General features: G+C 39.6%; 1 protein-coding gene and 1 long non-coding RNA gene across 2 annotated transcripts in view; one reads left to right on the forward strand and one right to left on the reverse strand.

The window, feature by feature from the left end:
* The first annotated feature begins 24,574 nt into the window (after positions 1-24,574).
* On the forward strand, positions 24,575-227,176 carry HIVEP2 (HIVEP zinc finger 2). Its single transcript, XM_027056752.2, has 10 exons — positions 24,575-24,713; positions 136,626-136,738; positions 194,771-194,865; positions 201,874-201,918; positions 202,923-208,474; positions 209,462-209,616; positions 213,421-213,596; positions 217,575-217,676; positions 218,462-219,357; positions 224,689-227,176. The coding sequence occupies exons 5-10, from the start codon at positions 203,306-203,308 to the stop codon at positions 225,511-225,513; spliced, it is 7,323 nt and encodes a 2,440-aa protein (XP_026912553.2). The 5' UTR covers positions 24,575-24,713; positions 136,626-136,738; positions 194,771-194,865; positions 201,874-201,918; positions 202,923-203,305; the 3' UTR covers positions 225,514-227,176.
* A 44,128-nt stretch (positions 227,177-271,304) lies between these two features.
* The window catches only part of LOC113598654 (uncharacterized), a 19,055-nt gene continuing 2,001 nt past the window's right edge, over positions 271,305-288,358 (reverse strand). Inside the window, exons 2-3 of the long non-coding RNA XR_003419307.2 lie at positions 275,266-275,413; positions 271,305-273,555 (exon numbers count right to left, since the gene is read on the reverse strand). This is a non-coding gene — a long non-coding RNA (uncharacterized LOC113598654). The remainder of the gene's footprint in view (positions 273,556-275,265; positions 275,414-288,358) is intronic.

Below are 288,358 nucleotides of genomic sequence, written 5' to 3' on the forward strand. Positions count from 1 at the left end.
GGCTGAAAATAAGAGATACCTAACTCAAAAGAGCAAAAGGAACGAAAAAGAAAGTATTGACTCTTGTATGTAAGAAGTTCAGGAGTAGACCTTGCATCAGTGTCACTGGGTCCTGGTTCAGACAATATTGTTAGGATGTAGTCGCTGCTGTGGACTGAATGTTTGTATTCCCCCAAATTGCAATGTTGAAACCTAATCTCCAATGTGATGGTATTTGGAGGGGGAGGAGCCTTTGTGATTGGGTCATGATGGTAGAAACCTCATAAATGTAATTAGTGCCCTTATGGAAAAGGCCCCAGAGAGCACCCTCATCCCTCTGCCATGGAAGAACACAGAGAGAAAATGGCACCTATGAATTGGGAAATGGGTCCTCACCAGACACCAAATCTGCCAGCACCTTGATCATTTGCCAGTACCTTGATCTTGGACTTTGCAGCTTCCAGAGGTGAGAGAAATCAGTTTCTGTTGTTTACAAGCCACCCAGTTCATGGTATTTTGTTATAGCAGCTTGAATAGACTAAAAAAGTCTGTGCCTCTGCTTTGCTTTCTTCTATTAGACCCAACTCTTAGGCAGGCTATCCTCCTGGGGAAGATGGCCTCCAACAACTCCAGCCTATACCCAGCTAACTTCAAAAAAAGATCTGTTTCTCAACTGTTACAACAGTAGTCCAATCATTGACTGGCAATGACTCCCAATTAGCATGACTTGGATGTTGTGTTTATCTCTGAATCATTCCTTGAAATCAGGCAGTTGTGAAGTTTGATTGGCCTCGTTAGTCCAAATGCCCACCCCATAAATTGAAGATAGAGTTGGCTCCACTCGAATGGTAGGAATTTGAGAGTAGGTGAGCTCCCCATAGAAAATCTGGGTACTGTTATGACAAGTAGAGAGAATATATAGAGTGGTTGTGATAATCAAATAAGGTAGTATGTATACGTAAGATAGTACATAAAACAAAGGATTTCATTATTATGCCCAGTGTTATTTAATTAGAATATCTTAAAAAAATTTTTTTTCATTTGTGAGAGAAACAGAGATAGCACATGTGGGGGAGAGGCAGAGAGGGAGAGAGAGAGAGAGAGAGAGAATCCCAAGCAGGCTCTGCACTGTCAGCACAGAGTCCGACGTGGGGCTTGAACTCATGAAACCATGTGGTCATGACCAGAGCTGAAATGAAGAATTGGATGCTTACCCCACTGAGCCACCCAGGTGCCCCTAATTAAAATATCTTGAAAAAAGACTTTACTTTTTTCAGTAATGACGTTAGAGATTTTGCAACTTGGAGCATCTGTGTTACACATTTTTGGAGGTCTCCATTTTAGTTTATCAAATTCTTCACTGTAGTTATGTTAGCAAATTCCCATAGAACTGATTGCAAGAGAAAAAAAAACATGACCAAGTATTATCTTCAGCATAAGGCTGTGAATTCCTCTAAAAGAATTAAGCGAGAATTAAGCAATTAAACCTTTGACATCCAAATGGAAAATGTGTTATGTGAGTAGAAGAGAATAGTATGATCTTTTTTTGCCATTATAAAACAAATGATAAATTCTTGGAACAGTAAGTTTGGATGGGAACACAATTTTTGACTCTTGGTAATGTATATTTGTTATGTGAATACTTATCTGAAAAATAGTTCTTTGATTTTCAAGTGTTGTAGAGACTGGCTAGATGGCCATCGAACCTAGTTCCTGTTTCTGTGCACATGTGGGGTCTGGATTTGCCAGCTCCTTTACATTGGGTTAAGACCATGTGACTTTGCCTGCTCAATTGAATGTGGGCAGTGATGATATAAACTGCTTCTAGGACTCGCCCTTAAAATATTTTGGGTTATCTTTTAGTCCTATTATCTAATGTGATGCCTTCAGAAATCACATCTTTAAGGATGGGGTTAGGTTAGATAATATTGGATGACATTAATATTAGAAGCTTGAATCCCTGAGCTAGCAGGAAATCTGCAAAGGGGAACCACCAAACCCACGGTGAAATGGTAGAGAAGTGAGTAAACTTTTACTGTAATGAGTCTCTGATTTTGCAATTGTTTATTATGACTTGTCGAATACAATAAACAAGTCTAGAACAAAATAAAATTTCCCTGATAATAGCGTTGCTTCATTTCCAGACAAATCTACACAGAAGTACATGGATTAATGAGAGCAGCAATTGATTCAAGCGTCCCTAGACCTCAGAGGAAGTTCTCCTTATGTTTTTCACCTTCAGGATGAAGATAGTTGAAAAAAGCAATTAGCAAGTTTGGCTCCTTTATTTATTTATTTATTTATTTATTTATTTATTTATTTCTATTTTATTTATATCATGCAAACCTCCACCTTGATTCCCTATGCCACTGAATGACATTGCAATCTACCCAATTGTCCAGGCCAGAAGCTTGAGGAACTGAATTCTTAATTCTTATGTCTCTTCTACTAGGTCCTGTGGACCTTACTGATACATATTTCTCTCCATTCTCATCATCACCGATCTAGTCCAAACCATCTTCATCTTTCACCTAGATTACTGAGATAAGTAATTACCAAAATTACTTGTTCTTATCCCAGTCTGCCCGTTATCCTAAATTTACTTTGCACCTAGATAAATCTTTTTTGAAAAGGCCAGTCTGATTGTGTTAGCCTCCTACTGAAAATCCTTCAGGATCTCTATATGACTAAGATACTCCAAACTCCTTAGTATTGCTTACAATACCCTATGGTCTGGCTTTTGTTTCCCTCTGAGGATTAACTCTTGCCATTTCCCCCAACTCTTATAGTCCAATTAATTATTACTGTGAATAATTCTTAAGTATCTGAACTTCCAAGATGGTATTTTTGTTAAACTGACAGATTCAAGAATATTGAAAGTAAGTTATCTGCGTCTTTGGTCTCTTCATTCTATGTGTCTATCACATTTGTGGGCCCAGAGAAAAAGGCCCATTCGCTATATGTCTCAATATCTAAAAGTTATTAATTGAACTCACAGACTGTTAAATAAAATATATTCTACCCTTCCATCTCACCAAATATATTCACACTAGCTTATATTCAGGTTTTAATTTTGAGCTCTCAGTTTCATCAGCTATATTGGAGCATGACAGTAGTGTGAGGAGAGAAGGCCACAATCAATGGAATAGAACAGAGAGTCCAGAAATAGACTGGCACAAATACAGACAACTGATCTTTGACAAAGGGGCAAATGCATTTTAGTGGAGAAAGAATCATCTTTTTCGTAAATATTGCTGGAACAATTGAACATCCTTATGCCAAAAAAGAAAATGAACTCGGGGCCACATCTTGCTTCTTATTAAAAAATTAACTCAAAATGGATTATAGATCTAAATGTAAAACCTAAAACAGTTACAGTTCTAGAAGAACACATATGCAGAAATCCTTTGTGACTTTAGATTAGGCAAAGATTTGTTAGATATGACACCAGAAGCATTATCCATAAAAGAAAAAAAAATGGATATATTAGATTTCATCTAAAGAAAATGAAAGACAAGCCATAGGCTGGGGGTAAATATTTGCAAATTAGATATCTGATAAAGAACTTCTATCAAGAGTACTTAAAGAACTCTCAAAACTCAATAATATGGAATAAACACCTCAATTTTTGAAAATGGACCAAGGTTTTCAATGAGCAGTTTACCAAAGAAGATATACAGAGCTAATAAGCATGTGAAAAGACGCTCAACATCATGAGTCATTAGAGAAATTTAAGTAAAAACCACAGTCGGATACCACTAACAACTATTACAATGGTTGAAATTTAAGGACTAATGATACCAAGGTTTGGCAAGGATATAGCGGAACAAGAATTCCGTAAACTGCTGGTGTGAGTGTAAAATGTTTGGAAGACATCTTAGCGGTTCCTTAAGAAGTTAAACATATATTGCATGCTGGCAACCCGCCGTTGTTTTACATCTCTACCCAAGAAAATTAAAAGCATATATCCGTTCAGAGACCTGTGCATGAATGTTTATAGAAGTTTTATTTGCGATGGTCAAAAACTGCAAACAACTTAAAATGTCCATCTACAGGTGAATAGATAAAAAATGGAATATAATCAGCAATGACAAATAATGAAAGATTTTATGCACACAACAGCATAAAACAGTTCTTTGTCTCTATGGAAAGTACTTTACAGCTTGCCAATATTCTACATTTCCTATTGTATGGCACCATGAACCAACTGTTTGTGTCCTCCCCAAATTCAAATGTTGAAGCCCTAATTCCCAACGTGATGGTATTAGGAGGTGGGGCCTTAGAGAGGTAATTAGGTTATGAAGGGAGAGCCCTCATGAATGGGATTGGTACTTTTAAAAGCAGAGGCATAAGAGAGATGATCTCTCTCTCTCTCCATCATGTAAGGAGAGGGTAAAAAAGCATCCTTCTGCAAACCAGGAAGAGGATGAGCCAGGAACCAAATCAGGCAGCATGTTTTTCTTGGGCTTCCCAGCCTCCAAAACTGTGAGAATACATTTCTATAGTGTAAGCCACCCCGTCAATGGTATTTTTGTTACAGCAGTCTGAACCGACTAACATATATGGAGAGAGTCATGTCAGAATAAGGTGACTGCCATCTTGTAATGCTTATAGAAGTCTACAGCAACAGTTGGTAAACATTTTATGTAAAGGGTCAGATAGTAAATATTTTAAGCTTAGCAGCCACATGGTCTCTGTCACAAATACTCGATTCTGACCTTGTAGCACAAAAGCAGCCACAAACAATATGGCCATAGACAAAAGCAGCCATAGACAATACACAAAAAAATGGGTGGGACATTGCTCCGACAAAACTCTATTTACAAAAACAGACAGTGGGTGGATTTAGTCCATACGATATAGTTTGCCAAACTCTGGTCTAGACTGTTAGAACTGGTGTCTGCCTTTCAACCTTCCCTCTACTTGCTATATTGGATCTGGGTCCTATTGGCCATTTGCCGAAGCCATTGATTCCTGATCCCAGGGAGGACATCAAGGGATCTCAGCCATCTCTGTGGTGCCAAGAAGCCTGGGTACTTAAAGCTATCTCGGGACTTTTCCAGTGTCAGTAAATAGGTTCTTTTCTCTCACAAGATGCCAAAAGCCTGTAAGAAGTGTGATGGATTAAATATGACTGCAAATTTTTGTCTCACCATGGAGCGATGGAGTTTGTTTTCTTCTCCTTGGATCTGGGCTGGTCTTGTGACTGAGTCAACCAATAGAACTCATGAAAATGATGCTGTGCCAGTTCTACACCTGCACCTTATAAAGGTATTAGAAGCCTCTGATTTTGTACTTTTGGGAACCCTGAACCAGTACATAAGTCATCTGCTTACTCTATGAAGAGACCCTAAAGGGAGATCATGTGGGAAATTTATGTGAAGAGCTAGAGTCCCAGAGAAGTCATGGACAGAGAGAAGTCCAGCAATACCAGCATCCAGAGCTAAGCTCAGCCTTTCAGCCATGGAGGCATCAGAGCGGACCATCCTGAATATTCTGGACAAGTCAAGCTACAGGTAACTGCAGACTCCACTAACATTAGGTGGAATAGAACAACTGCCCAGACGATCCCAGTCAACAAAGATGGTAAAGCTGTTTTAAGCTACTGAGTTTGGATAGCCCAAACGAGGAGATAAGAACATTGAATGAGACCTTTGAATGAAAGAGAGGATTAGAGTTGTGACTCTCAAAGCAGGTTCTGTAAGATGGAGATAGATGTTCATAAAACAAGAGGATCAGGGTTTTCTGTTCAGTCAAGGTTGGAAACCATTTTGTGAACCAAGATTAAATAGATTTATTTACTGAGGAGCTTCTCAGGGGTTTTAACATGTGTATTTTAATAGTAAATATTATGAAACTCTAAGAGGAGGACATAAAATTTGCCTGTGACTTTTTTTTTTTAAGATGTACTTATTCACCTCCCGAGGAAGGATTCCCAGAAGTGATGATGTCTAAGCTGTGTCCTGACCACGAAATAAAGTCTGGGAGATACTGAACAACATGGTCTCTAAGCTTATTTCCAGCTCTAAAATGTCATTATCTAGAATCCATTATGAGATGGTCTCTGTTAGTATTATTAGATCTCCAATACAAGAAGTGGAGCAAGCACATGGAGTCCCTGGTGGATATCCAAGCCTCTCAGACAGCCTTCACTCAGTTCTGCTCATTATGGATAAAGGCTTCTTCTCTGAGCCACCTAAATACTTCTGACTTCCAATCCCAATCAATGCCTTGAAATGAAAATATGGTCATTAAGGGTGGTAAAAAAAAAAATCATGATTTAATGGGGTGAGACCTCAGAAAAAACTGTGTATAAACAAAGACTGTCTCACTTGGCTATCATATTTCAAAATAATATCATCTCTCCAATGACTCTGCTCCCTCACTTTGAGAACAGACTCAGTTAACTTTTTTTTCTTGAATTAATACAAATAAAAGTGAAAATAGTGTAGAGCGCACATGCGAGGGGCGGAGGGGCCAAAGGAGAGGGAGAGAGAGGATCTTAAACAGGTTCCATGCCCAGGGTGGAGTCTCACATGGGGGCTTCATCTCATGACTATGAGATCATGACATGAGGCAATATTAAGAGTCGGACACTTAACTGACTAAACCACCCAAGCGCCCTTAAGATATCATTTTAATTGCCTACTTGACATCAAGGCACCATACTTCTTGAATTAGTTGTCCATACAGTTTGCTTTTCTTCCTTCTCTTCCCACTTATCCCATAATCTACTGCAGTTTGGTTCCCTCCTGTAACTTTTAATTATTTTCTAAGAATGGTAACTTTTCCGAGGTTATTTCATCCAATCTCAAACTTTCAACTCATACCTATATACAGTATGACCAGGAGTAAGGAATGTTCCTCTATCTGTACACCTGCCCATACCATAAGCCCAGTACTCACACTCAAGGCCTATATTCCAACTGCTTATTTCCACTCGAATATCACACAGGTATAAAAAAAACCTCTCCACTCCCAATGGCAACATCAAGCCTATCCAAGTATTTATTCATTTATTCAACTAATATTTGTTGAGCACCTACTTTGGGTCAAGACTTTGGCAAGCCTTAGATTCTAACAGTGATCAGGACTTCACCGTTAGGGAGCTTCTGGTCTTGTGGTGAAGACAGATAAATAACCAAACATTTCTAGGACAAAACATGAGTTTCTATGGAATCACCGAGGAGAGAGCCTTCATTCGGTCTTGATCGCGATGATGAGGGGTTGAAGGAAGTTGTTTTAAAGCCCTCCCAAAATAGAAAAAAAAGTGACTATGTTGAGTCTTAAAGGATAGCGAAGGCAGATAAAGGAAAGTAGAAGAGCAGCCAGTCAGAGGAAGTACTTTGTAGGGAGACTTATAAGGGAAGAGACTAAGTGACATGCTCACGGAACAGCAAGTCATTGTGCATGGCTGGATCAGTGAATGAAGGTGGACAAGAAGCCATAGGTGAACAGTACAGGTGGAGGAAGAGTTGCCTTTACAAAACCCAAATCCATTGGCATTTTAGTGCTGTGCCACAGTTACATGCCTTGTTTTTGTGTTTTCCTTACAGATGGAATATTTTAAATACGTATGCCATGTCTCCCATAAAGTTAAACATGCTTTTACCCTGTGACCCAGCAACCCTATTTTCAGGTATTTACCCAAGAGAAAGGAAAGCATACAATGTCCACACAAAGACTTGTACAAGAATGTTTAAAGCAGCCATGTTCATCATAGCCCCAAACTGGAAAGAACCCAAATTGTCCATCAATGGGAGGATAAACGAACAAATTGTGGTATATTTGTATAATGCAACAGTACTCAGTAACAAAGCAGAACAAACTACGAATGCACACTACCAAGATCAACAACTTGGTTGATCCTCAAAATCATTAGGTTGAGCAAAATAAGACAGACACAGATCACACACTGTATGACCCATTTATAGAATGGGTCCAAGAATAGGCAAAATGCATTACGGTAAAAGAAATCAGAAAACTGTTGCTCTGAGCGTCAGGGTGATGGGAGAAGGGCAGTATAATGACTCTAAAATATGTTTTCAAACATGTGAAAGAGAAACATAAACACAAACAAGATGTGGAAAGTTTATTCAAAAAGATGATAAAGCAAAAATACTTTATTTTAACTGCAATTTGGATAGATGCTTTAGAAATTTTAGATTAAAGAAATCCTGAGAAATCAATAACTTCTGATATGGACATATATAAAGATTACTTCTTTTCACACCTATGAATTAATTTATTAAAGCACTGAGACCAGGGGCGCCTGCATGGCTCAGTTGGTTAAACCTCTGACTTTGGCTCAGGTCACGATCTCACGGTTCATGGGTTCGAGCCTCATGTCAGGCTCTGTGCTGACCGCTCCGAGCCTGGAGCCTGCTTCGGATTCTGTGTCTCCCTCTCTCTCTGCCCCTCCCCCGCTCATGTTCTGTGTCTCTTTCTCTCAAAAATAAGTAGTAAAACATTAAAAAAAAAAAGCATCGAGGCTAAAGACAGATAAAAATGAATGGAATATGAAAGCAAACTGAGTGACAAAATCAATAGAAGTTATTTTAACATCAAGCAGTAAATTGTAATAAAAATAATTTTCAGATAAGACAAAGAACAATAATTCATTAAGAGGAAGAGACAAATTTTGAATAAAAGTACTGAGTACGCTATTTATTCTTTGATAATCTAATTAACAAAGAGTAAATCACAAGAACATATTGGGAAAATATTTAAATTTCTTTCAAATTGAATATATAATACTGACACTGACGAGATGAAAATCATGTTCACAATATACCTTCACAAAGCACACCAGTGACAAACTGATTCATAAGTATCGCTAATTGAAAGACTATTTAAAATTATTCATACACAAGGAAATTTGCAATGCCCTGAAATCTCACAGCTCTTACACTTCACATATGAAAGAACTTTGATTGAGGTTTTTCTGTACTTGACGACAATCCTGAAAATTTGCTTATATAAGTATGAATGAGTTGTGAACCAGAAAGAAAATACATTTTGATCAAGCATACAGAGGAATGACTGAATTATCATTTTATTCTTTCTACAGAGAATGATATAACAAATTCTTGCCAGGGTCACTAATATGCATCAAAAGGTAGGACAGATAAAATTACAGATGTGAACCAGGCACTTAACAAAAAAATAGTTTTCCCCCTAGATTTTACGATGTCCTTGGAATTTGTCAGAATTTTAAAACTTACAATTTGTTGTGATTTCTTTTCTTCCTACAATAAATGTTTACTTCTACTCTTAATTTCATATTCGTAATTCTGTATTCTTTTTCTTACAATGCATCTCCAAAATTACATTATTGTAAAGTCCCCCACACCTGGACCCACCTGCTTGCTTCTTTTTTTAGATTCACATTCTTCAAGGTCAGGGATTGTGACCTTTTCCTCTTTGTATTACTGGCACGGTGCCTGGCAAAAAATAGGAGCTTGACAAATATATGTGCAATTAAATGGAGTGGGAGCAAATAGCTTGATAGCTTAGCATAAAGCAAAATGTCAGTGATAGAGAGAGCAGTGTGGATACACCAAATCAAAGCCTACATTCTCTCCGGAGGATAAATATTCTTTTACTGGGATACTGGTCTGACAGAGCCTAATTTTTAATAAGGTTCATGCAATCCAGCTCTCCTGTAACCTCAATCCCCAGGATACAAGTACTACTCAGTTAAAATTAAGAAGTAGAATTATATACATTGCTTTATCTGTAACTTTCTTATAAGGAAGGACATACACTCAGTACTTTCTGGTTTTATCATATTATATCATATATAGCATATATATATATATATATATATATATATATACACACACACATATATATATGCTATATATGATATAATAGGGGAGCGATTACAAATGGGTAGGTGAGGTTTGAGCCTTTGCTGTAAATTCACCTATATCCTCGGTAACTCAGTCACCTAGCTCTGCATAGCAAAACCCAATGAAAATAGGTTTATAACAAACTGAAAATGATAGGCGTCATCAGTCCCAGTTTGCTAGGTGAACTGAAGTTATCCGTCTCTTTTCACAATCGAAAATAGAAGCGGTAGCATTAGCAGGCTGTAAGCTTGCTCAAGCAGCTGTCTTGTCAGGCAGCGCCACCGTTATCCCATCCCAACAGATGTGATCCTATTTTTAAAGGCTTCTGGGAAAGGGAGATTCCCTCACCTTTCTTAGCAACCCGTTGGGATCCTAACAATTCTGCCAGGGATGCTGGGCCTCTGAGCCTGGCTACAGTACTTCTATATATTTCTGGCCTGGTGTTTTCCCTTGTTCCTGTTTCCTATTTTAACTTTTTAAAAATTATTTCGGAGAGGGAGAGTGCCAGTTAGGGAGAGGGGCAGAGGGAGAGAGAGAACCTTAAGCAGGCTTCACCCTCAGCACGACGCCCGATGAGGGGCTCCGCCTTATAACCATGAGATCATGACTTGAACTGAAATCAGAAGTCAGACGCTCAACTGGCTAAGCCACCCAGGCACCCTTCCTGTTTCCTATTTTAGTATTAATTCTATCCCCTCACCCCTATGCCTCTTTTTCCCCATTAATTTTGCTTGTGGACATCTCATACCTACATGAGGTGGAAAGGAGTTTGAGTTTAAATTTTAAATGAACAGTACAAAGGGATTTGATAATCTGTCCCTATCTGCATCTATTAGACATTTGTGAACTTGGGTGGGTGGAAGACATACATACTTTGATTGAAAAACATATTGTGTTATCTTTAAACATTTGAAAGTACTTATAATTTTGTTTTAATCTTTAGTCTCTTTTGAATGCCCTCTAAATTTCCATATTGTTCCTTAAGTTGAGTTCTGAGTTGGATATGATATTCTAATAGAGATCTAGGGTAGTGTTGAACATCTTGGGCAGAACACATTTTATTTCTGCCTCATTAATTCAATGTTTGCCTGTGAATCCATCGATACACCTATGTAGTTGATCACTAATGCTTCAATACTCAGCGGGCCATGTCTTCTATGAGAGGTGTGATCTGACAGGTGTAAGGAAAATAGTGTTGCTTTGAAATAGTTCTCATTATCAGGTAGCTGACTACTCGAAATTCCGCTCTTGGTGATTCATTTCACTGGACCTGTTTCCTTGTGGGCTCTTTTAAAACAGAAGAACCTCTGACAATTATAAGATGTTAATCAATTTGCTCTAAGAAATAAGCAACCGGCTGGAAGCTGTGAGTATCTGGTAGATGGCTGGGAATGGAGACGTGGAGAGAGAGGGTGACCATACATTCCAGGTGGCTTCTAGATTGTCTTGGTTCCTGCCCGTTGCCCAAGTAGACTTATTTATAGCTTTGCCTTTCACTCTCAAATGTGTGATGACCTTAGTAGAGTCAACCAAAGTGGGAAATGTTTACTAAGTAGAGCTGTGAAGAGTCTCTAGAACCCTCAAGCCTGGACTTGAATCTCTGCTCTACCGCTTCCTGGCTGAGTGATTATAGGTAGATTATTTAAATTCTCTCCCTCTCAGCCTCCCCATAGACAAACGGGGACTTAATATTAAGTATCTTTTGGATAGGTCTTGTCCTGGTGCAGCCATTATTATTGGAAACTCCTGTTTTGCCCAGGTTTGGCATTTCTAAATCATTCAAATCTAGTAGACACAGATATTTTTCTACTCTAAATCACTCTCCCTCTTGCATTTCATTTCTAATTGTTTTCCTAAATTTCACTCTGAAATTTTCTTTTATAGGTACCATGAAAACTGATGGCACCTAAAGTCTGTTCCACTCTGTTTTGGCACTGACTTTCACCTTCATCTTTGGCATTGACTATGGTTTTGTGTGTGTTGATTCCGTCCTTCCTACCTTGCGGTAAGTTTCTTGAAAGCCATAGGACCCACCTTGACTTTCCCCAGAACCTAGAATAATAGTGCTAAACAATTGCCAGATTCATGTGGCTTCACTGAGTTAAAAGTCCAGGCTACATAGCACTCTTGGCTTCATTCTGAAATTATTTTACCTGAAGATTAAAGATAACGTTTTGTAAAGGGGACCAAATGGCTTAAAGGAGGTTCAAACATACGTTCAAAGGGTAGGAACTGCATCCTTCAGGATTCAGATCCAAAATAAAAACAACTTTGGTAGTGACGAGGTCTTTGTAGCACAAACTAAGAAAATGAGTCTGCCTCGAACCAGAGGAAACTTCTACAGAGCTCTCGCTGTATCTCCACGGTTCATTGGGTTCTTAGCCTTCTCTCTGGGCCTGCCAATCAAGATGCTTAGGAGAGTGCTTTTTTGGCAGACAAGCCCTGACTACTTGAAATGAGGCAGACATCACCGGAGCATTTCAGAGGCCAGACACCAGATGGTAATAATACATTTCAACTATTAGAAGTTTGGATCAGAAAGCTAAAGGTGAAGGTCTTATCTCATTTGTCAAATGATGTAATTCATTATTAAATCAGGACAAACCAGTTAACATCTGAAGTATAATTCTGGTGGCTATTTATAACACACTCACCGCTTCATTTGACTCGACTGGCTTATTTAATTCTGTGCAGCATTTTATAAAAACGTAGGAAATGACCTATGCAAATCACAGTTCTGGATAAATCAAAATTTTTCTTCATGTGTCGATTAAATGTTAGCATGTTTGAGTTACTTGATGAAATTATGTCTTATTTAAAATAATTTGAAGCAGAAGACACTCCAGGTAAATTTAATGAGCTTGCCACGTGTGGGATTTGAGTGCTATACTTTTTTAAGAATGAGATCGCTCACCAAAAGTGCTCATATCCAGGCTCTCAAAGAGAGAGGGTCGCCATAAATGAGTCAGTTAATTCTTAAAACATTAATACCAAAAGTGAAAACGAAGATATTTGCACCCTGGGGTATCTATGCTGGGAAGTCTCTATATATTTCTTAGTGAGAAATGAATGTGTTTAGTCTTTTTTTTTTTTTTTTTTTTAAGTAGGCTTCATGCCCACGACCGACCCTGAGATCAAGACCTGAGCTGAAATCAAGAGCCAGGTGCTAAACCAACTGAACCACCCAGGCTCCCCTTGAATGTGTTTAGTCTTGAAGAATGTTTAGAAGATAAAATATTGGTAATTCTGCCACTGCCTGGGAAAGGAGAGATAATATAATCAATGTGATACTGGATGTTTTACATCTACCCACTATTTACCAATGAAGTAATACTCATCATCTTTCTTCAGCTGTAGCATCATGGTGAAGGTGTATTAAGCACTTAGAACAGCACTGTTCTAAGAATTTCTACTGGTCTTAATTCACTTTATCCTCTCAAAAACTTTATGAAGTTAGTGCGATTATGCCCATTATAAAGATGATGAAACTGAGGTCACTCAGTAAGAATCACAGAGTATCCAAGTTTGAGGGAAACGTAGGGCTCACTTTTTTCAACTCTCAGTTTATAAATGAGTTTATAAAAGGCCCAGAGGTTCATGCCTTGCTCAGAATTACATAAAAAGTTAGTAGCTGAGCCACAAATATTTAAACAACTAGCATACATTAAGTGCTTACTCTATGCCAATTAACCCTTACAATAACACTATGAAATAAATACTACTGTCTCAATTTTGCAACAACAACAAGAAACCCCACAAAAATAAAAAACAAACAAACAAACAAACAAAAAACATTGGCACTTGGAGATGTTAAGGTACTTAGGCAAATCACCCTCCGGTAAATGCCGGTGCTGGGATTTGGATCCCGGCCTTCTCCCTAGAGGTCTTAGTAGTATCAATACGCTGCTTCTCCAATAGGACCACCTTTCTCTCCTCTATGCCGGCTTTCATCTGATCCGGTTGGCCTCCTACCTAGGCTATAAACAGCTGCATTTTAATCTCTGGCCTTGGTAGTTCTCACTGGGCAGGAGACAGTTCGTGGAATCTGGAGGGATTAAGAAGTGAGAGAAAATGAATGGCACCTCCTTTGCTAAGTTCTGAAGCATCACAACTAATAGGAGCCTTTAAGTTTGTTCGACATAAAATCAAATGTCAGTGATAATGGAAACCGTAACAATATATCTTTATGCTTTCAGGTCTGATGTTTAAAAATCACACTTTTCTCCATTTTCACTTTCCTTTAGGTTTCTTGGGGGCATTTTGCAAACGTTGTCATTATATTTATATAAATGCAGTAAACCTAGTGATGAAATCTCTTAATGAGACCTTAAACTCAAATGTAATGGTCTTGAGTTTTTCCTTCTTCAAATTTCACAATGATCATGAAATTTAATATTTCCCATCGTGTACATCTTTTTTTTTTTAATTAACATCATAGTTTTATTTAATAAAGAGTTTTACAAAGGGGATAACTGGTGATTTTTTTTAGCATATATTTAAGTTTATATATGTTTGGATCAATAAATATTATTATGAATGGTTTTTCATGAATGCTTTTTAAAATGAGAAATACACACACTTTATTTCCTAATCAGAAGGTATATGTCTATATATCTGAGATTTTACATAACCATTAATTTTTTCTAGTTACATACTCATGAAACTGTGTGTGCTTTAAGCTGCCCAGCCAAATATCACATTTTCTGTATAAAGGGGAAAAGGCTGAAAAATTAGATTTTCAAGAGCCAAGTAAATTTGGGAGTGGCTTCATTCACATGGAGATGTGATTTGAACTTGTTAAGTATTTGCTAATAAGAGAAAGGTACCCTTTGTAGATATTCAGAAGGCTATTATTTTTACTCATCTATTCTGATAATACAATGCGAGTTCTAAGACAGGCTGGGGGTGGTAACTAAGGGCTTCATTTATCTGAAATTAGAAGTGCCCATAATGGGTTGGCAGGGCTGTGGGCCGCATTGTGTGTTTCCCAGTTCTCTCTAATTAGCCATAGAAAAATGTGAAGAACAGCACCCACATTATCCAAATTCTCTTAAGGATTTGCTACCTTAAAAACTATTTTCCTTTTGTTATGTTCAATATGTATAATTATGCTTTCAGAAAGCCCTCTGCTTTGGAATTCTTTTCTTGCTGACCTGCCACCCAGTTGCAAGCCATATCCAGCAGCCACTACTTATTTACTGAAGGTTCTTTTTGGGAAAAGTTTTTAAAATTAATTAAAGGAATATATCATATATATATATATATATATATATATATATATATATATGGCTGTTGCTTTTTTTTTTTTTTTTTAATCTCCCATGTCTATCCCCTTTTTACAAATCACCTACCCCATAAAGAATTTTCCTCTGGCTCCTTGTGTCATCTCTTACATCATCTCTTATGACTTTCTCCCCCACGCCTCACCTCCCCTGTCTAGCCACACTGGCCTTTCACTTCCTTATGGCACGAACTGCTTCTTGTCTTAGGGATTTTACACTTTCAGTTCTCTCTTCCTGGGCCACTCTTTCCCTGCTTTTCCTCAGTCAGCCCAGATGTCAATGCTGCAGGTATCCCCTCAACCAGTATTATTCCACCCTACAGACTTACTCCCAACTGCCTCGTTTTATCTTTAATGTTATTTTTCATGATTTCACCACAAAGTCCAGAGGCCTCATCTGTTTTGTTCACCCCTGTATCTCTAGCGACCAAATGGTGCCCAGAACATAGGCACTTGATACACTATTTTTGGAACAAATAAAGACATAGAACTGATCAGTCAGTCGATCAATAAGTAGATAATAGACGTTTTCACTCAAAAACTAATGTATGGAGATAGAAATTATAATATTGATTACCTCAGGGGTATATTAGCTGGGAAGGGGCACAAGGGAGCATTCTGGAAGGTTAACAATATTTTCCATCTTGGTCAGAATAATGGTTATACAAACACATGCACAAACATATGCAAAAATTAATATAGCTGTACACTTATGACTTAATTTGTATACATAAATTAAAAAAGTATATAAACTGTTGTGTTAATCCATCAGGGACTAGACTATATGCATGATAGTTGGTAAGCTTGGTACCACGGAAGCCTGGGTCGGGTATCTCTAAATGTCTAGCATATCAAATTTAAATAAATGCATCAAAAAAATAAATGTCCAGAGTAAGACCTTTGATTGTTGGAAAATAACTGTTGCCTTAGAGGACAGATCTAAGATCAACAACACAACAGGATGTCTTTCCAAAACCACATGTTCTTTTAATGTGGATCTGTCCTACCTATGTCATTATATAAGCCTTTTTTTAGCTAAGGGTGTCTCATGGCTTTTACACAGGGCCTAGGAAAAGATAAGAAGGCAGGAATAAAATATTAACTTTAGAACTTAGAGTCCTGGTTCACCACAATTTATCGTTGGCCCAGTCCTTGCTAGTTGAGGATTCCACAATCTAGATCAGAAGAAATGATTATAAAACAATGATGGGTACAACTAGAAGATACTCAAGGACATGGAGTTTATCAGTTTGCTAGACAGAAGGTTCTATATGCAAAACCATGCAATATTCTATATACGCAAGGATGTCAATGGGAAGTGGCATACTGAATAAGCGGTTCCTTTATGGAAACTTCTTTTAAAAAGGTATAAGACACATAATTAACTTTCTAATACTGTTACACTCCATGAAAGTCAATGCGAATGGTCTTGTTTATGTACACGGATTGTTCAAGGAATTGAATCTTAACCCTCGTGAGTAAAAAGTATTTTTGAAACGATTTGAATTTTCTATTGTTGAAATCTTTCTCAAGAGTCATGAATTTCTTCCTTCTCACAAAAGGTATTCTTGCGAAACACTCCTCTCTCCGTAGTTTGGGTTCAGCATGCATGTTGATGGTTGCATGGGACTATCTCAGCAGTTAATGTGTTGTTAACCTAGTAGTAACTAGATGAACTTACCCCACTGCTTATCCATGTACTTTCAGTAGCTCTTTCCTTGGAGAGAACATTCTCCACTGGGTCTGAGATAATGTCCTCTAGTAGCATTTAATGTAATGCTTTAATTTTACTACCTTATTTTACGTAAAATTTCTAGGTAAGGGCCTGAATCATTGCACAAGCTTTGTGACGACTATCGGACTTTGTTTTTGTTTGTTTGTTTTTTCTCCTCATAACTCAAGGTTCAAAGCTATATAAAAAAAGGGCCAAATCTACCAGAGGTCTCACCAACAGATAGAATGGGAGTAGATCAAGTCACTATTCTCAGAAATCCTAAAGGTTTAAGGGCTGAGGGACCAATCATAAACTTCAGGGGCACCTAGGTGGCACAGTCAGTTGAGCATCCGACTTCAGCTCAGGTCATGATCTCATGGTTCCTGCATTTGAGCCCCGCATTGGGCTCCGTGCTGACTGATCGGAGCCTGGAGCCTGCTTCAGATTTTGTGTCTGCCTCTCTCTCTCTCTGTCCCTCCCCTGCTTGTGCTCGGTCTCTCTCTCTCTCTCTCTCTCTCTCTCAAAAATAAATAAAACATTAAAAAAATGAAAAAACATCATTGGCTAAATTCAAGAAAAATGCATTTTCCCCCAAAATGTTCTAAAGCTGATAATGAGAAATAACTCTTCTTGTTTCTGAGCATATAGTATATCAAATTTACATACTATACGCCATAAGTTTATATTATATGGCATAAGTTTAAGCCAAAATCTCTATCTCCTCATCCCTACCCATTATTTATCCACTCTCCCATATACATCAATTTCTTTGGAACTGGAAATTGATGTTTTGCCCTAAGAAAACACCATGAGAGCTTGGGAGGAATGTGAAAGTCCTCAATAAGCTCTGTGCCCTATTCTTCCCCTTTCTGCTCTCCTCTCTTCCTCTTCTTCCTTTTTTTTCTCACCCTGAGTTGTCAGCAGTTCCGATTTTAGAATCTGTGACTATAAGGGACACCCCTGGATGAGGAAGCAGAGGCCACTGCTTTGCTCTTGCCTAAGAAGCCTATGTCATCTTGGCACCCTCTCCACAGGTCCTGGGCAGAGCCTTTCTTGGTGGGCACCAAAGACCTAGCTTCCTCTTTGCCTCTCTGTCACTTCATACTCCCACACCCTTTCCCCTTCAGTCCATGTCCTATTCCTAGACCTCTGTTGTTGCCCTACAGCACCCCTGCCCAAACTTCAGGCCTCTCTGTCTCAACCCCAACCCCACCTCCCCATTCTATGCTTTGTCGAGATAAATCAGTTTGAATCCAAAGCTAGCTGTCACTCTGGAAAGGCAATCTAATAAATTAATCTCTCATAAGAAGTTAATGACTTAATAAGAGCTTAGGATATTAAGAGTTTGCTACTTGTATTTGGCTTGTAATGGATGATTTTTATAGATGCAAAGCCTTAAACCCAAGCGGTGACTGTTAGGAGGAAGAATTTCAACTACAGCCCATTTTGGAGTGGGGGAGGGTGATGGAAGACAGTACGATGGGGGAGGGCTAGCGTGATGCTCTTAAATTGCTAATGATGCCCCATAAGCCTACATTCCCCTATATCTAAGCGGGTAGGCACTTCAGGCGTTACTTATCCTGGACCGTCTTATTCTTGCTGGTGACTGTTTACCAATCTTTTTGTTCTCTAGTCTTCTGGTTTTCCATGACAGACCTCAGAACTCATCTTCCTTAGGATAAAGATCTGATGTGGGCAGCCCTTGAGCACTCTCTAGAAGGTAAGAAGCTAGTTTACTGGCTACTTAGCTGAAATGTGCAGAACCCTTCCATAAACTGTGGGCATGGCTGGTCCTAAACTAAACCAGAAAGTCATCAAAGTTTATTTATATTCTGCTCATCCCCACCATCTCACCTCTCTCTCACCCTTCTCTCCTCTGTGCATTCCGAATTCTGTGCCCAATAAACCTTCGCCCTGTCTTCACTCTTCTCATCCCCAGGGCTGGTTCATTCAGTGGGGCCTTTTGGTTCCTAACATATGTTTACACAGATGAAATCTGGTTCAAGTAAGAGCCACAAGAATATCTTTGAAGAATAAAAAGGGTCAGCTTGTCATAAGGGATCACATGAAACTTGAGGAATGTGATAAAGAGGGGAGGAGGAGGTTCTCAGGCAGCCAGCTAGCCCCATTTCAATCTGAGGAGCAAAGCGTAAAACACTTTTGCAAAGTGTAAAGCACTCTAGCTTGAATGAGAATAGGAGTCCCAGGTGGGGAGATGCTCCTTATGTACCATGGAGTTTTCCAGGCCCTGGAGTTTCCCAGAATTGTGAGGATTCTAATTTTACAAATTTAGGGGGCAGCCCAGACTTTTTAAAAAAGCATTTCAAAGAGATGTTTCTTGTGGTCTTTGGAATATACCTAGAGAAACTCTGGAGTATGGGGTGACACATGGTTGGTTGCAAGTCTGTGAGATCTGCCTATCCTATGAGAGGCAGGAGGATGAATGCTTTATCCTTCAATCCTAATAGATGTCTACTTCGGTCTCAGTAAGTATGGCTCCAGCTGATTGGCCCTTAGTTACCATCCCCTCCCTCCAACCCACAAAGGAGGTTATAATGGGATAAAGAGACTGGTCTACTTTAACAATTCAACAAACAGTCAGATTTCTCCCTCAAAATTCTTTTCGTCAACTAATATTTGGAGTCCTAAGTTTTATTCTCACCACAAATCATGCAACTGCTTAATTCTTCTCCATGTACCAAGTAAAACAGGTGACTAGAAAGTAGGGGGACCATCAAAAAGGTAGTTCTAAATCATTGCACTTTACTAAGACCCAAGGCTGTATTCCACTTACTCATCAGAACTCCATAGCAGGTAACCCCTTTCGAGTCTTATTTATAGTACTATAAATTTATCTGAGGGAATGGCATGCTAGTTAATTCATTTTACACAGTTTTATGGAGGGATTTACTACAGTGCCTTTTTCAAATTTACAGCCAGAAGGAATTAGGCACATCATCTTGACCAATTCCCTAACTCTAAAAATAGAGAAACCAAGGTCAGAAACTTAAGGGATATAGTGGACTCTCCCTTCCCACTAGGACCCCTCTTCTTTCTTTTGGGGACTGCTTTTTCCATGAGGACCACCCCCCACTCCAGGTCTAGGTATGAGCAATCAGATCACCCTACCGCCCAAACCCAGTGATTGGTCCAAGGCAAGGACCTGACTAAGGCTGCCTTGAACTGTCTGGGAAGAAGGTCTTTTCCCACTGGGGTTGTAAAATGGGAAAAGGATAATCTGGGACTGCTACCACCATCCTGCAGAATGTTTGTCTGAAGAGCAAAATCAAGCAGAGGTAGGAAGAGCTGAGACAGGGAGAATGGACCAGGGTGAGATCATTTAAGCCCCAGGAGCAGGCTAAGTTGCAATCTGGTTCTTCATTTCTAGTTGTGGGAGTCAATGAAGTCCTTTTCATTCATAAACTAGTGTGAGTTGAGGATTCAAACTTGTAACTGAGTTGTAACATGGACATGCCTGGTTCTGCAGCTTTATGCACAATGTGTCCTGATACTCCCTTCTCCTGCCTGGGTATATCAGTCTGCATGCTCTGTGGCAGGAAGGAAGGGTTGAGTTTTAGAATGCCTAAGCACAAACTGCATTATCTGCTAAAAATGCAGATTCCGAGGACCACAAAAATTCAAGTTTGGTGAGACTGGGTGGCAAAGGCCATAAACCTATCCCTTATCCAGGTTTTTCCTGAGTGGGAAAAGCCCTTAGAGCGACTTAGGAGGCTGTTATGTTCACTGGCTGTCACCTTCTGTTCCAGTCACACTGTTTCCCTTGAGGTCAACAAACATGCCAGACTTGCTCGGCTCGTAGAGCTTTATCTTCACAGTTCCTTCTACCTGAAAAGCTCTTTACTCCAGATACAGCTACGGCAAAACCGTTCCTTTTACTTACTGGCAGAAATGTCACTTTTGAGGAGTGACCCGTCCAATTCTGATCTCCCTATTTAATACGACAATACAACACCCCTCACCCCACCCGTATCCCTTACCCTATTTTATAATTTTCCCCTGTAACTCTTTTTACCTTCCCTAGTTCTGTAGCACTTACTTCTTGTTTATTTTCTATCTCCTTCCCCCTCCATCTCCCTTCCTCCCCACTTCAGGAAAGTGGGCATCTTTCATTTGTTCACTGAGGCATCCAACGTATCTTCGGCACACAGTTGGCAAGCAAATAAATATTTTTTGAGTGAAAGTGCTTTCAGTTCAAGGTGATTTCTGACTCTCAAAAAATGCCATAGTGCCATGTGGACATTAATTATTTTACTTTCTTAATACTTCTTAATCCAGATTGCCAGGATTTCTTTTCCTTTGAAATCGAGAAGCGGTAAGAAAAATAATGAGAAGAAAGTTCCTTCCTCATTGCTGATGCTGCATATGGGTGCCCAGTCTGGGTCACCTATACGCCACAGAGGCTCACTTTCCTTAGAGCTTCGAAGGGCCAAGTACACAGTTGACCATTGCTGATTTAGACTCTGGAGGTCTTCTGGGAAGAGACGCTTTTCTGTTACCACATCACACTTGCTTATAAGCAACTGAACAGACACGTTGCTGCATTAGCAGCTGGACATAGGGATGCATGTACTTACAGACAGTGATTTTTTTTTTTCTTTTACACATATTCACACGTTCTGCTTCCACTCAACTCAGGCTACCTTCTTCAGAGCCTGATGATTTTGGAACAAGGTAACAAGAGCCCACGTTGGACTAAACATTAGCCTTTAGTGGTGGGATCAGGTCATCAAAACTGATGTATATTTGCTTTTTTTAAAAAAATATTTTAACTGCTCAATTAGCTGAGTACCTAATATTCACATTATGCCACTTAATTTAATGTTTTAAAGAGACATTTAAGTTTTCAACTAACATTCATTCTAGTGAAGCAAAATGCTCCCTGCTACTTTCCCTGATCAGTTTCTGGAAGTTTGGGCAGCTGCTGCTGTGTGTGCTGAAGGGAAATTGGATTCTTAAAGAAACTGCTTAATCTTGTCTATTAAGCAATTAAATAAAATGGGCTCTCGGAGTGTGTAGCAGGCGGGTTTGGAAGTGAAAAAACATTTCGAAAATCATGTTTTGCGTTTAAAATGGATGTTTAAAAATGCAACGGCATACATTTAAGAGAAAATGATGATTTGGAGAGTTTTTATTAAGTGCTTCAAGTTAAGTCAAGAAAGTCTGAATATTAAAGAACTTATACAATGACAGGAGAAGCCGCTTTAGTGGAAGTAGGCCCTGAATTTAAATTAGATCAACCTAAAAGGACACAGTGGAATTTATTCCAAATCGTTCAGATGTTTCTCCTTTGAAGAAAATCCCCATCAAAAAGGGTATCGCCACTTTATTCTGCAGAGTTGTCCTTCAAAGCAGTGTCGCCACTGCACGGGGACCTCAGAAATACACTGATTATAGGTCGAAATGAAAAACAAAACAAACCAAAACCGAAACCAGCAGTGCTGTTGTCGAAGTCATTCAAGGGGCTGTCCTCCCTTTTAATGTATTCGTTTTTAATGAAAAGGGAAGGGAGTATTTGATATATCCTGACACTTGGTCCCTTTCCGCGAAATCTGAAACTTGAGACGCAAAACATTCCGCAGTTGTTGGTGAAATACCTGCCTTAAAAGCAGAACCACACTGAATGTCTTTGGCCCGGAATTCCAGAGACTAATTTCCACCCCTCCCACGGAGTCACCTGCTCAGGGGGAACCCCGGCCAGAAATCCGGGTCGCGCCAGGTCAAATCTTGCGCGTCTCTTGTTTACTCCGCCCGGGGCAGGGCGGCGGCGCGGCCGGCGGGGGGTGGGGAGGCCGCTCGGGCCCGCGGTGCCCGGGGCACTAGGCTCCGCTCAGCTCGGCGCGGGTGCTCGGGCGCCCAGGAGGGGCCGCGCGCGGTCCCCGCCGGGCGGGGGACCACCCGGAGGAGGCGCTCCCGGCGCCCGCCCGGCCCTGCCGCCACTCGCCGCGGCCTCCGGGGAACCTCCCCCGAGGGTGCACACGAGTCCACACACGCAGGGTAACGGCTCGAGGGAGCCCCGGAATCCCCCGGGTGTCGCTGGGCAGGGGAGGAAGCCCAGGGTCCCTGTCCCCACTCGCCTGGGATTCCCTCGTCCGTGGGTCCCGGTCCCCCCGCGCGGGCTGCGATTTCACTCGAGTCCCCTCTTGGGCGAGGGAAGCGCGCGGGTGGAGGCAGCGGCTAGCCCCGGGTCCCAGCGCGGCCCACCGGGAAACTGGTAGCAATAACCCGCGCAGCTGCCCATGCGGGCTTGAATACCCCCGAGAGGGCGGGCCGCGTGTCCCAAGCGGGGTGCGCCTAGGGCGCCCCGGTGAGTGACCCCAGGGAAGGCATTTGGGGCATTTCGAACGCGTGAAAAGTTCGTGCTTCTGCAGGGGCACGGAAAGTGCTAGTAAAACGCTTTGCAAAGCTCCAGAATGCAGCCGGGAGCTAGTCTGATTTTTTTTTTTCTTTTTTTTTTGACTGTAACAACCGTGAGGACGGGCGAGGGCGAGGAAGGGGATCAGAGGTACACGGACAAAGTCATAATGACAATACTAATTATTATATAATTTTGTGATCAAGACAGGGAACGATTAAACGAGGAAATGGGGAAGATGGGGGGGGGGGGCTTCCACGTCCCTAAAGGAGATTCTCAGGCTCTTGGAGACGCCCAAGTTTTTTTTTTGCATGACAAGTAGAGACTGGTTCTCGGGGGAGTTCCCCGATCCGAGAGAGCGGGAGCGCGGCCCTGGTCTTCCCGCCCCGAGCGGCCGCAGCGGGGCCAGGCCCTGCCCTCCCGGCCGCCTCCCTCCCCCGCCGCCCCGCCGCCCCGCGCGCCGCACATCCCTCTCCAGCTTGCCGACTCCAGACTGGTTTTTCTGGTTCAGCCTCCCTCCCTGGGACGCGCTGGGGGATCCGATGACGTCGCTGGCTGAGTCTCTCCCTCTTCCTCCCTCCTTCCCTCCGCCTCTCCCCCCGCCCGCCCTCGCCGCGCACTCCTCCTAGTAACTTCTGTTCGGGGAGGCGCTGCCAGGAATAACCCGGTGCGTCCACAGCCCGGGAGGGGAGGCGGCCGCTGCGGCTCCCGCACGCAGACTGCTTGCGGCCCGGGCCTCGCGCTCCCTCGCGAGCCCCGCGGCCCCTGCCCTGGGCCCATCTCCGTATAGTGTCAGAAAAATAAATAAAGGAAAGAGGAGCCTGGGCTGGCGGTCGGGATCTCTTCCCTCCCTCCGCGCCCGCCCTCCCTCTGTCCTTAAGGAAATGCTACCAGACACCCCCCACCAGACACGCTCAGCCTTGGCGAGGAGCGGCCGCCGCGGCAGCGAGAACAAGGGCACCAGGGGGGTTTCCTCCTCCTCCTCCTCCTCCTCTCCCTCCTCTTCCTCCTTCTCTTCTCCGTCCTCCTCCTCCTCCTTCTCAGCGGTGACTTTCCAGGTGAGCGGCCGCCGCTGCTGCGAGGATCCCCCTTGCCCGCTCGGGCTCGGGCCACCGCGTCGCGCCCTCCTCCCGCCCCTGTCACCCGGCGGCGGCCGGGAGCTGACAGCCGCCCGAGGGGCTCGCGGCCCGGAGGCGGGCAGCCGGCGGGAGGCGGGCTGGAGGTGAGAGGGTGGAGAGGAGGCGAGCGGGGCGCCGCCGAGCGCTGTCTCTCCCCGCCGGAGGAGGGTCTCCACAAAAACATCTTCGGGGACTGTGGCACAAGTCTTTGCCAAGTTGAGTCCTGGACCTTGAGGCTCCCCGGAGCCCGGAGCAACTTGGAGGGTCTCCTGGCTCGTTAACGATATTTCTACACGTCTCGACTTTGGGGTGCTGGGTGCAGCCTTGGGGCGCGCGGAGGGCGGACCGACCATTTGGGAGCGCAGAGCGGCGGGAATCTAGGTTCCTCGGCTCGGTAAGTGGCCTAGGCGCCGTGTTTTTCCTGCCTCCTTCAGCATTGGGAGCTTGTTTCACTTTATACTGAAATCGCCTCCGCCGGACTCGGTCGCGTCTCGCGGCGCGCGCCCCCAGCCCCTTCCCGGCGTGGCGAGGGTGAGGGTCGGAGGGGGCGGGGATGGGGGAGACCTCGTCCGGGGGGGGGGTGGTCCGGCGCGTCGGGAAATGCGGGGAATACCCTGGCCGAGGATCTATGCAGATGAGGGGAGGCTGCTTTGCGTAATGTCCTGGGGGGAGGGGGCCGCGCGGGAGCGCTGGAGGCAGGAATGTGCCTGGTTACTAATGAGGGACGTGCACCGGCGCGCACCGCCGGGCCACCGCTGCGGCTGCCGCGGCCGCCGGCCGCCCGTCGTCAGGTAGCGGGGGAGGGGGCCGCGGGCGGGCGGCGGGCGCGCGGCGTGGGCCGGGGGCGGGCGGGCGGGCGGCGCGGGGGCCGGGCCGCCGGCCTGCGGCCGAGCGAGCGCGGCGAAGGCTGCTAGCTGTTGGCATTTCAGTGACTCCTTTCTCCTCCCGAGCGAGGAAGGAAGGAAGGAAGGAAGGAAGGAAGGAGAGAAGGAAGGAAGCGAGGAAGGAGGGGACTGTCTCGATGGAAGGTTCAGGCGGAGGCGCCCTCGCCTTGCGGGTGCACCGGCCGCAGAGCGGCTCCCGGCGCGGCGGGCTGGCCGGGGGCGCGTGGAGACGGGTGGGGGCGGTTTGCATGCGTGTTCGTCTGTGCGTCTGCCCGGGGACCGGGAAGGGACATGTGTGTTTGGGTTCTGCACTGTGGGGAGCTGGGTCTGCGCCTTTATGTCTGTTCCCTGAAGTGGGTGGAACGTTGGCCCGTTCCGGGAATGTTCCATGACGTGGTGCAGCCACAGGAAGGGGGTTAACGAGGGGCTCTCTGCCGCGGCGGCTCTGCCGGCTGCTATCAAAGCAGATGTGCTGCTGCTCCTCCTCTCTCACCTCCCTTCACCCCTCCCCCGCCTTTGCATTCTGTGCGTCTGGTGTTGGTAGGGGCGAGACAGGAAAACACTGCTCAGTGTGGGGGTGTGTGTAGGGGGTGGGGGTGATGTATGTGTGGTGTCTGTCGTATTTGGTGGGGGAGACTCCAGATTAGCTCTGACACCCCAGCTGTTATCGCAGATCGGTGCGCTTTATACGCATGTGCCTCTCGCGTTCTGTCCCTCTTACATAACACATCCAGTGCAGCAGAGGACACGAGAAAATGCGACCCCCAACTCTCCGAGCCCAAATTGGGTGAGGGGGTAGAAGGTCATGAAGTGTCCCTTCGTGTTGTCCTTCAGGGACGTGGCTTCCAGTGGAAAAAGGGAGGAGGGGAAGGAGGGTTTTCTTCAAGTGGCTCCTCTCCTGACTTGAAAGCATCTAACTGAAAAAGGACGGCAGGAACTAGTCCTCTCTAATGGGAAAGCTTTTACAGGCTTCGCCGAGGGAAAGTGGGTACTTTAACCTCGGGAGTGCAGAGAAGACAGAGGGTCCTTAATAGACACTTAGAGGAGCCGAGCAATAATATGTGTGGGGTAGGGGGGCAGTGGGGATGGCTTTGAGGGGACGGGAGCACTAACCTGATAATAGGTTTCGCTGGAGGCCTTAGGACACCTGTAATGGCTTAGAATTCGCACAGGAAGCAGTGTGTGCAACTGACATTGCAAAAGCCTTATTCTCTGCACAGTTTCTTAGGCCTAAAATGAACATAAAAAGGCTTGTTTCCGGTACTTTCATTATAATGGAAAATTTGAACCGATTGTTCTCCTTCCTTTTTTGCCATTTTAAAAATAACTCAGTCTACCTCCAAATAAATATTGGTGCTCTCTCCCACCCCCAAAGGCTAGACCTTGATAATTCACAAGAGAACTGTGTTTTTCTAGCATACTCAGGGCTCTAGTCAAGGGCTATTGATTTTTCTCTTCAGTACAGTTGTTTCTTTTGTAGCGCATAATCAAGCCCAGAAATTACTTGAAATATTAATAAGATCCTTTTTAATTAAATTTGCAATGATCTGTCCTCCTGGAAAAGGCCATTTAACTTTATTAGAAACATTTCCTCCAGTGATAAAGTAATATTTGGTGATATTTGTCCTTGAGCAAACCAAGTTATTTTAAATATTTGCATATGTATGTACAGAGATGTATGTTACACATAGGATATATGTATTTATTACATATATATTAGAATTTGCAGATCTCTTTTTTCTTTTTTTACCCTATAAAAGTGCCCAAACAAGATTTTAACCAAGTAGATTGTGTAATGAGTAGATTGGGTTTGATTTTTAGGATATAGGCCAGATGGTTTATCAAGTCAGAAATACCCTCTACGTGATAGCATTTTCATTAAGATGAAATTCCTGTGGAACACTAGGAAATCATGTTACCAGATGAGAAGTGTGCATTTTTATTTTGAGGCGAAAAGGATTTACCAACATCCACTAAATGATAGTGTGCTTTTCAAGTGTCATAATCCCTTTTGACCACTAGGTTTGAAATATGCAGTATATTTCTTATGTACAGAAAAATGTTACATGACAATGGTGAATCTTTTGAAAATTGTCTGAGTGTCTTGCTTTGAACATGGGTCAGGTATAAAACAAAATTCATTTGCTGGCATCTATATTTCTGTTACAATGATTGTGTTTTATGAGGTTGGCGTTTTTAGAGATTGCTTATATTTATGTAACGGTGTTTATGATTAAATTGATGTGAAATTGATTTGGGGACAATTTGGGGGAGTGGTAGCATATTAATGATGGTACCAATTTAAAATTTAACTGATTTTTAACATGTTAGATCCTTGTGGAGGTGTTTGGAAAAAATTCACTGAAGTAGGTAAGGCATTTCTATGTTTCTATTAAACATGGGATATGAAGGTGAATTTACTCTATGGGTGTTATCACATAATGAAGTCATGTCATTTGACTACATTGAAAGATTAGCCAGTGGAATCTTTTGATTGATCGGGCTCCTTTTACACGAGATGTGTTTTCAAATGTTCTTGTTACTATGAAAACAAAACAGAGAGAACACGAATGCAGGCGTTCCCCGTGAAATAATGGTACGTGTGTCTGCTTGAGCTTTTGACACTTCGTCACTATTCAGAAAAATCAGGTTTTGTTTTTTATGCTGATTCCATTTTAAAATGAGGATTTTTTTTTTTAAAAGAATCTGCCTATTTTGAATTTTAAAGCAGGGTTTGTTTCAACAGTAACAATGATAACATATAGTCTATTTGTGTTGGCTTTAGATTTTTCAGTTATCAGTAATTAGCTGAAGTTAATCTGAAAGCTTCAACATAGAAAAGTAGTTTTAAAGAGCTATAGAAAATGTTATTTGGCATGAGTGAAAAGCGTACTCCTTTAGAGTGTGGAAGAATTTAATTCCTGAGGTAGCGACTATTGTAATAAGGGAAAGGTGGTTAAGATCAATTGGATGGATAGTTTGGGATCAAACAGGTTGCTACTCACCTAAGTCTGTTCAAAATAAACACTGTTTTCAAATTTTGGTTCCTAGTCAGCATCAACAGGACTCTGTACTGGTCTGTGTAACAGTCCTGTAGGTGGAGAAATGGTTCACAATTTAAACCTTCACCTGAAAATTCCAATGCTGTGCTTCTAGTTAATGAATTTATAAACGAATTCACCATGAATCCATATTTTGGCTAAAACAGGGTATGTAAGCATTGCAGCTTTCTAAGTGATATAAAAAGGAACAAAGGAAGTCTGCTATCTCAACTCAATGGACTTCAGGTTTCATAAGGAACTTCACACTATTAGTGTGTGTAGGGTTGCTGTAACCACATAGGCAGAGACTTCATTTATCTTGAGTAAAACCTCAGTGAATATTCCAGTGAGGTTTCTCAATGCTTGAAGCTGTGAATGAGGACTGAGAGAAAATGGGAAAACCTTGTGAAAATAAGATTGTGCTTATTTGAAGGAAATAATATACGTGATACAATTTTCCACTTGTTCCTGATACTTGATCACAACAACAACAACAACGACAACAACAAAAGCACTGCTTTCTATATGCTATTTATGGCATTGCTAACAAAAAGGAAGTTGTCAGTATGTGTAGCTGTGAGATGGCCCTAAGTAATTTGGACAAATATTTCAGCACTTCATCTATCATTGTGACATAACCAGTCTTCACGTATAAGAGGATAACACAGCATACTTGATCTGTACTATCTTTGGCTTCTGTGATGTTGATCCTGGCTACTAGCATTAAGAGAGACATAGGGCTATACTATCTTCAAGACTGAGTTTAATATAGAATCAGAACTGCTTAATAATTTGTGTCATTATTTTTCTGAGCCAAATGTGTGCTAATCTTAACACATACTCATATTATTTGTCATTTGAGGTGTTAATTATGGCATTTGATCTATTCTACAAGTGTCTGTAACTGTAGATTTCCTATCTGCTTAAAATTTGAAGTCTGACTAGGTAGACATATTTGAAGAAAGTGCTTTGGAGAGAAGAGATGAAAATGATGCTTGTGTGCCTGAAGACACGGGGCAGAGAGCATGTGGGGTTTGACCTACTACTTCTGGGTCACATGGTGATTGGATGTAAGGTCAGGAAGTACTCAGGGCTAGGCAACATTTTTGACTTCTCACTCACATATAATCTTAGCTCTTTCTTCAGAGTACTATGACAAGTGACCCAGTCATCATTGATCAATACAACTTATTCATCCGTTTATTCAACAAGTATTTATTATGGATTAGGCTTTTGGTAGACACCAAGGATATAATGATGATCCAGACCAGAAAAGGAGCTTCTAATCTAGTGGGCTTGACAGATATGAGGCATGAGGTGAGCCAATATAAATAAAGCCACATTAGTTACGAGTGCTCTCAAAGAAACAGAAAGGAGCGTATCATAAGTGTATACACCTATTAATAAGTGTATACACCTATTAATGAGTGTATAAAAATAAGCAGTATATCACTCTTGTCTGAAGAGGTAATATTTGAGCTGAGACTGAAGAATAAACTATGGTCAAGTGGAAAGAGGTGGAGAGAAAGAGTGTATTGTACAAAGAGGGAATAATGCAAATATCTTGAGATTGGGGGATGTACAGTGCTTTGAGGAATTGAAAGCAAGCCAGTGGGGCTGAGGGTACATAACTAGAGAAATGAGGCGAGGTGTGGCCAGATTACGTGGTCAGTACCACATGGATGATTATCTAACCTGGCATAAATGGGCATTGTCCTTGGAAAATCAGGACGTATGATATACTATTGGCTATGTCAGAAGTAGATCATTGGAGAAAGAATTTTGGGGGGCAGGGTCTAGAAGTTGGAGGAGCCTTATGTATAACATGTGTCTCTTCACAAGTACTTCAACGTCAGTGGCCCTTGACCCCTGGAGGTTTGTTATGACTCCATGTGCTAACTGCGGTTTGAGGGGTTTAATTGTAGGTTAGCTTATTATTATTTGCAGGTAATTTTTCTAAGAATAAATAATTTAAATTAAAAAATACTTATTTGAGGATCAAGTTAACTGAATTGGTCAACACCGTTGATTCACTTACTTAATGAATAACTACCAGTTCCGAGGTCTTTCAAGGTCATTGTTTGAAGAACCGATTAATCTTTAGAACCCTGCATAAGCTGGATCTATATGTTTCTAAACAGCTAGTGAAACATTCAAGTCCCCAGATAATTTCTCTTCATGACTGCAAATACTGGAACCTTTGGAAAAATTTAGCTCTTTTTTTTTTTTTTTTTTTCTTTTTTACCTTCTGTATGATTAAGGGTCAACGTAATACAAAAGAGTGGAAAAAGAGGTTAGTGAAAATAACATTCCTTTATGTAATCTTGGGCTCCTACTCCATTTTGTCAACTGTTATCACTTAATTAATTTGCTCCCTGTTTTAAAATTCATACTATATAGAAATTTCAATTTAGGTGGCAAAAACAGTCAGTTTATGGAAGTGGAGCTCCAAGCTTAGGCTCTGGAGTCAGACTGGGGGGGCAGAATATGAGTAATTGAGAGATGAGAGGATGATGATCCTTGACTTGAATTTTTACAATCTAGAGAAGACATATGGCTTGTTAAATAAACTTTACTAAAACGTACGAGCGAAACTATAATATAAATGGAAGCATTTTTTTTTTCCATCTGCAAAGATTAGAGGGTCTTTGTGGGAGGAAGTAAATTTTGACCGGGGGGCCTTGAAAGTTGAGTAGAATTTCAGTAAATCTTACTAAGAGGGAAGGGCGGGGCACATTGAATTTGATTTGGAGTGGTGGGACATTGTTGTGCCAAGGGAGAGGAAGAGTTCGGCGAACCTGGAAAGGTCCATTGGTTCCAGACCATGTGGGCCATGAAGCCCTCCTGAGAAAGCTGGATTTCACCTAAGGTTTTTCGGCAGAGGAGTGATGCTATGATGTGTGGGTGTTCAGAAAGATTATAAACGTCTAGGGGATGAATAGCTTGGTGGCAGGGTGGCCATTAAATTGGTATAAGGCCCCAAAAGACGTAATGAAGGTTGACACCACTGCATGACAGTGTGAACTCTTTTGTCTTGTTCATGGACATCTTAATAATAAATAACAAAAGTGATTAAGTATTTTGATAAACATGGTCAAATACGTACAGCAGATCATCAGTCTGAGCTGTGTCTTCAGTATACAGTACTGCATTTTTAGTTTAACCTACTCTACAACTCTTTCCTCGGAACAGTCTTCATAAATAGTAATAGTGAAAGTTGGCCACCAAAGAAACGATAACTTATAAAAATGGCTATACTTAAAATGATAACGCACTTATGTTTTTAGGTGTAAATATTTAAGGAATGGATAGATGATTTGTTTTGTGGCTCATTAGAATACCGGTTTTTAATTGATACCCAGTTGTATCTAAATCATGACAATACTGGACGGATAGTGTAGGGCAGTGTATTTGGAAGGCAGTGTTTTTTGACAAAGATTTATCTGGTGGTTTCATTTTCTCTGAAAAAGAAAGCAGGAGATCAGCAAAGCTCTTGTTATTTGCATTGTGGCAGATTCACTTGATTTCTGAAGGCCAAGAAAAAGGTGGGACTTTTCAAACTAGGTGGTGGGGAAATGTCAGACACACCCTCGTTTGTATTTGCTTAGGGGGCCTTAGGCATGCATATATGTACAGGTATGCATGTGTGCATGCATGCACATGTATACTAATCTTAGAAAATCGTATGTATTTAGTGAGAAAGAAAAATTTGATACTTCAAATACAAGCATGAATTTTCATCCTGATAGTTGCAGAAAGAATTTCTTTTAAAATGGAGATTAGGTCTAATTCCATATAAAGAAGATTATAGCAAAGGTAATTTAAATTGTAAGTAGCTTTGTTCACTAAAATGCTAGATTCATTTGAAACAGTGTTTTATTTCTTTTGGAAGCCAGACAACTAGTTTAATAGTGTACATATGAAACACTAATTTGGCTTGTTAATTGGATGCAATTAAACTGAGGTTATTTTATACTGCTTAATTGTCTGAAAATTACACGTGTTGCCATGCCTGTGTAATGTGAGGCAAAAACTGGGACTATCGTGGAAGTAGAGGTGGAGGGACATAAGGTCTAGAAGTGTCTTTGCAATTAGCTTTCTGTAAAAACTTGGAAACAAGTCCTTTAAACTCTCTGGACTTCATTTGGAAACGAAAGGATTGGAACAGATGGGCTTCTAAAGCCTCTTCCAACTCATCATCTATCAGTTTATAAATTCTACTTTGTAGTTATAGAGAATGCAGTGTCATTATATTCTGTAATTATGGTATTACGAGGATGAACTAAACACTTTTATAAAATCAGCACAGTGCCAATTTAGCAAATCCGTTAGAAGGAAGGGCATTTAGGCTGAAGGAGCGCTTATTCTGTGCCAGGCTGCTCACCAGGCACTCTCCAGTGACAGCCGTGAGAAGATTTGGTATTATTACCTTCATGTTTACACTTAAGGGGATTGAGACTCAGAAAGGTTAAATGGTGTTTGCAGGGACAACTCTGATAGTCAGTAAGGAAGTAGGATTTGAACTCAGGGTGTTAGGCTCCAAACACAATTGGTCTTTTCACCATTTCATGCAGCAGCATAAGCAACGGTTAAACAGCAAAATTTTTGCAAAAATTAAAAAATTAAATTGCCAACCATTTTGATCACTTTGCACGGTGTTTAATCTTAGTAGTTTAGGCATACCCGTCAGTGTGATACACACTGTATGAAGGAGGTAGCCTTGGGGCTAAGAGCTTGGATTTAAAGTCTGACAGAACAGGGTAAATTCCAGCACCACCACCAGCTCTAGGGAATTTCGGAAGGTCAGTTAACCTCCTGCAGGTTACAAAATGAGGATGATAATATCTGCTTAAGGGTCGTTATGAAGTTTTTTAATGAGAATATGTGTACCTGTCTCACTGAGCACATAGTAAAACGTTAAATATCTGGCAGCTATGATTATTATTATGAAGAAATTACACCAAGGGTGCCTGGGTGGCTCAGTCGGTTAAATGCCCGACTTTGGCTCAGGGCATGATATCGTGGTTCGTGAGTTCGAGTCCCACGTCTGGCTGTGTGCTGACAGCTCGGAGCCTGGAGCCTGTTTCATATTCTGTGTCTCCCTCTCTCTTTCCCCCTTTACACTCCTGCTCTGTCTCTCAAAAATAAATAAAAACATTAAAAAAATTTGCAAAAAAATAAAAGAAGAAATTACACCAAAAGAAAAGAAAAACACAGGAGAACCTAATTTTGTTGTGACAGTAAAATGATCACTTTCACATTTTCAAGTGGTCTATTAAACTCTTGATAGCAATGGTTTAAGAAGCGATGTCAAAATGCCCATGTTTCTCAGCAGTTAACAAATGAAAATATCAATTACAGTTTGGGGTATTTTTCATTCAGCTCAGACAGTGCTACACTAGTGAGGTGAACTAAATTCTCTGGTTCTTTGTGGATCATCCTTCTGGAGTTTTGTGGCCTAAAAATAGCCTCTAGGGCCTGAAATTACCCAACTTGAACTTCTACGTAAATCGCAAGAGCTGGAGAACCAGTGTTTACTCATGAGGCCTTGGGCTTGCTTAGGAGACACAACTGGAGTGTTCCCGGGACTGCTGACTTTTAAACAAACATTTATTAATTCAACAAAAATTTATTAAGCGCCTACCTGCTCTGGGAAAGGTGCTCTTCTAGACACTGGGGATTCATCAGTGAATAAAATAGCTAAAAAAAAAAAAAAAAAAAAAAAAATCCCTGTCCTCATGGCGTTTATATTCCAGTGGACTACTTTAGAAACTTTTCATGGCAAATTTAGTCATTGTACTACTTTCCAGTGTTTTTGGAAATCTCTACTTTCATATTGTGTCTCTCAACCCAAATAACAGTTAAAGAAGCATTGCAAGTCTTACTAAATCACTAATGAAAAAATCCCATTTATTATACCCATATCTATATCTATATTTTTCATAGTAAGGTAGTTTTTGAAGATGTACTATTTATTACTATTTTTTGCATAACTAAATATAGCACTAGTTGTTTAAAAAAAACCCCTCTTTATGATTCAGCATTATGGCCTTTCCTAACTTGTAGAATCTAGTTCTGCTTACTTTTTCATAAGGAAGAGAAGAAAATGGTTTTTAAATGACACATTTTATTGTAAACTGCATTTATCAGATTGTTAAGGTGAAGAGATTACCACGGCTTTTATTTGGAATGTATATTTTTATTCTTATTTAAATGAATTTTTCTTTTTTTTTTTTTACCGATTATTTTTATTGTCAAATTTCTAGTGGATTAAGATGGTTTATATTTTCACAAAAACGTGGAAACACAGGGCACGGTGTATAGTAGGCAGGCAGTAGGGATTTGGTGAATGTTGAAAGTTCAAATTCTCAAGAAGCTTGTACTCTAAATGGTGAGAAAAGAGGTAAGATGGCGGTTGGGGGGGTGGTCATCAGAACGAAAGGAGGGGTGATGTCTCCGTTAGTCTTTGCTCTGTAAATTTTTCTTCAGCTCTATAAGAAGTCCCCTGGGAAGCACACCCAGCAATCACACTTCTTGTAGCACAGTCAGGGTCTTCTTGGTCTCTGCACTTCCCGTTTGATTTCACAACAATTGCTCAGATCGAGCCATTTTGAGGCAATTTTTTTCCTACAGTTGGACTGGGAAGTTTATAGTTGACTGGGATTCTTCCCTATAGGACAGTTTTCTTTGGCCATATTTTGCTTACGGTGCTTTGAAAGGGAAGCTATTTGAAGGCAGTTACTGCTTGTGGGTGTGGAGTTTAAGGAAGAGTTGTTTCTTGGTCGGTCTGCTTGGATAAGTTTGGCATAAAGAGAATATATTCCTTTACCCCGTTACAGATCCTTGCCCTTGGAAACAAAGAAAAATGAAGGAGGGAAGGCTGGGGGAGAACCACTTTTCCAGTGATGAAATCTGCCTTTGCAACTCAGCAGGGCCCCGTGGGAGAGTCTTGATGGCTGGCCCCAACACTTTATGGACGAGTCATGGGGAGTTCAGCTTCTAATTATCCATGGAATAATTATCAAGCTTTATTTTTCTTTCTTCTCCTGAAGTTTACATTTTGAATAATCCCTGTTTCTCTAAGCAAGGGAAAAATCCAGGGTTATAAATATTCAATATATTTTCTTGTTACTCAATTTATTTGTCGTATGTCAAAGTTTATGTTCGGGGAAATATGAGCGTTTTTGGTAAAATGAGGATTCTAAGTATCTTTGTGCCCTCGTTGTCAGGATGTGCTCATTAGAGCCTATCCCAGGGCCACAGAGGACACCAGAAAGGCTGATAGTAAACCCTGACCCCACGAGTTTATTGCTTGCCTCATTATTGATTTTCAGAATGATTCAGGCAAAGTGGCTGTACTTCTGTTATATTTCATTGTTTCTTCATCTGTAAAAATGAAGCATTGTTTATAGCACTGCCCTACCTCCTGGGAGCAGAGCAGGGTAACACAAGAGAATTGGAGTGGCTATTTTTAGGATGTGAAGCAATGCTAAGTTTTGAGAATAATTCAATTGTTGAAAAAAATCTGATACGCAGCAATACATTTGTGACAAGGGTTAGTAGAGTGTTCTTGAGATAATTGACTGCTATTGATGCAATTTATTATGGGCATATGTAATTGTTTTCAGAAAGATAATGGTTAGCAGCTCCACAGCTTGTTGTAATGTCCCCTGGAGCCTTTAAATTTTGCATAGGTCACTAATGCATATGTGGAACAAAATTTTGAGATAGTTATACCCACCTTCAAGCAGAAGAAAAGGAATCCAAAGACGTTTGTTTTTGAATTCGCAATCTGTTTACTTGTTCTGATGGCCTTAGTAATATTCGTGCTGAACTTAGTGCCCAGATTTAATCACGTGTAGCTTTATAAATGGGCCAAGTGGCTGAGATATTCAAAATGACCTTTTAAAATAAATCACCTGACAGTATAGGATATAGCAAATAATTGGACGCTAAGTGTGGAGATAGATTTTTTTTTTTTAATGGACAGACTCCAGATTTGTTCAGTCCTTCGTTGATTTTGGTGTGAGAGTTTACTGATGGCAAACCTAATGATGTCTGAAAGGGGTTACAATGGGTATCAATAGCTGATCTGGGATTTATATTGTGAGGAAATCATCCTGACAATTTGTCTTTCTTTTTTTATATTCTTGTGTGTTGTGTAGGACCAGAGCAATGAGAAGCAAACAGAAGACACTTTGAAATTAGTAACAATAGCCTGCTGTGATTATATTAACCCTCCTCATAGCTGGAAAAGCAAACAATGTCTAATGGCATAGCTAACATTTGTGATTTCCTTTACACCAACAGGTTTTGGTTTGAATTTCGTAAGAAACTTTTACAATATACTGCCCAGTTGTGTAAATCAAACTACTGCTTTCGTGTTTCACATGTTAAGTATTTCTAAGAATATGAGGCAGGGCGAAGGAGAGGGATGTAGAAATGGGATTCTGAAGGTCTTTAGAATATGCAAATGGCTAACTTCCTCATTCAGTGTCAGCTTTGCTGGTGCTTTTTTCCAGATGGGTCAGACCTTAATTTTGAGCAGGTTGCACCTTCAGTACCGGTTTAGCATTTAGTGAGAAGTTTTACTTCTTCCTGTCCCTCTGTGGTTCTGCACGTGACACCTTGTTTAGGGCATCTCTTAAAGTGTCTGATTTAAATTATGATGGTTAATTCACACGGGAGTAGGATCTGATGTATTGATTTGTCAAATGATGACAGGACACTTTGCAATGTGAAGTCTTTCGTAGAATTTCAAGATTAGATAAGAGCACTGGCGGCATCATTTAATCCCTAACTGAGCGAGCAGAAATCACTCAGGACAAATCACCAAGGACTGCTTGCATTCAACCTCTACCTAAACACCTTTTCTTTTCTTTTCTTAAGAAGGCAGATTCCTCTCCTGGACGCTTCAGTTTATCAGCAGTTTGGCCCTCTGCACCTATCCAAGTTTCCTCATTGACTTGCAGGACATTCCTACAATTATTTAAAGATAGTGATCATGTTCCCTTTAGTATTCTTTTATCCAGGCTAAATATTCCTAGTTCGTTCACCTAGCCCTCTTATTATGTCGTTTTCATTTCTGTTTTATTAATTTCTTTAGGGATCAGGTCGTTCATGTCTGAAATGTACTCTGTCTAGGCTATTGCTGGTTATAAATCCTCAAAAGCAAATTGCTTATCGCCAGTAGTTCGTCAGAATATAGCCTCTTATTAAGTGGGTAGAAACATTTTATGGGGCTAAACATGCTTGCTGAGACTTTTCCAGCTGAAACAGGGTTGGGATGTGTAATAACGTAATACAAATCTATTTTCAGAAATCTCAATATATTGAGATTCCGGCATGTGTGAAATTCGTGGGAATATAAAATACAATAGAGATAGACATAGAATATAAAATATAAAGAAGAGTTTTACTATCCTCATAGTCAGAACTTTTATAATCTATACTAAGCAAAAGGACTATGCCTGCAAAGGAAACTGTAATTAAAAGAAGCAGGTTAAAGGGCTCAGTCGGTTGAGTGCCCAACTCTTGATTTAGGCTCAGATCGTGATCCCAGGGTTGTGGTATCGAGCCCCAGCTCAGGTCCCTGGCTGAGGAGAGCTGGGAATGTTTTATGGGAGAAGAGGATGCTTTAGATAGGCCTTGATTTAGATAGGCATCAGCGTGGGAAATTGTCAGGAGTATTTTCACAGAAGCGTCTGATTTGAGGGCAACGTAAAATGCATATTAAGTGAATGTTGGTGAAAAAGTTAGAATGCCTGAGGTACATTGTCCAAGGACTTGTGCTTCAGCTTAAAGACTTTGCACCTAGTCACGATAAGTAATGGTGGGCATACGCACACTGCAACACATTGAGAGCTGGGTCACTGATTTTGGCAGTTTCATAACTAAAAACATGATGAAATGAAATGAAGCGTAAACAAATGTGTAAACATTTTTTTTTTTGGCAGAAAAATCTATCTCATGTGCATTTTGAGTGAGATCTATTGGTTTTGTACTAGCATATCATTATTATTTTGTCCAAGAAGCTCAGTAATCTTCAGGGTGATGGCTTTAATTGTAAAGGTAAAGTAAGTTTATTGTTGGGGGACATTTTGTTGTAGTCACACCGGTGCCAGTCATTCGTACCTTTTCTACTTCCTACTCTTTGGCCGGATAAATGACATGCCAAGCCGACAGTAAGTTCAGCTCAAATGGTTGCCATTTTATGATAAAGTAAATTAGTCTTCTCTTCAATTTATATTTTCTATTAATAAAAAACGGAGATATAGAATGTTGGGACGCACTTCTATGCAGGTGTAGGACTTGTAAGACTGTCACCTGTATAGTTCCTGGTAGTAGGCAGTGTTTTGTTGCATCTTAATAACAATTTTGAAAAACTTTTTACTTTAGATCTGGACTGCCTTTAATGTCTATGAGAAAATGCTCTCTTTTTGATTTGCCTACACAGACTGCTTACTAATCTACATAATGAATAGTCAAGAAGGTGATGGATCAGTACATATTTCACGGAACAAGGGGTCCTATACACAGCAGTGTATATTAGATATGAGATATGAGACAATATATTAGATAAGAGTAACATAATTATATGTTACTAAAACAAAAGTTACCGTTTCCTGAGAGGGCACTTTGATTTTGGAACTCTTCTTTTAACCACTGTGGAAAGTAGCTTATTTTAGATTTAGCTCTAGTCCCACTGTTAGTCTCTGGAGAAGTACACAGGACTGTGTGAGGGACTAGGAGAGAACACAAGAATACTGTAGTGAAATACAGTCACTTCTACAGTTCATTAAATTTTAATTACACTTTAATGCATGTGGGAACACTGGTGCTTCAATAACACACTTGATTATAGGCTGTCTGAGCACTTACTACTATTTGGACTTTATTGAGGGCCTATTCTGAAATAGTAAATATAGATGGAGGCTGAAAAAGCGGGTGTGCTCTTAAACACGTAAGGACTATGTAACGCGTTTCTATTCGAAGAACACACTGACTTTTACTTCAAGCCTGAAAAGTATGAGGTGATGATGTCTCATCTGGTTATCGTCTAGAAGAGGAAATGAATAGTTCTTGAACCACCTGTAGTTCCTGGCCTTTTCTCAGGGACAGGTGCTGTGTTTTGTGTAGTTGTCCAGCCTTGAGGGGGTCAAGGCACTGATGATTTGCACTGAGGGTCACATAATAGAAAGAAGGTTGTAATTTTGGGGGTAGTTTGTAGGAAAAATAAAATCATGGGGCTTAGAAAATACTGAAGTTTGAAAAGGTCTTATAGGAACCAAAGACTGTGGAGCATGTAGTTATGTAGCTTTTTCACGAAAGGTTCATTCATTCCTGTGAGTGTGTGTGTGTGTGTGTGTGTGTGTGTGTGTGTGTGTAATGTACTTGTCTCCTCATTCCTGTACCTTCCTGTTCTTTCAGTGAGCTACAATTTTTGTTTCACTCTGCTTCACATATTTAATGTTGGGCTGGGCTTTGATTTGGGACAGTGGCTCTAGAGGAACAATGCAGTCCTACAGTGTATAATGAAAAAAGGATGTGGAGCTGAGAAGAACATCCCAGTGATTTTGTCAGTGCATTTCTTGGGAGCCAGTTTTCTGGAAACACAACAAATGATTGGTGAATGCTCATTTGAGAAGAATAATCCTCAATATTGGGTATTATGAGAGAAGAATAAAAACTTGATATGCCCTGAATATTTTTAGAGGTGCCAGTTGGTGAGACCAGTCAGCTTCTTCCAGTCAAGTGATGTCAAAGACTGTTCGGGGTCTGAGACAATGTGGAGGTTCTTGTGGCAGAGAACTTGAATCTCAGAAACACAGAGACCCAAAGAAGGACTGCAACAATTCACAATTACTCTCAAATTGTAACCACGCATCTAAATGAAAACAATCCTGAATTAAATAATGAGTTTTAAAAGAACGAACGTGGAAAAATGCAAGTGTTAATTCTTTTCATCGAATGAAATGATACTGTATTTTGTGAGGCTGGAATTATGCACTCTGATAGTATATTTTAAAGCACAAAATTGGACCATTTTGTTTCTAAGGAGAAAATATAAAATACGTATCCTCTAAACCTTTGGCCTTACAGTTTTATGAGATAAAACAGATGCATTTGAAAATAGCACCAGGACCTGAAGAATTCACAGTTAATTATTTAGGTTTATACTTTCAATTATGTATTTTTTTCACAAGTTGATTTTTTTAAAGCTATCATACTGGGTTTTTTTATCCTCTGTCTCTACTGAATTTATGGGAATACTGATTTCATTTAGTCTGTAATTAGGACTGTAAAACAGGATAACTTTTAGTCATCTCTCTTTGTTCTTTCCAAGTGCCATCATCAGCAGTTAAGTGTGAATGAGAGAGCATGAACTTCAAATAAAATTTTCGGTGACCTTAAATGGTATTTGGGTTGTCACTTACAGCTTGTGTAGTGTTAATTACATGCTATTGACAGATGATTTGAAGGAATAAGTGAAAGTATGTTCTAATCAAAAACATGAGAATCACTGCAGAGATTTAATGGATAAAAAGGTGATTGATATGAGGGGGGAGAAAAGGCAAGTAAAAATGTTGATGTGAGACCACCCAGGAGACGGACGACCACTGCAGTACGTCCTAGGATCGGACACATTGGAATCACTTTCATGATCAAGAATCTTTTGGTACAGTTTGGGAAGCTCAGGGAAGTCGTTTAAATGTTACTGTATTCAAATTAAGTAGATAATATAAGGTAGAGATGAGGAGATGGTTATTTTGTGGGCTCCCCAGCACTCATGAACTGAGGCATGGGCTACCAAGCTAATCTAGAGCCTCCTATGAAGGACAGAAGGGTGGTCTGAATTTGGAGTTAGGAGTATGGGAATAGGAAGGGTTTGTGATTCCTTTTCAACAAGATTGAAAGGAGCCCATCTAAGTTCCATACACTTATGCCAGTCCTGTGTTCTTTGAGCCTATTTCTTGATAAAATGGGGATAGGAATATATGGAAATAAATGGTAAACTCTAATAAGCGATGAAAGCTTAAAATATTGTGTGTAAAATATTTAACCGTTATTCAAATGTTTGGAAAATAAGACAACATAAGAAGTACTCAGGGGCTTTGGATCACTTGAAGTGGTAGCCAAGCTTACCTGTAATATTGCCCTTAGGTAGTACATGGCAGGGTAGGACAACTAACATTTATTAAAGTGTAGTCTTTTATGCACGTTTAAAATATATTAAAAAGTTAAGTGACGTTTTGAAATTGTAACTTCTTTATCAAGGAAGGGTAGAACTGGATGATGAACTCCATGAAAGCATAAAGATGATCTCTTTGCAATTAAAAAAATTTTTTTTAATGTTTATTTATTTTTGAGAGACAGAGCATGAGCAGGGGAAGGGCAGAAAGAGAGGGAGACACAGAATCTGAAACAGGCTCCAGGCTCTGAGCTGTCAGCACAGACCCTGATGCAGGGCTCAGACCCATGAACCTCAAGATCATGACCTGAGCCTAAGTCAGACGCTTAACCTACTGAGCCACCCAGGTGCCCCTTTTTTTTTGTAATTCTTAAGATTCACTTACTTGTGAATCCATAGGATACAATGCAGTGTGCATTTTAAATATCATGATACTTAGCCTAAATGTAGTTTTTAGAGTTCAGGCGTCTGGGTGACCCAGTTGATTCAGTGTCAACTTTGGCTCAGGTCATGGTCTCCTGGTTTGTGTGTTCGAGCCCGGCAACAGGCTCTGTGCTGACAGCTCGGAGCCTGGAGCCTGCTTCGGGTTCTGTGTCTCCCTCTCTCTCTGTTCCTCCCCTGCTCACACTCTATCTCTCAAAAGTAAATAAAGATTAAAAAAAAAGTAGAGTTCATTTTTGGGAGCAGTTTTCGGTTCACAGCAAAATTGAGCAGAACAATGATTTCCCATATCTTCCTGCATTCTGTACCCCCCCTCATTCACACAGTCTCCCCCCTACTATAAACATATAAAAATCTTGCACCAGAGTGGTACAGCTGATGGATCTAAATCATTATCACCTAAAGCCATAGTTTATACTTGGTGAAGCCCTAAATATTTTAATTCCATGTCCTGACATGAAACATGGCTTACTTCAAATGTTAGAGACGTTGGCACAATAGAACATTTGTAACATTGATTCACCATGAGAAGATGCCTTATAGTCTTCCTTTTAAACTTTATTAACATTGAGCCACTGTTCCTCTGGAATTACACATGTTTATAATCTGGTTTATGTTTTCAAACTAGATGGAAGGCTGGAAATTTAGGATAAAAGAAACTTTAAAAACCATTGTTTTTATTGAGTAATTTCAATTTTAAAACATTCTGGCCCAAAGTTTTGGATGCTATTAAAGTGAAGTACACGATTAAAAGATTTTTAAGAGAGTCTGATTTTTTTTTTGTATTAGGCATTTGAGATATAACAAATTAAGGACCTAATAAATAAAAGGACTTTGTATGTTGTGCAGCGGGTGTGTTAACAATGAAAACACATAGAATATGCTTTTAGACACGTCTAAGCAGTGTCTTCTTGCCTCCTTTGACCTCACTGGAGCTATGCAGTGTAGAAATGTTCTCTTTGCTCTCTTCTGACAGTTATTTAAGGAATCCGCAATTATGAGAGAGAAAAGGAAGAGAAAACATAATCTCAGCAACAACCCTGAAATGATCTTCGCTTTTGATTATTTAAAAATAATCCTAGTGGGGGTGGGGGGGAAGGGTCCCCTTTGGGGAAATTACGTTGAAAAGCTAAGAAACTTGTGCAAGGAAAGGGCGTCCTCTGAGCACCTGGAAACTACGCGTCTTCCCCGGCAGTCTGGGAAACGAACGGGAACCCGGAGGCCAGCCCGCCGTGACCTGCGCGCCGCGCCGGAGCCGCCAGGCTGGAGGCGCTCCGGGAGGAAGAGCGGCTCCCCTCGCTGCGAAGGCGGGCGCTGCTCCCCGAGGCCCCGCCGCGTCCCGGCCCCCTCGCCGGGCAGGGCGGGCGCCGGGGTGCTGGGAGCCCTCCCAGGACCGGGGAGCCCCGGCCGCCTCGCCCTCGTCCACCGCGCCCGGCCCGCCCTGGAAGGGGCTGAACTTTGGCCCCCGGTCGGCTGACACCCGAGGGAGTGTGAATGCAATGACGTCTCCGCTCGGTTCAGCTGCACAACAGGAAATGCTCTCGGCCTCCCCCCCTTCCTGCCCGGAGAAAGTGGGGCTCCTTTTTCCCGGCGGCCGCCGCTGCTCCGGCGGAGACCTACTTTAGGGGCCGGCTGTTCCCGGTCGGGGGGCGGGGGGGGGCGGCGAGGACTGGCGCCGGGGACAGGGACCTCGAGGAGGAGGATGCACTTGCTTTGCAAAGGCTCACTGTACCGTGCTTGCCGGGGGACTCCACTGCAAAGACGGGGAGGTCGGGTGATCGCCGGCCCTGGGAGTCCACATCACGTGTATAGTAGAGGGAACACCCGGTCAGGTGGGCCAAAAGCCTTGGCGGGCTCCCGAAATCGGGACCGAATAGTGCTGAATAATGCAGACCACAGAGGGCCTGAGCCGGCTTCTCATCGCCTTGATAGAATGTGCAATCTTTCTTTTCAAAAAGCCCAGACAGGAAGCCTTCTGTTTAACCTCCTTCTAACTGTCACCTCTTACTTTGTTGTGGCAACAAAGGTATGAATGTTTAGTGTAAAGGACAAACATCGGGCCATTGTATACTTCAGACAGAATCATTATAAGAAAATGATCTCCGTACTCATGATTTTAATCTTTGTTATTTAGGTAGTGAATCTTGTGTAAATACACAGTAATGATTTTGTCAATTTGAGAACGGTACTATGGCCCAGGATTCACTGTCCTCAAGTTACAGATGGATTTTTTCTATTTTCCTACATTTTTGTTTTTATTTTTTGCTACACATACGCTTACAGAATTGAAGCCAAGCAAGTAAATCTAGGTTAAAAGGTGTTTTAATTTGCACTAATGATCTTTCAGTTTAGAAAAGATGTTTAGTAGTAACAATCTGTAATTTAGTAACATAGATCTTGCATGCTTCATATATTTGCCAGCATGCTAGAAAGAGTAGTATCAGCTGGGCGGTCGTCGTTGTGATTACTTCTCCCGTTGACCTCATGAATAGGCTTTGTAATGGTACATTGTTCTTTTGGACACACAGCCCAAATGCCAGAGTTCACGGGGAGGTCTACTAAGGTTTCTTGTATAAAAGACTTGACAGTGAAGAGATTTAAAAGATGAAAATATCACTTAGTAGCTCATGGTAAATCTAGAAAATCATTTTACATTGAAACAGACACTGTTTACATGTTTAAGTTAAACTGAGTCATAGAGCTGATCACTGATTTTAAGCTTTTATAATTGTTGCCTAAATATTTTTCTTAAAAAATAATAAAGTTCCCATGGAATCGTTAGGTGTGCGTATAGTACAATATCATTTCCCTTGGGATGCTTTCAACTGACTTAGGCAATGACGTTAAAGATTAGTTGAGTACATTTGGAGGAAGAGCTATAGATTTAAAAACTGTATCTTAAAAAAAAATTTTTTTAATGTTTATTTATTTTTGACAGAGAGAGAGAGAGAGAGACAGAGCATGAGCGGGGGAGGGGCAGACAGAGAGGGAGACACAGAATCCAAAGCAGGCTCCAGGCTCTGACTGTCAGCACAGAGCCCAACGCGGGACTCAAACTCACGGACTGTGAGATCATGACCTGAGCCGAAGTTGGACGCTCAACCGACTAAGCCACCCAGGTGCCCCTAAAAACTGTATCTTTTTAAAGATAACTTTATCCTTACAGAATTTAACACAAAGATTTTCTTTTTGTTACCCAAGTCTCTCAAGTTGTGATTGTTAGCACTCTTATTTCGTTATGAAATGCACAAAAATATTTATACAGATATTCTCAGTGGCCCATTAAAGCAAATAAAGTTAGAAGTTAAGAACAGACGGGAAGTTGTGGCTCCTTGAGCTATGCCAAGGAGAGCAGAACTCCGTTATAGTACCCTCTCAATGGTTACATGGATTCAAGAGGCAGATGGGGTGGTTTGAGTGGAAAAGTTTCACAAAACTGGAAAGCACCGTGCGAGCGCAAGGTCATTGGTTTTTTTTTTTTTTTTAATTTTTAAAAATTTTGTTTTATGATTCTCTTTTCCCCTTCTCTTTCCCTGTAGTAACAATATACAGAAGGTGTATCTGATGTGACCAGGAAAACTGTTAATGTAGATGTTGGTTTATATCCTTTGTGGCCAGATTATAGTTGGGCCCTCTGCACCATGTTTATTTGCTCTATAATAAGATTTCACAGCTTTTAAACCCAGCTTGTCCATTTATAGTAGTGGTATTATGAAAGTATTTATTTAGCAGTATTAATCTAAGGATCAATTACTCCAACTCTGTATTAACAATAATCCTTAGTTTTTATGCATCGTCTTGTTGGAGGTACTAAGTAGCATCCTTAGGCGTATTAGTTTAAATCTCATAACAACTAGGAGATTAGCAGGCTGTTTTATGAAAGTCACTGTGTGTGGGGATCTTATAAACTGTACATAGAATCTGAATTTCCTTAACATTAACCCAAACCCAATACCTCGTCTGTAATAGTGGTCCAAATATATGCAATTTGATTCACACATGAGTTAGAAATAGATCTGCTTTGGGGATATATTCTATTTTTTATGCTATGGAAGAATTTTGTGCCTTTATAGTGACCAAAACTATGGCTCTGACTACGGGAGGTAAAAGAATATCTTCTACTTCTCAGCTAAGAAGATTGGGTTTCTTGAAGGAAAATCCTAGAATTAATGCAGTCCTCCATTATATCTTGGAATCATACTTTGAAATGTCTTAAAAAGCATTTTTAAAAAATTGGTTGACTACTGTCTGCCTGTCCCGACGAACTACACAAGCCAGAGCAGAGTTTGTCTTGTTCCCACTGAATCCCCGGTGCCTAGAACAGTGCTCCTCCAGGAGCAGATGCCCAGTGGACAGGGGCTAAATGAAGAAATTAAGATATCACTATCTCTCATGTTTCAGAACCTATTTCATATTCCTGGGCCATAATTTCCAGAATCCTCTTTTTGCTAAGTAGTTTAAATTCAGCAATCATGAGACATTATTTGATTTTTCAGTGGAATGTAAGCATATAGAAGGTATACCATACGCATGTCATAAGTTGAAAAATACTGAAAAAAAAAAAAGAATGATATATAGCAATATTGCTGTCCTGGGACTTTCTTTACTATTCTAGTTACTTGCAACCCTCCTTTTTCATATAAGGAGAGACATTTTTGAAAAAGCTTATCGACCTATTGCTTTACAAAAGAAGACATTGCACAAAGCTGAAGAGTAGCTCACTTGAATTTGGGTCATTTTTACTAGCACTTAACTCAAGGGTTTAATAGCAGTTTGAGATCCAAAAAGGCTTTGAGCTCTTAAACATAATTTATATTGGACCATTCGTTACCTAATGGGAGCTTCGATGCTGCATTTGAACCGGTCTATAAATTGGGATTGTGGATTAAAAGGCCATGGCTGTACTTCTCGTGCCTAGAATGGTGCCCCGAATAAAGTCTAGGGACTCTACATGGTCAGCTTCCTGGGTGAGCATGTGACCTGTGTGTCTTGCAAGGCCTGAGTCTGGTTTAATGCTCTATTGCCACTGTCTTGAAATTCTTAATTTTTGAACAAGGGTTCCTGGATTTTGGTTTGCACTGGGATCTGTAAATTAGGTAGCCGATGTTGGTGCTCAGTGAACATTTGTGACAAAATGAGGGACTTGACTATATGATTTAGAGACTTAGATTTTACTCCAGAAAACATTGGTTTGATCATGAGCCTTCGTTTTCCTGTCTCTCTGAGGCATAATAAGATGAAAAACAGACTGTTTGGAGTCTGTCTAATAAAGTATCTCAGCTAGACTATTATTGGAACTGAATGTGAAGGGCCTTAAGAAAAAGGCTTGTGTGAGGTGTTCAGTGTAAACTTTTGGTTGGGTAGGGCTAAGAAAAAATGCTGATAGAATCTCGAAGATTTGAAGCTAACTTAATGGCAAATATAGTGAGTAGCATTAACTCCCTTCTTTATATTCTCAGTTATATTTTGGTTCATATTTATTTAACTATTAACTTTTATGTATTTCACTATTAAATATTTCTCCCTGTTGTCAATGGTATAATTATTCACTACCGATTTATTGCTAATGGTGTGTTAGCTATTTGGTCGGATTTATATTAAAACATATTTGTTTTCTGGAAAATATGAATAAATGTATAAAATAATGGGGGCAAGTATACAGTAGTGACCCCAGGAATTTGCTGGGGTCATCTGGTCTTTCCTTTGCCTCCAGAGGCAAGTCATTCTTTTAAAAATCTTTACTTAAGGCTCTCCAGGGATGTAAATTTCATAACTCTTGCTGAGAGCCAGTTCTGTTGCTTAATCAAACTTATGGCTGGAAAAAAGCCAGTATAGGGCCTGATGAGGAGTGTGGGCTTCAGGGTGGAGCTACCTGGGTTTGAGTGTTGCCTTCACTACTTTCAAGTTGCATGACTTGGGGCAATTTACAACATTCCTCTTAGCCTCAGTTTTCCCCATCTGTACAATAGGGATAATTCCTAAAACAGACCTCAAAGATTGTTGTGAGGATTAAATGGATTAATACCTGTAAAGCACTTGCTCCACAGTAAGCGGTCAATACATGCTAGGTGAGGAGGCAATTTTAAAAAGTCTACTTATTTATTTATGTTACTTATAAATTATCAAATAGTAAGGGAAAGCTTACATTGCTGTTCTCAAAGACATTATGGTGTAATGAGGGAGCTGAATTAAAATCCAAATATTAAGACCTTGTGGGTTAAGTACAAAAGAAGAAAGAAGTAGACGGTGATAAGAAGGCCTATAAGGAGATCTAGGCCATCCGGGAAGAGGCGTGAAATGGAATGTCTCCTCAGCTGCCCTTCCAAAAGTCAATAGGTATCCAGAATAGCTTGGTGAGGGTTTGAGAATGCATGGGGATGTTTGGGGGAATTCTGAATGTTTAGTATGGTTTATGAATAAAGAACAACTGGGAGATCATGACAAGTAGTGTAGAAATATAAGCTGAGGCCAGACAACGAAGATGTAGACCAGAGAGATAGGAGGGCAACCAGGGAAGTAATGTCTTAGAAGCCAAGAGTCAAGCGTTTCTCCAAAGAAAGAATGAGTGCCGCTACCAAGGTCTATGGAGAATTAAAGTAAGATAAGAACTGAAAAATGATTTAAGAATTAGGGGATGGCTGGCATTGATTTTTAATTGTCATTTGCTATTAAGTGTGAAGGTATGACTATTGGCATAAGGAAGACGTTTAAATTGGAAGGTTTTGATTTAAAAGAGGATTAAGTCCTTGAATTACCAAATTACCATTGTTTCCTCTTTATGCTTTCAGATTAGGATAAACCACTGGTTTGAAATTAGTCCATGGCTCTGCTAGATTGTAATCTTTAATAGGGAGAGTGCAATAGAGCCTTACTTATCATTGTAACTTTAGAATCCAGTCAAGTTTTTAGCTCATAGTGGTAGTTAAAAATAATATATATTGAGTGCTAGACACTTTTCTAGGTACTTTACATGTGTCAATTAATTTTATCCATATATCTTACTATCTCACATCTTTAAATCTTTATCTTCTTATGAATTTCCTCATTTTATGGATGAAAAAACTGAAGGACAGAGAAGCCAACTATCTTGTTTAAGGTTACAATGCTAGTGTGTTTTGGATCTTGAGTTTAAAAGGTGGTCTGTGGTGGGGGCGGGGTGCTAGGTGGCTCAGTGAGTTAAGCATCTGACTCTTCATTTTGGCTCAGGTCATGCTCTCCCAGTTCGTGAGATTGAGCCCTGTGTTGGGCTCTGCTCTGACAGCATGGAGCCTGTTTGGGATTCTCTCTCTCTCCCTCTCTCTGCCGCTCCCCTGCTCATGCATGCACTCTCTCCTTCTCTCAAAATAAACAAATAAACTTAAAAAAAAATTAAAAGGCAGTCTATATTCAAACCCCAGACTCCTTTCCATCATGAATACACCACCATCTTCTTTACTGTAGTTCATTATACATCTGTTGGATAACTGGGTGAAGAGATGAATGAACTAGTGAAAAAGGATGGATTAATAATTACTTCATGCAGATGAATAAATCTGATTGAAATTTTTTTCCCTCCCTCTTGGTGGTAGGTTCCTTTCAGTTTTCTAAGAGAAGTTATTCTTCTGTTATTTCCGACAATAATCCAGCTTCTAAATTCTGGGAGTTTATGATGTATTTAGGAATTTGTTTCTTGGTAGTTGGGGAATAGCGAAACGAGCTCTCCTTCTGGCCTGGGTCATGGGAGGTCTTCGTTTATTGGGGGTGATAATCCAAACCCAAATGTGTCATCTGGATGGTGCAAGAGGGAAACACCACTGGTAAAGCTGTGAACTGTTGGACCAAGACCAGCTTGGCGTTCCCTAACCTTTGGAAGCCAGGATTTCGGAGATACCAAGAGAACTAAGTGACAAGTAGCAGAATACGGTAGAAGGGGCATTATTCTTATGTTTGTGACTTTCCTTTTAGCTGAAACTCTGTGACCTTATGTGACAGTTATGCAAAGTGGCACTATAATTCTTAGTGATGAAATGAATGTGAAGGGATACGTTTGCGGGGCTTCCAGAAAGATTGCACTACTGTGTCTTTACAATTAACAGAATAACATTGTATGATGAAACTAACTTCCCTACTATAGAAATACTCCTAAAGCGTTTATTTATAAGATTTTATAAATAAAATATAAGATCAATAAGGAAACATTGGCCTCAAATGACATGTTGTACCAGACGGACTTAACAGATATATACAGAATATTCCATCCAAAAGCAACAGAATATGCCTTCTTCTCACGTGCATATGAAATATTTTCTGAGAGAGATCATATGTCAGGCTGCAAAATAAGACTTAATAAACTTAAGAGCATCTTTTCTGACCACAGTGGCACAAAAATAAAAATTAATTACATAAAGAAAACTGGGGAGTATACAGATATGTGGAGATTAAACAACATACTACCGCACAATTAATGGGTCAAAGAAATATTCAAAAGGGAAATCAAAAAGAAGTACCTTAAGATAAATGGAAATGGAAATGTATCAAAATTTGTTGGTTGCAGCAAAAACAGTTCTAAGCTGGAAGCTCATAGAGATAAATGCCCACAGCGAGAAAAAAGAAAAGTCTCAAGTAACCCAAACTTACACCACCAGGAGCTAGAAGAGAACAAATGAAGGCCAAGTTAGTAGAAGGAAGTAAATAACAAAGATCAGAGCAGAAATAAATGAAATAGAGACTAAAAAGACTAAAAAAGACAGTGGAGAAGATCAAGAGCTGTTTCTTTGAAAAGATAAACAAAATTGGCAAGATTTTAGATAAACTCAACAAATGAAAAAGAGAGAGGACTCAAATGAAATCATAAATGAAAAGAGGAGATGTTACAACTAATACCACATGTCAATGAATTGGACATCCTAGAGGATATGGATAAATTCCTAAAAAACATACAGCCTACCAAGACCTAATCATGATGCAATAGAAAATCTGAACAGACTGATTACTAGTAAGGAGATTGAATGAGCAATTAAAAACCTCCCAACAAGCAAAAGTCCAGGACCAGATAGCCTCCCTGGTGAATTCTACCAAACATTCAGAGAATTAATTTCAATCCTTCTCAAACTCTTCCAAAAATTGAAAGGAAGAAACTCTTCCAGACTCATTTTATGAGGCCAGTATCATTCTGATACCAAAACAAAACAAGGATGGCACAAGAAAATAAAATTACAGTTTAATATCTCTGATGAACATAGGTATACAAATATTCAACAAAATATTAGCAAACTGAATTCAATAACAATCAAAAGGATCATACATCATGATCGAGTGGGATTTATTCCAATGATGCAATGATGGTTCTACATCTGCAAATCAGTCAATGATGCACCACGTTAGCAAGATGAAGGACAAAAATCATATGATCGTCTCTATAGATACAGAATTATCTTTTGACAAAATTCAACATTCATTTATGATAAAGACTTTCAACAAAGTGGGTATAGAGGGAACATATCTCAATATAATAAAGTTCATATATGACAAGCCCACAGCTAATGTCCCACTCAATGGTGAAATGCTGAAAGCCTTTCCTCTAAGATCAGAATAAGACAAATATGCCCACTTTTACCACTTTTATTTAACATAGTATTGAAAGTCCTAACCAGAGCAATTAGGCAAGAAAATACTGAATCTAAATTGGAAAAGTAGGAGTAAAACTGTCACTATTTGCAGATGGCATGATACTATATATAGATAACTCTCAAGACTCCATCACAGAACTGTTAGAACTAATAAAGTTATTCACTAAGGTTGCAGGATATACAAAATCAATACACAAAAATCTTTTGTGTTTCTATAGATTAATAGTGAATTATCAGAAAGAAAAATAAAACAATCTTATTTACAATTGCATCAAAAAGAAGAAAATACCTAGGAATAAATTTAACTAAGTAGATGAAACACTTGTATGTTTAAAACTATAAGACATTAATGAAATTGAAGAAGACACACATAAAAATGGAAAGATGTTCTATGCTCATAGATTGGTAGAATAATTATTGTTAAAATGTCTGTATTGCTCAAAACAATCTACAGATTCAGTGCAGTCCCTATCAAAATTACAATGACACTTTAAAAATTCACAAATAATCCTAAAATTTGTCTGGAACCACAACAAATCTCAAATAGTCAAAGTGATCTTGAGAAAGAAGAATAAAGCTAGAGGCATCCCACTTCCTGATTTCAAACTATATTATGAAGCTATAGTAAATACAATAGTATGGTGTTGGCATAAAAACAGACACATAGATCAATGGAACAGAATAGAAACCCCAGAAATAGACTCATTTGTACATGTTCAATTAGTTTACAATGAGGGAACCAAGAATATACAATGAAGAAAGGAACGTCTCTTCAATAAATGGAGTTAGGAAAACTGTGCAGCCACATGCAAATGAATAAATTCAACCACTACCTTACACTATATACAAAAATAAATTCAAAATGGATTAAAGACTTGACTGAAAGGCCTGAAACCATAAAGTTCCTAGAAGAAAACATAGGTGGTAAGCTCTTTGACGTAGGTCTTGAATCTGACACCAAATTGAAAAGCAACAAAAGCAAATATAATAAGTGAGACTACATCAAACCAAAAAGCTTCTACACAGCAGAAGAAACCATTAAGAAAATGAAAAGGCAACAGAATGAGAGAAAGTATTTGCACATCATATATCTGGCAAGGGGCTAATATCCAGAATATATGAAGAACTCCTACAACTCAGTAGCAAAAAACCCATGAACCAAAAAAGCAAAAAACAACCCCCCCCAAACCCAGTCTGATTTAAAAAATAAACAGAAGATCTGAGTAAGCATTTCTTCAAAAAAGACACACAAATGGCCAACAGGTATGTGAAAAGATGCTCAATATCATTAATCATCAGGGAAACGCAAATCAAATCTACAATGAGATATAACCTCACAAGTGATAGAATGGTGTTATCAAAAAGACACATAAAGACAGATACCGTATGTTTTCACTCTTATGTGGATCCTGAGAAACTTAACAGAAGACCGTGGGGGGGGGGGGCGGAAGGAAAAAAAAGTTAGAGAGGGAGAGAGCCAAACCATAAGAGACTCTTAAAAACTGAGAATAAACTGAGGGTTGATGGGGAGTGGGGTGGGGGGGGGGGTGGGCGATGGGCATTGAGGAGGACACCTATTGGGATGAGCACTGGGTGTCGTATGGAAACCAATTTGACAATAAATTTCATATTAAAAAAAAAAGACACATAAGTGTCGGCAAGGATTTAGAGAAAAGGGACCTCTTGTACACTGTTGATGGAATTGTAAATTGGTGCAGCCACTATGGAAAACAGCATGGAGGTTCCTCGAAAAATTAAAAATAGAACTACCATATCATATAGCAATTCCACTTTTTTGGTATTTATCTAAAGAAAATGAAAACACTAACTCAAAAAGATGTAGGCATCCCCATGTTTATTACAGCATTATTTACAATAGCCAAAATATGGAAACAACCTAAGTATCCATCTATGGATGAACAAAGATGTGTTTTGTATATGTATGGAATATTATTTAGCCATAAAAACAATGAAGTCTTGCCATTTGAGACAACATGGATGGACCTTGCTAAATGAAGTAAGTCAGACAGGCTTACAGGAGTGGGGGTTGGGAAAAAAGGTTTAAGGGGGTCAAAAGATGAAAAGAAAAGAAAAAAAAGAAAAGAAAAGTAGCAGAGTAGAGCAGAGAGTCCTTGTGATTCTATAGTTTCATACTTCTTGGCTGCAGCCCTTAGAGAAGGCCCAGTTGCCTTTAGATTCCTTATGATAACCCAGTATCCATCAGACTAACTCCTTTGTCTGCTCAAGCTGGCTTGAGTTAGTTTCTGTAACTTGCAGTTTGGAGCATTGGCTAATGCTGTGCTTTATTGAAATATGAGGCCATGTTGAGGATCAAAGAAGTTAGTTCATATTTTTCAGTAGGTGAGTTCACCACTGCAAAGGGAACATAGTTCCAGTGTCAATTTCCCACAAGATGTAGGTAACTGGAATTTTGATGACAGGATCCAGGTAGGAAGGAGAGGGAGGATGGCCTCTTGTCCAGATAGTAAGAGGTTGAGATGTCCAGGGCCACACCTGCATGAAAGACCCAAGGAGGACAGGAGGACCACAAGCAAGATCTCCTTTTTTCCTATGAATGAAGTCCAAATACGTTATTTTCTCTGTGTTTGTATTTTTCATTATGTTTAAGGACATGAAAAGCATGCTTAAAAAGGCTCTCTGTGTTTACGCAGAATAAAGATTACATAAAGTGTTTTTTAAGGCCTACGGTTACATCTTGTGAATAAGTAAATTCTTTGAGACACTTTTATTTCTATTGGGGGCCAAGATTCTTTGCCATTTAACACTAGTAACCAATGTGAAGTTGGAATATGTTTGTTTACGATTTATTAATATTATTTGAGGATAGTCATACTAAATGTGAAAGGGAAAGAATGAGAACCGTGTCAAGGTATCTTTTTTTAATAAATATAATTATCAGTATTTAAAAATGTGCTTTATTATTCTTTCATAGATAAAGTACATTTCATTTTATTTCAATAGGTTTGAACATGGAGTTTATTTATAGAAGATAAATAAGAGGATATTTATAAAAGTGGGTCTTTGAGGGGCACCTGGGTGGCTCAGTCGTTTAAGAGTCCGACTTCGGCTCAGATCATGATCTCATGGTCCAGGAGTTCAAACCCAGCATCGGGCTCTCTGCGGAAAGCTCAGAGCCTGGAGCCTGCTTTGGATTCTGTGTCCCTCTCTCTCTCTGACCCTTCCTGTTTGTGCTCTCTCTCTCTCTCTCTCTCTCTTTCTCTCTCTCAAAAATAAATAAACGTTAATTTTTTTTTTTAAGTGGGTCTTTGAATAGAAGAATGATAGACCTATCCATGCTGTGAACTGCATTAGAACATGTGTTTTATGAAGAGCAATGTGTTTCTGGAAAAAAGGCCTGTATGTGAGATTACTGTGGACCTAGATTTACTTAGGAGATATTTATAGGCAGTTGCTGATTTGAGTTGCAGCTGGGAAGGCACATTTTTGACCTCACCAATGAGAACTGAGTAGGATTCACTTTTTAATTTTTAAAGCACAATTATGAATCAAATATTAAAATATAAATCTCTGAAACCGATGAAGAAACCCACTTTCATCAGGAAGAGGGCAGAAAATATTTTATATGTGTCACACAAAGGGCACTTAATAGGACTGTGTTCTAATTTTCCTTTTTTATTTTGTTTTATTTAGATCTTGTCTCATAAAAAAAAAGGGGGAGTTGAGGTGACTTACTTTAAAAGTCCTTATAATTTTTGAGAGTTTTTTTTTTTTTGTGTTTCTAGAAGACTTAAAAACACATTGAAAATACACTGGCATTAAGAGAACCAGTGTGAGTGAATGACAATGCCATTAAACCAGGTAGCATTATGGGTTAGGTGGATGGGTTGGAGTTAACAAGACAGTTAATACAAACCAGAAAAATATGTTTTAAAAATAAAATAATCTAAATTGTATGCTTTAAAAGTGAAATAATATGTAGGGAGTTATATACTATGAAGAAACACATGAAAGTGTTAACTACGGATGTTTACATTAAAAAAGAAAAATCATGGTGAGAAAGATTCAATCTGCAACTTTAGGCTCTCTCAGTTAAATGGCTTTTCTGCCTTCACCACTTTCTGAATTAGTGGAACCTGTACGTGTCAGAGTTTGTTTTTACACTGCTTGGTCATGGGAAAATACATTTATGTAAGTTCAGGCTCTTTCATTCATTCATTTCACCTTGTATTTATGTAATTATATGAAAGTGTCAGTTCTCTAAAATTGAAAGAACAGTATGTTTATTGGTGAATAAGAAGTCGTTATAGGGTGCTCTATTTTTACAGCTGTGCTTCAGTGTATCAGGTTCCAAAGAGGTCAGCTGGGCATGACCTCACGGGCATGGATCTTGGGGAGACAATTCTGGAACAGCCACAGGCCTGCAGAGTTGAAAGCCATTGCGGAATATCCAAATGCTGTAGTTAGGAGGCATCTAGTCTGTTAATGCTTTGATAGATTTTTCTTACTAGCATCCAAATTCAAAACTGAATCCAAAGATAAGAGGACCAGGTTGGGTGTGAGGCCCAGGTAGACATGGCTAGAAGGAAGTAGCTTTTGCACCCATGAAAACTCTCTGTACCTACTTTGCCATTTTAACTCTGCATTTGTTTAGAAGAAAAAATAAATGGGAAAGTAGGTAATGAGAGAGTTGAAGGAAGGAGATACTCAGGGAATAGAGAGGCTATGGTGGTGGTTTCATTTCATTACTAACAACTGCTCTTGTTAAAGTTATGGGAAAGTCTTATGGTTTTGCGAGTGTATTTGAAGACCCTTGAGAAACAATTTGTTTAGCTGATGTACAGATTCGATGATTCTGGGGGTATTGCATAGCACTGTTGTCTACTTTGGACTCCTTTTTAAATCATTTCCAGGGTTGTGACAGCTTTTGTGTGTACATATCATTAGAAGTTGTTTATAAGATTCTTATTTAATAAAATAAGTTCGGAAATACATCTTCCCATCTTTTAGAAAAGATGTTACATTGTCTTTTATCATCACTTTTAATGAGAATAAAATCTATTAATTTGGAGTTCATACACACTCATAGTTGTTGCTATCTGTAATGTGTGCAAGTTTTCATAGAAGTCATACATGTGGCTTCTGCTGTTCCTTTCTTGGCAGAGTACCAACACATGTACTCAGAAAGGTTTGGGGAAAATTTAATAGAGCTGGGGTGAGTGACTCTTTCATTTTGGCGATGTAACATTAGTACTTTATTTTTCTATTATTAGCACATTTTATTTTTCATATCAAGTAGATTGATATGGAGAAGGAAGCATTGGTGATAAAACCAACAGTGGATCACATACAAAACTGTTAACTTTCACTTACTTACCTGTGGACTATTAGAATATGAGTAGGAAAGAAGTTATCATTAATGAGATTTGAAATTTTTAGTGATATAAGTTCATACGTGGTTATGGTGGCCAACTCTTAGCAATACCATATTAGAAGAAATGTATTTAAAGTCAGTTAACCTAAATTAAACTATTGCCTATTCCATTTGCTGTATGTATTGCATTTGTTGTATTGTTGTATGCTGGAGTAGAAGCTTTTGGAGATTTAAAAGTACTGCATATATCTTTCAGAAAAATAATTTGTATTACAGTATGATAGACCAGACATAGTAGCTGCTTTCAACACATATATGATGTTTGTTTACCTTTCATTAAATTATTTAACAAATATTTTTTGAGTATCTTGTTACGTTAGAACAGCCAATGTTGTTAGAATTTTGGTTTTTATTGTAAAATGAATGGATTGGAAAGCCATAGAAGTTGTTTAGGCATGAAGATAAAAGCATCATATTTGCCTTTGAAAGTTACTTGGTCTGCAGTATGGGGAACCAATCGAAGCATGGCAAGAATGGGAGTCCTAGTGACTAGTCCTAGACCTAGTTAGGAGGCTATTGCAGTAATTCAGGGAGTGGTTCACTACACTGGATTAATCCACTCCAGTGGATTAAACTAGAGAAGTGGAGGTGGAGAATGGAGACAAGTGGAAAGATATAAGAAATTCAAGCGATTTCTAGGAGTAGAAACAGATGGGATTCGATCATGGATTGGATATGGAGAGTGAAGTTCAGGAAATAGCCAAGAATGAATCCTGTGTGTGGCCTGTGTATCTGAATGGACAGACTGCCATTCGTTGCGATCAGATTCACTGTAGAAGAGCTCAGTTTAAGGGAGGGGTGACTTTTGTTTTTGGATTTGTTGAGTTTAAAGTGGTTTTGAATGACCCAAGTGGAGATGTCAAGTAGTCAGTTGAACACAGGGATCTAGAGGAGAGGGTGGACTGGAGATAGAAATTTTGGAGTCATCAGCATATAGGTAGGTGGTCATTGAATTGTGGTACATGAGAGGGTGTAAAGAGAATATTTATTGTGAGAAGAGGAGATGACTTGGGCCTGGCCCTGGAGAAACTCCAACTTTGAAAGACCTGAAACAGAGGAATGAGCCCACCGAGAAGATGAAGAAAGTCTGGCTGGAGAAGGGCAACAATAAACAACTGGTCCAGTGTCACAGCATCTAAGTGAGGAGAGATGTTAGTTTCCCAGGGCTCCTATGACAATGTACAACGTACCACAAACTAGGCAGCTGAAAACAGCAGAAATTTGTTTTCTCATAGTTCTGGACGTTTGAAGTCTGAAATCAAAGCATCACTGGGGTCAGTTCCTTCTCAGGGCTTTGAGGAAGAATCTCTCCCAGTATTCTGTCTGTGTCTCTGTGTCTTCTCATGGCTGTCTTTTCATAAGGACCCAAGTCATATTGGATTAGGGTCCTGCCTTACTCCAGTATAACCTCACCTTAACTAATTGTATTTGCAATAACTCTATCGCAAATAAGGTTCCGTTATGAGCTACTAGAGTTAGGACTTCAACATATCTTGGGCGGGGGAGTGGGGGTGGGATACCATTCAATGCATAACAAGAGGATACAAGCAGATTGCCTTTCTGTAAGGTCTTCCAGGGGAGACAGTGACAATGAAGGCACAGTTCCTATTCTTACACTATATTTTAAAACAAGGTAGTATTGTTCTGTCCAATAAGGTCCAAATAAAGTGTATATGGTAGCTGAGATGAATGTGACGGGTGGTAATAGAAAGAGGACCAAATGGAATAAGATGAGATGGGAAACGTTTTCCTGAGAGGAATGGAAATTTGAATTGGGTCTTGACAGGTGTGGTTCAGAATTTAAATTTGTGGAAATTTGAAGTCGAGGGGTTATTATAGGAGGAGAAAAGCTACACAAAGTTTTGATCCCAAACTTTAAAAAGTAGGAATCTGTTAAATGTGATTTAGCACTAAAGACCCATGTACCTACTGGTGTCCCTTTATGTAAAGGGATAGTAGATGTTTTATGTGTTATGGGGAGGCTTTCGACAGGAATAGGTTTGTGTGGTGTATTCAGTTGATTTAGTTAACAATTACTGATTGAGAACTTTCTGTGTGCCAGGAACAGTCCTAAGGGCTGGGGATAAATTGGACTTTGATTAGGCATTTAGCCACCCCTCCACCCCAATACCTCTGTGTTAACTATCATTTTAACACACAGTTCATGGGTAATAGTAGGAGCATTTTTTATGACTCCATCCATTTTCAGAGTTCTAAATTTAATACTAATACTTAACAATAATTGAGCACTTACTCAGGGCCCAGCGATATTCTAAATACTTACAGACTATACTAATGAAATTAATCTTCACCCAAACCCTGTGAGGTAGGTTCTACCATATTTCATAGATGCTAAGGGGCCATCGATTGTAAGATGGCCTTTGATCTTCCTCTAACAAGATCAATAAAACTTCCAATAAATTGAAAGATACCATCAATAGTAAGATAGTTGGATTTCAGAAATATTAAAATATGGAAAAAATGTGTATGTTTTAGAATTGGTGGACAACTTAAATTTGATGGGCAGATGGTTAGAAATGGAGGCACCGAGAAGGTACATAGGCTGCCCAGGGTTGCACACGGATATGCAGTGAAGCCCAGATTCTAATTCAGGGGGCAAGTGCCGGAGCCCAGGCACCAGCTGGCGTTCCCTATGGCCTGTAGCATGACTGCAAAATCTGAGCACATCCTAAGTGCCTTGTTTCACATACTGAGAGCCTGATGATGTTTCAGGGCTCCAGGCTGACTGAGTTTGGGTAACTCGTGGTGGGAGAGGTATGTGTAGAGGTACAACTTGTTGCTGGTGCTTCGACTGACCAAGAATGCTGCAGGGGCGGTTGTTTGGCGGGCTGCTTTTTATCAATCTAAAATTTCACAAGGCAGAAAGGCCATCATGGTGAAAGGGATGGGACTGAAGGTGAAAATGGGGCAAGAGTGGGTGACTTTTCTGGTGGAAAATGATGCATTTCAAGCCCTGTTTTAGGTTTCGCTTCCTCTGAGAGCACCCTCAGCACCCCTCCCTCATTACTGTGAATGTCTCCGACCGTCATCAGCTGTGCTCACTGTTTTGCTTGGTTTCCTTTCCTGTGAAGTTACCTCTCACTGGTCGGAGGTGGCCCCGTAGGTAGTTCTAGCTTCCACGGCTTGTGGGAAAGGGTCCAGATGCTCCGTTAAGTGTGGGAAACTTCATTCAAGTTGTGTTAGGTGGTGAATGTGTTCACTTCTCTCCTCCTTTTGCATTATTTCCATCTTCATAGACACATCCAGTGTGTCCTCATATGTGGGTTTTCCCCCTCAAACAGGTTTTTAAAATAAATCAGATATTGTTTATATTTTGGATATGCTGAAACTATTCAAATGAGAACATGAAGGAAACTTGTGTGTGTTTGTTTGTGTTTTGAGTAGTCCAGAAGTAGTTCTCAGAGTAGAAGTTTCACTTGGACCCCCAAGGCTTGAATTCTTGAGAATGTTGTAATTGCAGAAGGAAGACTTGAACTGATACAAACTTTTTTGGAAAAACTCCTCCTAGGGGTGCCTGGGCGGTGGTTAAGCATCCGACTTTGGCCCAGGTCATGTTCTTGCGGTTCGTGAGTTCGAGTTCCATGTTGGGCTCTGTGCTGACAGCTCAGAGCCTGGAGCCTGCTTCGGATTCTGTGCCTCCCTCTCTCTCTGCCCCTCCCTAGCTCACACTTGCACTCTCTCTCTCTCTCTGTCAAAAATAAATAAACTTAAAAAAAAGAAAAAGAAAGAAAGAAAGAAAGAAAGAAAGAAAGAAAGAAAGACTCCTCCTAAGCTGTGCATTCCAACCCCTGTAGGTCACTATAAGTGCTGGCTTTGTCCTCCTTCACAGTAGTGGGGGCCAAGGGACCAAGCTCTGTGTGCCCGCTGATGACTGTGTCAGAGGGTAGGTGTTAGGTAGCCCAGCACTTACCCTCTTCTGATTTGTCAGCTAACTACATTTTCAGACCCACTGCTAAAACCAATTGGTTTTTCTCCTTCTGAATGTGCAGCACTGCAGTATTTCCAGCTAAGCAGTTGCCTCTTAGGAATGATTATGAAACCGTACCATGCTTTGGACTCTTTTTTATTTCCTCCTCCCCTTTATATGTACATTTTCGTTTTCTAGATGTTTCCAGTAGTAATATAGTCTACCTAGGACTCTTTTAATTAAGAATATACCCTGTGTTTATGGAGCTCTTACTATGTTAGGTTGTGAGAGTGTGCTCCAGTGACCGTGACCCCACTGGTCTTGAGGAGCTAACTGTAGGGCAGATGGATGTACACATAGCTATCCAGCCAGCATGAAAACAACCACGAAAGAGACAAATGGTGAGCACAAAGGATTAAGGAACTTCTGAGGAGGAAGGCTTGAATTTCTGCTCCCAGGACTTGGGAAGGCTTAGTGAAAAGGACAAAAGTTTGAGCTCTGTTCTTAGCCTGTGTTTAGAACTAGATGTAAATGACAATTGTCATATATGTTGGGATCTGTCATTGTATTTTCTTCCTTCCTTCCTCCCTCCCTCCCTCCCTCCCTCCCTCCCTCCCTGTCTTTCTTTCTTTCTTTCTTTCTTTCTTTCTTTCTTTCTTTCTTTCTTTTCTTTTAATGTCATTGTATTTTCAATGAGAGTGACACTCTGGAGCAGTGCTGTCCAACTGAGCTCTATAATGATGGAAATTCCCTGTATCTTTTTTTTTTTTTTTTTAATGTTTATTTATTTTGAGAGAGGGAGAGAGGGAGCACACAAGTGGGGGAGGGGCAGAAAGACTCCCAACTAGGTTCCCCATTGCCAGCGTAGAGCCCAAGCGGGCTGTATCTTGCGAACAGTGAGATCATGATCTGAGCTGAAACCAAGAGTCAGATGCCACCCAGGTGCCCCAGGAAGTGCCCTGTATCTTGTGCTGACCATATGGTAGCTACTAACCGCATGTGATCTGGAGCACTTGAAGTGTGGGTAGTGCACCTGAGGAACTACATTCTTCATTGTATTTAATGCTGATTTCAAATTTAAATGTAAACAGCCACATGTGGTTATCATATCAGATAGTACAGCCAGAGGAAACATGTATCGCTTAACCCAGTATGGTGACTTCAGATGATCATTTAATCACAAATCAAAGAGACTTTGATGTTTACTTTTCAACATAATTTTCCATAAATGTTAGCTCCGGAGCATTCATGAGAATACTAAAATGAGATAACTCATTTATTAAGAAACAATAAGCAATTCGTTAGTCACTGGTACCTCCTTCACACACACTCTGGCTCATACATGTATATTCATGTATGCATGTGTGCGCACACAGTTTTTTCCTGGCTTATTGAAATGGAAAGAGGAAGGAATATGGTGTTTTTGAATGGCTTTCTGTTTTGAAGGACAAGTAGTGAATGAGTGACCCTTCTGGGGGCAGTGTCAGACTGGGCCAAGAACAGTCCCTGAAGGAAAGAAAGGACTAGGTCTGCCTTGCAATAAAAGAACTCTGGAAAAGGGTCTCAGATCATTCTTAGTTTCCTCATCTATAAACTGGGGATAAAATAACCCTGCTGTCTGTCTAGAAAGATAATGTATATTTGGAAAAACTTCTTTCCAGGGAGATTTTTTCCACACCGATATCTCAGCTTTTTTATAATCCTGCACTGGGGGGGCACTTTCTCTCTTTCTCTGTGTTGACTGTGGTACCAAGAGATAGGATTTTACATATTTTCTCCTTGATCTTAAATGCCCTCTGGCAATCTCCGCACCTCTTCAGAGACCCACACTTGAAAAATCTCTCTTTTTAAATTCTGCCCCAAACTCTTTGGAAGCCTTCCTTTATGAATGCCAACGATCTTCTGCTCAGTCTTTGACTCTGCTCCTCTCGTGTTTCTTTGCCTGCTGTACTGTGGGCTCCTGTGCACCCATTCCTCCCCCCTGAATGCTGCATGTATATATTGTAATGACTTTTTCATGTCTTTGTTTTGTCTTCCTGGTTAGAATGGAAGCTCCCTGGGCAGAGGTGGCCATTAAACTTTGTTTTGTTTCATTTTTTAATTTTTTAAACTTAATTTTATCCAGTACTTTGCAGAGAGATGCACTCAAATGTTACAGGTTGGTAGTAAAGTAGAGGGCTTGGCTCTTTAGGGCACAGACTGATATCTTCAATAAGTACTCTTTGATCATTCAGATGAGTGTTTTCCAGCCTTATCATGCTTCACAGGCTCCGAAGTGCTTTAAAAATAATTCAAGTTCTTAGGCTCTATAAACGTGATTCACTAGGCCTGAGGGTGGGGCATAGGAAACTCGAATTTTAAGAAACAAATCTGATAATTCTGCTGCAGGCAAACTGAGGGCCAGTCTTTGAGAAATGCTGGTGTATATATTTCGATACCATCTCTAAGGGCTTTGCTTAAAGAAATCTTTTCTGGCAGCAGGGATATTTAGTTCAAGCAGAAGTGGAGGGTTTTTGTTTGTTTCATAATTTTTAAAATAAAGAAACAGAAGAAGAGGTGGAAAATTGTAATAGAAATAACACATCAGAGAGACCTGGCTAATTCCATCAAGGCACAATGCCATAAAGCACTTATTAAGCCTTCACTCAGAGCCTGTTTGTCCTTATTTTAGGCTCAATTTCTTTTAATGTTTGTTTGTTTGTTTGTTTGTTTGTTTATTTAGAGTGGGGGAGGAGCAGAGAGAAGGAGAGAGAGAGAGAATCCCAAGCAGGCTCCACACTCAGTGAGGAGCCCAATGTGGGCCTTGATCCTATGAACTGTGAAATCATGAGCTGAGCTGAAAACCAAGAGCCAGATGCTTAACTGACTGAGCCACCCAGGTGCCCCTAGGTTCAATTTTAATAGGTTTGGTGATGTGATCTGCTAGATAAGTTTAGGAGCTGTGTACTAGATGGAAGGATAATAGAATCATTGGTGAAGGATGGCACATTAATTGCAAAAGTGATAGCTGACCACCTGAAAGTGAAGAAGGAAATAAGTGAACTATAAACATCATACATAATATCTTAAAAAGGAACAAAGTATAGGGCAATGTGGAATCTGAAGAGTGAAGGGTAAACACCTGCATGTATCTTAGTAGTTTCAGAAGGCATTCCTGAGTGACTCCAGTTTGTAGTGGCTATTTGTTGATCTTTCTTTTTAGAACCTAAGTTCCACAAGGGCTGAGACCATGCCTGTCCCATGTGATACTGTATCTCCAGGGCTAATGTACTGCTTATCTTACAGGAAAAATATTCTGTAAGTATTTTTCTAGTAAATTGCTTGAATAAATAAACAAATATATAAACAAATAGGTTTGCTATGGTAATCTGTGTTCATGATATTGACCTTGAAAATTTTCTGGCCAAGAAGAAAGCCAAGTACATATATATGTGTATATATGTGTATATATATACACACGCACATACATATATATATATAGTTATATATATACAAATAGCTATATATCATATATATATCATTGTCTTTAAGTGGATAGAAATTTTCAGATTATCCATGCCCATACATACAGTTATATACTAATTTTTTTAAGTTTATTTATTTTGAGAGAGAGAGAGAGAGAGGGAGAGAGAGAGAAAGAGAGAGAGAGAGAGAGAGAGAGAGAGAGAGAGAGAGACTGTACATGCACACGCATGCAAGCTGGGTGGGGGAGAGAGAATCCTAAGCAGGCTCTGTGCCCTCAGCATGGAACCCAAAGCAGGCTCGAGCTCATGCACTGTGAGATCATGACCTGAGCCAAAATCAAGAGTCGGATGCTTAACTGAGCCACCCAGGTTCCCCATATACTAAAATATTTTGAATCATCTACAATGTACATTACTGATGTACATATGTACAATGTACATATACTGATGACACATGAACACAGAATATTTTAAAGTCTTCAGAAATAGACAGATTTCTGTATATAGATAGAAATCTGTGTGTATTTCAAGATGACTCTATATAGTTAATGCTGAATCATATTTTATATGGTTAATTATCCTTTAATAGATCATAATGGTTTCCTTGGAGCATGATACATCTGTTAAAATAGATATTTTAGTATGCACACTAATTAAGACAATGAATATTGTATGCTAGGCAGACACATGGGCTCTGTATGGCAAAGAAAATCATATTTAGATACCTTTGAATAGTATACCTGCTCTCCAAGTGTTTCAGATTTGTGTTCTTTAAACTTGCCTCTTAGTAGAGACTTGTTAACTAAGAAAGGAAGATTTTTTTTTGGTGTTACATAAAGCAGGTTAAATTGTGCTTGATTACTTTGTATTTTGTTTCAAACCTGTGTTTTGTTTTAATTTTTTTAACGTTTATTATTGAGAGACAGAGAGAGACAGAGCATGAGCTGGGCAGAGAGAGGAGGAGACACAGAATCCAAAGCAGGCTCCAGGCTCTGAGCTGTCAGCACAGAGCCCGACGCAGGGCTCGAACTCACAAACTGCGAGATCATGACCTGAGCCGAAGTCGGACGCTTAACCGACTGAGCCACCCCAGCGCCCCTGAAACCTGTGTTTTTAATTGGTTGTATAGAATTTGGAGTTCATTTTGTCACAGGCTTGTGTCTTACTGGAGGGAGGAAGAGGTGAAGGGAAAGTCTTCTTTTCCCGTAAGCACAGATTTGGTCTTGGGCCAGCTTTTTTTTTTTTTTTTTCCTCTTTCTTTCTTTCTTTCTTTCTTTCTTTCTTTCTTTCTTTCTTTGGGCTTAAACTCACCATCCTGAGATCAAGAGTCCCGTGCTCTACCACCTGAGCCAGCCAGGCAGATTTGGTCTTAGACAAAATTTTAAAATAAGGAAAAGTGTATCTTTGACAGTAGCATCCTTCCACTTAGCACTCCCTCCAACCCAGTGGGCCTGAAAACACCAAATTATCAAAATTTTATCCTATGTCTCTGATTACTATATTCCATTCCAGTCTAAAGTACTCCCTCAAACTTTTCTAGTGTCTGAGTTATCTCATTTTCTTTTCCAATCAGAAGTCCCATCCTATAGTTAAGTACCTACTCTGGTTTTGGAAATGGTCTTCGAACTGTGTAGAAAGAAAGGGGAGTCCATGGAGTATACATACAATCTGATATTGGAATAAGACACACATAAATAACTCATTATGCTTGAAGACAGAATATGCCGAAAAGAGGCATAAACTAAATAAAACAAAAGTTCAGAGAGAAATATTATTAACAACTGTAGGAACCAGGAAGGGTTTTATGGAAGACATGGGCCTTGAGGAACAGTTAGCATCTTTAAGATCAGAGATGGGGTTGGGGGATGGCGTTGTAGGGGGAGAGAATGTTACGAGCGAAAGTTTGATCACCCCACATGGCTTCTCAGGAATTGACTATTGCTAAACTTTTGACAGCGCTATTCACATAGACTGTTATATAAATGGTGCTCCCTTTAGTTGTGCAGCATGGTAGCCATGAATGAAAGCCAGGAGCCAAGAAATGTACAGGGATGTGATCAGAGAATCATAACTGGTATAGCTTGGACCATATTTTGCTGATCTTGAATATAAGAGTAAAGTTGCTTTATCGCTTTCATTGGATCATTGAACTAAAGTCCTTTAAACTCTTTCAAACTCTGAGACTTCATGATTTCTCTAATTCACTTGGTAGAAAGGAGCTCAGCAAGATTTTTGAGCAATCAAGTGGCTCGAAATTTCAGAAGATGATTATACTTGTAAGGTGAAATGGGTTGAGAAGTCACTAGACTTCATATGTGTGTAAAGTAGTTCTGCTTCTTTAAGTCTATCCAAATGAAGTTGGAGTGATACATCTAACTGATGCCCTGAGGGGTCACAAGATTAGCCCCAAACCAGGCCCAGCCCACTGGCCTGTTGATGCCATCTTTAAAGTAAACTTCTAGATCACCCACAGACTTCATTTCTCTGATCTCTCATTTGGTATCCTTATTAATAAGCTTTGCTACACTTTTAGCACTCACTTTCTTTCACGAGTTAGTTATGTCTTGTTTTGTCTGTCTGTAGATTGTGTACTCTCTGCCAGTACTTTTGGGAATAGATCTTTTAGGGTTGGTCTGGGCTTGGGCTGTGTCCTGTGAACTGCCAAGTGGGAAGCCTGTTGATCACAGCTGTTTCTGGGCTTCGGTTCCCGGCTTTAGCTCCAGCTTCGTGAATCAGGAGCCCAAGAAAGAGGCACGTTATTGGGCTATTGGAATTGGATAAGGGCAGAGTAATCAGACTGGAGTCTGATTCACAGGAATGAAAAGTGGAAATTCGTTCATTCATTCATCAAATGGTTATTGAGTATTATCAAGGGTAAGCACCAGCTTTGGGTGGTTTCCCTAGCTGGTCCTGCTCTCATTGCTTCGACCCTTTCTCCCTTCAGATTCTCTGAAAGATTTTTTTTTTTCACAACAGCTGAGTCTCTCTGGGAGTATCAGTAGGACCTCTGGTAGTGTTAGAAGGCGACAACCCGGGGACTGCGGCAGCTGGTTTTATTTTTGGTTTTCGTCAGTCAGGTGTTTGTAAGTTGAGAACTGCCTGTATTCAAACAACGTGATTCGGTAGTGTCATGAACTCCTGTAGGAATAATGGATGTGGTGCAGTTAAAAGGATAACAATGAAAAATCCCTAATACCACATATTAGATAGTAAACTTTTAAAGGCCTGGGCATGGATTAATGGCTCAGAGGATATGGATGTGCTATGGATGGTTCACAGTCTCATTTCATGTGAAATTTGAGTCTTGCTTTGTGTACAGAGATCCGGCCTTTGGTGGACTTGCCTGTGGAATAGCCATTGTTTCATGGTAGGTACAGACTGATAAATTTGGGAGATTTTATTTTGGAGCCGATTAGAATACTGTAATTGGTTTGTTTGCGTCACGTTTTGAATGTATCCCACAACCAGTATTGTATCACAAAAAAAAAAAAAAAAAAAAAAGAAAGAAAGGACATAACTATCCAATCACCTTTTATGATGTATCAACTTGATTTTTAACTTTTCCTTGTCCACTCTTCTGATCTTTACTCGTAGTCACACATTTGGAGTGGTTATAATCACGATATTGAGATAGCCCTTATTTTCAACGTTACGTTTTCATAAACACTTTCTCTTTTTCTAATTTCTGTATTCTAATTTTAATCGTCATAGTCTTCTGAAAATTCCCATGTGAATATTCAGTTTTTCTCCTGCAGGATTGTTTGTCGAAGTGTACAAATATTTTTATGATACATGGTCCCTATTTTCAGATGACTTTCCATTTTCATCACAGTCGTGCCAAAGAGACAATCTTCACTGCATTGTTGTTTCGGTTTGCATTTCTCTAGTAGTTTCTGAGGTTTCTTTCTTAATTACATTTCTTTTTCTGAATTGGCTTGACATATTTTTTTCTAACTTATTTCTTAGTTATTTTTGCAAACTAAGTTTCTGTGAACGCTTTTTGTATTATAAATACTAATTCTTGTTTTACTTGGTTCTAACATTTCTCAATGTAATTTAATTTTTGTTTTTTTATTTTATAAGTTTAACAATTTTAGCTTAGTCTCACTTGGTTTATCCATTTCTGATTAGTTTTGACGGATGCTTTCAAAGTTATTTAAAAGTTACAGTCATATAGGTCGTGTGGTTCTCTGCCTGTCATTATTCCTGTTGCCTCTTGGTCTACTCTCAAGTGGATTGGATTCTTACACATGTGTATATTCGAGAATCATGGCATAATCAAGCTAAAGGGGAATTATCAGTTTCTGTTAATATTTGGAGGATCTAATAAGTAATATTTATGGATAAATGTAGAATTACAATGGAGAGTTTAAAATGTAGATGAAAACTACACTTGAGGCCTTCTGAATGCAGTGAGTCTGGCTGGTAAATTAAGACTTGTTGAAACTTCAAGTTTTAATAGCAAAAAATAGTTATATCTTATATTTATAGAATACTTTAAAAACATTCTGTATTTGGAAATCAATTTTTCCATGTGTTTTTGGCATCTATGACCAGTGTCTTCATTCAAAAAAATTTTAATGTTTATTTGCTTAGTTATTTATTTTGAGAGAGAGAGAGAGAGAGCATTTGTGGAACGGGGTGGGCAGAGAGAGAGGGAGACAGAGAATCCCAAGCAGACTCCTCACTATCAGTGCAGTGCCTGACGCAGGGCTCAATCTCATAAACCGTGAGATCATGACCTGAGCCAAGATCAAGAGTTGGATGCTCAACTGACTGAGCCATCCAGGTGCCCCTTCATTTTAATATTTAAATATAAGTTCAGAAATACAGCTTCAGATCATCGCTCATTTGCAGAAATAATTTTAGCAGCCTGTTATTGATTATCTAAATTACGCCCTATTACTGATTTTCTTCTTCTGAGGCTCAGATTCTGTTTTGTAACTGGGATATACTTTCAGAATTTATACAGTATTTCAGCATTTCCTTTTTGTTGGTTTAATTGATCTTATAATCCTTTGAAAATAACCTGACTTATCTGAGAAATATTTAGTTTGTTGGTAGATAGTTGAACAGTGTATTTCTCAACTGTGATTCAGAGACAGGAGTTCAATATGTCTTTGGCTGTTTCATGCAGGGAGAAGTTTAAAAGCTCATGGAAGATTGTTTCCTTTAAATAATTTTAGAAGATAGATTGTTTTTCAAAAATATTATAAAATAAATGGACAAAGTCATCAAAACAGTTATTAACACGATATAATTAAGTTGGTTTTCATAAATCATAGAGAAGGAGGGGCCATGCTGGTTGTGTGCTGATAACATATAAGCGTTCTATTACCCCAAATCAGTAGGTATGAAAACCATGGATTGCCAGTGTTTACTTAACTGAGAAATAATGATGTGGATTGTGAAATTGAACTGATACACAATTAGAAAGGCTAAGAATGAAGTTAAGATTGACAGATAGGAACAAATGAATAACAAACTATTCTTATGGAATATTACAGCTTTGGATGTTACATTTAAATATTTTTAGTATTGGGGCACCTCGGTGGCTCAGGTGGTTAAGCGTCCGACTTCAGCTCAGGTCATGATCTCACAGTTTGTGAGTTCAGCCCCTGCGTCGGGATCTGTGCTGACAGCTCAGAGCCTGGAGCCTGTTTCAGGTTCTGTGTCTCCCTCTCTGTCTGCCCCTCCCCTGCTCGCATTCTGTCTCTCTCTCTCTCTCTCAAAAATAAATAAACATTAAAATAATTTTAAAAAATAAATGTTTTTAATATTGGTAAAGATGTTCTTGTACGTGAGACTTTCTTTTTCTTTGGAGAGGTAAGAAACAGCAATTTAGCTCTTCTTTGATCACATGATAAGTTTCACTGAGTTGCCCAATTTTCATTCAGAAAGAGAAAAGAACTAATATCCAGAGTGAGGTTACTATTTAGACCCGAGTCCACTAATAGGAAATTTCTTAGTTCTGATAGTGTTTGGAATGAAATCTCTGGTTCTGCACCAACTGCATTTCCTCACAGGTTTGAGTTCGATGTCCTGTTGTTCATGCTGAACAACAGATTTACAGAAACATATCTAATATTTTATGGAAGGGAAGTAACGGTGATGCTGTGAACTTTACACCCAGCATGGCTTTCAAAATGTTAATTACTGAGTGTTCCAAGAAATGATTTTAAAGAGTGCATAAAAGGGATTTCTAATCATATTTGGGAGTAATTTGCATAACAGACGGAAAACAAAAGCAGAAATGTCTTCAAATTCATCTATATAATTTCCTACTCCTTCATTTGGAGGGAGTTGTCAACTCTACTAATAGAAATTTAGGCAGGGAGAATTAAGCCTGAAAGTCTCAAACTACTAGAAGTTCAAGTTTCATATTGATATAAGCTTTTATATTTATATTTACACTAAAGTGAGCGAGCTTGCTACATCGTGCTCAGTTCTTGCCTTCCTCCCCATTCCCCAACATCACGCGCCATTCATTTCATCTTTAATGTAGCTAAAGGATTGATCAGGGTTACGACACTTGCAGTGGAAGAGATCTTCAGAGGTTTGTTTAGAGTGAGAAATGGTACTGAGATGTGCTTTACTTTTGGCTTTTACTTTGTTTTGGTATAATAATCCACAAGAAGGCGAGGGAGAAGTGACATGGGAGAGAGAGGTATTGTAGATTCTAAGAAAACATTGTTGGTGGTAACACTTTCTTTAGAAACGGATCCTAAAGGAACCTCCATAGTGGTGGTTTCACCTTCTGTTTTGTTCCCTTACTTGATATCAGATATCAGAATCATGATGTGAATAAATGAGAGCCATTGGAGTATTGAGACTGCATAGGAGTCTCTGAGTCTTGATACTGTGTATAAGTCAAGTACTGTGTTTTATTTCACAATTTCTTGAATTTACTCTTGACAAGAAAACTCCTAAGCCTGTAAATTATTATTGCCACTGTTAGGAAGTGGCGTAGGGAAGAGGTTCAACTCAACAAAGAGTCATTTAAATTATACATTCAATCAGCAGCAAAGGCAGATCTGTTGAAAGTGTTGTCTTCTCTGACCTGAAAAAATTATATTTTCCCATCATTGCTTGATTTGTCTTCCATGAATGATCACAGGGGGCTATAGTGCTTATGGTTCCGTGGCCCCAAATCTTAAGTTCTGTGCCTGGGTGCTTTATGGTACAGTAGTACTTCTATAAATTATTTACAATGAAGGAGAAAACACTGGCTCTATCTGTTTACTGCTCCCAGTTTTACAACAAGGGAATCCTGTTCATGTTCCAAAGTAGCTTCAGTAGTTCAGTAGTTGAAATATTCTGCCCCCCCCGCCCCCTCCCAACATCCTGTTTCATCACAAATATTTATCATTTTATTCATCGGTTCTCCACCCGCCTTGTGGGCTGTTGTGGTTCCTGTCACTCAGCCAAGAGGCTGGGGAATGCCTATCCAGGAGCAGCATGGGGCGTCTGGCTAGGGTGCTCACGAGGTCCTGTAACAGGCTAACATTGAACTGTTGTCATCGTTGTGCCGTTGAAATAGATACAGAGTGAGCCTATTTAAATAATTACCAGAATCATCAGTAACAGGCACATTGTTGCTAGTCAGGGTGAAAATATGCATACTATTTGTGGTAAGAAAAAAACTAAAGTCTACAGCATTTGGAGATGTCATTCTGATGTGTGTTGGAAGCATCAAAATTTAAAAAAAAATAAAAAATTACTCTGTAAGCAAAATTATTACCTAAAAAGGCTGTTCTGCCTGAGTGTTTGATTAACAGTTTTGAAGAATCATCTGGTTTTCCTGCAAAGTTAATTTAGTATTAATTGGCTACTCGCTTTGAGAATATTTACTGTAACACAAAATATAATATGATAGGTAATAACATAGCATATCATGACATACTCCCCCCTTTCTGGGAGGGATGGACCTTTTTGAAAGGTGTAGGCCAGGCATTTTGTAGACAGATGTATGGGTTCTGAGGAAAACTGCAGAGGTGAGGTGCCCCTCCCACTGCATTATATTTTCAAGTATGTCCTGTCCATGTAACTGATCACTGGTGGTGTTAAGCTTGATCCCTTGGTTAAGGGAGAGTCTGCCAGGTTCTTCCACTGTGAAGTTATCACTTTTCTCTTCCCATGTTCTGTTCTTTGGAAGTCGGCCCACACTTAAATGTATGTATGGATGGATGTATGTATGCATGGATATTTATTTTATTCTTTGCATTACCGTCCAGTGCCGTCACTTTTTATTTTGTTGCTCATAAAAACATAAAAATTTTCAAGTTTCTGCATTTTATTTTGCTTAGCCTGGGGATAGCATGCTTTACCCACCTCTTTGGCCTCTCCTGTCCTCCGCGTGTTTACACTCTCATCCTTCAAGCCACAGGATTCAGTTTTGCTGCTCTGGTTAGCACTTAAGGTCATTTTTATAGTCGAATTTTAACGCATGCGCCGGAGGAGGGGAAGCTGTCATATAAAACTTCTTGTCGGCAGATTGGCGAATTTACCTGAGAAATTGAGACTCAAGGTCATGAGAATGTGTGACTGGGAGCGGGAGCGGGTTTCCAGGCAGGAAGTCAACGTCCTTTTCTTCAGCTCCTGTGCACTTGATTTTGTCTAAGTCAGATCGTCATTCCCTTAGGAGAAGCAAAATCGCAAAAGGCGGGGTGGCAATAAATGTTGAGGTTGTGTTAGGAAATCACGTTGTGTTCCTTGTTTAGGTCCTTTTTAAGATTCTTTTATTTGATTTTTAAATGATGAGGTAATAGCTGAGCTTTGAAATGAAACCTAAGAGGTAGTTGCAGAAGTACTTCTATCTTTGCAAAAGTCTTATAGATATAATGTTGGTTGTTGAGGCCTACTTGAAAAAGTACTGATCGGAGTATAAACAATGTTAAGATTTATATCAGATTGATCGTGTCAGAGAAGATAGCTACTGGTTGTTTGTTCCATGGAATATTTGCTAACTATAGCTCAGTGTATGTTTTGCATTTCTCAAAGACTCCCGTAAGATGTGATCAGGTCACAGCCTCTGTTAGATGGGAGGGGCCCCAGGAGAGGAAGCTCACAGATCACACATGCGCTCGAGTTTCTGCATACTGATTTTACAAAAACAAGAATCAGTTTGCCAGCAGCTTCCATTGTGGTCATCTTACAACGAGTGAGTTAAAAAAAAAAAAAAAAGAGTTCGCATGAACACGAAGACCAGCAACTGAAAATCTGAAATCCAAGTGGAATTAATACTACGCAGTGATTCTTACCTCTGCTGTTGGAAGTACAAAAGCAGTGTGATCCTGCGGTCTAAACTACAGGGGTTTCAGCTCCATGGCAACATGACGAACCTATTCTGTCAGAGGGTGTGTATACACCAGTGTATTCAAAGTGCAGAGTTGGGAGTGAGTTTGGGGGGCAGTGCGGGGACCAGCCCTCCAAGTCTTGCCCACGCATTTTTATGTGTGTGTTATAATAAGGCCTTTGTGCAAGGAGGCCAGATAGGAGTTCATGTCAGCTGCCCTCTGGTCTTTTTTGCATGATCTAGCTGCCATCACCCACCTCCCTTCTCTCCAGAAAGGAAGCTGGGGAAGGCAATTAAACAATGCTTCTGTGAGGAAAGTGCTCTTCCCCCTTTCTCTTTTTGGAATGTCAGCATAGTTATTGCTTTTCTGTGTGCCTCTATGGGTGTTGGCTGCTTCTTTCCACAGTCTTCTTGTAGGGAGAGCCTGAAAATTGTAGCCTTCGTGTAGAGTGGGGGCTCAGGAAAGCTGTAATCAGTTGCCTCCTCTGTGGGAAAGAGTGCTTTCTGTCGGTCATCTGGTGTCCTGCCTTTCACTTAGGGACCTGGGGTGGTGTGGTGATTGGAGAATTAAGTATTCCTGCCCACAATTACGTGGCCTCTGGCTAAACTCGGAAACTTCCAAGTTTCTTCTCTCATCGGTACTTCATAGCTATGCTTCTCCCCATCACTCCCACAGTCCTTTGCTTGGCGTGTTCACGTTGAAGAGATAACCTCACCACTTGACTCTTCACTGTATATCCGTGTTCCTGTCCTGCATTTTTGAAAGATCAATCTGAAAAATGTTTTTTTTTTTTTTTGGCTGTGTTCCAATTTAGGTGATCCAGGGGATAAATCACATGTTCTGCTCTATCCAGGTTAGGTCTGTGGATAATTTCTAAGAAATCTTTGAGCATTTTTGTATCACCTAAAACTTGAGGTTGACTATGGATGGTTATCTGCACTAGGTTCAGGGATTACAGATCCAAGAAATATCTTCTTCAATAGAGATCTTTACCCTTTTTCTTTTACTCCCACACATAATCCCTGCCCAGCATCATAGATGGCTCTGGTGGTGGTAGGAGGAAAATACTTGACGAGTGGCCTGAAAATCTTGTCACTGGAGACACTTATACAACACCTACATGTTGTTTTCAGCTTACACATTGGGCTACACTCATCATTTCTTTACACAAAGAGATGATCTACTTCCTCCATTGTTTCTGCTTGGAACAGTCTGTTCGGCTTGACTTTTGAAAATAAATGCTCTGCAACTAAGATGATATATACCCACTCTTTTGAGGTTACTTCCAACATGGAAGAGAGTCCCTCACACTCAACACCCAGCAATTCTCGGTGTCCTACTGATGTCTGGGAAGCCAACTCAATTCTGACACTATTTACCTGGAGATAGCATCGGATTCCACAGAGTGAGGGTTTAATTTCTATAAGACTACCTTCCATCCCCCACTTCAGATGTCAGTCATGAGCCCAGCTTGTTACCTGTGCTTCTGACCCACTAACTACAGATCAGCGGTTCCAATGACCTCCTCCTTAGGTTCTTGTAATTTGCTAGAGTGGCTCACAAAATCAGGGAAGCACTCATTTACCTGTTTATTAAAGGCTATGATAAAGGATACAAATCAACAGCCAGATGAAGAGACATATAGGGCAAGGTCTGGGGAAAGGGCATGCCACTCTTTCCAATCTCTACGTGTTCACCATCCTGGACCCTCACCAGACCCAGTCCTTTTGGGGTTTTGTAGCTGCTTCATTGCCTAGTCATGATTGACTAAGCCACTGGCCCATGGTAATTGGTTCAATTTCCAGCCCCTCTCCCCCTCCCTGGAGGACAGGGAGTGGGACAGAAAGTTCCAACCATTTAATGGCTCCATTTACAACCATCCCCCATCCTTAGCTGCTTTCCATAAATCACCTCATTAACATAACAAAAGACACCTTTATCACTCTCAGTACTTAGGAAGTTCCAAGGGTTTTGGGGGCTGTGAGCAAGGAACTGGACTAAGACCCAATGTTTATGAGAAACATATTTTGATCATCTGAGTGACCAAATATGTATTTCTTGTAAATCACAATATCATATGCATGTACCACTGATTTCATTTATTAATTAACTTATTTGACTATTTTTGACTTACTATTTGTATGCCGGCCTGAGCATGCAAAAAAGAACAGGCATGTGCCTGTCTCTGAAGAGCTAATATCCTAGAAGTGAAGTGCAGATTGCAAAATATTGCAGTATGTTGTGAAATGGACTGTAAGAGAAGGATGCACAAAGCTTAGCTGTGACATAAAAGGGACGCAATCATCTCTGCTTGAGGGTCTTGACTGAGACATAAATGCTTGAGTTGCATCTCGCAAGATGAGTAGGAGTTTGCCTGGTAGACAGCTCAAGGAAAGGCATTCCAGGAAGATAGACAGTGGCAGGCAGAAGCTTAAAGACGTGAAAATGGCAAGGTGTTTTGTGGGCAGTAAATCTTCATATGACTGGATGATAGGGTATGGGGACAGAAGGAGTGGAGGTCACAAGGGAAGGATCTGGAAAACTTGGCGGGGACCAGGTCAAGGAGCATATGCCATGCTAGTATGTTGGAAATTAGGCAAGAAGGAGAGACATGTTCAGATTTGCATTTTACAAAGACTCTCACGCAGCATGGTGAGAGTGAATTAGAGGGACCCAAGCTTGGATTGGGAGGTATGGCTTGCAGGCAGTTACAGTAGTCTTTAAAAGAATAAAACACAGGGATGCCTGGGTGGCTCAGTCTGTTAAGTGTCCAACTCTTGATTTCGGCTCAGGTCATGATCTTGCAGTTTGTGAGTTTGAGCCCCTTGTTGGGCTTTGCGCTGGCAGTGTAGAACCTGCTTGGGTTTCTCTCTCTCCCTCTGTCTCTGCCCCTCCCACATTCTCTCTCTCTCTCTCTTTCTCTCTTTCTGTCTCAAAAATAAATAAATAAACTTAGGGGCACCTGGGTGGCTCAGTGGGTTAAGCAAAAGACCTGAATTTCAACTTCGCTTCTCCAATTAATCACCTGTATATTTTTAAGTAAGTTACTTAACCTCTGGGATTCTTGGTTTCTTGGTCTGTGAAGTAGGGGTAATAATTATTAGCTTGCAGGCTGTTGGTGAGCGGTAAAAGAGATAATCTGTGTAAAGCTCCTGACTCAAAGCCAGTTCTCAAAACATGGCAGATTATTATCACTGCAGTGTTCTGTAGGCAGATCTCGAGGCCTGGAGCCCAGGAGAGAGACTGAAAATGCCAACTTTAAACTCAAGAGCAAAGAAAAGAATTTATCAGTGGAGCTGCTCATTCAGTTGTCCAGAATTACTGGTTGAGAGCCTGTGGGTTCTAAGTTCTGTACAAGAGCTAGAGAACGCAAGGTATCTGGCCTGAAGGATCTTGGAATGTATAAAGGTTACACAGGGAAGGGAGTCAAGAATGTTCGAATAAGAAAAGGATCAGGGAAAATCAATATATTTCAGTTTAAAAAGTTGTGTAATATAATATATATTCAGAAAAGTACCTACACAATTGAATGCACTTCCACAAAGGAAAGACTAAATCACTAAACACAACACTATCAGCGTTCCAAGAGACTCCTTCTGCCCTTTTCCAGTCACAATAGACCCTGAGCATAGCTACTATATAACTGTTAACACCACATGGGTTTCACCTGTTCTTGTACTTTATGTGTGTGGAGTCATATGCTATGTTCTCTTCTGTGTCTGACTTCTTTCACTGAATGATGTGTTAGTGAGCTTTATTCACGTTCTTGCATGTAACAATCATTCTCGTCATTGTATGGTATTTCATGGTATGAATATACTACACATTTATTCATTCTACCATTGATGGATTTGGGTTTTGCTTTTGGCGATGACAAATAATGTTTCTATGAATACTTTAGTACATATCTGTCCAGTGTATACCTAGCGGTGGGTTGCTGGATCCTAGGGCTTGCCGATATTTGACGTGAAGATTTAACTGCCACACATTTCTAAGTGGATGTACCAATTTCTGTTCCCTCCTACAATGCCTGAAGGTCCCAATCGCTCCACTCCGCTGGAAGAGTATTCTTATCTTCCTCACTTTTGCCATCCTGGTGGTTATTTAGTGGTTTAGCCTTAATAGTTTTAATTTTCATTTCTCTGATGAGTAATGAAGCTGAGTCCCTTTTTATATATTTTGGCTATTGGGTTCTCTGCCTGACTCCCTCCCTCTGTGCCCTTCCCCCACTTGTGCTCTGTCTCTATCAAAAATAAATAAAATGTAAAAAAAAAAAAAAAAAAGCTTGGCTGTGCTTAAGAGGAGTGAGATGATAAACAGATTCAGATGTGGGACCCAGAGAACATTTTTATATAGCTGTGAACCTTTTTATCTGTGCTGACAGTATAGAGGCACTGGAGAGGGAAAGGTAGCAGTATAAAGGCAAGATGATGATTGATTGAGCAGAATCCTGGAACGGTCAAAGTGCTCTGAGCTCTAGGAAGGACTGGTTGGGGCAAAAGGAGGGTCGGGTACAGAGGTGTGCTACTGAGTTTATGGGTAGAAACTGTATGTTGAGGACATTTTCCCTTGAAAATGTTATTTTATTATTTATTTTTGTGTGTGAGAAGGCAGAGTTATTTCTCTAGGAAATTTGGATAATATTGAAGAAAATGGGGGAACATTCAGAGTTGTCTCTGGAGGAAGAGCGAACTGACTAGAGCGTTAGGAGGTCAAGACGCTACCCTTCAGGGGGGTCAGCCGGAGTAGCTCTGTCTCCATGATGGATTCTCCTCAGCCGCTCTGAACAGGAGGAGGAGGGGGAAGGGGCAGTGATTTGAAGGTGTGATCCATTTTAGGGCGGGTATCGTGAAGGACAAGGTGACAAATGAGTGGAGATGCTGGCAAGGAAAAGGTGAAGTGGTTCCGTTGAGGAACCGGGTGTTCTGTGAGGCTGAAAAACAATAGAATGTGAATGGGACAGGCTAGGGGATGTGACAAGATTGACTGGAGCAGCCTGTCGTATTGACCCAAATAGATCAAATTTCCCTGTGAGGTTTTGTGGAAAATGATCAAACACTTAAGCAAAGCACCTCTTAAAAGAGGTCACGTTTTAAGTTTTAGCTTATCTCCTGCGTTGTTAGTTAATACGTATGTCCCATGAAATGAAGACTTCTGAAGAAGTTTCATGTGAGTGTTTTTCTCCGCTGCTGTTTGTTTGTTTGTTTTTCTTATTTCCTATGCTGTACCTTTTATTTCTGGGTCGGCCATTGGTTCCTAGATGGTTCAGTAAGGTTGGTTTTAGACAATATAGGATAAATACAGAGACCCAAAGGGTCAGGTTTTACACTAAAATAAACTGCTGAAAATAAACATCTGTTACATCAGCAACCTCAGCTGACACAGATGGGGCATGTCCCTTCAAGCACTTATATTTGTGGCCCTCATTTGATCCACTTGGAGTCCTCATTTGATCCAACAGTCACTTGTCTCCTCATTGCTACACACTGAAATAAATAATAGAGTGTGCTAAAATCTTTGCTTTAAATCAGTACATAAAATGCATATTGTGTGACACTCAGCTGAATCTAGAGAGTGAGCTTTACATCTTCATAAAACTGGCACATAGGTATTGCTAAAAAGAAAAGCCTCCAGTAGAAGAACGGCTTGTGGGAAACGGCAGATTGAAAATCCTGTGATTTATCCCAGAATGTATAGAACTCACCTGGGCAACTTGCTGAGAGTAGATTTGGGGGCTCATTCCTGGAGCGAGTGATGTATGGGGTTGTTTATGGACTCAACTTGAGAAACTTCTAGCGTTGGAAGATTACTGCTGGGCACCAGCCTCAGTCATTGTGACAAAGCAATAAAATAAACACAAAGGAAGGGAAAATAGAAAAGAAGAAGAAAAGGGAAAATAGAAAAGAAGAAGAAAAGGAAAAAATAAGATGGGTAAAGTCAAGAAAAGAGATAAGACTTTAAGTTCTGAAGTAATCTCTCTACGAATCTCTGTTTTAAGGGGCAAATTTCAATGGATGCTAGGTAGAATTGTAGCCATTTTAAGATTACAAATGAAAAACCATGTGAAGTATGTAAGATTGTATGCAAAAAATATCAAAACTCCACAAAGAGGGCGCCTGGGTGACTCAGTCGGTTAAGCTCAGACTCTTGGCTTCGGCTCAGGTCACGATCTCACGGCTTCATGGGTTCGAGCCCAGCAATGGACTCTGCAGTGGCAGCATGGAGCCTGCTTGGGATTCTTTCTCTCTCCTTTCTCTCTGCCCTCCCGACTCGTGCTGTCTCTGTCTCTCTCTCAAAAAAAAAAAAAAAAAACAAAACACCCACAACAACCCATGAAGAACTAAATTGGCTATACATTCAAACTACACATATTAAAATTAAAATGTAGCTATAAGTTGCATTTTTCCAACAACCTTCTAAATTGTGATGTGATGGGTATACTCCTTGTGATACGTTTTGGTTATGGAACAGGACTGTTAATATAAACAATTAAGTTGGATAATTTTGTTTTTCTCCTGAATATCAGATTATGCGAGGGAATTATCAAGACAACCTTCAGTCTTCAAGACGATTTACTACTGCTGCCTCCGGCAGCAGTAGTAAAGATTAAGTGTTGTAAGATTAAGTGAGGTCTCAACTCTAGATGCCAGAGGGCCTGGGTTCAAATTATTGCTACGCCACTAACGGCTCTATACCCTTGGAAAAGTTAATGTGACTCAGTTTCCTCATCTGGGAAAGAGAAATAATACTAGTGCTTACCCACAGAATATTTGCCAGGAATAAATAAAATGATAAGTTAATAATTTTAAGCACTTGGAACAGTATGAGGCACATTGTAGATATTTAATTACTGTTATCCCTAATGGAATACTACTTGGCAATGAGAAAGAATGAAATCTGGCCATTTGCAGCAATGTGGATGGAACTGGAGGGTATTATGCTAAGTGAAATAAGTCAGGCAGAGAAAGACAGATACCATATGTTTTCACTCATATGTGGATCTTGAGAAACTTAACAGAAGACCATGGGGGAGGGGAAGGGGGGGAAAGGTTACAAACAGAGAGGGAGGGAGACAAACCATAAGAGACTCGTAAATACAGAGAACAAACTGAGGGTTTATGGGGGTGGGGGAGAGGGGAAAGTGGGTGATGGGCATTGAGGAGGGCACTTGTTGGGATGAGCACTGGGTATTGTATGGAAGCCAATCTGACAATAAATTATATTTAAAAAATAATTGCTGTTATCCCAAAACATAACTTGTATTGCCAAGTTTTCTGTTAAAAGTTCCCAAATTAAAAACAAAACGTTATTCAAAATTTGGACATATATGCTTTTATAAAGTTATAGTACTCTTGAGCCTTATTTAATTAAATCATTGAATACCTCCTACTAAATGCAGTAAGATGCTCCAGGCTCTATAGCGACAAGTGAGACATGACCCGTCCCCCAGACACTCAAGCTTTGGGAAGTTCCCCTGGAGTTGGTTTTCTTGGGTAGATATTATGCTATATTAAGAAATAGCATAGCAGTTAATTGAAACTGTATTTTTGAGCATTAGTAGAATATAGTGCATGAAGGACAGAAAGGAATGCTAATAGGAGATCATACCTTGATATATTTCTAAGCATGACAGATCACACACGAAAAGAGGTTGATATTTTTCTAGAGACAGATATAGCATAATGGATGGAATATAGATATGATATCAGGAAACCTGGATATTCACGTGTTGACCCTACTATTTCTTGACTATGTGACTGTAGGCAATTAGTTTAACCTGTGCCTCAGTTTCTTTACTTGAGAACCAGGCACATAGCCACCTTGCCGAGTAAGTTGATTACATGAGCTAATGTTTGTGAAAATGCTTCGTGAACTGTAAAATGTTAAGCATTTGTGTGTTTTTTTCATGATTTATATTATATGGAGCTTACGAATTTATAAAGATTTGTGGCTCAGAAATGAACACTTAATATAGTTTTAATAGGTTTACAGAAAACTTTATTATTCTCTGTAGAATTACCTGTAGATCGACACCGGATGGGTCCCTTGCTGCAGTGATAAGACCAAACAACAAAAACATTCATATCAGGAAGGGGAAACTGGTTGAGAGGTTATGTGACTGATCTGAGGAACAGGTTCTTATTCCTGAGAGTTCTTCCCTCTACTCTCCATGCTGTTCCCTGACTATTTCTCAACTGAGTGAAAGGAATACAGGCTTTGAAGTCAGAACCGAGTTAAAATCCCTGCTCTGTCACTTACTCGTTGTAACTCGGGCAAGTTACGCTACCTCTGTGAGCCTCATGTCCCTCATGTGCAAAGAGGAGTAGAATTACTTGCCTGGCAAACTTTGTGAGCACTGGAGATCATGTCTGTAAAGTACCTGCCCAACAACCAGCTGATACATTCTTTTTCTTATGATTAGACATTGCCAAATATCAAGGCAACTTGAATTACACACTTGCCGAATAGGAATACTAATACAACTAATAATAGCAACTGTTTACCTGAAGGGTTCCATGTGTAGGCACCCTTCCACGTACAATACACACAGGATGATCTTATTTAATCTCCCAAACAGCCTGATGATGTCGGTGTTGCTGTTACTGCCACTGAGGCTCGGGAACTGTAACTGACTTGACCAAGATCACCCGGCGAATTTGCGGTGGACTAGGTTTACAAATCTGGGTGCTTGTGACTCCAGATCCCACTTTCCTAGTTACTGGATTATTCTTGTTCTTCCTGGGCCAGTTTGGGGATGTGGGGCAAGGAATGAAAGGACTAGTTGTTTCTCGAGAATTGTTTTTGAATGGGGTGTTCGCTTTCGGAATCTTCGCCTTTCAGGTGGAAGGTGGAAGGGGCCCGCAATCAGCCATTGTGTAACTTCTGAGTGACTGATGAAGGCTCGCCGAGCTCCACTTTCTTTTTCCTATGATTATTATACTTGTAAAGGCATAGCGAGCATTGAAACAGGGTGATAACGGTCAAGGCACAGTGTCGACAACCATCTCCCTCTCCAGTCTCTGCTCCCAGACTTGAGTGGCAGTCCAGCACTGAGGACAGAGCCTTGGGGAATGCCTGCTTTCTTGTTACATTTGGAACCAATGCGGTTTTGGGTTATTCAGCATTACCATTTTTTTAAACCAATGATGTTGTATCACAGCATATTACGATTGATCCCTTTAAAATATTGCTCACATGTCTTCTCACTGATTTGTTACAGCCTTTCGATAAACAATGTTTGATTAAGATAGGTTCGTCACATTGGTCTTTTCACTGGTTGGCATTCTGTGTCTGGACGTGTGCACTTAGAACACAGTCCCTTTAAGAACCACTAGCTCTCAGCAAAAATAACCCAGAGCAGCTCAGGTTACTGCCAGGCTCCAAAGACTCTTCAGGGGGTCAGGTTGCTTATTTCTCTGGCACCTGCCTCAGCAGAGATGTAGGAAGAGCTTTATCTGTGCCAGCAGATGGGGTCTGTGGACATGGGTACCCGAGAGCCACTGTTAGTCAGGCCCCCTCAGCCATTACGGCTTCTGGACTTGCCTTCTGCCCATGGTAGAAAGTTTCTTGCGGGGCCACTTAAATTGCTTTAAAGCAATTGTGACCCTGTCCCCGGGCCCGGATGCTGGAACCTGTCTTCCTATCAGCCTTGGGTTTAGTGCTATTGCTCTGAAAAACAAAAATGAAAAAGATATTAAAGGCCAGCGAAAGAAGCACCCATCTTCCATTCCCAAAGTGAAAGCGTGGCAGTGATGTGAGGGAGTCATAGGAGGACACACACTTTTTCCCGGGACCCCTTGTACCTATACACGTCTGTCTTGTTAGCCTTTTTGGTAGAGGAATGTTTTTACTGGCTGTACATAAGCCAGGCAATCAGAGAATAAGCAGGGCCTAATGCTCTCTAAAGATAAACCAACAAACAAATGGAATGAACTCCTTAATTAGGTCCAATTTGTTCAACTGTGAAAAAGCAGTGAGATACCTGAAGAGGCAGTACAATGTATGAGAGGGGACAGAGAATCAGCAAGGACTTAGACTATCTGGAGCCTTGTCTCAGCAGTGTTCCTGAAGGAGCCGAGTTGCAGAATGATAGCGTTTTAACAGTGAGGTTGTATCTGTGACAGACTCACATTCTGTGAGGTCCAGAGAGGTTGGGTGACTTACTTGAAGTTACTCAGCTAGTTGGCAATACATGTGGACCCACAGCCCAAGTACCCACGTCATTGCTGTCCAGTATACTGCAGAGGCATGGTCCAGAGTCAGGGACTCTCCAAGCCCTTCTTTCCTTACCCAGAAATGAGGATCATACCACCTGATACTTACCTTCTTTGCAAGGGATTATAAGGATCTGCAAAGTGAGTGCAGGTAGAAACACTTTTTTAAACTATTAAATTATATATTAATATTAACCAATATAAAATTATATATATACACGTAATAGTGCAAATGTAACTGCAAAAGTTATACAGATAGCATTTAAATCTCTATCTTCTATATTATTACACTACATAATAATAGGTACTTGTGTGATACCTAATATTTAGTTAAAATTCTTCCTGTGGGAGCACATGAACACAAATATGGATTCTCTTTTGGAAATGTGAAACACCATGAAATTGCCTGGAGATTAATGGCGAGAACTCTAGACAGAGTTACTAACCTGAGAGTTTTACCTACTAACTGTATTATTTCTTTGCCTTTCCAAATAGTGGGAGTAATAGAATTATTGACCTGTCTTGAGCTGTCCAGAGGATAAGTTTACGAAGGTGAGAGTACAGAGCAGAAGTGAACACTTACTACCAAATAAGGCTGCAGACCCTGCCCATGTAGCATGTATGGTATAATAAAGGAGACAGGTCGTATATTCAAAAGCAGACTTCAATATTGTCTGATCTGGTGTCCGGTCGACTATATACTATGGCTATGATTACAATGAATTAATGAATCCTTTTATTATAGTACAAGTGGAAGTGTAATCATTCCTGAAATTATTAGTCTCTCCCTATGGACATTTACCCAAATTGTCAAGACATATGTATAGTGCACCTTATATTTATAGGACAGTATGTACTGTGATAATACAGAAGGTACAGATTTAAATGTTATCTTTACAACTTTCTCAGTTATACCATTTGCACTACTATTTGTATGTCTGACTTATCTCATTTGATTATTATAGTTATTTGTGAGTTGCAATGACTATTACCTTTATTTGACACATAGGAGGCCAGAGGTTTTTCCAAGACCTCATGGAACATGAATGACAGAGCTGGGATTTGGAACAAGGTCTTGGGCATCCAGATCCTCTGCACTTGCCACTGTAATCTTCCTTACTGTGTTGTGTTGGGGGCTCCATTCCCTGGACCGTATCTTCTTTCGTTTCTTTCATTAACACAGTCATTCACTCAACTGAATACTCTGTGTGGAACTCTGCCATATGATCTTCTCATACTTCAGGACTACATCTTTTTGGATAGAGTTAGTTGTTTTAGGTCTGATTTTTTTGACAGGAGAAGTATTGACCCTGACACTTGAACCTTGCAAAAAAACTGATTTGAGTGGAAGGAGAGGAGACAGCACCTAAAGGGGGAAACACTGATGTTAGAGTGGAAATAAATCTTCACTGTCCAATAAGGTGGTCCCCAGATCTCATGGGGCTATTTACATTTAAATTAATTAAGATTAAAAAATCAGCTCCTCAGTCACACCAGCCACATATGGTTACTGGCTACCCATATGGTGCTGCACAGCACAGATATATGGATGTGTATCTAGTCAATAGCACTGAAACAGATAATTTTGCTGTCTGATGTATGTATGTGTGTATAGTTGATTATTGGAAATGAAATTATTCTGCTATACATTTCTACTTAATACATAATTATAGGTATCATTTATTGAGCACCTTCTCAATAAGCGCCAGCTGTTGTCATAGGCGCATAATGTATGTTACTCTGTTTTGTCCTGAGGCTGTTTCATAGGTTAGGAACCTAAGGTTTAAAGAGATTATGTAATTGCCTGAGCTGGCTCTGGGTTGAACCCACTGGTCTGCCATGCTGTCTCTCTATGTGGTCTAGTTGACTACATCAGCAGTTAAAATTGTCATTGTGTTGTCCTACCATTCAGTCCACTTCAGTTCGGCAGATGTGCGGGCGGTCGCTCTGCTGGGAGCTGGAGATGAAACAGCCAGCACAGCACAGCCTCTGATCTCAAGCAGCTCAAAACCAAATAGAGTTCAGACACATAACAAATAATTATGATGGGGTAGGGTGGTCTCTGATGCAACCAGGAGTCATTGAAGGGCTTAATCTGATGAATGCCATGGTCAGATTTATGTTTTATAAAAGTTACTCTTGGTACTGTAGAGCATTTTCTGGGATAGTTATTGTATTTTCCCTAGGGGAAGGGATGTTGAAAGCTAAGACTGAAGTCATGGTGGTAAAGTTAGAAGGCAGACAAGGGAGAGGGGGGTAACTTGGTAACATTGTCAGGCTTTGATGATTAGAGCTGAGGGCAAGAAGTTAAAGATGACTCTTACATGTTTGCCTTCGATGTTTGGTGAATGTTTGGCCTCATCAAAGGAGATTAAGTGTGAAGAAAATGTTGTGTGCGTGTGCATGTGCATGTGCTCACATGTGCTCATGGAGATGCATTGTGATGTGGGAAAGGGTGGGGACAATGACTTAACTGACCATGAGTCCATAAAATGTCCAGAAAGCAATCATATTTGCCAACTGGGAAAGGCCACTGTTAAACACTGAGACATTTTAAGTATGTGATTAAATAAATTGAAAATAAAACAGAATCCTGCCTTAATGCTGAGACTAAAAGGGAGAACTAACCTTACACTCTGAATGTGTTGGGTGTGTCCTAGGCTGCCCAGGCTATGAACGAGGGATGTATTTTCCCATTTTTTACAGAGTCACAGCATGTAAAGAAGATTTATTATTATGGGATGTCACTATTCTATTAGTGACATAGAGGGTGGATATAAATATGGCTTCTAGAGAGCCTAGTGTTGAAAAAGCAGATTTTTTGCTATATTATCCTCAGTATATCCACCCCCTTCCCCAGTTCTATCCAGATAAGTAAATAATCTGGTCTTAATTTAGTGACGGGGTGATTGATTGTGTTGTTGGATATTTCAAAAAGATAAAAGTTAGGAAGTGCTCCTTCACATAGTTTTTGACATTTCTTAATCTTTTTTAAGTTTATTTATTTACTTTGAGGAGGGGGGGAGAAAGAGAGAGAAAGCACAAGCTGGGGAGGGGCAGAGATAAGTTTATGTACTTTGAGAGAGAGAGAGAGAGAGAGAGAGAGAGCGTGTGCATGTGCAAGCTGGGGAGGGGCAGAGAGAGAGAATTCTAAGTAGGCTCCACACTGTGGTCGCAGAGTCTGATTCGGGGCTTGAACTCATGAACCGTGAGATCATGACCTGAGCCAAAATCTAGAGTCCGACACTTAACCTATTGAGCCACCCAGGTGCCCCTGCCATTTCTTAATCTTAAGCAGTGGTTTGTTTAACTTCTTCATTGCAGCAGAAAATAATGTCACAGATTTAACTAATTATAATAATAGCATAGCTTTTACTCTAGGGTAAGGAAGTTCTATTTTCTTTAAAAAATATTAGTTGTGCTGCTGATAATAAATTTTAATAGGTGTGGAATTACTGAAACCAAGAGTGCTGATGGAAATAATTTCTTATGGAACTCAATCTGTGATCTCTGGATTGATAGGTTATGTCTGTGCAATTTGAAACAGTGCCTGCTTTGGAGATTGGCTTTGTTTTGAAATTATCTGAGGATCCTCAATTCAGACTTGAGCAGCATAGATCACCATGACAGAAGGCTGTCAAATGCATCATGCGCCGTGAAACCTGATTATTTCTGGGTGCCTTGTCTAGTTTTTGAGCTATTTAAAAACATGAGCTTCTGTGAAATTCAGGAAACATTTTTGGTCTCTGAATCAGTTAAGTACATTCCCTCTTCTTCAGCAAATACAAATATGCCTCCTTATCTTGTCTTTTTGATTTTTTCCCTGTTTTAAATTTTTTTCTTTATTCACTTTCAAAAGTTGAATAATGAAGCCTTATGAAAGAAAATAGACCCTAGATTGAATTTGTTTTACTATCTCACATTTTATGTGAGTAATTAATAGCTGAACTGTTGCTGGTTAGGAACTTTGCAGTTTTTGCCAGTGGGTGATGTAGATACACATGTGTTCCTTGAAAATTGCCTTAGCCGTGCTCAACTAGAGGGCACTAGTGAACATTTCCGATTCCTTAAACTAGGCCACATACTGTTGACACATATGCACAGGAGAGAAACGTGAATGCTTTGCGAAATCTTAGTACTAAAAATAATTTTCACTTGTATTTATAGCAGTGTTATCATACTTGAGGAAAGTGATGTAGAACCTACCAGTATAGGAAGAAAAATGTCATCTGGTTACTGTTGCCGGAAAACTACCCTCTAGAATAAAGCCCTTACATTTGTCAAAAGTTATAGCAATGTTGCTAATAGGTGTTTGCCAATTGTGTGAGCAGGAGAGTTAATATCATTAAGCACTGATAAATTCTATCACAGAGAAATGTTCTGCAGCTAGTAGTTAACTGGGTAACAATGCAAATCTGTCCACTCTTAGGAAAGGAGCGGTAATTAAGGCTAACAAGTGCGGTATGCAAGGTCGAAGGCAGCATTTTGGGTTCTGTCATTGACAGTTGCCTTGATTGTTCCTTGTGTCAGCACATTTGCTTAAAGGAAATTGGGAAGGGAACATTTTTATATATTCAGATATTAAAATGTGTAAAAATCCAGTATTTTCTAATAGGAAAGCCATGTGAAAGCCCTTTCTATGTGGGGTAACTGTGCATATGTTCGAGTGGGAGGAAAAAGAGAACAGAAGACTTGAAAACTATTAAAATTGTTGCACATGTAAAAAGTTAGCTTCCTCCTCATAAAATAAAAAGCCAGGATTTCAGTCTTTGTTACCATCTTACTTGTCACGCAGTTAAAATATTTGTACGTAACATTTCATTGATTGATTCATTTATTCATTCACTTACTTGGCAGACAGTAATAATGCCTACTATGTGTACGATACCGTAATAGGTGTTTCTATAAATGATCAATTCAGGAAAAATATAATTGCAAATATGGTATGCAAAACCTCAGTTTCGTTGCTGAAACTTATAATTAAGCTTAGCTCTACTTAAAAGCGTGTTTTAAAAGGATATAAATGCAGAACTGCAATTTATGTTATTTTTCTCACATTTATTTGGAAGGCAGTGGGTATGATCTTTCTTTGGACCAATTAAGTATTAAGGTCTGGGGAGCTTGCTTTGAAAAAGAGGAATTGTTGTATGAAGGAGAACATGAATAAAAGAGAGGATTACGTGGCATTTTATAAGATAGTTGGCGGTGCGGTTTAATGCTTATAAAGTTGTGTTAAAATTTACTAAACAGCTTGTTATTGCAGGCGCTTATTTCAACCAGCTATTTGTGGTTATGTCTGTTGAGGAAGCTTAAAGAAAGCTTCAACTCTTCCCAGCCATTTAACTGCTGCACGTTGACTTCAGGTCTCTTGTAAGAAAGTCTAAATGTAGGCTGTTGAATAATCCCTTTGAGGGCCCTGTAACTATTTTTATGCCTGGATATGCGTCATCAGTGGGTATTTTCTCTGGTTACTTGCTTACATCAGGTCTCCTACCATACATTCTATCAGTGAGTGACTTATGATTGATGGGAACCACGGCTGTTGTTTAGTTTTATCTGTGACCTCAGCGAACGGACAACAGGAATTTCCAGGCTGTTAAATTCTCTGAATGCTTGAAGACAGGGGCTCACGGTGTTGATCCAGGCAGGTAGCAGAGTGATATTATTCACCAGCGGATGATGGGAGGAGGGACAAGGAAGAAAGGGGAGGGAGAAGGAGGGGAAGGGAGGGGGAATTCCTTTTGTGAACAGCGGCAATTCTGGCTCAGCTGGTTCCTTAGCCCTGAGAGGCTGGGTGTGGGGAAAGGTGCATTTCCGGAACCTGAGAAAGCGTACCGTCAGAACCCTGCCATGGAGACACCCAGGGACTCTGTGGGGTTGGCCGGGGAAGGCACTGAGTTCCCATTAATGAGTTGGGGTTTTGTTTTTTCAGATCAGCTAGCCAGGTTTTATCCACGGGAGACTGGACTATTATGATCCTGTGTAGAACAGGGGCTTTGAATTGAAAGGTGTGCCGGCATTCGTAGTGATAGGCAGGAATCTGTGTTGTCTTTCATCTAGATATGTTTGGAGGTGATTCTGAAAGTTAGCCTGCGCCTCACATCCACATGCTTTGCGGAGTAGAACCGGGCATTGGCGGACACGTGTGGAAATGGATTTTCATTCCCCATGTCCTTTGTACACCTGTGAGAATGGGGCTCCTGAACTGGCTATGGAGATTGAGTAACCAGCATTTCAGCTCCAATGGCTCCATTCGCTTCCGATGTGCAAATCCATCTCCTAAACTTTTTTTTTCCAAGTCCTGTCTTCTCATCTCTTCCTTTTCTTCCTCTTCTCTCTCTCTCTCTCTTTTTTTTTTTTTTTTTTGCCTCTTCCTCTCTGTCTTCCCTTGATGTTGCTTTGTTTGAGTAGTTCTTGACCTCTGGCTAAGTTAAAACAGACCAGGTTCTATGCTGATGGGCCGAGGTACACCTGTGAGTCAAACAAACTCTGCTTTGCCAGTGTTTTGCAGGTTGTCTTTTCAGTGATGATTTTGCTTTTTAAATGACAATTAGACAAAATTAAAACACTCCTATTAGAGTAAAGCAATTACATCATTTAAGCATTAGGCAAAATTGGTTTTCTGATCTTTTAAGATTATTTCTTCATGGAAAAATAACATTTATTGATTTGGCTTTAACCAATGCCCCCTGCCCCCCTTCCAGAATGAAGGCATAGCCCCTTGATGTAACAGATTATCAAGGTTACTTGTCACTGTAACTAATTTCTTAATGGCTTGCCTCCTAGGAACGGAATTCAAAAATATATCCCAGAGCCTAGTGCCCTGGAACAGGTGCTGTGTGGGGTGAATAAGCTCTAGTGGAGAGATTTTTATCTGTATCTTTTTTGCCTCTTACAATTCCATTGAGTGGGTGTGGGCATACATAATTACTTTTCTGGCCTCATTTCCAATTAGCTATCCTAATGGTAAAATCTATCCAACTCTCCAGTCCTATTGTTTTAGTGTTAGACATTTAAAATTTAGATGATTGAAGGAAAAAGAAAACTATAAACCTCACCTAAAAAAAAAACCTTTCAAAAACTTGTCCTTTGAATAAGCAGTATGACTCAATTTATAATATGAAATTGGTGAAAGATTAAAATTCAATTTCATGGGTTTTGAGTCATTAGTAGTTGAATGAATTAAGCCTTCATAATGCATCTAATTAGAAAGAAATCATTAAAATTTCGGTGAGATCCATTGTTTGTGCTTATTTCAGCATACTAGAAGCCATTGGTAACTTGCTTTATTTTTGTAAGAGTAACATTATATGAGAAAGATACATTTGGGGGTTCAGATGCAAGCATTCCTTTTTTGCCCTACATTGTAGGGGATGTTATTAGAAGCTATAAAATTCTTCTCCTTCTCTTTAAAATGTATGTATGCTTTTATGTGGAGGAGTGTGAGAGCAGAACCAAACATGTAGGAGGGCTATGCATCCTTCATTAAAAATATATTTCACAAAAGATTATAGTTTGTGTGGGAGGGAAATCGCTGCTTGTCTGTTGATTGCATTGTGCTTATTCCGTACAAGAACTGTTTGAGTTTAGTCAGGATAACCTCATTTTGATAATCTGATGACTGCTTCTGCCGGGAGAAGAGAATATAATTTCAAGGCTGCATGCTGATGGGCAATGGTAATTATTCTCTTTTTGGCAGAGCTTAGCATGGAATCTGCTTTGGTATTTTTATAACTACATATGCAAATCTTTTCTTCCAAACCTTTTTTTTTTTTTCTCCCTCTCCCTCCCCATGTGCAGAGCTTTTTGTAATCTTCAGGACTGTGACATTCCAAAGGTGTAATATCTAATGATATCAGTGTATGATCATGTGTAAACCTGACTTAGAGCAAAATCTTGGCTTGAAGTCTTTTTGTGAAAGCAGATCCTTCACCGCGAGTGAATTCCACTGTATACTTGGTTTCTATGGAGACACTTTCATTGCTTATGGATAATCAGACTGTTCCAATGCAGTGTGAGTGATTGGTGTATGACTTTGGTCAGTGCAGCCGATAGAGTTTCCTGGTTAATATGTTATCCTTTAACTAAGTTTCTCATTATGTTGTAGGCCTTACAAGGGTGATGCAAACACCAAATCTACCTACAACACTCAGGTGATAATGACACTTCATTTTACCTTCTTGTAGGTATGTTGCTTCAGTAGGAACATAGAAGGAGGAAAAAAGAAACCCTCAAAATCACCTACAATTAGGATAATACGTAAATGATAGTGTCAGAACAATTGAATAACCCACTTATAAAGCTCATTTGGGGAGAATGTAAAAATATTTCATTTGGTAAATAATTCTTCCACTTCTTACCTATGTAACTGGTATATTAATAGCATTGAAGGATTCCTTAGTTTTATGAATTCTTCCCAATGAGTGTTCAGGTTTTTAAAAGTTTTATATCTTACTGTTATCATTTACAGAGGAGGATTCTGAGGCCTCATAAACCAATGAGCTTTATACTCAAAACTACACATTGTCTTTTACATCATCTAAAGGGCAAGACCTCCCATTGGAGATTCTTTGTTGGGGCTGAGGAGCCGGAAGGCTCTAACCTCATATGTATGATGTTAGGAGAGTGCTTGGTGATGCTAGGCTGAGTCCTCCTGCAGCCCCGATAATGGAAACAAAACTGCTAATTAGTTAGGGCAATGTTTGCAGCTTTAAATGTGTTGTCTTAATCTTCCGGTGACAGAGGTTGGCAGCGTCCCTCAGCGACTGATGCATGGATCCACCATGAGGTGCTCAGATTTCTACAAGATGTCATCATTCGAGTCAGCAGGGTACAAGTTCCTGTTGAGTGGTAGGAAGGGCAAAGGGAAGGGCTTTCATAGAACAGGACACTGGGAGCTCAGTGATAGACGAAAGGCACTGTGTAGACAACAGTAGATTTAGATAAATGTATTTGTAGTGGAAATAATTTATTCTACTCTTTTCACGTAGTCTGGAAGAAGATATATTTTCTATGAAAGAAAGAACCTCGTGTGGGTCTAACTATCCTGAAAGCAGGACCTTAGAGGCCATTTTATTTTAAATACAAATGATGGACCTTAAGTCCAAGAATTTTCATCAAAGGCATTTTTCTGACTTACTAAAGTTACACGATGCTATCTCATCGCCTCAAAATTAAAGGATGGGTGGGAATATCTTCCAAGCACATGTGTGGGGGAATTCTTGTGATGTGTCAGGCAGGTTGCTGGAATTATCTACATTCATCTTCCCAAATACACTGGCTGCAGAATTTTGTATAAACAATTCCCCCTTACCAAACTTTTAGATTTTTTTACTGGCCATTTAAAAATTCTTGACATGGAGATTTATAGATATTTAAATAACTAATTGCCCACAAGTGCCTCATTTTCTGTCAAATCACAACGTGACTCCTGTGTGAACTAGGTAAGATCATATTGAAAATGGTTTCTTTCTGTTATTTGGGTTAGTTTTATATGAGTTGAGAGGTATTCATAAGACCACATAGCATAGTCCAATAAATAATTTATCTTCCTCCTGAGGGAATAAGTTTAAGAAAAACCAGAAATATATATTACCCACCATGAGAAAGTATCTATGCCTTTTTTAACCATAAAGGATAAGATAAAAACACAGGAAACTTGAGTCTAGTATGGGGTGAAGATGGTCGCTGTCCCATGCTTGATCCAAACCGAGCACTAGAGGCATCAAGGATTACTGAGATTTGAGCTCCAGTGGCTCAAGGAATGAGGGTCCCAGTAACAGAGAAAAGAAAGGCAAAACCATTGGGGAAAAGACAGAGTTGATTTTATGTAACTGCTCTGTCCAGATAGGACTCTGAGGAGCCTGCGGTTGCGAATGTGGCTTTGAGTTGTGTCGGGTCAGTGATGGGTAGGAGGAATCAATATGGAGCCCAACTACAGGCTGAACTTTGTCTGCACACCCAGTCAGAGTTAAAGCTATGTAGGCTAAAGGGGCAGGTTTGGACTAGGGTCTCAGTGGCATGGGTCCATTTTCCCCATTTGTAATGAAGTGCTGAAGCAGACTTTCTCTTTTAGGTGAAAGACTGTCTTAGAAGAAGGGCACCAAATGACTTTAAAGGTGTAAAGCCCTCAGGCCTCAGAGAACCTGGACTTTTAAAGGAAAGTAATGATTCCTGAGAAAAGAGGCTTCTTTGTCATTAATGTAGGACACGTTGGTGACTGTGTCTGGTGGCAAAGGCTTGCCTGTCAGTCCCATTTGAGGCTCAGTTGTCCCCACTGGGAGGGTCCAATTCCTTTCTGACCTTTGTTCCTTCTCATTGGAGTCTTTTTTTTTTTTTTTTTTTTTTTTTTTTTTGGTGAAGCTTTCCCTCCTGGAGCAGAGTTTAAGTTGTGGGACCCTTAGCAGGAGTGTTGAATTTGGGTCCTCATGAAAATAATTGAAATATCTCAATGTTCTACTGCTTGTTGGTGGGAACTGGTCTCTGTTGAAGGTGAACAAAAGGGGAATGTAAGAGAGCTGAGTTTAGAACCTTGAGAAATACTTTTATTTGGGGGATAGGAAGAAAAATAGAACCTGATAAAGAGGAACAGTGAGGAGGTAAGTGGAAGCCAAGAAAAGTGAAGAAACAGAACAGATGGATTATAAGATTTCCAAATATTATCAATTTCACTCATTGAGGATGTTCTAGATGCCAGGCCCTGGGCTAGCTTCTGTGGATATAGTAGTGAACAGACATGGTCCTTGTCCTGAAAGAATTCATTAGAATTCAGGGTTTTTTGCTGGCATTGCCATGTAACCCAGGGAAACAGTGAAAGCAGCCTGTGGGGTGAGCCCTGTTTGGAAGAGGAGCATGGGAAGGACAGATGGGATGCTGTGAGGAAAGATTGTAGAAAGCTGGCGAGGGTGTTACTGAAATGTCTGACTCTGTGATCCTTGGTTGCCAAAACAGCTGAAGTTCAGATGGCTTGGGAAGGGACCTGAGATTAAGGGACCAGAAGTCACCATGAGGGCAAAGAGCCTCCTCAGCAGCTGTGAGGAAGTGAAAAACATTTTGAGAATGGGGTCTGCCATTAGCAAGTGGATGTCTGAGTTTGAGATGGAAGAGCAAGGGAAGGTCCAACAGAGCAATGGGGTTAAGTTTGGGGTGTTAGTGGAGTCCTTCAAGGACTGAGTGCCTGGATTGATTCTAATGGTAGCTCATGTAACATTCATCTGTGATATGTTTATACCTTACGCTCAACATCCACGTTTATCCAAAAAAAAAAAAAAAAAAAAAAAAATCCCCTACTGACTGTTTCAACCACCCTGGAAAGGTTCTGCTATGTCACCCCTAGTCTACTACAGTCTTTTAGACAGTATTCCTGACTCAGATTTCTCTACCAGTGATCAATTAATTCCTTATTCCACTGCAAGCCTCATCTTCCTAAAATACCATTTTTAATGAGTTACTGTGAAGATCTAAAATCTCCCCTGGCTCCCCGTCGCCTGCAGTTTAAAGGATGTGCTCCCGCCTAAAATGAGAAATCTCCATTTTCGTGAGACTTGATTTGCCAAGAGCTTCTAAATACATAGTCTCACTGAATTCTTACAAAACCCATAGGGTGGACAGGGCAGATGCGGCTCTCTTCCTATGTTTATAAGTCATATAATAAAGGATCAGACAGACTAAATGACGTGCCCGGGGCCACACAGTTTATGAATGGCACAGCCAGGAATAGAAGCCAGGTCTTTTGAGTTCAAATTTAAGGTGCTTTGTACCGTACCATGGTTTCCCCTTGCCTGTGGAACCTCATGTCCATCCTACCCCTCTAATTTCTGTAATTAGAATGAGGAGGTGTTGTGCCTCTAGTTCTAGCATTGCAGAGAGGCCTCTTGGTGTCCCGATAGTCACTGTCCTGTCATTGCCCAAAAGTTGTCATCTAGAGCTCTCAACTGAGACACATTTGCTGACCGATTTTCCTTTAAACAGGGAAAAGTCTGTCTCCCGCTAGGACATCTGGGGAGGTACAGACGACACTCTCGCACTTCCCTGATGTCATTCTCAGTGCCTGCTCATCTCCTACGGAACTTGGAGAGGGTTGCCACTGACCTTGCATTAGGTTATGGGATGGCTTTGGACCACTGCCAGGACCATCTCTTCTTCCTTCAACTGTCCTCTCCAATAATGTGTAGCTTCTGAAGCATTCTTTGTATTTTCACCTGGAGGAATCATGGTCTGAAAACTTGTTTACAAATGCATTCTCAGGGTGCAGAGGTGGCTCACTCAACTGAGTGTCTGACTCTTGATTTGGGCCCAGGTCATGATCTCACGGTTTGTGAGTTCGAGCCCTGCATCCGGTTCCATGCTGACAGCATAGTGCCTGCTTGGGATTCTCTCTCTCCCTCTCTCTGTCCCTCCCCTGCTCATGCTCTCTCCCTCTCTCTCCAAATAAATAAATAAAACTTAAGAAAAAGTTTTTAAATGCATTCTCTTGTTATATTAATTTAGGTATAGCTTTGTTACTATTTAGAAATGAATAGTTCTGGAAAATACTGTATATAGAAGGATGTGGAGCTGTGTTTTGAACTACATATTAAAATCTGGAAAATTTGTTAGTAATGCTGATTAATTAGTCTGTTAGCATGATTTTAGAGTACACTCTGTTTGCTTCGTCTTCTCATTGTACTGAAGCCAATATGATTTGGGTTTGACAGAGTTTTTGGAGACAATTTACTGCATCAGAAGTTTAAGTGACAAAAAAAATATGCTTGACAATTGTCTAGGATATCAAGAATTGCCTCCACTCCTATAAAGATTGAGGAAGGAAATATGTGCATGCATGTTAGTTAAATTACGTATTCCAAGAGTGCTGCATTGCCTTGTGGGGTGCTCTTTGACCTGCACACACACAGAAAATCCCAGCATCTGTTTGGAAATTGTGACCCTGCATCCTTTAAATTGGATTTCTGTGACTAAGGGGTGCTTCTTCCTCATGAGAAAAGCTAAGGAGGAACAGTTAAAAAAATTTTTTTAAGAAAAAATAGTGTTTTATAATCCTCAATGTTTTCCATCCACTTGTAATGGTGTGTTTCTCCTGGGGACACTCGCTTAGATCCTCACTAGGCTGGGGTCCACCTTTTTATTTTTCTAGTGCCTTTTGTGTTGGAATTAAAAGGCCAGTAAAGGTAAGGGAGAGGAGTATGAAGGATCCAGCTGCCAAGCTCTGGAATTTTTCCCCTTTACTTTCTTTAATTGGACCAAAGGTGTAATGATATACAATATATTGGAATGAGATACACCTTGGACATTGGCAGTAAAGCATTTTAGGGAGGCAGTAAGATATATAAATTGTAAATAACATTAAATGGAAATGCTTCTGAAGTGGGATTTTAATTTTGAACTGTTAATGTGTTATTTACCTCCTACATAATTAATTACTTTTATTTATTAGAGTATTTGTTGGAAATACTGATTTATATTGTGAACTTATATTTTCACTGGGACTAGTTACAATTAGGTGGTCTGTTAATAAAAATGGAATAATTAAAGAGACATTCTTTTTTTTTTTTCCCAACAAATTTAAGGATATGGCACTTTATGTATTTTTTCTAAGATTCTGTTTAAATTCAAGTTAGTTGACATATAGTATAGAAATGGTTTCAGGAGAATTTAGTGCTTCATCACTTACATACAACACCCAATGTTCATCCCAACAAGTGCCCTCCTTAGTGCCCATCACCCATTTGGCCCATCCCCCACCCAAGTGACATTCTTGATTAAAAATAATTAGGCATATATGTACTTTATGAGCTTGTTAATACACATGTTGGACTGTACTATAAGGTGAAAGATGGTTAGGAAGACTAACATATTTTATTCAAAGTATTGGCGATAATAAAAGAAGCCTACTCATAATATATGATAAAGATCAACAGAAATATGGAAAGTCAATACTTTTGTAGTTATCTTTACTCCATCTTTTAAAGTGCAGATGTCATGCAACATAAACCGTAATGGCATTTTTCCAAAGTACTTAACCATTTTGTATTTTGCCACATTATTTTCTCCCACCTTGTTAAATGACTTCTGCTACCAGTGGCACTTGGTTGAAAGTCATCGTGACTTGCTCTGGTGCTATGTGTTCTTTAGAGGTGCTCTGTGGCCCATTCATCTCCATTCTTGGCCTAGTAAATTCAGGCTCTTATCACCCTGGAGCTGTAGACCATGTATCTTCCACCTTGAATTGATCTCTACACCACTATCAGATTAAATTTATAGTAACTCTCTTTCAGCAGCCCGCCTGCCTGCTCACAATTCTTCAAGGGGTCTTTACTGTCCACAGATGAGATTAGAGTCAAAACACAGCACAGGAAGTAGGATCCAGAGACCTGCTTTCAGATTGCTTGGCCTGGAAACATCACTGTTCATCAGCACTCCTCAAATTCATTTAATCTCTACTAATGTCTCAAGTTCCTCACCTCCCACACATCTTGCCAAAGGCTCTGGTCTTTCTGTGTCTTCATATTTTCAACTCTTAACAACATTTGGAATAGTTGACCATCACACCTTGCTTAATGAAATGCTTGGTTCTCCCAGCTTCCATGCACACCCTTGTTGTAAGGCTTTGCTGTCACTCACTGCCTCTTTTCAGTCTCCTTTGCTGGCATTCCCCTGAGTGGTATAGTCCCCTAGGGCTCTGTCCTCAATCCCTTTATCTTCTTTATCTAAACTGTCTTTCTAGAAGATAGCAATAATCACATGGTTTCAAATATCATGAAGATGCTGATAATTTCTGTTTTATATCCATGAATGGATTCTTTTTTCCTGAGTTGCCAACTTCAATACTTCCTCAGTATGTGCACTTGTCTGTTTGATGAAGATCTCAAAGTTATGGTAGTCAAAGGGGAACTGTCAGTGTCCCTCCACTACAGCTCTGCTCTCCCTCCTAACTTTCCCCATTTCCATAAATAGAACCACCATGCTCCCCATTGGTCAGGCCAAAGTTCCAGAATCCGTCTCTTTTCTTCTGGCCACACATAACACCCAGGAAGTCCTTTGGTTCTGTCTCCAAAATAAATGCTGAGTGGGACTCCTTACTGTTTCCTCTGTCATAGCCTCAGTTCAAGCCACCAGCATCTGGCCTCATGTGCTGCAAAAGCTCTTAACTAGCTTCCCTCACCTCCTCAGAGTAGCCTAGGGAGTATAAATTATATAATATATTCTCCTGCTAAAGATTTTCCGATAAAAATTTTCATTACCCTTAGACTAACATCTAAGCTATTTACCATGGCCTGCAGCATAACCCCCTCCACACACCCCTTCCCTGTCAGGCTCCAACCATATTGGCTTTCATGCTGTTCCTTAAACTTGCTAAGTTGTTCCTGTCTTGGTCTTTGCTCTTACTGTTTTTCCTGTTTAGAATGCTCTTTACCCACATCTTCTTGGGTATGGCTTCTTCTTGTCCAAGTCTCAGCCAGGCCAGCTGTGATCCAGGTTTGAGCAGTTTCTTCCCTCTATCCCCAGTTTACCTTTTATCACATTATTTTCCTCCTGGAACTTACCAGAATCTGAAATAATCAATGTAATTGTTTATGGGGTTTTTGTTTGTTGGTTTGTTTTGTTTTATTTTTTTTCTGTCTGTCCGTCCCCACTATGGACTCACTGAGGTCAATGACATTTTGTCACTCACCCTTGCATCTCAGTGCTTGGTAGAGTAAATAGTACTCCAAAGTATTTGTTGATACATTCACTACCTTGAGCCCAGTTTCCTTATCTGTAAAACAAAGGTGTTAGGACAGGTGGCCTCTGAACCTGTCCCACCTAGATAGCTTTAAATCTTATCACGCCTCTAGCCCTCTGATCAGTCCAGCTGACCTCCTTAATGTCCTGTGAATGGGCCGTTTTTTCAGGTCTTCAGGGCTTAATTCTATTCTCTCCTGAGTGTCCTTCCTTCTCTTCCATGCTAGCCAGATTCTTTAAGGATTTTTCTGCTTTTGTTTATCCCGCTCAGAGAGGGATGTACTTGTTTTTATGTATACATGTCTTGCCTAAACTAGGTGGTTAGCTCCTAAGCATGGGGCTATGATTTACAGTTATATGTCTTGAATCCCTATGGCAGCTATTATGGTACAAGCATATATGGCCTACTCAGTATATCCCTTACAACTCACTAAGGGCATGGTGTCTTTAAAAAACATTGCTTTCAGAACAATAAAAATGTTTGGAGAGTTTTGCTAATTTACACGGACAAAATAGATTTTTAAAAAGCAATCAACTGGGTGTGTCTTTATGAAGCCTGAACTTTAGGGGAAAAAATCGGAAAAAAAAAAAAGAAAGAAAAAGAAATTCAGACTCAGGATGACATGTTTTTTTTGCAAACGTTTGTAAGCAGTCTTACCAAAATAGTTTTTTATAAAAATATATTCATAGAACTGAAAAGAGAAATAGGTGGACATTGTTTTTATTATTAACTGGGGTTAAAGCTTGAGTTGGGGTTTTAATTTGGTTCGGTTTGTTCAGGTACTTGGAATTTAGAGAAGCTCTGTGAAAATATCCCACCTACACTTTGTGGATATCCTCTTCCTGCTTGTCTTCAGAACAGCTTGGTTCTTTTAATAGCAATGGCTGAGTGGAGGGGAACCATTTGTAGTGGGTAAATTTAAGTACAGTATGTCCTCCTGTTCTAAGCAAAAGTTATGCTAACTGCTCAGGGATTGGTGCAAATATATTTTCTTTTTTTGCTGTTGGTCAGATCCCTGAAAAGTCAGTGTTTTAGAAGGATGTTACTCATTCCTTACCCAAGTGGAAGAATTACTGGTCACCTTAAAAAAAAATCAGGAGCTGGGGAACGCCTCATCTATTCTTGATTTATTGTCATCCTTTTAGAAGCTATTAAAATGTCATGGGCTCGATCGGAAGGGCTAGTGTTGAGGACAATCACAGCCTTGTTTCTTCACGTAGTGTGTGATCATCATGCTGTACGATCATGCTTCATTCAGTATACACAAATGGTAAATTCCTCTTAATCCAGAGTGGCTGGGACATCTGTGCCCAAAATGAAGAGTAACCGTATATTCCATTCATGGATTATCTGTTTTCAAATGATTCAGTCAAATATACATACAGTATTTTTTTTTTTTTATGTTTAACAACATTAAAGGCACATAGCAGCTCATGGTAATCATTGTGTACATCAATTATTTGTAAATAGTATTGCCATTCTAAAGAATGCCAGTGACTGGCTTAATTCTCAGTGTATCCTAGAATTTGCTGTTTTGCATGAACAGCTTTTTTCAAGACATCCATTTTTTTTTAAAAAGTGGAAATGAGAAAAAAGTCTGCTTCTATAAATATCTTGTTTGGGGTAAAAAAAATTTTTTTTTTCTTTTTTTCCCTAGTGAATAAATGCAAAGGATTTCCCAAAAGGATGGTGTAGTTTTGCATGGGAGAGCCGGGAGAGCACGTGTTGGGTACACAGCTGAGGACTGAAGGCAGGTGAATCTTGGTTCTGTGTTTCTGTGCTGTGGCCTCATGCCATGGTCTGAGCTGCATGGTGTCTGTAAAGAAGCTGTGTAATGCTATAGGATTGGCATTACAAATTCTTTCTGTTAGGGGAACATTGCCAATATGGGTGGTGGAAAAGTTGTGCCTAGGGCTGCTGGTGTGACCTTACTAGATCCTGTGGAGAATTAGTATCTACAGAGGTTAGGGTTGGGGAGACTGGAAATATAGAGAAATAGTGGATTAGAGGTACCTCCGTCAAAAAAGGCTGGGAACTATAGGAACAATACGTTGAAAGACATCAAATGGGAAATTTGTGAACTTCTGAATCTATTCACGTAGTATGTTCCGTAAGGTGAAATTTGTATTTTTAGGATTTTATTTATCATGTAAAAATGCACATAGAACTACTTTTATAAAGCCTTTGTTTTGTTTTGTTATCTTTCTTGGAAGAAATAAGAACCCCAGTCCCGCATGAAATCTTACTTTAACCCTCAAAACTGGCCATAAAAGGGCTCACTTCAGTTGCAGGAAAAGGGTAAACATTTAATCCAAATCTATGTGTTTTGATAAATCACAGTATTTCCTTAGTTTTGGTGAGGTAGGGTGACTTGGGGTTTTTCCTTTCATTTTCAGGTAAAGATGTGAATGCTATTTAAATGTGTTTCACCAAGTAGTACTGTGATTGTCACTAATCATTTACTGAAAAGAAAAAAAGACAGCACCAATTTATATTTTAAAATAAAGTGAGTTTGAAAGGTTTCATGAAATCACCGTCCATTCTGATTAGGTTTTGCCGGTAGCTGCCTGCACTTAGGCTTTGTTTTGGTTGGTCATAACTGTTTAGGAAAGATTACGGCGTTTTGGAAGTGGTCCCAAAGACTCATTGTTCCAGACATCGGACATCCTTATGTTATTCAGGTCCTACAGTACTTGGTCTAAAACAGATTAATTACTAAACTCTCTGTGAATAATTAACCATTTGACTTGTTCCCAAGTTATATACTCACTGGGTTAGAAATGATTTCCCAAACTACTAAGATAGGGGAAGGTTATTCCTGGTTTCACAATGTCCCCATTGTTACCGACTTTGTGTGTGTGTGTGTGTGTGTGTGTGTGTGTGTGTGTGTGTGAGAGAGAGAGAGAGAGAGAGAGAGAGAGAGAGAGAGGAGAGACATCAGCTGATACCTACGCACTGGTCCAGCTACTCAGTCAAACCACTTCCTGGGGTTTTCTCGGGTAATGGCAGTGATTCAGAAGATACCACAGTAGTTTTAGAGGACTGCTCCCTGCGTGTTACTCTGGGCCTGAATGACTGGGAGCTGTCAAATTCAAAAGGAGCATTTTTGTTGCAGTACTATTAAATCTGCAGCTTACTTTTGCTCGAAGTTGCATTTCAGCTGAGTTTAAGGTTGCTTGTCTGTGAGCTTTCAACCATATATATATATATATATATATATAAATGTTTTATTCATTTTGAGAGAGAGAGAGAGAGGGAGAGAGAGAGGGAGAGAGACAGAGCACGAGTGAGGGAGGGGCAGAGAGAGAGGGAGACACAGAATCTGAAGCAGGCTCCAGGCTTTGAGCTGTCAGCACAAAGACCAACGTGGGGCTCGAACTCACAAACCGTGAGATCAGGACCTGAGCCGAAGTTCGATGCTTAACCAACTGAGCCACCCAGGTGCCCCTACAATATATATTTTAAAACCACGCATTTCATAGTACTGGGCCACCAGCTTAATTTGCATTAATTAACCAATCCGTGGCTTGGTTGAGTTCCTATTATGTACAAAGTTCTGTGTTAGGCCTGGGGGGAGACAGGCAAAGGTAAGTCATTTGTAGCTGCCTTCAAGGGGTGGTAGTAATTGCAGAAATGGGAGATCAAAATTCAGGAGAGCAAACAGGGTGTTAATGCAAATGTATGCAATCATACTTTTATAACTACATGTTTCTATGATTTTAGCTTCCAAATCTATTCACATAGTATGTTTCCATAAGGTAAAATTCGTATTTTTAGGGTTGTATTTATCATATAAAATGCATAAAGAACTATATAAAGTTTTTGTTTTGTTTTATTATCTTTCTTAGAAGAAATAAGAATTTCAGAATTATTTTGGAATCACAACAGATGTGTTCTTCTTTGGCCCTTCAGAAGCTCCAAAACCGCATTTTTGGCCATGGGATCAATAATTTAAATTTGGGAATTTAAGACACTCGTTCTCTCGTTGGATATTCTGACACTTGACCTGCCTTTTTCCTTCTGATATTCGCAAATCTTCTCCTTTCCTCGTGGCTGGATGATCCAAATATAACGAGATAGTGTATATGGAAGCACTCAATAAGCTGGAAAGTGTTGTGTGTCAGTATTATTATCCTTGTCACTGTCGTTTTCATGTACTGACTGTTTGGTACTATCTCACCACACCTGCCAGTAATTCACTGCTACAATGGCAGAGATGATCTCATTGGAGAAGCTACTTTCTTCTTGAGTTTAAGAAAATTTGCTCCACTCGTGGGACCTTGTCTTAGGCAGAGAGTTGATTTCACTCGTCCTGCCATCTGTGTCCTGATAGAAGCTGTCAGGAAAAGGAGGTGATGGGGAGGTGTATGGGGGAAAAGATGCGACGTATTTATAGTGACTGCGTTGTTTGGCTATCTGGACATTGTAAGGCACCCTTTACAAAAACGGATATTTCGTCTTATAAATAACTTTATTTTTGAAGTGAGAGACGGTTCTTGGTCATGGTTAAGAGTGTGGGCTCTGGAATTGTCATGCTTCTTGTTCTGGTTCCCTTACTCCTAGCTGGGTGAAAACTGGGCACATTTTTCTCTGCATGCTTCAGTTTTGTTTTGTTTTGCTTTCTATATTGTAAAATAGGGGTGATTTAATTACGTGGCAGGGCTGTTGTGAAATTTAAAAGAAAAATGGATCTGAAGCCATTTGCACTCTTCTAGGTTCAAAGAGGAAATAAAATTCTACGTTGAAGTGATGGAATGTACCATCTTTCACTGTTTTAGGTTTCTGTGTGATGGGATTTGGGTGATTCTGAGGATACTTGTCTTGAGGAGAAGAGAAAGGAAGCAGCAGGAGGTGGTTGGAGAGGGCAGGAGAATGCATGCAGAGGAGGCGAGAAAGAGGGTGCTGTGCTGTGGTGATCCTTCAGAGAAGCAAAGTCATGTGCTTTACGGGGCCGGGCAGTTTGCGGACTTCTTCTATATATGTTTATTTCATTTAATCTTCACAAAACCCCAGTGTACAGATAGAGGAATTGTGCCTCGGAGACACTCAGTGACTGGCTCACGATAAGCGGCCAGTGAGTGGTACAGTGAGGTCAGACAAGAAGACCTGAACTCAGGTGGCAACTTCCCTTCTTCCAATACTCTGGTCTTTCTCTGCTACATGAAAATGTTCATATTTATTGTTTTTTAATTTTTTAATGCTCATTTATTTTTGGGAGAGAGACGGAGCATGAGCAGGGAGGGGCAGAGACAGAGGGAGACACAGAATCCGAAGCAGGCTCCAGGCTCCGAGCTGTCAGCACAGAGCCCGACACGGGGCTCGAACTCACGAACTGTGAGATCATGACCTGAGCCAAGGTCGGATGCTCAACCAACTGAGCCTGCCTCAGGTGCCTCAAAAATGTTCGTATTTCTAGTCACCTTGGTGCTGAATCCCAAAGGAGCAGAGTCATGTGCTGTTGCTGATATCCCGAGGGGTGTTGTGGGGACCCGGGGACTTCCTTCTGCGGAACTGAGGGCACTGACCTGCAGCTGTTCAGGGCTGGCCCTGCCACCGTGGCTGGGAGGTTTTAAGCGTCTTCTGGCCTCTGAGTGAAGATTGTGTTTCATCTCTCTGAAGGCCTGTTTCGGGTCAATGTTCCATGGGGGAAATCGTCAGTCTTTCCTTTCTCCTAGGAAGGAAGGTAATGAACACCTGTTCAGTGATTGAATACATAAGCTACAAGATTAGTAGTATGAATATACTTTTAACCAGGACTTTTTGGATTACTGTGTTGATGAACTTAAAGTTACTAAGTAAAGCTACTCACATATGTAATCCAAACCTTTGATTTAAGTAAGTCTTCTGATTGTGATTCCAGTGTACATTTTAAAATGCTGGTTGTCTTGTAATATAGTTGTGTGTGAGTTTTGTTTCGGGGGGGGGGGTCCTCAGATTAAGCACAGCTTAAAAAGTTTGATTTTTTTTTCCTTATTCTGGTTATCCTGTTTGTCATATTAAAAATCACATGATCTGAGAGAATTCAGTGTAGTGCTTCAGCATTTTAAAAATATTGAAAACAAATTTTATAATTGGAAGAATTGTTTCATGATATTACTGACTAAAGATAAATTAATTTTAGTATTATGTTTGAAGGCATGGTTTTTATGAAATCATTTTCTACTCTGAATAAGGAATTTGTATATTGTTGGTATATTTTTGGCAAATAAATACATTTGCACATTAAAATTTTGATTAGCCATAACACATTATTTATTTATTTATTTTTGTCTATGTGCACTTTATTTTTCAGAAGAAGAAGTAACAGTGACTTTTTTTTGAAGCAACATCTAGGCTAGGGTTGCTCAATGTTGGTACTGTTGACATTTGGGTCTGGACAGTTCTTTGTTGTGGGGGGTCTATTTTGTGCCTCGTAGTTTATTAAGTAGTGTTCCTGGCCGCTACCCGATAGGTACCAATACCTGTACCCAATCCTAACAATCAGAAATGTCTCCAGACGTTGCCAAATGTCCCTGAGGGAGCAAAATAATCCTGGGTTGCGAGCCACTGATCTAGGATTTTTGATACATATTCAAATCTTCTACATGACTGAAATCTGTATTATTCTATAATTTTGAATAGATGTTCAGAATCACGTCAAGAAGGAGAAAATACTATAGAGGAAATAAATTGTACTTATCAATTATGAAAAAATAAGATTTTTCAACAATATGGCTCGAAACGTTTTCTGATTAGCAGTTACCATAATAGATCCAGTTAACCAGAATTCCAAACATTTGGTTGAACATTTCGTCTTCTTTTCTTTCAAAACAGATAGATCCCCCTGACTCTGAATTAATTTTCAACAATGACTTGATAGTGTTTTTTAAAAACTGCAAATAAGTGGAAATAATAGTATGCTTTGCCACGTATTAAACGCTCTCTCTGATGAGAACATTCTGTATGTTCCTTGCACACACTGAAAGGCCTAACTGCCTTTATAGAGCGGCCTCAATGAGGTCGGGTTTTAGAGGTACCTTTACGGTCTTTGTAGTAGATGCTTTAGTATAAGGAGCCAGAGAGATACACGGGGTTATTAACTGCCATAGAGAAACAGACATTTCACTTGGCCCAGGAATTATTAAGTAACTGCTTTCTAAAATGTGTTTTGCTAACGACAGAAGATACTTTTATCCTGGGAACCATGGGCCGAAGCTTTAGCCAATCAGAGAAAGGAATTTACTGTATGGTAAAAGGAAGTATTTGTTCTGTTATTGTAGTACATGGCCTCTTGCCATCTTTGATAAAGGATTGAAGTGTTGTGCACCCAAAGTCTGCTACCCTCTTGACCCTTCATCAATCATCAGCTGGACTGTGAGGTTAAGTGAACTGTAGCTCAGTCGGATAACTATTGTTTAAGCGCCGTGTCACTCTTAAAAACGGAAATTTCTGACACAGCAGTCTCGCGGTGTGATGTCTTTCTAGTTTTAAGATTATAGACATATGTTTCCTTTCTGTTGCTAATCTGTGCCAGATTAGCAGTATAAAACGATAATATACAAGGCTTGAAGTTGGGTTATTCAGATGGGTGACTCTGAGACCGTTGGGAATTTCTTTTTATTTTTAAAAATAAGAACGTATACAAAAATAAGTGACCTGTTCTAGCACAACATTTCAAGAATTTCACATGGGATCCTGTTGGAATTTTTATGATCTAAAACATACTAGGCTACTTTCCAACTCCTGCATGCTACCCCTTCAGGGTTAACGTTTTAATTATTGGAAGCAGGTACCGGTCCACATGTTTTCTAAATAACTGATGGCACGTACACATTCTGTCATCACACTTTTTTTGCCCCCCGATTACTTCGGGAAAACTTTATAAGAGCTATGTCCAGTATTCAATGCTTTATGTCATCTAATCTCTGTACCAGTGCCATGTTCTTAAACAAGTAGAGTAATGTATCAGCCGCAGCTGTTGCTGACCAAAGCCGTCCCAGAAGTGGGTGGAGGAAGAATCAGGGTGGTGTATTCAGGTTCTGTGTATCAAAGCGTATCTGTTGCAGTCAATCTGTGATGATAACAACTGGCTTGTAGAAGGCACTTCAAGCCAGATATTTGTTTTATCTTTGACCAAATGTACGGTAGATTGGATGCCATAGTGATAAATACCACTGGTAGCTAATAAAAATTGGTTGAATATGTACAAGTGCCAGACTTGTATAATAAATACTCATTAATGGGTACTTTTGGCTGTTGCCTTTCTGTAAAGTTATACACATCAAACGTGATGACAGTGTGCAAAGTTTTAAAAAAGACAAATGAAAATACATAATAGCAAAAGAGTAAAATGTGTTTTCTTTCTGATATAAGCAGGCAGTGATGCTTTCTAATTAAGTGTGTTTTGGTTAAAATAAATATTTACAGCAAAACATATATCCAGCTGCTTATTAGAGGAAAAAACACCACATTTACCAGAGCTGGTTAGAAATACGGAATCAGTATATCCCTAAGATTTCTCATAACCCACTGGATCTCCTCATTTGCCATCTTCCATATATATGCCTCTAGTCTCCAGTTTACTGTGGGGCCAGGGAAGAGAACTAAAAATCCCCATCAAAAAATTGTAGGGGCACCTGGGAAGCTCAGTTGGTCAAGTGTCCGACTCTTGGTTTTGGTTCCGGTCATGATCTCATGGGTTCGTGAGTTTGAGCCTTGCATTGGGCTCTGTGCTGACAGCACAGAGTCTGCTTGGGATTTTCTCTCTCTCTGTCCCTCCTCTGCTCGCTCTCTCTCTCTCTCTCTCTCAAAATCAACAAACAGACATAAAAATTGTAGCTCAATTTTTATCTTCTCTTTCACTTTTTAAAATAAAGACGGTTCAAAGGAATGAGAATCTATTTTTAGCAGGTAGAAAGAGATAATTGGCCATTTGGGCTGAGTCTCCTTGCATTTTTAACCCTCTTGGGGTAAAATGAAATCTGATTTAGTTCAATCAATTAAAGGAGAAACTTACCTTAAAGATAAAAAGAAAGTCCTTTGTACAACTTTACATATTAGTCCTCTCAGTAGTTCTCCTTAATATCATTAACATAAAAATACATACTGCTTTTGGAATTGCCCACATGTTTTTTAAGTTAACCGATGGCATGTCCAAATTCATGACTGCCAGTGCCTCACAGAAACAAGCTTCCAGACAAAATGCTTGTGTTCTAGAAACTTAAAATTAAAGATAGGCACTTTGATATGGATACATATACATAGGGCAAAAACATAAAACAAGCTGTTACCTAACTCCAAAAGAAAGCTTTACTGCAGAGGTGAAATTTCAGGAACTGTTTATTACTAGAAATATCTATGTGGCTGGGGGTTGGGAAAAAAGAAGGGTGTTCCAGTGGTTATGCTCAGTGATATATTAATAGCTAACGTTTACTGAGTACTTATTATGTGCCAGACAGGCATGCTCTGTGTGTTATCTTACTTTGCTTTCCAACAAGTGTTTGAGGCAGTTACAGTTATTATCTCCATTTTCTAGATGAGGAAACTGAGGCACAAGGAAAATAAATAATGTGCTTGATTAGAGGTAGTAAGAGGCAGAAGGATGCCTCTTCAGCAGTTCACCATCCCGTTGGTCTAATTTGATTTCCAGTCCAGTCCTGCCAAGGGCAGGTTTTCTGCACTTTTAAACTGAAGAAATTGAAGTTCAGAGAGGTCAACTTAGTTAAAGCCACAGGTGACCAATGGCAGAGGAAGGATTTGAACTAAGGTCTGACCCTCTCGGAAGTCTGTGCTTTTTCACTGCAAGAGGAAGCCTCCTGGGGGAGGCTCAGAGAGGCAAAGCTGACAAAGAACCAAATACGGCAGTTCTAGCTCCTTCCCTGTAAAGACAGTTGAGGTTATAAAGAAGTCTATCAGTTGTTCCCAATTCGTTGTGAGGTAGCAGTTTCAGTTGTTCACTGAAGCATGTGAAACCCCTTCTGGTTCAAATCTGTCTTGCAGAAGCCGTCTGTCTCTGTCATCGTCCTGGGTTGTGCTTCATTTCGTTTGGTGTGCCCCTTTTCAATGTACTGGGCTGTTACTCCTGTTTATAAATCTTTTAAGTGTGCGCATTAAAGAAGTAATTATATTGTCATCATAATTTATAGTATGCCTGAAGTCAGTCACCTAATTAAACTACAAAAGGAGAGAGGTGATAGGTTCCTGTGCATTTATTAAGTATTACTGTATGCATTATGCAAGGATTTTGAACCCAGTGACAGAGAAAACTAAAGGGTAACACTAGTCTTTAAAAGTTTTCCCATTTCTGCTCTTCTCAGTTGAGTAAATTGAGACCCTCACTAGTTAGTAGCATAACCCCAATATCTTTTTGGTTAATTATTAATGAAATTATGATTTTTGTGTCTTTCATTCAGCATTTTCTTATAATGTTCGTGACAGCATTAATGCACGCCACCCCACATCCCAACTGAACAAACAGTTAGAAGTATAGCAGAAAAAAAAAATTGAATTCATGGGTATAGCAGTCCAAACTCTATCTTGCGTTACAAGAATGGCAGTGTGTTAGACACCCAGTGTCGTTCAGAGGAGATTTGGTTTCCCCAGAGCAATAGTGACTGGCAATATACTTATTTTCTTATTAGAGAATAAAAAACTACCACAATGAAAACAAAAACCAAATAGACTGTAATAAAACTCTTGCTAGAGGAAACGACATTTGAAGAGTGTATTTTTTAATTTTAAGCTCCAGCACATGTATATATATTGATTTATTGTAGGAGGTGAGAATCGATCACTTAACGTAGATATTTCAGCCTCTTGGAAGGTAATTGCAGTTTGTAACGGAATGGGCTGAATTTGTTCTTTTGGGGTTTGGGCTTCTGAGGGAAGGAGAATACTGAGGGCCATAATCAAAGTATCATCCAGGCAAGTGACAGTGAATTTTCCCCTCCTTGGGAAGGGGAGGGGGGATTGAACTAAAATTCCAAAGAAGGCAATCTTTTTTTTTTTTTTTAAATAAACTACAATAGAGAGTAGAATAAAAGCATTTAACTGAGATATGCACTAGAAATGTGTATACCTAGAAGTTACCAGGTGCTCAAAAAATTATTGAATGAACAGGTGTCACTCACGTGTAAGATTCCAGTTTCTTTACTCTTCTGTGTGCATATAGGATACCCACAACTTATAAACAGTTTTATTGGATAAGATTTATTTTTCTGTGCTAAGTCACAAAAACTGAGTTGACGTGTAAAGCGCTTGCAGTATTAGTAATAGGTAAGGAGTTATATACCTGGGTGTGTTTCTCTGGAAAAATGCGTTCTGAGTGACCAGCTGTGATATTGGAGAACATGACTCTTTCTGCTATTGTGGAGCAGTGTCTCTCCCACTCCTGATTGTTTTGGCTACTCCTAGAGTTCTTGGTTGAAGGGATCTGGGGAGGCTCCTGCTGACATTCCTGTAGGCTGGAGAGTCGGGGAGAGAGCCAGTGAAGATGGTTCTAATTCAAGGCTACAGAACAAGGGGGAGAGGCCGGCAAAAGAGTGAAATCCTCAACATAGGTAGCAGAGAGAAAAGAAAAGGATGCCCCTACAATCCTCTTTCTGTTTTGACTGCTTACTGGGTGGTCTTTCCAAGGGAAGAGGCAAAGGTAAATCACACATGTTTAATCTGAAAACTGCTAACACATATATATCCTTTTAATATAATCTTTGTTTATAGCAGTATAAACATTGTTCCATCCTGGAACAAAAGCTACAGAAAAGAATAAGGATGAGATTTAAATAAAGGTTTGGCTCATAAATGTGTTTTAGGGACATGTGGACTATAAATATTCCTTGAATCAGTTCTCAGTGGAATGTGAGCTTTTCCACAGAAGGAAATACATCTTATTTCTTATAAGATCCTAGCACCTGCCCCCAAGTTACAAACAGTAGACCCTGAAAATGTGTACTAGGTAAAAAGCATGGTTAGAAGAAGGTAGATGTGAAGTATTGTGAAAATCTTGATTTGATACTTTTAATTTACTTTAAATCTGGCATGACATTTACCACTGAATTTGACCCCTTTGGGGAAGGACTTTCCAAATTTATTTATTTTTTCCTGAAAACTCCATTAAATCTGTAGAAAGATTTATAACTTGATATTTGCCATGCACTGTCTTTAAAAATATTTTGTCATATTATATCTGGTATGCTTTTTAATTCTTCAGAAAGCAGTATTTTAGAAATAATTTTATGCAAAGTAACTATTAATAGCCATTGCTTCTTTAGAAGTTAATTCGTAATTTCCAAAAAGATTTGAGGTTTGAAAACAAAAACAGTGTGTATGTTAATGTCAGGAACATTGACAAAGCTGAGAAAAGTTTTGGCTTGTGTTTAGGATTTATATTAAACTCCAAACTACTATAATTAGGAGTTCCTTTATGCATATAGTTTTGATATTTGAGGTTTCAAATTAAATTTTGTGGTGTATTATGTTTGGAGCTGTGGGCAGAGCATTTATAAGAAATATATAACCAAACCTGTTTTTTTCCATTTTTATACATTTCATTTGCTACAACAGCAAACCCATTACACAATATATATGTATTTTAACTGTTGAAAGTAGTGAAATTGTTTCAGGAAGAACTGACACTTGTCTTTCACATCTGGAACCTAGCACAATAAATTTGTTTCATTCTTCCTTGTAATTATATTAGCTAAACCCATGTTTCATTTATGAGTGTTTCTTGTCTGCTATGGAGATTTATATAGTGGGGAAAGAGAATTAGGGCAGAGAAAAGATTCATATATAAAATATTGATAACAGAATCTTAGAGATGGCCAAGCTGATGTGCCCCCTTAACTTTATAAACCTATAATTTCCTGAAAAAGTTTTTTCAAGTAACGTAATAAAAATCTAAATGCTGTTTTATTGCTGTCGGTTGTGGTTTTAATCATTACAGAAATCAATAGCTCTCAAGCTCTTTTCCCCATCTTCCTGCAGCTGCCCCGAGTCCCCATCTGCTACTACAGGTGGACCAAATTCTAAATTCTAGTAAGACTGTCACACTGTCTGTTTACTTACTTACCACATCTTTCTTAGGAGTCCACTTGGAAATGGAATCCTTTTCTTTTCTTTTTTTTTTTTAATTTTTTTTGAATGTTTATTTTTGAGGGAGAGAGACAGAGCATGAGCAGGGGAGGAGCAGAGAGAGAGGGAGACACAGAATCTGAAGCAGACTCCAGGCTCTGAGCTGTCAGCACAGAGCCCAACGTGGGGCTTGAACTCACGAACCGTGAGGTCATGACCTGAGCTGAAGTTGGACGCTTAACTGACTGAGCCACCCAGGCTCCCGGAATCTTTTTCTAAAAAGAAGTTCCATACACTGAATTTTATCTATTTATAATTTGAAAGTATGGAGCTGGCGACTTAGAACTTAAGACAACATTAACATTGTTCAGAGGGAGAGAGATAATTTCAAGGGCGTTTATTAATGACTTGGAAAGAAAGCCAAAAGAGATCTATGTTGCAGAATGTTATTTTCCTGCATCAGCCTGATTGCAAAATGTATATGTCTCTTATAAATTTGTGTTATTTGTATGACGCTATTCTGTCTTATCCAAGGACACCTGTAAGAAACAGAATTATTTTGTTTGGCATGTGATGTTGCTCGTAGTTCGTCAAATGTTATTGCATTAGATCTTTGATTTACGGACACATGGCATTTAATTTTTTTCATATATAGAAACTGTGGTTTCTTCGTCTCAAGCCTATCATACATGTATATGCTTGAGCTCATCATTATTAGTACATTGCTTTTTATAGATCAGTCGTGTTGAGTATTAATATTGGGGAAGGCCATTGTAATTGATCTGTCCATGAGTAGGGAAAGACTTTGCTCCCTAGTAACAAAATATATGACAATGATTATGTTTATTTCCAAACATACAGAAGCAAAGAGGCTTTGTTTTTCTGATCAACATTTTCCTATGTGAATGCACTTAAGCATTTGAATATGCTGTTTTATTGCCTTCATGTGTCACTGTTGTTATGTGGCTGGCTGTGTTTTACAGTCATCTGATGTGTGCATGTACTAAGTAGATTTTTAATTTCCTTGAAAATTGATCCAAGTCTTCTGTGAAATGGTGGTTGACTTAACTTCTGTTTCTCTTTTATTTTTTTCACAGTTAAATGAAGCACATAGGAATCAAAGAGGATTTACCTTATCTTAAAAAGTCTGTTTATTACTTAGCCAAGTTGCAAAATTTGTTGGGAATAAGGCCTACTCCCAAGGCTAGTAGTATAGTAATGGATACCTTGTGGAACTTTATAATATAAGGGTGCATATAAGTAATTTTTAAAAATCTTGGAACAGATGATAAGTACTATAAATTTATTTCTGCTCATTTAAGTTCTTATCTTCTTGGTTCTTCTTAACATCATAGGAATCACGTGAAGTCAGCACATGTACATTTAAGTATAATTGTGGCTTAGCATTTTTTTACCCCTTTTATAGTTCAGGAGAAATTTAGAAGGTCTGAAGGGATAGAGGAAATGAATTTCTGCCTTTCTTTTATAAGGAGAATTTATGTGAGGAAAAATATTTGCATTTTCCCTACTGTGAAGTTTAACCAAAGTGAAGATTTGACTTTGGTTAGAATCCTTCCCTGTCAGTGACTTTCAAAGGATATTACCTCAACTTCTTGCCTAGCAGGATAGCAATAAACATTTTGTTTTCAACTTCCTTTAAATTTTTTTTTCCCTCTGGTCCTTGTTTTGACAAGTTTATGTGGCTCAATTCTTATTGCCTTGCCTTTGAGCTGATGCTGCTGGCTGAGGAAATACCTCAGACTTTTCTAGTAGTGACCAAAAGTGAGAGTGTAGGTAAAAGAAAAAATTAGAGACAGAAATCTGTGTTTTACTCCTTTTTATATTTCTACAATGTCTACATGGACCCTAGCCCCAAACTAGGCAATCACAGGTAATTCGTTTAACAATACTCAGTGGATGTTTATTGAGCACCTGTTATGTGCTGGGTCCTGAGCAGTGAGCAGAGTCCAGTTTCCATCTCCAGGAGCTCTGGGTTTCTAAGAAAGTCAGAAGCAAGCAAACTATTGTACAGTAGGTGAGGGTTTCCACAGAACTGGGTGCAGGTGGGTAGGAGGTGAGCTAAAGGTGGTCATGAATTAACAGTGTGTGGGGGGTGGCATTCATTCTGAGCAAATATTAATAAGTCACCTGCTATTTTCCAGGCACTATTTAAGGTGTCAGCGATAAGGGGATAAACAAAACAATATTTCCTCTCCTAAGAAGCTTCTGTCCCAGTATGGGGAACAGATATATATGCCCATCTTCCTAGGACATATGCTCTATGTGTATGTGACTAATTAGGCAGGGAGAGAGTTTGGGAGAAGGTGACATTGGAGCAGGGACTTTATGGGGTCAGGCAGAAGGAACTGCCGCCCTTGTAATAATGTGCACTGCATACATGGGCCTAGATCTCTCCTGGAAAGAAAGGAATTAACGTCTCAAAGAGAGGAAGAGGAGTATCTTGGAGTAATTGAGATGATATGTCAAGCAGGGCACTTGATGCTGTGTGCCATATTAAGACCACCACACTCCAGCCAAGCTCAGCCAACCTGAAGGTGCCATTGTCCTGCTGCCATTTCTGGCCCTGGCCATAGAGTGGCAGGGTGTTCCCCAAGCCTGGGCTGAGATCCCCTTTCCAGGGAGGGGCTCCCTTCCTCCCAAAGCCCCCGACCTAGTACCCCCAGCTCTCTCTCCCACCCACACCTTGGCACAGAGCAGGTGTTGGCTTGGAAAGGATAAATCTGACCTAAAATTAAACCCTGAGTTATAATATAAAAAAAAAAAAAAAATGCCCATGATTAGGTGTTTACAGCACCAAATCTTCAACAATTAAAGAGAAAAGGTGTGGGTGGGGTAAAAAAATAGCAATACCCACACTCTGAAGTTTTTGAGAAAAACAGGAAACTAGTCTTTTTTAACCAGTGATGCCCAGAACTGGTTATTGCAAAGAGGGTTGTTTTTCTAATGCATTGTGGTCAGCGCAGCTGTGCCAGAAGGAGATTTCTGCTCATTATGACAGCCGTCTGTGGATTTCTTTAGCTGACAAACCTATAGACAGGCAAGCGTAATTATCAGCAGTAACCTGGTCATTATGGCCGGATGGTGCTTGGAAAACAATTTGCACAAGTCCTGAAAGCCCGTGAGAACACACAGAATAAGAGCATTTGGCGAACACGCAGCTATTTCCGGGAGTTGTGAATGACCCAGACGTATGAACCATACAATAGCTTATTGTAGAAGGACTGTTTCAAACCTCTCTTTATTTGGATTTTTATTTTAAGTTGACAGATAACACTTGAGCAAGTGACATAATATTTTCTTCTAATTTGCTCATTTACTCAAGCTCTACTTTCTAACAGTGTTTTAGACCTCTTTATTTTTTGCTTATATTTGCTGGTTGGTGGCAATGAAATGCCAATTTTGAAAAGTAAATGTGAGATCCCCGAGATGTTGTCTGTCATTCTCAGGATCTCAGAAATGCACCATCCGCACTGCATTTGTGGACAACATAGGAGAAATGATCACAGAAGGGATTGTTTGGGCAATTGTGGATTAGCTTTGGCGTTCTTCTGAATAATGTGAAATGCTTCAGAGCCAAGTTGAGATACAGTAGTTCCCTTTATCTGCCCTGCATTCATGCACGGAAGACTAGGTTAGTACAGACTACTCACAGAGGTTTCCCTTCAACTTCCTGTGTGGGTTCAGGGTAACTGGGGAGCCCCTCTAAACCAGAGTTCTCCCTTGCAGGCCATTTCTTTGTGCATGTGGAGATGTCATCTTTTGAAGGATAAAAGGGGGCATTAGACTTTTGGAAGTTGAGTAATACAACCTAGATATCATTGCTTATTGCATTTTATGGTCGCCCAGCCAAGCATTTGGTCTGTGCGTTGAAGGATTTACGCTTGTCTGTTTGTATCAGACTTTACAGTTATCTCTTTAATAAGGTAATTACTCACGCTTCTCTATGGTGAAGCTTGTTTGCAGTGCTTGATCCAGGTAGTGTGCCTGGGCTTAGCAGTGCCCCCTGTCCAGCTGACTGCCCAGGCTGCTCCAAAAAAGGCAATCATCACAGCTATCGATTTTTGTAGCACATTGGTCACGTTAGCATTCTCTGCCGTGAGAGGGAACTCAGCTCTTGGCATCTGTCTGCCTGTTCATTTTACCAGAAAAGTACTGCACATAGAGTCTTCAGTCTTTCAATGGCAGTAACAGGAGTTGAGAGCATTCTTTTCCCTCCTTTATCTTAGGGTGGCCTGGGGAGAGTCCTAGGTATAGCTAAGGGGGTGAGCAGTAGGTGAGAGAGGGGAACAGGTGAGAAGGGCTCCTATTTTTAACCCCTTGCTGTCTATTTCTCAGTGAAATAGGGTGAGAGTACCTGCCATTTCCCCCTTCAACAGCTTGGGGCAAAAAGTAGTGAGACGGTGGTTGTCAAGAACTCTCAAGTGCAGATGGCAGGTGTTCTAAACAGTACTGGCTCTTACTGAAACAAAATAAGACCAAACAGAACACAAACCCAGAAAGCAAACATGCTTTATCACAAGGCCTCACGTTCCAAACACATATTAAAATGCTGGTGTTTCTGCTGGAAAAACATAGCCCTGGGAAGCTGTGATAAGGTCGAAATGGCAGAAAAATAGATTTTTTTTTTTGTTCTACTTCTCCTTACGTAGGCCCCCACAGTGGCATATTTTTAATGCATTTTCATATTCAGATTTTTATAATCTTGAGGACAAGAAATATCATCTTGTACTTTTCACACTTGGTAGGGCCTGAGTATGTCTTTGACACTGTTACTTTTAAATAGCCACACTAAGCATGTGAACAGAAGCATGGCATAGAAATCTCAGGGGGCGGAGCGGGGAGGACACTCACGAAAACCGTGTCCGTTCTTAGTGAATGAAAACTGTCTCAGCAGACCATTCAGTCCTGCAGAGCAGCTCCCTAGAACTAGAATTAATTTGGGTCTCTACCCATTGGTTCTAAATACGTAAAGTATTTGTCCCTTACAAGTAAAGGCTCCTCAAATTGGTGTTGTTGCTGCCTTCCCATTTTGCTCTTGTCTGCGATTTTTATTACAAAGACACAGTTAAAAACACACTGTACTCATGCTCTGTCCTTCCTAATGAGAAGACGGTGCTCGGGAGGTGATGGCTGTCTGTGCAGGAGGTCGTGGCTGACGAGGCCAGTGTGTAATGATTAGTCCTTTCCCTGCTGCGCACGCATGGAGATTGTTCCCTGATTTCTTGCAGTCATCACTTCTGATACAGCCTGGAGCCAAATGGAGACTTGCTCTGTCAGGCTTGGGACCATTTTTCGCTTTTGTTCAAAAAGGCTTCTCTTGTGGGACCGCTCACTGCCTGGGTCTGCTGTGTTCACAGACACCCCACGGCGGGAGCCCTCACTGTAGAGGGCTTCACAAGGTAACTCTTTCGCCAACTTTCTTTGGAGCAGCCCCCTTCTCGTTACCATCTAGGAAGAAAACGATCATGGCAGTGGGGATCGAAAGGGAGGCTGGAGATGACTAAGTCAAACTCTTTCTATGTTCAGTTGAAGAAAGAGAGGACCAGAGAGAGGTTATGTCCCTTGTGCTGGTCATGGAACTACTTGTGTCCTGTTTAGTGACCCTGCTTTTGCTCTTTGTCACACACCCAGCACAGTGAAGGCTTTCCTGGGGGAGGTGATTGCTTTAACACTGGTGTGTGTCATAGGCATCTCTGGAGCTAGCTGACACTCCTGGGTTGTGACTGGATGCTCAGTGAGGAATCCAGCGGCTGTTTCTGGAAATGCTTAAGAAGCAGGATGTGGCATCAATGGCAGGGTTTACGTTTAGTAGGAGCCTGGACAGCACCCTGTTCTAGAAAGCTGCAGTTCGGTCCCGGTGATACCAAGTTTATGCCATACATACCCTTACTGCAAGGCTCTCCACATGTGGCTCTCTTGATTTCACTTTTTCAGTTAAAAATCAAATGTCATCCTCTGTTAATTCTGAAGAATGATGTTGATCGTTTATAGAATTTCTTGTAGGTGACCCTGATTTGCACAATGGAGTATGAGTGATAGAGTGATCTGCGGGATTTGGGGGCTATAATCATGTGCTTAGACACATCATGAGCACAAAAACAAATAACAAAGTTTACTGTAGCACAGTTATAGACTTAGAGGGTTTCTCAACTTGGTCTATTGAGATTTAGGGGTGGTTGATTCTTTGTTGTGGGGGGCTGCCCTGTGCATCGTAGGATATTAACCAGCATCAGGTGGTCTGTACCCACCAGGTGATCATAGCATCCCTCCCCGGATTTGATAACCAGAAATAGCCGCAGGCATTGGCCAGTGTCTCTTGGGGGACAGAATCACCCTGGTTGAGAACCTCTGTAGACAGCAGTAAATCTGAGGAGCATTGCACATATGCTGGCCTGAAGCAGATTCTCATTTACAACATAAAGCTTGACTTTTAGAAGCCAGAGAAGGAAAGTAAGGATTGGGAGGGCTAAATCACCAAATGACGAATTTTCCTAATCCTAAATCACCAAATGACGAATTTTGATACAGTGAAAAACAGCCCAGACCAGGGGATTTCCCCTGCTGGCTTGTGGCAGGAATTCCCTTTCTCTTCCTCTTGCCCTCAGCTTTAGGACACTTCCTTTTCACCACACAGCCTGTGTCTGACTCACCTATTCTCAGGGCCATCTCTTATCTTCCACTCTTCTCTCACCTCAGTTGCTACCAGTAACTGGACCACCATTGCTGCCTTTGCAAAAGCCGACTGCCACTGAGATTCTCCCTGCTGATGCCCCTGACCCATCACTGTGCCCCTGAAGAATGTGTCTTGCTGTTCTTATATTATTATTTACATCTCAGGGTTTTACCTAGAATTTTATGGCCCATGTAGGAAAAAGTGAGGAGTAGTTTCATATCTTATTGATTCAAGTCCTCAGTGTGACTGTTTTTTCTAATAAAAGCCATGATATATAAGGCGATACAGGTTCTGTAGTACTCTTATTACATCCCAGCCTTAGGCTAGCCTGGGATGCCAGTTGCTATCTGTGACACTGGTTCTAGAGGGCTGCATTCCAAATTTCAAGCAGTAAGCATAAAAGTGAACTTTTGGAACGTGACTTAAGAAGGAGCCATTTTGGCCGGCTAGAAGATGAAGTTTAATTGTCCAGCTTGTGCCTATTCCAAGTGAGTTCTTCACCAAAGTCACAAGGAGACTCTCAAGGAGGCAGCTTAGACTCCGCCTTCCACTGGGACTTCCCACCCTAAGTCCCAGACTTGTAGGGCATACAAGCTGGGCAGACAAGGTTTGCTTCTCTGATGTGGGGAAAATAGACATCTGGCAGTCTACTGGGATTCCATTTGGACATGCTGTTGTATATAATCTTTGCCAAATGGACTTAGTCTGCCAGAGTCTGCCAAAAGAGGAAAAGACAAACACCTTAATCTATGAACTAAGACACTAACTGAAGGAAATCGTAACAAAACAACTGGAATCTTAGCAGATACTAGAAAGAGTAAAAAAAAAAAAAAAAAGATACATGTTGTACAAGTATGCAATTAAACTAAGGGGAGTTTAGATTAATTAAAAGACAAGAAGAAATACCTTGCTTTTTGTTTCTACATCAAATAAATTTTTACCTCAAGTTTGTCAAAGATTGAGATGTTTATCACTTTAGACTAGAAAGGTCCAATGGAAAAGGCTGCTACTCCAAGACTTGAAAGAGTCTTCCAATTCTGACAAATCCTATCTAGTTCCCCACCCCCCCCCTTCTCTCTACACTTGTCAAATCGCACAGATTGGTATGTTAGACTCAGCGATAAATCTGTGTAAGCTAGAATAAGAGAATGGTGGCCAGCGACTTCTTTTGGGAAGTTTCTAGATCACCTGTACTGATAATTTCCAAATTGGATTCTGGATGCTTTGGGACATTTACCAGTTTTGAGAGAAAGTATAGTTAGTGGTGGATTTAACATGTGTCTGTTTTAATCACCTGTATATTTGAGGCTTGAGATCATGACAGGAGGGATGCTTACCTTCCGTATTTGAAATTGTGTACACTTAGAATTCTGAGAGTTGCCTTTCTCAAATACGATTCCATGGATGCCATGATTACATGGCTTGTCTTTTGTTACAGGATCTACACAGTAGCAGTCTGTTTTCAATGTCTGTTCTTCCCTAGCCCCTAAGTTCTATGACAACAAGAACCACAGCTTTGGGAGTACCCAATTATTGTTTGTTGAATGAATAATTTAATACATGATGGGAAGAAAAGAGTTCATCGTGAACATTTTATAAGAAAAGCGTATTTTTTAATAGAAAAATTAAATAAAGACATTTCCCAATAACGAAGTGAAAACACAACTTAAAAGAATATCATGTAGTGAAGTTTTGTTTCTTTTTTGGAAATTTGCGGCTTTTGTTTAAGAACAAAGAAATGCATTTTCTGGAGAAGGAGAACATGGCATGCCCTCCAAAATTAATCTAGTGGAACATAGGCATATAAAGTCCTCCGAACCCATAAATTTTGGCCTTACTTTATAGTAATAAACACTTTTCAGTGCCAAAGTAAATTAGGACAACGATCTGGGTAAAAGAATACTCTTTGAGTTGTAGAAGAAAGATTTTTATTTTGTTGCCCAATTTAGAGCCGCAACCTTCATTCTAAGTGTGAAAGTGCTCTATCATTGCTGTAGACAGACCTGTTTGGCTCAGCTGAAACTATTCCATGTGGCTCAGTCATACCAGTATAGATAGTGAGTAATAGGACTTGTTCAATATATTACACTTCCTTTGGATTGGCATTGGTAGTTCATTTGCCAGGTTGAAATCATGAGTGGAGCTGAAAATTGAGGGCAAATAATTGCTGGGTAGCTTGGATTTCTTCAAAGCAAGCATCTTTTTATATTGCTACTATGTATATGTTTTCAAAAGCATTGGTGTTGAGTCAGACTCACTGGATTGAAAAAAAGCATTTTCAGTCCTTGGTGTGAGGTAATGGATAAGTTCCTTAAACTTGAGGCCTTAAGTCCTCTGTAAGGGAGGTAATGTTAGTGCCTGCCTCATAAAGGATTTAATGAGAAGATACACATAAATCACGGAGCACTTTGCCAGAACACAAGAATTCAGTAAATGTTGATTATTTTTATCATTCTGTGTGATGATTGTTTCAGACTCCATTACTATTTCTAGGTCGTTCATTTTCTTCGTGTTTTCAGTAGTAAGCTCAAACTTTTAAGCTTCCTTTTTATGGAAATCAGAGCAGTCTAAACAGAGTCTAGGCTGCCAGCTCTCCGCTACATCCATAAAGAAATGAGATAATGCTTGGTGTAGATGTGTGTGTCTAAATATGAGAGCCACAATCCTAAGTCTTGCCAGACTGAGGGCAGGTGAACCCGCTCTTGGCTGGGAGTCAGATCCTATTACCAGACCTTACTTATTTCAGGCCTGATAAAGATACTTCCTCTGGGTGATTTTTTCCCCCTTACTTAAAACATAAAGACAAAGGGAGTTGGAAAACTTAAAAAAGAGTACGAAAGAACCTCTCATTTTTATATTCTCCAGAAACCAATTTGATAAATCTGTTTTTTTTTAAGTTCTAAAGCAGCACTTTTCCTTCAATTTTTCACCACAAAAATAAAACTGGGTTTTCAGTTATAACCCTACAACACAAACCATTACACTGTAAAACTCCATTTTTTTACTCGGTATAATTTCTTGTTTACTCTTTTCAATACAGGTATTTCCTTATTAGGAGACAAGGGGTGAAAGCCACTGTGGCACATGATATCAGCCTGAGCAGAAGGAGTTAGTTACTAGGTGCTAAGTGTGTGAGAGGTCAGTGGAATCTTTAGGGTACCTCTTCAGGAATTTTCTTGGTACACTCACTAATAACTTGTAATTACCAGGCTTAGGAATTGCCTCCTATCAAGATGGCTGAATCAAACATTTAAAAGTTTCTGAAACAGGCTAGTTTGTTTCTCTTCTTTGTGTCGAGCGATTTCTTTAATCTTGCAGACTTTAAATTCGGTTTTGATATTTCCCACTGGAAGTTCTTATTATGGCATTGCTTTAAAATTTGCTTTCAAATAAGAGATTGAAATGGATGATCTATACAATTTTGTTCAGCTGGCAAATTCTACGATCAAAATCTACCTTTGCCTTGTAGAAGTTTTAGGATTTCTCCAGTGTTGTATGGTTTTACTGGTTGTTCTTTGTCTCCCCAAATCAATAAAGCAGCATCAGTAGTTAGTTAATTGTTGAGAATCTGAAATTTTCCTTTTTTAAAAAAATTGTTAATGTTTATTTATTTTTGAGAGAGACAGAGCATGAGCGGGAGAGGGGCAGAGAGAGAGGGAGACGCAGAACCCAAAGCAGGTTCCAGGCTCTGAGCTGTCAGCACAGAGCCCCATGCGGGGCTTGAATTCACGACCTTAAGATCATGACCTGAGCTGAAGTCGGACGCTTAACCCACTGAGCCAGCCACGCGCCCTGAAATTTTACTTTAACTCAGTGAAGTCTTAATTATGTCTCTCCACTGTGGCCAACATTTAATCCAGTCAAATATTGTTAGGATGGGTACCCTTTTTCCCCCCAGGGCCATAGCTATTAAAGGTCTCTCAACTTGGAAAATTAAACATGCTCACATATTTTACATTTTTATAGTAAACAAACTAGAACCAATAATCCTAATGGCTTTCTAGCTTCTACATTGCCTATCTCAAGTGCATCACAGTTTTGGCCACCTGCTTTAGAAAGGAATATCGGTGACCTCTTAATTCTGAAATCCAGTGAAACCTTTAGTCTTATTGGATCTACTGTTGATTTGTACTTGACTATGTTTATCATTTAATTTTTTCTGTGCTTGGCCTTGTGACACTGTGACCTGTTACCCTACCCTGTTACCCTGTTCCCAGCCCCTTCTCACATTCCCTGTCTTTGTGGCTTTTCCCAAAGTGCAGCCATGGGCCTCTTCTCTCGGCAGCTTCCCAAACCGTGTGCCTGTTGTTTTAAGCATCACTCTAAATGCTGATACTTCTAATGGCCTTCCAGACTGGGTTTTCAGCCCAGGTATCCTGTGGCTTCTATATCTATGTGTCTGCTTGGACAATTTCTACTTAAATGTTTCTAAGGGCATCTCAAATCTAGTTTGTTCTGAAGCTGAATATGCTCTGTTTCCTCTCAAACTTGTTTTTCTCCTTGTCTAGGTCGGCAAGCTTCTGCTGATTACTCCAGATCCATTTCAAGTATATATCCACCCTCAGCCCCTTCTTGACACTCACCCCTTGCTGGGGCCCTATTGTAATTTAAGCTCCAGCACTTTTCATCCTGTGTGTAAATTAGGTATTCACTGAGGTCAGAAAACACATATGTGTACCTTCTGATAGTAAATGATTGTTGAGGGGCATCTGGCTGACCCAGTAGGTAGAGCATGTGACTCTTGATCTCGGCATTGTAAGTTCAAGCCCCACGTTGGGGGGTAGAGATCACTTAAAGATAAAAATCTTTTTTTCAAAAAAGATTGTTGAATATGTCAACAGATGGCAGAAATAGTAAATTATAGATAACTGAGAAACGAAGCAAAATCTTTATTTCACCAGGCAGAAAAGTTTGTAAGTGGTTAGATATTAAAAAGATATTTTTAATAGTTTTGTAAAAAGTGAAACCATCAGCTGTGTTGATTAGGTGTAGGCCCGGGGACTTGAGAGGGTAAAAGTAGCTTCTATTTCCTTCCTAGACTCATGGTTCACTTGGTTCTTGGACTTTGTTTGAATGGAGACTCATTCATGGAATTGCGACAGCAAGTGGTTTTTCTAGTGACTTTCCCAGCTATTTCAAAAAGCATCTAAATGCACAGAGCAGAACTCAGCTATCTGCTTGGGAGAATATTTAGGTGCAATTATGTCCTATATACCATTCCTCCCAGGTATTCTACATTCCCAAATGGGGCTATGTGGGTCAAGATAAGGGAATGATGTGGCTTCTGTTTACTTAAGTAGGAAGTAGTGAAAAACCATGACTTCATTTATAGAGATAACCCCTGCTCCACCTTTCTCTCCCTCCCCGCTACACACAGATAAGATTGTATATCTGGGTGTGCCAGTCATACCCATTTACGATGATCTCTAAGCCATTAATATTAAGTTCATTCTTTGGTAATGGTACTGGTAACTTCATCACATTGCACAGAAGGAACATTAGAAAAAATTAAACAAAACTTTTTTTTGACATTTATTTATTACTGAGAGACAGAGAGACACAGAGCATGAGCAGGGGAGGGGCCAAGAGATGGAGAGACACAGAATCTGAGGCAGGCTCCTGGCTCCGAGCTGTCAGCACAGATCCTGACGCGGCGCTCGAACTCACAGACCGCGAGATCATGACCTGAGCTGAAATCGGGACGCTTAACCGACTGAGCCACCCAGGCGCCCCAACATTAGAAAAAATTTATTATTGGAATCCTTATTTTGTTGGGAAGTAGCTTCTAACTAAATGGAGCAGGCACTCAGATACTATGTATAAATCCATGTTAACTTTAAAAATAAGTCTTAGCAGTGAAGACTGATCTATGACTGTCTTACATTTAAGGTTAAGTTCCCTGCACTAGGATGCTGGAGCATTTCAGAATTATGTAACCGTTTCCCTTTTGGCATTCATAAAAACAAGAAGCATGTTTCCAGAGGTCATCCCACATTGAGCAAAAATTTTAAATACATGAATAAAAATTCCATGTGGCTTTTTTAACACTAGAAACTTCACATAGATTTGTAATTTTGATGTATTTTGTAGTCTTATACTGGTTTGGTAGTCTTTTATCAGGAACAACAAACAAAACATCCTGTTTTTATAATATCCAGCATAAATCCCAGTGGAGTTATTACAGAAATAGCTAAGGTTCTTCCTATATCAGTTAGCAGCTTTTTTATTTCCATTATTTAATGTTTCTCTTCTCTTAGAAGTGTGACTAAAACAAAATCGATTTGTGTCTTCAGGCACTGAAGTCCTGCTAAGTGTTAATTGTCCAGGGTTTTTATAAAGGGCTTGAAGATAACACAAGAAAATGTAGGGCCTGACCCTCGCACTAGGGCAAAGGTGACCATTTTAAATTGCAAATATTTGTAAAACTCTTCTTTTCTTCCTTGTCATGGCTTCCTCTTTTTGAAACTTACCAGGATTACTTTGAGTGTTTGCTTATGTGAAAATATGTGAAAATTGAATAGAAAAGATATTTTCAAAGGGTTGTGATATGGTTTAAGGATGGTGAAACAGCCAGAATGATGATTCAGAAGCTGAAATTAGCTCTACATTTTGTGCAATCAAGTAAAACTCTGTACCTTGGCCTTCCCCACACTGGATTAGCAAGGAGCTGGAAGCTGTTCCACCCCCAGCATGCCACTGTGGATGACACGTGGGGCCATGACAAACTGCTGCCTAATCGGGGCATGTGCTGCTGACAGGATAACCCTGAGGTACAGGGTGGATTAGAGTTGAGTGATCTCAACTCATATTCATTTCCTCTGAAAGGAAAACTCACAAGGTCCTCTCTGTTCTAATGAGCATTTATGCAGTGAGGATTCTCATGATGGTGCCCGTCACTCCAGTGGCCATGTTTGCCTTTGATGCTTGCTTCCCTGATGGGGCTCCAGGACATTGATAGCATTTATCCTGGGCTTTAGGAATCTCATTTTAAGACCATGGAAGGGAGAATGATTGGTTGCTTTTTCTTTTACTCTCTCACAGATTTTTTTTTTCCTAAGTTGGTTTCCTGTAGGTTTTGGTGCCGAAAGCTCTACCACAAAGTGAGGATAGAAGATGATCCTTGAATTCACTCCGTTTCTGTTGAGCAAGTGGTAAACTTTTCCAGGTACAGCCTCTCAGGTCCAAGAGCTGAGTCATCTTTGTGACTGGGATGCTTCTCACCTTCAGTTCTTGTTGCCCAAAATGAGGCGACAATGCTTTGTCCTGTCAAATAAACAAAACTGTCAGGTTATCATTAACATGGGTCGCCACTCTAATTAAACAGAACTGATGGGAACTATCTGGGAGGATCTTAGCAATGGAGCAGTGATGTTTGCATTTAAATGATCTTAATTACCCCTTAGACTTCATGCCCTAATAAGATGAACGGGAGAATGTCACATCTCACTTAGCTGTATTGTTTCAGACAGTGGCTGCAGGCTGAAAAGGACCAGAGTGCATTAACTTGCACTGTGGTGTCTGCTTTTGGAGACAGAAGGTTTGGGAATGTATCTTCTTTCCCTTTCTTTCTTTCTTTCTTTCTTTCTTTCTTTCTTTCTTTCTTTCTTTCCTTCTTTCTTTCAAGGAAATTAAATCACAGCCCTGACAGGAGAGGGTGAAATCTCTGAGCAGACCTCCCCAGTGCTTGGAATTTACAGACTTCTACCACGTCCCAGTTTGCTATTGTCCTAAGGCAACACACTCCCCTGCTGCTCTTTGCGTCTTTGGCTGCTGGCCAGCCTCCCAGGGCCTCCGGCTTTGATGTGAGGAGCAGACTGTCCTCAGGCCAGGCTGTTGTTGCCCTGGCCTGGGCTTTACTCACCCAGAATGCCAGGAGGGATGTCCTGTCTCACAGTATACACTTCAACAGCTCTCGTCATCGTCACCGTCACAGTCACCGTCACTCCCAGGGCAGAGGGGGCCTGCCTTTGTGTCATCCACAAGTGGCTGCCTCCAGCTGCTCAGCTTTGCTTTGCTGGCTTTGGTGCTCTTGGTTGGCGGTGGGGGTGGAGGACTGTCGGCCTGGGGAAGACACTGGCTCTGCCAGGTCGGCTGTCAGACTGCAGGGCCTCCTTGGCAGGGCTCAGGGGAACCGACCAGGCAAGTTGAACAGCTTCCTCTGGGGACATTGCATCGACCTTCATTTGATCTAGGCCTGGCAGCCTGGTTAGTGAGGACGTAAATTCTGGCTGAGGAAGTCTTTCTTAACTGAACCTGTTTCCCACCATGGTTCCAGGCTTGTAGTTAGAGGTCTGTGCTGTTGTAAATTTAACTCCTGTGACTTCTGGTAGTATCTGTTGCTAATTCTAAAAGCAGGTGTACACATAAACACAGAAGACTATAATGATACATACCAAAGAAGTAAAAATGGCGTTATGCCTTAAAACTAATGAAAAGGCTAGATCCAGGTGGGAGAGAAAGAAAGAGAGAGAGAGAGAGAGAGAGAGAGAGAGAGAGAAGGAATTTATCATTGATGAACTGTCTTCTGAAGGGCCAATTCAATTCAAATAGAAACTGCCTCAGAAAACTGAAAGCAGACCATATCTTGTTCTAGTTTAGGTGCACTGTATCTTTATAGGGTTAGTAACAGCATTTCCCACAGAAGGGGTTTCTTGCTTCTATTCTAGTAAAACCCATTCCCCAAATACGTCTCTTTCCCAACCGTTATTTTTTTTTTCTTTATATGAAGTTTTACAAAGTCATAAGGTTGGTTGGTTTGTTGTTTTCCCTAATGAGAACACATTACATTTTTGGCAGTCAAGTATGAAAACGATTATTAGCTCTTTTTTGCAGGAGTTGGGGAATGCAGCCTGCATGATGCCATGACCTAGTTAGGGGAGGACACCTGAAAACGTTCAGAGTAGAAAGAGGAAGACATTTGTAGAAGACAAACTTCACGGTCTTTTTAGGGCATGAGTGTTGGCATTCTGTTTAGTGTTTTGCAAGGCATTCATGAATAATGACTTAGTGTGCTCGTAGTAATATCTTTTTCTGGTTGGTAAAGAGTGCTTGTATGTGTGTGTGTATTCGAGTGGGCATATAGGTAAGTCCATTGGTTCATCCTGACTCTAGAGCCTTATTTAGCACAGCTATAGTGATGCATTTAATATCACTTTAACATTCAAGTCTAGATACTTTGAAATTGCAGACTTTTGCCATAATCCATTCCTAAATTACATCTTCCAGCAAACACAGGGAGGTTTTGGAGGCAGGAACCGGTAAGGGAGAGGGGTGCTGGTAAACCAGAGTTATGGCATTTCACATCAATAGGAAATGCAATATTTGCCAGTATTCCATATGTCATTTCTCACTGCTTACAATAAAGTGACGCTGGTAGTTCCAAAGATGGAACTGGAGGTCAGTAAGATTGTTGACCTGTCCTGGGAATGCTAGAATGTACCGTTTCTCTTTCAAACACTTCCCTTCCCTCCTGCAGGTTATAGGTACCACCTCTCCCTATAATTTCTTTTTCAGTAAATAAAGTTTAGAGATTGAGTTTTCAAGTTTATAGTGACCTTTGCAATCTTCTGGTTTCTTTCTTTCTTTCTTTCTTTCTTTCTTTCTTTCTTTCTTTCTTTCTTTCTTTCTTTCTTTCTTTCCTGTTAAATCCACTGGACAATATATCGAACATATTGTAGGTTGACAGGAAAAACACTTTCTAAGGAGATTTAAAAACCAACTAAAGTATAATTCATTAATAATTTCATTCTGTTTCTGGATGTGTTTTCTTTCCCATTGTCAGCCAGTGTGGGAGGAAAGGGAAGAATAATGCCGGAGCTGAGGGTGTGTGTGGGTATGTGCCATCTAAAAGTATTTTATAGAAAAAAAAAAGTGTTTATTTTTATAATAAAAGTAAAATTCAGTGCTCCAAATCACAGAAGTCTCTTAATTCTATTGTAGTGAAAAGTTATATTCCAGTGCTTTTAAAATTGTTAATCATTAGAGACATATGTTAATCAAAAGCATACATATGCATACACATGCATAAATATATATATAAAATTGGTAATTTTGTGCTACCAGGCTTAAGCCTAAAATGTCATTAATAATACTGTTGCTGTTGCCAGTGGAGAAAATTTGCGTAAGATTAAGGCACATGTACCCATTTCTTTATTCCCTGGAATAGCATTATAATTCCCAAACTTACAAAAAAAATTTTTTTTTTGAGAGAGAGAGAGAGAGAGAGAGACAGTGCGAGTGGGGGAGGGGGCAGAGGGAGAGAAAGAGAGACAGAATCTTGAGCAGGCTTCACACTCAGCATGGAGCCAGGTGCAAGGCTCGATCCCATAACCCTGATGCAATGACCTGAGCCGAAATTAAAGGTTGGACACTCAACCCACTGAGCCACCCAGGCGCCCCAAACTTACAAATTTTAAACAAAGTCAGAAGTTCCCTTCACCTAGTAGAAGTGAATTCAGGTTAAAATTTCAAATGCTAATATCTGCATCTACAAAGCAGTTTTCTCTTTCTGGAACTCTCAGTGTCCCTTCCAACATTGCCTCTTCTGGTCCCCTGCTCTCTCCCTGTCACCACCACCCTGAACCTGGGGCTTGATCAAGTCCAGCCTGATCTGGGAAGCCATTTGCCACTCTTCTAACCCCTACAGAACTCTTCGTGTTCTCAACTTCTGTTATACTTGCAATCATTACCACACATTTTAACATTCAGCACTTAATTTTTTAAAATAATTTTTAATTGTTGACTCAGGGCTTTGTTATTGTGTACTTTGTTATTTCTTAAACAGCTAGAACAATGGTAGATACCTTGCAAATATGCTTTTATTTTTTTTAAGTTTTAATTTTTTTAAAGTTTATTTATTTATTTTGAGAGAGAGAGAGAAAGAGAGAGAGCATGCGAGCAAGCATGGGAGAGGGGCAGAGAGAGAGGGGGAGAGAGAATCTCAGGTAGGCTCTATGCTATCAGTGTGGAGCCTGATGTTGGGCTCGATCCCATGAACCCTAAGATCATGACCTGAGCTGAAACCAGGAGTTGGTCTCTTTACCGACTGAGCCACCCAGGCACCCCACCTTGTAAATGTTCTTAATTGATTGTTATTTCTTTTGTGTGGCTGTTGGTAAACGGTTATTACAGACTAGAACCGCTCTTCTGAAAATGTGGACCTCAGACCAGCACATGAGCGTCACCAGAGAACTCCCAAAAGTTGGACCCCATCCAGACCAATAGAATCAGAATTCACATTTTAACAAACTCCTCTGGTGACTCATAAGCATGTTAAAATTTTAAAAGCATTGTTGAGGGGCGCCTGGGTGGCTGAGTTGGTTAAGCATCTGACTTTGGCTCAGGTCATGATCTCAGGGTTTGTGGGTTCAAGCCCCACATCAGCTCTGTGTTGACAGCTTAGAGGCCTGAAGCCTGCTTTGGATTCTGTGTCTCCCTCTCTCTCTGCCCCTCCCCCACTTTCATTGTCTCTCTCTCTCCCTCTCTCTCTTTCTCTTTCAAAAATAAATAATAAAACATTAAAAAAAAAAGCATTGTAGAGGAAGGTTTCTCTTCCTGGGAGGGGTAGAGACCCCAGGAACCTTCAACTCTTCCTTTTGTCAGTGTTGTATTGTGGTCATTTAGTATCTGGCTGTATTAGGGTGAAACTTTCTGTTCTTACAATAACACAATGAGGTTGGAAATTTATTCTTTACATAGAAACTGCAGCCTTTAAAAGTGACCAGAGTATTAAGACTGTATTTATATTCTGATTCAAGACAACTTTAGATCCAAATCATTAAAATCCCTTTACCTGGCTTCTTTCAAAATTCTCCTACTGAAGAGCAAAAAATATATGATTTCCTTTTCCTTAGTTACCTTTTTTTTTTTCTTTTTACACTTGAAGTGCTTACACCCACTCAGCTTGCTATTTTGAACTCTGGGAAAGAAAATTTGTGGACATCTTGCAGTCTTTCAGGAAACAAGGCTTAGATTAAATATTTGCCACATTTTCTATGTGTTTCTTTCTTCAGGAAATTGGAGGAGCACATCACTCATGCTTTCAGTCAACCTGACACATAGTATGACGTTCACAGTGTGGATGGAAAATAGCTTCTGTCCTTATTTGCCTACCTTCGCACAGATGTTCCTGGTGTTTCCCCTCCCATTCTTCTATTTGTCTTTCCTTCCTTTTCACTATGGTGTCTAGAATTCTTCAGGTACTCATACATTTTATAAAATACAAGATTCCTTGAGAGTCCCCAGGTTTGGTATATCAAGGAAGATGAATAACACTTGGACATCATTAAACGTTCAACAATATGTAGAGTATTCTTAGTCAAATTTGAGTTTAAAAGATTAATATAATTTAAGTTAGGTGCAGTTCATTGTTGGTTTTGCTTTACCTTTGAACCTAGTTCACAGCAGAAATGAGAGACATTGGGATCGGAGATAGAGGAACATACTAGGTATCTCAGCCCTTCAGCTATGTTTTAAATGAATTCAGGGCTGCGTCTTGTGGATATACCAAGAAAATAATATGATTGGAATATGATTGGGGTGGTTGTGTCGTTTATACACAGTGTAATCTCATCTTTGTTGAGGCAATTAAGATGTTTTATTTAAGCTAGAACTTACAACACTTTTCTGTTTAATCAGCGTTTGCCTACTTGTAAAGAATATTATTCAGAGGATCTGGTGACACAATTCAGTTGCTGGACTTGAGGAATTCAGTGTTTCCAAGCAAGTGAAATGGAAATGAGGAAAGATACAGAACCAAGAGTCTTTTAGAATGCAAATGATTATTGAATGTGAAAAATGTAATAAACATAGAAATGCACCATAATACACTGTTTTTGACATGGCAAAACAAAATATTGAAAGGATGCCTATATATATGATTCAACACAATTCTATTCAAACTTTTAATGGGATTTTTTTGGGTATGGCTGAATGTGGAGGGCAAATATTACACTTAATCAAATAATATAATCAGGGAAAAAAGGGTAAGAGTTTTGCAGGTATATGTGTGCACTTAAGGAAATATCAAGGAGCATTTGAAAAAAAGAGAGCAAATATAGAAATCTTGTCCTATTGTAGATTCAAATAGACTGTAAAACAACAATACCGCCCAACACATTAACAGCAAGTTCATAAAGTAATGTCACTCACATTATATGTACTCAGTCTGAACAAAGGTTCCAATTTAAATATGTAGATCAGTGTAACAAAATGGGAAGCCCATCATGGATCCATTATGAGACAATACAGAGTTAAAATATAACATAGCAAGCTTGGTAAATAGTACTGTGGATAACTTGGAGTTTGTCAAAAATATTTGAGCATGTACTTCCTGCTGTGGATCCAAATTCATGCCAGATATATTAAATGGTGAAAGATCTAAAAATAAATAAACTTACAGAACAGTTTGTAGAAAAGTTAATATATGCATCATATTAAAGGGTCATTTAAATTCACAGGAAAAAATAGGACCAAAAAGTAGTCAAATTATATGAATAGAGATAATTTTTACATTAAAAATGAGAGACAATGAAATTATTTTTAAATGAGAGAATGAGTACAGTCACCATTAACATAAAAAGGCAACCCGAAAGTGCCATTTTACATTAAATAAACCACCAAAAAATTTAGTCATATAAAAACATGAGGTTTGGTGGAAATGCAATGTTCAGATATCGTTGGTAGTTTTGTAGGTGATTTCAGTCTCTTGGAATCAACATGGCTATAAATGTGAAGTCCATAAAAATACTCATACTCTTTGATTTAATAATATTATTTCTGTTACTGTTTTAAGGATGAGGAGTATCTCTAGTGTTAAAAATAAACAAGAACATCTTTAATGTTCCTGCATATAGGAATGGTTAAGGAAATGACTAAGTGTGCTGACTATGAAATATCATGTGGCTACTAAAAATGAAAACTATATGAATTACATGAAAATGTAGAACATGTGTATCAAATAATAAATGAAAAAAAATTAGAATGCATTGTTGTTATATGTGTGTTATGAGAACATCTGTGTGAAAATATGCTTATAGGGACAAATAAATACTAGATTAAAATTTAAAAAAATGAAAATAATTATGTTTGGGTGATGGGATTAAGAGGGTTGTTGTTTTTTTGTTTTTTGGTTTTTTTTGGTTATAAATGTCTTCAATGTCATTATGTATTTCTAAAGAAAAATAATATAAATGACTAAGTAGGGCAGCTGTACTAACTCTGGCTGTTAGGGCACTGCTTCCCAAATGTTATTTTGGAACTCTGCCAAAATATGCGAAGAGGTTTTGGGTCTCTAACAGTTCAGTTATTCTGTTTCTTTATTCTCCGTGGCCAGGTTTTTAGTAGATTTACAAAGAAGCACGTTACTTCTAACTGTGATGCGGAGGGTGGTGTGGAGCCTGTGGTATTTGCTGACCTGTTCCCACTCACTTTGCACTCGTGCACTTTTGCATTTCCTTCTCATCCTAAACTGGGAAGCATCTTTAGTATCACTGGTGCTCAGAGAAGCTCAATGATGTAAAGGGAAAATAGTGGAATAGTAGTCAGGAAATCTGACTTCTAGTTGCATGACCTTGGGCAAATGACTGTGACCTTCTGAGTCTCAGTCTCATCATCAATAGAAGGAGGGTGTTTGATGACCTCCTCTGGACCTGGATTAAGGATATGTCCAGAGGTATAAAGACGTCAAAGTTCCCAACCTTATTCCAGGGTGCCAAGTGCTACTAAAACGACACGTTTACTATGTCCATTGTTGCAGCAGCATGGATGGTGAAAGCACTCTCGGAGTGGTCTGGTCAACTCAGAGAGCATGATTCCTCTATACTACATGGGATAAATCATTAAGCTAGAGAAAGTCACTTAGGTTCAGCATTGTGGCCACATCTGATTTATTATATATAAATATAGACCAATCGGTAACAAGCATGATCAACTATTAGCTAATGACAAATTACTCAATTGTTTAGACTACATAACTGACTGTACTACACAGTTTCAGATGCATTTAGATTTTCTCATGAAGCCAAAATACCACAGACTGAGGTGTTTTGTTTTGTTTTTTCCTTTTTCCTAATGTGTTGAGGCAGGCAATAAAAACAAATTGAAGGTAAGAAGGTTTAGATTCAACTGCTTTCATCAGATTATAAAATTATTTTAGGCTCTGCACTACTGTGTGGTATAGAAATTGTAGGGAACTTATTGTGGTATCTTAGGTGTCATTGCTCATTTCTAAGGAAATCAACATTTCTAAAGAATGTTGTATTGTGGTTTGTACACATGAGGCTCACCTGTTATGCAGGCAACAGATCTGTATCTTCTGTGCTAATTAGGAACAGTCATTCATCTGAATCATCCATACAGATGACTAATATATTTTGTACTTAACTGCTTGTGAGGTTTGATATGAGGTACCATACATTAGTAATATCAACACTGAAATATTACTAAGTAATTTGAAATCACAGACCACTCCAATAAGCATAGTTAGATTAAAACGACAACATACTTGCTGTACTATAGATGTAAGACCTTTTGAGATACTGGCTTAATGACTGGCCACGCTCAAGTCATTTAAGTCCCTTTATGGGGCAAGAACTACATGTTAAGAAAACAGTACGCTAAGAAATAAACAAGCACAGAAAGGTGATGGTAGATCTAAACTTTGGTACAGGTCAATTTCATTTATGTTGACAAATCAGCGAGAAAAGGATTCCTAAGAATCTTCAAGTCATTTTGCATCGTGAGGGGAAGCGCCCTCACGCTTTCTTGGAAAATGACTAACATAAGGCTATAAGTTGCTAAGCAGTGTACTAGCCCAAAGCCATCATGGCAAGAATTCAGAGGTGACACTATAAAGCCATCTTCTGAACATTATTTGAAACAGCCTTTGCAACTTCCATAAAGGCCTAGAAAAGTACAAAAATATTTTCACAGCTCTAGATATTCAAGTGTGAGAAATGTGTGTGTTGTACCATTTGCAGCTCTTTTAGGTGCTTATATTTGTTGATCCAGGATAATTTAAAATAACCAAACCGTTTGACTTTTATCTTGTCATATTTATGGCAAGAACCCTAGCATAATAATCAAGACTGTTTGTCTCTGTGAATGAAGAAGTCTTTTGAGATCATATCCATCTCAATTTTCTAGATAATTATTTCTTGAACAGCAGTAAGTCTAGAATCTAGACATTGGATTGTCTTGGAAGTGAAAATGTATTTCCATTGATTGCTGTGGATTTCTACTTAGTATGTATAATTATTGCTGTTTTTCTTCTCCACTGTTAGGAATGTTTTTGGTTTGTTCTGGGTTAGGTTTATTTTTAAACATCTACCTTCTAATAGTGGATAGCAGGTCTGTATCAACCTTTATTAAATACATAGATGAGCTAAATTAATTTCACTAATAGGTGTGGTGGGATTAGTGGAGTGGCAATATGTAGCTAATTCCACATTGCATAATAAAAAATCATGTGCTTATGGCTTTGGAATAGGTTTTTGAATTTTCACGTGGATATGGTTGGATTTGATGTTCTGGGACTTTAAAACATACTAAATCTATCTTGGGGAGACTTGATTCGGGAGTAGCTGGACGCTGTCCAATTTTGTAATCTCACTCTTCTGCTCAGCCTTCCAGCATCCCATTTATTTTAGGCTCTCATCAGTTGAGATATAGCTTGCTTTCTCTCAAACTTACTCTTGGAACTGAAATAGTAGTTTAATATTCGGGCTTCAGAAAAGGTGTGCCTACCAGTAAAGAAAATGGAATTAAATGATATTATTTATAAACCATAAGCTGTTTATGGGTCTTTAGGAGAATAAATACTCTCTGTGGGAGACGAGGTATAACCTTCGAAGAATGATTTGGAAATTCATGCATGCCAGTGCATTCTCTCCAAATGATCTATCTAGGTATTAGTTTATATTCCTCAATAGAGATTATGTGTAACTGGAGTTTAACTGTTTTAAGGAATAGCAGCCTACGCATTTTAATTGCATCAGTAAATTAATAAGAATCAATGAGCCAAATCCCAAAGCAATCGGTTGCCATCTAATTTTACATATCCTAACTTGCATTATATAGTCATTGTTTCTGTGTGTCAATCAGCACTGACAATAAAGTCTCTGCTCTCACATTTATTTTGTTATTTTATTGTTTTCTCTATGCTTGAATATTCATTTTATCCAAAACTGGTAAGTTTCAGTTGGCAGATGCTTTTGTTGTTTTATACTTTTAAGCAGTACAGTAACTTGGGAGAGGATTTAACAATAATCTTGATCTGATTTCTGTGTTCTTAATGTATTGATCCTATGCTACTCTGGCTTAAACATTATTTGTTTTTCTTTTTGTTTTCCTTTCCTCGTTAGGTGGAGTCTTTGAATTTTTAAAAAGACAATGGTAATCAGATTGACTTGAAAAATTAAGTGAATTGACTTGGTTGGAACACTCTTTTACCGATTCAGGAACATTCAGCTGCTGGGTAAGTGGAGTCAAGTTCTTTTTATATGGTTTGATTTCAGAATTTTTGAAAAGATCTTTCAAGCAAAATATTAAGCTTTATGTGAAACTTAGGCAGTAATGATTTGAGGCCCTTACTACCCGTGAAAGATGTCTGGGATGCTATCTAAATGAACATGTTTGCAAGTTTTTACAATATTTCTGGAAATATCCTAGTTAGAAAGATGAGAAGATTAGAAAATGTGGTCATTTATAGCTTGGAACCATATCCTTTTATTTACTATTTTTTTTCTTATTTTTGTTTTGTTTTTAAAGTTTGCTTATTTGTTTTGAGAGAGAGAGAGAAGGGGAGGGCAGTGAGAGAGAGGGAGAGACGGAATCCCAGGCGGGCTCTGTGCTGACACAGAGCCCAATCTCATGAACTGTGAGATCATGACCTCACAGAGTCGGACACTGAGCCACCCGGGCACCCCCATTTACTCTTTTAATAATTATTTGCTTATTAAGAATCTTGAGGTCATATAAGAATATCGGATTTTACCGTTAGTGAGGTATTTATGTATAATTTTATTATATTGCTTCAGATTCCAATCTAAAGCCTACTGAACATTTTGAGTAAATTAGCATCTCTCCTTATGTTAAGCCGTTCTCATTTTACAGAAAGTTTGATTTCTGTGATAAGAATAGAAACCTTAAAGTCTTACTCAAATCAACGTCCTCGTCGCACTGTGAATCTGTGGAAAACTCTTGAGGTGGAGAAGTCCTCACCAAGAGGAGTTTAGGCTCTTAGCAAATTACTGGTGTTGCCAAGACAGAATTTAGTGGGAACAGGACTTTGGCTACTGCTAAAATGTCAGCATAGTAAAACCTGCTCTGTCAAACAGATTTTTGGCATCAGAAGTCTAAATGATACTGATTTTAAGGTTCGGCTATTTTATTTTATTTTATTTTTTTAATCCAGGCAAACTCATGTTTTAATTAACCCTTTGCACAGTAACAGAACATTTGGAAAAATATTTGTATTTCTAGTCCAGGTCACGAGATTTGAGGTTCTGATATTTTAAATTTTATGCTAAATTGTGTGGCTTGTTATTTAATTTTCCTCTGAATAAATGGAGGCTATGTAAAAACCTGAGGGATGATAATGAATAAGAGAGAAGAGCATCTAGCCATTTGGAGAGCAGTCTTCAAAACCAAACTAACAGTGTCTGCTTCACCTATGGGCATCTTAAGACATGCTGAGGTCACGTGGTTTTTCAGGGATACTGTTGCATAATTTATATGATGCCAACAACTGCTTTAGGGTTGTCTAAAATAATCTCCCTTGAGACAACTGCCCTGGAGCTTGATTTGTTTAGTGTGGCTTTTGTGTGTTCAACGAGTATGGAAATACCAAGCGCAGAAACCTTGGGACATCTTTTAATTTTGCCTGTAAGGCTCATGACCCAAGATTCATTCGCGACCAATAATTTCCATCGTTATGGGCACATGAGATGCTATTCAGAAAAAGTATTTTGGATAATTAAAGGGATATAAGGCAGTTAGATGAAAAACTCATTAGGAAGAGAAGTGTTAAAAAAATTTCAAAAGCCAAACCTTAATTCTTCAACAGCTGTGATAGATGTTAGAAAATGAAAGCTCATATTGTGCACCACTAACCTAAATGTTTTTGTCTGCCACATTTAATTTTCTATGTACTCACAAGGTTGGCCTTTACAGTTATTCCCAAAGTACCCCATGGCGTTACAGTTAAATTTCAGTTGGTGGGACCTAACCTAAGGGATGTTTGGGAGACTGTACTGATTATGTTCCGTAAGTGCTACCTGAGAATGGACGTGGTGTGGGCATTGAATATAGTTGGCCTTCTCCTTATTTATTACACTGTGAGTTCTGGGAGCCTTTGCTTAAAAGTCAGCTCATTGGAATCACTCTGTTTTAAAATAATTTTTTTTTTAGTTAAGTAAATTTATAAGATTATGTGAGGATTAAACTCCTGGCAGGTGGTAGGGGCTCAATAACTAGTAGTGATTATGATGATGATTAGTAGTGGTAATGGTAGTTATAATCATTATTTAAACATAACAATACGTAACGTCTTATTAACCATGTGACTGATTCTTTAGGCTGTCATTGAGGACAAAACGCACAGAGATAAGTACATTTTCTCAAACCAAATACTTCCTTTGGTAAGGAAACACTTCATATGAAATTGGTGTGGTTCTTTTAAGATGTCCGTGTTGTATATAATCAGCAATCTGTCCATGACTTTATCTGTGAACCTGGCCTTGTCCATGAGCCCAAGTGAGGATATGTTTTATAAATGATACATCTAAAAAATTTGCTACCCCAAATTGGTCGTAGATGGAAAACCGTTACTAAGACAAGAAAGGGAAACCCTCACCATTAGAGTGACCATTCTTTTATGACACTTTTTGTAAAATATAGTAAAAACAGATGGTTTTGTCTTTTAATCAATAATACTGCTCTTCATTCATTGCCAGTTTCTTTTGCGAAGCCAGTTCTTTTGACTGGTCTTGAAATTATTCATTTTAAAAGTAATATTAGCTGACGTATGGTCCTTTAACGATATGCTCAGATTGATATTTTTTCATTGCATTAGATATAATTATTGAAGAACTATGTAAGTGACATGTCTTCTTTAAGCTGAGGAAAGGTAAGAAGGAAGGTGAAAATTATTAATATGTTCCATGAGTTGGGCTCTGTGCTATAGGTGCTTAATCTTTTTAAAGTGAAAATTAAGAATACCATAATCACTTGAGGAAATTGCATTTCAGAGCAGTAATTACTTAGCTGAGAGTTACATAGTTATTATAGTTAGTAATTTTGGGAGTCGGAAGTTGTTGAAATCCAAATTTAATTTACAAATAATAAAATAAATAAGTCAGTCAGAGAAGGACGGATATCGTGTTTTCACTCATATGTGGATCTTGAGAAACTAAACAGAAGACCATGGGGGATGGGGGGGGATATAGATAGAAACAGAGAGGGAGGGAGGCAAACCACAAGAGATTCTTAAATACAGAGAACAAACTGAAGGGGGGTGGGGGAAAGGGAAAATGGGTGATGGGCATTGAGGAAGGCGCTTGTTGGGATGAGCGCAGGGTGTTGTATGTAAGCCAATTTGAAAATAAATGATATTAAAAAAATAAAAATAAAAATAAATAAATTTTAAAAATATATATGTCATTACTTACACAAATATGGAAAATAAAAGTGAGGAAAACTTTTAATCCATTCTCTCTGGACTCATTTTAGCGGATTTTATAAAGATCTGATGAAGTTGCACGTTAGATCTACTCTGTGCTCTCTATGGGTCTGGTATAATTTTTCCTGCTGTCACATAGAATTCAGAGTGGACCCTTGAGCTTTAGTGTGTTGTGGCCTTCAAAATGTTTCCTTTTAGGTAGGGTCATTTTTATAGCTTTTCGGATGCATACAACTCTTCTGTTTGGGTCCTTTATGTTTTAAGGTAACTGAAGAAGGTATCGGTACTTATGAATGAGTATTACCAAAATGATATGAAGCCTAGACTCAGTCCCTGTTTACACAGCCTGATGCTGCCTGCTTTGTTTTTTTTTTTTTTTTTTAAGTTTATTTATTTATTTTGAGAAGGAGAGAGACAGTGCACACGGGGGAGGAGCAGAGAGAGAGGGAGACAGAGAATGCCAAGGTGACTCCGCACAGTCAGCACTGAGCCCGAAGCTGGGCTTGAACTCACAAACCCAGAGATCATGACCTGATCCGAACCAAGAGTCTGACGCTTAACCGACTGAGCTACCCAGGTGCCCCTTTCCTGCCTTGTTTTTCAGGCATCTCACTTGGCTCTACCCTCAGTCATTCCCACATTCAGTACCTTACCCCTTCATTTATTCGTCGTTCTGTCAACAAGCATTAATTAAGTCAGTAGTATGAACAAAGCACATTTTTTCCCCATGAACATTTTTTAAGCATCCAAAAACTGAGGGTTGCTTCTATATCATTTCATAGTATTCCCTCCTGCCTATCCGTCTTCTTGTCTCCTTACTTTAGATCACAGTGAAGGATGTTTATGGGTGGTAAATCGCTCATCTTTTACTCTCCACACAAAACCTACACAATAGGATTTAGTAATTAATTAGTTTCCTTGTTTCTCTCATGACGTGAATTACCATTTGTGTAATACTGTACAGTTTACAAATTGCTTCCATGGTACATTATCTCGCTTTAGACAATAACTGTTATGTAGCTATTACTCACATTTTATTCTGTGTCTGAGGAAACGGAGGCTCAGGGGGTTACAACTAAGTGATTTGCTCAAAGTCACAGCACTAGTGAGCCATACGACCAGACTTTAACCCTAGGTCCTGCAACTCTAGATAGCATGTCACTTGCTGCCTGGTCACCAGTTTAGTTGACTACCAGTGTTCAAATATTGGAGCTTTGCTGATACAGTCACTGTGTTCTGTTCAGAATGAATCAAATACAGAAATAGAAGCTACGTTGAAGTTTTAGCGAAGAATCAGGTCCTGTAGAAAATCTTGGAGGCAGTGTACCTTTCCTTTCTTTGATCATACTAACTGTTAAATTCACCCAGTGACTCCCCTGCCCTAAGAATCTCACAAACTCCAAGCAACATCCTTAGACCTCAAGAATGGCCCTTGGAATTCTGATTCTCTTGGATAGTTTACATAAAAATTTGCTAATTGGATATTGAACAAAACCACTCACTGAGAGATCTTTAGTTTTGAACCTGATATCACATTGACTTCTCATCCATGAATTGTCCAAAGACAAATTGACTTTGTGTTTTCTGCCTCATCTCTTACTTGCATTATTGGTTATTGGTTAATTACACTTTACCGATATCAGAATCTGGCCAATTCTTTTATTTTAGTCTTATTTATTTAGTATATGAGCATTATTCATCTTCACGTTTTACTTCATTTCCCTCTCAATCCCCTTAATATTTTATACTTCTCTCATGTCGCTTTTTGTATGTATTTTTGTGCTTTACATTAAAGTGATTTCTATGAAGTTTTTTTCTCTCACACACCGTACTATCAGCTGCTTGAAGACAAAGGCTGTGTCTTTATTTTGTTGGTTTCCTGTTCAGCCTTGAAAAAATGGTGATTGAAAAAAACCGTAGATATTCAATAAATATTTGTTTAATTTAATAAAAATATTCGGCTGTGGGTTTTCTTTTCAAATTCCTTTTGGGGACTGCAAATTTATAACTGGCTTTAGTCATATCAGTGAGATGAATCAGCAAGTCTGATACTTATTAACTATCCAGAGCAGAGCCATAAGAATAAATTTATGTGTATTTTAGTGATCTTTCTGAATACAAAAAAAAAAAAAAACTTCTCTATGTTAATGGCAACACTCTCTCCCACAAATAAAATAAAACAAAAACCCGTTTATTCCCCTGACAATGATATTTTATTGTATTTGTCTTGACCATGGGAATAAAAACAACTGACCTCTGAAAAAATCTAATGAGATAACATAAAACATGACTTCTAAACTAGAGGCTTCCTGGGAGATACAGGTGTAAACATAGTGTGAATGTGGGGCACCATTGCTGTGGTGGTGGGAAGGCCCTGAACAGGTTTGAGTGGAAGAGAGACACAATCAGAGTTGTTGCACATGAGGAAGATGAATCCAGCTAGCTTGTGCTGGATGGTGTGGTGGGTAGAGATGGGGGGTGGGGTGCATAGCAGTAAGAGTCTCTGAAAGCATTGAAGCCACTTAGGAGGTACTTACATTAATTCGTACAAGAGCTATCACCTCATGTTGTGCCCTTTATGTCTCCTCCCTCATACCACAGATGAAAGTACTTTGAGAAAACTTTAGTGAACACTTGAGCCTAGGTTCAGGGGATTCTTTCTGACTCTCCAATCTCTTCCTTGGTTTCTGACTTCTCAGGTATGATTATGGTGCCCTTGTGCCTACTTGCAGCTTAAATTGTTTTTCTTAAGACCCTCCTCACTTCCACAGTTCACTGCCTCTGGTAATTATCCCTGGATTACATACCGGAGGACACCATGCCTAGACCTGTCCTTTGGAAATTTGCCAGTTGGACCCAGAGTACCTTCTGATCAGATCTTTTGCATTGGGATTTCAGGCAGGTGCACACGGTCTGCCCTGGAGTGGTAGCAATAAGGATTGACAGAACACAGATAATATAAGCCAGAGTATGCAGGAAGCCAACGTAGGACTGCCTGCCTGATTGGGTATACGAGGCGTGTGTATGTATGTGTGTGTGCGCATGTGTGTGCGTGCACTACTCCCCTACTACTCTGGGAGTAGGGGAACAGGAGGAAGTTGTCAATGATGGCACTAGGCTTTGAGCCTGGGAGTTCAAATATTACTCTTAATAGGAAAAGAGAAGTAAAGAGAAACTGGTTTCCATAACAGGGTGATGAACTTGAATGTATACTAGTTGGGTTTGAGATAAATGTAGGTAAAAAGCATATGTTTCTTACTACTTGACTTTTCTTTTTTCCATGAGGGTTGGGAGTTGGAAACAGGAATTCATTGGAGGACTTGAGACTTCTTCCTCTTTCTGCTGTCCTTCTGGCTCCTTAAATATTTTCCAAGAGGTTAGGATGGTTTTAGGTTTCTCCACCTTACCCCTGCCACAGTTCGCCCCAAATTCTCCTCCTCAGGAACATGTCTACTCGTCAGAGTACTCACAGCAGCCAGAAGTGTGCCTTTCGGTCTCCAAAAATAAAAACAGGGGGAAATAGCTATCTTTTCCTTTTGAGGAGCATAATCATTGTCATCTCACGACTTGCTGAAATAGCACAGCAAAGGAACATTTTTTGGCAGGCTGGGAAATCTAGGGAATATACAAACACATTCACTTCTGTTTTGCTATGATGTATTCATTTGAAGCAGTCTACTTCAGGGAAGCAGGGGGATTTTTCCTTGAGCATTAAAATAAAAAATGTATTAGCTATTTGAACCTAAAGTTGTTCTCCCAATTGGTGGTATTACTAACAACAGAATCTGTAGGTGCTTAAATTTGATGGTGGCAGTGAGTTGGGTAGTTCCAGGGTAATCCACCCCCATTCCCATACACTGAGGAGTTTTTTGAATTTCAGAAGAGATACTCTTGATTAAATCAGTTTAAGAGCATAGAATGATCCTGTAATTATCATTTGTCATTACCTTGTGTACTAATGATTAAAGCAAACAGTTAATAACTATAGGGCAGTAAATATATTTTAGATCTTGAGCCATAAAAAGATTTCCATTAACAGAATGTTTTGTGCACAAATAAATTATTCATTGACTGTAGCAGAGCTTAATTCTGTCATCAGCCTTAAGTGGAAATTTTGAGAACACCAGTCATCACAGATGCCAGCGCTAAGTTGGCTTGAGCCCCCATCCTTCTTATATGGAACCTGAGCTTTTCTGGCTATTTGTAAAAACGTCAGTTAGGTTAAATTCAATGAATATTTATGACATTTCTGCCATATGCAATTTAGTGTTCTGGTGGTTGGAAGAATAAAATGATGAGGAAGTCTGTATTTTAGCCTTTAAGTTGCTCATAAACCTAAGAGAGAGGTAAGACTACTACTTACTTGACTGGGACAGAAGAAAGCTTAAGTAGCATCCTCAGAGATGTATAAGTAAAATGTATTGCAAATTCAGAGGAAGAAATCATATGTACTTTCTTGTGGGTATGTGAGGGGGAAAGGGGCTAGGGATCAGGAAGTGTTTCCTGAGGAAGGCTTTAAAGATGGGCAACGTTTTGACAGGTAGGGAGAATTATATCCACATAGGCAAAGAAAGGGGTGGATGGCGTGGGTGTCCTCATGGAATGAAAAGTATCATGGTATGTCTGCTAATTAAAAAGGAGACATGGAAGAAAAGGAAAGAATGGTATTGGAGACCTAGAGAGTGCAGAGGGCCTTGAATGTGTAATTAGCACATCAGTATGGTAGACATTAGAGAACCTTTACCCATTTTTGAGCCAAGGAGTAACGTGATTCGATTACATTTTTGAAATCTACCTCACCTCGCTTTATAGGTAAGAGGTAGGAAACATGGAGGGAGACAAGTTAGAAGCTGTTGGGGTAGTCTCTATGAAAGGCTAGTAGGTTCTAAACTGGGTGGGTTGTAATAGAAATACACAGGAGGGGACGAATGAAATTAAATTGTTTTCAGGTTCAGCGTGTGATTGGCATTGGAGGGGTGGGAAAAAGGAAGGAGTTAAAGATTCCATTCAGTTCAACAACTTAGCTGAAAATAGGTGTGGTTATAAAATATGTCCTCTGTTGACTAAAATCCAAAGCAGATCATGATCAGTGTGATAACAGGAATAGAGCAAAGGGTTATGAGAACACAAAGGAGAGAGCTATTAATTTTGACCCTGGAAACGTGAGGAAGTGTATGGGGTAGAAGAGTTTCATCTGAAGATCAAATAGAGGATTGATTCCAAGGTATTGTAGCCCTCAAAAATGTAACTGGAGACCAAGAGAGGCAAGTATCAAAGAAGCTAAGAGGGGAGGAACTTTACAGAAAGAAGAGCTTTTACTTATTATCTATTGTGTGTCTGATTTTGAGATGGGAACTTAATATTTAAGGAAGGTGTGTCTAACAGGGTCAAGTGCTACAAAGGAGTCACTAAAGCTATGATCTAGGAAAGGGCTACTGTCTTCTGGAGTTTAAGGATCACGGCTGGCTTTTGAAGAGATTTCAGTAGGGTAGGGGTGGAGACATTCTAAAGGTTATTACTTATCTCGAAGATGTAATGAAACTACATCAGTGAGAAAAAAAGCTGAACTTTGTTCAATGATTCCCCCTTAATGGGTCAAATTTATATATACCTTGGTAGATCTTAGTGCTCTGGCTGGTCTTAGAGGTATCACAACTGAGAAGATGTTAGTTTTGAGAAGTCTTTGCATAATGCTTAAAATATTGCAAAAATGTTATATTCTTAGATCATTGTCTCACAAATAAAATATTTCAACATTTATTACCAGCTTCCCCCTTCCTTCTTCCCACTCCTACCCTTTAAGCGCCCAGCTGGTTATGGTGAGCACATTTGCCACACCCTTGGCTCAGGGTCAGGGAAGTCCTCGGGCTCTCCTTGGCTCTTTTCCCATGTGGGAGATTTCCATGGAGAACAATCCAGGGAAATGTGTCCCTGCGCGTGCATGCGTGTGTGTGTGTGTGTGTGTGTGTGTGTGTGCGCGCGCCCCCACCCCTGTCCTCAAGGATATTCATGTGCCAATTAACAGACAAAATATACAGTCATATACAGGCATATTGTTTTGTATTCACCCTGTGGAATCATAGGGAAGGGATGGAGGGAGGAGGGATACTATTGACAATTAACATTTAGGAATAATAATAGGACTTAAAGAAAAGTTTAAAATTGCTTTGCTAAGATGAATAGCATCTTACATTGGAATGCAAAGGGGAAAAAAAAAGGTGAAATTTATATCATAGTTACATTTGGCTGAGTTTTGTTGTGTGTTTTAAACCAAGTATTATAGCAAACTGGGCACAATAAAAGAACTTTCACAGAGGTGTCCATATTATTACAAAAGAGAATTTTAAATTATATCAGAATACCTTGCAATTTAAAAGGGATAGAAGGAGAGAAATTAAGAGGAGTAGTAGAATAGGAGAAGCAATTGCTTCTTAACCCCACAAATGCATAATAGTACTTGTTAAGCGTGATAAGTGTGAGTGCATTTATAATCATTCATTCATTCATTCATTCATTCATCCAATCATTCCCTTGATTACTCAAGCAATAAACATTTACTGAGTTCCTGTTGTATCCCTGGCTGGAGGCTGGGAAATAGAGCTGAGTAGAGAAGAGAATAGTAACATTTTAAATAAAATACATCCTTCTTATGTGTTCATTCTGCTAGAATAAGGTAATCTAGTTACTAGATTAATGGTAGTGAGACTCCTCAGAGCTTCTGAAATTGCCATGTGTTCTTGTCAGATGTTACCCATTACAGCATTGGGATTTTTCCTTAAGAATTGAATCGACAAGATATTTTATCAGGCTCCTTCTACCCCTGTCTTATCATAAGCCTTGGGATAGGTAGGCTCTGTATGTTTATTTGTGTATATGTGTAAATATCCTGAATATCCTTAGGGAGTTCTCCGAATGTAGGGACATATTCTCCTTTGGAAAGCACTGTCAATATTTTTTCAACCAGCAATCAGACTCACATTTGGGACGGAATAGTAAGACACACTGACTAAGGCTAGTCTCGTGGGACACAGTAAATCTGAGAATATAGGGATATGTCCCTCGCCAACTCATACTTTCTCACTCTACTCTTTTTTATTTATTATGTCTCCTTGCCTAATTTTTATGGTTTTCTACTTCTTTTTTCCACCTGGTAATGTGGCTCATAGGTTGCAAGATTTCTTTTATTTTAATTTCAGTTCAGTGATAGTGTATGAGAGGACAAGGCCTTCCATTTTTACCTCTGTTTGCTTTGCAACACACATTCATGAATATTTGGGTCAGGTGTAACTTGTCACCATGTTTACCTCGATTTTAAATAGTTAAAAATTCAAGTTGAACTAAGAAACCTATGGGGTCTTCGTAACAGAACTCTTAATCTTGAGTTCTTTTATTTCCAAGGCAGCCAAAAATAATATGTGCAACCTATATGCGTAAATGGCAATAATTTTCATTATGTCAGAATATAAATTTTGAGTTTTTGGAATTGATGAACATATTAAGATATATTTTGTAGACTTTCTGAAACATTTTAATTAAATTATGTTAATATGGAAATGTATTATGTATATTTTAATAATTCTGTAACCCAACTTTGGAAGTATTTATTTGACAAAAATAAAATGTTTATATGGACTTAAAAACATTTTTTTTAATGTTTATTTATTTTTTGAGAGAGACAGAGTGTGAGCAGGGGAGGGGCAGAGAGAGAGAGGGAGACACAGAATCCAAAGCAGGTTCCAGGCTCTGAGCTGTCAGCACAGAGCCCGATGCAGGGCTCAAATTTATAAGCTGTGAGAGCCGAATTTATAAGCTGCCTGAGCCGAAGTCAGATGCTTAACCGACTGAGCCACCCAGGCCCCACTGGACTTTTTTTTTTTTTTTTAATGTTTATTTATTTTTGAAAGAGAGAGAAAGAGAGGAGAAAACATGAGCAGGGGGAGGACAGAGAGAGAAGGGGACAGAGGAAGTGGGCTCTTCGCTGACAGCAGAGAGCCTGATGTGGGGATCAGACTTACTAAACGTGAGATAATGACCTTAGCCGAAGTCAGATGCTTAACTGACTGAGCCACCCAGGTGCCCCAGGACTTTTTTAATTCTAGGGAGAAAAAAATTAATTTCACTTTGGTATTATTTTTAAATGGTATGAATTTGTGCCTGTATTATTTTGTAAACCGTATATATTTGCATACACCTTGTATCTGTGACCATGGAGAAGACAAGAACTAGTCTGATGTGTATGTGTATAGATCATTTATTCATTTACTGATTCATTCATTCATTAATCCAGGATAGGGATGGAAGGAAGTTGATCAATGACTGTATTTTTGATTCTGAGAAATACAAGATAAACGAATTATTTTTTACTGGAAATATAGTACTAATGGGGGGGGTCTAAACAACATGGAAATGTAAGTTTATTGTACATGGATGGAAAATTGCTATGTGATCAGGAAATATACAACAGCTTCATCTTGAGAAATAATTATAACGTTCCTTTTGATTATTCGTAAGTCAAAGAGATACAGTCTTCTCAAAATATCTAGAACTATATGTGTGCTTTTTAATTTCATGTGAAATTAAACATGTTTAATTTCATGTGAACCTGTGCCAGCTGACAGAACAAGTCTTGAAATACTTTGGTTAGTAACCTACAACTTTTCTACTAGTTACAGTAAAAGTAGAGCTATTCAGATTCCTGATATAAGCTTTTATTTTTAAGCTGTTTAAACATACACCTAATGGAAATTTCTCATAAGGTAAGGATTTTATAATAAGAGACATTTTATTTCAAAGAGTTAGTTTCAGATATTGAAAAGCAGTTTTTACGTCAGATATTTTTTATTTGTTTTTTGGAAGCATCATGATTGGCCTGTACAGCATGTGGGATATAATATCAGTCCATTTAGGATTTTTCTTAAAATATAGAAGTGAGCCAGTGAATGAAGATAATGCCATCATTTATTTGAAGATACTTATTACTTTATTTTAAATATTGCTAGATTTATAGTCCTTTATTATTTTCAATGTACCCTATTTTACATGTACATGTTCAATGCATTTTGGAAATCTGATAAAAACTTAAATTAAAATAAATTCCATTTCAACATTGGCACTGTGAATTATTCTTTGGAACAGATGCAATTAGTTAACATTTTCTGAAGAACACATTTGTAAATCTTTTTACTCATAATAACATTATCACTCAAACCCTCTTTTCGATATCTTAGAGAATTAAGTTTGGCAAAGTTCTGTGTAATTTCTGTATTGTCTATTATAATTAGACCTTACGTTTATACATTTAATAATAATATGTAGAATAATTTATAAGATTGACAACTCTTGATAACTCAATGATTTCTCAGTTTTACTTTCTAACATTATCAGAACCTTAATAAGTGATTTCTGAAGTGAATAATACCAATATTACATGGCCACATATAAGCACAGTAATTAACTGTGGGGGTAGGAAGGATGATTAACTGGAAAGGTCATTGATTGAAATGTCAGGAAATCATCTAGTTTCTCGCCCTGGATCTCATAGGATAGCTTATAGACCTTGGGCAAGTAACTCAATCCTCCCCGATCCCATATACACAATATGCATTCTGTGTGTGTGTATATATAGATACACGTATCTATATATATGTGTATATATAGATACGTATATATGCACGTATATTTTAAATATGTATATATATATGTACTTATAATATATATAATACGTATATATACGTATATATATGTACGTGTATATATATACATATATATTTTAAATACATATATATACGCATATATGTATATGTATATATACGTGTATATGTACACACACACACACACACACACATATATATATATATATATATAAAGTGAGATTTCTCTATGCATTTGCAAAACCTGTGAAATTCTTTCTCTGTTTAAAACATGAAAATCAAGACTTCATACAGATCTTTAAATAAAAGTTGATATGGATTATTTTAGAAGTCAGTCCCTTAATGTAGATGTCTAGGAAATATCCTTCCTCTGAACTTCCAAGTACAAAGGGACAACTGTATTCAGAACATTCATTGTGCTCATGTCAATTGTTGAAAAAACACTTGCTGCAAGATTTATTCTCTTAAGTTTCAGAACTGGGTAATGAGCAAAAATGTGAAAGGCCTGTTTCATACACTTTGGCCTTCACTGCCATTCTTCCTCCTACTGGACCTAAATTTTAGTCGTCTGGGAGGGAAATGCACAGGGGGTGTGGAGATGGTGGAGCACATGTCAGCCAAGAGCCTCAGAGGCAGGGAGAAGACCAAGGAAAGAAGATACACGAAGTAAATGGTTTTGTCTATAAACGCATGGAATTTATCAGACTCAGACTGCAGAATCCTCTCCTCTCTCACTTCTAGTACTTGTTATTGCTCCATGATATTTAACTCCGTGGTTTTATATCTGGCTGAGATGGGGCAGAAGATATCTGACATGGGCAGTGAAGGGCGATAACTATTACCTCTTTAGCTCCTTGGACTGGATCTTAGCCATCAGGTTATATGGCGACAAGGTAGGCACAGGAATCTTTGTGGGATTCTAAAGAAGAGTGGAGCCAAAAACTTGATGGAATTGCTTTTGTGACGGTTTTGAGGGAGAATTGGTTAGAAGCCAAGCTTGGTTTGGACCTTAAGAACACACAACTCGGGATTTGGCGAAGGCCGCCAATATTTGTGGGGCCTTGAGGGCAACAGTTCAGCTGGAGGCCCACAGACATTCTTCTTAACTTGATCAGTGATGAAATCTTTATAAAGAATATGAAGTTGCAGGGATTTCATCTGACCTGTTCAAGTTGTGGATTTGATGAGAATAATTTTCTGGCTCATTTTTGTTGTTTTGAACAGTAATTAAATGGTCATTAAATAAAGAATTTGTCATGTCCTGTTAGGGAATTTTATGTGGGTCATGCTTGATAAAAGTCTGCTTACTTTCATTGTTTCTAGCTTAAAAAATTTAAGCAGAATGACTGTTTTTAGATTTCCTATTGCTTTTTTCCTTGAATTGTACTCATTCTCAGTGACTTAAAGGATTGAAATATAAAATGTTAATCATATTCAAAGTATACAAACTATCAATATATTTTCACTCGCAATGTAAATTAGAGTAAGTACAGATTCACAAGCTAAATATTTTCAAAAAGCTATTTTTTATTAAATACCCAAAATAATTTTAAAATAAAAAAGGCAAATCCATATTATCGTGAATGTATAAAACATTTTAAATCCAAAATTATTTAAATAAAGCTGAAATTTTTAACATATTGTTTGGAAATGTTATTGTCTTCTTTAACTCTTTGAATGGAAGTAGTCTATACACAGGTTTAGTGTCCAATGTTCATTTAGTTGCTAATGTAAAGAATTAATACCATGTTTCATGAGCTTTACATCATCGCAAACTTAAGAATAAGAATTGTTTACTTGTAAACTGTTCTTTGGGCACCACGTGTAGTTTTTCCAAATACTGCACTAATGCACTGATAATTCCAGAACTACTGATCAGAGCACTAAGAGAAGCAAGAAAAGGCATGCTTCGCAGTACTTTGTTATGCAAGAGTCTGTTGCCTTCATGCCATTTACGAGCCATGACTATATACTCTGTTTTTCTTTTACTTAAGCGTGAATGTTGCTCACCTTTTCCCCCCTGCTTTTGAAATGGTGTCTAACTGCACACTGCAATGTCACAACCCACAAACCTTCAGGGCATTCAAACTCAGTCACTTTTTGACTGGGGCAAAGAGGTTGCTCACAAGATGTGGAAAAACATTTCCCTGGAGCCTAAAGAGCTATAGTCGGGAGCTGGGTCTTTCAGGGCTGGAGGACATTTGATGCCCGCGACAGAGGTGCACATGTATTTTTCAATGCATTTCTTTAGTGTGTGTTTGTGGTGTGTGGGCTTTCTAAAGTGTGGGACCCAAGGCAGGAGCTCCTCAGGCCTGGCTGTGGGAATGTGTGGGCATTAGCATTCTCATGAGGGGCACCATGGGCGGAGGGTCTGAGGGGTTCCATGCTGAGGACACTAGGGGGAGCTGGTGCAGGAAGGAAGAAATGGCAAATGGTGTTGTGACTGACTGGCTGTCAGACTGCCTGTGGGTTCCTGTTAGTCTCCCCTGCTGGCATTCTAGAAATACTTGGTTGGGACTTTTCAAGAGGCCTGAAGGTCCTGTGTGAGCAGGTGGGGCTGGAATAGGATCTGTGGTTAATTGGTATTGATGCCACTTCATCCGTGCCCCCCCATAGGGTGAGAGGGCCTGGAAATGTTTCTAAGTCCCTCTTAGATAGGGTTGGGGACAGATCCTTCTATCCTATAAATCTGTTTCTCTCCACATATTTGGAAAGGATAAGATAGTTCTTTGTGAATATTCTCTGTGGAGGGAGCTAGGGACACAATTCAATCATTGATCCTAGACATTAAAATCGTAAATGGATCTATTATTTACCCACATTGGGGATCTTAGCTACAAATAGAATTCAGAGGATCTGAGAATTTGATTTAGGAAAAAATTATAATTTTATTTTCACTAACCTCTAGCTCCACTTCATTCAGCACTCCCTCCATTCTTAATGTAGGCAACAGACAAAACAGTAGTTTTAGTAGTATCTGTGCCTTTGTGTCCAGTAGAAATAACAGGTATTTTCACATCACATTACTGTTGTGGCTAATATCTCAAAGTATCTTTATGATTATGACTGCTCAACATGAGAGTGGATATTATCTTGCCCTGTATGCTGTTCCTAATTTTTAATAAAGAATCACATATATTACTGGCAACAAATTTATTTAACTTTTTTGTAGATAATTGCATGTCAGTATACTTAGTTTCCTTTATAATCCTGTCTATTTAATTTTATGTAGTTCAAACGTTAGGCTAGGCAGGGATCCACAGGCTTCATTAGAATGCCACAGGGGCTCGCGGCAGCAAGAAGGTTGAGAAGTTTCAATGTACATGAGAGCCCATGTTTCTCTATGGAAGGTCAAGACTTGGAGAGTATAGTGAGTTACTTAAGGTCACACAGCACAACAGGAATTAAAAGAGGTATCCTTCCTGCGCCATGTGGCCTCCTGGCACCTCAATCCTGATCTCGGTGCCAGGGAATTAGCTCCTTTGTTTTATTCAGCAAACCCTTTGATTTTTGTGATGAAGGCCAAGTCAGTGTCCTTTGTTTGCACTTCCCGAGCCTGCGGTGGCCTTCCTCTCACCTCTCCTTTCCAGGCCTGCGGCTGGTGATGAGAGGTAGTTATCCCCAGCAGTGCTTGCCCCTAGGTCCCACAACATCCCAAAGCATGTTGCCCTAAGATACCTGAGGGGGTCAACAGAAAAAATAGAAAATTTAACCCTAGTTGCTTGGCCTAGGTTTAGTGGAGGTACTTTAGGCAGTATCGGTAGCCCCATACTAGCAGGGGAAATTTACTAGCCAACCCAATAGACTGTCTTGAATTAGTTTAGGAAATCTTGTCAGATTGTTTCCTCTTTATTTTCGACTAACACACGCCTGAAATATCAGCAGAAAATACTAGAATTAGTAACTAATATTTAGATTTTCCTTGTTAGTGCCATTTCTAAGCACTGCATGATTCTCTTACCAATTCTAATGCTATTATTACCCACATATTACAGATGGGAAGACTAAGGCACAGAAGGGTTATGTAACTTGCCAAAAGTTATTTCTATGTCTACTAAGTGCTGGAAGTGGGATTTGAAAGAGGTATTCTGGTTCCAGAGTCCATGATCTGGGCTCCCATGCTACATGCTCAGCAGTTACATCAGTTACTATTGTCCAATCTCTGTTTTCCTTTGTTTGGGGTTAGAATCTACATACCTGGGGTGAAGGCGGCCTTTGGATTATTTTGCTGCAGTCCTAGGAGGAACTCTTTGCAGTCTCTTGGAGCTGGCTCTGAAAGGTACTGTGTCATTTGGTTTAAAGTCTGTTCAGCTTTAATCCCTTGCGTGTATGTATCCAGGCAATATGGAGAAGGAAAAACATGTTCGTACGCAAAAAGTTTGGTAGTGCTGCAGAACGCTAGATCTGGGTTGACTTTGTCTCCACGTGAAGGATAATGACATTGCTCTGATCGTTGCTTTGGAAGCCTTCTTGTCAGCAACATTGACAAATACACCTTTGAGAATCTATATCTGAATTCTTGTGTTTTGAAAAATAAAGTTTGCTAGTGTTTCTTTTCTTGAACGCTAGTTGATGTTTTGCCAACTAGCTAAAGGTCTGCAAATCTGAGTGCTGGCTGAGAAGTGAAGCTTGCTGAAACCAGTTATCCCCAGATGGCCAGATTCCATTGGTACCACTATTATAGATGCTCACTGGTTGCATACTTGGGGTTATGAGGTGAACTGTTCCACTTGTTTCTGCCAGCCACGCACAGTACATTATTTGATAGGGTGAGACAGATGGTATAGCTCAAACTAAAATGATGAGGGAGAAAGAAAGTGGAAAAAAAAATAGAAAAGGGGCACTTTATTTTCTAATTCACATTTCGGAAGTGAATTTTAGCTTCTATGATTGACTAATAAATGCAGTGTTGCTATAGACTTGAATTCATTAGCGTCTGTTTAAACAGATATAACTGAGTAATCAGCAGGAAGCAATCTCTTCCTTCATGGATGCTGTCCCAAACTTCATGGGGTTTACTCCAGATTTGAAAATGTTGGGCCTTTGGAAGTGGTCAAAAATAGACTTGGGTTTTTCAGAATAAGATATACCACTGCCAATACCAATCAAAACAGAAAAATCCCAAATTTTATTTTTAAACTGGAAAAAAAAAAATATATATATATATAGCCTGGTGAAGTAGCGGTGATAAGCGCAATTAATCAGTTTTCGTGCAGCTGCTTCCTGACATTTCTGCAAATTGTTGTGGAAAAATTAATGAAGGTTAGATCAGTAATGGTTTCAAGCTTGGCCAGTGGAAAGTATGACAGTGTTTCCATCAGCAATTAAGCTGGCTGCTTTCTTTTTTCTATAGGGGAAGTGGTATGATGTGTGTTCTCCACAGGAAATGGAAAACGACAGCTGAACTGTGAGCACAGTTATGGAGGAGCACTGCGGGAGTGCTCCAGCAGGCTCGCCTGGATTTGTGCTACAGATTTGCATTTTCAGCAGGAAGGAGTTTGCTATACAGCGCTGAGAAATCATTCCTTAAAAAGAGTAAGAATTTTGGGATTTTATTGAGCTGCCAAATTCAGAAACCTAGAGATGCTATGAATCTAAACTTTGGGAACCAGAAAGTGGAACTTATGACAAACAGAAAGTGAAACTCACCTATCTAATTTTATTTTTCGAGCCAAAGGTAGTTCAGTATGGGCGCAGTTCACATCCTGTGTAACCCTATGGGATTTTCCCCAGTATTAGTTAAAAATTTTCCCATAGGGTCACACAGGATGTGAATTAAAGTAAACACTTAACAAGCATGATGAAAAGGAAATTAGCCTTCTAAATGACCCTTTCACTGTTAACATCCTGAGTAGTTATTAGAACATGGGAAAGGGTCCCTTCAATGTTTCATTATCAAGTGGCTACATTATTAATAGAATATATTACTATTCTTCCCTATTACACATAAAATGTATTTCTTTATATGTGAAACTAAATTGTACATATGTATTTCCCTTTTTGGAAACCATTAAAAAGCCTAGCAAAAGTCTCTGTAGCTCAGTGGTTCTTAGTGTTTTGGAAGGAGGTGTTCATAGACCTCTTTTGGACCCTGATGAAAGTTCCTGACTCTTTCCCCCAGAAAAACGTATATATACCCAGCATTTTGCATCTGATTTTTAAAGTTTCACAAATCCCTTAAGTGACCTTGAGCCCCAGGCATTTTTGTCAAAGGACTGGGTTTTTAAAGCTCTATTTTATAGACAGAAAAGAGCTACAGCCATAAAATGTTAATTCTTTATGAGTAAAGTATTACAAGAGGCACTTCTTAAGAAATTTTAACTGTAGCAGTAATAATTCTTTCCTTTTTCCACGTGAAAATCCTTTCTTGTCCTTGGAAGGGAGCTTGTACGTCAGACAGAACATAGAAAGCTGGATCTGAAGCTGGCTGTGTGGCATTTTAGCACGTGGCTTCAGCCGTCCAGCCTCAGTTTCAGCTTCTCTAAAATGATGGCAACAAGGTGATAGTAAGTCACTTGTGTCTGGCAGAGAGTCCACGCTCCCTTCTCTTCTTTCCTTCCTATTTTGAGATCTAGTTTGTTTGTTTTCATTTTTTTTAAGTTTTTAAATTTATTTTCAGAGAGACAGAGAGAGTGTAAGCAGTGGAGGGGCAGAGAGAGAGGGAGAGAGAGAATCCCAAGCAGGTTCCTCTTGCGGTCAGCGTGCAGAGCCCAGTGCAAGGCTTGAACTCACAAAACTGTGAGATCATGACCAGAGCTGAAATCAAGAGTGGTCACTTAGCCTACTGAGCCACCCAGGTGCCCCTATTTATTTTAAATGCAATTTTTTAAAAAAGCTCTACACCCAAGGTGGAACCTGAACTTACGACCCTGAGATCAAGAGTCCCAAGCTGTACTGACTGAGTCAGCCAGGCACTCCTGATCTAGTTTAAATGTCACTGTCTTGCACATCTTTTTGCTACTCCTCAAGACACATTCCCCGCCCACTCCCCCCCTGCCCCCCCCAGTTTCCCCTCAGTGATCCTCTCTTATTTGTAAATTTCTGTACTTTTAAGATTGTGTTGCCCTTCCCTGATTACATCTCCAGGTGTGAGTTTTGATGATCTTGTATCTTATTAGTAATGTCCTCTTCATTTCTGTGCATGTTGTATCCAGCATAGTGATTCAGACACACAGGTACTTCCTATTCATTACATTAGTAGTAATAATCTAATGATTACTAGAAATGAAATAATTTGGATATGGGCTTGTGATTATTACTAGATTGTGTTGATAGGACTACCAGTCATCTCAGAAGAGAGGCGAAATGATCAGTGTACATCTAAAGTGAAATTTAGTGGGAGAACAGAGTCTGTAATTGAAAGTATGTTTTTTCTAAGCTTTGACTACAAACAGAATGTATTCTAAACCAAAGCCACAGTACTTCGGCTAGAGTTTCAGTCAGGTTGATCATCAAGTGGTTGGGGGTAAAAAGGTGCTATTATATTTCTATATATATGTATAGGCTATATATATGTAATATATTTCTATATATATGTATGGGCTATATATATGTAATATATAGGCCTATACATTACGTGAATCTCAGAAGAAAATTTGGTCCCCCAAAACCTTAGTTTATACTTTATTTTTTTAGAATCTGGGGTCTAACGATAGCTTGAAGGACATACCCATTTGCCTTTCTTTGGATTAAGTCCTCATACGCCCTTGCTGATGGTTTTCAACTCCAGGTAGACAAAATATGCAACCTATCATCAAAGAACTGTCATTTTTCGACTCCCCTTTATCCCTCCTGCCCGGAATGAGGTGTTTTGCAAACCAGATTGATGAAAGGGACTTCAGAAGTAGCACTGAGGATCCATCGAGGTGCTAATGGTGCGGAGTTGAGTGATGATGGGATTGTCCTAGTAGAAACAAGATGAACAGAGGCTTGTGCCTGTGAGATACAGATAAAGAGATGAATGTAGGGTATCTATAGAAGGGGGAAACATACATGTTGGAAATGGGCTGAACTCAGGGCAAAGAGCAGTACTGTTGAAGATTTTGCTCAATAAATCATTGGCTGTGAATTCTTGGCTCTCATGAGATGCACAACTGTTCCTTTACCCAGGCATTTCCACCTCCTGGAAAGCCTTGTCTCTTCCTGTCAGAATTTTCAAGCCCTTATTTAACTTCTACCAGCTGCATAAATATTTCTTTCACAACACTAGCTCATAGCAATCTCTCCTTTACTGAGCTCATATCGTGCTATTATAAATCTCGTGGCACTTAATTGATGTTTAAAGCTGTAATTCAAATTTTCACTTGCATGTCTTGTCTTTTCAATGAGCCTCCACACTTGTGTAGAATTGGATAGTGTAATAAAAATATTCTCTAGTGCCTAATATGAAGTCATGCATAATGACAAGCACTCAATATATTTTTTGAGTTTTAAAGGATGTTAAGTTTTTACTATATCCTATAAGCTTTATTGGATGGGACCAAAAAAGAGGGTAAGACACAGTCCTTATTCTTTTTTTTTTCAATGTTTTTATTTATCTTTGAGAGAGACAGAGCATGAGCAGGAAAAGGGCAGAGGGAGAAAGAGACACAGAATCCGAAGCAGTCTCCAGGATCTAAGCTGTCAGCACAGAGCCTGACGTGGGGCTCGAACTCGTGAACCACAAGATTGTGACCTGGGCCGAAGTTGGACGCTCAACCAACTGAGCCATTCAGGCACCCCTTCACACAGTCCTTATTCTTAAAGTACAGATAACAAAGCTGGATATTTTACTTTGAAGTTTTTTTTAATGTTTATTTATTTTGAGGGAGAGAAAGACAGACAGACAGACAGACAGACAGAAAGCAGGGGAAGGGCAGAGAGAGAGGGAGAGAGAGAATCCCAAGCAGGCTACATGCTGTCAGTGCAGAGCCCAACATGGGGCTTGATCCTGCCAACCCCATGAGATCATGACCTGAGCCCAAATCAAGATTTGGATGCTCAACCGACTGAGCCAACCAGGTGCCCAATTTACAAGATCAGCAATTTGATGGGAATTTGGCATCAGAAAAAGAATGTTTTAGAAACATCTACGTATTCTAGAATGAAAATTTATACATGTAAAATTCTTAGTCTACTGCCTGACAGATAGTAGGTACTCTGTAATTACTTTTTATTTATTTTTTATTTTATTTTATTTTTTTTTAATATATGAAATTTATTGTCAAATTGGTTTCCATACAACACCCAGTGCTCATCCCAACAGGTGCCCTCCTCAATACCCATCACCCCCCCTCCCCCCCCGCCCACCCCCCATCAGCCCTCACTTTGTTCTCAGTTGTAATTACTTTTTAAAATCATTATTATTAATATTCTTGTAAGCCATTGACTAGGCCTTCCATCACCGAAATTCTTAAAGATTAATCTATATTAGTGATGTCAGGTGCTTTACCTTGTATCTTCATGGGACTCTGGCTTCAACACCTCTACTCCATTTTAAGTATCCACGTTAAGTCACCAGTGATCTTTTCTGTGGCAGCTCTAGTGGACATTTTTCATTTCTTGCTTAATATGACTTCTCTGTCACATTTGAACTCTCTCCTCCTTGAAATATTCTCCTTCATTGGTGTTCACACCTCTCTCACATTGCCTCTCCGATTACTCCTCTAGATCTCTGTCATTGGTTCCTCCCTCTGTCAGCTCAGTAGGCATTGAAGGACAGTGTTCTGTCGTAGGGCCTTTTCACTGTACATGTTTACAAGGACTGAGTGCTCTCTTTCATTTCTTTGACTACTATTCTGTAGCAAAAGCTGTGGTTTCTTCCACACTTTCAACTATATACTAGATGTCTCTGCTTAAGTAGCCCAAAGAAGTTTCCACACATCCAGAACTGTATTTTCCCTGTAAGGCTTGTTCCCTCCTCCCATTTCCCATTCAAAGCCCCACCATCCCTGCAAGTTATTCAAGCTAGAACCCTCCTTCTTACCTTCATGTCACACAGACACACAAACACTTCTCAAATTCCATTGGTTCTTCTTCCTACACACGCCTTTAATCAGTGGCCCCTCCCTCTTCCCCATTCAGGTCTTCATCATATGTCTTTGAACTATTACAGGAGGCTCTTGACTGGTGTTTTTGCCTTAAAGCTCAACCACCTCCAGTATGTTCTCCACACTGCTTCCTAAGCTATTATATTCCTCAGAAAGAAAGCTTTCTCTGCTTTAGGAGAAAATTCAAAATTCTTACCATAACATAAAAGGTGCTTTATATCTTGACCCATTTTTTTAGTTCCTACATCATTTCTCTCATCTCACTATTATGACACAGATAACTTATACTTCAATAATACACAAGTTTACTTATTCCTAAACTGTATCTCTTTTCCTTAAACTTCTGTGCATTTACAGCTGCTAGTTCCTCTGCCCTGAATGTTGTTTCCAATTTCTCCATTAGGAGAACTTCCTCAGAAAACTCGAGGCATCTCAATTGTGGAGTTTTTCTTCCTTCGCCTTTCCCTCATCCTTCACCCCAGCACATAGTCAACTTCTCACTTCTGCTCCCATAGCATTTTGTCCATACTTGACCACACATATGATGTACATTTATTCCCCCCACCCCCATCTGACCCGAGAGCATAAACACTTTAAGGATTGTGTCTTATTCATCATTCTATTTCCAGTGACCAGTATGGGCCTGCTAGTTGTTCAATGAAGTAATAAAGGAAAGATTGTGAAGAGATGCTGAATTTATGTTCTGTTATAAAATATCTGAATTGATGAGGAGGCATCCAGATTTAAATGTCTTCTTTTTTAAGTTTTTTTTTTTAATTTTTAAATATTTATTTATTTTTGAGAGTGAGAATGAGAGACAGCACAAGTGGGGAAGGGGCACAGAGAGAGGGAGACAGAATCTGGAGCAGGCTCCAGGCTCCGAGCTGTCAGCACAGAGCTTGATGTGGGGTTCGAACCCACGGACTACGGGATCGTGACCTGAGCCAAAGTCGGATGCTTAACCAACTGAGCCATGCAGGCACCCCTAAAGTTTATTTTTGAGAGAGAGAGACAGACAGAAAGAGAGGATGAGCAGGGAAGTGGCAAAAAAAAGAGGAGAGCGAGAATCCCAAGCAGGCCCCACACAGTCAGTGTGGACCCCGACATGGGGTCAAACTCATGAGCCATGAGATCATGACCTGAGCCAAAACCAAGAGTTGGGCACTTAACAGACTAAGTGACCCAGGCATCCCCAGATTTAAATGGTTTGTAGGTTTGTAGTCTGTAAATTATTGAATTTAAATGATTTGACAATATACTATTTCTTACTATGCTAAAGGGGCAAATTTAAGGAGAATTGATTAAATATGTGTGTCATCCATGTATATAGAGTAATAAAATCTTGAGTGCGAATAATATTTTCAGAATCCAGAAGACTCAGTAACACAAACTGGGAGGTGTAGATAAACCAAATGATGGTTCAGTTAGAAACTGGATAAAAGTAGACAAAGAACATTAATCGTTCAAGTGAAATAAATCCTCCTAACAATTTTGATTGCATTAATATAAATGCCTACTATTGAGAAATAATAGTCTGCCCATGGGTTTTATTATTGCAATATATATATATATATATATATATATATATATATATATATATATACATTATATGCATATCTATCTATCTATCTGGTAAAGTCAAACTAGTCATTTAAAACTGTAAAGTTATTTATAAGTTTTGTTAGTTCTTATTTAGGATTCTGTAGCAGTGACAGGTCTTATAAACTGTGTATAATCTTCAATAGAAAGGTTATAAAGTGAGGCCAGTCTATAAAGGCATATACTTTTCTTATATAGTGTTTCTTTTCATAGTATTAAATGGGTCTTCAACTATATATGAATTTTATCTCAGCCTTCAGGCAATTGGCCTCATTTAACTTTTAAACACAGGTTTGGAGCTGTGGACTTTGACTAGGACCAAGTATTTTGACTCTCTGCTTCATTTTAGATAATGTCTATTGCTATGTCTTCGAGTTTGGTGGTCTTCTTCAGTAATGTCAAATCTGCCATCCCGTGTATTCTGCCTCTCAGTTTTTGAGGTTGCCCTCACGGTGGGCCTTTCTTATGTCTTCTGTGTTGCTACTACTTAACATATTTATTCTTAACTCTAGTTTCTTGAGTATATGCAATATAGTTAAAATGACTTTTGATGGCCTTTTCTACTAATTCTGTCATCAGTGTCATTTCTGGGTCAGTGTTGGTCCATTAATTTTTCTCTTTATGGGTCAGATTTTTCGCTTTTTTTGCATACTTGTAATTTTTTATTGGATGCTGGAATTTAACCTTGTTGGGTACTAGAGATTTTGGAATTTCTAAAAAATATTCTTGAGCTTGGGCAAATAATTTGATCTTTTCAGATCTTGCTTTTAAAGCTTTGTTAGGTAGGACTAGGGCAACATTTAGTCTAGGGTAAATTCCTACCCTCAACCCCCTACCCAAACCAAGACCCTTCTCAATACTCTGACTGATGCTTCATAAATAATGAGGCTGTCCACTCTGGCTCTTGGGAACAGGCACTTTTCTTGGCCCTTTGTGAATACTGTGCACTGTTCCCTCTCATACTTTTAGTGGTGTTTCTCCTGACTATGGGTGATTTCTTCATATACATATGCTGGATTAAGCTGCATCCTTGATCTCTGGAGTTCTCTCTGTGCAGTCCTGTCCTTGCTGAGCCCTGTTATCTCCAAACACTTCAGGTTTCCAACACTCCCGTGTCCTTTACCTTAACTCAAGGAGATTACTGGTTTCTTCTTAAGTTTCCCCCTTCCTGACCATATTGAAAACTTTCTCCAGAATCTGGGGTAATTTAGGGCTCACCTCACTGGTTTCCCTTCTCTTGGGAATCACTGTCATTTGCTGGTGGGGGTGCAGTATGTTGAGAGCTGTTGTTTCATACTTGTTTACCTTTATAGTGCTTTGCAGGTAGGAGAATAAGTCTGGTGCCTGCTACTCCATGTTGGTCCTGAGGCTGAGTCAAGGCCTATTTTAGTATTTATTTACTCATTTATGTAATATTCACTAGCCTCAAGAATTTAAGGCATTATTAGATAATTGCTAAATAAAGGATTTAACCTAATGTACATACCTGACATAGGGAGCTAGGTTTGTGAAGTCTTTGTTGAGAGAATGTGTTAGGAAGTGTTTTCATAGCATGATGCAAAGTATTGCTGGCTCTTCCTTTTTTGAAAACTTTCATCCATTTTTAAATACTTAAACTAAAAGTTGTGTGATTTAAATTCAGTTGTGAATTTGTGAGATTTCAAAATAATGACTCTTGATTCTCTTACTCCCAATCTGACCATGTTTAAAAGCAGCCACGTTGTGTGGTGGGGGAAGAGGGGAAAGACTTGTGACACGCATGAAATTTTAGCCATTGCACAAAATGATAGGGTTTAGAAGATGTAAATAGCGTGGTTTGGACAAATCCACCTACTTACTCCTATTTGTAAGAGGCCAGGTTTCTTAAATTGATCTTAAGTGATCATTTTGCTTTCACCAACCTCTCTGCATCTACAATGGAAGAGAGTTTGCTCGTGTTGCATTTTTAATGATTTGTCTTATAGTGCTTCTGAGGTCATTCTGTGGTGGAATGCTATCAGATCTCTCTCTCTCTCTCTCTCTCTCTCTCTCACACACACACACACACACACACACACACCTCATGAAAACACAGACTCTTCCAGAGAATTTCCTGATGTACTGTTCTTTGAATGTGATGACATTTGTTTACACAGGAAGCTAGACACTAGATTCTTTTCTTTGGAAATTGTGTCAGATACACATTTTCCACATTGTTTTTTCTCAATATGGCATACATATGTACCACTTACATATTTAATGTTTGGAAGTCATGGGGACTGATGAAGAATTCTTGATATGAAGTGCTCTTATCGATCCACTTTAAATATTTAATGTTGAGAAAACATCTTCTTTCCTCCCCACTGATTTTTTTAAAAATTCTCCTTGGCAAACCATGGAACAAAAGTCAGATTGAAGACAGACCTTAAACCTTACCTCTTGGGCCATGTTTTGCATGTTTTTTTCCATCAGCTCAATACAGCACCTATAATTCCATTATATTTTCTTTACCAGTTGGATTGAGATTCTTACTGGGACCATGATAAATAATTTATAGCCCCAAAGATGTAGGCTATGAGTTTCTAAATCAAATTTTTATGTTTGATTTTTTTTAAAAAACCCAAATTTAAAAATATTATATTTATTGAAAAGATTATATATCACTATTTACTTTTACCTGTCCTCTTAATGTAATGCTTGCAATTGCTGTCATTAAGAAACACTAATCAATTTCTGGAAACTGTGTTAGGTGCCTTATTTACATAACTTCTTGCTCTCACCAGGCCTGCATGGTGGATACTGTTATCTTCATGGGAGACATTAGGAAATGAGCCCAGAGATATGGGTGATTAGTTCAAGATCCCACCTCTAGTAAGAAGCAGAGATGATGTCAGACTAAATTCTACTACCCTTAGAGATTTAGCAGCATATCCTAGGTTTGTTAAAAGTGATGAATGTACGTCGTAGATAAAAAACCAGAATGTTAACTAAATACGTCTAAAGTACTTACTAAGAAACTTTAGAGAGCCAAGGGGAGCAACAGGTAGTCGGTAGTGTGCCAGCCTGGCTTTTGAAGGGTGCATGCACATAGTGCCTAGGGAGCATGGAGAGGGGTACTTGGAATCTTTGGGGGAGTGTGATGGGGATAATGTTCTCAGAAGATGTCAAGGTGGAGATGGAGTCTTGAAGGAGAAGTAGAAGGTGATGACCTTGACTATATCTGGCCAAAGTTAACTTTAGACTAGAGACCTAACCTTTGTCTGCTGTAGTTAAAGCTAACCCAGTCCCATTTACTGACTGAAGTGCCCCTTTGTAGTTAGTATCTACCCTTCACGTGGATTAAGCTTGCCATTGTCAAATTTGCCACCTAGTGCTCAGTAAGCCATATTGCTTTGTTTCTTATTTCTTGAAACGTGTATTTTATAAAAGACCTTGTACTGAGAGTTATGTGGGATACAAAGATGAATATAGTTCAAACTTTAAAGGCCTTCCATTTAATGAGGAAGAGAAAAGCTGTATTCAGATGTTTATGAAAGAAGAAGCACACAGAGAACTTCATAAAAGGAATAGAAGTGTACTATGGCACACTGACAAGCTAAAAGATTCATCCATCCATCCATCCATCCAACCATTCACCCATCCATCCAACAGATATATATATACAGAGCATTTATTACATATCAGATTTTATGGAAGAGCAGGCACATGAGTTGTATCTTATGTGTAGGTAAGTTGAAAGATCTTGATGGAAATAATAAGGGAAGCTTGCCAAGCAGAACTCATGGCTTGAACAGAGGCATAAAGATGGGAAATGGTCATGCTCAGGAATAATGATTAAGCCATCTTTTCTCCAGCCTAGATTATTTGGGGTAGATGTAGTAGATTAGGTTGGATAGACATGTAAGAACAAGATTCTGGAGGGTCATAAATGACAGTCCTGAATATTGGAACTTGGTAGGGAATGGGGAGTTACTGAAAGATTTTGAACAAGAGAATAAGATTAGAGATATTGCTTTAGGAAGCTTCATGTGGCAGCCATGGTGTGTGGGTTAAGTTGGTGGAGGAAGAGCCTGAAAATAGCGAGATCCTCCTGTAGCTCCATTACCTTCCATTACCCCAGGCAGTTTGCTCAAGATGACTCCACAGGTTTGGGGCCACTGGTCACTCCAGTCCATGGCTGTTTTCCTCCAACTGGTGGGCTTTGTGGACTTGTGCATAGCTTTCTTCCTGGGAATTATTTTGGCTTCTAATCCCACAGTCCCTCCCAGTCCTGCAGAGGCTTTGTCTTTAGGGATGGTTTAAGTTCATTAAGATTATGACTGTGACACTCTTTAATTATATGTACACACTGAAAGTATTATTCTTTAGTAAATGCAAGTTATGAGACTATTGTTATGGTATCTGGGGTGCTTCTTATTAGAACACTGATAAGAAATGCTACCCTCATTATAACGTTTCTCTGGAAAAGTAAAGTTTGATTCCCATCATTTTAACTTATAGGGATTTCCCAGGACTGCATACAGCACCAAGTTGGCACCTTTGCCTGTCTTTGGATGATACACATGTCTGCTGGTCTTCCTTCTAGCTGCCCCTTTCAGCCCAGTCTTAGGAGGCACTCTGCTTCCAAGATATCTTGATCTGGATGCACTGGTCATCTTCAATGCAAATTAAATACAGAATGTACCTAGGGCATGCAAACTGAGTTTCATATTTGCTTAAATTAAACATGAAGGCAACGTGGCCTCAGCTGACCTTCCTAGCCTCCAGTTCTCAATTCCTCTATGCAAAAGTGCAAAATACTAGCCAAGTTGACTCCTTCTTGCTCACCCACTCTTTCCTATCTCTAGGCTATTGGCTCATTGTTCCATTTCCCTGGGTTGTTTTCCCCTCTAATAACTGTTTCTAAAAGCCTTCTAACTCTTCACATTCCGTGTCTAATATCACCGTCTTTCATTCAGCCATCCATCAACACTCCAACCACAAATATAATTTTTCCACCTTTGGATCATTCTTACAGTACTTGTCGTAGGCTAAGAGTTGAGACATTGCAGTGGGACATACCTGGTTACAATGCCAGCTGCCTACAATCTGCAGAGCCCTAGACAAGTTATGTAACCACTATAAACCCCATCTGTAAAATGGAAGTCGTACCACTTACCTCCTAGGATTATTTTGATGATTTAATGAGATAACGTATACAAAAAACTTAGCAAATTCAGGTATCTGTCACATAATATGTATTCAGAACACGTGAGAAATTTTTATGTCTTCTCTAGGAATAAGTTCTGAGGTCAAGCATTGTGTTTTATTCGTCTTTGTGAGCTTCTCCCCAAAGCCTACCTCTAAAAGAGCCTATCATAGTGTTTCAAATATAGTAAATATTCCATTAATATTTCTTTGAATAAGGAACTACATTTTATTTTTAAGTTTCAGAATTCATCTCCCATAAGAGGATTTATTTAAAAACTGACCGGAAGCTCTGGTTTGCTAGGAGACGTCCCAGTATTAAATATCGCCCCCACCCCCGCCTTTTGCTCTGAAAAGTGCAATGGTTTGGATAATAAATTTTATGGGCACCCTATTCATGAAATATTTGCAGTTTTTTGTTGTTCATAGTACTTTTTAATTATATTGTTAAGGTCCTACAGGTATTGGCCATGATTTAAAAGCTGCCTTTTTAATGAAAGCATTAGTTAATGTGTAGATATATTAAGTGATATGCAAGTAGAGAATAGTAATTTTAACCTATGATAGGAGGTCTGTCCACCAGACAAAATTTCTCTAAGGCAGAGCTCATGTCTATTTGTTTCTCCAGAGTAGATCAGCACCAAGCACAGCACCTGAAATATGATGTGTGCTTAATAACGTACTTGTTGAAAAAATGAGTGAATAGTAAGGATCTTGGCATCCCACATAAGCTGTGTTTCATGAATCTCTCCCAGATTCTTCTTGGATCCTTTGTAGATGGCATATTAAAATATACTGAGAGTCTGAAGAGCTCTAGTGTGCCTATAAATGAGCTCAAAAAGTTTATGAAAGAATAGAGCTAGGTCAGGGGACACCTAGCCTTCTCAGACCTCTGGAAACTGTTCCCGTGTAGTCTTTGTACTGAATGAGCTCCTCTTGAAGGAAAGTAGAAGATTTCTTTGCATAAAAACTTTGCCCTACTTGATCAGAGAGCACGTGAAGAGCTAATGAAGCCAGAATGCCTGCCTTTGCCTCTCTGTTCCTCCCTTCCAACTAAGGGAAGAGCAAGTTCTGTGCTGCGAAGCGTTCCTGTTTTAGGTGGAGGGGTATCTGGCTTCTTAACCACTATATTCTCTGAGGCCTCTTGAAATCTCTGAGGATGGAGGGGAGTTGGAGGGCTCCTTGAAAAGGAATGTTAGCATTACTTGCTTCTCTTTCCCTGCATGAGGAGTACAGGCTATCCCTCAATGCTGGGGCTGGCTAGAAGTGGCACAAGGTCGTGAGCCGTGCTTATCTTGCTTCTCTGGCTCCTTATTTCCCTAAGGATGCCTGCTGGCCCTTGCCAACCCACGTAATTGCTCTTCTGTTTACAGTACATCTTCCTATTCAGTTACCTGGTATACATTTTGCATATAGTTCATCTTGAAGGATAGATACCTGAGAATCTAGCATCATACAAAGTGACATTGTATTAGTGTGATGCTAAGGGATTTTGCTGAGAATGTTTCTTGTTTTTGTTCTTTGTTTATTTTTTGGACAAGGACTGACATTTTGTAGTCAGATTTAAAGGATTGCGGGGCGCCTGGGTGGCTCACTTGGTCGAGCGTCCGACTTCGGCTCAGGTCATGATCTCACAGTTTGTGGGTTCAAACCCCGCGTCAGGCTCTGTGCTGACCGCTTGCTCAGAGCCTAGAGCCTGCTTCAGATTCTGTGTCTCCTTCCCTCTCTGCCCCTCTCCTGCTCACGCTTTGTCTCACTCCGTTTCTCAAAAATAAATAAATGTAAAAAAAATTTTTTTAAGGATTGCTATTCCCCATTCATCTTTCTCAAGTCTACTCAAAATAATTTTCTAGCACTTTTCCTGTGGTGATTCCTGCTGAGGTGAAATGGCCTTATATTCAAGCAAATGTTCTTATTAAGTTGCCCTACTTTCTTCAAAGAATGTCAGCTGTGCCCTTATCCCATTAACCATCTATCTTAATCAGCTTGGGCTGTTATAACAGAAGTATCATAATTTGGTATAGACAACAAAACTTTACTTCTCGCAGTTCTGGAGTCTAGAAGTCCCAGATCAGAGTGCCAGCATGGCTGAGTTCTTGGTGAAGGCCTTCTTCCTGGCTTATAGATGGCCAGCTTCTCATTGTAGCCTCCAATGGCAGAATGAGAGGGAGGATGCAAGCTTTCTTGTGTCTTACAAGGCATTGATCCTGGCACAAGGGCTCCATCCTTATAACCTAATTACCTCCCAAAGACTTGACCTCCTAATACTATCCCACTGGGGCTTAGATTTCAACTTGTGAATTTTGGGGGTAGGGAGGTCACAGATAGCCCATCACGTTAAAATCACATTCATGTGTTCATGTTCATGTTCATGTTCATTCTTCAGTTGGTTCTTGGATACTACTCTCGTTCATGTCTTCACCATGCCACTCCACACATTTTTATTATCTGCCCGGCCCCAGAGGGACTAGAATTGTGTACCTTGATCTTCTAAAATTTCTTCTGATATCAAGCTAAATCAGGAGAGTGTGAACCTATTGTTGTACCTACCTTCCCAAGCTCAGCCTTTGTGGGGCAGTTAATCTGGCTCAGTACTCACACAATTTTTAAGTGAGTTGCCAGGCCACCACCATCTGTAGTGTTCATTTATAATTATTTTCAAGTCCTTGGACTTGTCTTCAGCCACTAAGACGTAGTTGTTGAAGCTGTGAACAAATCTTGCCATTGGAATTTATACACGTTGGGTAAAAATAAACTGGTATCGTGCTTCCGTGTGCAATTAAAGTTTGAACTGGAGGTCGCTGCATTCACTGTAAGCTTGCTCACAAACTTCATGAAATAATCGATGGAGATTGTAAAAACAGATAAAACAATAACTTTTGGTATTCAGACTGAAGAACTCTTTCAGCCTTAGGAGTTCAAAAAAGGCTGACAGGAAAATGAGAGACTTTGGTTCCTTTTCCAATACTTCCAGGCTCCCATCCCTGAGGACTTGGGTGCATAAAGGTGCACCATTTTCACGCACTGGGTGCCGAAGAAGAGAGGTTCCTTCTCTGTGACCTGGGCAGCCCTTGCTTGGAGGGGAAGAATCCTTTCATTGTTCTCTCCCCTGTGTTTGCTCCCCCAATAATTGGCCGCCTAAGGGGTGAAGGTAACTACTGAGTTTCTTTTTAGTGTAGGCATCTGCACTCTCTTGAGTTTAGGAAGGATTTTTTCTCTTTGTGCTCCAAACTACATGTGTGCTTGTGTGTGCACGTGTGGAGCTGGTGCTTTTCCCTCAGTGTTGGTCACAGCTGTGCAAGATACAGACAGCAGATGCTTCATACTTCATCCTCAGTCTCTGTGCCCATGTAGTGTAGGTGAAGTCTTTTTTTACCCTCTTCTTCAACTAATTATATGCCCGGACTGTGCAAGTGCTATTTTTTCACCAATATCTGTGAAACCTATGTCATTTGTCTTTTAAAATATAGTCAGAAAAAGAGCAGAAATAAGCCTATTTTGAGAGCTTGTGCGGTGAAGCAGATTTCACTAAAGGAAAGAGATTCTGTGGAGTATGAACCATAGCATTTCATCACCAGAAATTTCCAGGTGATGAAGAAATGCTGGCATAGGGGCTTAGTTTCCTATTGGAGCTTAAGATTATGATAGATTTCTTTTGGTAAGAATTAAATACTAGCCATCTTGAGTTGGTCAAATGCGGACTTCTTAAAAGTATTTTACATACTTTTACACACGTTTCCTACGGTGGCTTTAAAAGACCATGCATTTGTTCTTGGTGTACTTAGTGACTTGACTTAAAACAAACATTTTAGGTGTATTTTTTATCCATACATTTAGTCAGCTTTTAGACTTAACTGATATGAAAACTACTTAGATGTGAAAGCATCAACATCAGAGTTTGAATGACATAGAGTCTAGCTTAGCTACAGAGCATGACAGGACTTTACCTCTTAATGTTATACAAATGTAAAACTCTCTAATAAGCTGCACAGCACGTAGACTCTGTCATGCTTTATCTTTTCCTTATGTGTTGCTTGTGCCTTTTGTCTCTGTTCATGACTCTCCTTTCTCTGTGATATTCCTGTATTATGGGGTGATTCTTTTTTTTTTTTTGAAAACTTAGGCTTTTGTTTATGATGCTTTTCTTTCTTCTCTTGATAATGTAGTTTTTCATCCTTAATAATAGGTTTGGATGTATTAGGAAGTGGAAGGAAAGCAGTGAATTAGTGAATTTTAAGTGAGTTAGATCTAAATACTTTACGCTTTACATATAGTACTTTTTTCCCCCTTCTTATCTATGTTGCCAAAACTTGGGTGTACCTGTGGTTCCTTCATACATCAGGAAGTATCTCTGAAGTTTCTAGTATAAGTGTGGCAGAGGATGTCTGGCTGTTCACCGGACTTGTGTCCTGTTCTTCTGGGGCTCATAGTTATATTGCATTTCCCAGTCTCTCCTGCAGTCAGGTGAGCCATGTGGCTGAGTTTTAGTGAATGGAATGTGGGTAGAAGTGCTGTGTGCCACATTAATGGCTGACTCCAAAAACTCTCCCATGGATGAGCCTCCATGTTTTTCTCTGTTTGCCAGCTTGAGACAGGATAATCATGGTGGCCTTGGAAACTTTGTTGCAGATGGTGGGTCATAGGTGAAAGGGGCTTGGGTTCTTGGTTTGAGGGGAGCCATCCATCCATCAGAATATTCCTTTTAGGCCGCTATTGTGAATGAGCAGAATGCATTTTGATTTTGTTTGTTACAGAAGTTATTAATACATTAACAGATAGAATTCCTACCTCCAAGAGCCTCCCATTCTAGTCTGAAAGATAAGTACATCAAAACTATGGTACATTGTGATGAATCATTAATCGCTGTCTGTCCTAAGACATCACAGAAGATGTCAGATACCTCAGGGAAGAGGGATATACCTAGACTTACAGATGAATAACAATAAACCAGATATATCCCTAGATCCGTGAAAGACCAAAATCCCAAGGTAGAGCTTAAGTCATGACATGGAAGGCCTGTGGCAAAGACATCTAGAAAAGAGTGACTGAAAAAGGCCATGAATATAACATTCAGATCTTCCCATGACCAAGTGATTTTCATTTTAATATTATTTTCATATATATAGTTTCATTTAATTTGTAAAATAACTAAGGAAGGTAGCAGAGCAGGAATTATGATGCCCATTTTATAGATGTGGAAACCAAGGCCAATCAGTTTTAAGTGTTTTGTCCAGGGATACATAAAGAGGAGAGCTGAATTAGTGTGCCGAACGAGAGGTGCCGTGGATCAGTGGAAATACTGGGATTCCAGAGTGAAAGCAAATTGGCTTAGAATCCTATTCCTGACACTTACTATCTGTCTGTCCTTTGGCCTTGTCTAACATTCTCAACTAAAGCAGTTATGTTTCAGTGTTATCATGAGAATTTTATGAAGTAAAGTATTTTAAAGTGTACTGGCACTTGCTGTTATCTAGTGTCCTTGTCTCTCGTCATATTACCTCTTACCTATAGCTGTGCCTCTCTGCCCCCCTTGCTCCCACTTTTTTTGATACTGACCACTGCTTTATCTCACAGTTGAGGAGGCCTCAGGAAAGAACCTCTCCGTTCTGATCTGCAGACGACATCAGAACAGGGTGGAGGGGTGGGCTGGCCGCTGTTTGAGCCATCTGGCCGGCACCTCTGTGCCATGGTGTTCTCCACACCGTGCAGTGAGGATGCTCCGGCCGGCCTCGGTCTGTTCCAAATGTGAAGGCTTCCACATAATGATCGCTACGGAACCAGTCTCTGTCAAACAACGCTATTATTTTACTCATTAACATGAAGCAGCAAAAGATAAAATTATGATGCCTCTGAAGCTATTGTTTGGTATAGATGACAAATTCTCTGCCATTTGGATTGCCTGTAGTTAGTTCAGGGAGAGGTACTCAATATTAAAACAGAAGGACATTTCCAGTTGGGAAAAGAGAACCAGTTCTTCACATTTTTGTTTTTAGTGTTTTATTTATTTTTGAGAGAGAGAGAGAGCAAGGGAGGGGCAGAGAGAGAGGGAGACAGAGGATGCACTGATAGCACAGAGCCTGATGTGGAACTCGAACTCAGGAGCCCCGAGATCATGACCTGAGCCGAAGTTGGATGCTTAACCAACCGAGCCACCGGGCACCCTGAGAACCAGTTCTTTAATTTATTTCCATGGACATTATTAATACCTTCCATGTGTTTTTAGGAATTTTTCCTCCTAAATCTCTTCAATTCTCCCTATTCTTCTGCTTATCATCTTTCAGGACATTAAAAGGAAGCCACTTCTAAGATTTCATCTTATGGTTTTAAATTTAATTGAAATTGGAAAAATGAACAATTCAAAATTGAGAAACAAATTGAAATCTTTCTCATCAAATAGATACTCTAAGTAGTAAGAAAATGTGTTGTTCTATAAGTTTTCATATATAAATATGCTCATTATGATCGGTCATGCATTTCTTGTCTTGGCATATTGGGTATATATATAAAAATGAAGGCCAAATACTTAGAGACTTGAGGTGAGTCCTTTGGAAAGGAATCAAATGTTTCATAGAGAAGCGTAAATCATGTGAAGCTGCCACCAGGCAGTTTGAGTACCTCATTGAACTTGAATTCTGCACTTTGCCTAGTAGAGGTAGAGGTGCTAGTTAATAAGTGCTTATAATGACTGGTATATTATGGATGTTCATTGAAGGTTGATAAGTATCTAAAAGTTGTAGTAATGGGGACACGCTTCAGCAGGTGAATGTGGTGACACTCTCTCCTAGATTCCGTGCCTCAGTTATTTGTGAGGAAATAACTACTTCAAACTTTTTTTTTTGCACCAGTCAATGCAGACATTTTCAGTTTTTTTGCTGCCATCCAGTTGTGTTGCAACTCAGGCACTAACTCTGAAGAGAAGGGAAAATATTTGCTGCTTAATCAGATTTCTGGGAAAGTTCTTGGGCAATAAGATTTTTAACATACTGGGGGGCGGGGTTGGAAATTGACTTTAGCTCTTTGACCTGCATTTGAAGAGAAGCCATTATTCATTGGCATTAAGTGGCCGGTGGGTTTTCATGTACAAATGTGGCGACTAAGGTAAATTCCAGACTAACCGTGGCGCTGGGTCAGGGGCTGAGTGCCGGGCTTGGCCTTGATGTATCATTCCTTGCTAGCCTGCAAGGGGACTGTTGTCCCCCATGAATCTGATCTTTGCCCAGAGGTTTCCCCACTTAGAGATGTCACCAGTTGTCTCCTCTAACCACAGTTTCAGGTTGCATGATAGAAGTTAGCTGATAGAGCTCTGAGGTTTGGGACTTTAGCAATTTATTTGGTGGGGGAGGGGTGGAGGGGTGGGGGAAGGGAGGGGACTGCTTTTAGCAAGTGTGAATTTTCCAACTAATTTATTCATTTGGAAACCAACTACTAGTGACCAGAAGTTCACTAATTTTTATTTGCTATTCTATAGGATGAGAGGACACAATGAATAGCAGTCCGAGTATCCAGTGTTTCCAAAAAAAAAATAATGCATGATGCCTTCTCTCCCCTTTTCTCAGTGTTTTAGTCCATCACGGAAGATTGCCTGTGTCTGAAGTTGACAAGATTCACATTCCCATGTGCTTTTACAGATACTTAGGTGTTTTCTTGCGGGCTTCACTGGGGGCTGAATGGCTTCCTGGCTGACAAGCCAAGAAATGAGCTATATTTTATAGCTAATCCTTCAGTAATTATTCATATATATACACAGAAATTCCTACAACATTGATATTCCAATTAATAATTCTTACTCTATACAATACAATAAAAACAGTTTGCCGTTAGTATTTTCATTCTTTAAGTTATGCCTGGGAACAAAATCTACAGACACATATACACACATTTACATATGCTTGCATACATGCAAAATCAAATAACCACTTTAAACTAATTTGATACACTTGTTATTAGGATAGCTCAAATAATAAAAGTCAAATACCTACTTCTGTAAATATAATATTTGCCCATATTTACAGCTGCTGCAAATTTAACCGCTAATATATAAATAAGAATGCCAATACTTTATGAGCATTTATTTATTATTTTTAAAATATTTTAACTTTATTTATTTATTTTGAGAGAGAGAACATGAGTGGGGTAGGGGCAGAGAGAGAGGAAGAGAGAATTCCAAGCAGGCTCCATGCTGACACAGTGCAGTCAGCATGGGGCTCGAACTCATGAACTATGAGATCATGATCTGAACTGAAATCAAGAGTCAGATGCTTAACCAACTGAGCTACCCAGGCACCCCTTTATGAGCATTTATAAGTACCATGTATTGTCCTGAATGATTTATATGTGGTATCTCATTTAATACTCACAGCAACCCTCTGGCATAAGAGCCATTATTATCCCCATTTTATAGTGAGAAAACAGATGTTAGGAGCATTGTAATTTAACCAAGGTTCATTGCTGGTGAATGGGGTGTTAGAATTGAGACCCAGTTCTATCTTAATTCCAGAGTTCATGGACTTCATCATCCTGACATTCTCTTTGTGGGGTCACTCTTGATCACTTAAGCAGTCAGGAGCAGAATTACTTCTCATTTTAAGAGAATACGGTAGGCAGAAAATTGCAACCCAGGTGAAAAACTGTACAAACTTCCTGTTCTCTCAGTGTCATATCTTCTTCATGGGCGTGCAGGTAGATTTAGGAAGTGAGAAACACCGGGGCGCCTGGATGTCATTTGGTTTAGTGTCCGACTTTGGCTCAGGTCATGATCTCACAGTTTGTGAGTTCGAGCTCTGTGTCAGGCTCTGTGCTGATGGCTCAGCGCCTGGAGACTACTTCAGATTCTGTCTCCCTCTGTCTCTGCTCTTCCCCTGCTTGTACTCTCTCTCTCTCTCTCTCTGTCTCTCTCTTTCTGTCTCTTAAAAATAAATAAAAATTAAAAAAAAAAAGAAATGGGAAACACCAACCAAGATGTTTTAATCATAGCATTTGTATGATGCCTTTTATAGCAAAGAACAGAGAACCTGACCCAAACTGTCTACAGCAAAAATGTTGACATTGTTGACTCATGATCTTGAATCATCCAGGGAAAGTGTGCTTTCAGGCTAGGTTTGATCCAGACACTTGTGAAGCCTTCAGGATTTGGTTTCTTTTGTTGAGATTCTTTTGACTCTGTACACTCTGTGTGTCAGATTTGTCATTAGGTTGGCCTCTCTCCTGACAATGGCAATGACAAAAGAGATTCCTGACTTCCTCTCTTCACCACCAAATCAATGGAAGAGAAAACTTCTCATGGCTTCTCAGGTTGAAAATCTTCTCTCATGTTTCACAGGCACTGCCTCCTGTTACTGAGAAGCCCAGTTCAGATACTTTATTGCCATAAAATCACTACATTAGAAACAAAAGGAAGGATTTTCCAGGCATGTGTACATACTATTTGGGCACACCAAGCACATATGTACACAACATGAGAACTGTTATTCCACAACAGCCCTTTGTTTACAATGTTGAGTGACATCATCTTCACTTACTGTCTAATGATTTGTGTCCATTTTAACTTAAAGTCCTAATTACTGTCTTTTTGAAGAAAGCATTTCAAATGCATTACTTTTGATGAGTTAACAGCTCTTTCCTTTGTTCCAGGTAAAGTTGTGAAACAATTGAGAGCTAAGTATTTTAATTCAATTTGGATTCATTTGTGTAGATCAAGTTCAGTTCACGCCTAAAAATATAAAAAATAAAAATTCCCTCTCCAGAACTTTCAAATGTAACTATTTCATACTGCATTTTGTGTTCCATAGAAATTAAACCAAATAACAATATAGTCATTTGAAATTTTCTCTGGGATGTTTTTGTCAGAGGAAATAAGCTGACAAGAATATGAACACCCTCCACTTATAGTAAACCGTTGGTGACGAGGTACTATTTATAAATGTTTTCCATATGATGTGCTTATATTTTTTGGTTCTGAGTACTATCTCTGTGTTGTTTTTTTTCTCTTGCTTTTTTTCTCATAAGTAAGGAGTTTCACCTTCTGTCCCCTTTTCTTTATGAGAAAAAAAGAAAGGAAGATCAATTGTATGAAACAAGTCACGGTAGCAGGTAACGAAGTAAGGTTTCCCACAAGCTTGTTTATGGCACTGCCCTACTGTTCACTTCTCTTCAGTTTCTGAAAAAAAAAATGCTTTTACTGTTAACACCTTTGAAGAGAAAAGATCATAATAGTCAAAAGGAACATGGTCAAAATACTAAAAAATCTTAGAGTGAATGTGCCATGTATGTTCAAGGGCAGAGCCTTGTCATTTCTATGGACTAGGTACCACTAAGCAAATATGAATATTTATGGGTTTTTAAAGGTGTCAGTGGTTCCCTACAATGAAGAAAAGTAGTTATGGGCAGGTGTCTGCCGTGTGTGTGTGTGTGTGTGTGTGTGTGTGTGTGTGTGCACGCACATGTGTGTTTCATGTGGCCCTTCCCATTTTCTAAAGTAAAGATTGATGTCTAATGTAGAATACACCAGGCACAGCTGAAAGAAGAATTTCTGGGTTGAAGATGATGCAATGCGTGCACCAGATGAGTAGTAAATCCCCCCAGCACTGCTGTATCTTCCCGCTGTGCCTCTGCGGGGCTTTCATGTCTAGAGCCTGCCCCAGCTTTTATGGGTCCCCATCCATGGAAACTCATGGTTAAGTGGATGCTAATGTGATTTCCTTCTTTTTAAAAAAAATTTTTTAATGTTTATTAACTTCTGAGAGAGAGGGAAAGAGAGAGAGAGACAGAGGCATGAGCAGGGAAGGGGCAGAGAGAGGGAGACACAGAATCTGAAGTATGCTCCAGGCTCTGAGCTGTGAGCACAGAGCTCGATGTGGGGCTTGAACTCACAACTGTGAGATCATGACCTGAGCTGAAGTCAGACGCTTAACCGACTGAGCCACCTAGGTGCCCTGGTTTCTAATTAATGAATAAAATGGTATAAGTTTGCTGCTGATAGATATTTATGGAAGAAGGTTTTGGCTGACATTGATGAACCATTGAGCACTCACATTAGTCTGTTGTATAAAGAGCTTTCAGATTGGTTACTATGTTGCTAGAACTTACCCAGGGCACTCAGGGAGGTAGAAAGTATTAGGGCTCCGGCCTTTTGATCCCTTTTGTTTTGGCTTCTTCAGCTAAAAGCTGCTTTGTTTGTTAGTATCAACAACAATATCTACTATTTGCTTACTTAAAGTTGACAGCCGACTTTCCTATGTCATCTCAATTGTCGTCTTACCAATAGCACTATATAAAACTGGGGCCAGCATCTTTATTCCCATTTTACATATGCGGAAATTCATGTTCAGAGGAAGTAAGGGAAACCACTCAAGGGCAGTCCATAGCAGAGGAGATCTTAATCCTATGTCTTCTGCCTGAAAATCCCACATATGCTCTCTTGAAACTGGCTAATAGGATCTATTTGGTCCACAAAAGGAGCCTTATGTTGGAGGACAGGAGGCCAGGGAACTACCTGCTGACTGTGTGATCTTATAAGATACTGTTATGAGAGTTGCTTAGCCTCTGAGCCTCAATTTCCTCATGCTCTTCTACATTAGGAGTATTTTATTGTTTTTAATCATTAAAAATTTTTTTTTAGTTTATTTATTTATTTTGAGAGAGAGAGAGAGCACAATCAGGGGAGGGGCAGAGAAAAGAAGATACAGAATCTCAAGCAGGATCTACACTGTCAGCACAGAGCCTGATGCGGGGCTCAAACTCATGAACCACAAGATCATGACCTGAGCTGAGATCAAGAGTCGGACACTTAACTGACTGAGCCACCCAGGCACCCCAGGAGCATTTTATGAGAATGAAATGATAAGCTTTGACATGTGACATAATGCACATATGCAAGGTATTATTAAAACATTTTCTTCTCTATATTGTATTGGTGTGTATCAATTCAAAGAAATATTATAATCCATCTATTCAAATAATTTACACCCATGTTAAAACCAGAGAGCAGATGCTGCAATAAAATTAGTTCTGGCTCCTTGTCTAAAGCCCTTAATGAAATCAGAGCAAGCCTGATGAATTAAACAAGATGATAAAATGTTTAATTCTGCAGGCTTCTCTGTGTTTTTATTTGCTTAATTGTTTTTGCTTGTTTTTCTCTACTTTTGCTTATTTGGTGAGAATTTGTGCTAAGGAAGAATTCTTAATGAGATTTTTAAAGCAATTTTTTTTACTTTTCAGTGATGTATCCAAGACCATGAAAGTGAGATTCCAAACATTAATAAAAGGGAGTCCGTGACTTAAGACTGCAGATTTTGGCAAATAGCTCTTAAAGCTGAAACAAAAGCTTATACGTTTTTGATTTCTTATAATTTTTTTCAAGGTGAATTATTTTTGGCTGCATTGTTTAAATTGTGTTCTTTAAATTTTTTTTATCTTTATTTATTTTTGAGAGAGAGACAGAGTGTGAGCGGGGGAGGAACAGAGAGAGAGGGAGACATAGAATCTGGCAAGCTCCAGGCTCTGAGCTGTCAGCACAGAGCCCGACGTGGAACTCAAACTCATGAACCACAAGATCATGACCTGAGACAAAGTTGGATGCTTAACCACCTCCCAGGCACCCCTAAATTGTGTTCTTTAAATTATTTACGTGGTGTGAAGAATATAGAAAATAGGTCAATATGTGCATATTGGATATTGGTCAGTGTTGACTCAAACCCAGAATTGTGGATCCCACACATTTTCTAGCATTTGGATCTATTTGAAAACAAAGATCAAGCTAAAATCATATGTAATTGGTTAATCAAAATGGCATTGAAAATGGTGTTTAGACTCTTATTCATTGTTTAACGTTTTTGTAACGTTTAGGATAGTTAATGCTTACAAGTAGAGATTGATTTGAGACTTGAAATGCTTTCTGATCAAATGGATTCTAAACTTGTTCAAGTACACATGTCCAAATCTGATTTTATACCCCATGGATGTTCAACAAATAGAAAATATCCATCCAATCCCTTCAATGTGCCGCACAGGATCCGTGTGTAAGATCTGCCAGTGTCAGTCATCTGTGTCCAAGAATATGTCAGATGCAGTTACCGTGTTCGCTGCTGAGCCTTGACAGTAGCTGGAAATTTGACCATGTCTCAAAGATAATATAATTTGAGCATATTATTACCGTATTATTCATATGCAATTCCTTAGAGAAGGAAAAATAATTAATGCTTCTCTTGAGTTGTGTTACATGTACCTTTGCTGGTGTATTTATGAAATCCTTTCTTTTCTTGGAATCCATACAGGTGAAAGCTGAAGGAAAAGACAAATATTTGGGGAGTTTCCACATTACTTTTTATGTTCCTGGAACCAATTAGTTTTCACAGTTGTGCTGCCCAAACACTATTGAAATATACAAATAGATTTAATTTTGGAAATGGTTCCCGGCTACATTTATTATGTCTTTTGTAATCATTCCCATTACTGAGGTGTGCATATGTGTGTGTGTTTACATATTAGTAACTGTGAGTACAAGACAATAGGAAAGAAAGGTAGGAATAATACTTGAAGCTAGAAATGATGTTATTGTCAAAATATGCACCAGGAAGGCCTATGTTCTTTCTAGAGGAAGGCCCCAAATTTATTCTTAGCTTTCTAGCAGGTATTCTAAAAAAGAACACTAAATAGGCTTAAAATGTAGTGTCTATAAAGTCAATTTTCAATAAAAATAAAATTCTTCTTGATACTGACAACAGATAAAATTCTCCCATATGTCTTCACTTTAAGTAGACAATTAAAGATTACAAATCACACTTATGTTTAATTGCTAAATAAGCTAGAAGAGACACTTTGCTTTGTCCACAGTGGCAAGTGGTGCTTATTTGAGTAACCACTGAATTGGGGAAAAAATGTGGCATAGAATTATCATCAATTTTCTTTGATAAGTTATTGATTAAAACATTGAAAAATCACCTCAAAAATCACTAATGATACCACAAAAAGTGAATATTTAGGCCACTAATAATATTTTCTAAATGTTGATAAAATGAAACATAGCATGACTATTAGACTATTATGCTTTAGGTAGTAATATAGAATTATGAGATATAGTATCTTTAACTATTATGTTCTCTTCCTCATAGAATTCCCCTTTGATCGCATTACCTTTTAAAAATCAATTTATTGAGTACCTACTATGACAGACATCCTGGTTACAACAACCATGATTGGGAAGAAGTTTTGTTTTGGTTTCTGAGTGAAGAAAGAAGAATCAAAAAGGCTAAATAAATTGTCCAAGATTTCACAGCTACCAAGTATTAGAAATGGCACAGGAGTATGATTTCCTGACTCAAAATCCAGTATTCTTTTCATTGCATCTTTTCTCCCTCATCTCAAAAACTTCGTGTATTTTTCTAAAACTGTGTTAAATTATTGCACTCATCTGCTCAGGCTCCCATAACAAAATACCTTAGACTGAGTGGCTTGCACAACAGAGATTTAATTCTCACTCTTCCAGAGGCTAGACGTCCAAGATCAAGGTGCTGGCAGAGTTGGTCATATTCTGAGGCCTATTCTCTCGTCTTATAGTTGGCCATCGTCTCACTGTATTCACAGGACTCTTTTCTGGTGTGCATGCAGAGAAAGTGAGAGAATGCTCTCTGATATCTCTTCTTATGAGGGCACGATTCCTATGGAAATCGGGGCCCCACCCTTACACTCTTAATTACTTCCTTAGAACCCCATCTCTAAATATAGCCCAATGGTGGGCTAGTGCATCAGCATATGAAGCTGGGGGAGATAAAATCCTCACTGCTATGCCTGAGGCCTGCATGATGGTCTCAGTCTAGGCTCAAGGGCTTAGGTTACTACCAGAGCAGGCTTCAGTGAGCCAGTGTCATCCAGTGCAGTCACTTGGCATTCTAGGTTGGCTCTGCACCCTGGTTGCATTTGGAATTGGAATGACCAAGGCACAGGCTAAGTCTCTGAGAACAATTGTAACCCATAAAAATAACAACAGGGGCGCTGCACACAGCAGCGTGTCTGACTTCTCTCTCTCTCTCTGCTCCTCCCCCACTTGTGCTCTGTCTCTCTCTCTCTCAAAAATAAATAAATGTTAAAAAAAAATATAAAGTTTGTAAAAATAACAATAATAATACTTGAACAATGCCATGTGTCAGTCTACTAAGTGCTTTGGGTTCATTGAATTCATTATGTTTCATTGAATTCTCACAACTGAATGAGGTTGGTAGGTGACATTTAATATTATTACTTATGTTTATACTAAGATTTTTGTGGTCACAGAGCTAGTAAATGCTTGGTTCAAGATTTATTTGAATCCCTTGTAGTTAGCACTTAGATCAGCTTCTTCAAGACTTAGGAATATTCATGAACAACCCCAGGGGTGACTTTTTACAGCTTGAGGACCATTGATGTCATTATTGCCTTCTTTGTCTTGACCATCACTCAGGGCAAAAAAGGTACAAGTTTGTTGCTAATGTGTTGCCTCAGGGCTTCGAGTTCTAACCCAGGAGCTATCTTTCCTTTCCCTGTGATTTTCACATTTACATATTTGGCATATGTATACATAGAATCAGCATCAAATCTCCCGGTTTTGGTGATTAAAATGACCACTCCATTCAATAAGGAGGTAGGAAAATGAGACTGAAAAAACTAGAGAGAGGTAAAGATATTTAAGCCTACCTCTTAATCACTTAATTTAATTACTATATTGAGAAGAGATCCTTAAGAAAAGGTAAAGCAGTGAGATGTTTATACTTCCTATTTGGTAAAAAACACACATTTCTGTTAACTTTTTTTCTACCTAAATTTCTAACATAACATCATACTTGCACAGCATTTTTTTTTTTCCTTTGTGTTTGGTAACTGAAAAAGAGCCAGAAATTATAAAACTAATCCTTTTTGAGGTTTTGGGATGCTCAGTTTTCTTGAATTCCACTCAGGTTAGTCTGTCAGTTTTGATGGGTTTCTGTGTCCTCCATTGTTGGATATGGTGGTGGACCTGCCAAGATCCCTTCCATGCTCTTTATCTGAGAGTTTATGATGCTCTTTTTCAGTCATGAAGCAAACCTTGTGCTGGACACACACACACACACACACACACACACACACACACACACACACGGTATGCTCACATTCAATTATTCATGCATTCATTTGTTTGTATTTATTCACATAATCCTTTTCATCCATGCACACAACTGACAAGTATCTAATGACTTCCTACTCTGTCATCCACATCATCCACTGTCCAATGTCCCATGGGACAAATGGCTGTTAAACTTTCAACATATTTCCAATGTAGTTGAATATATGTATGTTATTTCAATAAGATAAGGAATTCATATTCCAAATATTAACTGATAGTTTGACCTTCTAAAACTCAATGAGAGTCCTAAAATCAATATAGGTCAGTCTTCATGTTTACTATATAAAAGGGATCTGCAGCTGTGCTTTCAAAGAAACAATGAAAAAGAAAACAGTATATAAATTTTTTAAAAATTCTCTTAAATCTACTGTTCATAAAGAGTGGCTTATAGTTTATCATCCTCAGAGTTTTATTGAATAATAAACAATAAATGTAACATTTTGTTGTACTTTTTGGTATACAATAATAATATATTATTTGGATATATTATCAACTTAGATAAATTTTGCACATATTCTGTTGCAAAATACTCTTTTTGAACAGCCTAATGAGAAATAGCGTTCTTCCTAAGACTGTTAAATGCCTTAAAAACTCAAGACAAATGGATGTTTAAACTCATCAAGCCCTTACCAACTCTGGCTCCCTCTCCTAACCCTCATCAGATGACCAGTCTTCTGCTTTTTTGAGCAGGTTAAAAACATCTTAAGGGAATTTCTCCATTTCTTTTCTCTCAATATAAAAAGTTATCTTCTTCATTATTTCTTCCTTCCTTCCTTCCAGTCTAAAACAGAAAAGTTTCCTTTCATTCTTCTGAAACTGATCCCTTAATCTGTGCTTTTGAGTGTCCTTTTCTTTTCCACTTTTCCAAGAGTTTATTCCACTAATTATGACCTGTATTTTACCCCCTTAGTTTCTCGTCTCCCTTGTCCTAAAACAAACTTCTTCTCAATCTTGATTCTTTTCAGGCTACACATTTGCAGAAGTTTGCTTAAAAAGAGATGGAAAAAGATGAGCTTATAGTGTGAACTTTCTAAAGTGTCTCTGTGATTGTGGCAATCTGCTCACAACCTCTGTTGGCTCTCATTATCTACCAAATAAAGCTCTTTTATCATCTGCTACCACCTTTCCTTCTCAGCCCGAACTCCCATTGCCTCCATACGGTGAATATTCCAGTCACTGTTTCTTCAACATCCCTTGCTTTTCTCTCTTGCATGGTATGTTCACATTAAATGCCTTTTCTCTTAATCTCTACTTGCCAAATCCTAGCGTTTCAGGGCCTAAGATCATGTTTCTTAAATGCAGCTTTCCCAAGCAATCTTTTTTTTTCTGTGCTCCCATAATATCGTTTTATGCCTCTGTTGTTTTTATAGCTTGTTTATATGGTTTTCTCACCTACTTGACAGTAAGCTCTTTGAAGGCAGGAGTCTTGTCTTACTTATCTTTGAATTCCACACTTGGACATTATTCTTAATTCAATTTTTTTTGGTAAATTCCATTCAAATGGATTTAAATTTCATATATTATAAAATACATATTTTATATAATAACACATGTGTGTTGTAAATAAAACAGTAATGTCTGGATTCAAATTCAAATAAATATGAAATTTACATTCTGAAGATACTGTATTTCATTTCATTAATATATAAAAGCTTTCAAAAACATGTCATTTGATTGAGTGAAAGGGCCTGTAGATGGAATTCTGGAATTGTCTGACAGAATTTGCCCAGTAGGATATTAGAAACACCTGCTTGAAACTTGAGTATTTTTATAACCTTAAACTTCGTGGGCAATGATATATTCCGAGATGAGGCTGAAAATATGAATGCCATTCAGAGTTTATCAAAGTGCCAGGGGAGTGCCTGAATAACTACATAACATAGGTCATTTTTAAGGTTTTCTGGTTACTTCCTTTGGGTAAAACATGGCTTCTATTTGAACTACTTACCTCTGTTGAGTCTTACTTGGCTGTTCAAGTCCTTTTTGATCAGATGTTTTCTTAAACTCTGACAATAACTGAGATACAGGATATTTACTGTGTGCTAACATTATGTCCACTTCTGAAGTCTATGTCCCTCACTGATCCAGGGACAGTACTAAGTCAAGATGTGCTCTGGATTTACCGAGGTTGTACACCTCTACATTGACACATGGATCAGTTTCCTCACTCTGTAAAAATTTTCTAGAGAGGAGATAGAATTGATTATTTCAGCTGCTCAGTTATTAGAGGCAGATAGCTCCCATCTATTTAGGTTATACGCTATGTACTAGGCCTTGCCTTAATTTCTTTTTCAGGGAGGTCTATTGTATGCAGACCACATGTAGGGAGACTGAGGACGTTTTTTCTCCACACACCTGAGAATCAGTTGTAGCATGAGATATGGAATGCAATTCAAGCTTTTAGTTGTGCATTCATTACTTTTGGTATTATCTCCATTGACATGGGGTAGGGGGTTCTACTGTGAGAGATGGATTTTCCTCCAGGGAAGGTTAGCTTGTTTTATGCATACTTATGAAAGAAGTATTTTGTGATTTATTTTCTCCATTCTTTTTATTTACATAATCCAAAATTAACGTTGGCCTTTATGCTAATCTTGGCACATCCAGGAGTAAAAGGAAAATTTGAGAAGGAATCATTACCTTATTTATGTACACCTGTAGCAACCAAAGAATAAACATAAGCACTTTGTAAAAGATAAAACTTCAGGAAACAGTACATTGGAATTTTGACTTCGTTGTTATATTTCTTATTAGAGTAAAGTAGCCAAATAGTCCTCCTTTGGTTTAATTCTCCAAATATTTAGTTAGAGTAAATATTTAAAATAGCTTGGCAAGAACCTACCATAATAACATTGAGGAATAGAATAGAGGGAACTGAAAGGAAGGGGAAGAAACATAAGAATTGGAATATAAACATAAAAAAGTATCACAACTGAGAAAATTAAAAAAAATTCTTTGAATTCAATTATAATTAACATAGAAATTATATTAGTTTCATGCATACAATATAATGACCCAATAGTTCTATACATTACTCTGTACTCATTGTGATAAGTGTATTCTTAATTGCCTTCATGTATTTCACCCATCCCCCCACCCACCACCCCTCTGGTAACCATCAGTTTGTTCTCTATAGTTAATAGTCTATTTTTTGGTTTGTCTCTTTTTTTCTTTGATTATTTGTTTGGTTTCTTAGATTCCACATATGAATGAAATTATATGGTCTATGTCCTTTTCAGACTTATTTAATGTAGCATTATACCTTCTAGATCCATTCATGTGGTTGCAATGGGAAAGGTTTCATTCTTTTTTTATGGCTGAGTAGTAGTCCATTTTGTATATATATCACATCTTCTTTATCTATTCATCTATTGATGGACATGTGGGTTGCTTCCATAGCATGGCTATTGTAAATAATGCTGTTCTAAACATAGGGGTGCATATATCCTTTCGAATTAGTGTTTTCATATTCTTTAGGTAAATATCTAGTTGTGGAGTCACTGGATCATATGGTAGTTCTATTTTTAATTTTTTGACAAACTTCCATACTGTTTTCCACAGAGGCTGCACCAGTTTGCATTTTTACCAGCAATGCATGAAGGTTCCTTTTCCCCCACATCTTCATCAACACTTGTTGTTTCCTGTGGTTTTGATTTTAGCCATTTTGACAGATGTGAGGTGATGTCTCATTGTCTTTTTGATTTGTATTTCCCTGATGATTAGTGATGTTGAGCATCTTTCCTGGTGTCTGTTGGCCATCTGGATGTCTTCCTTGGAGAAATATCTGTTCATGTCTTCTGCCTATTATTTAATTGGATTATTTGTGGTTTTTGTTTTGTTTTGTTTTGTTTTGAGTTGTATTAGTTCTTTGTATATTTTGGATACTAACTTTTTATCGGGTATATCATTTGCAAATACCTTTTCCCATTCCATAGGTTGTCTTTTAGTTTATTCATAGTTTCCTTTGTTATACAGATGCTTTTTATTTTGATGTAGTCCCGATAGTTTATTTTTGCTTTTGTTTCCCTTGCCTTGGGAGACATTTCTAGGAAAATGTTGCTATGGCTGATGTCAGAGAAATTACTGCCTGTGCTCTCTTCTAGGATTTTTATAGTTTCACGTCTCGCATTTAGGTCTTTAATCCATTTTGAGTTTATTTTTGTGTGTGGTGTGAGAAGGTGGTCCACTTTCTTTTGCATGTAGCTGTTCCACTTTCCCAACACCATTTGTTGAAGAAACTGTCTTTTGCTCATTGCATATTCTTGCCTCCTTTGTCGAAGATTAATTGACCATATAATCATGGGTTTATTTCTGAGCTCTTTGTTCTGTTCCTTGATCTATGTGTTATTTTTGTGTCAGTACCATACTGTTTTGATTACTACAGTTTTGTAATATATCTTGAAATGTGGTATTGTGATAGCTCCAGTTTTGTTCTTCTTTTTTAAGATTGCCTTGGGTATTTGGGGACTTTTGGGGTACTATACAAATTTTAGGATTGTTTATTGTTGTTCTGTGAAAAATGCTGTTAGTATTTTGATAAGTATTGCATCAAATCTGTAAGTGACTTGGGTAGTATGGATGTTTTAACAATATTTGTTCTTCCTGTTCATGAGCATGGAATATCGTTCCATTTGTTGTGTTGTCTTCAATTTCTTTCATCTGTATTTTGTAGTTTTCAGAGTAGAGGTCTTTCACCTCTTTGGTTAAATTTATTCCTAAGATTTTTTTTTTTTTTTTTTGGTGCAAGAAACCCGGTAAGAAATAAAAGGTATCCAAATTGGAAAGAAAGAAGTAAAATTCACAATTTTCAGATGACATGATACTGCATATAGAAAACCCTGAAGACTCTACAAAGAAACTATGAGGATTGATAAATGAATTCAGTAAGGTCACAGGATACAAAATCAATATAGAGAAATTCATTGCATTTCTAAAAAGAAAAGAAATTCATTGCATTTCTATACACTAATAATGAAGAGGCAGAAAGAGAAATTAAGAAAGGAGTCCCATTTAAAGTTGCACCAAAAAATATTTTTAATTAAACAAAACATCTAATTGGCCCTGCCCTTTTTTAAAAACAAGACAGCATACACCATTCTGCCAGAGAAGTAATAATTGTGCACATAGGGTTGTCATGTCACCATGGACCTCCTTGGTGAAGTTTTGGTATGATGAACCAAAGGACTTACCTCCATTGGCTGTCAGTGAGAGAGCTAACCTTGCTTGAGAGAAGATGATCTCATAATTTGACTTAAAATATTTACTTTAAAAAGTTTTTTTTATTATAAGAACATCAGAAGCTTGATAATGGAAAACAGCTTATGCTGGAAAATAGTTGAGACTTCAAAATATATATATATTTTTTTTAAATTTTTTTTTCAACGTTTTTTATTTATTTTTGGGACAGAGAGAGACAAAGCATGAATGGGGGAGGGGCAGAGAGAGAGAGGGAGACACAGAATCAGAACCAGGGTCCAGGCTCCGAGCCATCAGCCCAGAGCCCGATGCGGGGCTCGAACTCACGGACCGCGAGATCGTGACCTGGCTGAAGTCGGACGCTTAACCAACTGCGCCACCCAGGCGCCCCTATATATTTTTTTAAATACTAAATGATGGACTACTTGTAGAAATTGATTCTTTTTTTTTTTTAATTTTTTTTAATGTTTATTTATTTTTGAGACAGAGGGAGACAGAGCATGAATGGGGGAGGGTCAGAGAGAGGGAGACACAGAATCGGAAACAGGCTCCAGGCTCTGAGCTGTCAGCACAGAGCCCGACGCGGGGCTCGAACTCACGGACCGCGAGATCATGACCTGAGCCGAAGTCAGCCACTTAACCAACTGAGCCACCCAGGCGCTCCAGAAATTGATTCTTTTGACAACTAATTTGCCAACCATTTACTCATTTTGGAAAAGTTAAATTTTTTCATTGAATTTATTTTCTGTAAAAATTAATAATTCAATGGGAACATTGGTTTTTAGCTACTGTTATTTATGTTTCCTTGGCTGATTAGTTTGAAATTAGGGATGATAAATGTCTTCACTCATTCTAAGTTCAATATTATTTATTCTTCCATTTTCATTCCTTTCAATCAGTTTCTGCAATAAGGCAAGATTAGTAAACATTCAATAAGAGGAAAGTAGTATGGAGAGTGGGAAATAATTGACTTGAAAGTTTGAAGACAATAGCCCAAAGCCATCATTATGACCTGTATTAAGCAGGTCTTTTGAATTCTCTAGTTTTCACCTCTTTCTTCTGTTAGTTGGCTGATGGAGTAGATGCTTTCTAAAACGTTTCACAGTACTTAACACTCCCTGTATGATTTAGAATGGACTCAAAACTTAATGATCATAGAAGTGGAGAGTTATAGATTTGCTTCTAAAACAAGTTAGTTAGATACGTCTTATTTGATGTCAAATATGTCGTCAAGAAAACAAATCTCTGTTGCAACTGTGATCTTGGAAAATGTGACATGTGCTTAGGAACACATGTGGGGAGAATTTTGCATGGCCAATACCAGATGATCACAGCCCAGATGCAGAGTACGGACTAGAGAGCACTATTCAATACTGAATCATCAAAGAAAGATTAAATTATGTTCAGGAGACTGTAATTAACTCGTGGAGAAGGCTAATGTACTTTGGAAAATAATCACTAGCAGATGTTAAAACAAAAATTATTTTCTCTGTGGTCTTTACCTAACCATAAGGTTGTATTAACTAGGACACCTTACTCCCTAAGCAACCCCATGAGCTAACATTTCACCACACTTCAAGTATATGCAACCAGAGAGAAACTGAAATGCTAGAGGCTTATATTTTTATCTCTTCAGACAAGTGTTTTTATCTCCCAACCTAACATTGAGAACTGTGTGCTTTTGTATATTATCATGCATAGTTCTCTTTAAAGATTTACTCAGTGTCATATCCTCTCTAAACCTTTCCTAATTCTCTTGATGGGATTGACAATCCCCTCTTCTACGGTCTCACTATACTGTGTTTATATTTATGACAAAGCACCCAAACATTTTGTTGAACTTATTTGTTCACAAATGTCTTCCTGCTAGGCTCTGAAGTCTTAAATAGAGAGCTTCCATTTTTCTTTTCGTCTTCTGTAAACTTACCCCATTTTCTGGCACATAGTAAGCATCAATAAATGCCCCAAAGTGTCAGGAAATGGTCAAAACACCTAGTTAAGAAGACTTAAGTTACAATCACTTATTCATGTGTACCTACTTTTTTGGTTGTTTTTAGTCCTTTTAATTTGCACAGTGTTTTATCTTGTATCTTGTCGCTGCTCCAGCGCCAACTACCTGCTGAGAAGCAGCAATAGACCACAGGTAGCTCTGGGTTCATTTTTACAAGCATTTTCTAGAACCAGAACGCTAAATGAAAGGACAAAATCGGCGAATTTGACTCAGTTTGCCCTAACTTCCTCTTGTGGAAATTCTCCTTTCCCACACACACCTTTTTGACTTCTCAGAGCCTCTGCCTCGCCCCAGTAATGAATTGCCCCATGTTCCAAACAGGACTACCTTTTCCCGTTCCTGTTTGAATCTCTTTAAACCCTTTTTCTTCCTGTTTACATTCCAAACCTAGCTCTAAGCATCACCTTCATATCCAGACTCTTTCCAAAGACCTAAGCTTATAGTCATCATACCGATCAAAGTGTGTGTGTGTGTGTGTGTGTGTGTGTGTGTTTGTGGTATCGTCACAAATACACATCTGTGCCTGCCTTCCCTGCCACCTTCCAGACACACCTCTTACCTTGCCACTCCAGGCACTCCAAAGTGGAACCAGGCGTCCATTCAGAGACTTATTTTTTTGTAGTGGGGAAAAGATGCCCCTCTTCCAAAACCTGGGGAGGAATTAAAGTGTTATCTTGAACATGCGTTTCTCTTTAAGTACCCTTCTCCCATCTTTACCCACCACTTTGGAATTTCCTCTACTACTATTAAATATGAGTATCTCTTCTCTAGTATGTGAAGAGCAGTGTTCATTCTTTTACACGTCATATTTAAACACTACTTTTAAATGAGAAATAATACAAGGATCATATCTTGTTTCCAGTCCTATTTGCCATTTTTTCATAGAGTTGATGTGAATAATAATCATTTTTAATTGTGACAACTCTCACCGAAACTGAAACTGGTTTCTTTTATCAGCTCTTCTACTAAAATTATGATCTCTTGTGCATTTGTTTAACCTCAGGAAAAAAATCAAGAATGATGGAAGGTACTTATGTTTGCACAAGAAGTTTGCCAATGAAACCTTTTGCAAGATTCATCTACAAGTCATATTAAACCTTTAAGCCATAAATTGTCTTAGAATAATTTGGAAGAACAGAAAATTGAAATAATAAAGAATCTAACAATGGACATTTTAAAACATTATCTGTCTATTAGTCATCTATCTATCATCTTTCTGTCTATCGTCCATTATCATAGCTCAATGTATTCCTTGCTTAGCTTAGTGACAATAGCTTGTAGGGACTAAGAATAAATATCTAATGCTAAGGTGTTTTTTTAAGAGTAGAAAGGTTGAGAAACCACTGGGATAGAAATGATAATGTTCACATTTTCCAAGTGTCTGTTACAACTTAGAGATAGGGGAATTGGAAAATATTTTTAAGGAACTCTCCTATAAGCCAGCAGGTGTCAGAAAAATCAGTCTGTACTTTGTTAGTAAAGTGAAAGATAATTTTCACCCCATATTTATGAATATATTTTAAACGACTTGAGGAAATTTAACAAGATCTGTTAACACTATTTCCTGAAATAAAATTGTTAACTTTATTAAATATTAAGGTTTCACTGCTTGATGATTTCTGGTGACTCGAATAACCTAAAAGTAAAGTTAAAGAAATGAAAATCTCTCTTCATTTATTCCATTGTTTAAGAGTATACTGTGTGAACTCTTGATTGCTCGGAAACAGAAACATAAGGTGTCATACCACATTCTCCAGAGCTATTTGAGGAAAGATTTTTCTTATATTTTGATAAGTACACTGAGGCACAAAAACTCACTGAAAATTAATGGAAAAATAATGGAAAAATAATTTCCTGAGATGGTTATCTTCGTGTCTTTATTTTAATAGTAGTAACTGCCTCCCTTGTGGAGGCCATCACTGCATCTAAATTTTATTTTATTTTATTTTTTACATTTTTAAAAATTTATTTTTGATAGAGAGAGACAGAGCACAAGTGGGGGAGGGGCAGAGAGAGAGAAAGACACAGAATCTGAGAAGGCTCCCGGCTCCAAGCTGTCAGCACAGAGCCTGACACGGGGCTCAAAGTCACAAACCGCGAGATCATGACCTGAGCCAAAGTTGGACAGTTAACCTTCTGAGCCACCCAGGCGCCCCCATTACTGCGTCTAATTTGCAACAACATTATTTGTGTAAAATCATCGAAGTTAGTTTCGTATCTTTCACGTTAATATCATCCAGCTCTTTGCTTTAGAATCACACTAATTAACTGGAAGTTTCTGTAAGGTAAAATATAAACGCAATATCATTGCCATTGATTTTTGGTTCTCCCAGGGAAAACCAAACATTTAAGGGGTCATGGATTTTAAGTCATGAGACAAAGAGAAATTTTGAATCTTCTTATTGAATGAAAAGAGGGATCTTCGGTAATCTAAAATTCCAGATGTATGCACATGGCATGAGATAAGGGTTTCCTATTTCCAGTAGCCATAGTTCTGGAAGGTTAACACTGGAAGAGCAGAGTCATCGCCCTATCACAGCTTGTCTGAGAGATATGCTTGTGCTCCATTTTGCCTGTGAAAGCTGTTGGCAAGAACGATGATTTCTGGGATTGGGAACGGGTGGGTGCCTGTCTATAGTTGAAACTCCGTTGGAAGGGCTGGGTGTCAGTGCTGGCCTTCTGAGGGTTACTTTCTCCTTCTCCCTTCTTACCTGTTAGTTCGGTGACTCAGATTGCCAATCATAGGTAGTCACCAAATGCTGCAAGTTATTGTTCCCTATAAATAGCTATATCTGTAGACTCTTGGCCCATTTATGTCGTGGGTGAATTTTGCTCAGGGTGCAAAATACTTCAGTGATTTATTAATTTTTTTCCCTGAGGGATGCCATGCTTTTCTTTACATTAGGTCATAATGCCAAAGTATAGTGTTACTTTTTTTCCCCCAGAGGTGCTATTTGATTTAACTTTTTTTTGATTTGTTTAACTATTGTTTAATAACTATTAGCTATTTGATTTGTTTAACTTTTTCCCCCCAGAGGTGCTATTTGATTTGTTAAAAATATATAGAATTTACATGTCTTATAGATTATGTCTTTTGTTGTATGTCTTATAGACTATATATGTCTTTTATTTTTTTTTTTTTTTCAGTGCTTAATCAATCATGCTCTTTGGCTTTGATGAAGCTTTCAATTTTGAGAGTAGTAGAGCTTGTCAGGTGTCATTTTAAGTTACCAGCAAATGGTTGATTTGAGGCAAGAAGAACATGGTTTAAAAATGAAAATAAATCTAGCATGTGCTTAATAATTTGTCCTTTGCAGTAACAGAATTTTATCTGACCACCCACATTCATCTGGCTGCTGACGACGTCCTTGCTTCAATTGCAGAAGCTATTTTTGTACCTTTTGTGTCTTTTGAGGAACCAAGTGGGCCTGCTTGCTTATAATGATTCATGTCTCTCAAAGTGCGCAGGGTGTCCTAAAGTGCTACAGCAGTGATGTGGAAAGGGGGACAGGGAAGTTAAAGCAAACTACTTCCTTTAAGCACTTTGAATGCTCCCATGAAGTGGGACTGGGTTTAGGCACATTTTGCCGTGTCTTGAATCTGCAGTCCTTCCTATGAGGCAGTAATTTGTCTGGAAGAAAAAGCAATATTTTTAAAAATGAACAAATATACAATAACCATCTAAGGATAGTGTCACAATATTTTTATGTGGGCCTTGTGTACTGGGAGATAAACCCTCTTAAGATGGTTCATTGATTACTCTATTTGGAGCAAGTAGTTTGACTGACTTTCCATGCATTTCTTTGGATCAGAGCTGGGTAAATATTAATTCTAAGTATGAGAAAGTCCCTTTCTTTATTTCTTGTTAAGTCTCAGGATTTTACTTTGGTTGGTTTTGGCTTCCTATTTCAGAAATTAATTTTAGCACAGAACATAACATTGCTGAAATAAACTATAGAGAAGAATTCGCTATGAGGTTATCTGAGACTTCATCCTGTGGAGTTTAGCAGCTGATGCACCAAAAGAAGTTTCCTGAGAATCTCAGCTTTAAGGCAGAACTGTGTCAGGCACTGTCATGGCATAATTTCTAGTTCCAATATTTTAAGTTATAACTCTACCATTATTTTCCTGATTGCCTCTACTTTTGTTGGTATAGACAATTCTTTTTTTTTAATTGTGTTCAATGTTTATTCATTTTTGAGAGAGAGAGACAGACAGCACAAGTGGGGTAGGGGAAGAGAGAGAGAGAGAGAGATGCAGAAACCGAAGCAGGTTCCAGGCTGTGAGCTGTCAGCACAGAGCCTGATGTAGGGCTTGAACTCAGGAGCCATGAGGAGCCATGAGATCATTACCTGAGCCAAAGTCGGACGCTTAACCAACGGAGCCACCCAGGTGCCTCTTTAAATTTTTTTTTAATGTTATTTTGAGAGACAGAGCATGAGCAGGGGAGGAGCAGAGAGAAGGAGACACAGAATCCAAAACAGGCTCCAGGCTCAGTCCACACAGAGTCCGACGCGGGGCTTGAACTCACGAACCGTGAGATCATGACCTGAGTCGAAGTCATGCGCTCAACTGACTGACTGAGCCACCAGGCACCCCAGCAATTCTTTTTTTTTTTTTTTTTTTTTTCAACGTTTATTTATTTTTGGGACAGAGAGAGACAGAGCATGAACGGGGGAGGGGCAGAGAGAGAGGGAGACACAGAATCGGAAACAGGCTCCAGGCTCCGAGCCATCAGCCCAGAGCCTGACGCGGGGCTCGAACTCCCGGACCGCGAGATCGTGACCTGGCTGGACGCTTAACCGACTGCGCCACCCAGGCGCCCCAGCAATTCTCTTTTAATACAAGTACTTGTTCAAAAGAGTTAAACTATGTTAAAAGAAAGGAAATTGTTTTCTTCGGGGAAAAAAAAAATGTCTTCTTGAGAGATCCACTTCCAAATTTTCTTTCCTCAAGGAAAGCAGTTTCTGTGAATGAAGAATAAGCATGCCTATTAAGTTGACTACAAGTGTTATCATTTAAAAAATTTTCTTGTTCATCTTTTAGGTTTCCAGAAGTTATGCATGAGTTCCTGTGAGGAGAGTCGGCACCGTGGAAGACATAGATGGTTGTGATACAGTTTTTTGATATGTGGATAACAGGTTAATAACTAAAACTTATTATTTTATTCCATTGTTTTTGCATTGAACTTGAAAGGCAATTTTGGCCTACTTTGTACCCATATGTAAGCCAACTATGTCATTAAATCTGGGAGGAAACAGTGTATACATGCCATTTAGAGAGAAAAGTGTTGTGAAGGTTTTGTCTTGTTTTCCAAACCAGTTTTAATTACAATTCTCTTAATTGAGATAGCTGCATTTAAGAGCATTTCTTTCTTGCAAAGTTTATTTTCATATTAAATTCTACTTAGGGAACCCTAATTACTTTGGCTGTGTAATGGGGAAAACAAAATCACGACTGTGAAAAAAAATTGCAAAAAAACTTTAGAACAAAATATTGAAAGTAGTGGGCTACAGTCAAAATAAGTTAAAAAAACCTTGACTAAATATGCAAACTATGCAAATATCTGCAATCATGCCCTCAGTGTAGCCAGTGTGGAAAAAATCCAGTTCAGTTTTCCATTAGGTCTTAAATATCAAATTGGATTTTAATGTATGTCAAGTTAGAGGGTGATCATCAAAATATTTTTACTTTTCTCCAAAAGTTCTCTGGATTGCTTGGCAGGGTTTTATATAATATACAGTACCCTGCTCATATTGACAACTTGCTTATTTTAGGGAAAACTAAGGTTGTTATGGGGATTTTTACTAATAAAAGAAGCATTTATAATGAATTTGGCTCTCAGGATGGTGCCTTTTTTTAATCATCCTGTGGAAATAAGTCTGTATTCAGCTGGACTCTGGCAATGGCCATGGCTTTTTTGTAGATCCTTCTTTCCCTTATCCAGTCCTGTGTGGTAGCGATCTGTGGGACCATCACTGTGCTCTGAGACACTTGTGTATTTCTTAAAATATTTGGTAATTGATCTCTGGCATTTTAAAAGCAAATAGATGGAAATGGTCTCTAAAATGTAATTCAGTAATCACTATTTGAAGATGTATATGTTTGTTTATAAGCATAATACCCCCCAATTCTCAAAAAAGGGCCAAATAACCATTTTAATTTTTCTAAATGTCTTACTATTAAAATTTTAGAAGTAGAGAGGCCGTGTTTGTTACCAGTCGTGTTATACCGTTATTATTTAGGATGTTATTATTTAATGCTCTCTTGACTTTTGCCACCACTCAAGTAATGATTAATTTCCTGAGGTAAAGCTTTTTTGTAAGATAGTGTTTTCCTAAGCAAAAGATCCCAGATTGACAACCGTGGATACTGTAAGCCTTTATTCATCTACAGAGCAAGCTTGCCTTCCTGCCAATCCCACCCAGCTGTTATCCTGAAGAGACCTCTGTTGAGGTCTATACGGGAGGCTGTTGCTGTGCCTTTGCTTTCAAGGCCTGTCTGAGGAAATTATTTAACTGGGTGCCAAATTTATTTGAGTGGGACTGTGAAGAGTAGCCAAAGGAGAGGGCACACTTTTAGAGAAATGGCAGCTTTTCCATGGAATAGCCATGCGGAGGATAATATCTTTTTCAACACTGTCCCCCTCTGAAAAATGTGCTTAAGCTGCCAGACAATGCCTGTCTTGACTGCCTCAAAGACTCCTACGGGCTGGGGCACTATCCACAGGAAACCCCAGAGTCCTATCCTCCAACAAAATAGCTCACTCCTTTCGCAGCACTCAAAGACATTGGGAAAATTTTAAATGTGAATGTGAAATCGCGTTTGGAATATCTCTCCTTTGTTGGCAATGGGTGCCAAAAATGACTCTGCGTGGGTTTGGTTACCATAAAAAGAAATCTCACAGAATGAAATAACCGACTGGGTTTGTTTTTTTTGTTTTTTTGTTTTTTGTTTTCCATAGGAGGATTGCTCTAATATTACATTTTGAAACATATCAATCGATTGGGAAAACTGGAAATTCATACTTTTAACATATAGTTAGGGAATATGAAAAATGAAATGTATCTATGCGGTGATAAAGAAGTAATGTAGTATAATTAACCACGTTACTGTGGATTTTATAGCACCAAGTAGATCTATATTGGGAAAATGCAACTAAAGCTGCTGATTTTTGTATGAGGGTGCATTTGATGGGTTGTAATAAAATTACGAAACTAAAATAGCCCAAAGAAACTATTTCCCTATTACTTAGCATTTAAACAATAAAATGCAAGCTTAGGCATTTGCCGTTGTTGGTAGACTTAGATTGCTCCGTAAAAGGATCACCCAACAAAAAAAGACGAATGTCTTTGTCACATCTTGGATTCAATTTTGAAAGCCTTAAGATTTTAAAAGTGAATTTCTTCTCCCTGATTGTAAGCTGAGGAAAGCAGTAAAGAGACTTTTGAACACCCCCCAAGCCTGTTTGGTTTTAAAGAGACAAACATGTTATGCCCAGTAAAAGATCTAGGGTGAACCCAATTTACACTGCGGATTTTTTTCCATTTCCAAGATAAAGCAGGTGTGGACAAGAGATTAACGGGAAATGTCCACATTTTTTTTTAATGGTTAAAGAATACGATCAGTATATTCCTCAAAAGACCCAGCACTCATGTTTTCTCTCTTCTGTTTTTCTCCATATGCCTCAGAAATTGCAAAAGGAAAGTGATTTTATGGATAGCAGTTAGTTGAAGCCTCTCCAAGGCTGGTGTTGAAGAGAAATACTATATTCTCAAACATGTTTAAAATCTGATGTAAAAGTTTCACGTGAAAGTAGGAATAATTTCCAATTCCCTCGTGATATTCTTAAGCTTTTCACTGAAGCAAAAAGTTCAGAGGTCCAGCCCAGAGACCAGAGGGAGACCAGAGGGATCGATCCGCAGTACTGGGATCCTGGGACTTCTAGCTCAGACACAGACAGAGGAGCTTTTCCTGTATGACCAGGAGGAGAAAGTGTGGCTCAAGCGATCATCCAGTTTCATGATAAAATGGTAGGACAGCTTAGGTAGGCTTGTCTTAGAAGTTTAAAAAGAAGTTTTCCTGAAAGAAGCTATTTGCATAATTGAGTCAATGTATTTTTTTTTACTGGGATCAAAGTTTTGAATTTAAAAAATTGTCCAGATAATAAATGCTATTAGAATATAAGATGATCCTATGTGAATATCAGCAAAATTGAGGTTTTAAATAAAACAGTAGATCTGCCTTTCTCTGATTAGGCTCTTTTTCTGAAATTTAAATCCCACAGTTAACTAAATGTCCTAGATGATTTTTGTTCTGGCCATTAAATATCAGCTTTTAAATCTTACGTATGTAACTTTTCTTCATCTTTTGGTCCATTCTTTAAAAAAAATTTTTTTTTTAATGTTTATTCATTTTTGAGGGAGAGAGAGAGAGAGAGAGAGACAGAGCATGAGTGGGGGAGGGGCAGAGAGAGAGGGAGACACTGAATCTGAATCAGGCTCCAGGCTCAGAGCTGTCAGCACAGAGACTGGCGCGGGGCTTGAACCCACGAACCACGAGATCATGACCTGAGCTGGAGTCAGGCGCTTAACCGACTGAGCCACCCAGGCACCTCTCTTCTGGTCCATTCTTTAACAGCAAAATGTTATTGCCTTTGTAAGAATCTAGTTTGGTGCATCTCTTTTTTTAAGGATACGTTCTTAGTGAATAAGAATTGTACATATGTTGTTTAGGGTGTAATGGTTATAATTTATTATTATAAACCGCAGAAATTAAATCTGCCTGATTTACAAACATATTACCTCATTGCTAAATGAAAACATTATAATCTATTTAATTACTAAATATATTATTCCAGTCTTGTTTTTCACAAAATTTTATGTAATTATTTAACTTAAAGTTCGTGGTTTAAGCAAAATTATATATTCTGTGTAAACCAATGAATGGGAAGTGAACATAGGCCTCATTTTCACTTGTCAGGTTCTTACTTTCTTAAAATGTAATGCTTTCTAAGGAACAAAATAAAACAATTGTTTGTCATGATAGTTTATCATGTTCTAACAAGGAGTTGTCCTTACAATACTGTTCTTAATACTTTAACATAAGTACTTATGTTAGTACTTTAATATAAGATTGTGTACCTTATTTAAATTATGGATTTGTGTGATTTCTAGGAAGTGGGATTTAGAAAGAATTTTTTTTTAATGTTTATTTATTTCAGAGACAGAGAGACAGAGCATGAATGGGGGATGGGCAGAGAGAGAGGGACACAGAATCCAAAGCAGGCTCCAGGCTCTGAGCTGTCAGCACAGAGCCTGATGCGGGGTTTGAACTCACAGACCACAAGATCATGACCTGAGCCGAAGTCAGAAGCTCAACCGACTGAGCCACCCAGGCACCCCAAGGAAGTGGCATTTTTGAGGCCACTTTCTATACTCCAGCCATGCAGAACTCATATATTCTTCCAGGACCATGAAAATTTTAAGCATGGGAAATATTGAAGTCAAGTGACAATATTTAGAAGAAAGTATTGTTGAAGATGCAGTATTTTAAGTTATGATAAACTGACTGACAGAAGTGGATGGGAGAAGTGAGACCTTTTAGGCTTGGGGGTGAGCCAAAGCTGGGTTTCATTCTGGTTCTGAACCATCAACCTCCCTTAGGATCATACTCTACTGTAAAACAGGTATAATACATACTGCAAAGGGGAGTCATGAAGATCAAATTAGTTAACATATATGAAGCTATGTACCAGGCACAATATAGTAAGTACACAATAAACAACAAGCATTATCATTGTTATTCCTAACAATGGATCTGCAATCACAGGTCAACACCGTGGCAAAATATGAAAAACAACTTAGAAATTATTCAGTTCAGGGACTCCTGGGGGGCTCAGTTGGTTAAGCGTCCACTTTGGCTCAGGTCATGATCTCATGGTTTGTGGGTTCGAGCCCCGCATCAGGCTCTGTGCTGACAGCTTGGACCCTGGTTCCTGCTTCAGATTCTGTCTCCCTGTCTCTCTGCCCCTCCCCCACTTGTGTGCATGCACGCGCTCTCTCTCTCTCTCTCTTTTAAAAAAAGATTTAAAAAAAAAGAAAAAAATATTCAGTTCAAGCTCTGACTCCTAGTTAAGGAAAGATGCAAAATATTCCTGTCTTGAATTGAAAATACACTTTACTCCCATTTTAGAGGGTGCTATTCACCTTTACAAGTCTGACAGCAGTTGTGTCTACATGAACCTTAAACATTTAGTTAGTTAAACAAAAATTCAGTCAATTTGGGTTTGACACTGCACATTCTTCTTGTTAGCATGCTTGCTGTAACTGACCAAAGTTAATTTGCATTACACTATTATAAGGGCCTCACTTCTCATTCAGCTTTTGTCTTTTTTTTTTTAAGTTTATTTATGTATTTTGAGACAGTGAGCACGTGCCTGAGTGGGGGAGGGGCAGGGAGAGAGGGAGAGAGATAGAATCTCAAACAGGCTCAGGTGACAGCAGGAAGTCCTACATGGCAGTTTCATCTCACAAACCATGAGATCATGACCTGAGCCGAAATTAAGAGTCAGACCCTTAACTGAGCCACCCAGGCGCCCCTCAGTTTTTTTCTGTTCTTTTTTTTTTTTAATTTTTTTCATAATGTTTATTATCTTTGAGAGAGAGAAAGAGAGTGCGAGCAGGGCAGGGGCAGACAGAGAGGGAGACACAGAATCTGAAGTGGGTTCCAGGCTCTCAGCTGTCAGCACCAAGCTCTAACTCACGAACCTGGAGATCATGACCAGAGTCGAAGTTGGACGCTTAACCGACTGAGCCACTCAGGCGCCCCTCGGTTTTTTTCTTATTACCTATAAAGGGATGCATAGGAAGATCACTGTGCAGGGAAAATCCAATCCAATAGTAAAATTTGCCAGCAAACCGAAGTTAATGCTTGTTGTTTAGTTTTTCAGCTACTGCATTATAAATTTGTGGCTCTTAGCAGAAGGAACTTTTGATGTCTTGCTACAAATATATGGGGGCTGCTGATTTCTCACCCAAAAGTCTTTTCATTCCCGTGGGAATTGCCATGTTCTTTCCCTTTCCTAAGTGCACCTGCCATCACCACCATCACAGCAGCAGTCTGTTTTAGGGGGCAAATTGGACATAGAAGTTAGACCGGTACAGAAAGAAAAATCACCAAAAGTCATACGGTGAAAAGTAGAAATTTCTTTCCTGCCCCTTCTTTTGACTCCCTGATTCTACTTCTGCAATTTAATTTAACTGGAGTTAAAAGCTGTTCGGCATCCCTGCAGAAATGCTCTGTTTATCACCTGTTTCTCTTTTACACACATGGGATTATTAAATGCAATGAGTTTTTTTTGTTTTTTAGCGGGGGGTGGTGTGGTTTTGTTTTTTGTTTTTTGCTTTTCAACATCCGATATTACTATCTTCTGGATGAGTTCCTATATCAGCACGTACTGCTGTGCTTTATCTTTTTAAATGGCTGAGTTTTATGATGGAGTCATAACTTACTTAAGCAGTCCTTGTACACATATCTTTGTGCACTTGTGCAGGTACATCCGTAACGATAAATTTGCAGCAATGGAATTTCCGGGCCAAAGGGTATGTGCTTTCTTACTTTGATAAGCACCTTCATGTTGCCTCTCAAGGAAACATCTCAACTTTCATCATAGCTGACACAGTTGAGCACTGAAGTACTCAGAATCCTCTGGCCATTTGCTTATGGAAGATGAGTATTCAGTTAAGATCTAATTGTTTCCAAGTTGTCAAGTTTCCCTGCGCTATTCACAGCCATCCGGAGGACTCCTTTCTTTGTTGTGATGTAAATTTAAATGTGCAAACCTATAGGTTCAATAAAAAACCCTACTATTCTCAACTTTTTAATATCTAAGGGATCAGAACCAGGCTAATTGTGTCAAAAAAATGATGTTTTGATATAATAATCTTATATATTAGAAAATATCACTCTAAAGCTTTTATAATTTTTTCTGTTTTTGGACACATTACAAAGCAGTCACTTATTAATCTTCTCTTAGGGTACATAGCATTGTGAGCTCTATATATATGAACTTTAATTTGACATCTATGTACAGCTGTGTTGTGGTTTAATGAAACAGTTTTTCCTAACTGCCTTTATTTTCTACCCAGGAAGCATCAAGACAATCATGTCCATGAGAATGCTAAACCATTCAGGTAGTCATTACATTTTTAAACTGTCCAAAAATATGTTTTGTTTTTTATATTATGAAGGCTTTATAATAGTTTATTTGGATTCACTTTACCACCTTTGCCAAAGTTCTGGGACAATCTTTGATTCTTATGGCTTTAGCCTAGCTCTCCTAATCACTGTTTTAAAATATATCTGTATTGTATGTTAATATAAATATGGAAGTATGTAAAATATATTCTATATTTAAATATTAAATATATATGTAACATATTTAATATAATATTTAAAATATATTTAATATTTACATATGTTTCATATGTATGTTTTATTTTGCATATAAAATATATTTATACCTATATATATATATATATATTTGTCTATAAAATATGTCCATATAGAGAAATCTGTAGTACACTTAAGCAGGCACGTCATACAACTTGGTCAGAAATAGCTCTAAATTTATTTTAATGAAGGCTTTTAAAAATTTTATGATTTTATAAATAATATCTATCAAAAGCTTTCTTTTAAATACTTTTCTAACCAAAATTAAGGAGTATTTAAAAGGATGACCAAAATTAGAGCATTGAAGAAATCTAGCTTATGACTTAATGCCATGTTTGACATTAATATCCTTTAATTGTGGAACTAAGGTAACAGCTATAAAAAGTATCCTTGGGGGCGCCTGGGTGGTGCAGTCGGTAAAGCGTCCGACTTCAGCCAGGTCACTATCTCGCAGTCCGTGAGTTCGAGCCCCGCGTCAGGCTCTGGGCTGATGGCTCAGAGCCTGGAGCCTGTTTCTGATTCTGTGTCTCCCTCTCTCTCTGCCCCTCCCCCGTTCATGCTCTGTCTCTCTCTGTCCCAAAAATAAATAAACGTTGAAAAAAAAATTAAAAAAAAAAAAAGTATCCTTGGAGCATAAAAAAATCATTTTCAATTTATCCAGGGTCAGCCTGGCTATTTAGGATTGGTTTTGGTTTCTAACTTGATAACTGTTATGACAATCTCTTTGTGTTTCTTTTTCTTTCAGATCGTTTTCTCTTAGTGAAACTGGCAATTGAACTTTGCTCTAGTTGATGGGCAAAAGTGCTCCCAGACTATTCATCCCAATTTCATGCTAGTTGAAAATCTTCAAATGCCATAAGAAATCTTCACAGATTTGCACTTAGCTTTTGGATGGACATTTCTACAATGGAGAGAACTGTGTTATAGCCCTGGTCCAAGGCCGTTACCATCTCATGCTCATAAGACTACGGGGTGGGTGTGGCAGGTTCCAAAGAGAAGGAGCACTCGGCCAGTTTGCAGACACCCTGGACCATGGAAGCTAACAAGCTTTGAAAAGCACAGCTTTGAAGACACTCCATGAGTCTGCATGGCTTTCAAGTGAACTAGCACTTAAGACCTTGTAACAAAATGGACACTGGGGACACAGCTCTAGGACAAAAAGCTACCTCAAGGTCTGGAGAAACTGATACAGCATCAGGTAGATGGAGACAGGAACAATCAGCTGTTATTAAGATGAGCACTTTTGGCAGTCAAGAAGGACAGCGGCAACCACAAATAGATCCTGAGCAAATCGGAGACACAGCGTCCGCACAACTCTTTGGTTCTGGGAAACTGGCCTCACCTAGCGACGTGGCACAGCATGTCACAGAGAAGCAATACCCACCGCCTCGTCCGAGCCCTTACTCATGCCAACATTCACTCTCTTTCCCTCAGCACTCATTGCCACAGGGGGTCATGCACAGCAGCAAGCCACATCAGAGCCTCGAAGGCCCTCCGTGGCTTTTCCCTGGCCCTTTGCCGTCCGTTGCCTCCGAGGACTTATTTTCTTTTCCTATACATGGCCACAGTGGTGGTTACCCCAGAAAAAAGATTTCAAGCCTGAACCCTGCTTATAGCCAATACTCTCAGAAAAGTATCGAACAGTCCGAAGATGCTCACAAGAAAGAGCACAAACCCAAAAAGCCCGGCAAATACATTTGCCCCTACTGCAGCAGGGCGTGTGCCAAACCAAGCGTACTGAAAAAACACATCAGGTCCCATACTGGGGAGCGGCCATATCCATGTATACCTTGTGGTTTCTCTTTCAAGACAAAGAGCAATTTGTATAAGCACAGGAAGTCACATGCCCATGCAATTAAGGCAGGATTAGTCCCTTTCACAGAGTCAGCTGTATCTAAATTGGACCTAGAGGCTGGTTTTATTGACGTAGAAGCAGAAATACATTCAGACGGTGAGCAGAGTACAGACACGGACGAGGAGAGCTCTTTATTTGTTGAGGCTTCTGAGAAAATGAGTCCCGGCCCACCGATCCCGTTGGATATTGCCAGCCGAGGTGGCTATCATGGGTCCCTGGAAGAATCACTGGGAGGTCCGATGAAAGTGCCGATTTTGATTATCCCCAAAAGTGGGATCCCTTTACCTAACGAAAGCTCTCAGTATATAGGCTCTGATATGCTACCGAATCCGTCACTAAATACTAAGCCTGATGATTCTCACACAGTTAAACAGAAACTTGCACTAAGACTGTCAGAGAAAAAAGGACAAGATTCTGAGCCATCTCTCAACCTTCTGAGCCCGCACAGTAAAGGAAGCACTGACTCCGGTTACTTCTCTCGCTCAGAAAGTGCGGAGCAGCAAATAAGCCCTCCAAACACAAATGCAAAGTCTTATGAAGAAATCATCTTCGGAAAATACTGTCGGCTTAGTCCCAGAAATACACTCAGTGTTACAACCGCAAGTCAGGAGCGTGCCACAATGGGTAGGAAGGGCATGATGGAATCATTACCTCACGTAAACACCAGGTTAGATGTCAAGATGTTTGAAGATCCTGCATCACAGCTGATCCCAAGCAAGGGAGAGATCGACCCCAGTCAAGCAAGCATGCTGAAATCCACGAAATTCAACAGTGAATCCAGACAATCCCAGACTATTCCGTCATCCGTCAGGAACGAAGGAAAGCTGTTTCCTGCAAATTTCCAAGGCAGCAGCCCAATTCTCTTAGAAGCTCCTGTGGACTCTTCACCCCTTATTAGAAGCAACTCGATGCCAACTTCTTCAGCAACTAATCTTAGCATTCCTCCTTCTTTGAGAGGAAGTCACTCATTTGATGAAAGGATGAGCGGCTCCGATGATGTGTTCTATCCGGGGACGGTGGGGATACCCCCTCAGCGCATGTTAAGGAGACAGGCTGCATTTGAGCTGCCCTCAGTACAGGAGGGGCACATAGAGGCAGAACACCATGGCAGGATGTCCAAGAGTGTCACAGGCTTATCCTTGAAGGAAAAGAAATTGATTTCTGTGGACCGCATGGGGTATGACTACGATGTCTGCCGGAAACCCTACAAGAAGTGGGAAGACTCTGAAACACCAAAGCCAAGCTACAGGGACATTTCCTGCTTAAGCTCTTTAAAACATGGGGGTGAGTATTTCATGGATCCCTCGGTGCCATTGCAGGGAGTGCCAACCATGTTTGGAACTACTTGTGAAAATAGAAAACGCCGGAAAGAGAAGAGTGTGGGAGATGAGGAGGACACCCCCATGATCTGCAGCAGCATCATGAGCACTCCCGTGGGCATAATGACTTCGGATTACGACCCCAAAGTGCCGATGCAGGAAGGCGTAAGAGGTGGATTTGTCATGGCGGGACATGAGAACCCTTCCCATGGTCACTCGGAGCGCTTTGACCCGTGTCGACCCCAACTCCAATCTGGAAGTCCATCTCTTGGGTCCGAGGAGTCACCCTCAGCCACCGAGGCAGATAAGATTTCAGACCTGGCGGGCAGGAAACCTCCTGGAAATGTGATTTCTGTTATTCAGCACACAAACTCGCTGAGCCGCCCCAATTCATTTGAACGGTCTGAGTCAGCTGAACTGATGGCTAGCGCACAGGACAAGGCCTCTTCACCTTCCGAGACCTGTGACAGCGAGGTTTCAGAAGCCCCGGTGAGTCCAGAGTGGGCTCCACCTGCCGACGGTGCTGACAGCGGGGGGAAGCCATCCCCTTCCCAGCAGGCCCAGCAGCAGCCCTACCACGCGCAGCCCAGGCTGGTTCGCCAGCACAACATTCAGGTTCCTGAGATTCGAGTGACGGAGGAGCCAGATAAACCAGACAAGGAGAAAGACTCCCAGAGTAAAGAGCCGGAAAAGCCCGTGGAGGAATTTCAGTGGCCCCAGAGAAGCGAGACCCTTTCCCAGCTCCCAGCCGAGAAGCTGCCACCCAAAAAGAAGCGTTTGCGACTTGCAGACATGGAGCACTCTTCAGGGGAATCCAGCTTTGAATCCACAGGCACGGGCCTCTCCCGCAGCCCCAGTCAGGAAAGCAACTTGTCCCACAGCTCCAGTTTTTCAATGTCTTTCGAAAGAGAGGATGCCATTAAGCTCCCTGCACCTCCTAAGCCAGATGAGTTTGGGAAGCATTCAGAGTTTCTGACCGTCCCTGCTGGGTCGTACTCCTTGTCTGTCCCGGGCCACCACCACCAAAAAGAGATGCGGCGCTGCTCGTCCGAGCAGATGCCTTGCCCCCACCCAACAGAAGTTCCGGAAATCCGGAGCAAATCGTTTGATTACGGGAATCTGTCCCACGCTCCGGCGGCAGGGGCATCGGCCGCCACGTTATCCCCGTCGCGGGAGAGGAAGAAATGCTTTCTGGTGCGGCAGGCTTCCTTCAGTGGCTCTCCGGAGATCGCCCAGGGGGAGGCTGGTGCAGATCTGGGTGTAAAGCAGGAGCACATGGAGCACCTGCACGCGGGCCTGAGGGCCGCGTGGCACCCTGCCCCCACCTCCGTGCTGCCTCCCCTCCAGGCAGAGGACCCTGGGAAGCAGATTGTGGGTCCTTGTGCCCAGCTGAGCTCAGGTCCGCTCCACCTGGCCCAGCAACAGATCATGCACATGGACAGTCAGGAATCCCTGAGAAATCCCCTGATACAACCGACATCCTATATTGCAAGCAAGCACTTGTCTGAACAGCCACATTTGTTTCCACATCAAGAGACTATTCCGTTTTCTCCAATCCAGAATGCCTTGTTTCAGTTTCAGTATCCTACCGTCTGTATGGTTCATTTACCAGCTCAGCAGCCTCCCTGGTGGCAGGCACATTTCCCACATCCCTTTGTGCAACACCCTCAGAAGAGCTACGGCAAGCCTTCTTTCCAGGCAGAAATCCATCCTAGCTGTCCCTTAGAGCATGTTGCAGAGCACGTTGGAAAGAAATCTGCTGAGCACGCACACCCGAAAGAGCAAACCTACCCGTGTTATTCAGGAACATCAGGGCTACACTCAAAGAACATTCTTCCGAAGTTCCCGTCAGACCAGAGCACCAAGTCACCTGATACTCCCTCTGAACAGGTTCTTCAAGAAGATTTTGCCTCCGCAAACGCTGGGCCTTTACAGTCCTTACCGGGAACAGTGGTTCCTGTCAGGATCCAGACCCATGTCCCGTCCTACGGGAGTGTCATGTACACGAGCATTTCTCAGATACTTGGGCAGAACAGTCCTGCAATTGTCATATGCAAAGTGGACGAGAATACTACCCAAAGAACACTGGTGACCAACGCGGCCATGCAAGGGATCGGATTCAACATTGCCCAGGTGTTGGGGCAGCACGCAGGCTTAGAAAAATACCCCATTTGGAAAGTACCTCAGACCTTACCCCTTGGCTTAGAATCCTCAATCCCCTTATGTTTACCTTCCACCTCGGACAGCGTGGCCACCCTGGGGGGTAGCAAGCGGATGCTTTCTCCAGCCAGCAGCTTGGAGCTCTTCATGGAAACGAAGCAGCAGAAAAGGGTCAAGGAAGAAAAGATGTATGGACAGATTGTTGAGGAGCTCAGTGCTGTGGAGCTAACCAGCTCAGACATCAAGAAGGATCTGTCCCGCCCACAGAAACCCCAGCTGGTTCGACAAGGTTGTGCTTCTGAGCCAAAGGATGGCTTGCAGTCGGGGTCATCTTCCTTCTCTTCACTGCCCCCTTCCTCATCTCAAGACCATCCGTCTGCCAGCCTGTCCATGAGGGAGCCGTTCCCGCCCAACTCCAGGGCACCTCCTCTAGGCCAGAAGTCCAGCGGGCCTTCTGAAAGCAGAGAGTCCTCAGATGAATTAGATATTGATGAGACGGCATCTGATATGAGCATGAGCCCACAGAGTTCCTCATTGCCCCCCGGAGACGGTCAGCTTGAAGAGCACGGAAGGGGCCAGAAGCTGCCTGTCGGCATGCTGGTGCACATGGCCTCTGGCCCAAGCAGGAAGATGGCAAACTCAACTCTTCTTTTCACGGACGTGGCAGATTTCCAGCAGATTCTTCAGTTCCCCAGTCTGCGGACAACAACTACTGTGAGTTGGTGCTTCTTGAATTATACAAAACCCAATTACGTACAACAGGCCACCTTCAAATCCTCAGTTTATGCTTCATGGTGCATTAGTTCCTGTAACCCAAACCCATCAGGATTGAACACCAAGACCACTCTGGCTCTTCTGAGGTCCAAGCAAAAAATCACTGCAGAAATTTATACTCTGGCTGCTATGCACAGACCTGGAACTGGCAAGCTTACATCATCAAGTGCATGGAAGCAGTTTGCTCAGGTAATGAATACCATTTCCAAAAGCACCGTAGTGTGGATTTGATTGTTGAGTAGAATACATAGTGAAGGACAGAAGGTCTAAAACATACAAGGGAAATGAAGGTCAGAGCTGAGGGAACCCTCTGTGACACTGATCTCCCTTTCTCAGTAAGAGAAAAAGCCAGTGGCCAGGTGTGCACTATGTTTTGGGGGGAGTCCCTCTTTCGGCCAGCTGCCATGGAATTCTACCACTGGAATTGATTCCTTTGGGTTCTTCTCTCTTCTGGCCTGTGTTAGTGACCTAGCCGGTCATATTCTCTTTTGATATGAAGGATTCATGGGATTGTGACATGTGGACATAGGACATAGAACATTGTGAATGTAGGAATGGACACTGAGTGGAAAGATCAGGAAGGAGGCGGATGGGTGTCAGAACTGAGCTTTGCAAACTTCAGAGGGCTTATTTCCAGTGACAGTACTTTTTACTAAAATTTATTGTCTCTATTTTTCCCTCAAAACTCATTTTTTCCAAGTGATTATCTGGTTTGTTCCTACATGAACAATTAATACCTTACATGTCAAATTGCAAAAATACTAATAGGGGCACTTTGGAATTTTTCCTAAATTATTAATGAAGCAAATAGAGGATTTAAAAATAGTTTTTACTTAATTCAGTTACCATTTCCCTTCAGTTTTTGAAAATATTTCCTTAACTGATAATGTTTTGTTACTTCAGAATATAGAATATGTTTTCTGTTTTTATTAGCGTTGCATAGATTAAGTGCCAACAGAGGAATATTCTTTTTTTTTTTAACAAAATGTTGAATAATTCTGTAGAAACTGTATTTCTCTGATTTTATCCTTAGTGTCCCTTGTTTTATGTAGCCAGGCCATGGCCTTTTAACATGGAATTTAGGCTAATTTTCAGAGATCAGAGGAGAGCGGGTATGTGGGCTGCTCCTGTGTTTTAGAGAAAGCGTATGAAATGATTCTCTCTTTTTTCCTACAGATGAAACCTGATGCATCCTTTTTATTTGGCAGCAAACTAGAAAGGAAACTAGTTGGAAATATCTTAAAGGAAAGAGGGAAGGGAGATATTCATGGAGATAAAGATATTGGATCCAAACAAACGGAGCCAATCCGAATTAAAATCTTTGAAGGAGGGTAAGGAAATATGTGCATGTGTAAAATATTCAGTTATAAGTCAGAGCAAATGGTCACGAATGTATGCACGGGAAAAAATAGTACCTACTCTGGTTGGGTATAAGGTGGATTCCTTCTCTATTCACATTTCTGAAGTCTGGCTGGCAACAGATAATGAGTTCATGCGCTTGTTTTCAACGCTTACTTTCAATGAAAATGTCCCCATTATATATGGTTTGAACTTCTGCTTCAAATTTCCACGCCTCTCATGCAGTATGAAATTGACTATATTTGTGGCCTCATGATGTCGTCAAGTTTGTTCATGCTTTAATATTATTCTTGTGGGCATTTTGGTATTATTAATGGATATTTTTATTCTGTGCTAACACAAATGCAATCTTGCACACTCATGTATAATCCTAGGAACTAGTTAATTTGATTGTTCATTTAATTGCTTTTACCAGATATTATTGGGATTTCATCATTTCCATTAGTGTCCTGTTTCTGTTCCAGGATCCAAGCCAGCGTACCACATTGCATTGAGTTGTCATGTTTTCTCTGTCTCTTCTGATTTCTGGCAGTTTCTTTTTCTTTGGGAATTTCCTTTTCTTTTCATTTTATTTTAGAGAGAGAGTGTGTGTGTGTGAGAGAGAGAGAACAGGGGAAAAGGGCAGAAAGAGATGAAAAGAGAATATTAAGCAGCCTCCACACTCAGCACAGGGAGCAATGCGGGGCTTGATCCCACAATAGCAGGATCATGACCTTAGCCGAAATCAAGAGTGGGATGCTCAACTGACTGAGCCACTCAGGTGCCCCTGGGAATTTCTTTTTAAGTGTTGAATCCTGAGTTGTAGAAATACAAGTAATAAGGCTCAATGGCTTTGATATCTGTACAGTAAAGAAAAATTACTCATATGTGTAATGTCTAGTTTTAGATTTCATTAGAATTGTATTGTATCAGGCTCCTCGGTCACATGGGAGAAAAATCTCAGACTTATGCTATTAAAATTTAAAAACTTTAAAGCATACTAATCACATTAGGGTGATTATGTTGTAACTAGCCTTATCTCTGCAATAGATCTGTAATTTACATGTTTCCATGAGCACAAATTTGTTCCAGTTATAGTTGGAAGACCGAATAATGTTATCTATTTAATTATAAAATGTTGACTGTTTAGTGATATGAAATATCTATTTCCCACATAGATTTACCAGTTTGGAGATGAATTATTAACATTGTTTTCCTCTTGGTTTCGGCCCCTTTGGATGTCAAGTATTTTCACCACTAAATCCACAATTGTATGGAGTCTTAAAGTTGGCCTTGATATTTTTTTGACATTCCTCATCTTTTAACACAAATGAAAACAAAACAGATGTTATCTTTCCTCAGAAACTGAGATGTCCTTGTGAATGAATCCACACCCTCATATTCAGTAGTCTTCCTAGTAGTGCACTTGTACTAGATGAGCAATATTTTATACTTTATACTTTGCTTTGGGGAAGTCATCTCTACTAATGAAGGACACAAGTGAAAGAGCGTATATGAACATATTATTGCTGTGGTTTGATGATCCACAAGGATGGTGCCCATATATCATTTCTTCCCCCTTTCATTTCCCTGTGGTATGGGCTACATCCCAGTCATTTCTTAATCTGTGACCCGACTTCTGCCTGGTGGTGACCAGGTGTTCATTCCAAGCAGTGTGTTACTGCCTCTTAGTTTGGTGATTGCAGAGTGATAACTTGAAAAAAGAAGTATAACTGACCACATTTTTAAGTGTATATGTTCTTTATATTACCCAATTCCTAGGTTTAAACATACCTTTTGGGGTTTTTTCAAAATACGTTAATTCTTGTATTAAGTAGAATCTAAGGTCTGTAGACCTGTTGCATGGTAGATATTTTATTTTTACAGATTTTTCAAATACATAGTTTCATTTTGTACTGAATTTGACTGTTTACAGGTTTGGTCAGCTAAGACATTAAAAATAAAATGATAAAGACCCCTGGGTGGCTCAGTCAGTTAAGCGTCCGACTCTTGATCTCAGCTCAGGTCTTGATCTCAGGGTGGTGAGTTCAGGCCCCCATGTTGGCCTCTGCACTGGATGTGAAGCTTATTTAAAAAAAATAAAATAACATTATATTACTTGAAGATAAAATGCATTTCCCATCAACCATGATGATGGGCTACACTAAGCTTAAGGTATCCTTCTGTGAAGAAAACTAGCTTTCTATAAATTTATTTGTTTTATTCTGTATTTCTTTGGTAATTTTATCTATTTAGGGACAGAGAATAGTGAAATTAAACAGTGAAAGATCTTTTGCATCTTTTCTTCTTTGTTACAGAAGACAATGTAAAATGAAACTTAAAGTTCAAGAAAGTTTTGAAGAACAAGTTGAGGTGGGAAGTTCCTTGTGACAGGGGAAAGATTTAATGAAAAAAACATACAGAATTGACTATTCATATTTTTGATACTACTTAATTCCCACCTGGATTAGTAGTGACCAAAAAGTAAATAATGTTAACACTGAACAGCATCCATAAAAGAGTTAGTATTTAAATATGTGGGTGGATTTTCTCTCTTAAAAATCCTTCACTGGATGGGATGAATGAAGTTGAATTATCATTTCTGAAAATACAGAAGTGTGCAATACTCCTAGAATGTAAAAACAAACAAACAGACAAACAAACAAACAAACAAAAAACCCTATAAATCTAGTGCCTTTAAGTAAATCCACAGTGAATTAGGGCATTTTATATGTCAGTTTACATTTTGGAATTATAAAATGAGCCCCTTGAAAAGAATATCTTTCCAAGAATGACATTAGACCCATAATTCTAGCCTCGCTTTGATTTAAAAGATAATGATATTCACTGAATTATTCAGTAGAATGTTACTGTACTCTATGATTGATCCTGTTTCATTGTAGTCTGAACAAAATATGATAGTTGAGCCCTGGGTAGGTTTCTTCCATGGATTATCACAGTGAATACCTAAGATTTTGTTCACCTAATTGATTTGACTAAACTAGCTGACCTCAGACATCCTTTCAAACCTCTCTATTAAATTCTTCTGCAAACAAATGCAAATTTGGTTGAAAAATAGAATCTCTAGTTTTTATTATGTAACATAACAGTACCTACCAGAAGCTACTTGAAATTTGGACTCCACTTTAGTGCAAATTCATGGTCCTTGGGAAAGAGCGGATCAAATCTGTAGACAACAGTTGGTGAGCTCAGCTCAGCCCGTGTAAGCTAGAAATTTGGGAGGCACTCTCATGCCAGGATTGTAAAAATAGAGCAAAAACTTGCAATGAAGAATTCTATTATCGGCTTTACTTATTTTAGCATATTTACAGGCATGTGTGTGTGTGTGTCTGTTCTGCTTGCACGTCTTAGACGATGTAATGTTAACGGATGATATATGATGATTTGAATATGTTGGTATAACTTTTTGGATATTTCTTGTGTGGAGGCTGTACTAGAATCCAAAAGTAGTAAGGCACAACTCTGAAACTCTCTGAGGCTTATGGAAGTCCATTGGAATTGAACATCTATATCCCAAGTCCACATATCTTAATAGGGGGACCCATTCCATTTTGAACACCATGTAGAAAATTACATTTTGCTTACAGTGCCAAATGTGTCATCTGGTTCTTTTAGGAATTTACTGCGTAAACTTCTCAGGTTTCATAGAAGTAGGGTTGAATAATTGTTTGTAAAAGACCCTCATGATAATTTGCCTCTCAAAAGATTTGCTTCTGGTTTGATACATAAACCACTAAAGTATTTGAAAACACACTGCATTCCCTTTTTCTAAACAGGTATAAGTCAAATGAAGATTATGTATATGTCAGAGGACGTGGACGTGGAAAGTACATTTGTGAAGAATGTGGGATTCGCTGTAAGAAGCCAAGCATGCTCAAAAAGCATATCCGCACTCACACTGATGTCCGGCCATATGTATGCAAGTTATGTAACTTTGCTTTCAAAACGAAAGGTACAATTATCATCTTTTTAGACGAGGACATACTTTTCTTATGGTTTCTTTGGATTCTAAATACCATTTTATAACTGTTATTGACAGTTATTAAGTTATTAAGATGGTTTTGTGAGTGAAATGTATTTTCTCCCTTATGTAAGTAATCAAAGGATACACATGAAACAGCAAGGCTTCTTTTATGACTTGAGTAAGAGCTGTAGACTTAGTGCCAGGCAAGTTGTTTCCGAAGGAAGTGGCTAAGAATTGCCCGCATTGCTATTGCTATTACTTCATGTTAGAAATGTTGTGCGGTCTAGATAATCTTTGCACCAGTATTGAAATACCACAGGGAGACAATCCATGCAGTGGCATTAGAAAAGCAAGGCAGCAGCTGGGAAGAAAACATGTGCCCATGGTCAGTTTCAAGATTATGAATAATGTAGAGACCCACAGACTCCCAGGTGGGCCCCTCCATCCACAGTTGCATTAATTATGCATAGAAATTTGATAGCTTGTGTTCCGTGTATTTATCAGCACAGAGACAATTTCTTACTCTCAGGCCACAACTGTGAATTTCATAATATCAGGACTTGCCCTTAAAATGATATTCTTTCTTTTAAAAGAAAAATCTGGTTTGTTTTTTTTTTTTACAGGTAGGTTTATATGAAAATATACAAGAAGGTTGTTTTGATTATAGTTTCTTCATTTTATAAAATCAAGGAAATGTTCTTGATCCCAGTGTTCTCAGATTACAGAAGTAGCGAATTAGAGGGGGTTTGACTTTTGGAGAAGTACGTCTTACTGCTTGCTGCAGAAGTACTTTAGCTATCATGGATTTTTACCCCCTCATTAAGCTCGTATGATTTCCTGTGTTTTAACTTTAAATTTGCATACCAGTTACTCTGCTCCACTCCCCATCAAGAAAAATAATAATCAAATAAAATAATCTTTGGTAGGGAAATATGTACCAATTTTCTCCTATAGCCCAAATCCTAAATTGTCTCGTTGGTTTCTCAGAAGTATAAATGTGTAGACTCCCAACATACCTGTTTCTTCTTTACTAAAAAGGTATCTGTAATACAGGGATGCTTTCTTTGAAGGCAGATAAAGGAGGGGGGAGTGTTCATTTGCATTTCAAAAGAGATAAACTTAAGGTCCTTTAAATACCATCCTCCTTTGTACAATCTAGCCTTTTATTTAGAACTTCACTGAGAGACTCCCTAGGACAGAAGAAAATATAAACTTTGGTTCTATAACCTGCAAATCCGCCAGTCATTACAACTGCTTTATCTTCACGGGGTACAGGAGTTAGCTGTGTGAGACGCTGGGTGACGTAACACCACATTTCTAGGTTTTTAAAAATCAAATTAAATTTGGCTCTGCATCATTGCCATGGAGTTTTAGCAGGAAATCATTTATTCTTGGTCATTATTGGAGTTTCCTTGTCACCCTTCAAGAATGTGTAAATGTCTCAGAATCTTAAAATGAGCAAAATATCCTGGGGAACCGCTCGAATTTTCAGTTGAAGTAACTGTTGTTCCACCCCAAGCCCTGTGAACACAGACCCTCAGTGCTCTCAGAGGACCAGCACCTATGGAAGTCATGCCTGCCCACTCCTTCAAGGGCCCTGCCTAGCCAGTCCCTTCCCCCTCCTTGCTAGAATCCCTTCAGAAGCTCAAGACTTAGGTCAACCAAAGCCAGAGTGGAGTTGTTTCAGAGCCAGATTTCTAACCGTTGCAGGATGCTTTTTACCTCAATATCCAGGGTTCTTTGTCTCACCTGTTTGAAGAATGAAGAGGTAGACACAGAATAAAATGAGCAGCAGGCAAAAGTTTATATAGGTGATCAGAAAGTAATAGCATGAAAGCTCTCTTTGCAGAGAGGGGGCATTCAAAAGTGAATGCGCACGACAATAGGCAAGGGTCCTAGTTTAAAAGGTTCTGTTCAGGCCCTCCTTCCCTTCCCCCTTGTTCCTTCTCAGGTTTTACGGTTGTTGGGGTTGTTGGCTGGATAACTCTAGGTGCTGGGTTGTCCATTCCTGATTGGCTCCTTTCCATTGTATGAGGGGTGGTCTCTGGCCATACCATTCCTTGTGGGTCATCGTTTTATGGTCTACTTAAAACTTTTGTCAAATCCCTGAGGGCAACCTGAAGGAGAGTAGGTGGTGTCTGTTACATTCTTAAGAGGGACCTTACACCTGAGGGGCTTTGCTATGGTCAGACCCTCCCAACATTGTTCCAAAATATGTGTTTTTCCCCACCCTAGGACCTCAGGTCCTAATCTTTCCCTCTCTGCCTATTTTATCCTATCTTTTCCCATCATATAACTCCAAACCTGCCCTGAAGATGAGAGCCCAAAGCCTGACTGCCTATTGAAGCGGAGAAAAGAGAGAAAAATAGAGGAGAAACACATATCAAGATCTAAATAAATGATCTTGACAGCCTAACACCCAGCCACATACACAGATTACATGTACCCTTGCAGAAACAGGTGATTTCCATTAATTTATATATTCATTATATATATAAATTATATATATTCAGATATATTCATTAATTTATAGATTTAGGAATTCTTGATGATCTGTCTATAAAAATGTTGGCGATCAGTGTGCCCGGGTGGCTCAGTCGGTTAAGCGTCCGATTTTGGCTCAGGTCATGATCTCGCCATTCATGGGTTTGAGCCCTGTGTTGGGCTCTGTGGTGACAGCTCGGAGCCTGGAGCCTGTTTCAGAATCTGTCTCCCTCTCTCTCAGCCCCTCCCCCATTCGCGCTCTGTCTCTGTCTCTCAAAAATAAATAAATAAATATATAAATATGTTTGAGATCTTTAAAATATTTTTAGACAATTAATAGCAGTAGGGGCCTGGAAGTATTTTTATGTTTGGAGTTACCAAAATAGCATGTAAAATTCAGAGGTATATAAGCAATAAGTAAAATACTAAGTAAATAAAGTAATATAAGTAAAATAATAAACAACAGTGTCCTGGCTAGAATTGTGGCTCATATATCACATTACTGATAGGCTAAACAACTCTACAAGGGAACAAACTATTTTCGCAGGCTAAGAGTTTCCACTTAGATTCAGTAAGCCTATTCTTAAAAATAAAGCATTTACTGGTACATTGTTACAGCATCATGAAAGGGCACAGATAATAATATGGCGCTTACAATTGAACTGGTTCCTGTGTGTCTTTGGATAAGTTATATACATGACATGGACTGAGATAGGTAGATAGATAGATACAAAGATAAAGATAGAGATACACATATAATTTCATAGAACCTAGGTCAAAGGTTGACAGAAAACCTTTCTTTTTCCTTAAAACAATGGGAGTTTCAAGATAAATAGGGAATATTGTAGAACTTTAGAAACTGCTGTCGTGAAGTTTGCTAATGTATACCAGACAGATAGATGCTAAACACTGAGTATAATGTTCCCTATAAGTAGTTAGCTAAGTTATTTGTATGGATCTTTGAATATGTCTACAAGGTTGGCTTTCAGATAAGGTTGCATAATTTTTTCTTCTGACCAGTGAGAAGCCTGGGAGGCTGATCCAAATCTGATCACTGCCAAAAGTCTGGGGTCCAGGATGTGTTGATAAGAATGTTTGATCTGAACTTTCTCTAAGATGTGTGACCCGGCTTATGTCACCGTGTTTGTATGGAAGCCTAGGAGGCTGGCCCATTTGAGCCTAAGATATTAGATCTCTTCTCAGTCAGGAAAGTCTGGGATTCCCAGTCTTGGCTGGGAGCCTACTCTTGAAAAGGTATGACCCTATGCTACAAGTTGTCTGGAATGAGGGAGACTTGAGATTAGGCCAAAGTTCTGAGTGGTTGATATGTTCAGGAACCAGATAGTTCCTCCTAAGTTCAGGACAAAGGGTGGTGGGTAGACACAAATCTATGCTATTTCAAATTAGTTCATTTCTAATTTGGGAACAATCATCACCTTCTTGTCATCAAATAATTCCTCCTTTTTTGCCTGTGTTTTCTAGGAAACCTAACGAAGCATATGAAATCTAAAGCGCACATGAAGAAATGCTTGGAGTTGGGAGTTTCAATGACATCAGTGGATGATACAGAAACCGAAGAAGCAGGTACTTCAAAATTTAGTTGACTGACCTCTTCACTCTGCACACTGGAGCTTTGTGCCTGGGGTGGCAAAACAAGTTTTGATATTTAAGAAAAACTGATCCCATTGCATTTTATTAAATATGAAATAGAGAAAGGAATCTGACATGCTGAATTGCTTACAACATACCGAGAAGAAATAAATCCATTTCAGTTCTGACTGAAAGGGATAAAAAGGCCTCACTATAAAAACACTTCTATCTAGAACCGTAAAGCAAATCTAATTATACTTGCATTGTGACAGGGATTTAGATTTTATGAAACTTTGGGGAAACTTGAAAAGCAATTTAATGTATTATTATTCTTATCAAGAGGAAAAGAAATCCATCATTAATCTGAATAGAAAACCTGAGGTCAGTCAGGATTCCTGAGATATATCACTTTTATGTAAGTTTATATCCACAGAGACAGGTCTTCACTTTCTTTTTCTTCCAGCCTCATCAGTAGCAGCATTATCCATTCTCATTTGTTGAGGGTTTTCTATGGGCTGTGTGACATCTGAGATATAAGGTGTCACTCTAGAGTTCTTTTGTTGGGTGGGGATGAGTCGGATTAGTTATTAAAAGACAAGAACCCGTGTAAGGTCTCCCACCCAGATGAGTCCCCAGTGAGTATTAAAGGAGTTCAGAGATGGAACCGTCTCTTGGGGCTGCAGGGTTGGAGGAAAGCTTTTGGAAAGAGATGGGGTCCAAATTAACCCCTAATCTTGACATTTGAACCTTGATCTCCACTATCTGTTCAATTGTTTCAGAAACTATGGAAGATTTGCACAAAGCTGCTGAGAAGCATAGCATGTCCAGCATTTCAACTGATCATCAGTTCTCAGATGCTGAAGAATCGGATGGTGAGGATGGAGATGATAATGACGATGATGATGAAGATGATGATGACTTCGATGATCAGGGAGATTTGACACCAAAAACAAGATCAAGAAGCACCAGTCCTCAGCCTCCTAGATTCTCATCCTTGCCTGTGAATGTTGGCGCCGTGCCACATGGAGTTCCTTCAGAGAGTTCCCTGGGGCATTCTTCATTGATCAGCTATTTGGTCACTTTGCCAAGTATTCAGGTTACTCAGCTGATGACGCCAAGTGACTCATGTGAAGATACTCAGATGACAGAATACCAGAGGTTATTCCAGAGCAAAAGTACAGACTCAGAACCGGACAAAGACAGGTTAGACATACCTAGTTGTGTGGATGAAGAGTACATGTTGTCTTCGGAGCCCAGCTCCTCTCCGAGGGACTTCTCACCCTCAAGCCACCATTCCTCACCAGGATATGACTCTTCACCCCGTCGAGAGAATTCACCAAAGAGGTATCTGATACCCAAAGGAGATGTATCACCCAGAAGACATTTATCACCTAGGAGAGATCTGTCACCCATGAGACACCTTTCACCAAGAAAGGAAGCTGCGTTTAGAAGAGAGATGTCACAGAGAGATGTTTCACCAAGAAGGCATCTGTCCCCAAGGAGGCCAGTGTCACCTGGGAAAGATATCACGGCAAGAAGAGACCTCTCTCCCAGAAGAGAACGAAGATACATGACCACCATAAGAGCGCCATCTCCCAGAAGGGCTTTATACCATAACCCACCATTGTCCATGGGGCAGTATTTGCAAGCAGAACCAATTGTATTGGGGCCTCCTGTAAGTATGATTAGCTTTCTCTTTCTCACGTCTAAAGCCAAAGCATATTGGAGCCTCTTGATAATACACTAGTGTGAAATTTGCTATAACATGGGTGTCTCTCATGGGGAGTGGTGAACTTGGTTACTGAAAACAACAGGAAGACATTTTCTCACATGCTGTTGTCGCTAACATGGCTGTGACATTACCCCAAGTGTAGTAATGCATCAGAGCAGTAGTGTGTTTCCAACCGGGAATAGGTGAGGCTTTTCTAAATGCTTTCTAAGCTTAACTGATTACGGGCATGAGTTGAAACCTTTACGCGAGTAGGAAAGGTGAAGTCTTTGGAATGACATGGCTACATAGACACATACTCTCAGGGCCATTTGGGTGTCAGTTATAGAACTTTGCCGAGCAAGGGTCAGCCATTAGCGTTGGCTTTCGATACCTTTTTTTTTTTTTCTTAAATAAACTCATCACCTTGCCCACAGTGAGTGGACATGTGAAGCTGGTGAGTGACTGGGAGAGGAGAAAGTGACCTCCTTGGTGTATTGTAAGTCAAAGGCATGAACCTATCTGCTTTTCTTGCCATTACTACTACCTTCTGCTACCAAATGCACTTGCTCAGTGAGATGGTGAACCCAAAGTTTAGAGAGCCCAGGGAGAAAGTTTCAGAGAGTTCTATGGTATGCGCTCATTATAAGTTTAAATAACAACAGTAACAATCATGGGTTAAATTTAGGTAGTAGGTCTAATGCAAATCCATAAAAAAGCATCTGTCCTGCCCCATTCCGTGCCCTGGCAGACCTTGATGTTTCTCAGTTTGTATGGGATTTTTTTTTAATGAATGAAGCAGACACTCAGCATAGACAGATGAATGATACCTTTTGAATTTCTAAGCTTTAAACGTATTTTTGTTTTCTGGTCTCTACTTTTTGCTGTTCTCTCTTTGCTCAAGGGTTTCTATTGTGCGGCTCAGCACTGTCCTGCCAGCCAAAGGCACTATCCCCTTCCAGCTCTGTCTTCTCACTGCCCTGGCGGCCAGGTTCTTCCCTCTCGTTGCCTTTTTGCCACCTTGAGTCATGAGCTTAGGTTATCATTCTTAAACTTCAGGAAAGGTCCCTGCTGCAATCCACTCCCCTTCCTCCAACACCCTCTTTTCACAACTGGATACCAACTTAATCTCTATGGTGCAAGTACTGCAGAAACACACATGCGATCAAGACGTAATTTATTTACCAAGATAATGAATTAGCAAGCTAAGAAAAAAGGTGCATTTCCACAGGTTTTGTGTCTTGGTAGGGTGTTAAGTAGAAAAGAGGGAGCTTCTGAAGTTAATGCCACTGTGGCATAAAGAGTCATAGATTCACAAATCTGACACATGCCAGGATATCACATGGGGTATAAAATACTTTCTCTGGTATAGCGCAACGATGTTGGCAGAGCACGTACGATGAGACTCTCCTGTACTGGCCTTGGCCAGGTGGACTGAGACTAGGGTATTTGTGAAAATTTGGGGCATGTTTAGTCAACTGTAGTGCCTAAAATATAAGCCTTTAGTGTCAGCACACCTTGGTTATTAAAAACTAATAGCAACTAATTCAGTCAACCCGGGCAAAGGAATTGAAGGGAGTGGACTAAGAAAGTTCATCTAAATTTTGGACATATGACCAGAAAGTTAGGAGGAGATTGGTTTTATTAGTCATTGAGTTTGCAACCAATTGTTTTTTTATACTGATTCACCTGGATATTCAGTACAAATATTCAACTTTACCATTTATGAAGGCCTCTATTACTCAGCTCAATTATCTTTAGAGCATTTATGGCCTGCTGCTTTGTTCACGTGATATGAGGGACTAGATCAGGGAACGCTCTCTGAAGAAGGGGCAGTTGGTCCAAAGCACTTCCCATTTAATGTTTTATCACACCATTTTTGAAGGGCAGAGGAAGATGTTTATCTTTTAGTGCTGTGTGAACAAGATTTTTGTTGCCAGGGCAAAACAGAATTGATGATAGTATGAGAAGTAGCAATCTTCTGGTTGCTCTATTGAACGAGAGCTGCACCTTGTCTGAATAATGTTGAAAATACTAAATTAGAGTAGCCCTAAAAACAAACGGTTTTCATGGAAATTCTCTCAGAAATACCTTGTCTTGTTGCTTAACATTGGCCAAGAACTAATAGGTCAGTGACTGAGGCATGAAAGGATCTTCTAGTCCAGCACGGCACACTCATCCTGTGGCTCAGTTTGGAGTGGGAGTACCTAGCGAGCAGGTTTGTAGGCGATGAAACTCCCTCATTGGAATCCTACTTCCCTGCTGTTTCTGCCCTTATGCTCTCAGTTTAATTTTAATATAGATAGATGATAGATGATAGATAGATAGATAGATGATAGAAAAGGAAGAAATGGAGGAAGGAAAGGAGGAAGGAAGGGGAAAAGAAAAGAAATGAAACAAAAAGAAAAAAAAGAAAAGAAAAGGGAGAGAGGGAGGAAGGAAAGAAAAAAGAAAGAAGTGGGAAAGAAAGGGAGGAAGAAAAGAAAAGAGAAGAAAAGAAAAGAAAAGGGAGGGAAGGTAAGAGTCTTTCTCATCAGCAAATATTTTTGAAGGTCGAATACGTGTGGCTCAAGGATGATGATGAAAAATTTTTATGGTTTCTGGCCTCATCTTTTTTAAACAAAAAATTTCCTATTCCATTTTCAAAGTTTAAGTGGATAAATTAGCAACCAAGAGAAAGGAAGATGTGTCCTAGTTTCCAGTATGTAGTATAGAAGAACACTGTGCCTGGTCACAGAGTCGACATTCAGTCCTGTCCCTTGCTATCTGCGTGATCTTGATCGAGTCACTTAACCTCTCGGCCACAGTTTCTTGATCTGCTTGTGGCAGCAGGGAGGCGGGCCAAGCAGATTGCCGTCCTTGAAAGAATTTGCCATTCAGCTGTGCGGAATGCTGTGAACTGACAGCCTCCTGCTGTTCCCGCCACCAGGACAGGCCTCAGTTTTCAAACTGAGGCTGTACTCTCCCCTGCAGCCCCCAGCCAGTGAGGAGCCTGGGTCAGTCCCAGCTGAGCACCTGCTTCCTCTCCTCGCTACCTTCACACGTGCGTCTGCTCCCCCGCCGCCTCCTCCCCGCACTGAACTACTTGCACTTCTACCTCCTTCTTTGCGTTTGCTTCCAGAGCACCTCCTGACGCTCTTGAAAAGATGAGGGGTAACAGAGCTGGGACAGGGAATACATACACGTACGCATAATACAACCCACACGGGTTCGTTACTCCCATTTCCAAATCAAGGTGTCTCTCACCAAGATTGAAGTAAGATGAGAGTTTGTTCACCATATCACGATGATAAGGTTCCGATTACAAAATAGGGCTGCAAATAAGGTAGAGCGGTCTTACTGAGAGCTTCTTTGGAGGGTGAAACAGGGGCGAATGCAGGGACAGAAGCTGTGTGGCGAGGCCTGGTAACGTTTAGAGCAGTGCAAGTAGTGACATGGTAAAAATGCTACTTTCAGGCGGACTTCTGTGGTTGTAATCATTAACTGCTGGTCAGTAAAGATCTGAGTCTTTGGGGATCGAGGTTCATTTGATTATCTTCCAAGATTATTATTCTAAGTATCCCGGTTCTTCCACCGTAATTGGTGTTTGTTGTAGGAAATACGCCATTTTCTAGATTAGAGCAAAGGTGAGAGGGATTTATTGTTGTTGTTGTTGCTGTTGTAGCAGCATTTAAATAAGTCTCATACTGTAAAATTCTCACCTTCTTTAATTTGTGGGGTTCTTGTGATTATAGGATTGATGATTTCATTTCGTCCTCTACACTTCCAGGACAATCCATTTGTTTCTAGCTTGAATAAGGCGTAGCCCCAAACAGGGTAAGGGCCTAGCATGGCACAGAGTGACAGAGATAATGCATAATTGATAGTTCCCAGGCTGGTCTCACAGTCTAAATAGAACTGGATGAATCATTAATGGTATAGAGCATACCTTGAGCTTGAGAAACATCCTTGAAATGAATTAGAACTTTTTTTTTTTTCTCTCTCTCTCCTGGATTTCTACCATGCTTGACAGGTTTATATTTATCTGATTTTGAGTTCCCCCAAAAATAAAATAAACTGAGTACCTTTTAAAGATGCCAGTCCATTGAAAGAGTGAATCTCAGAAATTGAAACCTGATAAGCTCTTGCAAGCCCGATAATCTCGTAGTCAAACGGTGTTTCGCTACAGAAGCAATTACAGAAAATAAGTTCTCTTTCAGGACTGGGACCGTGAAATCTGGAATTCTGGCCCCCAGTTGTCAGTGTCCTAATTCATTAATTGCCAAGAAGATATTTAAATGAAAATAATAACATAAAAAGAAGATATTAACGCCTAATAATTTTTGGTTCCCAACTGTGTAGTCGAATATGAGTTGTAAATGCTTGACACATTTAATATTAACTACTTTGATGGATAGTTACCTTACAGAAACTGGCCCTGATTTATCACTTGATAGGGGAGCTGGTCTTCCTTCCAGCTCGGGTGCCTCTTGAGAAGGAATTTATTCCTTTAAACCAATGTCTTGCACATTGTAGGAACCAGTTTGTCTATCACCACTATCTTATCATCAGCTCTGTGGAAATTAAAAAAAAAAAAAAAAAAGGCAGTTTTCAGACTTGTCATTCCAGTTATACTCATCAACACTTAAAAAAATATTAAAAATCTTCCCAGTATATAAACAGATGGCAATCTTTTTACTTCCTTTTGAATTTAAAAACCTACTATTAGTGTTTTTTGCTCAGCAAACTTTTTCTGGTAATTATCCATTATTTTCTTTTTATAAAAAACAAAACAAACAAACAAAACAACCAGAACTGAAATGTGTCTCTGTACCTCGTGGAAAACACACTGCATGTTTTATCATATTTAGAATCAAAAGTAAATTGGGGTGCCTGGGTGGCTCAATTGGTGAAGCATCTCACTCTTGATTTCTGTTCAGGTCATGTTCGAGTCCCGCATCAAGCTCTGCACGGACGGTGCGGAGCCTGCTTGGGATTCTCTCCCTCTGTCTCTGTTCCTTCCCTGCTTGTACCTTCTCTCTCTCTCTCTCTCTCTCTCTCTCAAAGTACATAAATAAACTTAAAAAAAAAAAAAAGTAACTTTTCACAGACCAACAACTTCATTCCAGGATTCTAAAAGACAACTGAGTGGTCTCTTGTATCATAAAAAGTGAAAAATCAATAAAGGGATGAGGGAGTTTTAAAATGTTCTGAATGAGTGAGTGAGTGAGTGAGTGATAACTGTGTGAATGAGATAACTTGATGTAAGCATGAAGAGTATTGGGTCCTAAACATCGTACTCTCTGCTTCCTTGCACAGAATTTAAGAAGAGGGTTACCTCAGGTTCCTTACTTCAGTCTCTATGGAGACCAAGAAGGTGCTTATGAACATCCAGGCTCCAGCCTTTTCCCTGAGGGTCCTAATGACTATGTCTTCAGTCATCTTCCACTCCACTCTCAGCAACAAGTGAGAGCTCCTATCCCCATGGTGCCAGTTGGTGGGATCCAAATGGTTCACTCCATGCCGCCGGCCCTTTCCGGTTTACATCCTCCACCCACATTGCCTCTGCCAATGGAGGGCTCTGAGGAGAAGAAAGGAGCTTCCGGGGAATCCTTCCCTAAGGATCCCTATGTCCTTTGTAAGCAGTACGAGAAAAGATCGCCTCACGTTTTGCAGTCATCTGGTCCACCTAGCACACCCTCTTCTCCTCGGCTATTGATGAAACAGAGCACTTCGGAAGACAGCCTAAATGCAACAGAGAGGGAACAGGAGGAAAATATACAGACTTGTACAAAAGCCATTGCCTCTCTCCGGATTGCCACAGAAGAGGCCGCTCTGCTTGGGGCAGATCAGCCAGCACGGGTGCAGGAACCCCACCAGAAACCCTTGGAAAGTGCACATGTTAGCATTAGACACTTTAGTGGACCTGAGCCAGGTCAGCCCTGTACCTCAGCCACCCACCCTGACTTGCATGATGGTGAAAAGGACAATTTTGGTACATCACAGACTGCATTAGCTCACTCCACGTTTTACAGCAAGAGTCGTGTGGATGACAAACAGCCGGGCTTTGCCAGCAGCAAAGAGCTACCTTCAAGCACAGAGGGAGGCAATGAGCCTTCATCAGAGAAGAGTCAACTACATTGATCTAAGATGCATGGAGACTTTCATTTCCACATTTTCCCATTTTGTTTTTGGTTTTGTTTTTCTAGAAATAGAGGTAATCAAGTTTATAGCATGCCTGTCTTAAGTTACAGTAGTTTGCTATTATATATACTTTTGTTATATCAAAAGAATTAGGTAAATTAACAAGTCACCATGAGCCTGACCAAAACAAAATTTGAAATTAACCTATTGGGTCTGGTACTTTTAAAACTGTACAGATGTTTGTGCCTTTTCTTTACTTTGCTTATATTCTTATAAGCATTTTTTAGCAGTAATTTGTACATATTTTAGAATTTGTGTATCTGCTTTGTAATAAATGTAATTTCTTTCCTTTTTTGGACACTTGGATCTAAATGATGTAAAGCAAAACAGCATCAATATATATGTGAGGTTGCACTAAAACATATTTTTATATGATTAAAACTGAACAGCTTTTATGTACAGCTCTGATTCTGTAATACTAATATTTATTTACTTTGTTTCATAAATTGTACATTTTTTTCTTAATGTTGTGGATTGCTTTTCTATGTGAAGCATGGGATTTACTGTTGCGTAACTAGAACAAAAATGTATATTGTAAACAAGATATTTAAACTAGAGTATCTTATTCTGCACTTATGCATTAGTTAAAAAAAGAAGATAAAGGATGTATCAGTCAGTTCTTAACTCTTGTACATTTTTTTTGTCTCTTGTTTGCCGGATTGACTATGACTTAAGCGCTGATTGTGATTTTAAACTTATAGTACCGTAAAGCATTAAAGTAAACAATGTGCTATTGTGAGTTTTTTCAAAGCTTTATAAATCAGTTATAAATAATATTAAAAGTATTTGGTCTTATGTGAACATGTTGATCTATATACTCATCTAAAAATATGGGAAAACATTCCGCCCCATGTAAATATGTACAAGTGCATCACTGGTACAATTTTATGTAACTCAGTTGGACACTAGGTTGCCACAGACCTATGCTAGGGTGTCTTTAAAAATTAAAGTGACAAAGCACATGGGACTGTGTAGAGCTTGGTTATCGGCCGGCCCGGTGGCTTGGCAGGCAGTGCTGTGCGCTGCCCGTGGAAAAGACCTGGGCTTACAGATCTCCTTGGTTCTTGCTGCACAAGATGGTGACCAGAACTAAGGCTGCTCTGGAGGGGATGTGTTTGGACTTGAGGGTTAGGAGTGGACCCGGGGAAGGGGCATGGAGACCTCTCGGCAGCCTTTCCTCTCAGCCGGTCCACATGGTAACAGGGTTGGCATCAGCTTTAGGGGAAGCCACTTCACCCTCTTGAAGAGGGGAAGAGGGTCAGGCTCCTGGCTATCTCAGGGGGAACGGGGACAAGAAGCTTTCCAGGGAAAAGAATTTGTGGGAGGATGATGTCTTTTGTACACAACATTCAGTATGGGCTTTGGTTAGCGTGGAGGTGGGCAGAGCCTTTGTTTGTAGGTCCGGAAGAATGGAAGAAAGGGAGGGGGTACAACAACACGTGTGCATACACGCACATGTGTGTGCATGCACACATACACACACACAATCTGGGTTATCTTTGTGCTATATAGTGGATTATAATTCTGTGAAACCAAGTTTGTATATTGAATTACATTAAGGAGTGTTCTTTAAAAAGAGAAATAAATATACAATTACATGCTTGAGGTGTCTAGTTTTTAATGTGTTGTTTTACATTTTAATTTCTCAATTTTGTTGCTAAAGAAATTTTGATGCCACCAACATACCATCTGTGCTTTTAATTGCTAGGCTTTGCCCATTCTGAGGTATGCTGAGCATGACTGCTTTTCACAAGTGAGAAGACAGTCATTGGCTTCCATATGTCATTCGATTAGGACAGATAGTGGTCACCACGGTGTGAGCTCTAGAAACGCAGTCACCGGATTCTAAGTGTGGGCATGGACAGAATACATTGCATCTGCAGATAGTCATGAATAAATCAGATGATAATTTCCTCTTCTGCCTCCCTCTCAGTATGCATACATATCTGAAATTCCACTGGGGAATTCTCCTTATTTTTGCTGAGATGACTGAAGGTAAAAACCAACTGAAATAAATATACCATAAGATGTCCACAAATCACAGTTCTTTACTACAAAAGAAAAGAACCTTTTAATAACGAAAGTGGAAGCTCATTAACTGTCAAAATCTATCAGTAGTTTCAGTATAAAAATCTCAAATTAGAGGATTTGCAATTTAACCTGTGTTGTTTTATGAGCCAGAGCGTCTTTTAAAATTACGTTTTATAAAAGTGAATTAAAGGTCAACACAAGCAGCCAGCCTAAAATCAGTCTCTCACTGAGGAAAAAAAAAAAAACAAACCTGAAATATTGAATTACGTAGGGTGATTTGTGTGCCTTACTGCTCACTGGGGCGTGTGTGTGTGTGTGTGTGTGTGTGTGTTTGTGTGAACCCAGGCCAAATGAAATCACTCTTTGTTTCCTCCTTTATCTAATTTATGTCTTGTATTCACTCATTCATAAAACGGTTTTTGAGTGCCTACTATGAACTGGCTACTATGATGGGCTCGGAGGAGGATGAAAGTATTCCTGCCATCAAGGAACTCCAGTAAAAGGCAGGACATGCACATGAGTATGTGTAATATGGTGTTAGAGCTAAAAAAAGATGGCATATTTGGTGTGCTTTGTTGTCACAAAGGGGAGAGCACCTACCCTGCCAATAATGGAAGGAAGGGCAGGACAGGCTTCATCACAGAGGTGGCCTTGGAACAGATCCTTGAAATAACAGATTGACTTATCCAACAGATAAATTCTCATCACCTACATTAAGACACTGTTCTCCGTGCGAGTTGTACAAATTAAGTTCTTGTCTTCATGGAGTTTATATTCTAGTTCTAGTAGAGGTGCATTTAAATAAAAGCTGGGGAGGGACATGTTAGATGGTCAAGGATGTGTAACGCAGAGAGTAGGTAAAAAGCAAGATGGAGCTAGCTCCCTGAGTACGTGATCGGGTAGCATGTGCTTAAGCCAGAAAGACACACTGAGGTCCAATTTCTTAATCCAGCCTGAGGACATCAGATCTGGCTTTATAAGCTATGGGGAGCTGAGCCAAGGAAGGATTGAAGCAAGAAAGTGGCATTGCCATTGCTAGTGCTGTTCTTTTTTAGAAAAAAAAAAAATCACTGGGGAAGCCATGAAGATGGTGGATTTGAGACAGGAAGAGTGGAGGCAGGGGACCAGTTAGGACATTTATGAAGTTGTGTCATTTCCTTGGAAACAACGGCAGCAACGATCCAAGAAGACGATGGGGTCATGGAGAAAGAAGGGACAGTTTTGCTCAATGAATGATGATAACTAGTGGCTCATTTGGTGTCTGGGATGAGAGAGATGGAACAGGTGAAGACGACCAGAGTTCTTCATTGGGCAGTGGAAAGAGGGTGGTGTCCTTAGCTGCCAGAGAGGATTTGTACCCGACACAGGTAATGAAATGAGCTCCCTAAGCAGTTTAGAATGAGTTCAGTCTCAAGAAAGACCTAAGCTGGAGACTAGTTTGTCACTTCTTGTCACTTATTCATAGCTGAGAGTGCCGAATCGAGGAAATCACCCAGGGCATACAGAGGGAATGAAGAGGGTGTCTGAGGACCTCCAAAGGGAGGACAGGCAACCTGGAGTGAACCACGAAGATGCATCTCAGATGGCAGCACATCTCAAGTGCTGAGCTCTACCTAAACCTGATTTTTGAAAATCGGATTTCCATAAATTCTCCAAGACAATCTCTAGAAAGCAAAACCTGAAGAGCGCCGCTTTTGAGGCCAACTCTAGTTGTGGCATTATAACGTGATGGTATTTCCTTAGCAGCATCATGGCAGCTTTATTATTAAATCATCAATTAGAGGTCATTAAACTAACCTGTCATTTACAAATGCCTCTCCAAAGCCCGTGCTTAAAGAAGTGAGGTGAAGTTTCCAAGGAGAAATAGGTTGTTTGCTGAGGAACCAAGGCTAACACCAAGATCCTCCAGCAGCCTGTCCAGACTTCCTTAATGAAGTTTCTGATTACTTACGTTGCTCTCATTTAGATCAATATTACGATCACACCCGTTGACTGTGAAGATGCTATAGCTGGATGACCTCAGAGTAATATAAGCAGCACCAAATCCATTTCTGCCCTGGATAACCAAGGTTATTATTAGTTTGGAATATGTTACTAAATATGGTTGTATCTACTTTGCCACAGTATAATTCCCCACCCCCCTCAGGGACCATTGGTATCATTTAAAGCATGAAAATATTCCCATTGGTTCCTGAGTATAGAGAAATCTATGCTCACCCCTACTCTATATTCACTAATAAACCTGGTTTGGCCATGTGACAGGGAAAATGACAGAAAAATTTTCATTTGGCATTAAAAAGTGCCAAGGATTAACAAGCAGAAGGTACAGCTCTCAATTTTCTAGAACTCTTTATGGATCATTTTATGAGTACATATCTATTGCTTAGCAGTAATTAGAACCACATTCAGAAATACATGCTGGTCATTAAGATGAATCAAACCATCAGATTCTCTCTTCATTCACCAAATACCTAAAATGTATTTCAAATTCAGGTATAAGTCCCTGGCATGTTTTATATTTCAAGTAGATTCCAAACTTTGTTATCTTGTTGAAATATAAGTTTCTGATCTGATGCAAATAAAATTTCAGGAAAAAAAAAGTAGCATGATTAATGATACCTTTTATTAACTCTTCAAAAATTATGTTAATGGGGGTGCCTGGGTGGTTTGGTCGGTTAAGTGCCTGACTCTTGATTTCAACTCAGGTCATGATCTCATAGTTGTGGGACCAAAAGCCCCCCATTGGGCTCTGTGCTGGGCGTGGAGCCTGTTTGGAATTCTCATTCTATCTCTCTCTCTCTCTCTCTCTCTCTCTCTCCCTCTGTTCCTCCCTTGCTCACTCTCTCAAAAAAATCAGGGAATGGGTAAAATATTCTAAAATAAAAATTTTTCTATTAAGAAATGCTTAAGCAGTTACATAATAATATCAGTGATTGATTCATGTCTCCAAAGCACAATGAAAAGCTCAAAGTGTTTTGTGGGTAATTAAGAGAGGAAAAGTGAAAAATGTGCAACAGGGCTTCTCCAATGGGGGCAAAACGTGGGATGACCCGAATAACTGGTGCTGCTTGCATATCGCTCGGCAGCAGGAGCCTGGGGTACTTCACTCTGAGCACCTGATCTGCCGATGGAAATCTTCATCCACACAGGTATTGCCCATTTGCAGCCATATGCCCAGTGCTGGGAACAGCAAGGACCACGGAAATCATTTCATCTTGAGCACCAGCAACCTTAAGGAGAATCTATCTCGAGTTCTACGTCTGATTACAAGACAGCAACCATCAATTCTGGTAATAACATTTGTCATGATTGAGGTTAGGTGATGACTTGAGACTCTGCAGACTCTAACTTGTTAGCCTTGAGTCAGTTCTTTTTGTACAATGTAGGAAAAACTGTACCCACAAACTGCTTGTGGTTTGGGGCCCCAGTCCCTGGGATTGGAACTGCATCCCTACACGAAAGTGTTTTGAGTTAATGCTGGTAAGAAAGATGTGCTGGCCCTGTTTCAAGTGCTTTCATCTATTTCCTCATTTAAAAGTCCCCAAACTGAGAGAAATAATTTTCTTAAGTTTACACAACTACTAAGTGGTTGGGTTCTAGAGTAGCACTGTCCCATGGAACCTTCTGCAATGACAAAAATGTTCTATACCTGCGCTTTCTAATGCAATCACCAAGCTCCAGCCACCTGTGGCTATTGAGCGCGTGAAGTGTGGTGAGTGTAATTGAGAGACTGGATTTAAAATGTTACCTATTTATACTTATTTTAATCTTTAGTAGCTTCGTGTGGCCAGTCGCTCCTAAATGGGACAGCCCCGCTTAAGAGACTGCCCACGTATCTTCAGCACAAGCTATACCCTGCACTTCTACCTGTGTTCACTCATTTTATAAATATTGAGCTCCCATCATGTGCCAAGCTCTGTTCTTGGTATTGGATATGTATCAGCGAACAACAAAAACAAAACAAGACATCTGCCTTCACAGAACGGTGTTCAGCGCTTACTATTAACTATCTAGCTAAGGAATTTGGTGATGCGGACCTATCAATTCCTCCTCTTTCTATTGAGTTTTGGACCTTGGAACTCACCCAAGAGGTAACAGCCAAACCATAATTTTATGAAGGGGTAGACAGGCTCGCTATAGGTGAGTCCTCTCTTTCCTGCTGGAAATCACTGTCAAAAGCAAGGATACAGATACATCATATCCTCCGGACTGATGTGGAGCCTTCCACCTCCTGCCTTAGCCTAAAGGCCCACCCTTCAGTGGGTTCAAGAGAGATGTGTCCAGGCTCCAACAAGGGTCCTGGCTCAGCCACAGCTTCCACACAAGTAGTAGAGATCTAGGGGAAAGAGCTGTCCTCCTCTAGGCCCTGGAAATCCCACTTTCCTTTTCTGCTTACTACATGTAAGCAAACAGGAGGGGGGCAGAAAAGAGTCAGCACAGCGGTTTTGTCTTGAAGTCATAGGACAGCTCTGCCATTTTCACTCCCAAATGAAGGGAACAGAGGGAGGGAAGAAATGGAGGGTGTTCCCTTCTCTCCCTGAGATGCCACGCTGACTCCTAAGTGAGAAACCTAGGCTGGGGCGGGACGGGGGGGGGCGGGGGGGGGGGGAAGGCTTCCCTTTCCACTATTTCCCGTTGTTCCAAGTAGCCAGATGTACAGACGACCACATTGTGAACTTTCCCCTCTTGGAGTAAACCCACCATCATCAAGGACCCTCTCCCCCAAAACACACTCTGTGATGTTATCTATCCTCTTGAAACTGGTGAGATTATAAATCGAGTGATATTCAACCAAAACAAATACATTAAATAAAATAACTGCATCTTAGGTGAAAAAATTAGACCATGCAGCCTTTTCTGGGGAGAATTAAGCTCATCAGGAAATGATTTGAGCAACTATTTTCTCAAATCTCCCAAGTAGAGTACATAACTAGGACCATCCTGATGCATAGGATAGAAGTTAATTCATTACACACAATGGGTGCCCTAGGGCATTACGCCTACTATTCTGACAGAACCCTGTTTGTAAAGAGGTGGATGGTAGAATGTTCCCCAACTCAGTGAAAGCCCCATCACATTGTCAAATCTGGCTTACCAGAAGTTATGTATTGACTATCACAGGAAAGCATAAAATTATCTCAAACTGCACTTGAAATGTGGCTAGTTTGAATTGATATGTGCTATAAATATAAATCGTATGCCAGATTTTGAAGACATAGCATAAGGAGGATGCCAAAATATCTCATCTATAATTTTTCATATTGATAATATGTTGAAATGATTCAATTTTGGATATAGTAGGTAAAATAAAATGTTATTACGATTGATTTCCCATGTTTCCCTTTCTAAGTATTGGTACAGAAAATTGAAAATTATATATGTGGCTCACATCCTACTTTTGCATGACGCTGAGGAGATAATAAATCTGGTGGGGTGGGGGGAGAGAGCTCAGCGAGGAAGTCATTTCCAGAATTAAGGCAGGAGATGATGATAGCCTTTCCTTTTGCTTTTTTTTTTCTTTTTGGAAAAAAAATTGCTCTGTATCAGTGGTTCACAGCCTTGTCAACCCATGCCACCTTCCTTTCCTGATACATATTTTATAGGGCTTCTTCAAAATTTTCACTATAACATCCTAACTGTATACAAGGGAGAAAAGGCAGCAAAGTAATTTATAATAAAATCTTACTTATTTATTCAATAAATAGTCTTAAACTATACAATTCAAGATTATAATAGAAGATCTAATGAAGGAATTTGGCCACTTACAAATGGCATGGAGACTCACGCACCACAAGTGACATTGCCTCTAAGGCATGATTTTCCGAAATGGTCAACGAATCTTGCAAAGTTCCCAACGAAACAAAATACAATCTTTTCTTGATTTACACCCTCATTGCCCTTCTGGAAAGAAAAAAAAAGAATGAGTCGATTGTTAGTTCTGCTGTAACACTTGTTTTAAAAATTGTTCCAGCGGAATTGATACGTCAGGGAGCAATTTGGACATAATGCATTTGCTTATGCATGACTTTTTTGGTGAGAAACACTAGGTGAGCCCTGTGTACACATTAACACACTTCAAATACCTACCAGCCGTCTCATTTTATCGCCTGCATCCTGAGCCGCATGCGCACATAGCTGTTGCGGCTTACCGTCCGATTTCAGACACCCCTCCTCACAGCGCTTCCTGATAATGCCAAGTGCATTTCTTGTGTTGCTCACTTCCACTGGCAAATCTCAGGTCTTTTCCAAGTAAGGTACTGTATTCATTGTAGTACTTGTATATTTCTTAACCATTTAATGTGTGTAAAACTGTGCTACTATTTTTACTGGGGTCATAGCCTTTTCTTTGCGTGTCACTGGTGAGTACCGTGCCTAACCCCACTTTTCTCATACATCCTGTGGTTTTTACTGCACAATTTTGCATAACACAATCCTTTTTAGGAGCGCACATGTCTTCGTATGGCAGAAATGACCTTCTAAACATCTATTCCTTCCTCAAAAAAATTTGTCTTTATAATAAAACAGAGTTAGGTTTAATGTTCGTATAAACCTAAATAGATGTTCCACTTTCACGAGTGTCTGGAGAGACGTTAGAAAGCTGTGAAAAACTGCCCTACACATTGCTGGGGCATTGGCATCCCGGAACCTGTCCACTAAATGCTAGTCATACACTGAAATGGCAGCACTGATCCAAAAGCCTCCATAAATTTCCAAATGCCCTGGAAGGGTGTGTGTTATACTGCCCCAGTTGAGAACCACTGGTCGGAAGGAAGGAAGGAAGGAAGGAAGGAAGGAAGGAAGGAAGCAGATAAAGAGGAATAGAAATCCATCAGACAGATATGTGTTTAGTTATCCTAAAAAGCTCACCCGCAATAACTCAGAATCAAACATTTTGGGTCTTACGTCTGAGAAAATATTTCAGAGCATTTGACAGTTTCTGTAAATCTATCCTGAATACAGTTGCTGACAAATAAGTACACTGATAGTGTGTTAAGAAGACTCCCACTATTTCAATCAATTTAAAAATAATGATGGCAATAACTGCTTTTTACCTACCGCGTCTTGCTGCTATTATGAAGATGCTCGAGTTCAAATCCTTCTAAGCCAGACACCAAGATCTCTCCTGTTTCTATTATACTCTTCTAGTCGGTGCAGTGGCCCTATTACCACCTTTATTTAGTGGTAACAAAGAGCATTTGGAAAACCTACAAACATGAAAACATCACTTTACACATTCAAAGATTTTCAAAGTGGACACTACCTGATGGGCTCAGAAGGTTAACTATATTTCTTCATTCTCTCTGCAAACCAAGCTGAATGCTCAAAGCTGCTCTCTATACATCTGCACATTTTTGCTGTCACCAGTTGAATTATATGCAGTTGGACTGAATTCCAAACCGGTTTATGCAAGTTTTGTGGATTATCAAGGTTACATAATTTAAATCTGCAATAAAGCTGTGAAGTATCAGTGCAAAAAGAGAGAGTGCTTACACTTATAACTACTAAGTTAAGTGCTTTCAAAGGACTTGATAAAGACGAGCCATGAAAAATTGTCATTGAATTACATGTGGGTGATACAATTATAAAACACTTAAAATAACAGAAAAAACAAATAATGATTTAACCTTCCGATTGGTTCTTAATTGTCTTTAAACTCCCACTCTTTTTTAAATAAAATGAAGTTGGAATTTAGGTAACACTTTATGATTGGGTTGTATTTGAGCTACCTGACCAGGTCTCCAAGCACAGACTTGTGCTCCAAGGCAAGGTAATGCATTACACTACACTAAAAAATGGTAAATATATAGACGTTTTAGACTTTTAAATTCAAAGAACATATTTAAAGATGTATGTATCACGTTTTTATGATCCTTGACTTTTTAAAATGAACCAACCAACTACTAGTTCTGGTTACATTGTGTAAAACAACTTTTCCTGTGCCTTGTTGTATTCCTAGAATTTGGCATGAAAGAACCAAGCCACACCAGCCGATAATGGAGCATTCACAAATAGCATAAATTATTTGACATAGATCTTCATCTGTTTGTCTTCATAACATTAGGTACGGTGTAAATAAAAATAACCCCTCTACTTTCCTGAACCAGAACCCAAAACCAGAAAAAACAAAGCCTAAAGAAAATTCCAGAATGGATACTTATTGACTGTTTTCTTTCCTAACAACCTCTGTGTTGCTCTTAATCATCCTCATTTTCCTGAGATGGATAGGGAAGATTAATTAGCTGCACCTTAATTAAAAAATGCAAACATCATCACAAAAAACTTCTTTTCACATTCTTTTTCCATGAGTGAGACCTCAGAATTAAAATAGCTATTTTGAGTCCAACCGGTAACTATAAACACCAATGTAAACAAATCCTGCATTGTGGGGAAAGATGGCAAGAAAGAGCAGGCGTGGTATTTAGAATGTCGATGTGTTTCCTTGTAAATTTACCCCAGGAAGACCTGCCTGTGTTTCAGCTCCTTCCAATATCTGGTACGTGCACATGCTCAGAGTAATCTATACCAGAACTCCCTCCTCTCATCTGTATTTTCTGGAAAGTTGCAGAAACGGATCCTTTGTCTATTTCCTTAGTCATTTTAAATAAAGTGTCAAAAATCTCTAAGGGAGGCAGACCTTAGAAAGTACGGGATGATCTCAGAGCTGGGCCTACACATCTCTCCATTCTACCTCCTTCCAGCAGAAACGCAGTATGCTTCCAGATTTGGGTGGCTTCTGGAACTGGGGACCCACCCGAGAAGATGGTAGGGAGAGGTGGAAGACATGGCACTTCAGGGTAGTTACAAAATGAAAAATACTAGTCCTGCTCCTTGAAGGAACAGTAACAGGCCTTCTCTCCTTGACACTATCGAATGAGATCTCTTTTTATTAAAATTGGTCCTCTGGTGGGCTTTCAAGGCACAATTATGCAAAAAAGAACTCTTACTGCTTGTCTCTAGAACTCTTACTGCTTAATAAACTCTTAATTAACTCTTAATGCTCTCTGTGCATTTCCTTCTAACACAAGGTTTAGAATGGGGGTAGCAATAGGAAGCACCTGAGCCTCCTCAGCCCCTTCCCACACTTCGGTGGATGTTAATAATCAAATTTACCCTCCTTCTCCAGAGACAGCTTCGTGCACTGTCAGCGAGCAGAAACTTGAAAACCAGGTTTCAGATCTGCACTTTGCTACTTTCTAGCTATGTGGCCTGCGCTAAGTTATGGAAGGCCAACTCTGGATCAAATGGCCCCCAAATCACAGTGGTTTGATAAATAAGTAGGGTGTATTAATCCCTCACGGAAAGTTTCCCAGTGCCTTTTCTTTACATGATGATATAGGTCAGGGCTGGTTAAACCATGAAATGTGGTTTGGATTTGGCCTGTGGCAAGTTTTTTGTATGACCAATGAGCTAAGAATGGTTCTACATTTTCATTTTATTTTGTTTAATGTTTATAGTTTTTGAGAGAGAGAGAGAGAGAGAGAGAAAGAAAGAGAGAGAGAGAAAGAGAGAGGTGGGGAGGAGGGGCAGAGAGAGAGGGAGACACAGAATCTGAAGCAGGCTCCAGGCGCTGAGCTGTCAGCACAGAGCCCAACATGGGGCTTGAACTCACGAACCGCGAGATCATGACCTGAGCTGAATTCAGATGCTCACCTGCCTGAGCCACCCAGGCGCCCCTCGTTTTACATTTTTAAATGGCCACAGTTTAAATAGTTATAGAAGTATCTTCATAATATCTTTAACTCTGCTTCTCGGTCCTCAAAGACTGAAATATTTACTGTTTGGTATTTTACAGAAAAAGTCTGCTGTTCCTTGATTTAGGGACCCCAGCTCCATCTACCTTAGGTCTCCACCATTGTCAACAGGAGGAGTCTAGGGCCAATTCAATAAACTAGAAGGGAGAAGAGTACATGGGATGGATGGTACATAAGAGGGTTTTATGAGTCAGGCTCAGAAGAGCCACACATCAGTCCCCCAACCCTGCCATGTTCTAATAGCCAGAAACTGGTCACTTGGCCACATCTAGCTTCAAAGGAGGCTGGGAAGTATAGCCCAGCTGCTTTCCCAGGAAGCAAAAGAGGGTGGATGGAAGCTAGTCTCTGCCACAGCAGATTACTTACCTTCTCTGTGTCTTCATTTCAACCTGTGTGAAATGGGAATAATAAACAGGATTTTAGAGAACTGAATGTGTTAATATATATAAAATGCTTAGAACAGGGCCTGGAACATCGTAGGTGCTGTGTAAGTGTGTTTACTGTTATTTCTCTGTGCCTGCAGGTTAGAAATATGAGTATCCTTCTTGACATCTACTCTCCCCCATGGCCCCATATCCAATCTGTCACCGTGTCCTATCGACCTCTAATATCGCTCAGATGTGACTTCTTTTCCAGTATGCCACTGTTTCAAAATATAGGTCTCACTATTAGTCAGGTTTGGTGAGACCAGCAGATCTGGAGATGACGGCCATTGAAGATAGTTTATTAAACTCACAGGTCCCAAGAAAGAGGGGACACAGCACTCCACAGAGGGCCACATGGGGAAGCACCCTGGTTGGTCAGGAGGCAAAGGGTGAGAGTAATGGGCCAGGCAGGGTAAGCAGGTTTAGGATTGGTTAGTTTGAATAATTTCTGTGAGCTCTAGGGCTCTCCCTAGTTGTCTGGTACCTACCCCTGGAGTGACTGAGGTTGGGGGAGAGTGGCCCAGCATATAAGAACTTGATAAAGGAGAGAGTTGGGAGCATGGGCTCTGAATTGTTTGGTTTGCCTATGAAGACGGGCTTGTGGGCCAGTCTTTCACAATCCCTAGGGGTTAGCTAACCCTGGGAAGGGCAGTCCCTCCAGGTCAGCCAAGGCCCAGATGCCAAGAATTAGAATGTAGAAAGTAAAAAGGTTAACACAGCCACTGCCCCTCAAATGCATTGCTTGCAATGTTCTTCTTCCTTACCCTTGTGAAAAAGGCTTCCTCCCTGCAGGCAGAGTGACCTTTTGAAAGCCTACATTGATTGTGTCACTAGCCAGTTGACAACTATGCAGGAGCTTCCTGATGCCCTTGGGAGAAAGATCAGAGTCATTCACATGGCTATAGTGCAAGCCCCCCTCTCCCACCCTCTTCCTGTGATGTTCTTCCCCTGGGCCTCTGTGCTTCAGGCAACCTGGCAGTCAGTTCCTCCAACATGCCTTGTTCCTCCACCTACTGGGCCTTTGCACCTGCTCTGCCTTCTGTCAGAAAAGTACTTCTTTGCTCTGCACCCTCTTCTCCTTCCCTGTTTAACACATGCTTCAGATTTCAGCCCAGATTCACTTCCTCAAAAAAATTTGCGTTGCCCCCTCCCTCATACTGTGAAATTACTTGCTTGGGTACACAATGGTAAAGCTGTGACAGCCGGGTTGAGTGGGTTCAAATCGTAGCTTCATGACTTCTACCCTGCTTGACCTTGAGTAAGTTATTCAGTCTTTCTTTCTTTCTTTCTTTCTTTCTTTCTTCATTTTATTTTTTTAAATTTACATCCAAATTAGTTAGTGTATAGTGCAACAATGATTTCCGGAGTAGATTCCTTGATGTCTGTTACCCATTGAGCCCATTCCCCCCTCCCACATCCCCTCCAGTAACCCTCTGTTTGTTCTCCATATTTATGAGTCTCTTATGTTTTGTCCCCCGCCCTATTTTTATATTATTTTTCTTTCCCTTCCCTTATGTTCATCTGTTTTGTCTCTTAAAGTCCTCACATCAAAATCCTCGAGGAGAAAGCAAGCAAAAACCTCTTTGATCTTGGCCACAGCAACTTATTCAGTCTTTCTAAAACTCAGTTTCTCCTCTCAGAGCATAGAGATAACAATAGGAACATTTGCTTGGGTTTCCTGTTAGGATTACATAAGATAATGCACACATAATGTTTAATAATTTCTAAACCTTAAATGTTTCATATTAATATTTCCTATTAAGCCTCAGAATTCTTTGCTACCCAGAACTCTTGGCAGCTATAAGCAATTAGTCACGATTCAAATTGAGACCATTTTTACATTCCTGATTAGGAGAATGCTTTGTTAATTATTATCAATCACTTCAGAAGGTTAATAGAAGCTAATTAATAATTTAGATACTGTTATGGAACTGACATTTGCTCACCATGGGCACCCTAATGATTTTTTTTGCGTATCTGCCATGACATACACTATCATCCTTTTTTGTTAACAGAGACTTCTATGTTTTGCTATCAGAATACAGAGAAAATAATTAAAAATACGCTATGATGAAAGCAAATGTAAGAGTATCATTAACTGGCTTTTTCTCACTTTCCGCAGATAAATTTTCACTTTGGTTTCTGAATTCCTTCCAATAAGGTCTTATTTTTATTAAGGTAAAAGAGTGAGATATGATGAACATGTTCATATACAAAGATTGACTTGATCAATGGTTATCTGGGGGAATAACCATTGGGAATGGAGAGAAGAAATAACTACAAAGGGCCATCAGGGTATTTTGGCAGATGATGGAGCTCTTCTGTATTTTGATTGTGGTGGTGGTTATACAACAGCATGCGTTTGTCAGAACTAATGGAGTTGACATTTAAAAGGTGAATTTTACAAATCATATCTCAATTAAAAAAAAAACAGATTGAATTGATAATTTGGTTTTCTCCTAACCTTAGGAAATGTTAGTAGTGACACTGGCTTTCCATTACATATTGAAGAGGCCAAGAGGAATACATTTGTATATTCACAAGAATACAATCCAGTGATAACTTCCAGTTTTAAAACTAAGTACAAAATAGCATAGTTATACTTAAGTAAATGTTGTCCTTACAACGGAGCTACTTCCATTGCTGCATGTGGGAAGTGGAAAACAGGGGAGGTGAGCATCCAAAGAAGACTTCCAAGAGGGTGCAGTTTTACCTAAATATATGGAACTTGAAAAATTCTAGATGTTTTGTAAAAATGATGAGAGCACCTTTACATGGTATACCTATTGTGTGTAATGTTAAAATGAAGAATGAGAGTGCAAATTGAGCACTGTATGATTTCAATACCAAGATGACTTATGCCTGCTGATTAAAGCTTGTTGCAAATAGAATTGCATTCTTATTTTTGATGGGTGAAGAGAGATTTTATTATATTTGCTTGGCTCTTGTCCTTAGTTAATGCAGAGGGTAAATGTCTCACACAGAAACATATGGCTTCTTGGGAAGTATGAGTCGTCAATTGACCCAGAGGTGCCCAAAACAAACAAACAAACAAACAAACAAAACCCAAACCAATAACAACAAACCAAAACCCCAAATGAAACCAAACCAAAACAAAGTGTTGAGAAGGTGGCAATTATTCAGGAGGAAATGCTTTTATTGATATTTCTTGTTTTTTTTTTTTTATTTTAATTCCAGTATAATTAGCATACAGTGTTATATTAGTTTCAGGTGTATAATATAGTGAGGCAATAGTTCCTTACATCACCTGCTGCTCATCATGACAGGTGCTCTTTAAACCCATCACCTATTTTATCCATCCACACCCCCGCCTCCTCTCTGGTAACCACCAGCTTGTTCTCTATGGTTAAAAGTCTGGTTTTTTGGTTTATTATCTTTTTTTCTTTGTTCATTTATTTTGTTTCTTAAATTCTGCATAGGAGTGAAATCATATGGTATTTGTCTTTCTCTGATAAACTTATTTCACTTAGCATTACATTCTCTAGATCCACCCCTGTTGTTGCAAATGACAAGATTTCATTCTTTTTATGCCTGAGTAATATTCCATTGTATGTATGTAGCACATCTTCTTTATCCATTCCTTTATCAATGGACACTGGGCTGCTTCCATAATTTGGCTATTGTAAATAATGCTGCTATAAACATAGGTGTGCAAATATCTTTTCAAATTAGTGTTTTCATATATTTTTTGGGTAAATTCCCAATAGTGGAATTACTGTATTTCTACTTTTAACTTTTTAAGGAACCTCCATACTGTTTTCCACAGTGGCTATAGCAGTTTGCATTCCTACCAACAGTGCATGAGGGTTCCTTTTTCTTGTGTTTTTTTTCTTTTTGTTTCTAAATTTTTGTGTTTGTTTTTAGCCATTCTGACAGGTATGAGGTGGTATCTCATTGTGGTATTGATTTGCATTTCCCTGATCATTAGTGATGTTGAGCAATTTTTCATGTATCTGTTGGGCATCTGTATATCTTCTTTGGAGAATTGTCTGTTCATGTCCTCTGTCCATTTTTAAATGGATTATTTGTTTTTTTGGTGTTGAGTTGTGTAAGTTCTTCTATATTTTAGATATTAACCCTTATCATATATGCCATTTGCAAATATCCTTTCCCATTCAGTAGACTATCTTTTAGTTTTGTTGATAGTTTCCTTTGCTGTGCAGATGCCTTTTACTTTGATGTAGTCCTAATAGTTTATTTTTGTTTTTGTTTCCGCGTGAGGAGACATATCTAGAAAAATGTTGCTATGGCTGATGTCCGAGAAATTGCTGCCTGAGCTGTCTTCTGGATTTTTATGGTTTCAGGTTTTAAATTTAGGCCTTGAGTGCATTTTGAGTTTATTTTTGTGCTTTAGGTGAGAAAGTGGTCCAGTTTCCCCAACACCACTTGTTGAAGAAAATGAGTTTTGTCCATTACATATTCTTGCCTCCTTTGTTGAAAATTAATTGACATATAATCTTGGGTTTATTTTTGGGCTCTCTATTCTATTCCATTGATCTATGTGTCTAATTTTGTGCCAGCACCGTATTGCTTTGACTACTATAGATTTGCAGTATGTCTTGAAATCTGGGATTATGATGCCTCCATTTCTGTTCTTTTTTTTCAAGATTTCTTTGGCTATTCAAGGTCTTTTGTGATTCCATACACATTTTAAGATTATCTGTTCTACCTCTTTGAAAAATGCTGTTGGTATTTTTATAAGGATTGCATTTAATCTGTAGATTTCTTTGGATAGTTACAATATTTGTTCTTCCAATCCATGAGCATAGAATATCTTTCCATTTGTTTGTGTCACTTCTTTCATCAATATTTTATAGTTTTCAGGGGATAGGTCTTTCATTTCCTTGGTTAAATTTATGTCAGCATTTTATTATTTTTTGTTGCAGGTGTAAATGGGATTGCTTTCTTAATTTCTCTTTCTTCTGTTTCATTAATAGTGTTTTGAAATGCAACAGATTTCTGTATATTGATTTTGTATCCTGTAACCTTACTAAATTCATTTATCAGTTCTAGTTTTTTCGTGCAGTCTTTGGGGTTTTCTATATGGAGTAGCATGTCATCTGCAAATAGTGAAAATTTCTCTTTATCAATTTGGATGCCTTTTATTTCTTTTTCTTATCTGATTGCTGTGGCTAGGAGTTCTAGAACTATGTTGAATAAAAGTGGTAAGAGTAGACATTTTGTCTTGTTCCTGATTTTAGGGGAAAGCTCTCAGTTTTTCACCATTGACTATATGTTAGCTATGGGTTTTTCATATGTGGCCTTTGTATGTTGAGATATGTTTCCTCTAAAATTAGTTAGTTGAGGGTTTTTATCAGGAATGAATGTTGTACTCTGTCAAATGCTTTTCCTGCATCTACTGAAATAATCATATGTTTTTTTTCTTTCTCCTGTGGATATGATGTACCCCCATTAATTCATTTGCAAATATTGTACCACCTTGCATCCCAGGTATAAATCCCACTTGATCAAGGTGAATGATTTTCAATTTATGTGTGATTTCAACTTGCCAGTATTTTTTGAGGATGTTTTGTATCTATTTTCATCAAAGTTATTGGTCTGTAGTTCTCTCTCTCTCTCTCTCTCTCAGAGTCTTTATCTGGTTTTGGTATCAGGATAATGCTGGCCTCATAGAGTGACTAGAAGTTTTCTTCCTCTTCTATTTTTTTTGAATAGTTTGAGAAGAATAGGCATTAACTCTTCTTTAAATGTTTGGTAGAATTGACCTGTGAAGACATCTGGTCCCAGAATTTTGTTTTATGGGAGTTTTTTGATTACTGATTCAATTTCATTGCTGGAAATCTGTTCAAATTTTCTATTTCTTCTTGATTCAGTTTTGGGAGGTTGTATGTTTCTAGAAATTTATCGCTTTCTTCTAGGTTGTCCAATTTTTGGCATATAATTTTTCATAATATTCACTTATGATCCTTTGTATTTCTGTGGTGTTGGCTGTTATTTCTCCCTCTCATCTCTGATTTTGCTTGAGTTCTCTCTCTCTCTCTCTCCGCCCCACCCCCCCCGAATAAGTCTGCCTCGTTGACCTTTTCAAAGAACCAGTTCCTGGTTTCATTAATCTCTTTTATTGTTGTTATTGTTGTTTTAGTATGTATTTTATTTATCTCTGCCTTAATCTTTATTATTTCCTTCCTTTAACTGGTTTTGGGTTTATTTGTTCTTTTTATAGTTCCCTGAGGTATAAGTGACCATCAACTTAATATGGAGTACTGTATGCATAAGATGTTACATACAAACCAAATGGTAACCACAAATAAAAAATCAGTAATAGATATGTAAAAAATAAAGAGAAGGAATCCAAATATATCACTAAGTAAAGTTATCTGAGGTTGTTTATTTGAGTTTTTTTTTCTTGCTTCTTGAGATAGGTCTGTATTGCTATAAACTACCCTCTTAGAACAGCTTTTGCTGGGTCCCAAAGATTTTGGACCATTATGTTTTCTTTTCATTTGTCTCCATACATTTTTTAAATTTCCTCTTTGATTTTTTGGTTGACCCATTTATTGTTTAGTAGCATATTATTTAACCTCCAAGTATTTCTTTTTTTTCTAGATTTTTTTTTCCTGATTGTTGATCTCTAGTTTCATAGTGTTTTGGTCAGAAAAGATGGATAGTATGACTTTAACATTTTTGAACTTTTAAAGACTTGTTTTGTGGCCTAATATGTGAGCTATTCTAGTGAATGTTCTATGTGTACTTGAGAAGAATGTGTATTCTGCTGTTTTAGGATGTATATCTTTTTAGATCCATCTTGTGCAATGTGTCATTGAAAGCCACTGTTTTCTTGTTGATTTTCTGTCTGGATGATGTATCCATTGATGTAAGTGTGGTGTTAAAGTCTCCTACTATTATTGTATTACTGTCAGTTACTTCCTTTATGTTTGTTATTACCTTCTTTATGTATTTGGGTGCTCTCATGTTAGATGTATACATATTTAAACTGCTATATCTTCTTGTGGGACTATTCCCTTCATGATTATTTAGTGTACTTTATCTCTTGTTACAGTTGTGGTTTTAAAGTCTATTTTGTCTGATATAAGTATTGCTACCTTGGCTTTCCTTTCACTTCCACTTACGTGATAAATGCTTTACCATCCCTTCACTTTTAGTCTGCATGTAGGTCTGAAATGAGTCTCTCATAGACAGCATATAGATGGGTCTTGCTTTTTTATTCATTCTGTCACTCTATGTCTTTTGATTGGAGTGTTTAGTCCATTTATGTTCAGAGTAATTATTGATAGGTATGTACTTATTGCCATTTTGTTATTTGTTTTATGGTTTGCTCTTTTCTTTCACTGTTTGCTAACTTTACTTAGTGATATATTTGGATTCCTTCTCTTTATTTTTTCATATCTGTTACTGATTTTTGTTTTGTAGTTACCATTTGGTTTGTATGTAACATCTTATGCATATAGCACTCCATATTAAGTGGATGGTCACTTCAGCTTGAACCCATTCTTTACACCTCCCCCCACTGCATTTCAGAAATATGGTGTTGTATTTCACATCCTTTTATTTTGTGAATCCGTTGACTAACTTCTATAGATGTATTTATTTTTACTGCTTTTGTGTTTCCTACTTTCTACTCCTACTTAATGGTCTTTCCTTTCCACTCAGAGAGTCCCCTTTACCATTTTTTGTAGGACTGGTTCAGTGATAATGAACTCTTTTAGCTTTGTTTGTCTTAGAAACTCTTTATCTCTCTTTCTATTCCTAATGATAGCCTGGCTGGATAGTGTATTCTTGGCTACAGGTTTTTTTTTTTTTCTTTCAGCACTTTCTTTTGTAATGTTTATTTACTTCTGAGAGAGAGAAGAGAGTGGGGGTGGGCAGAGGGAGAGGGGGACACAGAATCTGAAGCAGGCTCCAGACTCTGAGCTGTCAGCAGAGTCCATCGTGGGGCTCAAACCCACAAACCACAATATCATGACTTGAGCTGAAGTCGGATGCTTAACCAACTGAGCCACCCAGGTGCCCCTTTCAGCACTTTGAGTGTATCATGCCACTCCCTTCTGATCTGCAAAATTTCTGCTGAAAAAAACAACTGATAGCCTTATCAGGGGTTTCCTTTGTATGTAACTGTTTACTTTTGTCGTGCTCCTTTTAAAATTCTATCTTTATTACTACTTTTTCCCATTGTACTTAGTATGTGTCTCGGTGTGGACCTCCATGGGTTGATTTTGTTGGGAACTCTCTGTGTTATTGTTATTTCTAATGTTCCTATTCCACTGGGGAAACCTTACCTCTGGCTATCATGAGCTCCTTTTTTTAGTTAAAAAAAAAAAAAAGAGAAATGAGTCTGTTGAATGTTTGAAGGTATAAAATTAGTCATCTCTCTTCTTTTTATTTTCCCAGGAGTGACCCGCTTATGAACTATTGATAGGTTATTTCTTGCATTTATTGAGTACTTAGCGTGAATCCTTTACTATTTTCTAGGAATTGTACTAGATATTTGGAATTCAAGCACCCATTACAGAGAGATTTTCTTATTACTGCTATGACTGTTGGATTTTTCACATTAACTAGGTCAGCTTACTTCCATTTAAGATCGTCAGAATCGTTTTTTTTTTTAAGTTTCTCTTCAGCCACTAGTACTTCTCTTTAACTTCTCTATGATAACACTGTGTTTGATGTTCACCTGTATTAGCATAATATTTATTACTAAAATTCCTGTCACAAACTAGAAAAGCCTATATATGTGAATGAAGAACAAATAATAATAATAATATAAGTATTTTAATTTCAAAAGTTTGGACACTATAGGCAGTTAACCATGTATCTATTTATTAAAAAATATTTCTTTAGGACTCACCATATCTCCTACAATGTTTTGGATATTGGAGATGTAGCAGTAAATTGGATGGATGAGCCAACTGCCCTTCTGAAGTTTATATCCCAGTGAGGTATAATAAACAAGTAAAAGAGTGAGTAAACATTGTAAGTTCAGAGAGTAAGGTGAAATAAGGCAACATGACAGTCAGAGGCACTCTCTGAGGAAATGACATATGACAAAACACCTGATCAATGAGAAAAAGTGGCTATTCAAAAACTGGAGAAGAACTTCCAGATAGAGAGCAAGCAGGTGTGAAAGTTATATGGAGAGAACGCTCTTATTCTAGGAGCAGAAAGCACACAGGGCAAGTGGGGGTCTATGTGGGAGGTGAGTAGGATTAGCTGCATGAGGAGTCAGCAGAGACTGGGACTGTAGGACAAATGACAAAAGTTGTATTCAGCCATAGTGCATAGGAAACAGCTAGAGCATGTTTAGCAAGACATTGAAAAGCTTTTAAGAAAATTTATTTGGAAATAATTTCAGAATTACAGAAAATGTAAACAGCACAAAGAATATCTACATTCTTTACTCAGATTTACTTTTTGTTAGCATTTTGCCTGACCTTCTTCATTGTTTGCTATCTCTATCTTTCTCAAAACCTTTTTTTTCTTTGAACCATGTGAGAATAAATTGCATACATTGTGGCTCTTAAACTCTAAATACTCCATTGGGTATTTCCCAAAGAAAGACTATTCCCTTATGTGAGAGTCAGTTTGATGTGTCAACTTGACTGGGTCGTGGGGTGCCCAGATATTTGGCAAAAAACATTATTCTGGGTGTTTTCATGAGGGTGTTTTGGGATGAGATTAACATTTAAATCTGTAGATCTAATAAAGCAGATTGCCTTCCCTGATGTGGGTGGGCACCATCCAATCAGTTGAAAACATGTGTAAAATAAAGACTGACATTTTCCAAGTAAGAGAGCATTATTCTTGCCTGATAGTCTTTGAACTAGAATATCAGTGTTTTACCTACTTTCAGATTCAAACTGGAACATTCATTCTTCCTGGATCTTCAGACGCTGACCTTGGGACTGGAATTACACATTAGCTTTCTTGGGTCTCCTGCTCACTGACTCACCCTGCAGACCGTGGGACTTGCAGTCTCCGTAATTATGTGAGCCAATTCCTTATTGTCTGTCTATCTATCTATCTATCTATCTATCTCCTATCGATTCCATTGTTTTGGAGAACCCTGACTAATATGCCTGACATAGCAACAGAATAGTTATCAACTTAAGTAAAATTTAGTATTAATGTAGTACTTTTATCCAGAATACTATCTGTATTCCAATTATATCAACTGAGTCAATAGTGCCCTCATAGCATTTTCTTTTTCTCTTCCAGTACAGGTTCCAGCCTAGGATCACATATCGCATTTGGTTTTCATATCTTAGTTACTTTAATCTGGAACAATTTCCCAGCTTTTCTTTTTTTCTTTTATGATTATTGACAGTTCTGAAACATTCAGTCTCCCACCCCCATTTCCATTCCTGCTTTGACCACCCACCCCATTTTAATAGATCAATACCCATTTTGGATTTGTCTAACATTTTCTCATGTTTCGATTCAAGTTATGCATTCTTGGCAGAAATAACAGAATTGATGTTTGCCATTTTCAGGATATCCCATCTGGAGACATGTAATGTCCATCTGCCTGTCCTCTGTGGTATTAATTTTAATCACTCAGTCATTGTGTTATCCAGTGTCCACTGTATAGCTATTATTTTCTCCTTGCTGCTAATAAGAAATTATGCAGATATCCTGGTCCTTACCAAAACTTCCTCCCTAGATTTAATATTTCTTGATGATCCTTGCCTGAATTCCTTCTTACTGTGATGTTTGCAAAATGAAGATTTTCCATGTTCGCTCTACATTTACAGTATGCTACTACAAGCAAGAGCCTTCCTTCCTTCACCCTTTATTTCATTATTTATTATCAGTGTGGACTTGTAGATTCCTATTTTTAATGGTTTATGATTATAATTATGTTATTTCTCAAAGTGTCCCAGTGGGAGCTCCTTAAGTATGTTCCTTGTGTCCTTGTGACAAATCCTTGTCATTTTGGGGGGGTGGGGATTTCTTTAAGTTTTCAACGTAAAGGTATAGGTTCACAACCTTCTCAGGAGCTTTCCTGATGTAATCTGAAATCAGCCACCGTATGCAGAGGGCAGGTAGAGACCAAAGAAAGAGGCAGGCCACTCCATGCAATTTTAATAATAGCAAAAGGAACTTATATACGAGGCTAGTCTTGCGCAGCAGCAAGATGAATGTATCCCCATGCCTGCCTCCAAATCTTGAGAGAACCTAACTGGGCTCAATCACATACACTGTGCAGGTGCTTTCAACATAACATCACCATTTGAAGGCCGTGTCCTTGGAGGAATCTCTGGAAGTAGAAAAGACAAGGTGAACTCACATTCCAAGGACAGAGGAGGGGATGAAGAGCCTTGGGGTGCCCAGGTCCAGTTCATGGCTCAGCTGGTGGTCATGTCTTTTTGACTATGTTCCTCAACAAAAGCAATTTTCCAGTATCTTATTGTACTAATCTTACCCAGCCTAAGAGACTGACATTTCTCTGAAAATCTCCGATGCCTTTTAGTGGAGATGGTGTCAAAAATCAGGATCTAGGGGCTGCAATGTTTTGTTACCGGGAGTGTCATTGCTCCAGGTTCTTTCAGCAAACAGAGCTAGGAAACCTGCGTGTGTGCATGTATGTATCTATGTTATATATGCGTGTGGATACATACATATACTCAAATACTTAAACATTTTAGAAATCATAAATCTACATCAAGAACTCCAATTCCAACCCATCCTCTCAAGGTACTCTCTTTCTTCCACAACGTCATAATGGGATATTGAAAAAGCTTTTTGACTACTCTGTGGACAACGTACTCTAGGGTGGGAAAATGTGGAAGCAGGGATGCCAATTGGGAGATATTGCAGCAGTTCAAAGAACTATTGATGGTGACTTGGACAAGAGTGACAGTGGTGGATGTCGTGAGGAATGGTCACACGTGTATTTTTAAGGTTTAGATAATACTGTTAAGGACAGTGTATGCTATGTGAGAAAAGAAAAGAAACCATACATTACTCCTGGAGATTTAATCTGATCACTGGGTCTGACTCAACTGGCAGAGTTTTCATTGGAATTGATTTGATACTTTTTCTTTTTTTAAAGCCCCTTTTTGGTAGGATCCATATAAATTATGGAAGTGAGCACATATTCATGATGACCAATGAAATCCCCATAAACCCAGATTCTTTCCTTAGGAAAATATTTTAAAAGTCAAACACTTACATACTTCCTTTCCCCACCTCAGGGAAGTGCTTGGGATACATAAATCCCAGAGGGGAGGCTGTGCAGCTGAGGGAAATATGTGGACATTCCTCATATGCACTTCTGACAGCAAAGCAAGAAAACAAGCCCACTTTCTAAGCATTCTTTTTCTTTTCTTTTCTCTTCTTTTCCTTTCTTTTCTTCTCTTCTCTTTTCTTTTTTTTTCTATTTTCTTTTTTAAAACTTATTTTATTGCAGAGAACACTTAACATGAGATTTACTCTACCCTCTTAACAAATCTAAGTGTACAACACAATGCCATTGTGTAGAGGTACAGTGTTGTGCAGTAAATCCCTGAATAATTTTTTAACATCAGAACACATTCAATGCATATTCCAAAGCAATTGCAAAGAAAGCAGGAATTGCATTGCCCACTTTTCCGATAGCTGGACACCATCTGTATGACAATCACGGGGGACCAAAAGACCCACTGCCCATCAGGAATATAACTACTTTCATTTCTTTAGGTTTCCCTCAGCCATGTTCATAGACACCCAATTTCTACACTGAAGCCATCAGCGCACATTTTATGATGAGCATTATAAGAGAAACATTTAAATGTTTCTGACTATTCCCCGTTTGAGATCACTTACGTCGTCTTTTCATAATATAGATATTTGCTTTTGCACCCCCACCGCCAGAACCCTCCAAACAAATAAAAGTTTCCAGAATGTAGACTTCACAACTCTCATTACCATGCTTTACCTTATCGCTTATATCCTACCTTGCTTCAGGATGGGAATGTGTTTCAAGTCACATAAAGAAAAATGATTCATAATTTATCTACTGATTCATTTGATTCTTTCACCAGACCCTGGGATGTCAAATCTAAGCCCGCTTTCCTATGCAGACCTACCAAACACAGTTTGATCTGCTTTCTTCACTATGGACATTGCTCCCATGAATGAAATGCCACAACAATGGCTGAATAGACACTTAGATTTAAATTTATCTAAACATACACATAGCAGCCTATCTCCAACCCAGAGAGGAATCCCAGCTATCCATGTTTCCCAGGCCCAGATAGACAGTTCCAGTGAGTGATGACACCTGAGAACAGCTTCCTATCTGTTCAGTCTAGGACTGCATACTCCATATCTCGTACAAAATTCCAAAGCTCTATCTAGAAACTCTGAACACTGTAGAGCTTTCCTTATCTCTGAGAGCTCACGGGACTGTGGAACCAGCACTTCCTGCATTACAGGAACAGGAAATAGCGAATATGATTTACTTAAGATGCTTCTTGCTATAGCCTGTGCATCGCCAAACCCCAGACTGTCTGCATGGATGTTGATTCCCTCTGCTTGTGGAAACATTAATGTCTATGATGTACTCACCCAGAAAATGTAAAGGAAGGTTCTTTAGGTGTGGGGTAGACGCTGATATGTTGACCTTCAATCACTTGAGAAACCTGATTGGGCTTTACTGATAGGAGAAGGAAGTTGAAGCAAAGGAAACAACACAAAACTTAAAGCCAATTGTTTTGAAACTGCAAAATCTGTGGGAATGTGGTTTCCTGCTCATTTTCCCACTATGGCTTGATTCGCTGCATACTCCCCTCGGCACCCCTCCCCAGGAGATGATATATTTAAAACTTCACGAGCCTAGAGATTTTAACATTTATTCTAAGAGAATGCTGTTAAACACATCAGAATGTGAACCTCTAAATTCAAAATATCAGACGCATATGGGAACAAAAAAATAAAATTCTTATACTGGAGAAAGGGGGCTGCATCTTGCACCTCATGGCCACTTTTTCTTGGCATTTTGTTAGCAATTTCCTGGTAGCAATTCTCAGTGAGGTGTTACCTGGAATTCTGCCAAATCAGTCTTATGCAATTTGTTACAATGACTGTAGGTCACAATCTTTAACTGTTGGCAGGTGTTCTGGGCTTGCCCTCACTTGAGGAGCCCCAGTGAATCCGGTTTGGTACAACTCTTTTCTGTTTAGTTCTTGAAGATCCTTTTATATGCTTTATGAACCAAAAAAATTAGTTAGCATGAGCTCACACACTCAACTCTCCATACTGCTTAGAGGGTTGATTTCCAAGAGCTGAGTGAATCTTTTGAGAGCTCTTCACATATCTCTGTCTATTCTCAAAAGATTTTTCAGTGAATTTGTGAAAATAAAAGGAATATAATAGATACCAACGTATTGGCAGGAGTTACCTCACTGTTCCTGTAACTGTATGTTGGGTTCCTGTAACAAATATCATAGACGGAATGATTTAAACAATAGACCCTTATTTCTCATACTTCTGGAGGCTGTGAAATCCAAGATCAAGGTGCCGGCCGATTATGTTTCTAGTGAGAGCCTTCTTCCTGGTTTGTAGAAGGCCACCTTGACACAAGAATATGTATCATCTGGGAAGGTAACCACCCTAAGCATTTTCAAGAAGTTCAAGAGAAGCAAAACGTTTGTTGCTCTTGGCTCTCTTGGCTGAAAAAGGGTTGGGTGTTTCCCTGACATGTAGGGTATTCATTCAAAGCCCAGGGTAAAAAACAAAACAAAACAAACAAACAAACAAAAAAAAACAGCTTCTACTGCAAAAGTTGTTTGTAACTCAAACACTAGGGACAGCTTAGCCCTTGAGGCACATTTCAGACTTGTGTCCTTCCAAGTTTCAAGACTGGAGAATCAGGAGAAAGGGATGCTAGTTCAGGATTTGGGGCTTCTGGTTCTCTCTTCTGTTCAGTTATCTCCAGTCTACTGAAGTGACTGTGCATTCTTGGATTCTCTCACTGCCTCACCCGTTGGTGACAGGCTCTGCCTTCCTGGCTATAACACAGCCTCTCACTCTAGGACTACCTCCTCACTCCAGAGAAGATACTCCTCCAGGCTCGAACAGTCTTGTGGTCACCACCCACTGTGTCTGGAGATTAAGAACAGAAAAAAAGCACCCTACAAAAAGATAGATTACTGGGGTGCCTGGGTGGCTCAGTCGGTTGAACGTCCGACTTCAGCTCAGGTCACGATCTCACGGTTCGTGAGTTCGAGCCCCGCGTCGGGCTCTGGGCTGATGGCTCAGAGCCTGGAGCCTGTTTCCGATTCTGTGTCTCCCTCTCTCTCTGCCCCTCCCCCGTTCATGCTCTGTCTCTCTCTGTCTCAAAAAAATAAACAAACATTTAAAAAAAATTAAAAAAAAAACAAAAAGATAGATTACTTATCCAATATTCCCAATATTCCTGAGGTGTTGTATTGTGATACCCTAGTTCCTTTAGATTTTCATTACAACCGAACCCTACTCTGATTTTCCTCCGGGCAGCAAATAAACACTAATTGGGCAACCTCACGTCCTTCGAGTTTTATCAGACTGCCTGTCCCACGCTTCCATGCTAACACTAACTGTGGCAAGCGACTGGGTTAGCTGGTTTTTTGTGCTTGTTCGACTTTTATGATTAACGTTTCTCTTAAGCAAACGCTAACTTTTCTGTACAGTGCTCTTCCCCCTGTACAATTATGGGATCGTTGTGGATTGGGGAGAAATAAAGAAGTTATATTACATCGCTTTTCAAAACATTTTAATTCTTATGGAACATCCGGATAACGTAACCAGCTCTCTTCTCTTGGTCTTTGTTCTACTTGGAAGAGTGTTGAACTCAAGTGGTAATATATAAAAGAAAGAAAGGTTATGGCCAGTCTCACAAAAACAAGTGATAACCTGAAATAACCCAGAAATGCTCAGAAAACTTTCCTATGTCTGATGTTCATGGCACAGCAGAATTTATTACTCAAGGCTCATTCCTGTCTTGCAGTCTAACCAGAGTCCCTTAAATTTTCACACACGGGAATGTCTTTTTCATGATTAAGAAAAACAGTCATGGACCTATAATAGGGAAATGTTGACTGAGAAAATATCTGAAATATCTGAAAATATCAGAACTTAAAATCAACATTTTCGGATACAATTGGATTTTATCAGTGGTCAAGTCATGTAGACATATTTGAATGATGGTAACACATGTATATGTAAGAAACTTATTTAGGCTACAGGCAAAGTCTTTGTGACACACATAGTAGGTACTTGAAACATGTTGAAGAGGTTGTCTCTATTACTCTTTCCATATTTGTCTTCTTCAGACAAATTGTTTGCCATTAACTTGAAAAATAATAAAATTCATACACATATGTAGGTCCTACACAAACATCCTGAGGTTTATGCCCCTTTTAATCTTCACATTTATTTGAACATTTATCTGACGGCCTGTAGTATAATTGTATGGCCTCAGTGGCCCCTGGAATATTTAGCAAAAAGCTCCATAAATGGAGATGCTTTCGAGTTTACGTTCTATAAATTGTTCAATTGATGATGAGTGTCTGAGACACAAAAAAATCTAAGAGAGTAGTTCTCAAATATTCCTTTTTGCCCTAGAAACCTTCCTACAAACTCAGTGTTAGTCTGAAGGCCTAATATAAACCATATTGTGGTGGAGGTGCACTCGTTGAGGAAATGTCTAGAAGCCTCCCTGCTCTCTTTTCTATTGGACATTTCCAGAGACCATCAGAGAAGTCCTGGTGCCTGATGTTGATGTTGATGTTGTCAACTCTTCCACCAGGGGTCTGACCATTTGAGTTCTGGCTAAATGATGTCAGGCAAATCTCTCTTCTAGTTTTAAATGTCCTCATCTGTTGAGAGAGAAGTTAGAGCCAGATCTGTTAAGACCTTTTCTGTTCTAAATGATAAACTTCCTCACTTATGTCTTCATACTTTTACTTTCTTTCCATTTTCTAAGACGCTGAGCTTCTCTTCAAAACAGGGCCTGTCCTCAGTGAGACAGCATCTCTCTATTTCCCCCTGAGAGATGGACACCCAGGAGACTGAGTGGCAGTGTTGCTCTGCAGCTGTTGTAGGAGGAAGTCACTGAGAATGAGCCTAACGTCCGGAAAATCTACTCCATGAAAGCCAGAAGCCAGGCTGGAATCCTGGGAAGGAAGCCACTTCAGAGGTGTACCTCAAGGTCATGACTGGAAAGTCAGTGGTGGAGAGCTTGAGCCCCAGCTAGGATGAGCCTTTGATTTCTCAAACACCCTTCCCCTCAATCCTTCCTATATTCAAATCTTTCCCTAACCAAGGAGAAAATTTTCTGGTATATGTGAACCAACCTAGTACAAGTTCCAATGTTGAAGAGCTACCTGTAATCACAGTGACAGTAATTTGAATATGTTCTATGTGCCAGTTATTACCCGTAGGCTTTTCATATGCCCTTTAAACCTCACTGGAAGCCTTTGCTGTATCTGTGATTTTTATCCTCAATTTGCAGATAAAGAAACTGACGTGCAGAGGCTAAGTAGCTCCCTAAATTCACAATGTTAGTAAGCAGTGGAACTCTAATTCAAACCCAGGACTGTCTTATTTTCTTACTTCTCTCTCCTCTGAACCAAGAAGCTGACCTTATCTCTTCACCCCTGTATCTACACATGGGGTTTTTTGTTGCTTTACTTAGACTCAAATAAGTTATAAATCCTTCCTATTCTTAACCCTTAAAATGCACTGTTGGAGACAAGAAGCTATGTTTAAAAAGGGGAACTCTGAAGCTATAGTAACTGGGTTTAAATCCTGGCCTCACCACGTATTAGCTGTGTAATTTAATCCTCTCTGCCTCAGTTTTCTCATCAGTAAAATGAAGTTAAGAATAAGACCTCAAATGGTTATTTGATTTTGAAATCAAATCAGACAAAACATGAGAATCTGTTGCAACAATGTTTGAGTGTGTAACATGCACTCAATGAATATTAAGCATTATTACTTTCTCTGCTTATAAGAAACATAGACTGCACTGTATATGTTGTTGAGCTAGATCTGTAATGTCTATGCTATGGTTATCTATACCAGCAGGGACTGGCAAGGCCAAGATCACTGTCAGTTCCACTCATCACGTTGTCATGTGAAACCAGATACTTATCAAAATGCTGCTTAGGTGATTGTCTTAGTCTGTTCAGGGTACTATAACAACAACAACAACAACAACAACAAAAACCATAGACTGGGTGGCTTAAACAACACACATTTATTTCTCGTAGTTCTCGATGCTGAGAAGTCCAAGATCATGCTGCTGACAGAGTTGGTATCTGGTAAGAACCTGCTTCCTGCTTCATAGACAGCTGTCTTTTCACTGTATCTTCACATGGTAGAAGGAACAACGGAGCTCTCTGGGGTCCCTTTTATGGGAGCACTGATTCCATTCTTGAGGGCTCCACCCTCATGACTTAATCACCTCCCAAATTTTAATATATGAATTCGGGGGGCGATGCACACAAATATTCGGTCCATAGCAACGATAATGGTGATTACCATACATTATTTTGGGCGTTTAAGACCCGAATTTGTTCCTCTGAGGCCAGAAGGGATTTGGGGCGTTTAAGACCTGAATTTGTCCCTCTGAGGCCAGAAGGGAGGTGGTCATAGAATGGAACTCTTCTTGCTACAACTAATCTTCATTTGTCTCCCCATGAAAGAGGGAAATAAAGATTCCTGAAAATGCTGGATTACCACAACCAATCTTGCATTCTTAGAAAAAATGAAACTGTTGTATTGAAGCCAACAGATTCCTTCTCATCAACAACAACAACAAAAAACCCCAAAAACAAAAAAAACAAGCTCATTTTCCCACTAAAAGTGAGGTTGGAGGTCCTTGTTCTTCCATAGAAAAACCCATTATGTTCAACTTCAGCAGCTGCAAATGGTTTACTTTGAAACCTGTGATAGGATTATTTTCTACAGTAAAACTCACTTCAGTCTTTATTTGCATTTCACTTCCAGGCTTTCACAAAGAAAAAAAAAAAGACACCTTTAAATAGCCATATTATAAATTGTTATTTTTGTTAATAGAAATAACAAGAACACTATACAACAAACAAAATATTTTTCATATTCACTTGTCTTGATATTCACAACAACCCTGTGAGGAAAGTAAAACAAATCCATCAGAAAACTCACTGTGTTTTCTCAGCACTCCAAGGTATTAAATCTTAATTTTAGGTTCTTGGCAACAATGTGCAGTGCGAGGCCATCAGCGACATTTTGCTAGATCTTCCTGGTTTTAGACATTTGACCTTTGAATCTCTCCTCTCACTCCCATTGGAATTGTCTTAATTAAAACTGTCCTGTGTCTTGTATCTTATAGCAGCCTCCAATAGGTCTCTTTAGCACAAGTCAAAGCCCGTTGTCATTCATTGTTGTCAAAATCCTGCTCGGCCTTCAAAGACTGAGATTCAATCTCATGTTCCAGAGGAAGTGTATCAGATTCCACTATCAGAATTAATGTCCTTGTCGCTGAACTCTCATCACCTTTTACTTATGGCTCTTCTCATGATAATATGCATTACATCTTACTTTAATAATATCTGTGAATATACTTGTCGCCTCACCTGTCAGTAACACCTTTGAGGGCAAAAGCTCTGATTTATTCAGGTGTGCAATTGCCCAGCCCCAGCCTGGACCTTCCACATGGTAGTGTTGCACGGTTGATAAAATGAAAAAGGTCATAGCACTAAAGTGCTCTAAGACAGCCTATTAAATTTATCAATATCAGCCACTCTCATTGTATAATATTACCAACGTTTGTTCAATGTTAATTCTTCAGCAAATACTGTTTTTGTTTACTTGTTTGTTTTGCGCTAAGGTTGCTTTAATTGATCAAGTAACAGAAACTCTTCTTTGCCCCAATTTTAGTTTGTATCCTATGGAAACCTGCTTGTAGAACAAACATAGAATTCAAACTGCCCTTGATCTTCAGAGAGATGTTTAGAAGAAAATAAGGAAGTTGAATCTGAATTGGGACAATTTCATTCACGGGCCTCCTTAAATTAAGCAAGCTGTGGTTAACTTGCAGAGTTCTGAAAGGTCATACTTAGAGAGAATTGAGTTTTGAAAAACGGGGTCAATGATAAGAAGGTAACGTAATTCCAATTTGTCAGGATAAAGAGAAGTCTGTCTTTCAAAACTGTGCTTTGGAGAGAATCAGTTTTTGTCTTGAGGTTACATACAAGACACTTCAAGAAAGATTGATTTTATAACAAAACCAAAATTAAATATTGCTTGATAATTGGCAGAGTAAGTATTATGTGATAATTGGTAGAGAAACTTATCAGCAAGTAATCTTAACACTCTATTTGACATCCACAATTGGATGCCTATGAGACATCTTATATGTAGTGTGCCCTTGTTAAATGAAAAAAAAAAATGAAAGAATATATAGTGGTTTTTCTTTTGTATAAGGCAAAAGAGGAAAGAATAATGAAATAAGAATATATATATTCCTTGGTACCATGTAAATATAATACATGACCAACACATAAAATCGAAGGGAAGTAAGAGCAAACCCTAAATTTAAACCCTAAAATTTAAACCCTAAAATTAAATAAAAACAACAGCAAAGTAAACTTAACTATATAGCAAATTTATACCAAAATCACATAGAAAAAAATTAATCTAAATAATTAAAAAAAATTTAAGTTTATGTATTTTGAGAAGGAGAGAGTATAGCAAGGGAAGGCAGAGAGAGAGAGAGAGAAGGAGAGGATCCCAAGCAGGCTCTGTACTGTCAGTGCAGAGCCAGACATGGGACTCGATCCCATGAACTGCAAGACCATGACCTGAGCTGAAATCAAGAGTTGGAGGCTCAACTGACTGAGCCACCCAGGGGCCTCAATCTAAATAATTTTGAACACAGTACTCTGGTTGTGTATTTTGTGTGGGAAATATTTTAAAGGTAAGAATAATCACAAAAACAATCCTAAATTTTACTTATTAAGTTTTTCATAGCAGTGGTGTGGGTAGAATAGTTGTGAGATTATTTCTGTGTATACTGGGCAAATGAGTAAATATATTGATGTTCTGGGAACTAGGGTTCTCACTATAGTAAAAAAGAGAGAGAGAGAGAGAGAGATAACATGAGGGAGTGTGAGGAGAACACTGCTGGGCTTGAACTCAAGATATCAGTATAACATAATCATTTAGAAAGTTACAGACCAAATGATACCACAGTATAAATGAACAAATGCAGCACCCATATTTTGCTTTCTAAATATTATTGCCTACTAAAGATCCAGAGCTCCTTGCAGAAATGACTGATTATGCGTTCAAGACTAGAAAAATACAAGATGAACATAGAATATCCAGTTGCTTTAGAAAGCAAAAAGATAATCAAATACTGATGAAGACAAGAAGACAAGGGGGACTTTTCTTTTTACCAGTGACAGAGTAATAGACACCTCATTTACCTTCCTATCTTAAATAACTAGAAAACTGGGATATACATATATCCTGAGATATATTCCTGAGAAAAGAAAACAAAGTTAAACCTGCAACTGACCCAGCATAATGCTTGAAGGAAATTTCTAGGCTGCAGCATAGGAAGGGGAAACCCAACAGAGTTTGGGGGTCTCATTAAATTGAGGAGAAAAAAAATTAGAATTCAAGGAGGCCAAGGCAGCCAAAATTTTCATGGCAGAATACTGGAGCGGGGGCAGCTGAGCTCCAAAGGTTTGGAAAGTGTCACCTCAAGTCTGCAGCAGAGTATTGTTTTGTATGGTTTGGAAGCAAGTACTCAAGGCCAATGGAAAGAAGCAGGCAGAAGAATTCTTAGAGCTCAAATGGGGCTGAGAATAATTTGTGTTTCTACCAGACAGGGGAGACAGACCTCATAACACATGGGGCACTGGATAGAATTCTCAGAAAGATATCATCTTTGTAATGGGGATAAATTCATCTTAGATGAAAAATTACTCTTGATTTAACCCAACAAAACTTATTCCAGTGAAGTGATGAATAAAATTGATTCCAAGCACATACCGCTAGAACATGTTCCAACAATAGTTACAGGAATACAACAAAATACAGCATTGACAAGTTAAAAATCTCAAAGTCCAGCATCAAATAAGTAATGACTAGCCATATAAAAAAATAGGGCAATATAATCCATGTCTATGAAAAAAATCAATAAAAATTTACCTCCAAATGACTAAACTGTTCAGATTGGCAAAGACACTAAAATTGCTATTATAAATATGCTTGATATGCATCAGAAGGTAAAGGAAAACATGAGCACAATAAGCACAAACAATCCAGTGTAGAAATGGGCAGAAGATATGAACATACACTTTTCCAAAAAAGACATCCAAATGGCTAACAGACACATGCTCAACATCACTCATCATCAGGGAAATACAGATCAAAACCACAATGAGATACCACCTCACACCTGTCAGAATGGCTAACATTAACAACTCAGGAAACAACAGATGTTGGCAAGGATGCAGAGAAAGCAGAACTCTTTTGCACTGTGGGTGGAAACACAAACTGTGCAGCCATTCTGGAAAACAGTATGGAGGTTCTTCAAAAAAATTAAAAATAGAGCTACTCTATGATCCAGCAACTGCACTACCAGGTATTTATCCAAAGGATACAAAAATGCTGATTCGAAGGGGCACATGCACCCTCAATGTGTATAGCAGCACTATCAACAGTAGACAAATGGAAAAAGCCCAAATGTCCATTGATTGATGAATGGATAAAGAAGATGTGGTATATACATACAATGGAATATTACTCGGTAATCAAAAAGAATGAAATCTTACCATTTACAACAACATGGTTGGAACTACAGTGTTTAATGTAAGTGGAATAAATCAGTGAGAGAAAGATAAATATCATATGATTTCACTGATATATGGAATTTAAGGAACATAACAGATGGACATAGGGGAGGGGAAAAAAAATAAGATAAAAACAGAGAGGGTGGCCAATCAAAAGAGACTCTTTTTAAAAAAAATTTTTTTAATGTTTATTCATTTTTGAGAGACAGAGACAGAGCAGGGAAGGGGCAGAGAGAGGAAGACACCGAATCTGAAGCACGCTCCAGGCTCTGAGCTGTCGGCACAGAGCCCAACGTGTGGCTTGAACTCACGAGCTGTGAGATCATGACCTGAGCCGAAGTCGGACGCTCAACTGACTGAGCCACCCAGGTGCCCCAAGAGACTCTTTAAATACAGAGAACAAACTGAGGGTTGTTGGCGAGGTGTTGGGTGGAGAGATGGGCTAAATGGGTGATGGGCATTAAGGAGAGCACTTGTTGGGATGAGCACTGGGTGTTATATGTAAGTGATGAAGCACTAAATTCTACTCCTGAACCATTACTACACTATGTTATTCTAACTTGGATTTATATTAAAAAAAAGAAATTCCAGAGATGAAAAATATATAATATCTGAAATGCTAAGTATACCAGATGGTGTTTTTTTAAATTTACTTTTAAGAGACAGAGAGACAGAGCATGAATAGGGGAGGGGCAGAGCAAGAGGGAGACCCAGAATCCAAAGCAGCCTCCAGGCTCTGAGCTGTCAGCACAGAGCCCGATGTGGGGCTCGAACCCACGAACCACAAGATCATGACCTGAGCCAAAGTCAAGACACGTAACAGACTGAGCCACCCAGGAACCCCACTAGATGGTATTAATAGCAGATTAACCAAAGAAAAAAATGTCAATGAACTTGAAGACATAGAAATAGGAGCTAATAAATGAATCACAGATGGGAAAAATAAAAGCTAAAAGGGAGAGGAGGAGAAAGAAGGAGGAAGAGGAAGACTAGCAACAACAAAACCAACAAATATAACAAGAACAACAAAGCTCCCTGAACAACTCAACAATATCAATCAGTGTAATATACATGGAGTTGAACTCTGAGAAGGAAAAAATATTTGAAAAATGAATGGCTAAAATGTCCCACAGTTATATTTATATATTAACTTATATATATTAATTTATATATTATATATTAAAAGATAATTATATATAATTGTATGCATTATCAATAATAATTATATATTTTTATAATATATATCTAAATCTAGAAATGCAAGAAGCTCCATTAACCCTGAACAGGATGCACCTAGAAGAAAATCACACTGAAACACATCATAATCCCTTTGATGAAATTAGTGCTAAAAAAAGACATTAAAGCAACTAAAAATACAAAGACACATTATTAACAGAGAAACAAACATTAAGAATGACTTCGGTTTCCCTGTCAGAAACTACGCAAATTAAAAAAAAAAAAAAAACGAAGGAATGACATTTTTAAATTTCTGAAAGAAAAAAATCTAAAATTCTGTAACCAGCAAATATGTCTTTCACAAATGAAGCAACATAAAGGATGTTTTTGACCATGAAAATCCAAGCAGACTTGCACTAGAAAAATGTTAAAGAAAGTTCTTTAAGTAGACACAAAATACCAAATAGATGTTTAGATCTACACAAAGGGAGTGAAAAGGGCTAGAAAATGAAGTGTATGTGGGTAAAGAAAAGAAAAACTTTTATTTATTTATTTATTTATTTATTTATTTATTTATTCTGAGAGAGAGAGAGAGAGAGAGAGAGAGAGAGAGAGAGAGTGGGAAGGGGCAGAGAGAGAGGGAGAGAGAGATAATCCCAAGCAGGCTCCACACTGTCAGCTCAGAGCCCGATGCAGGTCTCGAACTCACGAACCCCTGAGATCGTGACCTGAGCCAAAATGAAGAGTTGGACGCTTTACTGACTGAGCCATCCAGGTGCCCCAAGGTTTCTCATTTTTAATTGCTTTAAACATAATTGGCTGCTTAGAGCCAAAATAACAGTGACTGCATTAATAATACATACAGAAGTAACTTGTATGATGACGACAAAAGCACAGAGGACCATAGGGGAGATACGGAAACATATTGCCGTAAAGTTCTTACACTGTTTGTAAGGTAGTGTAATATTTGAAAGTACATGGGATTGGTTAGATATGCACATTGTAAATTCTACGCAACCACTCAAAACAAAACAAAGAAATAGATAAAATTTTATAGAAGCCCCTTTGAAGGGGCTTCTGCTAATTACATTTGTGGCAAATTTGAACATCAGTAGGATAATGATAGTTCTAGCACATTAATTTTTTAAAATCCTTTCAGATTTTAGTGATGATCAAAAAGGGAGAAAGAGAGAGGGGAGAAGAAACAACAAAAAAGAAAGTTGTTTTTTATAAAAGAATGCCAACGAGTACACGAAGAAGAAATGACAGGCTTAAAAAATTTGCTGTGGGGCGCCTGGGTGGCTCAGTCGGTTAAGCGTCCGACTTCGGCTCAGGTCACGATCTCGCGGTCCGTGAGTTTGAGCCCCGCGTCGGGCTCTGTGCTGACTGCTCAGAGCCTGGAGCCTGTTTCAGATTCTGTGTCTCCCTCTCTCTCTGACCCTCCCCCGTTCATGCTCTGTCTCTGTCTCAAAAATAAATAAACGTTAAAAAATATTTTAAAAAAAATTTGCTGTTTTGCAAACCTAAATAAATAAATGATAAGTGAATAAATGTTTCATGGAAGAATAATTAATGGATGTTAAAACCACTGGGCGAAATTTTTTTGAGGAACTAAATATTCATACAATTTAAAATTTTTACTTCACCAAATATTATTTATTAATTACAAAGAGAAGTTTCTTTGGAATAAAGAGCTCTGACAGAGATTACCTTAAACAAGTAATCAACTTGGTATTCGTAGTAACAGGACTATTATTTGCCATTTGGCAAGATGCAATGAGAAGGATACATCAAGTTTGAAGTATTCTTGCCAGGCATTAAAATAAAAATTAATGTTTATTTATTTTTGAGACAGAGAAAGAGGGGCGGAGGGGTAAAGAGAGAGGGAGACAGAGCATCCAGAGCGGGCTCTGCACTGAGAGCACAGAGCCCGGCGAGGGGTTCAAACTCACCAGCCGTGAGATCACGACCTGAGCTAAAGTCGGACACTTAACTGACTGAGCCACCCAGGCGCCCCGCCAAGCATTTTAAATATGAATTTAATCATGAGGACATAATAGTACAAATTCAGAATGTAGGACATTCTCCAAAACAATTGTCCCGAATTACTCAAAAAGGTCAATGTCAAGACAGACAACAGCAATGAATTTTTTAAAAGTACAAGGCAGTTGTCTTACATTAAAGGAGATTAAAGAGACATGACACTCAGATGCGATGTGGGAACCCTGACTGGGAAACTGAGGCATTCTAAGTATACACAAGGGTCACTGGGCAGTGAGAGGCAGAAACAGGAGACCAAGCTGGTTGTGCTCATCTCCAAAGCCTAGGCTCAACTTTTTGTCACTATTCGTGGGTTTTTACAAAATCTCACGGTTAGGTTGTTGAACGTTAAAGAAGAATTTTAAACCTTGGTGTTTCAGAAGTGCCGTTTTCACAACCCACTTCGTCTCATCGGTCGACAAAAAACCCCCAGGTGTCCCAGATTTCAAGGAGCGTGTTTATCTTAGACCACAGAAGTGACAGGTGATTTACTCCATCCAAAATAAAATAAAATAAAATAAAATAAAATAAAATAAAAATTTACAGATAGAGACACTCTTTACACCTAAAGATAGATCTAGAATATGGAGTCTAGCTCTTCACTTCCAGGACTCCAATCACAGGCACCTACTCTTTGGATACCGGGAAGGAAGCGAGTTAATGTGAAAGCCGAGGAGGGGAATGACACAGAAGTAGAACGTTTAATAGGAACAAGATGTGTCTGTAGCCCCTGTCTCCATATTTAGCTCAGCTTCCATCCATCATTTGCAAAGGGAAGCATGAAAAGCATCATGTTTGTGTTGAAAGGAGGAAAATGTGAGTGGCATTCTTGGTAGCAAGGCTTGGAAGTGGGAGGTGGTGGGGAGCTATATATTATACCTGGAACGCAGGCATACTGGTGCCAGCTTCAAAAATGGACTGAGAATAAGAGGGAGCTAAAATTTTAACAGAATCTGGAGCCTTTTGAAGTGTGAATGAATGAAATGAGATGTGTGAACATGCACAGACCCGTCCTTCTGTTCCTCCTAGGAAGCTCCCAGCCCGCAGATCCCCAGATACCCGCAGAGGAAAAGACCTTCTGGATGAGGACACGCTGTGGGTTTTCCCTGTCAGAACGGCACAGGGCACGAAGGATGTGTGTCGGCCTCCTCTCTGGCCAGTTTTAGCTCTCTCAAGTGATTGGGCTTCCTCGGGTCCGTGATGGAGCAGGCCGTGCTGTCAGGGACATCTCCAGACATTCACTGGCACGTTCACAGGGTGGATGTATCTGTGAAACACATTTGGCTCTTTGTCTCCTCTTGATGGTTGCCTGCCGTTCTCAGCATTACCGAGGGTGCTCTGAAAAGCCGAAGCTGGCGTCCCGCAAGCTTTCCCTGTGGGGGCTTCAGTTGGACTAAATCTCCCTTTAGAATTTCGTTTCCCAGAGGATCCAAGTTGGAAATGGTTAGATGCAAAATCATCCCAGTTCTCCAAGATTTGGGCACTCTGAATACTTTGATGCGAAGCAGGTGCATGGAACAGAGACACAGCATATGGAGGACAAAGGGTCTGCGTGTTCAGGAAGTGGGGACCTTCAATTCTTCCACGTGCAATGAGCGATCCAAATATTAATCGCCGTTTCTTCAGAGCCCTCAATTCTTGTTTGATATACCACCCCTTTAATATAGCTATTACTTTATTCATTTCTCTCTTTTTTTTGGAATTTCTGATATTATTGTTCATATTGATCACAATCGTCTACTTGATTCATTTTTAAGGCATCGAAGAGAGTGCTTTTCAATTTTGCAAATGTTGTCCCGTGACTCTTCTCAAAAACAGGTGTCCCCCCACTTCCCAAAAGCTCGCGTTACACCACTCACTTTTACAAGAGAACTAATAGGACCTGTTTCTGCTAACCGAAAGAAATCCAAAGAGGATTTTTGCTTTTACAAAAAAAGGCGAAAAGCCAAAAGAACGTTCAGCGCCTGTTTTGCAGAGAGCTGTTTCAGAGGCAGCGTGCCCAGGGCAGTGAGAATGGCGCTTCCAAGCCCCCTCCCCTGAAACTGCACTCAACACCTCAGCATCAAGCCGCCATAGCTTCGAACCGTGTCTGTGGCCATCTGTGCTTTATCTCAATTTATTTTGTGTGTCCGTTAACAAGATGTGGCCTAAGGTATCTGCAAAGTCTAAGAAAGGTTATGTTTGGGGCCTGAGAATGCTCAAAATTGTTTCTATGGGAATTAATGGTAATTACTTTCTTTGCTTGCTGCCGTTTCAACTTGGAAAAAGTTTCATAGGAATGCTCCACTTCTGGACAGCAAGGGAAACCCGTAATTTCCTTTGTGCTCCAGTTGTTTTCCTATTTGGACTTCTAGCTGCAGAAATGCCAAACCCTCCCTTTCCCATTGTGCTTTCCTTGGAGATCATTCTGTTGTAGGAATGTGGAAATAGACCCTTGCCCTTAGTCCCATGCACATGATTGATGAAGCTGGGACCAGACTTCATCATTCCTGACTTCTGGAATTAGTATCATCCCATTGTCCCACTTGCCTCTGACAAACTCTAATTCCGCAAGCCCCCCACCCACATGGAGCAGGTCCTCAGTAAGCTCCTGTTAACTCAGAGGAACCAGGGATATCGAGGATTAGATATTATTTACAGGGCCGGCAGCACTTAAACATTCGCCGGGGCCAGCAGAGGTGTGGTGAGTTTCTTTTGGCCATTGCAGCTATTGCGAGCAGCCGTATCTTTGGAAAATGCAAGAGTTAAACATGGATTCAGTCAAGAAGGAAGATCTGTTCCCAGGAGGGTCTCCTTTCCCCTTATAGGTGGACACAAGCTGTGAGAAGGATTCTATTAGGGCCTCATAAAGACCAGTAGTGTGTGGTAAAGTTCTCTTGTTTACCCGTGGTGAAGAAACATACGTGTCTTCTGAATGAGAGGTTTGGCTGTTTTTGGTAGATGGGAGGTAAAGGTAGTATCTGCTGGAAGTGGAAGCAGCAGTGGTGAGTGAGGATGGGGTAGTGGTGCAATAGGCAGAGTTCTAGAGGTAGGTTTACCCTGAGAGGGAGATGCACTGGGACAGTGAGACATCCGGGGTGGTGACATGGTAGCCACATATTCCTAGCAGGGTTCTGTTAAGTGACACAGGTCACTCAGCCTGGAGATTTGCTTGGACACTGAGTCATTTTGGCTCATTCGGGCATAGTAACTTCTCATTACCTCTCATTCCTCTTCTTTCACCTTTTGGGTTCTTTTGAACCCTCTGACTTTGTAGCTCTTGACCTTGGTGGTACATTAAAGTCATGTGGGACATTAAAAAATAACAGGGCGCCTGGGTGGCTCAGTCAGTGAGGTGTCTGATCTCAGCTCATGTCATGATCTCACAGTTCGTGAGTTCAAGTCCCTCATCAGGCTCTGTGCTGACAGCCCGGAGCCTGGACCCTGCTTCGGATTCTGTGTCTCCCTCTCTCTGCCCCTCCCCCAATCACACTCTGTCTGTGTCTCTGTCTCTGTCTGTCTCTCTCTCTCTCAAAAATAAATAAGAATTAACAAAATAAAAAAAAAAAGTAATGTTAGACTTACCTGCAGAAATTCTTAATTCTTCTGGGTTGAGCCTGGGCATCAGTATAGTTAAGAGTCCCTAGGTGATTCTAATATGTATCCATGATTGCCAACAAAATAAAGATCTAAAACTCAGGAGAACCCTTCACGGTTTGATTCTGCAAGGCTGGATATACAAAGATTCTGATTAGTAAGACCCTTCCACTGGACTTTGGCAGCTTTCTTCACTAGAATGATATTGATAAGATAAAGCTGACATTCTGTTCATAAGCCTTGCCGCAATCCTATGGACACTCCTAACAAATAACCGAGATGCAGAAAACTCCAAACGCTTCTAGTTTATACGGTGCATCTTCATTATGTTCCCAGTGGGGAACTTCCTTTAAGGGCTCTTTAGGATTCGTGCAGCTTCTTTATGCTATGAGATGTAGGCTGTGGCTTACCAAACATGTCTAGAAAGAATCTCCCTTAGCCCAGGACTTCAACCCTTTGCTTACTCTCTGATTTTCCTGAAATGTGTTTGGGACACATTATAGAATGGGACATTCCACTCCCACATTTTTGTTTGCCACTTAAACCCTAGATTGTCATCAAGACATATCCTGATCACTAACACATGCAATAAGCACACAGTATGTTTTTTTCCCCCTTTCTCCCTGCTGGATGGTACATAGAAAACGCACACTTGGGAATCAAGCAACCTCAGCTGTACTTCCAACTCTAGCTAAATAGCTATGTGATTGTGGGACAACCTTCATTTCTTCTTGATTCACTCTTCTGTAGAACAAAGGGGATTGAAGTAAATATCTGGTTTTCAACACTACCCGCCTTTTTACAGTGAGAGTACCCTTTCCTCAAAAGCATGCTTACTATAAAAGTCAATATATAAATCTGATTGTCAGGAAGCTGTACTGATTGTGGGGCTTTGGGAGGACCTGAAGCCCCTTGGGTTTCCTCATCTCCTCCCCTAACCTTGAAGTGATTCCACGGAATCCGCAGGATATAAAAAGGAAGGTCGAAAGTATATGCACTAATTAGTTCAGGTCTTTTCTACCGTATTATTCTCTGAGTACAAATGCACGCACACATGCACATATATACACATGCACACTGAGTTTGATGTTTCAGGCTTAAGAGGTAGTAGATACAGTGAGACAGACTAGCAGTGGTAAAAACTTAGAAATGTTATGCACTCGTTGTAGGGCATGGAAAGATACAGGTCTTGGGAGTGCATTGTGCCTCCTTCTAAGGACAGCCAGGCAGTGAATGGTCAATCAGGTTTGGTGACTACCAGGTACTCAGTGGTCTGGAGGGTTAACACCTTGTAGCAGGTGATATCCCATAGGTAGTGACTTCATGACCGGGAATCTGGGAACAGGGTCTTGGAGAGAGACCCGTGAGGAAGCAGGATAGAAACAACTGGCGTTACTTATTTTTGAGAAGGAGGAGGTCCATATTTATACGAAGTATTCACTGCCTATTGGAAGTACTATCCCGTAGGTCCCCTATATTCCAGATAGGCTTATAAAAACAAGTTACACAAACAAGTCATACATTCTTTATAACTAGAAGTGAAAAGTAGCATTTCTCTTCATTTCCCCTGGTTCTCCTGGATATCTCCATAACTCTAAATGCTTACTTGAGGGACAGCTGTTTAGCTCTCAACCAATATACTTGTCTCAAGAAACATCTCACAGGACTTTCTTTGGCCTGAAAGAATGCTTACTCCCAATTCAGCAGGGTTCCAAAAAATAAAATATTACCTGGGGTCAGATATCCATTTTCTTAAAGCAGACATACTTAACTTTAAGGAGAAAAGCTTGCTGAATCTTATAAGTTAGTTTAATATTTCTGGGGTCCTTCTAACCCTAAATGAAGAGGCATGTAATCTCATTTCTCTTGCTAAAAAAAAAAAAAGAAAGAAAAGAAAAGGGTTTGACTTTCATGCTATGCTCTGGAAATAAAATTGAAATCCATCTTAAGACTGTTTCTTTCAGAACTTTCACATTAATCATGCTTTATCGTTTGTTTATGATATGTGCCATTTACCTGATGAAACCATTGATAACTGGTATCATTCAAATAAGTGAGGTGTTAGTCATAAGTGTCCACCACAGTGCCTGGCACCCATAAAAACAACAATTAAACAAAGCAACCGGCTTCGAGCCAACAAAAAACAGTCTCGGAGGCTTGGTTTCAGTTAGGCCTGGACTGACTGAGTTGAAGTCAGGAAAAGGCTGTCTGGCCTGCCAGGAACCAGCTAGATGGTCACTTACAAATATAATTTGAAGGGGTTTGACCTTCCGACAGCAACTCTTCTGGTTTGTCTGCTGTACTCGGGAGCTGGAGTGTCTGGACTCTCACTGTTGAATGTTACTGCCACATGGGGATGGCAGGGAGTGTACCATCATTTTGGTATGCTTTCTGAATAGTTGTAAATGTAGGAGGTTAATTAATGATTTCCTACTCAGGTTTTGGTAGCATGAGGCTTCCATCAGCCACAGTGGAAGTCCTGAGTGCGTTGATATGAGTCAGGTGGGTGTTGCTGGTGAGGGGTGATGAATAAGATACATGGGAACGCTGGGTAGGGCAGAAGGCAAACTTAGGTTAACTCCATGCTAATTCCTAGTGATTGCCTTGCCTCTTAGTCTTCATAATTCATTGGAGGAGATTGTTGTGCTTAATGTTTGGGAAGATACCAAAAAAACAAAAAAATGGCAGAGATGACTCCTTCCCTCATATAGTGTATAATTTAGATGAGGAGATAAAACATATATGAAATGATTGGTTATGCATTGGTGCATTTTTAAGCATGAAGATAATGGTTGGTGCCATTTTGGCTTAATAGTGGTATCAGCAGAATTTTTAGTGAAATGAGATCATAATTTTATCTTGCACTGTGAGAGCTCCCTATTAATATGGAGATTGGGGTAGCTGACTAGGAGAGTCTTATTTTCTTTGTGGAAAAGATGAAGATGGTTGTATCCATGTGCTATTTCTTTGCAAAACAATAATGCAGAGTGAGGTCTTACCCAAACTCAAAACATGGGCCTATCTGTTCTTCTGACTTCACCTCTCATATGAGCTCATAAGAAAGAGAAGGGTCAGATCTTGACCACAGCCTCTGTGAATCTACATTTATCATCATGTAGATAATGATACACAAAATGCACAAAATGGTTTTAGCATTTAAAGAGTAGTAGCAACAGCATGACCTGGAAGCTGGAAGCTCATAGAAATGCAAATGATCACCCTTCGAATCCTCAACCCTCTAGAGGATGTTTCCCAGGAACTTGTGTTTTAACAAGACTCTTAGATTCTTATACAAGCTAAGGAAGACTGAAGAAATATTGTAATAGAAAATAGAGTTGACTGACAACAGAGCTCATTTTTTTTGTAGATCAGTCCCTGTACATAAATTTCTAAAAATTCAATTGGACAATCTTTGCCCCTTAATAGGAATGTTTAATCCCTTTATATTTAATGTAATAACTAATTTGTTATAAAATATATATGTGTATGCCAGGAGCTTTTGTGAATTGTCTTTTCCCCCCATTATCACTCTCTCCTTACCTCTGGCATTTTAATTACACATTTTAAACCTTTCTCCTGTGCCTCTGTGTCTCTCATGTTCTAAATTAGTCAACTTTCACAGAGAATCAGAACCAATGCAATATGCATAGATATATGGACAGATTTGTTTCAAGAAATTGGCTCATCCAATTATGGAGCCTGGCAAGTCCAATATCTGCAGAGTAAACCAGCCAGCATGCTGGAGACCCAAGGAAGAGCACTGACATTGTAGTTCAAGTCTGAAAGCCATCCACCAGCAGAATTCCTTCTTGCTGAGGGGAGGTCAGTCTTTGCCTTCCTTAACTGATTGAATGGGGCCCACTGATGTTATGTCAGGCAAACCGCTTTATTCAAAGTTCTGTAATTTAAATGTTATTCTCATCTACAAAAAACCACCCTCTTATAAACATCCAGAATAATGCTTGATCAAATATCTGGGCGGGATGGCCTGGCCATTTTTACCCATAAGATTATCTATCACATATTTCTTTCTGTATTTTCCATACAGAAAGATGGAAGTTGATTTTCTACTTCCCTATTTTCCTTCACCAATCCACATAGCTGCTGAGTCCCAACTGCTGTTAAATTGCAGTTTATGTGTTGGGTATTTAATTTCAAGTATTTTATTTTTCTACTCCATAATTTTCATTTAATTCTTTCTAAAATACCAGTAGAAAACCAGAGAAGTAAAAATTTTCCATCTTTAACTTATGTTTTATCAATAATATATTCATGTTGGACTATATTTGAGTTATATTTTCTTAATTTGTCACATTAATCATATCCTTAAACGTTCAAGTATAATAACTTTAATAACAGTAGTATTTGTGGGTCTGTTTATATTACCTGTTTTTTTCCTCTTGGTTCTTTTTCTTGATAGGACCATAATTTTTGATTGAATGCTATATATTCTATATGAAAGACTGTGGAGGCACTCTCTTCCTTTGAGGGGGCTTACCCTCTCTTTTCATATGTATTCAGGGAAGAAGTTGATCACTTTGATTCAGTTAGCAACTGAACACATTTGAGGCTGCGTTGAAGTCTGGAAAGTTACATATACTTCTGGTTAGCTCCTCAACCGTGGTATGGCTCCCAGGAGTCTCTCCTGAGCATAGAGTATTGACTTGGGCTTCTCCTTGTCAGGTTGTATTCTCCTATTTTTGTCTCTTCAACTCTGTGAGTAGGCCAAAACTCCTCTGATTTTCTGTGATTTCCTGCCTCGCTTCTTGTCCTTAGCAGTTTAAGGATTTAGCATATGCTAAATATGGGAGCAAATGAGGTATCTAATGTGCTTCTCCATGCTTTCCTTCTCTTCAGGATTCTGTTACTTCAAGTTTTGGATACTTTGGCCAATCAATCTCCCAATCTCCCCTTTGCTCTCAATTTTTTTCCCCCTTTTTTGTCTGCACCCTTGTGAGATTTCCAGAAACTTTGTTTCTCTGCTTATCAGCCACAGCTCTCTGGGTAGATTGTTAGCCTCTAATTCCAAGCCAAAAACTAGCAATTGCCTTGAGGGGAAAAGCTGTTTGAAGAACATCATCTCAGCTCTCTGTGGTTCCCTTTTCTTGACTCTGCTTGATCTTGGCCCTTCAATTCCTGGTTGCTTCAGTCATTTTCCAATGCCTTCAGTCAGACAGCTGTTGTTATTGCTGTTTTTCTTTACATTTTATCTGAGTTTTCTATTTGTTCTTCCCAGAATAATTGGTCTAGTGCAAACTACTTTATCTTAGCTAGAAGTAAAAGTCTAACATATGATCTTGAAAATATCACTCAACATATCTTTGTCTATTTCTTGGTCAATACCTGAAAAAAATAATAGTATCTTGCCTTCATCTTCCCACACTACAGCCCATTCAAGATAATTTGTAATGTGTTTGGTAAACTTTAGAAATGAGAGCAAAATCATTACCCTGAGACAGGCGTTAGAAACCCTGATATTTGGGGAAAATAATAACTTCCAATAAGATTCTATATGTGCAAGTATCATTTGCCCTTATAATAAAGACAATATTTTTTATTTTAATATACTAAGGTTTTCTCATCTTCCCTTGGGGAATATTTTGCATCAAGAAATTTGATATTAAATCTGAATGTGTTTGAGGTCTGATTGCACCTAGACCAGCACCTGCAAATTCTACAATTTATTTTTCATCAGTCTTGTTTATAGTTCCTACATTTCACTTCAGGCATTTTTGAGGCAAATTATAGGTAGCTAGATTTTTTGATATTGAGTTTGCATAAAGATTTTTGTTTGCCAATATCATGTTTCCTGAATTTCACTCTCTGTTAGTTTGTAGAACATCCCAATCTTGTCCAATGTTTTAGAAGGAAGTTTGTGTCTTCTTGCTTACAATCTCCTGCTGTTTCATTATTTGTATCCCTAAAAGACCCTGGGGAAGTGAGTACCAAGTACAGGAACAGAATGCAGGTTTTCTTACTTCTACCCCTGAACCCTAAATCAGAAAACCAAAGGCCAGATCCCAGATCGATTGCTTTCTTTTTTATTCCTTGCATTAGGATAACCTCCACAAGAAGTGACTTACTTCCTCACAAGCCATTACTCTTCTATTTTGATCCAACTATAGGTATGTTGCACATGGTCTTTGTGATTCTTCTGAGCCTGTAAATATGATCCTAAAAAAAAAGTCAGTTTTTTCTCATCACCTCTCCTGTTTCTTTTATCTACTGCCATAGACAGATTGAAGAACAATTGTATTATATTAATTATATACCGGTATAAGTGGTAAACTGTTACAGATATTTATTACCATACAAATTAGCCAAAGTTGGCTCCTTAGTGAATGGAAACAGAAAGAAACCAATTCCCTTTACTTTATGCTTGGTCATTTCTATAGCAGCCGATGCAATCATACTATTATTACCAATTCTTTGTATAAATCTACCCATCTGAAATGGGCTCCAGGGCTTGTAATGTGATTCACAAGGATATCATAACATCATGGCAACTCTACAGCAAAATGAGGAAATTAAAAATGGTTTCTGAAATCACAGAAGGAGCAGAAGTAAGACAGCTCAAGGAAAGCTCAGAAAGGAGAATGAGTTAGGAATTATTCTCCAGCAATCATTGCTGTAGAAAACCCCTATGCAATGACTGTTTTGATGCGGAGTGGAGGGTAAATGGTAGGAGAGGGAGTATCTGGGGGCTAACTCTCTTGACTAAGTTGTTCAATTTACATGGCACCAGCATACTATTTCTTTAAAACTATCCCAACAAAATAGTTTTCTTGAAATTCAATAAAATATTTAATAAGATAGTTTTTGAATATTTATTGAAATGGTATTATTTCAATAAAACTAAAGCAACAAAGTAAAGAATGAGGCGTTCTATCTTAGTAACCAAACAACATTGTTTTCTTACCTGATAGAAATGGTGAGTTAATTGTGACCCTCAATTGTGATAGATACCTTCAAGTCATGTAGGTATTTCTACCCTTCTAGGGTTCTAAGGAGGACCCCTCACAAAAGAAAAGTAATCACAGAGTGACAGAAGCCACACTGAGAAACAAGGAAAACTTTATTAATTCTGTGTTTGTCCATCCTGTAGACAGAAGCCTCTTTGTGTGCTGCTCAGGGGAACCCCTAACCTGGGTTGGGGAAATGGACTCATGACCTAACACTGGACTTGCCAGTTACTGATCCATTTAATGTGAATATTTCATGTTCAAGAAACATGGAGAATAATATATGAAACTAAAAGGCCTCTGACTAAGGAAGGAAGGTGCTCTGACTTTTGCCACCTCTCTCCTCTGTGAGTTTGGGCATGTTACTTGAATTTCCCGAGTCTTGGTTTCACCTTCCAATCAATAGGAATAATAACCCTTAGTTAAGAGATTAAATGAGACAGTGAATGTCAGGTGCTTAGCACATAGTAGTTACTCAGTAAATGGCAGGAATTTTTATTGACTCAATTTTTCACAATTTTATAAATAAAAGTAAATAGTAAGAGGGAATATGAAACTTTTTAAAGCCGTATTCAAGGCTGGAGGCAGGGAAGAAGGGAACAATGGCTTATTTATTAATTATTTAATTATTTGTTTTTAAGTTTATCTATTTATTTGGAGAGAGAGAGAGAGGGAGAGACAACAAGTACAGGAGGGGCAAAAAAAAAACAGGGAGAGAGAGAATCCCAAGCAGGCTCTGCTGATAGCATGGAACCCGACATGGGGCTTAATCCCATGAACTGTGAGATCATGACCTGAGCCAAAATCAAGAGTCTGACGCTGAACTGACTGAGACACCCAGACACCCCTGAAAAATCACCTTTTTAGTATTTGAAAAAGGATATAAAATGAAACACTAATGATAAGAGGAAGCATCAGTTACCTTGACACTTACTTTAAATGCTCTTGACCCAGTTTCGTGAAGCTTCATTACATACTGGGATAGCACTGAGTCACATTCTCTCCTGGAAGAGTTTGGTGATTGGACTTTACACAATCACTGAACACCACGATATGGAGTTCTCAGGGGTCTGTGAACAAGTTTTCAGGTTCAATAGCGAGTTGAGATCATCCAAGATGCCCTGACTCCAAACAATCTCAAAAATTCTTCAGCACCATTTTATGTCTTTCAGAACCTCACAAACAAAATTCCTAACTCTGTAATGTACTCATGTACTTTGTAATAAAAAAATGAACTTTCATGTTAAGTTTATCACTTTGCATTGAAAATGATCTCAGGAGTTAACATATACCAGTCCATGCCTTTTTCTATCCATAGCAATATACATTCCTCAGTAGCCTGGATAATGATGACATTGTACATTTTTTCTTTCTTTCTTGAAATTTATTTGGTATTTTTCATAGTCGTTGTAACAGTTGCTTATTGAAAGATAAGTGCCAGTTGAGAGGGAGTCATTTGCTAATGTCTAGTCTAATGGGACGCTGAGAAGACAAAGGCTTTGAATTGCCTGTTACTCTTTTTTCAGCCTATATTAAGTTTCTATTGCTGCCATAACCAATTACCACAAACTTAGTAGCTTAAAACACTACAACTTTATTACCTTACACTTCTGGAGGTCAGAAGCCCAACCCAGGTCTCATTGGGGGTAAAATCAAGGTGTCTGAAGGTCTGTGCTCCTTCTGGAAGGTCTAAGGGAGGATTTGTTTTCTCGCCTTTTCCAGCTTGTGGAGGTTGCATTCCTTCACTTGCAGCTTTTTTGCCCCCAATTTTAAAAGCTAGCAATGTCTCATCTCTATTACCCTATTGTTCTTTGATCACAGCTGGGAAAGGTTCTCTGTTGTTAAAAAAACCCATGTGATTAGACTGGACACACATGGGTAGTCTCATCAATTCTCCCCATCTCAAGATACGTAACTGAACCACACCCCCAAGGTTCTCTTTGCCAGGTAAGATAATCTTATCCATAGGTTTCTAGAATTAGAATGTGAACATCTCTGTGTGTGGAGTGGTGGTGGTGGTGGTAATTCTGCCTACCTTCAAAGAAAAAATGGAATTATAATTTTGGCAAGAATTGCACAGGGAACTTCTAAGTGTTGTCTTTCCTAGAGAGGGTTTAGAGGTGGCTTATTCGAGAAAACAAGAGAGTAGGTCCTTGGTTGAGTGTTGTGGATAGAGCTCAGCCTTTACGCACCATGCCCTTCTATTACATGGTGGGAAGTGAGGCTCTCCTTCACAATCAAGACATTATCAAGGACACTGAATTGCCCCCAAGGATTTTGGAAAGAGTGAGAGAGTGTGAATGATATGGGAAAGTACCAAGGAGTGGGGTCTTACCTGAGACAGTCCCTGGACAGTCTAGACAGGTAAGGAAAGCTAGGCAGCCTCAGAGATGGTCTTTCTTGAGAGAGATGGGTTTGCCAGAAAGGATGAAAATCTTGCTTCTGGCAATCTCATCATGATGAGAAAAGAAACAGGACAGTGTAGCTTTGATTGGATTAAAGAAATGTAGGCAGCTGCAGAAGCTCCAGAGATGGGTAGAGATGGTAACCCCCCCCCCACCCCCCACCACAACAGGCAGTATGGCCATGTGTGGTGGTGCCAGAGTGGCTGAGTGTCTCAGGGAGGCTGATGCAATGGGACCCTTCTCAGACCTTGAGCACATCTGGGCCTAGAGGTTACTGTTCTCTTCATGAAAGTCAAATGTGTAGTGTGTTCCGGGGTTTGTCCTGTGCTCCTTTGCACAGCACAAATTCTCAGGCTGCAGATGAAGAAGTTAACTAGCAGAGTAGAGCTAGGAGTGAGGAAAGGGGAAGCTCAAGGGGTGATGGGGTTGCCGGTGTGGTTTAGGGCCAGTTCACAGCCCTTTGCTGTGACAGACACTGTTTCCAGGGGCCTGTGGCATATGAGCAGAATCCCAAGGGAGGAAATAGATCAGTAATGACAGTTATGAAGATGATCCAACTACAAACAGGGCAGGGAAGATGGAAGCAGACGTTGCACTTCTTCTTGGAAAAGTGGAGGCAGATTTGAGTCAAAGAGGTCTTTACTGGCCGCTGGTATCTACTGAACTATCTGCCCAAATAATCAGTATTAAACCAGTGAATGGAGAGTCCAGGAAGCTTCTGAGAAAGTGGAAGCAGAGGGGCTGTGACTTTGTCGAAGCAGTGACTTTGTTAAGCAGTGCCCTGGGGTGTTGGATGGTGAGCCGCAGGTTCAGCAAAACCCACAAGGGAATTGAAAGAGAGAAGTTTCTTACCCACAGGTCCTAGAGGAGCTACATGGTATGCCTCCAGGGACCACAGTGGGAGGCCAAGGCAGGGTGCAGGCAGAGAGCAAGGCAGGACCTGAGGTTCACGCCTTTGTGAGGGTCCCGGAATAGAGTGCTTTGGGGTTCCCAGGCTAAGGCTTATCTGGTCTATTCAAACCAAAAGGAGCTTCATGGGGGTCTTATCTAAGGGATGCACAAGGGGAAGGCCCTGGGAGGTGGGGGAGACTATCACCAGCGTGGTGTGGGGAGTCACATCAGGAATTTGTATTTATCTGTGACTCTGAGAGCTATTGTCTAGGGCACGTGCTTGCATGAGGGGCTTGTATCAGTCCAGGGCCCCCGCAGACCACTTGGCCACACCAAATGGATGCCAAGGCAGCAGCATTATGGAGAGTAGTTTAGTTAAACTCTCAACACAAAGGTTAATGAAAGGGACTTGAATTTGTCATCATCGAAAGGGTCATAATTTGTGCCTTGGGGAAATGCACGATAGCAGACATGCCATTGTCATTGTTTTATTGTTTGTAGTCCTCACAATTCATGGAGCAGCTGCTTCATTGCAGGTACTGTGATAAAGTACGTAGACTTTGAATTCAAATAGCCTGGGTTCAAATCCCATTATTGCCACTTACTAATAATATGACATTGAGTAACCAGTCCTAACCTGACTTTCCTCATCCAAAGAATAGGAATAATGTGATATTTTGTAGAGTTGTCATGACTAAATGAGCTGATATATTTAAAATGGTCAGTGCAATGCCTGGCTCTTCACACTAAAAAATCCTGGCTTCTAGTTTTTCAAATGTGATTCAATAGGTAAATATTTTATGAATTTACTCTCATTAGAATATTATCAGATGTGAGGCACCTGGGTGGCTCAGTCAGTTAAGCGTCTGACTTTTGATTTCCGCTCTGGTAGTGATCTCACAGTCGTGAGTTTGAGCCCCATACGGAGCTCTGTGCTGACAGTGCGGAGCCTGCTTGGGATTCTCTCTCTCCCTCTCTTTCTGCCCCTCCCCTGCTCACAGTCTCTCTCAAAATAAATAGATAAACTGAAAAAAAAAAAAAGAATATTAGCATATGTGAGTATCTCGGGATGAATAAGTTTATCAGACCAGTTCTTATCTGCCATAGCTCTGATAATAGGGAGCATAAGGAGGAAATTTGATAATGGGTAGGAGAAGGGATCCCAAGTAGGGAACACTAATGATATTCCTCATGATGGGCCCTGGAGATCCCGGGGGCTATATTTTGAGGCATTGAATGCTTTGAGGTACAGAATAGTCTAAGTGTACTAATCATACAATAGAGATCACTACCTATACCTCAGCAATATAACAGAATTCCGGTTTCCAAGGTGTTGAATCTAATTGTGTTTGCTACTGAAATAAAAAAGAATCCCAGCTGAGGACTTCCATTAAATAGCTCTACAATGTCTGGCATCTTCAGCTTTCAGATAAAAGTGTAGGGCAGAAAGATCTCTAATGTTCCTTCTGTGTCTGACATTCCAGGACTCCAAAATAATGCTAGGGCCAATATTATGTATTTCTTTTTATAGGAGTTCTCTTTGCCTGGGGAGAGCAAGACCATATGCCAAAAATATTGTGCAAGTCAGGTCAATTAAGAAGGATTGCTCCTCCAGCCTCGGGTTTGCTTCAGCAAATCTTTAGAGCTGGCTCTTTATTTATAACTCTGTAGAGGACCAAAACAACCCTGCATCTGACTAGGGTGTGGAGAAGCAAAACATAGTTCAGATGCATTCCTAAATCATGAATTTTTCTCATTGACGTATATGCCATCACAGTGCAGCTGCGTGTCATAGATTTTTAGGGCTTGATTATAAACGGCCTTTGACAGACATCCCTGGGAGAATGGCGAAGAAGTGGTCCCTGTGACACAGCTGATCCTTCCCCTCCACGGAACTGAGGCTGATGATCTTAAGGGCAGCTATCAGCACCAGTCCTAGAGCCTAAGGAATAATGTAGGTTGCTTAGGGACTGAACATTCCTCATTTCTCAATGCCAAAAAATGCTAAGACTTGTGGCCAGACCTTCATAGCATTCAGGTGTCATTATATCCTGTTTATTGGGATGCTTGATATTAGACTGTCCCCCTAGACTGGTGTTCCAATACCCTCGGATACTGGCCTTTTGCTTCTGGAATCTTCCACTGGGCTCTACAATCATCGGTTCAGCTACTACAAGGGTCTTATAATTCACTCTCCTCTCTCCCCACAATGCACTCCAAATTTAAACTGAAAAGTTACTTATAGCTCCCAGGACTAGGGTAAGTGCTTCTCTTAAATGGACTTGTAATAGCTTGTCCTCACACCTTTTGCAATACTTCTGTATGCTAACTTTTCCCTTTATAGAATAAGCTTCTTGAGGATAGGAACTGAAGCTGATTCTAATTGTATCCCTGGCATTTAGAACAAATTCCAGAACTTATTAGAGACAAAATATATTGTGGGATGATTGAGTGCCTACATCTCGTCTCAGGTACTAAACATTAAAACACATGGAGAGGGGTACCTGGGTGGCTCGGTCAGTTAAGCATCAAACTTTTGATCTTGGCTCAGGTCATAATCTCATGGTTTGTGGGTTTGAGCCCTGTGTGGGGCTCTGCTGCTGACAGCACAGAGCCTGCTTGGGATTTTGTCTCTCCCTCTCTCTACCCCTCCCCCACTCACTCTCTTTCTGTCTGTCTCTCTCTCGCTCGCTCTCAAAAATAAATAAATAAACCTTAAAAAATAAATAAAAACAGCACATGGAGAAGGCGGCACAATTGGCTGGCGCATAGTGACTCCTATCCCTATCCAACTTTTCAGACATGGCGGACGGTACCACTATCTCTCTCAGGTCTCATGAACGAAACCTCGGAGTAATCATGATTCATCTCTTTGCTTTGTGTATATACTTCATGCAGCTGGTTTTTCCTCTTTAACTTCTTCATATTACGTGAAGACAAACACTTATATTTTTAGAAAGTCTGCAACATTTATTTAGACCTTTTCCTCAAGTGGAAATGTGGGACTAAGTGTTTACATTGCAATTAGTCCTCTCTAACAAAGACATTTACCTATTTAATGGGTGACTAATGTTTGGTGCTTTGTATTAGGGTAACTGTATGATATACATTCTAAACTAGGATTGCTCTGGGAGTGAACAAGGGCCCTATTAATTGCCCAGGTTGGTGGATAAACTTGGACTCTACAGGGCACAGTGAGACATATGGTCACTCTATTTATAGATGAAGATGCTGCTGAACTGGCACCAATAAACATGCCTCGGGACGGTCCTTCCACAGCTGTGACGTATATGTGATGAGACAGTTACATCTCCTTACCAGGATATTCTTGTAGCTGAAAAAACCTGTGTGGGCAAAGTTGATTTCTGCCTGGGTCTTAACTTATAAAGGTGATCGGGTGATGGCACAGAGAGGCTAATGCTATTGAAAGATTTTCATTGCTTACAGTTTCCAAGTGGAGGGGACATGCCATGTCATGCAGGGCCACATGGGAAAGTACTAGGTTTGATCAGGAGTCAGATGTAGGATCCAGGGGAAAGGATAGCCCAGAGCCTTTCTTGTGCTTTCCATGGGAGGGGCAGGGCAGAGCAGGGCAGGGCCAACGACTTAGGATTGGCTGGGTTGAATGATATCCAGAGGCTTTCGGCTATAAGGGTGGTGTTTAGTTACCTTGTACCTGGGTCTGGGTGATTTAGAGCAGAGGGAACATTGGTTTGGTGAGTGAGCATTAATCAAGAGAGGTGGCTGGGGTATGGGCTCAGAACTGGCTGGAGAGTCTCTAATATGATTTTTGTGCCCCTGCAAAAGCTGGATCACAGGGGAGATGTAAACTGCTTTGGCCCCTAGTTCAGCTTGTGATTAATGGATACCAACTAGACAGATACAGAATCTGAGAAAACACAGTCGGATCACAGGCAGTTGCTTGAAAGTAGGGTGCACTTCTGGAAATGGAATATAGATTGCCTCTGAGAAACTCACTGCTCCATAGAGACTGAACCAGCAAACTTCATGTCCTGAGCTTGAAGCTCCAGTCTATGCAGTCAGCTGGCCCATTGTCAGCATAGAAATAATGGCCCTGCGTGCTTGAGGACCCAGAAGAGAAGGGCAGAGTTGAGGGTAAGCTGAAGATACATCTTTGAAATCAATGGTTTGAAGATTCTTCATGAAGATGTAAACATTAAACACATTTTATTGCCTATCGAGGGAAACTGTGGCTTGTTGACTTTATTTTAGGAACAATGTGAATGTGAAGTTCTTCTGGTTTTATATCTGAGAGATGGCCCGATGTACAGATCATCTAAACTCAGTGCTGTCCAAGGGTGTGATGAGGAAATGGTGAGTCTATCGAGGGGAGCAAAGAGGCTGCAACTCCACTTGCTTTCATGTGATCCTGACCTGAAGGCTGTGGGGATGTTTGTTCTACAGCTGGGAAGGCTGCAAGGGGTCCAGCAAATGTCCTGAGTGCCGCAGCTCCTGAGACACAGACATGATCATAGAATTCAGGTTTGTCTGACTTTTCTCGACTCAGCTGGGAGCTCCGATAGGAGGGAAAAGCAGAGATCTTTGCTGCCTAAGCTGGCTCTCTCTGGGCTTAAACCAGCGTTTAAAACATGTGCCCAGTTTCCTAGAATGGGAGGCCCTGACTTCTCTTGTCCCAGCGGTGAGCAGGCTTTTGCATGCCTCCCAGCACGTTGCCATTTATGGATTTGGGCAAAATAACAGAATTGCAAAGCTCAGACTCCCAGACTTCTTTTTTTCTTTTTCTTCCACACTGAGCTTCCTGTTTCTATGGCAATGAATAGGATGTTTTGCACTAAGAAACACTTTAAATGCCACTGGGGGAAGGTAAGAACTGCGCATAGCTCTCTACAGAGCAGAGAGGTGAAATGAATGAGATGTTAAGAAAAACTGAGTGAAATCAGGACAGAAAGGAAGTGGAAAAGCTGGAGTAGAGGTGGGAGAAGGGAGGAGGGAGGTTCAGAGACATCTGCTTGGAAGTAAAAATCAAGCAGAGCAACATGGCAGGGGAAAACCAGGACCTGCCGACTGGCACTCCTGTGGACAGCAGTGTCCTTGAGCACTTGGAAAGAGCACGTTCACTTCATGAGAACCACGGGGTTGTGGGGGGGGGGGGGTTCATACAGTCTTCACCTGAAAGCAGGGGGCAGGAATTGGGGGGCAATTCTAGACACCCTCACTACACAGGACCCACTAGAAGGTGGCTTCGGGCATAACCTCCAAGGTGAGGAGGCTCCAACATTACACCCTGCAATTGCTTATTGTGTACACGAGCCCATAGGCTGCCACTGGAATCCAACTCTCTCACCTTTGAGGTTAGAACCAGGATTTCCAATCAATGGCCAATGCCTGTGGAGGAGCTATGGAAGCCTCTAGTCTTCGGTTCCTTTACTGCCTTCTCTCACTACTGGGTGGGACTGCCCGCATAGGCTCACAAGAAGGCAGATGTTTATAATATCAAATACAAGGGATACAAAAGAGAATCTCAAAAAGTCAAGGGGCCATCGAAAAGTTTCTTTTCCTCCTTCCCCAGTCCACGTCTCCCCAGTGAATGCACAAAAATGTATGAGCAAATCAGCATTTAGGAAAGAAATACCTTAGAGTAGCTTAAAAGTCAACCTGGTAGAACTATGAGTGGTATATCAAGTAGTTCTCACTTTTGGTTTTACTAATTCCTCCACTAGAGCCAAGCCAAATCAAATCAAACTCCATCTAGCTTGAAGTTCCTGTTATATAAGGTTTTAAGAGCTATAAGCTAGAATTAAAGGCACAGTAGTAAGAAGAGCCAATCAAGGGCAGCCTCAAAATAGCCTGGTCCCTGTGGAAGGCCAAGGCAGATGTATTTGTCCAGCTGCTTGAAGGAGAAGGCCCCGAGGCCTCTCGCTCACTCGCCAGAGGCCTATAAAAGGCTCACCTACAGCTGCTTGTGAAATTGGTTCCTTGTAAATGAAAGTCAACCAGGAGTCATATGAGCCAATGGCAGCTGGACAGAGAGGTCTGGGGTGCCAAACAGAGCCGGAAATGGCCAACTGCCAGGGTAAACAACTGGGGGCAGAAGCTGAGGTGAGTGTCTATCCCAGGATAGCTCAGCGAGGTGTTGCTTTCCAAGGGCTTGGCCAGGACAACCTGGCTTATTTTCAGTTAATCTGGGTATGCTGTAATTTACTATGGGAGCCTTACATTTGCATGTCTACTTTAAGAGACCCTAATAAGTACACATAATAAAATGTTAATTTATGCCTTATGCTAGGATTGGAATTGAGTGTGGCTTGATGCAACTGCAAAACAGAACAAATCTGGAAATTCTGGCAGGCAGAAGAGGAGGGTGGAAGGAGCACGTGCTCCTTTGAGCTGTGGAAAGGAAGCTGAGAGAAGACTAGAAACTTCCTGGCATCAAGTTCCCTTCAGAACCCCAGAGGGGACTTCCCACAATGCTGGGCCCAGTTTCCCCAGCACAGCCTAGGGATAGCCTCTTGGTCTTGATAGCCCCAAACTCAACACTACAATAGGGAACAGACTAGGACCTTAGTAACTATTTGGGGAAGTGATTAATAATACTGTGAATGTACTGAGGGCAAACTCTTCCTCCCATGTTTTGGGAATTGTCAGGTCTTGCTTAGCTCTCTAAGAACCCCACACTCATCTTCACATTAAAGGAAAAAGCCAGCACACATGTGATCTTCTGGGTTATTCTAAGTAGAAAATCTCTATAGGTCTTTGAATTCTTCCGACCCCAGCACGGTGCACAACATCTCAGGCAGTCTTGTGTAAATGCCTCTTCCCTGTTCAGCTTTGCCCAGACCACCTTATGCTGATGCTGCGCCCGTGGCTGACAATCCATGTGTCCTAAACTGGCCCTGTTACAGGAATAAGACAAAAATTTCCTATATTTATATATAAATTTTTTTCATTTTTACTGACACCAAGTAGGATTGAAATACACCAGCAGACTTCTGGCCAGTCATTGTAAACACTTTTCAGAGTCCCTGCCAAGGCCATGATGTAACTACATTTCTATAGGAATCATCCTCCTCTCCACAAGATCAACTCAGGTAACCATTTATTCACTGAGTACCCTCCACTTTGATCATGGATTCCATCAGAGCACCTACTGACCCAAGGTGCACAATCATATTCTTTCTCGTAGGAATTATCTGAGTTTGGCTCAGAAATGCATTTGGGAGCCAAGGTGGTCATCTGCAGAGAGAAGCAGAACAAGCTGGTCTGTGGGGGAAAAGAAAATTGCAAATATACAGAGGATAGCAGAGTGAAAAGAGGCCTGGATACACTTCCTTCTATTGGGTTCTGAAGATGACTTTGCATCTTTATAAAAAATTCCTATTTAATGATTAGGCTGACTTCTCTGGCTTTATGATACTTTTAACCAAAAGGACTTTGAAAAGACACTGAGTTTCACTGTAGACATCTGTGGCTCCAATCCAATCTGCATGCCTAAACTTACCCTTTGTCAGCAGGCTTCAACTCTACTCAAAGTCACGACATGGTTCCCAACTGCCTATGTCGCTGTGACCATGACCCTTCATCTAGCTCTCAGGGCACTCTCTACACTGTCCTACCCACCCATCCAGAAAATTTCCCCCTGCCACTGCCACATGTAGCTTTGCGTGGGTCTGATAACTTTCTTCACACTTCTCTGAACCCAGTCCTCTGGTTTCCTTTCTCTGTTTCTGCTACGATTGCTCCCCAGCTTAGAATGGTTTTCCTTCTCTTCTTGGTCATACAAAACTGGACACTAGACTTTTTTTTTAAGTGCAAATGGGATGGTTCCTTTTCTACTTGCTGACTTAAAGAAACAGAAACTATCACCATGAAAAAAAATGGTTATTGGTGAGACCCAGTACCTATAGGCACTTGGCTCTTGTGTGCCTGATACAGCATATGCAGCCCCACTAATATTTGTATTTATGGTAATTAGAGAATTTCCCAACTAAAAAAAAAAAATATCTAAACTCCTGAGGAAATGAATGAGCTAAAGGAGTGTTTGCTTCAGTCCTTGGCTCATCCGGACAGCCAGATTCTCTTCACTAGAGGAAGACTTGAGGAGTATCCAGCCTAAACGGAAGTTAACTGGGCAATGACCGTGTTCTTCTGGGAGTAAAGGGCAGAAAAGGTTTAGGGATGAGTACACAGTATATAATGATATTTCATCTAACTTCTTTCTCCATTTGAGGTCAACACATGACATCATGAAATGAAAGCAAAGGTAATGGGAGGAAAGGTCAACAGAATGGCTGTTTAGTCATCTGATTAGAATATAACCAGGAGATGCTGGAGATGCCATGTTCTCTTGCTGAGGGGGCTGGTATGTAAGGGGAAACACTTTCACATAAAACAGCACTGAGGATCGAGTGTTTTGGGACCCATGGGACTGTGCCGTGAAATATTTTACATATTTATGACAAGGAGCCTGAGGAAGCCAGTTCTGAATTTCTGAATTTATGCAGAAGAAACCCACTCTGTGTCACAGGCATATTTAAGTCAAGTGTTGTGATCCACTTGAAATTACTGGGTGTCTGCTGGGTGTACTGTGTAGCCCTGGGCCCTACTTCTTATGTTCTATATGGTTGCTTGATCATATTATTTCTCTTTTATAGGACAAATCCTTTGGTAATATCTGCAGGAATGGCAAAAAAAAAAAAAAGGAGACTATTTTTATTATGAGATAGAGCTGTGTTCTACATATGCAACATAAGGAATCGTAATAATTTCTTTAATGGCCACACATATGGAAAAGGTCTCTCACTGCTTTACACTCTCCACTGGATTTCTCCTCTATTCCTTCTGGCTTCCTGTTATTCCCTGCCAAAAAAAAATGTTTTTCTGTCAGTCTTTGAAACCGTTTTAATTTTACTTTGGAGTGGGCTCCAATTTGTTAAAGTGTGGGGTTGGACACTGATACAAATAGTCACAAGTTTTAAAATTTGAAATAGAGCCCTATTAGGAATAAATGCAGCGAGATTATTGTTTAAAGCATCCTACCAGAACAAAGGCTTTTTGGAGGCGGAAGACCCTTATACCACTGGAAATTTATAGCAATTTCCAAAATGCATTTATGAGTTGCATCCTGCCAAGATGCCGAGGGCACTGTGGATGAGCAACGACAAACTTTTTGGACTCAGAGTAAATTGGCTTTACTAGACCTTCTCTAGAACACAACCAAAGGGAGAGTATTGGGTTCTACTGTGGAAAAGACTTTCTAAAGAAATGAAATGTTAAATTTTCTACTTATGTTCCAGGCCAAAGGTTGAGTGAGTAACTTAGTGGGGAATCCAGAGAGGACTCTGGATTCCTCACCCACACATCACTTAGTGCTCTCTGTCTGTAGGTCTCTTAATATCTTTAAATGAAAGAACAGAATTCTAATGTTTTTGTTTTGTTGTTTTTTTTTAATTAGATGATGAAAGACTGTGGCCTTCTGACATGGCATCTGAAGAGGAGATCTGTCAAAGACCCAGTGCTGCATAAGGGGATAAAATGAGAAACCCACCAGAAAAGAAAGCAGCAATACTGAGTGAAAGGCTTCTGATGTGCTCTTGTATTTAATGCAATGCTTCTCCTTCTCTTGGTCCCTGGTTCCACATAGGATGCTCCAGAGGTGGCCCTCCTTGTGGATAGATCATGGCATGTGTGTCCCTCAAGCAAATGGGCCTATAGTGGCGAGTGGACAAAGCAGCCATGGTTGAGGAAATGGCCTGGTTTGTGAGTGTAGAGAGGAGGCTTGTAGGAACTGCTCTCATTCTTCCAAGTAATGACATTGGAAAACCAATTCTGGAGCAAGGGGGCAGTAGCAGATAAAAATCATTGAGGAGAAGGTGGCCTAGAAGATTCCAAATCCCAGTCCTCACACACCCCCTAGTGTAGAACACAGGGTAGTTCCCTGGATACTGGGTTGGAGCTGAAAATACATCAGCCGTTCTTAATCACCTCCCTTGATGAATAGGAGATATTGAGGAGAAATAAATTAGAAACAGAGTCAAGCAATGAGCTAAATTTGCAACTGACAATCACAGGTGACAAAGTAATAATTGTGTTAAAAAGCAAGCCATTTTTATATACTCAGAGCTCCAGTGTGAAGAAAGTAGGCAGACTTCCATTGTTTAGACCTGAGCTTTTGAAACGTTAGTGTGCATGTGGATCATCCAAGGATCTTGTTAAAATATAGATTTTGATTCAGTAGTTCTGGGGGAGGGGCCTCGATTCCGCATCTCTAACAAGCTCCTGAGTGGTCTAGAGGATGCTGGTCCACAGACAACACTTTGATGGCACTTAAGTAGCACAGGGCACTGACTGATCCCTTCCACCAGGCCTGTTTGGTAGTTTTCTGGAGTTCTGCTGGGGCGGCAATCTCTACCACCCCTCCCCTCTGCCAGCCTTTCTAGTGCACCATGTAATGGCTTCCTCATTCATCTGATCACCTTGTAAATTTGTCAGCTTCAAGATAACCATATTTTATTTTCTGAACTTCAGTAGTATTTACCAATAGCATTTACTGTTTGTAATGTTAATTACTACATATTACTTTGTGACTTCATGATTCATGAGTTTGTTTTCCCGACACAGTTGTCTGCTCATAAGAATAGGATCTGTCTTCTATCACTTCATTTTTTCCACGGGGTCTTGCACAGGGGAGGGCCTATATGAGACAATTACAGAATCAGTTGATTGGTTTTCTACTGTAGG

The sequence above is a fragment of the Acinonyx jubatus genome, chromosome B2, assembly GCF_027475565.1.
Source record: "Acinonyx jubatus isolate Ajub_Pintada_27869175 chromosome B2, VMU_Ajub_asm_v1.0, whole genome shotgun sequence".
Taxonomy (NCBI): domain Eukaryota; kingdom Metazoa; phylum Chordata; class Mammalia; order Carnivora; family Felidae; genus Acinonyx; species Acinonyx jubatus.

Excerpts from the sequence above, each read along its gene's own strand:
- HIVEP2 (XM_027056752.2), top strand. The coding sequence starts at position 203,306 with ATGGACACTGGGGACACAGCTCTAGGACAAAAAGCTACCTCAAGGTCT. Across the intron at positions 209,617-213,420 it reads ATTAAAATCTTTGAAGGAGG|GTATAAGTCAAATGAAGATT; the intron begins GTAAGGAAATAT and ends TTTTCTAAACAG. Across the intron at positions 213,597-217,574 it reads CTTTGCTTTCAAAACGAAAG|GAAACCTAACGAAGCATATG; the intron begins GTACAATTATCA and ends TGTGTTTTCTAG.